The sequence below is a fragment of the Neolamprologus brichardi genome, chromosome 13 (assembly GCF_056152115.1).
Source record: "Neolamprologus brichardi isolate AB-2024 chromosome 13, ASM5615211v1, whole genome shotgun sequence".
Lineage (NCBI taxonomy): Eukaryota > Metazoa > Chordata > Actinopteri > Cichliformes > Cichlidae > Neolamprologus > Neolamprologus brichardi.
In genome coordinates this window covers 2,518,748-2,777,500 of record NC_142116.1, presented here as the reverse complement: position 1 = coordinate 2,777,500, position 258,753 = coordinate 2,518,748, and the positions used below count along the sequence as shown (strand labels likewise).

Here is a 258,753-nt window from a genome sequence, read left to right as displayed (position 1 = left end):
TGGCATTTAATCTGACATTTAATCACTAACCCTTAGCTTTAACCTAGCATGAGCTAAATTCAAAAATGAACCATGCAGCAAAAAAAAATATACCTCCAAATGGCAACTGAACTACAATGACTCCAATCCTACAATTTCCATCCTGGTGAGGACGCCACGTTCCCCTGAAGGTCATTCAAGAACAAACACCTGAGGTTTAGACTCGTGTGCAGGGTTACTGCCTGAGAAATGTCGGTTTTTATTTAGCAAAATTTGACTCCAGTTAACAGCAAGACAGACTGGAGTAAGCAGGAGGATCATGTGGAGACACCAGCTGCAGCATATTAAAATGCAGCACAGGTATCTTTCATGAGCAGAATCCTGCAGAGGCGCGATACGCTGCTTTACTGACATCTAATGGTATGCAGCGTGAACTCCAACGATAGTGATGTCAATAAATCTGTCACAGTGGTATCTAGAATTCGTATTTTAAACTGTGCAGGGAGCTACAGTGGAAACAGAAGCATTATTACCAGTTAATCAGGCATTTATTTAAGCAGGTCGTGCATTCAACAACTGCTTTGTTAGTGCTTTTCTAGACAAATCATCTTTAAACTGAAGTAGATCCTTGCATCTTTTGTTCTTCACACGCTTATAAATTGATGTGTTTTTATCGTAAAATCACAATTGGCTAATACTGGAACTTTTGCCAGTGTTATAATTTATTTTATCAATATCCTGGATGCATGAACATCTTTAAAATTTTGTTAAATAACACTTACATACATTTAAGTGGGGGGATTTGAACCCTCTTTCATTCATCAATCTTATGCCGTGATCTGGGTCTGGGCTTCCAGGGGAAGCAGTCTCAGTGGAGCTGCTCAGACCTCCATCTCTCCAGCTACCACCCCTAACTCCTCTGCTGGGACACAGAAGCATTCCCAAGCCAGGCCAGAGACATGATCTCTCCAGCATGTTCTGGATCTCACAGTTGGGCAAGCTCAAGAGACCTCACCTGGGACGCATCCTAGTCAGATGCCTGAACCACCTCAACTTTTGGAGAGGCAGCAGCTCTATTCTCAGACCCTCTCGGTTGAGCATGTATTTGGCTAAGGGAGAGAGCCCAGGCTGGGAGAAGTATCTCTGGGCACTACACCCTTTTCCTGCTGAGAGCTACGGAGGTCCTGATTCTCATCCACGCCACTCCATACTCAGCTGCAAACCAATCCAGTGTGATTATCATCCACTGGGGTCAGCACCCCAAAGTATGACTCCTTTTTTATTGCTCCTTTGTTCTATTTTGACGGCTTTTTGTTTGCAGTTACTTTGTTAATTGTCTGACAGAATAAATTATATTTCCAAAACATATTTCCTACATATTTTTTATTTCTACTAATCTTTAGAAGAGAAAACCTTTGTTCACTGAGTGCAGCTGCGATCTGAAAGATGCTCTCTGACTCAGGCCAATTCATTTGTTGTGGTTTAACTGTTATTGCTAGATGTTTATCACTGAGCTACAGGTTCGTGTGAAAGATGCATTAGATGGGGCATATAAACGCTGGAAGCAGTGGATTTAAGGCTGTGTTCAGTGTTAACAGGTTTGTGTCAGTCTGAGAGGGAGTGGGGAATCAAAGGTTGGGCCCCAAAGCCTCCACTTTCTTTTGAAAAAGAGAAAAGTGGAGGGAGTAAAGAAAAAGATCTAACTTCAGCACCCAAATTAACCATCTGAGAGACACATGTGAGGTGGTGAATCTTTTAGATATTGAAGGCTCTTTGGTGAAGCTTTGAGAAAGATGACAGGATACCTAAGCTGGCTCTCTGGCTAGATTATTGCCAACTCTCACACCTAAATCTTAAAAAAATAATGCAGGCAAGTTAGCATAACCTAACCACAAAGACTGAATCTCCTAGGTAATGATATATATCTCTATCTATCTCGATAGCGAGATAGAGATATATCTCGATAGCGAGATAGATAGAGATAGCGAGATAGATAGAGATATAGCTCGATAGCGAGATAGATAGAGATATAGCTCGATAGCGAGATAGATAGAGATATAGCTCGATAGCGAGATAGATAGAGATATAGCTCGATAGCGAGATAGATAGAGATATAGCGAGATAGAGAGATAGATCCCTCATATACAAAGGGTAAAAACTAAATTGTGGTTTTATGGATGATTGCTGTGGCAGTCCATTTCCTCCCAACACTTCAGTATCGATCAGTCCTTATCAGCTCGTCCAGCAGACACGCTGTGGTCAAAACTTTTCAACTGACGGTCTTTTGTTTATTTTTCTGGAAGTGAAATCAATGATTCTGGAAACTGGTGTCCAAACAATTCTTGTTATAAACTGTGAAATTATTTTTGCTTTGGTTCAAAAGACAGAAAGGTTTCATCATTATAGGCCAGAGACCAAAGTTTAAACCAAAGTTAAAAAGCTTCATCATTGTTGGATAAAAGCATCATGTGAGTCCTGCAGCAGCTTTATAAAAACTGAAAACGAGGGAATAGGCTATGATAAAGTCATGGAAAAAACTGGCCTCTTGTTTTCCACACAGATTCACACAGCGCTTCATTCTATGCTCAAAATGCAGCTCTTAGGAGTAAAATCCATGTATTATAAAGCTGCCTTGTTTTTACTGTCTCTCCCAACACAGGGCAGCAAATGAAGCTCGGTACAGTGGCTGAAAAATCCAAGTCTAAAAACTCTTTGGTGACAGATAAAAGCCCATAACTGTGCACAAATTAAGAGTAGCTGCTAATGTCTTGATATAGACAGTCTCCGAGGACGCATGAGTGAAAGTTCATGGACTGTGAAACAATGTCACAGACTCTGACTTTACTGCTGCTCTGCTAAGAGAAACGGGCCAAATGTAGCACTGGTCAGAATATTGAGTTTAAATTAAAATAACTAATAACAAAAAGATGGCAGTCTGTCATGATTTACTTAAAAAGCAGAAACCAGAGGCAGTTTAAAGAACTTTAACTGCACACTTTCTACAAAAACAAGGCAGGGAGCTCTGGGAGCAGAGGAGACAAGTTGCCCCAGTCAGAGTTAAGTGTTATCAGAGCTTTCTGGTAATTAAGAGGAATTAAATTCCAAGATTTGGGTTTTTAATCTTTCAGCAGATAGTTAGAGGGGAGACGAGTAACAGGTGAGCTATTTTGTTTTGCAGGTAGGGGAGTAAAGCAGCAAGCTTGAGATAAGTTTCCCAAAGGAGCACCGGGATCAGCGGTGGAGCTTTTCAGTCACCCTTTCAGCAGGGAAGGTGAAAGCAGCGAGTGGGAGCACAAGCTGGTCTTTAAAGACTGCAGGCTGATGAGGAGATAGAAAACAGGTGCGACAGCAGACGCCACCAGCAGGCCGGCCCACCTCCACACCTGACAGAGGAGAGACAGAGAAAGGGATTTTGGCCTCTGACTTCTAATATAAAGCAGATCTGTGACAGCTTTGTGAGGTTTGCCTTTGTCAGCCCAGCTCATTACTCCGAATTTAAGGTGTTGAGATGTGTGTGCAATCAACTCAAGTTTTTCAGTTTATCAAAAGTACAAATGAATAATTTTAAGCTGAACAAACATGCTTTAGATTGTGGGAGGAAGCTGGAGTATCTGCTGGATACCCACACCAGTGCAGGGAGAACACGTGCCGTCCAGGACCTTCTTGCTTTGTGGCACAGTAGTGACTGCTTTTATTTAACTGAAACAATACATGCACCCTGAAGCTTTGCTGGCTTTCAGAGCTCCTGAGCTCTTCACGTAATATTCATCAGCCTGACACCAGGGTCAGAGTCAAGAGGCAGCCTCTTCAGAGCCAACTCTAGCCATTTCACATAATGAAGACCATTATGGAGATACCCATACTCATGACTGCAGTTGCATCCAGTGTTTGTCTGGGAGTAACCGCATCTCTATAGCTGCACAGACATATTTGAGTCACCCATTTAAATTGGAGTTATCTCATTCCTTTTAATTGATGATAAAGGGCATTACTTCAGCAACCTTTACAGATTTGAGAGTATCATATAAAAAGCTAATTATACACGAGACCTGCAAAACAGGTGTCAGGTCTCTGTAATCAACTGGTGGCCACAGTAAAATGATTTGGTCATCAGCAACTCAGGGAACTTTATTAAAAATCTGCATCGGCAAGAGTTCATGTGCAAGTAGGGTGGCTGAATCAGTGAAGGGTGATGGTGGAGGGTCAGAGTTTTTCATGTCCGTGTGTGTATGTGTGTGTAGGTGGTGCAGAGGGAAGAGGTGAATGAAGGTCTCTAGTTCGTGTGTGTGTGAGAGTCAGGACAGAGCAGGGAGAGAATTCAGCATCCTGACAGCCTGATGGACGAAGCTGTCTCTCAGTCTGCTGGTTTTCGCCCCGAGGCTCTTCAGTCTCCTTCCCCGATGGCAGCAAACTGAAAAAGCTGTTGGACGGATGAGTGGAGTCACCTGAACTGCAGAGGGCTTTTAGGGTGCAGTAGATGTCCTGGAGGGAGGGAAAGAAACACCCACGATACTCTCAGCTACTCTCAGCTGCTCTCACTACTCGTTGTAGCTTTTTCCAGCAGGAGCCACACCACACAGTGATGCAGCTGGTGAGGATACTCTCAACGGTGCCTCTGTAGAAGGTGCTCAAATGGGGTTGAGGCTCTCGCTCTCCTCAGTTTATAGAGAAAGTAGAGTTGCTGTTGGGCTTTACTGATCAGTGGTGCAGTGTTTTTGACCAGATCTTCTGAGACGTGCAGGAACTTGGTGCTGCTTACCCTCTCCACAGCAGCACCATTGATGGTTAGTGGGGTGTGCAGGGTGTGAGTCGTCCTGAAGTCTGTGATGATCTCCTTGGTCTTCTCCACATTGATGGACAGGTTGTTGTTGCTGCACCACTCGATGGTTAACTTCACTCATGTAGTAGATCTCATCGTTGTTGCTGATGTGACCGACCACAGTTGTGTCGTCTGCAAACTTGATGAAAGTGTTGGAGCTGTGTGATGGTGTGCAGTTGTGGGTCAGCAGAGTGAAGAGCAGGGAGCTCAACACACATCCTTGGGGAGCCCCCATAGTCAGTGTTCTTGTGCTGGAGGTGTTGTCTGCTGTCTTCCTGTCAGGTGATCCAGCACACAGTTTCACAGCGAGGTGCTGATCCCCAGCAGATCCAGTTTGTGAATGAGTTGCTGGGGAACAATCGTGTTGAATGCTGAACTGAACAACATTCTAACATATGAGTCTCTAGCAGGGTTTTAATAGTTTTGCAATTTTCATTCGTTTTTATTTTTATTTAGTTTTGACTTCAGATTTTCAATTTTATATCAGTTTTAATTCGTTTTTACCAATTGTTTGCTAGTTTAGTTTAGTTTTTATTTTTTTGAAAATCCTTAGTTTCAGTTTAGTTTTGATTAGTTTCAGTTATAGTTTTAGTTGTGTTTGCAATAATTAAGTGTAACAAAATCCCAGTTTCATCATATCAGTCATTCTGCTCATCCTTGGGTATGTTGCTATTCCAGCTACCATACTGCACCCTGGACAGGTCCCCTGTCTGTCGCAGGGCTAACATGGAGAGACAGACAACTCACATTCCCACCTATGGGTTCTTTAAATAAATAAATAAAGGCAGATGAACAACCATTGATACCAGGCAACTATAAAATGTATATCTTGGCCCCAATGAGACTATTAACTCTCGCAGCACCGGGTGTTCGTAATTTTGGTTCAAGTGAATTGATAAACTTTTTGAAGGTAATTGACTCACACAGTTGTGTAGATATCCCCGTCCTGTTGTCTCGGGATGCATCACGCTGCCAAAACACAGTCATATTCAAAGTAATCCCAAACTGGACTCTGGCTCCCGACTTTTCCTGACATGATTCTGCGCGTGGACGGAGCAGCAACACAGACGACTCGACTAACGTGCTGCCACCTGCTGGCATAATGAGACACAGCAAGAAAAAAATCTGTAAACTAAACTTCATTTTCACCCTTGACTCTTGTATGACACGCACACATCAATGAAAACTAAACACATTTTTGCTATAAATTCAGTTAATTTTAGTTAGTTTTGTGAACACTCATTATAGTTTTAGTTAGTTTTCCTTTTTTTGTTTTTATTTTTATTTCCGTTAACAAAAATGTTTTTTCACTTCTAGTTTTCGTTATTTCGTTAGTTTTCGTTAACGATAATAACCTTGGTCTCTAGTTTCTAGATGTGTGAGGAAGAGTGAAGGGCAGTTATTATTTCATCATCGGTCGAGCGGATTGATCGGTATGCGAACTGAAATGGATCCATGATAGGGGAAAGAGAGATGTCTTGAGTTGATGCATCACTAACCATTAAAAACACTTTATAATGATGGAGGTGAGTGTGACAGGACGGTAGTCGGTAGTAGTTCTTTGGTACTGGAATGATGGTGGAGGCTTTGAGGCATGTGGGAACGACAGCCTGGCTCATTGATGTATTTAAGATGTCGGTGGGTTCCACAGCACAGTGTCTCAGTGCTCATCCAGGGATGTTATCAGGACCGGGGGCTTTGCGTGTATTGATAATAATAATAATAAGGCCCTCAAAGTGCTTTACAATTCATTCACTCTCACATTCACACACTGGTGGAGGCAGCTACAGTTGTAGCCACAGCTGCCCTGGGGCAGACTGACAGAAGCGAGGCTGCCGTATCGCGCCATCGGCCCCTCTGGCCATCACCAGTAGGCGGTAGGTGAAGTGTCTTGCCCAAGGACACAACGACCAAGACAGACAGAGCTGGGGATCGAACTGGCAACCTTGAACCCCCTGAACCACGGTCACCCCCTTACACACTCTGGGGATAGTGTCACCGCACGATCTGGTATCGTCGTGTTGGTGTTGTTCCCAGATCATCATACTAAATGTTGTCCCAGGATCAACAGTGCAAGTGACCAATCAGAATGTCGTGACGTCATACTTTTGCGACTTCGGGAAAAACTGCCGTAAAACAAAAAACTGTACTTAAGCTCCGAGAAACCACCTTTGTCCGCCGATCAACGGACCCTAACCCTGACCCTAACCCTTTAATAAACGGTAAGCAGAACTGATATTGTCCTTGCAACATTGGAATTTCATAAATGCACGAATGGCTTGGCGCGCAAAAGAATAACGTCACAACAATGTGATTGGTCACTTGCAATGTTGAACCTGGAACAACATTTTCATGATGATCTGGGAACAACACCAACACAACGATATCAGATCATCGAGTGTGCACCACCTGGTCTTTGGGGTGGGTGGAGTCTTCTGTGCAGGGGTGTCGTTCTGTCCCTCAAAGTGAGCGAAGGATTCATTTAGCTCATCCGGTTGAGAGGTGGAACTGACCTCTGAATAAGGAGAAGCAGGATGCCAGAGGGTGTATCCTGCGCTAAATATTTCCAAACTATAAGCAACAGAAGTGTCAATTAAATGAGGAAACATTTAGAAAGTCCTGAGAAGTTTAAGTGTAAAATAGTCCTGTGGTTTTTGTGCCAGTGATCACAAGAAAACAACAACGGGCTGCGAAAAGATTATCACTAGAGTCGGTGCAACCACTGGGCGTCATTTTGTATTCACTGATCAAGACTCGTGACAAGTTTGTGCCTTCACGAGGAGCCGCCCTCTGATTTATTACAGCCATTCATTCACCTCAGAGACTAATAACTTTACTACCTGTGAAATATTATTAAGCAGTTATATCATTGTCTCATTTTCTTACACGCCATCAGCAAAAGTCAGAAAGTCAAATGCAGCTGAAGGTAATAAAATATTCATAAAGAATTGTCCCAGAAATCCATTAATTTTGTTGTTGTAAATATTAATAACTTGCCTACAAATGGATTTTGGCTCAGATGCCCTGAAGCCTTTTTTTTCATAAGGCAAACAATCAAACAGTCCATGAGCTGTTTCATATATTAAAGACTTAAAACAACACGAGTGTGATGTAGGGAGATGCTTTTTGTATTATATTGAACTCCAATAATATAATCCTAATGTTGCCTTATGAGCACAAACAAGATGGCGCCAGTGTGTACGGCGAGCCGTCTCTGGATCCGTCTTCCTGAAGGTTTGTTTACTCTTTCCTTACTATTTTCTACATGCTTTCCAGATGTTACTGCTCTAATTGCCTATGATCGACAAACTCTTTTAAATCTTCAACCCTTGAATCATCAAAAGCCGGATCTATATTGGAACTTAGGGAATTTTTCCCAGTCTCGAACGGTTACTTCCGCCTGTTGTGTGGCCTTTTTTCCACCACACAAGAAACGACATAGGAAACGGGGTAAACGGAGTGGTTTTCACGTTCGTATTAAAGCCTATTTAAAAGCACATGAAGTGATTAATTACCGCTCCATCAGAGACATCTTGCGGCCCTCCCAGTATACTTTCAGACTGTGTCGCCATCGATGGATTCGCTATGCTGGCCAGCAAGCCCACTCGGTCCTACCAGTTGAGTGCCCACCTGTATGGAGCTGGAAGCGGATCTCTGGAGGAGGTGTGGATCACAGCAATCTTCGCTGGCTGGGACGTGCTCCTAGTAGCGTCAACGTGGCTCCGAATGGCTCTGCTAAACACTAGGTCACTGGTGAACAAGTCCTTTGTTGTAAACGACTTTTTTCTCGCGTCAAGGCTGGACGTCCTGTTTCTAACGGAGTCCTCTTCCTTTTCGGAACATCTTCCACTGGATTGTGCTTTCTTTAACTCTCCTAGGACGGCGGGCAGGGGTGGAGGCCTAGCCTCCGTTTTTAGAAGTAACTTCAAAGTGCGGCAACTGCCTCCTGCCTCGTATTCCAGCTTCGAAGTACAACTACTGGAGCTGTCCGGTTCCCCCCGGACCCTCTGTGCGGTGGTGTATCGACCTCCGAAGCGCCACAAGGATTTTATCCGTGAATTTGCTGATCTTTTAGGATTTATCTTTTTAAATTATGATCGTGTTCTTATTTGTGGTGATTTTAACATTCATATATGCTGTGAGGTGGGTGAGAAAATCAACCCACACTAAAGGCCATACGCTGGACTTGGTATTGTCGTATGGACTGGATATTTGCATCACGGACATTAATGATGCTGGGATTTCGGACCATTTCCCAGTTATGTTTGATGTTCAGTTATGCAATATGGAACTGAACTCCATATCGAGCCTATCGCGTCTGATTAATTCTGAGGCTGTTGCCATTTTCTCTGCGGCCTTCGCTAACTCTGTCTGTTACGATGACATCAGTAATGCACCTCTCTCGGTTGATGGCGTAGTCAACTCATTTATTTCTACATGTTCTTCTATTTTGGACACTGTGGCTCCAGTAAAGACTAAACGCTGTAAAACCAACTCTGGCTAAATGAATCCACCCTCGCTCTTAGACGTGAATGTCGTCGAGCTGAGAGGAGATGGAAAAAAGATCAACTTCAGGTGTCCCTTGACATCCTGCATATGAGCTGATCTAAATTTCAGAAGGCTGCCAAAATGGCAAAAACTTTTTTTGTCAAACATTATTGCAACTAATAGTCACAATCCTCGAGTTCTGTTCAAAATCTTTAACTCAGTGGTTAATCCCTGCTCTGATGTTTCGATGGGTGGCTCCCCGGCCCTCTGTGAAAAATTTCTAAATGATTTTATAGATAAAATCTCAGTGTTAAGGGCCCCACATTCTCCGGTAGTAATTCAAGCCCCAGTTTCCGAATGTTCAACGGTTTTTCAACAGTTTGAACCTGTGTCATTCTCGACTTTAAAGGAAATAATTAATAACGGGAGGAGGAGGGTATGGGGTCTTAACACACCCCCGTTCTCTGCTAGCCATCGGGGCAGGGGGGCTGGGAAGAGATGCTGGCTGTCCGATTGGCCTCCCTGCTGCTGCGGAGCCTGGGGCGGTCTGCTAGCCTCCACCCCGGAGGGAAGGGTAACATCTCTTGGGTCTGGGTGCCGTTTCCCCCTCTGGGGGCGAGGATACCTGGACCCGGGGTATAGAGTATGTTTGGGGAGTGTGATTGTGTGTACATGTCCATTTACGTTTATTCCTACGTTGGGTGAGTGCTGAGTGTTTGTATATGTGTGCATGAGGGTGGGAATGCATGTCTGTGTCTGTGTGTGCCTGTTTGTCTGTGTCTATATGTCAGGTCGGGTCTTAGACTCCACCTCTCTGGGAACTCCCAGGCCCTCCAAGTGTGGAGGCCTATCTCCCCTCACCACACTCCCTGCCGGTGACTGATGCCCTCAGGGGTCGGTGCATTGTTGGTTCTTGGTGTCTGGGGCTGGGCGCTCAGGTCATGTGCCAGCTCACTCCTGGTGGCTACTTGGCGGGGCCTGGCGCCTGCTGCTCAGTCGGGCCTCTTCCGGGGCGCGGAGGGCCCTCGGGCCTCCGGCCTCTGTGCCTGCGGCTCGGTTCACTCTGGCACAGCTGGCTGCCGGCGGAGCCGACGAGCACGCCGGTGCAGCCCCCTCTAGTTTCTGCCCGGTGGCTACTGGGTGACCCCTCGCCTGGGTATCCTCAGCCCTTCCCATGAAGGTGGCACGGATGCCCCTCCGGTGGTCCTCCTTGGGCTCTTGCACTCTGGGACCTCTGGATGTCTGGGGCCTGGATCTCCTCCATGCCTGCTTCATGCCCTGAGGGACAGGGCTACGGCTCTCTACATCCTCTTGCAGACCATTACATGGGGAAACCATTTGAATACAAGCGCGCCGATCCACACAGGTGTGCACACAGGTGTTCACTGTTTGTAGACTTAAATCACACCTTTCTTGGCTGCTACTTCAAAGCACATTGTGCGCTGTCTGTCCTGCGTGCTGCACAACAACATTCAATATTTAGTATTTACTGCTGTTTACACTTAGGTAGATTAATGCGATGGTGTTGTGTATAGTATGTTGCTTTGTTTTGTTTTGTTTTTTTTTTGCTTGTTTTCTATTCTTTTTCTCTCATCAGGTGATCCCGGAGATATTTTTTTTTTTTCCCCCCTTTCTCACTGTCCCTCTCCCCTTCTGTTTTTCTTTTCCTTCCTCTTTCTTTCTCCCTTTCCTATCCCTCACTCATGTCTGTCCCGTCTGTAACAACTGAAAATAAAATAAAATAAATAATAAAAACAAAGGTCGATCAAATGGACCAATACGGCAATGCCATGATGATCCATTTGGCAAAATAAATCCATTGGGTATCCTTGTTGGTCTTCAGACAACAATTCTGACGGCTAAAGAACCAAATGGGACAGGCTAAAAAAAAAAAAAAAAAAAAAAAAGGAAATAATTAATAACCTGAGAAGCTCAAATTCTCTGCATGACATTATTCCCTCTCATATCATTAAAGATGCATTAAATACAATCGGGTCCTGTATCTTATTTTTAATGAACTCATCACTGTTATCTGGCTGTGTTCCGACTGTCTTTAAACATGCAGTCGTGCAACCTGTTACCAAGAAAAGCAGCCTTGATCTTAACACTCTAGCAAATTACAGGCCAATTTCTAAACTCCCTTTCATGTCAAACATTTTAGAGAAAATAGCGCTTCAGCAACTACAGACCCACTAAGAGAGAAATGGTATAAGTGATAAATTCCAGTCTGGATTTAGACCGCGTCACAGCACCGAAACTGCCCTACTAAGAGTTTTCAATGACCTTCTTCTAATCGCTGGGCGCTCTGCGGTCTTAGTTCTATTGGATTTGACTTCAGCCTTTGACACGGTTGACCATGGTATCCTTTTGGAAAGGTTGGAACAAGTAGTAGGCATTAAAGGAAATGTTCTATCATGGTTTAAATCATATTTCTCTGAGAGGTCGATCTCTGTCATGACGGGAAAATATTCCTCTTCTTCTGCCCTTTTTCGCTGTGGTGTGCCCCAGGGCTTGGTATTGGGTCCTGTGTTGTTTTCTCTGTACGTGGGCTCCCTTTTTGAAAGACATAATGTCTCTTTTCACTGCTATGCTGATGATATTCAAATCTACCTCCACCTGACTGGGGATGTTTCATCTTCACTACATCCTCTGTTTGATTGTCTGAGGGATGTCAAAGACTGGTTATCACGTAACTTTCTTACTTTAAATGAAAAGAAGACAGAAATTATCGTTTTTGATAGAAATATACCTCTGGGACAACTGACTGGCACACTCGGGCCTGTTGCTAACCGCCTCACTGATGCTGTTAGGAATCTTGGAGTTTTCATGGATAGTTCCTTCAAACTAGATAAACAGGTTTCTACTGTGGTAAAAACCAGCTTTCACCAACTATGCCTAAATTCTAAGGCTAAACCTTATATACCACGCAAAGATCTGGAGAAACTCACTCATGCTTTCATTGCTTCAAGACTGGATTATTGTAATTCTCTCTACTTGGGCCTCCAATCTTCTCTTCTTCAGCGATTGCAGCTGGTCCAAAATGTCTCTTGACCGGCACTAGAAAGTTTGATTCTATCACCCCTGTTCTGGCCAACTTACATTGGTTTCCTATTAAATATCGAATTGATTTTAAAATGTTATTGTTTACTTATAAAATCCTAAACAATATGGCACCTGACTACCTAGCTGATCTCTGTATAGCCCTCAGAGAGCACTGAGCTCATCGGGCCAACTGCTCTTAGTCCAACCTAGGTCTCGGCTGAAGACCAGAGGAGGCCGTGCCTTTGCCGTTGCCGCACCCAGGTCATGGAATATTCTTCCTCTTCATATTCGCGCATCAGATTCCATTCAGTCTTTTAAATCACGTCTAAAAACGTATTTGTTTAACCTGGCATTCAAGGCTAATTAGGGTAATTTACATCTGGCTTTGCATTTAGATTATGTAATTATTTTATTTATATCTGTAATTTATATTTTATATTGTGATTTTTTTATCTGTATCATGATTTTACTGGAAAGCACTTTGGTGTACTTCGGTCTTTAAAATGTGCTATATATATAAATTTTGATTTGATTTGATTTGATTATGAATAACACACAAATCACTGGGAAATGATTCAAGGATGACTTTTGACATTTGATGGCTGCACATGAGGGACAGAAAATTGTGCATTATTCATTTAATTTTGTTTAATTTCATTTTGCAGGAAAAATCTTATAAATAATATAAATATACTGTAGCAGATATATGGCTAAAAGCTTTATGTCATGTGTAGTCCCTGTGCGCAGGTCCCTGCAGTGTACAAATAATAATTAAATTAAACAATTAGTGTTTGTTTGAATTGATATGTGTCATTTTGCATCTGTTTAATAATGTTAAACCATCGTAATGCACTAATGTAGAGCAATGTATTTTTTGTGCAGCCCAGGAGACTTTTAATTTACTTTGTCAGGAGGAAGCACGACAGATATGTAATTTACACTGACAGAATGTCAGATTATTATTTAATATTTCATAAATCTGATGTATTTATTATTTTATATATTATTTATACTTGCAGAGAGACAGACATCCATTTACATATACATCTTACTCTCATATTTATGTCCTTTTTATCTGTTTCAGTGCGTCTTTTCTGCACAACTGGGAGTAAAATAGTGTCCAGTGCTCTAAACCTATTTTCACTGCTGCGTTTGTAGAATTGTTTTCTACATGCTAGTGCACTAACTTATAAATGAAGACACGATAAGGTCATTTCACATTATTTAATTAATTTATTTCATGTTTTCTTAATTGATTTATATTTAGTAAATTAACTATTTCATAAATTAATCATATAACTGGTTAAGGTTCCAGCTGTTGATGGTGGTCTCCTTCACTCTGCCTGGCTGTGTTTTGTTTACAGCTATTTTTATCTTGTTTATTTAGATTTTCTATTCATTCTGTGCAAAACTGCAAATGTTGGTATCGATTCAATATCAAGTAAATACAGGGCTAATATTACTGATGCCAATACCAATATAAATACTATACTGGCAGCTTATAAGAGCAGTGTGTCAGGCTTTATAAGATGAATCATCATAAATTTGTGAATTCTAGACACATTTTAATAACCAAATAATATAAATATTTATATATATTTAACAAAACACACCAGCTTTTCGTGTTTTGGGGAGATTTGTTTCTCTCAAATGCTTTTGGTCATCTTCTGTTTAAATGTGCTCTAGACTATAAATTAAACGTGAGAGTCAACACTCCCTATCCATCTTCAGTCTAGATGGATAAGGTTTCCCTACCTCAGAGTCTGTCTTCTGATGCTTTTACTACTTTCTGATCCGCAGTGGTACTTAGTAATGATCTGCTGGAAAATTGAGGCACAGCCGTATTTATTTAAGTACAACCCTGATGAGGTGATCACGTCAGCCTGGCTGTCATCTGAACGCAGCTTCAGTTGAAGGATCAAAGAAAATGTCTCACACAAAGGAACCAAACTGGCTTAAATCTGATTCCTGATCGAGGTATATGTGCAGAAACTTAAAATAGTTTCTGTTCATTGTGCATATTTTATGGATTATTTCTAGGTTCATGACAGATTTTTGATTTGGTGTCAAACCTTTGAACCCAGCTGTAATGTGTTGCTCAAAGGAGAACGTCGGGCTGCTGTTATGTTGGTCTCCATGGTGACATTTTTTAAGTTTGCCTCTCTTTTGCTTTTGCACACAACTGAAACTTTTTGACTTTTTCTCAATTTATAAAGGTGAGTTTCTCCCTCGTTCTCTCCTGGAGAGCACTGCTGCACAGAGACATGAAACATGGGAGTTCAAATCAAAGCTGTGACAGAGGGAGTGGAATACAATCTGAATCAATTTACCCCAATCTGTCAAGTAAAAAACAAAATAATGCTAAATATGGTGGTTGTTGTTGTTGTTGTTGTTGTTGTTTGGGGGTTTTGTTTGCTTGTTTTTAAATACGGTCGTCATGATCCCCTGGGATTGGTCAATTTTTTTAGTTTGCATCTATAAGAAATATATTTCAGTTTGTGTTTCTTTGATTCTTCAGTTTTGAGTTCTGGATTCTGGAGTCTTCAGGAGTTTTCATTTCTCTGTTCTAGTTTGAAAGTTTCTTGTTCCTGCTTGGATTTTTATTTCTTCCCCGTCATCAACCTGATTATATTCAGCTGTGCCTCATTCACATTTCTGTGCACGTTTCTCTTTTTTTGCATTTACAACCCCAGTTTCAAAAACGTTGGAGCACTGTGTAAAATGTAAACAAAAATATAATCAAATAATTAGCGACTCCCATGAAGCTGTTTTGTTTAATTCACAAAAAACATGTAAAATGTTTAAACTGAGACATTTTACTATTTCATGAAAAGTATTAGCTCATTCTGAATTTGAATTCATCAACATGCCTCAAAAATGTTTGAACAGAGGCAACGAAAGGCTGGAAAAGTAACCAGTACTAAAAAGAAACATTTTACAATTAATTTGGTTAACTGGCAACAGATCAGTACTGTGATTGGTTAGAAATTCACAAAACATTTCACACATTCATTTGTCTGCAAAAACTATGTCTACACATTGTGGAACAATATCAGAATTTTGTTTCTCCATGTAAAATTGCAAAGACTTGAATATGTATAGTACCTAACATCATCAAAAGGTTCAGAGACTCTAAGGGACTCTCCGTGTGCGAGGGGAAAGGCTGAAAATGGCCTGAGACAAAGTAGAAAATAGTTCTGAGGTAAAACAAATCAAACGTGGAAATTCTTTTGGGAAGGGGTGGCTGTAGCTCAGGAGGTAGAGCAGGTCACCTACTGATCGGAAGGTTGGAGGTTCAATCCCAGGCTCCTCCAGTCTGCATGCCAAGAATCCTTGGGCAAGATACTAACCAGGAGTATGTGTGAGTGTAGTTAGAAAGCGCTCAGTATAGAGTTAGTGCTTGTGTGACTGGGTGAATGTGGCGTGTTGTATAGAGCAGCGGTCTCCAGCCTTTTTTGCACCACGGACCGGTTTATGCCCGACAATATTTTCATGGACCGGCCTTTAAGGTGTCGCGGATAAATACAACAAAATAAAACTAGTACCGGTACCGAAAAAAAGAAAATTTATTCATAACACACGTGAAAAGACCCAGGAAAACCGAGTAAATGATAAAAACGATAACAAAATAACGCTGAAAACCGATAAAAACCCTGAAAACTATACATTTCACACCTGAGCCTCAACTCTCGCGGCCCGGTACCAAACGACTCACGGACCGGTCCGAAGCCCGGGGGTTGGGGACCGCTGGTATAGAATGCTTTGAGTATATAAGAATCAGTCCAAAACATGAGCCTGGGTCCTCCAGACTAAAAAAGGTAAAAAGGCTTGTTTTCATCCTGCTGTTAAAAAGTCTGCAGAGGTGGGACAGAGGTGCATTAATGCCAGTGGCACTGACAGCTTGCACATCTGGAAAGTGCCAGCAACACTGAAAGGTATAGTTGGGTCTTAGAGTAAAATATGCTCCCATTCGCATCTTTTGCAGGGAAGACCTTGAATATTTCAGCAGGACAACGCTAAACTGCAGGCAGCAGCTATGATAACAGCTCTGAACTGGCCTGCCTGTACTCCAGACCTGTGATCATTTGAAAGTATTTGACACATCATGAAAAGAAAAATACAACAAAGAAGAACCAGGACTGTTGGGCAGCTAGAATCCTCTATCTGAAATTAAGAAAGCACCTTAAACATGTGGTTATCCTAACTGGGCTTTCATTAAATTGGTGAAGATGTACAGGGAAGAACCTCAGACAGCAGCCGGGGGAAATAAAATCTCCTACATGGCAGACTGAGAAACCGAACGTCTCTGTGCACCTCGGGCAAAAACTCGTTCATCCCAAGGACAAAACACCCAAACACAAACTAAAGACCAACATGTATGTTATGCAGTGCAGTGATGAGTGCTTGGAGCTTTTACCCAGGAAAAAACAATCAGCCCACAACACAGGAGAGCCACCTCAACAGCTGGGAATCCACTGGGAATGACCGACGTTGAACAGAGGTTGAGGTTTACGACACCAGTTATCAGCCATCTACAATGCAGTCTTTAAACGCCCACTCTCAATAGCTCACACGATGATGGCGATATCTTACACTGGTTTCACACTCACGTGATCAATACTGGGTCAATGACAATCAGGGGTCAAAAACCTGGGACTCTCTCTGGGTTGTTTTCGAACTGAAGAAGCTTTTTGGAGGAGAGGAAACATCTTCACAAACCAAAAAGAAACTCGCTTGCCTTTTCTTCAAGCTCTCGAGTCTGAATTGTGTTTCGGCTTTGAGGGAATTCCCGGCAGCAGGATCAATAAAGAAATTATAACGCTTGTGCAGCACTTACAACCAATGACGATCATTATGATTATCAAAGTGAGCGTGTGATGGGGCTTCCATTGGCAGGCAGCAGGGATTAGAGGATTATTTCTCTCCCCTGTCTTTGGCCATCTCTCTATCGTTCTCGCTCCCTGGATTAGGTTTTATCTACAAAGTAATCGGGGCTTTTCTCTTGTCTGACAGGACTACAACTCCCACACTTTTACACACGCAGACACACACACACAGATACACACAGAGATTACATCGACACTACACAGTCTACTGCGATATTGACTCAGAGACTTAAACCAGGCAGAAAGGGATGCGATAAAGCAGAAAAATCTGGATTTCCACAGGAATTATTTTGTATGAAATCTCTTCTTATCTCCGCACAAACAATATGAAACCACCTGAATGAGATTTCCTTCTCTGACGTTCTTTGCATTTGGTATAAACAAACACTCTGAGCAGTCAGATTTCATTCCAGGAGTGGTGAAAGATACCAAAATCCAAAGGTAAATATTGTATATATTCAACACCTATTGTAGAGAGCTGTTGTAGTAACAAAATACAGCTCAGACAACGGACCGGGGCTGGTACTGAGTGATCTTTTGTTTTTCCTCCTGAAATTTTGAGCTGGCATATAAATTATTAACGGACGCAGGATCATAGCTGTAAATGACACCAAGGTCCTTTTTTGCATTACTTGAGGGAATTAGTGGGGCGGGGGGGCGGTTTGCATAAACAATACACAATAGATATCACATCTATCTGTTATTTTAAGACAAGATGAAATGTTTTCAGGCTAAAGAAATCTTAAACTTTGGTCATTTATGGAGGATATAGTGCATGGAAACATGAAATATAATGTATGTTTTTATGTAAGATAAACAGCATTTTGAAACACCTACTGTATCCAGCAATGAAAACTTTTAAAAAACAATAAAATAAGTTAAAATAAAATAACTTAGGTAATTTCTGGTTAAAAAAGATATTGATATTGCCATATTGAATTTTAATATGTGTCATTTCTGCAACATTTAAATATTTGTGTAATTTATTGCTTAAGAATGTATTATTATTGTTTATTTTTGGGGGCACAGTGATGCTTTAGAGGTCTTAAAAACTAAAAAATCATGCATTAAAAATGATACACTTGGCATCACTTTGCAGTCCTTTGAAAAGTGGCGTTATATTTAATAATATCTGCGGTGAGGCGGTTGTTTTACATGCAGTCGGACATGCTAAAAGAGAACATCAGCATTACTGTGACGCTTGTTTCACAGACTGAATATAACGTGAAGGGAGAAGAAGACCTCAGGCTCGGCTTTCTGTGTGCTTTGCTTTTCCAGCTGCGCAGCTACATCAGCCCAATAAACATGTCAACGCTGTGAATGTTGCTTCAGGGAGTCATTTATTGTTGCCTTTGTGTGCATGTTGTTGTGTCTCCGAACATAAATGTACTCGTGAATTAGAATTACAAGACTACATTTGACTTGACCTTTACTGCGCATATATCTGTGTTGTTGCTTTGGAGCTTATCTGATTTGCTCTTGTTCACATTTATCGCACTTAATAGGCCTATTCATCGTTTTGAATATAAAGTGTTGGTAATAATAAATGTGCAGTATCACCAGCAGGTGTCGTGACATCTCCATGAAGCTGCGCTTTTATTTTGCTCTCAGACTTTTGGCTGCAAATTCAGACCACACCACCCTTTTCCTACCAGAAGTCTTTAAACACCAACATTAGACTAAGGCGCTTGAGACAGCCAATTTAGAGTTTCCTATGATTTACTGAAATGCGTGTAACAAACCCACGAAAGGTGACGTCCACACATTCGTGCTTTCCAGCATTCTTTATTATTACGGTTGCCGTTTCCACACACTGGCTGCAGCTTCCACACTCCCCCCCACACGCATCAACAACAATAACTGCAGCAGAACCCAGCACAGACCTTAAACCGACCGGCGAGGCGTGATTGCGCACGCCGCTCAGGTGCGTCCGCCTCCCCTGCAGCGGCACTGCAGACCACGCCCCTTCACAGTGTGCAAAAAGAGATGGAAATACTGTTGGATGACGCATATTGATGATTATTTAAACCCCAAATTTCACAGTTGGATTTATTACTCCACATGAGAAGCATTTCCCTTGTTTGCCGTTCTGTTCTTGTGTAATTTGGCATCTCCAGACTTTCTTTTGTGTTTCCAGAACGGCCAGCCATCCCACTGAATCCTTTTCTGGTGATTATTCAGTAAAAGATGGATCTTTTATCTCTCTGGTCCTGTACCAGGTCTTTGCTGGATGTTTTCTTATTTCTTAAGGACATGACTTTTAGAAATTGTTCATTTCTTTAGTCCTGCTATGTTGGACAAGGACGCACACTGTGCTGAGATTTTTTGAGTTTTCAGTTAATGTTGGGAATCACCTTACTGGTGCAGAAAAAAATACTATTTTATTTCTATGTCTGTCAAACTGTGTTATGGTTGCCATTTTTTGTAAATGTAGCTAAAAAATAGGAACATGCGATGTGTTTTGTGGCAGGCTGCTAATAGCAAAATTGCTTCTTTACAAAGTGGTCTTTTCTGTGTAAACACAACACCAGGTCATCACCCGTTAGATGCTTTTTTCTTTTGTTTTACATCAGTTTTTTTAAAACAAATTACAAGACAGTGCTGCTGTTTGGAAACAAAATATAAAGAAATAGATGGTGGATCAAGACTTTTGCACAGAACTGTTCAAATGACCATGTTGTTAAAATTTTAAGCCTCTGATTTTACATTTAAAATGTTATGTTTTCTAAATGTTGACGCAGAAATGAATATAGTGGCACAAAGGCAAACTACATTTTTAGTGTCTGAGCTGTTTTAAATTTTAGACTATTTACTCTAAATTGCCTCCTGAACTACAGGAGGCAACAAGCAGTTTGGTGAGTTAAAGCACGAAACAGACAAATGCTTAAACACCAGAACTGAAGCTAATAATCAGGAACTGGAAAGAACCCTTCAAAAGGAATATCAGAAATGAGGGAAATAACTTGCAGAGCTGAAAACAAAGAGTATTAAAGGGCCATGACTTAAATGTATTATTTATGAGAAATTTATTTCCCATAGCTGCAGATCCTGGGAAAAGATGAAAAAATGTTTTTTGTTTTTAGTTTAATGTTAAATTTACTCCCCCTGTCTCATTTCGTCTGCTCTCTCCAGCTGACCTGTGCATATATTGTCTCTGTTTACCCCTGTTGATTGTTGGATCGTCCTCATAACTATGTGAACCCCGAGCTCTGTAACTTCCTGCTTTGAGTTTCCCTTTAAATCCATAACACCTTTTTATTCCAGCATTTTGGTCCATAATAATCAGCTCATGCTGCCATTTCTGACATTTTGCTGTGAATTATTTACTTTTATTGGCAGTTGTTGTTTTTAGTTGCCATTTCCAGTGTCCAAAAATAAAAGTCATTATCCTTATCAGAGGCTGGTAACTCCTTTAGCTGGAGATGAGGTTGTGGAGATTACTTTGTGTTTACTTTTTGCTGATTATCTGATTGTCATATCCCAGAATGCCACTGCAGCAAGAGCCAGAGCGCTCTGTTCCAAGTTCATTATATAATCTCCAATATTATATCCATTCATTTTCTTCTGCTTATTCAATTCAGGGCCGCCAGGAGGCTGGAGCCTATCCCAGCTGTCGTCGTGTGAGAGGCGGGGTACATCCAGGACGGGCTGCCATGATACTTACATCATAATCTGTATCTGCATGCTGCTTGGCTTTCTGGTTCAAGAGATGATGGAAGAGCAGGAAAAAACTGGCTTCTTCTCTCCACCATCAAGTTTTCTTAAGTTTTTATGCTTATAATGGCACAAATGTACCTGAATAACAAAATCATTTTCAGCTGATCCAAAATGCTGCAGCAAGAGTTCTGACAGGGACTAGAAAGAGAGAGCAGATTTCTCCTGTATTGGCTTCCCTTCATTGGCTTCCTGTTAAATCCAGAATTCAAAATCCTGCTCCTCACATACAAGGTCTTAAATAATCAGGCCCCATCTTATCTTAATGACCTTGTAGTACCATATCACCCTATTAGAGCACTTCGCTCTCGCTCTGCAGGCCTACTTGTTGTTCCTAGAGTATTTAAAAGTAGAATGGGAGGCAGAGCCTTCAGTTTTCAGGCCCCTCTTCTGTGGAACCAGCTTCCAGTTTGGATTCAGGAGACAGACACTATCTCTACTTTCAAGATTAGGCTTCAAACTTTCCTTTTTGCTAAAGCATATAGTTAGGGCTGGACCAGGTGACCCTGAATCCTCCCTTAGTTATGCTGCAATAGATGTAGGCTGCCGGGGGATTCCCATGATGCATTGAGTTTTTCCTTTCCAGTCACTTTTCTCGCTCACTATGTGTTAATAGACCTCTCTGTATTGAGTCATATCTGTTATTAATCTCTGTCTCTCTTCCACAGCATGTCTTTATCCTGTCTTCCTTCTCTCACCCCAACCAATCGCAGCAGATGGCCCCACCCCTCCCTGAGCCTGGTTCTGCTGGAGGTTTCTTCCTGTTAAAAGGGAGTTTTTCCTTCCCACTGTCGCCAAAGTGCTTGCTCATAGGGGGTCATATGATTGTTGGGTTTTTCTCTGTATCTATGAAGCGCCTTGAGGCGACTTTTGTTGTGATTTGGCGCTATATAAATAAAATTGAATTGAATTGAATCCTCAGCTAACAATAAATGTCATTATTTTTAACTGAAGACAAGTCTTCGGTTTTATGTCCATTTCTTCTATATCTGTAAATTTAATGTTTCTATTCTGCTCATAACCAGTTAATGCACACGCCCTGTGCTGCAGAAAACTGTTTATTAGTTCTTCAGGAGATTCATATTTCATACATAAAGCACATTTACTTTCCTCCATGTAAAAAATGATCAAACATTCATCCTGCCACAGGCAAAGTGTTGTATCAAAAACATTAGCCGGCACTTACACATACACAAGTTTAATTACTGTATATGTTATAATCCAGCAGATACACACATGCACACTGACAGACTCAAACTGTTAAAAATGCATTGTTTTGATTGGTTCATCTAGTCTAAATACGGATCTTCGACATGTCGTTTGGGTGGAAACGCTGACAATCACACACTCGTCACCACGGCTGAACTTGCTTGTCAGACACAAATTTTCCGTGAGGCTCTGTGGCTCCGGATGGCAGCAGGGCCAGGTACACTGGAGTGACAGCGCCCTCCTCTGGTGACTTGGGGGCTTTATCGCCAGCCATGTCGGTGCGCACCCATCCTGGACAGCAGGCGTTCAGCAAGATCTGTTAAAAGAATAAAAAACACAGAAAATAAAAAGGAAACAAAGCAGAAACTAGGAGATAATGTTGTTGGCAACGTTAAAGATTTTAAATATTAGTTACCCCGTCATTTGGTCTCTGCTTGGAAACTTGACGAGCAAGAATCATGGACAGGGCCTGAAAACACACACATTCATAATCATAATCAAAGAAGTACGCCGATTAAGATTTAGAGCAGGTTCTTTACGTGTTGATATGAACTTCATTTTCACATCAGCCGTACCGTCACCCCGACTTTAGATGTTCCATATGCTGAATCAGGCCAGCCGCCTTCTTTGTGTTTGCCTTTCTTGGCTTCGCTGACAAACCGCTGCATCAGTCCCACCAGCTCGTCCTCTGTGAGGTCCTCACTGCGGAAACGCTGCTGGAGCTCCGAGCTGCACTTGTTCAACGTAAGTGCACTGACAAAGCTGGAAACATTCACCACACGACCTGAAACGCACACACAGGGTAACAAACCTCTTCATGTGCATCTCTCACAGCACGTCAAGCAAACTCATCATCTTCCAGGAAAGATTACACGCGAGTTGGCTGTAGTGTGTCTGCATGTTTAATTGTTGTCGTGCTTTGTTTTCCGCAAATTGTGATCACACATCTGAGGGCAAACAAAAGATATCGCTTTCCAATTATAGATCAAATGTTCAAGATGTGCCAACAGAGAACGTTTTCGAACATCCACAGTCATTAATAGTCTGAATCGAAGCCAAACTTGCTCCTCTAATCAAACGCTGACCAAAGCTGTTTATTCAAGCAGCGGCGACGCGCGCGACCGGCAGATTTGATCCGGCCTCGTGTTCGTACCTCCAGCTTTAACGATCGGCAGGAAGTGAGTCAACATGTCTCTGGTGGCAAAGAAGTTTGTGTTGAGGGTCACCTCGGCCTGGACATCAAATGGAGTTGTGTCTGCCGCTGAAAAACAACAAAGTTCACATGTTGTCACCTCCTTATTCATTTCAGCCTTAATCATTTATAGATCTTTTTATTTAATTAAAAAGAGGATTTTTAATCAAATAAATTGTATTTGATTAAAAATCCTCTTTTTGTTCAGAGCTATAGGATAATTTTCAGAATGTTTACGTTATCTGACTCTTCTTCATCACGGCGGATGTTAGGGGCGAATATCTGATGGTTTTCAGGAAGACTACAACACATTAATTCACTTACATATGCACCATAGCATTTCTTATATTATTGTGTAGCTGTATTCACACATACACAGCAACCCTGAACTTTTAAAGACATGCATGATGGAAGTGCATGTGACAATGAAAGTGCAGCCCCGAGGGCTAAAAACTGAAGCTAATGCGGAGGTGTAAAAACCTGCATCTCCTCTGATGGTTTCTTCTAAAAGCAAGTCAGTCCCCACAGACTCCCACGTTAAAATGCTCAACCTATTTTCCCTTCAGCCCAGCTGGGGGAATATGTGGCGTAGCTACTTTAAGTGACAGATCTGCTAGCTTCAACTTGGCTTCACCTCGGCTAACTGCACTCCCTGAAGTGGGCCCCTTGAATATGTTTGTGGTGTTGGTGCCCTTTAGATCGGACCCATACAGGCTACAGTCACAGCCTGCTAACTAAGCTTGCTAACTTTAGCTGCTAACTTAAAACGTCACTCTTTGCTCCGTATACGGTGAGTGTGATGAGCTACAAGCACAGCCGAACGGCTTTCTGATCATTTATGCAACGAAAAGGCCTAAAAGTGGAGGAAAGGAAACGTAGCACAGGAGGACAAATGGTTCTTGTTTATGGATACTTTAATATTTTTCAAATATTGACAAAGAATCAATTGAATAATAAATAGTTTTAACTTTTCAGGTCTCTAGTACAACAGACGGATTGGGGCTGCAGCTGCAGTAATGCGGACGCTGCACCGGTCCATCGTGGTGAAGAGGGAGCTGAGTGTAAAAGCGAAGCTCTCAATTTACCGGTCGATCTACGTCCCTACCCTCACCTATGGCCACGAGCTGTGGGTAGTGACCGAAAGAACGAGATCGCGGATACAAGCGGCAGAAATGAGCTTCCTCCGAAGGGTGGCTGGCCTCTCCCTTAGAGATAGGGTGAGAAGTTCGGCCATCCGGGAGGGGCTCAGAATAGAGCCGCTGCTGCTCCATATCGAAAGGAGCCAGCTGAGGTCGTTGGGGCATCTGACAAGGATGCCTCCTGGGGTTGGTGTTCCAGGCATGTCCCACCTGGAGGAGGCCCCGGAGCAGACCCAGGACACGCTGGAGAGATTATATCTCTCGGCTGGCCTGGGAACGCCTTGGTGTTCCCAGTTGTCCACGGACAAAAGGACAACTTTGGTTAATCTTGACTGCTGAAGTGTAAAATGTTTTAAATTCTAGATAAAGATTGATGCTCCAGCAGCAGGGTCTTCAAGCATGCAGGGTTGCATGCTTGAAGACCCCAGGGCCTCAGCTCTACATAGGATACCAGGTTAGTCAAAGACAAGGAGCTAGACAAATGGTTGTGCAAGAGGCCAACAACCTCCTCACATAAACAACCTTCTGTTATAGAAACTGGGAAGAAGAAAAAAATCATCACACAACCTACTTTCTTATTCTAGATCGGTCGCAGCAAGTTGCAGCTTTATGTTTCACATGGGATAAAAAGAAATAGTGGTGGTGTCAGTAGTACTAGACGTTGTAATTGAACTTCCTGTGTATGAGGCTGTAGTGCACAATACAGTTAAAATCAATGTTTATATCTAATTCTACCTTTGAATGCTATCCCAGCATTATTGATGAGAATGTCCACTCCGCCGTACTTCCCTTTAAAGTAAGCAGCAGCAGTTTTAATGCTGTTCAGGTCATTGATGTCCAGCTGGTGAAACATGGCCTTCAGCCCCTCAGAGGACAGAGCCTTCACTGCGTCCTCACCACGCCCGCTGCAACACACACAAAGCGTTACTGTCAGCCTCGGAAAACCATGCTGGTTTATTGTTTCTCACTCAGCTTCCTAGTGTGGACAACAGCATCTGTGTGTGCTCTTTGCTCTTCTTGCTGTCTTAAAATAACTGCAATATGTAATCAAATCTGTTCCTAGATGCAATTACTTTACAAACTAGCGTAAAACATCTAAACTCATATACATCAAAAACAAATACCAACATGTGACCAGCAGATGTCGCCAATCTGCACTGAATTCAAAACTGTTAAACAGTCACTGTGATTCAACACTTTTAATCTTTTCATCTTAATACCTACAATTGTTTTGTAGTTTAGAGATAAATATTTGTTTTTAATTAGTTTTTTCTGCAGATTTAAATTAATAATGATGTAACTTTATGTTTTCAAGGGGTAGAGGTTTTTTCATTGCCTTTTTTTTGGATTTTTAAGTGTTTGAAAAGGTTAGAGGCAAACATCAAATACATGGAAATAAACCAAAAATATCCTTACAGCAATAAAGTAAAACAGAGAAATGATTTTGCAGTAAAATCAGGTGCAAACATGAGTCTGGTTCAGGTGTTAGCAGCTGTGGTGCTTACACATCTCTAGCAGTGAGGTAAACGTCTCCTTCAAACTGCTTGCAGAGAGCTCGGACGATGGCCAGGCCGATGCCCTTGTTACTACCTGTTACCACAGCAACCCTGGTTGACATGTCTGTTCACAAAGAGAGCGACATGTGAAGTAACAGCTTAAACACACAAAGTATTAAACTCATCAATAGCAGACAAATAAACTCTATGAAAGGCCAGGGACGTCCACTCCTTCCAAATAACTGCTGAGTCACCTCCGCTAACACTAGGTAGAGCTAATGCAATAAAAGTACTCTTAAAGGATTTGCTAAGCTGCTTATAGAAACACATTTTTATTCCAGTTTAATAATACATATAAGTGTGGATTACAGCTGTAAAACCAGCCCAACAGCAACAGTTTCAAACTAAAGCAATCATTTAAAGAGTCACAATAATGACTGTTACGATCTACAGGTGTGACACAAACTTCTAGCTAAATAAATGCCAATAATCCTGCATAAATATCATTCTAACAGGTTTTTAAGCAACTACACTCAGGCTGTCAGTACTTAAAGTGTGACGTTAGCTTTCAGAGATGACCTGCAGGATCTAGTTATATAAAGCTGGCTAACTCATAGGGGTGGGCGATATAAACGATATACAATAGAAACGATATAAATTTGGCCAATGATAGAGATTTTGACTATATCGCTCTATCGCGTGTTGATGATGTCATCAAGCTGCGCCTGTTTTGGTCGAAAGCATCGCAGCGGCTAAAACCATTATCATCTGCAAATTATGCCAGGCGACAGTCATAGCAAAGAGATGAAGCACTTTTGAAATATGGGGAAAGCCAAAAACTGCGCTTCCTCCACTTCCGTAACATTGATTCATTAATGTTGAATTCTCTCGCAGCTGCTCTATTCCCATGATGTTGCAGTATATTAATAACTAACCTCGTATTGTGGATGAATAATCTCAGTTGTTCTCCTGACTTAAGTTTGGCCCGTGTATAGCATCCTACTATGCGATTGTATTTGTTCATACAGAATCCCTCAGCTTCACTGTGCTAATGTTATGCTAACATAGCTGTGTCGCTAGCAATCACGTAGCACAACATTATATAGCAGCTAGTCCAACTTGAGTAACCCTGCAAACGCCACTGCTGTTTAGTTTTCTGTCTTCATTTATGTTGGAAGTGGTAGCAGAGCTGTACGTTTGAATTAGTTTCAGAAATCTCTCAGTCAGAACATGGTATGAAATGTTTAGGTGGAAACTAGCGAGCTAACTTCCTGTTAACTTCTAACTCCGTTAAATTTAATAAATTCTGTTTTCATGGATGTAAAACTTAATTGTTACACCCGGTAAAGCAGCAACGCTGATGATTTAATTAAAGATGAAAGAATTTAGACCGTTTTTAACTCTTAGTGTTCGTTTGACTTTGGGACCTGAAACCGACGGAGTTTTGGACCCAGATTACTCCGTGAAGCTCCTCACTACGGCAGCCATAATGCTCCAACAATCCATCAAGCAGTGCGACTTACCAAAGTTGTACTAAAACATTTTTTTAACAGATTTCTGCACGACCAAATCAGTTCGAGGTCAGTAAGCACAACCAGAATTCATACATAAGGCACACTCTCGATTTTTGAGAAAGTTAAAGCATTTTAAGTGTGCCTTATAGCGTGGAAAATACGTTATACAGAAGAAAAGATTATATCGTGATATATATTGTTACCGCACATGCTTCAAATTATATCGCGATATGAATTTTAGGCCATATCACCCAGCCCTACTAACTCATACAAACATTAGTAGAAGGCCACACTATGGACAAATTTGTAGTCTGAAAGCTCCAAACACATCTGGGCCACTTCTGACACTCACAGTCACACAGACGCCTGGACACAAGTGTTTGGTGTGTCAAGTTCTTTATTTCTTCAATACTAAAACATAACACAGAGGACATGTACATGTGTGTACACTGAACAGTTCTAGATGGGAAATGAATAATACAAATCAATACAGCTTCAATAAAACCTTTGAAGTATGTGATATTCAGAGGAAAATGAACCAGCCAGAGATTTGTCATATTTCATATAAGATCCATATTCTTCATACTTTGTTTAATGTACCTGACCTCATAGACACACCTTCCTGTTTCTGTCTCTCTCTGTCTTCCTCAATGCAGGAACTCCAGCAACACTTAAGGGAAGATGAACAACTTTAATAATTGACCAACTTCATCAGGGTCATGACCCTAGGAGATAATCTGTCTTCCTTCTCTCACCCCAACCGGTCGCAGCAGATGGCCCCGCCCCTCCCTGAGCCTGGTTCTGCTGGAGGTTTCTTCCTGTTAAAAGGGAGTTTTTCCTTCCCACTGTCGCCAAAGTGCTTGCTCATAGGGGGTCATATGATTGTTGGGTTTTTCTCTGTATCTATGAAGCGCCTTGAGGCGACTTTTGTTGTGATTTGGCGCTATATAAATAAAATTGAATTGAATTGAATTGAATAGATAATTTGATAATAAAGTCTAGCCTATGTCTAAGCCTGCAAATGTAGATAAAACATTAGCATTTCTTTTTAGGGTTTTTCCATGTTGTTCTGACTTTTTCCTGTTTTGGGACATAGTTTCCTTTTTTCTTTTTATGTTACTAAAAACATTTACATTATTCATCCTGTTATTAGTACTTTCTCAAATCCGGAGAAACAGAGGATCCCAGACTGAAATGCATAACACCATCACGCACGCAGACACACACAGTCATGCATCCATGACTGATCTAACCCATTCTGGGGTTTTGACGTTCTTACAAAAAAAGAAAGGTTTTCTTTCTGCATTTCGTCACTGTGTAAATACACTTGGTACAACATTAGGGGGCTTCTAGACAGACCACACACACATAGACACGAACGCACAATGATTACGTTTCAACAAAGTGGAAGCAAATTGCCATTAAAACCTAAAAAACCTCTCGTGTATTTTAATTAATTGCTCAGGCCACCTCACCTTTTTCATTCTAACACCACCCGACGGTCTGACATTAGAGCCACTCTGTCCTGCTATAACAACGGATTTTAACCGGACACGTTCTGCAAAATAACGACTTTTGTAACGTGATGAACTAACGTGGTGTGATATTAAAACGGGAAAAGTTTGTTGCCTAATTATCAAAACGACAAACTTTTAAATGGGGACTGGTTCTTCGCCCACACGGAAAAAACTCAGTTATATTAATCAGGCTGCAGACGTTTCTTACCTGCGGCTGAAGCTGTCGTCCTGACCGAAGATTACCACAGGAGTGAAGCGCTCGCAGAGGAGGAGGGAGCACTGCGCAGTAATACCGCGCCTACACGGAAGACCCAGGTCCCAGAGCCAGGTACATTTTTAATGCAAGATCAAGTTTAATCAGTTTAAAATAAAAATAAAAATTCAAGAAATCAGAGTTTGAGTAATTCCTCTAAAGGTGAAGGTCTTATGAAGACCTTTGATTTGGAATTATATTTAAAAAAATCTATTTCCTCCTCCATCTCTGAAATGTTTTGCATGGACAGTTAAGTAAACAAAACCAGTTCTTTTACTAATTCCAGTTATTTCTGCTTTCACTGACACGTGTTAGCAGTGTAAACTCAACTAATTGACATTGTCTGTCCTTTAAACAAGACGCTTTAGATGGGGTAGCAATGTGAGGCAGCTGGTGGTGGTGGTGGTGGTGGGGGGGGGCGGGGTTCTGATTATTTTTAATTAACAGTAATTTAGCGAGTTTATTAAATGTTTTGAATGGTTCCTGCTTTACTGAATGGATGTTCTCTTAAGATTCAGCAGTTTGTGTTTTGTGATCTTCAACCAGTACCAACCAGGGGCAGTTTTAAGGGAACCACTGATAGAAAAACATGGGAATAAATCTAAACTTTGTCATTGCAGGACGTTATACATGCAGTGAAACCTGCTGTTTCTCTGTCATGCAGAATTTTGTTTTGTGGTGCAACAATCTGATAAGCCACCAACTGTTCAGACATGCTGTCAAAGGGTGCGTGTGTGTGTGTTTATGTGTGTGTGTGTGCGTGCATGTGTGTGTGTGTGTGTGTGAATCTAAAATAAAGTTTATAGGGTATCAGGTCACACAGTGGAAGCTCTATTAAGTGAAAATAACTTATTTAACTTAATTATCTGCTCCACCTCACCTGCGTGCATGCGTCTGCACCTTAGCAGGAAATGAAAATGAAAGTGGTGTCTAGTTCCCATCGTCAGCTGCACACATCGAAAGGTCACACGAGTTGAACGTGCAAAGAGTCAGGGCACAGCACATCATCAAATTTTCATTGCACTGCTTTAAGCTAGTCCGTATTAATGACTGCATTGTCCTTAAAAACATCCATCGCTGATATGCTGCACAATGCTTAGGCCTGTCGCTGCTGCCTCACCTAAATCTCTAATCATTTCAATTTTAAACATTCTTTCAAGCGAGTCCCGCGCAGCACAAAAGCAAGTTGTACAGGTTATGTGGAAGGGTGTGGAAGTTTAAACTAACGTATCTTTCCGTTAATCTGATGCATTCATAAAAATGAAGGCAAAACAGTGTTTGCTTTATCTCTGTGGCCTCTGGAGCTGCCATTCTGTAATAATTATTATTTTAGTTAAATATGTGAGCAAGAACCTGCTGATTAAACATCAACTATCGAATTCTACAAACTAAAGAAACAGACACACCCAGTTACTCTCATGTGAACTTGGCAGAGCTGAGTTAATCTTGATCCTGATTTCTGCAGCTGTACTTGAGTCAACCGTCAAGTCACGCAAATCAAAAAGTTCTCTGCGCGTCTAAACAAGCAGCCAGAGTTTGTTCTATTGATCCGATCACATTGTGCAGTTTGCAAACCAGCGTTTCTGCACATTTAGAGGCACTATCCTCTGCTGCAGCTACACATTCAGCAAGAGGGTCAAAGACCAACATGGAGCATATAACTGCATCTCTAGCACTACGGACATATAAAAGTATGAGGCTTAGAACAGAGTATGTGCTTTTGTCCAGCAAACAGCATTTTGTCAGGACAGGATGTTTATGTTTTAGCTTCCTTTGTGGTTCTGCTCTACATTGCCCCGATAAGCAAAACACCGACAGTATGGGTACAACGTGTGACCTATTCTACACCCCAGACAAGTTGCTTTAAAAACCGATTCACACCTCAAGCTCACTGCTTTTTGACAATTATTCACAATGTTGTAATTTTATATTATATAAATAAAATTACATTGTAGCCATAAACCTATTATGTTCTTTCACAAACATTTTCAACCTAAAGTCAATTTATTGGTTTAAAAAATCACAGTAAAGTTTTAATAACAAGCATTTTATTTTCTTTTTTTAAATATCTTCATTCAGAAACAGCAAGTTTACTTTTCACTTGTTAAAACACGTAAGAAACAAATATAGCTACGTTTTGTTTTCATCAGTTGAACACTGTCAGTTATCAGAACATCATTTTTAAATTGATGGATTTAACCTAACAAACGTTTTGGTTTTAGCTGTGTGATACAGCCGTTTGTAGATCTAATGTATCACATTATGGCCTTAAATATTACAAATTTCATTCTGGCAAGAAAAAGTTTAAACCTATAAAATAACTACATTGTTTTTGTACATTTTTTTATGTCATTATATATTCAACTTTCTATCACCATGGCTGAACTTCCTTATCGGAGACATACTTTCCATGAGGCTCAGTGGCTCCGGGGGCAAGCAGGGCCAGGTAGACGGGTGTTATGGCGCCCTCGTCTGGTGACTTTGGGGCACCTGGCGCAGCGATCTCAGTGCGTACCCACCCTGGACAACATGCATTAATCAAGATCTGTAAAAAAAGAATAACAAGTATAAGAAGGAAGGCTCCAAAGACAGAACAAAATCTTTAAGAATACATAACATCATATTAAGTCCTGTTTAGTTTATTTCCACACTGTCATTACGTTACAATATAAAGTGCCTTGAGACAACTGGTGTTGTGATTTGGCACTATATCAATAAAACAAACTGGTCTGCTGCACAGCATAGAAGAATCAAAACAGTTGTTTATAATTTGATTTTAAGATCATAAATTTCCGTTACCCCATCTTTTGGTCTCTCCTTAGACAGACGACGAGCATGAATCATGGATAGTACCTTAAAACACAAACAAAACATAATGAATGAGATTCAAGAATTTAAAACTAAAGCAAAAGCATTTTAATTGAAGTTTAATTGAAATGTTCAGGGATCAAGTTTGGAATAATGAATTTGCAGGTTGACTTAAGTCTGCCCATCTGAATATTCCTCCATTTTTCAACCTCCATCCATCCATTCGCTTCTGCTTATCCTTTTCAGGGTTGCGGGGGATGCTGGAGCCTACCCCAGCTGTCATAGGGCGAGAGGCGGGGTCTGTCACAAGGCTAACACACAGTGACAGACAACACTCACACTCACTCCCGCGGGCAATTTAGATTAATCAATTAACCTATCCCCACAAAGTGCATGTCTTTGGACTGTGGGAGGAAGCCAGAGTACCTGGGGAGAACCCACGCAAGCAAACTCCACACAGAAAGACCCCGGCCTGATAGTGGAATTGAACTCAGGACCTTCTTGCTGTGAGGCAACAGTGCTGACCACTGTGCTCATTTTTTTGAGCATATTTTGCAACCTCGTCAGGTAAAAATCTAAAGACAAAGTGTTCAGTCGTACCGTCACTCCAATTTTGGATACTGCATACGACATATCAGGCCAGCCGCCTTGCTTGTGTTCTCCTTTCTTGGCCTCATCAACAAATCGTTGCATCAGTGCCACCAGCTCGTCCTCTGTGATGTCCTCACTGCGGAAACGTTGCTGGAGTTCTGGGCTGCACTGTTTCAAACCGCTGGCGCTAAGCATGCTGGAGACGTTCACCACACGCCCTACAACACATACAATCAGATGCCTAAAGCACTCAGTACCGTGCTTCACTTCTATTCAGTGTTTGTGGTGTAGGACTTCCCATTCCTTCCTCTAGGTTTTATGGAAACCATCAGTAGTAATTACCTCTCACTGTTGCTCCAAAGCAACACCTAGCATGATGCTACTTCCACCATGCTTTACAGTTAGTCTGAATCTGAAGGAGTCTGAATCTTTTTATTAAAATAAAAACCAAAACTTGAGCAGCAGTAGACTGGAATGAGCTCTGCATCTGTACCTCCAGCTTTGATGAGCGGCAAGAAGTGAGTCAACACGTCTCTGGTGGCAAAGAAGTTTGTCCTCAGGGTCACCTCTGCCTGGACACCAAAGGGAGTTGTGTCTGACGCTAACAGGAAAAGAGATGACGTGTTGAATCATCAATTTCAATTTATAGCTGCAGTTTCAGATTATTGTATATGTAGATCCATCAGTATATGTTTATGATTCTACCTTTGAATGCTATTCCAGCATTATTGATGAGAATGTCCACTCCATCATACTTCCCTTTAAAGTAGGCAGCAGCGTTTTTAATGCTGTTCAAGTCATTGATGTCCAGCTGGTGGAACTTGGGTTTGAGTCCCTCTGAGTTCAAAGTCTTCACTGCTTCCTCACCCCGACCTCTGCAAAAGGACCAAAAAGGTTTCATTTACTGTTACTCTCAGTGCTCAGTGGGTTTTTTAACTCTCTTTTCCTTTTGATCTTACATTTCCGTAAAGCCAAGCCAGCTTTATTTTTAAAGAACTTTAAAAACAGCTAGCACCGACCAAAGTAAAGTGCTAATATTAAAATGTAAAGCACACTTTAATATTTATTCTAAGTGAAAGTTTTCCATAAAATTTTGCTTTTTTTTATGCACGCCGATCAGAAATGCCACACATTCTAAGGCATGGCAACCATTCCTGATGTACATGGAAACATTTAAAATGACCACCTTATCATGACCGGATGCCATATCTCTATATCACTATCATAGTTAACTGTACACTGAATGTCCCTTATACATTTTATTTTAATATTTGTTTGTTGTTGTTTGTTTGTTTTTTGTTGTTTTGTAGGGGTTTCTTTGGTTTGTTTGTTTGTTTTCCTTCTCTATTTCTGTTATCTTTTGGGGTATTGTAAATACTGACTAGCAAACTACTGTGTGTTCAATGTTTTGTTATTAACATGCTGCTGTGACTGAAAATAAAATTTATATATATATAAAAAAAAAAAAAAGAAATGCCACACATTCCCTTTCACAGTTATGCTGATGCCATCCATTGGATTGGATGTGTCTGTCCCACTGTTTAACTATCTGTATACATGATGTTAAAGACTAGTTAATACAGAACTTTTTTACCCTAAATGAAAATAAGACTGAAGTTATTGATTTTGGAAGTCATACCCCTTTGGATAAGTTAACAGATACCCTCGGTCCTCGTTCCTGTCATCATTCCCAGACTGTAAGAAATCTTGGAGTGTTTTTAGATAGCACTTTTAAATTAGAGAAGCAAGCGTCCACAGTTGTGTAGACCAATTTTTATCAGTTCAGTGAAATTGCCAAAGTGAAACTTATCTTCCTTCAGATGACCTTGAAAAACATATTCATGCCTACATCTCCACTAGACTCGACTACTGCAGTTCTCTTTATTTGGGTCTTGAACATTCATCTCGCCATCACTTGCAGTTAGTCCAAAGTGCTGCAGCATGTCTTTTAACAGGTGTCAGGAGGAATGATCACTCCAGCTTTAGCAAATTTGCACTGGCTCCCTGATTCTTTTACTTTTTACTTTCAAAGTTTTAAATGGTATGGGACTCAGCTGCTTAAGCAAACACCTCAACATATATAACCTCAAAGGAGCACTGAGATCATCGAGCCAGATGCTCTTAGTACAACCGAAGTCTCGATTAAACCATAGAGAGGATCGGACCTTTGCTGTTGCAGCCCCTGGACTCTGGAATAACTCGCCACTCGATATTCATACTTCAGAGTTGAAACAGTCTTTTAAATTCCATCTTAAAACTAAATTTTTCACCTTGGCCTTTAATTAGAATTCAGTTTGTGTACCGTTGAGTTTTTTGTTTATGTTGTCACAGTGTATTGTATTTTCTGTTCATTAACTAAGCTGTAAAGCACTTTGGTCAACTACGTTGTCTTAAATATGCTATAGAAATAATTGACATTGACGTTGACATTAACTCTGGCAGTTGGTGAATATTCATGAATATTACATTTTCCCCAAAACTAAAACTTAAAACAAAGTCTTCAAGGATATTGTAATAATGTCCACAAGTGCTATTAAATCCACATAGATTGCAGTTAAGGATGTGACTGCAGTTATATTTGTCCCACGTGACCCAGGCTCGGTCCAGGTGGTACCAGGTAAAGATACCTACACATCTCTGGAGGTGACGTAAACATCTCCATTGAACTGCTTGCAAAGCGCTCGGACGACGGCCAGACCGATGCCTTTGTTACTGCCGGTGACCACGGCAACCTTGGTCGACATGTCTGCACGCAGAGAAAGAGAGAGAGAGAGCTACAATGCAGAACGAAAGATGATTATATATTGACTTTGACTACTTTACGTGAGCATCCAGTCTGAGCTACATTTTCCTTACAAAAATCAAATACAGTTCATTTCAGTTTTATTTATATAGCGCCTAATCACAGCAGTTGCTTCAAGGTGCTTTATACTGTGACGTAGAGACCCTACAATAATACGGAGTAAAGAGAAACCGAAATCCAACAATCAGATGGCGTCCTATGAGCGATCGCTTTGTAATAGTGGGAAAGAAAAACTCCCTTTTAACAGGAAAACACCGAGAGGGACGGCCATCTACCGCGACCGGTTGGAGGTAAGAAAACAAGTGACTATTAAACACACAGGGTGATCACATTATTACATTAGCCAAAAAAAGAGCCAGCTGTAGGTCACAGTTCACTCCACTTTGCACTTTCGCTATCAGTCAACCACTTTGAACCTCATACCATGATTATATGCATTTTTCTTACATGTGCACAACTCTGTACTTGGGAACTGGCAGGTTAATTAGAAAATTTTATTTTTCACCTTCAGTCAACAACATATAACACAGAAACAAAGACTTAAGAAGATCCAAAGAGATATTGGGGAGGCTAGAATACATCTGAGCACAAAGAAACAGATAGAAATATCTCTAAACACCAACAAAACCCAGAATACAAAAGTAATGAATATGTATGTATAATGCATTTTAAGCCTTACATATGTTTCATATTTAATCCATCAGATCAAGTGGATCAAGTCAAGTTTGTCAAGTTTGAACTACTGATCAATTTAGAATATATCAACAGGCAATCTGACATGAAGAAATGGATGAATCCACCGTGATGAACATTTCAGACAAAAGAGAGAAGGGAGTGCGTTTTTGAGGTTTTCATGCTCTTGTTTTTGGACATCTGTTATCACACTATATCATGTCCTGTTTTACCTAAGACGAGAAAACAAAATAAAACGTGATTTATTCAAAGTGAAAATGGCTGGAGCATTCTGAAACTGCTGGGATTTGTTATTTAAGCATGCATAACCACTTCAACTGTTAAAAGCAGCATTTGTTATTGCTAAGCTATAACTACTACTTAGCCATCTTACAGCTAAGTAGTCTTTATATTCAAAGCAGTAGTAGGAAGCCACATCCACCCATCAACGCCTCTTACGAACCTTCTTTAAATCTCAGTTACCTCTGGGTTAATTCAATAAATAAATAAATAGATGCTAATTTGATATTGTTAGTTTGTTTTCTGCCTTTGTAAATGGCCGGTTTAGAATAATTAATGTGCCATGTATGCCTTTGCACTGTGGAAAGAAGCTAGTATACCTGAAGGGAGAACATGCAAATACCACACAGAAAGGCCCTACGATTTAAAACAGGCACCCTCTGACCTCTGTAGGTCTTTGATTCCTATGTTGTTTTGCTATTTCATTGTTCTGAGATTCCTGCATTGCCTTCAAAGACCAGTATGTACCTGCTGGATAAAGGTGGGAACTATGGTGGGAACACAGAAAGTTTATCTGACAGTCTTAAGTCTTTCTCTGAACTCTGTCACCACCGTGCCATAAGAAACACACACAGCGTTGGCGTGTATAGTTTCACATTCACATCACACCATTACTGCTGTTAAATGTCAGGTCACCTTTGACCTGAACAGTGTGTAATGGGTACAATGATTAATGGCAGAGAAATAACCTGTGTGAAGCGTGTATATGAAATAGTTGTTTAACTTTAAGGCAGTTCTCTTATCAGTGTGGGAGGCCTGTAAACCGGTGAGATTTGCAGAGTCATGATGATACATCGAAACAGTAAGAACTCAAAATATATATAATAAGTAATATTGAAAAATTGCGAATTCATCATAAATCTTACATTTAATGTCAACAATGTTTGTTTTGAGGGTTTAACTGCCTGTTTCAGTACATTCCAGCTATAAAGGAGAACATGTCATGTGATTTATTTACAAAAGAGCCAGTCAACTAACAAATGTGGAACAAAAGTAAAAGGATGTTTCTTACTTACTTATGCTGCTATTGTAATGTGGAACGAAGCTGTAGCGGGACTGAGAGCACTGCAGAGGACAATGAATTATATACTGCAAACAATGATAAAGAAGCTGGGTGGAGTTTTGAACAGTGTGCAAAGCCATAAAAAAACTAGCAAGTTGTTGAATATTAATAGGTAGGTGAAGTACACATAAAGCAATACATACATGTATAAATACTGGAACAATATGAAAACATATACATTTAAAATTTTTGTTAGTACCCCTGAAAATTGCTGCTGTCCTGACTGGTTAGACAACGAGGAGCAATTGCTAAGCTTCAAACCATCTGGAGAGGAACCAGCCAACTCTACTGATCTGTTGTGGGAACTGTGAATGGCTAAAGGCACTACATATTTGTTTAATGTGCAAAAATTAGTCCAGAATTCCTTAAACTGTTACTCAAAGCCAAGTAAGTATCTGGTTAAATTTGAAGGTCAATAACGTCAGTGTTATCTTAACTTAGAAGGTGGAAATTAGAGGTAAATGGTAGATGGCCTGTATTTGTATAGTGCTTTACTAGTCCCTAAGGACCCCAAAGTGCTTTACACGTTCAATTCAATTCAATTCAATTCAATTCAATTCAATTTTATTTATATAGCGCCAAATCACAACAAAAGTCGCCTCAAGGCGCTTCATAGATACAGAGAAAAACCCAACAATCATATGACCCCCTATGAGCAAGCACTTTGGCGACAGTGGGAAGGAAAAACTCCTCTTTAACAGGAAGAAACCTCCAGCAGAACCAGGCTCAGGGAGGGGCGGGGCCATCTGCTGCAACCGGTTGGGGTGAGAGAAGGAAGACAGGATAAAGACATGCTGTGGAAGAGAGACAGAGGTTAATAACAGATATGATTCAATGCAGAGAAGTCTATTAACACATAGTGAGTGAGAAAGGTGACTGGAAAGGAAAAACTCAATGCGTCATGGGAATCCCCGGCAGCCTACATCTATTGCAGCATAACTAAGTTCAGTCATTAACCCATACACTGGTGATGGCAGCTACATTGTAGCCACAGCTGACCTGGGGCGCACTGACAGAGGCGAGGCTGCCGGACACTGGCGCCACCGGGCCCTCTGACCACCACCAGTAGGCAACGGGTGAAGTGTCTTGCCCAAGGACACAACGACCGAGACTGACCGAGCCAGGGCTTGAACTGGCAACTGTCCGATTACAAGACGAACTGCCAACTCTTGAGACACGATCGCCACAGAGCCTTTTGTTTTTAAGTCATGCCTCTAGTTTAACATGTTACTTTGTATCATCTGGCTTCATGGATAAAGCTGGATGTCATCTACATAGCAATGAAAATGTTAATGGTCCCATCACAGAACTGTGCTGTGTAACGCCGTTATTAATTTTCATGTGTGCAGAAGACTGCCCATTCATATGCACACATTGTACTCTGTTTAATATATATGATTTGACCCAGTGCACCGCAGTTTCTTTAATACCAGTGTTGTGTTTTAATCTCTGAAGTACAATATAAAGGTCAAAAGTGTCAAATGCTGTATTGAGTTCTAACATGACAACTACCAAGTTCACTGTCAGAGGTCACGAGGTCATTCTCAACCTTCACTATTCTTCAAATAGACCATACCTCTACAACTGATCAGTCAGGTGTTTGATAACTACTCTTTCAAGAACTTTACAAATAAGAGGAAGATTGGACATTAGACAGCTGTATGCTTTTAAGTAGCGGTTTAATTTAGACACACCTTGAACCCTGTGGTACAAATGCAAGTGTGACGTGACAAGATCCTCTAAAAAACTGTCTCATGGTGCCAAATGCAGCTGCAGCATTACTTCTAAAACTCCAGCCTCATCGTATTTTTTATGACGATCTATTATAGTATGGATGATTTTATATTAGGAAAATACATTTACAATGTAGATTTATTGCTATTGTGTGCTTTTAATAACCTTACTTTGAAGTTGTTGAATTGCTTTGACACAAAATGAGTCTTAATTAAAAGCATTTTATTTGATTTCAGTTAATGCAAGTTTGAGTTGTACATCAAAAAGGAAGGGATCCAGTTTTAGAGACAGGCCACAAATTGAGTCGTCATCATGAACACTGTCACTTTAACACAGATTATTTTATGGTAAGCTATGGTGTGTGTATTTGATGCCTGGAACATCACTTTTCTTAAATCTTAAATCTCTTGCAAATAATTTTTCATGTGGAATCACACACTAAACGCTCTTTCACCACGGCTGGACTTCCTTGTCGGAGAGATATTTTCCCTGAGGCTCTTTGGCTCCTGGAGGCAACAGGGCCAGGTAGACAGGAGTGATGGCGCCCTCGTCTGGTGACTTGGGAGCACCTGGTGCAGCGAGGTCAGTGCGCACCCATCCTGGACAGCAGGCATTCAAGAGGATCTGGAAAAACGAATAACAAATCCGAGTCCATGAATAAGAAACGAGGTTTCAGTGGACTCCAAAGGTTCGGAGATGGCTTTGTATGTAAGTTCATTAGAGCTTGTCTTATTTTAGTTACCCCATCATTTGGTCTCTCCTTAGACAGACGACGAGCATGAATCATGGACAGCACCTTAAAACACAAACAAACACCCATATTTATAATCAGAGTCTCAGAGAAAAAAAAGGCTTGAATTAATTCAGTTAATCAGTTCATTAGTTAACCTCCTAATCTAACATCCTGTAGAAAAACTGGGTAAATGTACCGTCACTCCAATCTTAGACACTGCATATGCCATATCAGGCCAACCATGTTGCTTGTGTTCGCCTTTCTTGGCATCATCGAGGAATTTTCTCATCAGTGCCACCAGCTCGTCCTCTGTGATGTCCTCGCTGCGGAAACGCTGCTGGAGTTCTGGACTGCATTGCTTTAAACCAGTGACGCTAAGCATGCTGGAGATATTCACCACACGACCTAAAATGCATACAAAGAACTGCCGTTCACTGCTGCTCCAAAGCAACACCTACCATAATGCTACTTCCACCATGTTCTACAATAAGGGTGGTATTTCTGGTGTTTTGTTTAATTACATAGCTCTGCAGAGGACTTCTGTTAAAGTGGAGTCTGGGTTACTCAGCTTAGGCAGAACTATACATCTTCCATTTTACAGCTACGTCAGTGAACTTTAGAAACACTCAAAATTATAGAAACAGTTTTATTTATGGATAGATGGGATGGATGGATGGATGGATGGATGGGATGGATGGATAGATGGATAGATGGATGGATGATAGATAGATGGATGGATAGATGGATAGATGGATGGATAGATGGATAGATGGATGGATGGATGGATAGATGGATGGATAGATAGATAGTTGGATAGATGGATGGATAGATGGATAGATGGATGGATGATAGATAGATGGATGGATAGATGGATAGATGGATGGATAGATAGATAGATGGATGGATAGATGGATAGATGGATGGATGATAGATAGATGGATGGATAGATGGATAGATGGATGGATAGATGGATAGATGGATGGATGATAGATAGATGGATGGATAGATGGATAGATGGATAGATGGATGGATAGATAGATAGATGGATGGATAGATGGATAGATGGATGGATGATAGATAGATGGATGGATAGATGGATAGATGGATGGATAGATGGATAGATGGATGGATGATAGATAGATGGATGATAGATGGATAGATAGATAGATGGATGGATAGATGGATAGATGGATGGATGATAGATGGATGGATAGATGGATGGATAGATGGATAGATGGATGGATAGATGGATAGATGGATAGATAGATAGATGGATGGATAGATGGATATACATACATACATACATATATAGGATATTCATTACTCCTGATAGACTAATGACAATTAAAACTGATTCAAACAAACAGGATGCATGTGACCCCATCTTAGAGTGACACCAAATCTGAATGTCTTCGTTTACTTTTTGTTTAATACATTTATGTAAAGTGTATGTAATGTGCACTTAGCACCAGAGTCTCTGCATCTGTACCTCCAGCTCTGATCATTGGCAGGAAATGTGTCGACATGTCTCTAGTTCCGAAAAAGTTTGTCGTCAGGATCACCTCTGCCTGGACATCAAAGGGAGTTGGATCTGACGCTGAAAGGAAAAAGTTAACATGCTGTGAACGCCATCCACTTCAATTCACAGCTGCAGTATTAAACTACCATATACATTGATCCAGTATGATATGTATTATTATATAGTTCTAAATCTACCTTTGAATGCTGTTCCAGCATTATTGATGAGAATGTCCACTCCTCCATACTTCCCTTTAAAGTAGGCAGCAGCATTTTTAATGCTGTTCAAGTCATTGATGTCCAGCTGGTGGAACTTGGGTTTGAGTCCCTCTGAGTTCAGAGTCTTCACTGCTTCCTCACCCCGACCTCTGCAAAAGGACCAAAAAGGTTTCATGTACTTCTCAGTTAATGGAATATTTTTGGACCTCACTGTGAAACGTCAGAGTTAGGTGAATGTCTAGATATAAAAACCACAGTTACACGTGAAGGCCTTCACATCAACCAGGTGCAGCTGTCACCAGGTGAGTCACTTACACATCTCTGGAGGTGATGTAAACGTCTCCATCGAACTGCTTGCAGAGCGCTTGGACGATGGCCAGACCGATGCCTTTGTTACTGCCAGTAACCACTGCAACCTTGGTCGACATGTCTGCACGTGCAGAAAGAGAGATATGAGTGTATGAAGTTTCATGTTGAGCCACTGATTATCAGATTGGAGGACATAAAGCTGCAGGACAATATCAGGAGAATCAGGCTGAGGCATTCACATGTATTCCCACATCAGAAAAAACATGTATGAATATTTATGGAAGAGCTCCTTAGTTGTAGGTCAGTTCTCTTATCAGCAATGTAAGAGGGCTGATTGTAAGACTTGCAGAGTCATGACGACATGTTAAAACAGGCAAATCCAAATATATTTTCAATGAAAAACACAAGAAATTAAAGATGGATTCAATTAAAATTTGCAGACTTTATCATAAAACTCATTTTTAATGCAAACTCATACTTTTAAAACCGTTTTAAATGTGGCTGTGGAATTATAGCATCGCATTAAATCAGTTTGATCATAAATTAGATTCGAAAAAGGAAAACATGTTAAGAACGACAGCCTTGATGAAACTTCAAGAAAAAATAAACCGATTTGGGACATCTTTTTATAACATGTAAAAATATGATTAGACCGACTTTTAAGTTGAGATATGATTAAAATGTACTTTCTGTTTTCAGTCCATTTTTATTTTAAAAGAGGATATTTGGATATAACCATTTCCTCAGAATTATGAAAAGATTTTAAGAAACAGTCAGCTACCAAATGTGGAACAAAAGATAAAAAAGGTTTCTTACTTACTTACTGCTGTTGTGATTCTGAAGGGAGCTGTAGCAGCACTGAGAGGGATGCAGAGGACGATGAATTATATACTGCAAATAGTGGGAGGGAAGCTGGGTGGAGTTTTGAACATTATCAGCGCGAAAAGCAATGATAAACTAACAGGTAGTTGAATATTAAAAGGCTCCTGAAGTACACATAAAACAATAACATTCAATACTGAACCAAAATGAAAAAAACAGCTGAAAACTGCTGCTGTCCTGATTAAACAGACAATAGTTTATATGCTGGTTAAGTGCAGAGCATCAGCTTTTACAGGTTTGCTTATTCTCAAGATGGCCAAAAATGTTCTAAAGAATCTTATTATAGAGAAAATATCCCAGAAAATGTTTTTTCTTTTAAAACAAAAACAAAAAAAACAGCTGGCTGCTCTCACAGGGACTTAACTCGTCCAGGGAAGAAGAGCTCCGAGATGCTGGAGACAGATTTCCTTACAGAAACGTGAAGAGGAAACTGGACAAACCAATACGTTTGAGGCGTTTGGCTTGGCAAAGAAAAAGTGGAGGAGTGCTGATGCACTCTGTGTAATACGGGGACACTGTAACATTCAGACCACTCACCCTTATGTTTTGAAGTCACTTTATTTGGTATTTTGACTCGAGATCCACATGTTTTATTTAAAGCAAAAAAAAAAAAAAATCATTTTGTATTAAACAACCACATTTTCTAGTAATTCTGAACAATTAGCTTCATCCAGTTAAGGCAAGTTTATGACGTCAAAGATATGAAAATGTTATGTACTGAAGGCTTTGTTAACAATCAAACATTTCACGGATTCACTTTTATTTTGATTCGTTCCAGCTAGCAGACACACACACAGTACTGTACTGTTACCGAGAACAAAACGAACAATTTGGGTTCTATTACCAAACAATTTGGATAAGAGTTAAACTCTGTCCTAAAAAAAACATCACGAGCTTTAGCAATGTCAGTTTATGTTACTGGTTGTTTGTTATGTTGGGTGACTTTCATTCTTTAAATGATTCACAGTTTTGTAATTTCACCAAATTGTGTTATTGTTCATGTGGACACGCTTTGACTTTCACACGCTCATCACCACTTCTGAACAGTCTTTTCAGAGACAAACTGTCCATGAGGCTCTTTGGCTCCTGGTGGCAGCAAAGCCAGGTAGACCGGTGTGACAGCGCCCTCGTCTGGTGACTTGGGAGCTTTTGGTCCAGCCATGTCAGTGCGCACCCATCCTGGGCAGCAGGCGTTCAACAGGATCTTTTAAAAGAATCAAATTAAAACAAAATCTGTTAGCAATGATGATTTAATGTAGGGCTGGGCAATATGGTCTAAAATTCATATCGAGATATAATTTGAAGCACGTGCGGTAACGATATATATCACGATATAATCTTTTCTTCTGTATAACTATTTTCCCCAATATAAGGCACACTTAAAATCCTTTAATTTTCTCAAAAATCGAGAGTGTGCCTTATGTATGAATTCTGGTTGTGCTTACTGACCTCGAACTGATTTTGGCTGCAGAAATCTTTTAAAAAATGTTTTAGTACAACTTTAGTAAGCCGCACTGCTTGATGGATTGTCAGAGCATTACGGCTGCCGTAGTGAGGAGCTTCGCGGCAGTGTTGCCAACTTGCTTATATTTAGCGAGTTTTCAGACCCCCTAAAAGACGTGAAAGACATTACAAAAAACAATAATTGCTAAAAGAAATTTAATTTGTAGTTCTAAATAAATTCTAAATGCATTTAGAACGTTTTTTGCTCACTTTATGTCTCGTCCACAACGTTATTTCTCTCTCCAGCAGCGTAGGTTACAATTACAATAGCATGACCAATTATGCAAATTAGGTGATGACGTCATTTAGTGACTTCTAGCGACTTTTAGGACAACCAATAGTGATTTTCCTTACTGAGGAGTTGGCAACACTGCTTCGCGGAGTAATCTGGGTCCAAAACTCCGTCTACTTCAGGTCCCAAAGTCAAACGAACACTAAGAGTTAAAAATGGTCTAAATTCTTTCATCTTTAATTAAATCATCAGCGTTGCTGCTTTACCAGGTGTAACAATTAAGTTTAACATCCATGAAAACAGAATTTATTAAATTTAAAGGAGTTAGAAGTTAACAGGAAGTTAGATCGCTAGCTTCCACCTAAACATTTCATACTATGTTCTGACTGAGATTTTTGAAACTAATTCAAACGTACAGCTCTGCTACCACTTCCAACATAAATGAAGACAGAAAACTAAACAGCAGTGGCGTTTGCAGGGTTGCTGAAGTTGGACTACCTGGTATATAATGATGTGCTACATGATTGCTAGCGACACAGCTATGTTAGCATAGCATTAGCACAGTGAAGCTGGAGGATGAATGCCAACTTTTCTTCCACTCGATAAAAGTTAACGTGAGGGATTCTGGTGGTCAGGGACAAATGGAGTCGCATAGCAGGATGCTATACACGGGCCAAACTTCAGTCAGGAGAACAACTGAGATTATTCATCCACAATACGAGGTTAGTTATTAATATACTGCAACAACATGGGAATAGAGTAGCTGCGAGAGAATTCAACATTAATCAATCAATGTTACGGAAGCGCAGTTTTTGGCTTTCCCCATATTTCAAAAGTGCTTCATCTCTTTGCTATGACTGTCGCCTGCCATAATTTGCAGATGATAATGGTTTTAGCCGCTGCGATGCTTTCGACCAAAACAGGCGCAGCTATCGCGATATAGTCAAAATCTCTATCGTTGGCCAAATTTATATTGTTTCTATCGCCCACCCCTAATTTAATGGACCCAAAACCATGAAAAAAAATCCCAATGAATATATAATTTCTATATTGTTAGTTATATATTTCAGTTACCCCGTCATTCGGTTTCTCCTTGGTCAGACGACGAGCATGAATCATGGACAGCACCTTTAAAAACATCCACACACAAATATAATCAGTGTCTTATAATATGGTTTCAGGTCAAATCTTCATAACAGCAAGTTTCCAAATTCATTTTTACACAGTTTACAGTCCCAACACATAAAAACGTGGAAACGCATTAATCAAACGTACCGTCACTCCAATTTTAGACACTCCATAGGCCGTGTCAGGCCAGCCGCGCTCTTTATGTTCGCCTTTCTTGGCCTCATCGACAAATCGTTGCATCAGTTCCACCAGCTCCTCCTCTGTGATGTTCTCGTCGCGGAAACGCTGCTGGAGGTCCGGGCTGCACTTGCTCAAAGCACTGACGCTAACCATGCTGGAGACGTTCACTACACGACCTAAAACACACAGACGTACACACACAAGAATCTGAAGATGGAAAACAAACAGGACGTTTGTCTCCTTCGTGCTCTTAGAGTCCTTTAAACTTTAAACTCCAAACAGCTTCCATCTGAGGTTTGTTTCAGAGACTGATGGATATGCTTTGAGCAGGTTCTCCAGGAGGACTTCTGATGTTCAGATAAATGTGTGTTCTTGTTTTTTAGACCCGTGTTTATGTAGCTATGATGTATCAGAATGGCTGCTGTGAAAAAGCTTTCCTGCTTTCTTTAACCAATGCCTATTCTTCTCATCTGTCCTCTGCTCTGCTGCCTGTCAGGCAGAAATAAATCTCAGTAAGTCATGCTGAAGGAGGTCTTAACATTAATTTGGAGGACAAATAGCAAGGGAGGCTGCATAATCGAAGGTGCATAGTTTTATCATCTGAAGAAGCGAACTCACCTTGAAGTCCTGGCATACAGCTAGGATACAGACATCATGGCAAGAAGAAGACTCCAAACAACTCTTCCTGATTGATGTCTAATATATTTAAAAACTAAAAGTTTCTCATTATCAGTTACTGACATTAAAAATGCAAACTTTCAAGTAAAATATGATGCAGACTGGGTCCAGCTAGGGCTGTTCGATATAACCATATATATCGGATGACGATATAAAAACATCTATCGTTTCATTTTACGCTATCGTTTGTTTTGTGGTGTTGCAAAATAAACTGTTTACAGCAATATTTTTTCATGGTTTTGATGGTCACTGTAGTGACTATATTAATGTCTTAAAGTTCTCTCCTTCTCTTATATGTAATATAACCACACTACGGACGGACAAGTGACCGTTTTTATGCGTTGTCGTTAGCAACAACGACGGTAAAACCATCACATGTCCGCTTGTTTATTTTCCACATAAACCTTTCAGAATAAAGCTCAAGATCCTGTTGAAACTTTTCAAAATAAACTGAATCACGTGAAAGATGCAGAGTGTTTATATATGAGGAACAAAAAAGAGCCGCCAGGTGCTAAAAAAATAAACCTTAGACCCAAACGTTAGAACAGGCTTTTCCCCGCAGCACGCCGTGTAATAAATACTCACAAAGAAAACGGCGGCTGTTACAACTTATGTCTAAAAATGTATAGTTTCATGCATCAGTTAAAACACTCGACTCCAGGTACACGACGCCGAGCTGGAAACACTTCACGCAAGTCGAGCTGTTCGAGATTCACAGAATTTGCAAAAAATTTAAAATTTTTATGATTTATATCGTTATCGGGACGGTCGAGGTCTTTTATTGGAATATGAGATTTTGGTCATATCGCACAGCCCTAGGTCCAGCTGTACCTCCAGACTTGATGATCTCATTGAAGACAGTCCCCATGTTTCTGGTGGAGAGGAAGTTTGTCTTGAGGGTCACCTCCGCCTGGGTGGCAAACGGAGTCGTGTCTGCCACTGAGGAGACAGCGTGATCTCCGTTAACATTACAACATCAGTGTGTGCAGCTCCACAGCACTATGATATACATCAGCACAACAAGTTAACTACCTTTGAATGCTATCGCAGCGTTATTGATGAGGACGTCCACTCCTCCGTATTTCTGTTTGAAGAACTCAGCGGCGGTTTTGATGCTGTTCAGATCGTCGATGTCCAGCTGGTGAAACAGGGGCTTCAGTCCCTCTGAGTTCAGAGCCTTCACCGCTGCCTCACCACGGCCTCTGCAAGAGGAGCAAAACATCCTCATTTATATTCACTTTGTCTTCGATCTCATCGTTTACACCTTATACCAGCTGAGATTCTCAGTCTTTCTCTCTTCATTTTGTCCCTGAAGGCCCTGAAACATGATGAAGTTCCATCACTGGCCTGGCCACATCACCACGGTCATTTGCTGTACACATGATGGAACAAATGTGCAGCAAGACGTGTTCACAATTTCAGGTTGAAATAATCAAACATTCTTTTTCACTCCGTGTGCGTGCTCAGAGCCTGAAGCAAGAAGCTTGGATGAACAAACAAACCACAGTTGCAGTTCCTGTTAGCTCTGACCGAGCTTTAGTTTTAAGCTCCTGGTATGCAAAAGTGTTGAGATGATTAAACTGCAGATACGTGAACATTTATCAACTTGGTCCAGGTGTCACCAGGTGAGTCACTTACACATTTCTGGCAGTGAGGTAAACGTCTCCTTCAAACTGCTTGCAGAGCGCTCGGACTATGGCCAGACCGATGCCCTTGTTACTTCCAGTTACCACGACAACTCGGGTTGACATGTCTGTACAAAGACAGAGAGAGAGGCATCAATGTCTGAAGTCATGAGTTCACACAAGTGTTGGTTCAACTTGGAGGTGGGCCCTGCTCTGGGAGCAATGGCTATCTAAGAAAAATAAAGGTTTAGCAACATTATCAGGCTGAATTTGATTTTTTTATTATATTAAAAAAAAAATCTTATAAACAGATAAAATTAAAGAATTCTCTAAAATATTCAGTTAATTGCAGTCCAGCCCCAATGTAGACTTTTATTTGGTTCTCTGGGCTGTGCAGTAATTTCCTGTTTTCCTAGTTGCTGCAGCCTGAAGGCACAGTTAGCTCACTGAGGCTGGGGTGCCTGCCCTGACACAGTGGTTGGTTGGGAGGGCAGCCACCTTACAGCTGGCCTTGGCCTGAGTTTTCTGTCCCTTTGTTCCAAGTGTGTCCTTTATGTGTCAGATACTATAGACGGCCTATTTCCTTCTCAATTTAGTGTTTGTCTGCTATAGTTTTTAAATTCTCCCCAGTTTTTCGTCTGTAGCTGTTGGATAACTGGCCCGACCGTGAATATGTGTGTTACATCTAAGTGCAGCTTCAGACCTGGTGGAAGTCTAAGGGGAAAAATCCGGGAGGGAAAAAAGTGCACTGTCAGTTTAAGGAAGTAAATACTGGACTAGCTTATTATCAATCAATCAATCTTTATTTATAAAGCACTTTTCATACAAAAAAATGTAGCACAAAGTGCTTTACATGGTTAAAAGCAGCTCACCCCGCCCTCCAACTCACTCCCCACACTCTCATTAACTTAAACGATCATGAATACACACATCTCCCCCCCCCCCCCCCCCCCCCCCCCTTTTAATTAGAATAAAGGGATGTTCTGCATATTTTTAAAGCAGAATTGAAACAGTGTCTTATTGTAAACCGGATCACTCATCTCCTGTGTTTCTTACTTGGATATTGTACATGTAGGGCGCTGCACGGGTAAATGAGCAGTTTCGCGGATGTCAAACAAAAGTTTTTCATGGCTGTTTTTCTCTGTTTGTGAAAGAGGGTTTGACAACCGCTGCGTTAAACACACCAACAGGAGACAAACAGACTTACGTTAAGATAAAGTGAGTCAGCTCTGTAAGTGCTAGAGGTCAAAGTGGAAAACGGAAGCCTGCTGAGTCACGATGACAGTTCCAGAGAGAGAAAAAGTGGGAAAACAAATCCACATATATTGCTCCAATAATTTCAGGGGGGAATTAATTAAATGCACATACTGCAGCTCTGAAATGCACTGCAGAATGTGGATTAAATACGTTTAGTTTAGTTTAATTGTAAACTACGTTGTTGGAGAGAGAAATAACATCGTGGAAGAGACATGATGTGAGTAAAAAACGTCTTAAATGCATTTAGAATTTATTTAGAACTACAAATTAAATTTCTTTTAGCAATTATTGTTTTTTGTAATGTCACAATCCCAACCCTGCACCTTTATCCGGGCTTACACCGGCAAAAGTGACCCGAAATAGGCACTCCGGTGGAGTTACTTTGTGTGTGTGTGTTTATGAGTAGTTTTAAACCTTGTGATCCACAAAACAGCATAACAGTGAAGAACTGACTGTAACGCAGTCAGTGCGGGAGCAGAGGCTTCGCTCATGCGCGATTCATTTGCAGTTTGGGCGCACAGGTGTGAACATCTCCTGCCCTGATAGCAGCTGCGCGAGGACCATCCTCCACCTGTGAGCGCTTTGGCACGGGCGAGGTGCCAACGACAGCAACCGCTGCTTGTTGAGAGTAGGGGCGATACCCTGGTTCACGTCAAAAAGTCGTCATAAATAAGTCTCCAATAACACCAGAAAAAGTCGCCAGATTTGTCGCTAGTCGCTTTGCAGGAAAAAAGTCGCTAAGGGGGTCTGAAAACTCGCTAAATATAGCGACAAAGTCGCTAAGTTGACAACACTGGTTTTACGAGGCATGTGCAAACAGAACGTGACTGTAAATTATAGCATGGAATTAATAATTTGTCCAAACTTCCCGTTTAAAAGCCTTTGATCGAAGAGAATCAGAAGACCTTTCACCAGCGTCTCTCTCTCTGTTACATAACGCTGACTTTCAGTTTGCAGGTCGGCCCGACGCCTCCTTAAATCCTCTAAAATTCAAACAAGCTGCTGACAAACGAAAACTGTAAGATGTAGCGGAGGCCTCACACTTACTGAAGCTGGGGTTTGATCCCGAATGAGGCTGCAGAGAGAACAAAAAGCGCTGCACATGAAAATGTACGACTGTTAAAAAAAATGAAAAAGAAGAAAAGCAGGGCGGCGTTCTGCGCAGGATCGGTGCGCATTCCCGGAAAAACAAGTGGAACACGTGGGTTGGGTTATGGATGAGCTGTACTGCGAAGAGTTTCACGTTAATATGGACAATATTTCGGCATTTCTCTATATATATTTAGGCATTTCTCAACTTTTAGGAAGGTTTGTAGGATCATGACATCTTCTCCATGATATCCTTCAGAATATCTGCAAAAGTCAGTTAAGGCCTCAGAAATGCACATTACAGGGTTAAGGTTTTAGATTATATGCTGCAAGAACAGGATACAGAGGTATCTTCCTTGCTGCGATGATGATGCTGTCCAGACTTCAGGGTTGAGGAAGGACACAGAGGCTGATTTTAAAATGTACTCTCTGTTGTCAGTCCATTTTTATTTTAAAAGAGGATATTTGGATATAACCATTTCCTCAGAATTATGAGAAGTTTTTAAGAAACAGTTAGCTACCAAATGTGGAACAAAAGATAAAAAAGGTTTCTTACTTACTTTTGCTGCTGTTGTGATTCTGAAGGAAGCTGTAGCAGCACTGAGAGGGATGCAGAGGACAATGAATTATATGCTGCAAATAGTGGGAGGGAAGCTGGGTGGAGTTTTGAACATTATCAGCGCGTAAAGCAACGATAAACTAACAGGTAGTTGAATATTAAAAGTACACATAAAACAATAACATTCAATACTGAACCAAAATGAAAAAAAAATTCTGTTAATACAGCTGAAAACTGCTGCTGTCCTGATTAAACAGACAATAGTTTATACGCTGGTTAAGTGCAGAGCATCAGCTTTTACAGGTTTGCTTATTCTCAAGATGGCCAAAAATGTTCTAAAGAATCTTATTATAGAGAAAATATCCCAGAAATTGTTTTTTTTTAAAAACAAAAAAAACAGCTGGCTTCTCTCACAGGGACATAACTGGTCCAGGGAAGAAGAGCTCCAAGATGCTGGAGACAGATTTCCTTACAGAAACGTGAAGAGGAAACTGGACAAACCAAAGAAAAGGTGAAGATGGTGGAGGAGTGGTGATGCACTCTGTGTAATACGGGGACACTGTAACATTCAGACCACTCACCCTTATGTTTTGAAGTCACGTTATTTGGTATTTTTGTCACAGTTCTGGGTCCGTTGGACCCAGTATTTTGAGTTTATTATATTTTGGTTTAATTCTGCTTCATGGATTGTTTTCTTATTCTCTTGTAGTGATAATGATGATTATTATTAGTTTCTTGTTTCTGTTTATCTGTGCTTAAGGATTTGTGGTTTCATGTATTGTTTGATTTCCATGTATGTATTCCATGTTATTTTGTCTCTCAATGTCGAGTCTGCGTTCTTGTTTAGTAATTCATGTTTCCTGTTTTATTGTGAAAGTCTTTGTCTTAAGTTAGTGTATGCAGCTTGGTTCCCCCTGTCTCATTAGCCCTGATCTCTCCCAGCTGTGTCTCCCTTCTGTTGCCCATTCCCTCGTTACTACCCTGTGTATTTAAGCCCTGTGTTTTCCCGTGCTCGGTGTCGCGTTGTACCATCAGATCATGCCTGTGTGGTTTTGTGTCAGTTTTTCATGTTCAGTACCATTGATCAGTTTCATCTTTTGTTTTCTGCCAGCAAATAAAGCTGAGGTTTTTTTGAGTTACAATTCTTTGTTCGAGTCCTGCATTTGGATCCTCCTCTCCGCCTGCCCGCACACAGAGCCCTGACAATTTTGACTGGAGATCCACATGTTTTATTTAAAACAAACACAAATAAACAGCATTTTGTATAAAACAAACACATTTTCTAGTAATTCTGAACAATTAGCTTCATCCAGTTAAGGCAAGTTTATGACGTCAAAGATATGAAAATGTTATGTACTGAAGGCTTTGTTAACAATCAAACATTTCACGGATTCACTTTTATTTTGATTCGTTTCAGCTAGCAGACACACACACAGTACTGTACTGTTACCGAGAATAAAATGAACGATTTTGGTTTTATTATCAAAATATTTGGATAAGAGTTAAACTCTGTCCTAAAAAAACATCCCTGAGCTTTAGCAATATCAGTTTATGTTACAGTTTTTTTTTTATGTTGGGTGACTTTCATTCGTTAAATGTTTCACAGTTTCGATTTCACCCCATTTTGTTATCGCTGATGTGGAAACGCTGCGAGTCTCACACGCTCATCACCACTTCTGAACAGAGACAAACTTTCTTTGCAAATTATTTTTCATGTTAAACTCTCTTTCACCACGGCTGGACTTCTTTGTCCGAGAGATACTTTCCATGAGGCTCTTTGGCTCCAGATGGCAGCAAAGCCAGGTAGACCGGTGTGACAGCGCCCTCGTCTGGTGACTTGGGAGCAGTTGGTCCAGCCATGTCAGTGCGCACCCATCCTGGGCAGCAGGCGTTCAACAGGATCTTTTAAAAGAATCAAATTTAAAAACAAAATGTTAGCAATGACGATTTAATGGACATAAAACCATGACAAAAACCCACTGAATATAGAAGTTCTGCATTGTTAGTTATATATTTCAGTTACCCCGTCATTCGGTCTCTCCTTGGTCAGACGACGAGCATGAATCACGGACAGCACCTTTAAAAACATCCACACAGAAATATAATCAGTGTCTCATAATATGGTTTTAGGTCAAATCTTCATGGCTCTGGTTAATAACAGCGAACGCATTAATCAAACGTACCGTCAATCCAATTTTAGACACTGTATAGGCCCCGTCGGTCCAGCCGCGCTCTTTATGTTCGCCTTTCTTGGCCTCATCGACAAATCGTTGCATCAGTTCCACCAGCTCCTCCTCTGTGATGTTCTCGTTGCGGAAACGCTGCTGGAGGTCCGGGCTGCACTTCTTCAAACCACTGACGCAGTTCATGCTGGAGACGTTCACCACACGACCTAAAACACACAGACGTACACACACAAGAATCTGAAGATAGAAAACAAACAGGACGTTTGTCTCCTTCGTGCTCTTAGAGTCCTTTAAACTTTAAACTCCAAACAGCTTCCATCTGAGGTTTGTTTCAGAGACTGATGGATATGCTTTGAGCAGGTTCTCCAGGAGGACTTCTGATGTTCAGATAAAGGTGTGTTCTTGTTTTTTAGACCCGTGTTTATGTAGCTATGATGTATCAGAATGGCTGCTGTGAAAAAGCTTTCCTGCTTTCTTTAGCCAATGCCTATTCTTCTCATCTGTCCTCTGCTCTGCTGCCTGTCAGGCAGAAATAAATCTCAGTAAGTCATGCTGAAGGAGGTCTTAACATTAATTTGGAGGACAAATAGCAAGGGAGGCTGCATAATCGAAGATGCATAGTTTTATCATCTGAAGAAGCAAACTCACCTTGAAGTCCTGGCATACAGCTAGGATACAGACATCATGGCAAGAAGAAGACTCCAAACAACTCTTCCTGATTGATGTCTAATATATTTAAAAACTAAAAGTTTCTCATTATCAGTTACTGACATGTACGCTCACTCAATTAAAAACGCAAACTTTCAAGTAAAATATGATGCAGACTGGGTCCAGCTGTACCTCCAGACTTGATGATCTCATTGAAGACAGTCCCCATGTTTCTGGTGGAGAAGAAGTTTGTCTTGAGGGTCACCTCCGCCTGGATGCCAAACGGAGTCGTGTCTGCCACTGAGGAGACAGCGTGATCTCCGTCAACATTACAACATCAGTGTGTGCAGCTCCACAGCACTATGATATACATCAGCACAACAAGTTAATTACCTTTGAATGCTATCGCAGCGTTATTGATGAGGACGTCCACTCCTCCGTATTTCTGTTTGAAGAACTCAGCGGCGGTTTTGATGCTGTTCAGATCGTCGATGTCCAGCTGGTGAAACAGGGGCTTCAGTCCCTCTGAGTTCAGAGCCTTCACCGCTGCCTCACCACGGCCTCTGCAAGAGGAGCAAAACATCCTCATTTATATTCACTTTGTCTTCGATCTCATCGTTTACACCTTATACCAGCTGAGATTCTCAGTCTTTCTCTCTTCATTTTGTCCCTGAAGGCCCTGAAACATGATGAAGTTCCATCACTGGCCTGGCCACATCACCACGGTCATTTGCTGTACACATAATGGAACAAATGTGCAGCAAGACGTGTTCACAATTTCAGGTTGAAATCATCTGTAAGCGCCACATTTCACTCATTCCTTTGGTTACATTAAAGATGTAACATACCTGCTGCAAGAATATATTCAATTATTGAACCAATTTATAGGCTTGAACACATAAATGGTTGAAAAACAGATTCACTTTCATCTGACCTCAAACTTCAGTGATTTCCATCATGAGAGTATGAGACAGGAATGCATTGAAGAGCCCATTACTCTAATGTGCATCCCATCACGTTGGAGATAAATAGCAGCGTGAGCATACCAAGTACCAACATGAAAATATTCACTTGACTCTTCAGCAGCACCTGTGTCACCTTCTCCAGGTCTAAATAAAAAAAATAAAATAAAAAATTCCCCCTCTCCTGCAGGTGGTCTGTCCTTCAAGCTCAGGTCCTCTACCAGAGGCCTGGGAGCCTGAGGGTCCTGCGCAGTATCTTAGCTGTTCCTAGGACTGCGCTCTTCTGGACAGAGATCTCCGATGTTATTCCCTGGATCTGCTGGAGACACTCGCCTAGTTTGGGAGTCACTGCACCTAGTTCTCAGATTACCACTTGGACCTCCACATTTTCTCGAGCTCTTCTCTGAGCCCTTGGTATTTCTCGAGCTTCTCGTGTTCCTTCTTCCCGATGTTTCTGTCATTGGGAACCGCTACATCGATCACTACGGCCGTCTTCTTCTGTTTGTCTACCACCACTATGTCCGGTTGGTTAGCTACCACCATTATGTCCGTCTGTATCTGGAAGTCAAACAGGATCTTAGCTCGGTCATTCTCCACCACTCTAGGGGGCGTCTCCCATTTTGACCTCAGGACTTCCAGGTTATACTCGGCACAGATGTTTCTGTACACTATGCCGCCCATTTGGTTATGGCATTCCATGTATGCCCTGCCAGTTGGAATCTTGCACCGCGCTGTTATGTGCTGTATTGTCTCTGGGGCATCTTTACACAGCCTGCACCTGGGGTCTTGCCCGGTGTGATAGACCCCAGCCCTGATCTTGTGCTCAGAGCTTGTTCCTGTGCTGCCATGATTCGTGCCTCTGTGCTGTCTTTCAGTCCAGCTTTGTCCAGCCACTGGTAGGATTTCTGGATATCAGCCACTTCCTCTATCTGCCGGTGGTATATACCGTGCAGGGGCCTGTCCTTCCATGATGGTTCCTCGTCTTCCTCCTCATTCTTGAGTTTCTGCTGCCTGAGGTATTAACTGAGCATGCGGTCAGTTGGGTGAAACCCTCCATGCATGGTCAGGAGCTTCCTTGTCTTGATGTCAGTGGCTTCTATCTTCTTCTTTGGCCAGCCTATTACCCCAGCAGGGCACCTGATCATGGGCAGGGCGTAGGTGTTGATGGCCCGGATCTTGTTCTTACCGTTCAGCTGACTCCTCCAGACTTGCCTGACCCTCTGCAGGTACTTGGTGGTTGCAGCTTTCCTAGTGGCCTCTTCATAGTTCCCGTTAGCCTGTGGGATCCCCAGGTACTTATAACTATCCTCTATGTCTGCAATGTTGCCTTCTGGTAGTTTGAGCCCCTCAGTTCTGACTACCTTCCCTCTCTTTGTTATCATTCGACTACATTTCTCCAGTCCAAACAACATTCAGATGCCATTGCTGTATATCCTGGTGGTGTGGATCAGTGAATCGATGTCTCGTTCACTCTTGGCATACAGCTTGATGTCATTAATGTACAGGAGGTGGCTGACAACTGCTCCAGTTCGTAGTCGGTATCCGTAGTCAGTCTTGTCAATGATCTCACTGAGGGGGTTCAGGCGTATGGAGAACAGCAGTGGGGACAGAGCATCTCCTTGGTAGATCCCGCACTTGATGGTAACTTGTGCTATGGGCTGCCACATCCCCATTCAGTTCCCGATGAAGGCTCTTAGGGTCCCATTGATCTTGTATAGTTCTAGGCATTCCAGGATCCAGGTGTGGGGCATTGAGTCATAGGCCTTCTTGTAATCAATCCAGGCAATGCACAGGTTGGTCAGCCTAGTCTTGCAGTCTCGGGCGACTGCTCAGTCCACCAGTAGCTGGTGTTTTGTGCCTCTGGTATTCTTGCCAATCCCTTTCTGTGCCCCGCTCATGTATTGACCCATGTGCCTATTCATCTTAGCCGCTATGATGCCTGACAGGAGCTTCCACGTGGTACTGAGGCAGGTTATTGGTTGGTAGTTGGATGGGACCGGCCCCTTCTGTGGGTCCTTAAGTATCAGGACTGTCCAGCCTTCGGTTAGCCATTCCAGGTGTCTCTCATCAACTAGCAGCTGGTTCATTTGTGCTGCCAGGCGCTCGTGGAGTTAAGTTAGCTTCTTCAGCCAGTAGGCATGAACCATGTCCAACTCTGGAGACCCTTTCTTGGATGTCTGCCACGGTGATGGTTACTGGTCCCTGTTCAGGGAGGTTACTGTGGACTGCCCTCAGATCCACTAGCCACTGATCATTGCCATTGTGGCAGGGCTCTAGATTAACTTTCTGCCACGGTTGCACTGGTGCGCCTAACGTTTTTTCTTAGGCACATCAGCACAAAAGTTAGGCGCACCCAAATTTTTCAACCGCATCGCTTAACACCGCAGTTTTACATGTGCACTTTTTTTGGGGGGGGGGGGAATTGCTGTCTATACAGACAATATTAATTTGTAAATGATTAACTAACAATCTTGTCAACACAAAGTTCTTTATTTGGAGCACAGTTCAACAAGAAATAAAAAATTACTGAAAAAGTGCTTGTGCTTAAAGTGCTTTGGCACTCTTTGGTAATGTTGTAGACGATGTTAAACTTAATCACCATCTCGGCCTCCTTTGCGACCTGTTTGCTGCTACCTGCCGCTGAAATGCAATGGGGCGAAGGGACAGTTGGGCAGTGCATTTATCGCAGCATATAATGTGTTTTCTGGATACACTGTTGCTTTTTCAGCATTCAAAGATTGATGGCTCCGTGTCAGAGCACTGACTGAATTTCAGACAGATCAGGCCTTACCTTAACAAAAAAGTTATCAACAGTTCTTTTCATCTTTTCTTATTACCCACAGCTACATCCACTTCAGTCGGCTCTAGACTACTCAATAGGGCTGGGTATCATCACTGATTTCTATAATCCATTCAATAGCGATTCACAAGGTCCCGATTCGATTTTGCCTCAGACAGTCAGAAATATTATTATTTTGATAATTTATTAGTATTGACACTTGTGAGACTTCACCAGAGGTGTAAGCATCATAGCAGATGCCTTTGTGTCAACGTAACTGAAGATAAAACACCAAAAAACATGAAGGGGATTTTCCTGGCCTTTTAGCAGATAACCTTAAAATTATCCTGCAATTTTGTATAATTTTAAAAAGTATAAATTTCTTCAGTATTGAACAGCAGAAATTAGGCTTTCTTGTCCGAGGTCATTTAAGTTAAAAAAAGATTTAAAAAAAGACAGCGGCCGACAGCACTGCAAACAACAGTAGACTGATGGGTAATAAGTGAATCAATAATGCAGAAAACAGAGATTTGAGATGGGAAACTGTTCTTGAAGTACAGAGAGAGAGAGCGAGAGCTGCACATGAAGTGTGATTTGGAAGCAAAACTGCAAAAGTGAGAGTGAATTAATAACGATATTTATTAAATTTGAAGCGTAGTTTGGATCTTCTTTTGCTGCTGGTTCAGTGAATTTTGGTTGGAGAGAGAGAAAACCTGCAGCTCAGAATCGAGCGCAAAAAAGACGTAAACACAAAGTCCGGACTGTCGACGCATCAGAATCTGTGAGCTTTATTCAAACTACTCACCTCTCTCTATCCACCTGCACTTTCAAATGTACACACGAAGGACTACAGAAATATCTGGACCACGGACAATCAGAGAGGTCCCGCCCCTGGCTGTCACTGATTGGATTAGACCATGATAGGGGCATAATGTGTGTATGTTGTTGACCACAGAGACTTTCAGAGTTGCGGAGACTTTTTTTCTGTTCTTTTTTTATTCGAACAGCTGCTGGTCGCACCACTGAAAAATTTGGTCGCACTCTAGAGCTCTGCATTATGGGTTACAGCCTTCTTTCTATGGCGTTATTTTTGTGCCACTATTCTGAGTGCACGTAAAAAGAAATTGCAGGTGTAAGTGCAAACTAAGGTGCAAACTTTTTTTTTACGTGCACTCAGAACAGTGGCACAAAAATAACGCCATACTCTTCCAGAATTGTTCTGGTCGTGTCCAAAAACTTGTAGACCGATTACGTCACAGCGACGCGCCGAAGGCTGTCCAAATTCGTAGACTCCTCCGAATGCAGCCGACAAATGCGTCAGCCTTTTCCCCGAATTTGAAGGATGGGTTGGGTGTGTCCTTCGTGGCCCACCATATCCCAGAATTCATAGCATGGCCCAGCCAAATGGCAATGGCGGCCGCTACTAAGTTTTAAAATGACTCTTATTAATCTGTCTGGGTCACAAAATAAACTTTTAACATTTTTTCAGTCGACAATGTGGGTGTGTAAATTTCAAATATCTGCTCGGTTTATCAAGATATTGCATATTTGCAAAAGTGCTTCGACGTTTTTGGAGACGTCTACTACCCACCAGCTCGATAGCTAGCCGAGAGCTCGAGGACCACTAGAGCACTAGAACGTCAAAACCCACGGCACATTAGTTGGTCAACTGTGTGGAGAAGGACAGTCAAATGATGCATCAAATGCCCTTTTTCACTCCGTGTGCGTGCTCAGAGCCTGAAGCAAGAAGCTTGGATGAACAAACAAACCACAGTTGCAGTTCCTGTTAGCTCTGACTGAGCTTTAGTTTTAAGCTCCTGGTATGCAAAAGTGTTGAGATGATTAAACTGCAGATACGTCATCAACTTGGTCCAGGTGTCACCAGGTGAGTCACTTACACATTTCTGGCAGTGAGGTAAACGTCTCCTTCAAACTCCTTGCAGAGCGCTCGGACAGTGGCCAGACCGATGCCCTTGTTACTTCCAGTTACCACGGCAACTCGGGTTGACATGTCTGTACAAAAAGAGAGAGAGAGAGGCATCAGTGTCTGAACTCCACACAAGTGGTGGTTAAACTCATAGGTGGGCCCTGCTCTGGACTGGGACCATGAGTTATCTAAGAAAAACTGAAACTTTAGATCATGGTAAAATTTATTTTTTTATTATATAAAAAAAAGAACAATGAGATAAAATTAAAGAATTCCCTAAAATATTCATTTAATTGCACCCTGACATCAACATACTGAGATGTCGGCACTACACAACTAAGCACACTCAGCTGTTTTTTTGTTTTTAATTTGTGTGGGAAATGTTAAAAAAAAAAAGTTTGGGTTTTTTTCTTGCACAAAAATGATTTTCTGGCAGCTGTTACTGACTTTTTCTCCACTCTATGCTACACATTGCTGTCACTTGTGCCGGCATACAGTTTAGTCCCAATGTAGACTTTTATTTGGTTCTCTGGGCTGTGCAGTAATTTCCTGTTTTCCTAGTTGCTGCAGCCTGAAGGCACAGTTAGCTCACTGAGGCTGGGGTGCCTGTCCTGACACAGTGGTTGGTTGGGAGGGCAGCCACCTTACAGCTGGCCTTGGCCTGAGTTTTCTGTCCCTTTGTTCCAAGTGTGTCCTTTATGTGTCAGATACTATAGACGGCCTATTTCCTTCTCAATTTACTGTTTGTCTGCTATAGTTTTTAAATTCTCTCCCCAGTTTTTCGTCTGTAGCTGTTGGATAACTGGCCCGACCGTGAATATGTGTGTTACATCTAAGTGCAGCTTCAGACCTGGTGGAAGTCTAAGGGGAAAAATCCGGGAGGGAAAAAAGTGCACTGTCAGTTTAAGGAAGTAAATACTGGAATAGCTTATTAATTAGAATAAAGGGATGTTCTGCATATTTTTAAAGCAGAATTTAAACAGTGCCTTATTGTGGTTTTACGAGGCATGTGCAAACAGCACGTGACTGTAAATTACAGCATGGAATTAATAATTTGTCCAAACTTCCCGTTTAAAAGCCTTTGATCGAAGAGAATCAGAAGACCTTTCACCAGCGTCTCTCTCTCTTACATAACGCTGACTTTCAGTTTGCAGGTCGGCCCGACGCCTCCTTAAATCCTCTAAAATTCAAACAAGCTGCTGACAAACGAAAACTGTAAGATGTAGCGGAGGCCTCACACTTACTGAAGCTGGGGTTTGGTCCCGAATGAGGCTGCAGAGAGGACAAAAAGCGCTGCACATGAAAATGTACGACTGTTAAAAAAAATGAAAAAGAAGAAAAGCAGGGCGGCGTTCTGCGCAGGATCGGTGCGCATTCCCGGAAAAACAAGTGGAACACGTGGGTTGGGTTATGGATGAGCTGTACTGCGAAGAGTTTCACGTTAATATGGACAATATTTCGGCATTTCTCTCTATTTTGGATCAACTTTTAGGAAGGTTTGTAGGATCATCTGATAAAAATAAACGACAGCAGAACAGATTAGAGATCAGTGCTGCGGCTCACTGAAGGGTTTTTATGTGGCATGTAGTCTCTTAATCGATCGTCCATTTGTAGTTCTTTGTGATTGTTAAAACTGTTACAGTGATTACAGTTTATTTGTGCTCTTCAGACTCACAAAGTCTTACGTATGTTGTGTGTTTCGATAGAGAGAGCTGTCCAGATGAGCGTGTGTTTACCTACAAAAAGAGACCATGAGAGGTCACAGTCACAGAGCTGGACGAACTGCCCGGAAGAGGAGGCAGAAACACGAAAGCAGCGCCCGGTCAGGTAGAAACACGCTGATTGCTTGAATTTAAAGTGTTTCCGTGCTGCATGCTGGCTCAGCTCAGACTCTCTGCCCCTCTCTGTCTCTCCAGTGTCTCTGTGTCACCAGCCGCAGCATGTGAGGCTCAGGAAGTTTCTTCACCACAGAGGATTTTCCTCCACACTGCTTCAGCCAGCTCTCTTCACTGGTACCACATCCTATATTGTTTTCCACATCCTCAGGAGTATCATATAACCCGAAAAGGAAAGCTGCCCATTGTTTGTTGGGTGATTTTAGGTTCATTCAGAACTTCCCACCTGACTTCATCAGGATTTTCTGTACACTAAATATATTTATTGAAGCCACGCCAGATTTTACCATCATGCTATGAATGTCTTCTGAGTTACAGCCTCTCACAATACATAGACATGAAGTACACACTCTGTATGAACTGACCTCCAAACTACTTCACATTATTGTATTCCAGAGTTTTTAAATTTTCACAATTTCCCAAGTACTGGAGCACCCTAATCAGTTTCATACTCACCCCAAGTATGACACCTAAAGCCAGAATCTTCAGCATGGTTGTCATGAGTGTGAGACCCCCCGTGGGCCAGGTCTGAGCCTTTTGAGTTTTGAAACATTTCTTTAAAACCATTTGATCAGTGGGATATTTCCAAACTACTATACAGTGTTGTCTCTGCATTTCACAGCCCTGAGCTACATTTATGAGTATTTAAATATTACTATATTAGATCATTGTTTTGACATAGAAGACATCTGGGCTGAGCCTGGTATCAAACAAAGAGACCCTAGACACCTGTCCCACATGCTGATGTGACCTCTTGACCCTCAGCTGATTCTGAAGGATTGAGTTTTTCAGACCTGGTTGGTTTTATAGAGCATGACTGTGAGGAGGTTTTCTGTTGGTATCTTCTTGGGCCAATCAGAGACATTACCTACGCAGACAGTTTGTGTGTTAAATCATGATATTCACATGTACATGTGGTTCATACAGACACAGGCAGAGGACTGCAGACTCTCAGAACTATTAAGGTAATCCAGATTCCCTAAATGCCACATTTTTATCAACATATATTCTGAACTTTTTGCATCTTCAGGAGAAAAAAAAAAAATCAAAAATGTTATTTTATTTTGAAAATCACAATGTGGAAACTTCAGGGAATAAACATAGCAAGTCGCTGACAGGTTGAAGTTGTTATGAAAGTCTTATAATGTTAGAAATAAATGATTTAATGGTTTATTAAAATTACTTTTTTTAACTTTGATCATATTTTGTTAAACTCAACATCCACTTGTTCACCTTCTTTGTGACCACGTGCCTGATATTAGCAGTAATTCTGAATTCTAACTGAAACATGAGCATACATTTAAAACCATCACAAAGCACACGCTGACATATGCACAACATGTTATTTTAATATTAAGCTTTATATTATTCATAATGAAATAACTGTATATTGTTTATATAGCTTTCTTATAGGTTTTGTGCTCGATCTGTTTGGCAGTTAATGATTTATTTATGTGTGTTTTAAACATTTGAATTGGTTACTGTTTGGTTACAGTAGTTACAGGATCAAGTGTAGATCCTGTAGTGACGTTTGAATGTTAAAGCTTTATCTGTGGGTGTTTGTGTGGCAGCCCGGTCAGCTGATTATTTCTCTGCCGGAGTCGTGCCTCCTCACAACCTCCACCGTTCTGCACAGCTACCTGGGACCGTACATCAAGAGGTAAACACAGAATGGAAACATATTCCAATATTTTCATCCTCTATACGGCATGCAGGATTTAATCTATGTATGTGTTAGAGTGTCGTAAGCAGAGATGGGCAGTAATGCGTTACTTGTAACTCGTTACTGTAATCCGATTACTTTTTTCAAGTAACGAGTAAAGTAAGGGATTACTATTGCAAAAACGGTAATTAGATTACCGTTACTTTCCCGTAGGAACGCTGCGTTACTGCGTTACTAAAACCGTGATTTTTTGCTAGAATGTCTCATGACAGTGACGTAAGCGAGTGCGACGTTCGTGACAACAGCTGTGTGCAGATCAACAATGGATCATATATCGAGTGCAGAGAGAGTATGAGCGTGCAGCGTTTAAAGCGTGGAAGTACTGACCTTACTTTGAGTTTGATTCCATAAAAAGTGACAAAAACATTAGTGTCCGTTGTGCGTGGGAAGAAAACTTCTTTTTACAGCGAAAAAAACCCCTAAACTTCCGAGCAAGCACCGAGTAGCTACGACGTAATGGGAAACTCACAGAGAAACTCGCAGATTCTTCCACTGACCGCTGCACACCTGCACCAGGGTAAACCTCCGCCTACCCCACTCCTGCTTTACAGGTGAAAATAGAGCAAAAGGACCGCTGAGTCTTTGACTTTATTTATTTTCTGCTGTGTTTTACTTGCATCTATTTGAAAGACTGAGTGTAAACACAAACAAAAAAAATATTTTATTTTATGTGCTGGAATGTGCAGAAAATAGGTTTAAATATTAAACAAATTTCTTCCAGTCAGAGAATGTTGCATATAATTAAATCTTTGCTTGATGCATAAAGTTAAAAGATTAAAACTAATAAAACAAGTTTTAAAAAGAGACTTTTCCATTTGATTACATTTTGTATGATGATTATGTAGAAAAAGTAGAATTGGCCTGAAAGATCTATCACTTTATCACCTATTCAGGTTGTAAATCGTGTTTTTAAAAAGTAACTAAGTAACTAAGTAATTAATTACTTTTGAAAATAAGTAATCAGTAAAGTAATGGGATTACTTTTGGGGGAAAGTAATCAGTAATTAGTTACTGATTACTTTTTTCTAGTAACTTGACCAACACTGGTCGTAAGCTTACACAAGCTCAGACTCAGTGCCAGGTTAATTGTGCGCCTGTACTTCACACTATCTCAGCTCACAGAAGGATTCAGCTGATGGACTCTGAGTATTTTAGCCAGAATGAGATGAAACCAAACTGTTGCTGGGTGTGTTTTTTTCTCTGCAGCTGGAAACCTCGTCTGTCTCCCCTCCTGGCTCTCTGCATCTTCTTGGTGTGTGAGCGGCACAGAGGAGAGGCCTCTGATTGGTTCCCTTACATCAATGTGCTGCCCACAGTTTACACCTGCCCCGCCTATTTCAGCGATGATGTCATGGCTCTTTTACCTGCCAGTGTGCGGAGGCGGGCCTTGGAGCAGAGGGAGGCAGTGAAGGAAATGCACTCCTCCAATCAGGAGTTTTTCAGGTGAGTGCGGTTAAGGCCGGGATTTGTACTCGCTCGTGGATCAGCTCGTTTTCTAAAAATTGGCTGAATGGGGCGTAAAATGCATCAGAATAAAAGTAATTGTTCAAATGATGTTTAGGCTTCTTGTGTGAAAAGTGAATGATCGCGCTGTGATTGGTTCACTGGTTCAGGTCCCTGCAGCCGGTTCTGAGTCAGCCCACAGCGGACGTTTTGACCTATGAGGCGCTGAGGTACACGTTCCTTATCTTTGACCAAATGAACCATTTACATAGCAGTATTAGTGAATGAGAATACGATCTCTAACTAAGCTCCTCCTCCTTTCCCAGGTGGGCGTGGTGTAGTGTCAACACACGCACCGTCTTCATGAGCCATGCTTCAAGCAGCTTCCTGTCAGGACCTGATAATTATGCTTTAGCTCCCTTCCTGGATCTGCTCAACCATCGCCCTGACGTGCAGGTAAATGTGATGCTGCAAGAATACTGTAGCTGTCGAGTCGGAGCCGGTTGTACTGATTGAGAGTGTACGACTGCATTTCTTTTGTCAGGTAAAAGCAGGTTTTAACGATGCGACGAGATGTTATGAAATCAGGAGTGTGTCTGGGACTCTGCGCTACCAGCAGGCCTTCATTAACTACGGTTCCCACGATAACCAGCAGCTGTTGTTGGAGTACGGATTTGTCACCACTGCCAATCCCCACAGTGTGGTCTATGTGGACACAGGTAAACCTCTGCAGTAGGTTTTATCAGGGGGAAGTTTTTGCCCTATCGTCGAATCAAATTTATATTTACATATTAGAGGTAATAATCACCATACATCCCACGATACGATATTATCACAATACTTAACGCACGATACAATATTATTGCAATTTGTTAAAATATTTTGCGATATTCAGATTCTGTACATAAAGGTAAACTTTATCAATATTCATTTTATCTAATATCAAAGTCTCACACTCAGTCTTTCTCTCATTTCAGTTTTATTGTTGACAAACTGAACGGTTTGTATTACAGTCTAGTCCAACTTAACTGAATCAACCATCTGGTACAATTATAGCTATTCTGAACTATGCAGTTTATGAAAACTATGCAGCCCCTTCAGCAACTGAAGAATTTGAAAGTAAATTAAAACAAAATATAATTTTACATTAAATAAAAAAGTTTTAAACTTAATTAAAATAAAACATGTCTTAAATTAAAATAAGTAAACTGTCATGTTTATTGCTGCCATAAAAAAGTTAAACACATTTGGACAGTGAAGGAATGTCAGGATTGTTGCTCAGAAAAAGGATCAACATGCTCTGAAGTCAGAGCACAAAAACCTTTTTGTAACAAAATATCGATTTCTGCTGTCCCTGTATCGATACATTATTAGCAAACAAAATATCACGATGCTACACAGTATCCATTTTTCCCCCACCCCTATTACATATATTGATCATGATATATTTATGACAGTGCTAATGAACCTTTATGAACATATGACCCCTGGAGTTAAAATAGGTCATTACTTTACATGTTGGTAATCTGAAACGAGCTGTTTCCCTTCTTTCATTCTTCTTTTAAGTTCATTCTGATTGGCTACCTCTCAAACAGCCATCATCCCCTCTCACTGCTACAAAGCAAACAGGGGAAAAATTAATTTAAAATGAGTGTTTAAAGCAGTATTATGAAGCCTAAGCCTTTGCTTACAGGGATTATTTGCACATACACCGACCTCATTATTTAAAACTTTGGAAACATGTTTATTATTTGCATCTGCCAGTGTAACATTAGATATATAAGAGAAAATATGAAAAACTGTTTGCCTCGTGTGTTTCACTGTGGTCCCTCAGATCTGCTCTGTGATGTTTTAAGAGGCGACAGAAGTTTGACTCAGAAGATCAAGTTTCTCAGAGAGAACCGTTTCCTTCAGTAAGACTCGCTTTACATACTTAATGATTCAGCTGTAAACAGGACCAATACTTAACTTTGATACAACTGCAAAATGGAAAAATGCCTTCATATGTTTCCTGCCTTCCTGCCAGTAATCTCACTGTGTCCAGTGACGGTCCCAGTTGGAGGCTGATGACGGCTCTCAGGCTGTTGTCGTTGCCACAAACACTGTAGTAAGCCTCAACACACATTTATACATGTACATCGATGTGTTTTGCTCCAAAATCTGGACGTCCAGTCACAATCTGGATCAGTTTCTCTGTCTGGGGAGTGTGTCTGAACATGTGTGTGTGTGATTTACAGCCACCAGTGGAAGGCAGTGTTGCTCGGCCAGCTGGTGTGTGAGGAAAGCGAGCAGTGGAGCGTCCAGATGGCTAAGAGTCTCTGTCAGCGACTACTGCAAGACACATGCAGCGCGCTAGATAAGGTGTGTGCACATGTGCATGAATTTAACTCTGTCCCTGTTTTGCAGCACATCACCTGATTCCTTTTTCTCCTGCACTGTGTGTGTGTGTGTGTGTGTGTGTGTGTGTGTGTGTGTGTGTGTGTGTGTGTGTGTGTGTGTGTGTGTGTGTGTGTAGGTCTCACACCTCCTCCAACAATGTGAGCAGCCAATTAGGGAGCAGCTAAATGTGGTCAAGTCACTGCGGCAGGAAGAGAGGTGCATCCTGGGAAGCTGCCTCGAGGCACTGGAGGAATCACTCAGACATAATGACAGTCCACTTGGTGCTGTGAGCTGACATCTGATTGGCCCTCTGATCCGACAGCTGCTGCAAGAAGCCAAGTGATTGGCTGAAGCGTTTCCTGAGAAAAGCAATAGGATGCTCTGTTACAGGCTCTCATCATAAGCAAAATACTACTACAGAAAGGATGCATCTCCAGTTTTAAATCCGATATTTTATATATTTATTTTTGCTTTAATTAGTAGTTAGATTTTGTATTACACATTTTACGAAGCCACCAAATATCCCAGCTGCTGTTTATGTTGTAAATTACAGCTCAAAGGGACATGTTTCAATTTTCAACTCCATCTTTTTAGTGTTGGAATCTACTAGAGCAGCTTTGAATGATTCAATATAATCCCTGTTTCTGTCATACTAGGATTTGGTCCTCAATTTGATGTTTTAAGTCTATTAAAACCCCTTTAAGCCAACTTTCTTCTGATTGGCTGCCCTTCACAAACAGATGGATCTGAAGCAAACAAACAAAAGATCTGTTGCATAATAAAAAAAAAAGGCGGCCTTGTTTTTTAATGAAATGTGATTTTATTGAGTCAGATGACACCTTGTGCATTTCTAAACCAACATTAGGTGATGAAGAGTGATCAGATTTTAATGGATATCACTGGCTGTGGGAAAAGATTTTCTTCTGCAGTGTGAAGTAAAACTGTCCAGGTGACTCTGAAACTCAAGCAGTTAATGATTGAGCGCCTTTTTCCTGTTGTTATCATATTTTTGGGCCTGAAACAGATCATAGTTCTGTGTTAACAAGTAAACAGTGACTGACTGGAACAGAGTGTCACTGCAGAGAGAAGTGATCCAGCTGAACGGTGAGCTGTTTTCTTTTATCTCTGCATAATGTGATTAGTTAGGTCAGAGCTGAACAACAGCCTTCGTCTTTGGGTGACGCTGGACAGTCTCCATGGCAACTGTGGCTTCATAGAGGGGGACTGCTTCCTCGGGCTGAGGCCTGCAGAGACACACAAGGTGAATTTGATCAGAGACCCATTACAGTCTAATTTTAAAACAATCTGAATCCCCAAATCCATAAAATAACTACGGTCTGTACTAGGGCTGCCACGATTAGTCGACTAGTCACGATTACGTCGACTATCAAAATCGTCGACGACTGATTTAATAGTCGACACGTCGTTTGAAGCTTTGTAAGATCACAAAAGACGCAGGAATAAGTAGTAGGATTTAAGAGTGTAATAACGGACTGAAACAGAAGATGGCAGCACTGCATGTCCAGGGATGCCAGCTGCCGGTAAACCCCGAAGAAGAAGAAGCTGTGTCCCAGAATTCATAGCGCAGCCCAGCTCAGTTGTCAACAATAGCGGCAGCTAGTTAGTTTTAATATTACTCTTATTATTCTTTCTGGGTCACAAAATAAACGTTTAACATATTTTCAGGCGAGAATGTAGCTGTGTAAACCTCAAATATCTGCTCAGTTTATCAAGACACCACATATTTTCAAAAGCGCTCCGACGTTTTCGGAGACTTCTGTTACCCACTAGCTCGATAGCTAGCCGGGGGCTAGGCTCACTAGAGCCCGTGAGAACACCGGACTGCCGGCAAATCGTTTTCAAACCCACCGCCGTCTTTCGCTACTCAAGTTAAACATAAGTCATTTAGATAACTTAAAAATGTTATTGTTTGGCTTTTCTTTAGTATTTTATTTGTTCCTGAGTAAATCGGTTTGGCTGAGATTAAAGTTATAGTTTTTACACAGCTGAATAAACGTCAAGCAGACAGCTGATTATCAGAAGTGTGAGATGCTCGAGAATTTACTCCGGTGTCCTGTTATATTTTAGATAGCAAGGAGTTTATTAAACTTCACCGAAATCTGCATATTTCATTAAAATTTAATAAACTATTATCTTGTCTTTATTTTTAGTTTGCACATACCTTAAACACTTAAAACTGTAAGCTAATGATAGTTATACAAGAGCAGATGCTGTTGGTGCAATAAGCTGTACGTTTTATGTCCAATGGATGATGATCTGATTAGTCGACTAATCGCAAAAATAATCGGTGACTAGTCGACTATCAAAATAATCGTTTGTGGCAGCCCTAGTCTGTACCAACATGCCTGCACGAGATCTTTGATCGTCATTTGTCTTTTAAACTAAAGGCTTATTAAATTAAACATTTACTTCTTAACCTTAAAAGAATGGTAGGCTATTAGCAATCGTTCCATCCTCCTTCAACCAAAGCAGGTTTGACACCCCCGCACTAAACTGGAAACTAAACTTCTGCAAGTGCTGTTCCAGCAGAAGTCTAATGTTAAAAATAATGAGATATTTCATCCAGATCCAGACAGAGTAGGCAAATTCCAGAGCTGTCAAAAATAGAAGAAGTCTGCCTTGGACATGTGAAAGGGAAAGGCCTACCTTCTATATGTTATAATTTATTTAATGTCTGCTTGTAAAGATTTAGCAATAAACAAATTAAATGCCCGGAGAAAAAAAAAGCATACAAGAAGACAGAGGTGAAACAAACTGTTTTTGTGCATTTAAAAAGGCTTCATTCCAAACAATAAATACACCATTAAAACTAATTCAATATAAGTGGCTAATGAGGACATATGTCCCCTGTGAAACTTCATCACACCTCCAGTAATGTTCCAAACATATGTACAAGTTGTCTAAGCTGCTGGACTTGGGACTTCTGCATGTTTGTTGTAACTGTATGTGAGCATCCTGGAAACTGGAAAGTTGACCTCGTGTTAAAATGTGGATTTGTGCACTTTATCTAAGCTAGTATGATCCCACTGAGAAATGTCATCCAGCACTCCTTAAACTAGATTTTGAGGTTACCTGAGTACTCCGCTTGACATCTTCTCCACGATATCCTTCAGAATATCTGCAAAAGTCAGTTAAGGCTTCAGAAATGCACATTACAGGGTTAAGGTTTTAGATTATATGCTGCAAGAACAGGATACGGAGGTATCTTCCTTGCTGCGATGATGATGCTGTCCAGACTTCAGGGTTGAGGAAGGACACAGAGGCTGATTTTAAATAAAGTAATCTGCAATCTGGAGGATCCAACTGCAAATACACAGAGAGGTGAGGAAAGTGATGCTGAAGACAGACCAGACTGGGCTGCATTCAGATGCTTTAAAGCCAGAGAGGTTATTTCTATTCAAATAGTAATAATAAACTATGAAGTTATCAATTTATGATGCCGCTGTTGAGTCTGACCCCAGCTCACCTGCAGGTCTTGGTGGGATGTAACCCAGTGGCCGCCCACTCCCAGCACACTGATGATGTCATGTTTGTGTGGAAGTAATTTCTTCTCTTCTGACTCCACTTCCTCCTCCCCTTCATGCAGACGAACTACACACACACACACACACACACAAACACAAAGGTCTTTTCTAATGTGTCTGATTTGTGCCTCTTCATCCTGCCTGTGACCAGACGTCTGACTGCAGCACCTTGAAGGATGCATCAATGAAGGATGGAGGAGAGTCATGAGAGGAGCACAGGTGTGTCCACGATGTATAAAACAGGTGCACGACACAGTCTCAATACACGAGCTGTGGCAGGAAGTCTTTATATTACAGATATTTTAGTCATTCCTCCAACTCATCAAAGGTGCCTTGTTGAGTGGCTGTAAACATCTGCAAAACTGAGGTTTTGCGTGATTGGACATCCAAATAGTGTAGAAACTTCAAGTATCTAAACTAGAAGGAGAAGATGTGAGGAAAAGCAATTTTATTTTTTTACCTCCAGAGTCAACAACGATATCCACTCCCAGTCCTCCCGTCTCCTCCATAACCGCCGACAGCAGTTCTGATGAGCTGTTAAACACTGGAATAACTCTGGCTTCACACATAAACACACATATATGACAGAATAAGTCACTGCAGCTCAGAAAACATTTAAAACTGAGAAACCGACCGAGTTGTGTGTAATTCTACTCTGATCGCATTTAATTTGCAAACCGCAGTTTTCACTAACGACCACATGATGGCAGCAGAGTTTAGATGATGTAATTATTTCAGCTCAAACACCAATGACAGTTATGTTACCAATCAAGCTAGGAAGCAAGGCAAGTCAGTGGGGAAGAGAGGAAAAGAGCTCACCTACTAAGGGATCCTGAACACCTGAGGAGAATATGAAGGTGAGGAGAGGACAGGATGCAGAGATGAAAACAGGTTGGAAGCAGAGTATGTGAATATGAAAGGAATGACAAGAAAAGGCCAGTTGCAGTATCTCAAAATGTGATTTTGGAGAACATTTCAAAGATGATCATCAAGTTTTCCAATGCGAGCTACAGAAATGTCAGCGTGGGTCGGTACGCACCTACGCTGGGCCGAAGCTGCTCCAGGAAACTGTGATTCTGCGGCGATTGTGACGTCGTCAGCACCTTCGCCCCGTGGTAACAAGCCAGCTGGATGCACATGAGGCCAAAAGACTTCGCAGCAAGAGGGATGAGATCATTACTCGTGCGTGCACTCGCTTTACAAGGTCGCACACAGTTTATATTTTGAGTGTTTTTACGTACGCTGGCTCCGTCCGTGACCAGGAGCGTGTGTCCGGCCGCCATACGAGCATGTGTGTGCAGAGCAGTGTAAGCGCAAAGGCCGTCGCGCAGCGCTGCTGCCACACACACCGAGCTGAGCTTCTCTGGCTTCTGAACTGGAGATCGCAGAAACACAAAAATGCTCACTGAACAGCTTTTTATAGGATTTTATTTACAAGATTTCAACTTTTAAGAACTTTTCGTTGCTCTAAAATCCATCTGCCTAGAAGGTGATTGTCACTCTGCTCTTTTCCAAAGATTATAAATGTAGGCAGAGACTATGGGGGTGGATCAGGGCAGTGTGTGCACTTCAGGTGCTTTTACATTTCTTTCAGTCTGAAAGTTCTGATTCAAAAAAGTTGAAAGTTGATGCGGTGCAGAGGTGCAGAGGTAAGGTGGACACACAAAAACATTCTGCCCGTCGACTTTGAAGCAGAGGCGAGAACGGGTTCACCTTTTAGATCAGAGCGACCTTTTTCCTGAAATGATCGGTGAGTCAGTGCTGTGGTAGTTAGTATAGTCGAGAGTCAGAATAAAAAACATAACAGACCTAAAAGAATTTAGAAGTAAGTTTACTATGTCATAAAATCTGATAGATGAAAGTAGGAAAAATAAAATTCACATAATAAAGATGTGAGAGAGCGTGCATCTCACCTAAATAATATTCATCGGTGTCAATGACCTCACAGAGTCCCGAGAAGCTGGAGTCCAGGGGAAGGATACCTGAAGAGGGAAGAGGAAAATGGGAAATGTGGAGCCGCTTTCACAAAGATAAAGTTTAGAGAAATCAAACAGACTTCAGAGAGATCTCTAAAGTCTTTGTACTACAGTACAATGAATTATGGGTGAATTAAGACTTGCTTGTAAGAACCAAGTGACTCCATGTCTATTTACCGTAGCAGAGAAATGTATTTTCTAACAATTCAATAGTTAAAAGGAAATTTTACTTTGAAAATTTAGTTGGAAAAAAGTGTTAATCTGACTGTGCATTAAGGAGACAAAAAACTCTCATCACTGAGTCAGCTCGGGGTCATCAAGGTTATCAAATTCTTTTGGTTTTAAATGACTGTTAGTATCTTTATTTTTGTGCAAGTTAGGACGTGTTTAACCCTACAAACCAGTCCAAGTGTGTTAAAGTTATTTTGGTTATGACATCTTCTTGAATATGATCTAACAACATTCAAGGTTTCAGTCAGATCTAATATTAAAACATGTCCAACTTTGAAAACTGAGTCACAGCTCAGAAACAATGAACAATCAAAGACATCTGTAAACTCAAGTATTTATTCTTAAAAAGATTTAAACTTATAGAAATTCCCAAGTTGCAAAACCTCACATTCTCCATTTAAAACATCATCCCTACCTACAACCTCGTCCTCCGGCTGAAAGAAGGTAACCTTGGGACCAACTGTCAGGAACAAACAAGGAAACAGACACAAAAATTAAGAGCCGTGAATGATGCATCACAAGGTCTCTTACTCACTCGGCACGAAAACACACACATGTGAATTTGTTCTGAACAATAAAGCTAATTTCAGAGTCAACATTTGTGTGTGTTTGCGACCTTGAAGGACGACCCCGGCCACCTCTCTGCCGACAGGGATTAAATCCCTCTGCATCCCGACATCTCTGAACAGCTGTAATAGACAGTTTACAAGTAGTGAGTTATTATCAGTGATGCATTTATCAAATTATTTCAGTTCAGAGGCAACAAAAGCAGCAAGAAAGAAAAATTAAACCACAAATGTGTCTTTTTTTATGATTTTAAACACATTGTGAGTGTGCCACAAACAAACAAACACCTTTAAACAAACAGCTTTTCTAACCCAGCTGTGTTTGTAAATTGCTGCCAAGTCAAATGAAATTAATCATCCTCCTCTGATTTGGACCCAGGAACCATCAAACCAGACCAAACCTTTTGGTCTGGTTTGATGCTTCTGCAGGAATGTGCCAAGTGTGGTACGAAGGAGGGGGACGTCAGGTAGATCGTTTTTTTTTTTAAATTTATATTTTAGAGCATTTTGAGATCAGGTCCATCCTCTTAATACGATTAGAAATTGCTTCCACATTTACAATATCACAGTTAATAATAGATTAAGCCCTGCTGGAGGCTACTGTAGCTCATTAATGGGAGTTACGATGAGCTACCACCTATATGGGAAAGCCTGGAGCCTGAGTGAATTAAGGTAAAGCCCTGAGTTATTATATTTATTTTTGGATGGTTCACTTATGAAACAATTATGTTTCTTACTTTTTGTAGTTTTATTCTTTTACTTGGCGGCACCGTGGTGCAGTGACTCTGCCTTGCAGCAAGAACATCCTGGGTTTGAATCTATCTGGGGATGTTTTGGCAGAGCTTCCATGCTCTCCCAGTGTCTGAGTGGGTTCTCTCCGTGTACTCCGGACTTTCTCCAAACACATGCGTGGGGTAGGTTAACTGGTTTGACTGTGAGTTTGAATGGTTATCTGTCGCTCTGTGTTAGCCCCGTTACAAACTGGTGACCTGTCCAGCCCTTTTGACCTATGAGAGCTGGGATAGACCCGAGGCCCCCCTGCAACCCTGATTTGGACAAATGGAGAATGTGTGTGGATTAATTCCAGTTTTGGCCAAAATAACCTGCACTATAACTAAGCTACACTAACCCACCTGAAACATGTTCAGCCACAGGTCTCACACTGTTAGTACCTTAAGGTCCAGTGGGCTGAGTCCACATGCCTTCACCTGAACTCTGACCTGATGGCTGCTCAGGACATCTGGGAGAGTCTGGAGAGAAACACACAAAGCCGCTCAGTGTAACAACGAAGACAAAGGTAGAAGTCATAAACACAAAAAAACAGCAGAAACGTAAAAAATGTTTACACTAACTAAGAAATAAATCATGCATATATCTGACATGATCTTCTTCTAAACATTTGAATGCAGCTTACTATGAAAGAGCAAAAACACCTGCTAAATAATCATCTTTACAGACAGTTAGTTGTTATACATATTCAGAGAAGCAGGGATTGTTCAGTAGACTGAGACTAATCAGCAGCAGGGAGTTAAATATGCAGATTAGCCCTGCACAGCTAATTTGCTTTTCTAATAAGTTCCTTTAATACTGACGTGCTGTAGCTGCTCAGCTGGAACCTCAAACTCACCATTTCCTGGATAACGAACTTGGGTTCAGCATCACTGACAGCTCGGCAGTACAGACCTTTCATAACGCTGCAGATTTTCATCAAATCCACAGACACAGAATATCAAAATATTATTAACGTGACCGACTGGACTAATGCTCTTCAAATAACAGCTGAGTCTAATATAGGAAAAATCAAACCGCCGGGATCGGTATGGATAAAGTCAATCAGCTGACCTCCTCTTCTTCGTTGTTTTTTCTTTCTATGACTACAATACCGCCCACTACTGGACATGTAATATGAAATGAATTCTTTTCAGTTAGATTTCGTATGTAATAATAATAATAATAATAATAATAATAATAATAATAATAATAATAATAATACAAGGAAAACAGTACGTTAATTAAAACTATTTTAAGAAAACCTTATGCCTTAACAAAAGCCAGTGAATTACTAGCAAAAACTCAGTTTAATGAATGAATTTCTGCATTTATTTAGTTAATTTTATTTTTCTGCTACATCAAACCAATTCTGTTCTAGTTTTGCTTTATTTTATTTTACAACAATGAGCTATTTTTTGTCAAAGGGTCAAAATATTATGTTTTTAGTAATTTCCACTTGAGTGATATTACTATAGTAGCATTTGTTTTAAAGCTCGGTTTTATTCTACTTAATGAGGCTATTTTATTTTGGTGTTGGTTTTCTGTATGTGTTGCCTGCAAGGATGAAATCTTAGCCATGTCGTATTTATTTATCTATTTGATTCATTACACATTTTACATTATTGCTAAGAGTTTTTTAAATTATTATTAATTTATTCTTAAAATGTATGAATGTATGTATTTTCTAATTAACAGCTGCCGACAGGAGCGCTACTAATCCGTTTATTTCGCAGAGAATCCCTGTGATCCGGACAAGAAAACCGTTCTCGCGAGATTGCGTCGATGTAATTTACCGTGAGAGAACATCTCGCGATATCTCAGTGGCGTTACCCCATTTTCCAGCTGTCCCTCAGTCGGTCAGGATTCCAGAGCCACGGGAGATTCACCGGAAAGGGTTTTAGTGATAAAACAGCAAATTTTGAGAGAAGAGACCACATTGTGTGGTCACATAAGCACCCATCTGCCTAATTTATTCAGCATTCAACGATGGAAAGTGAACTATGAGGTAAGAGCCGAGTGCAGTATGGGTGATGTGAAAGAATGTCCCTGAGCGGGCTGGCGTTAGCTCATCACTGGTTAGCCTGCTCGCTAACTGCACTGACAGCTTTGGGGGCAATAAATTGATATTTTTTTTACCGACGTGGGATGTACTCCTATCAGCCTCCATAAGTGATGTGATGAGATGTTCAAGAATTTAAGGAAATGCGTGATATTAGTTATTGCAACAAGATCGGAGCGTAAGGAAACTGTTAAGACGATGCTACCCACCCACTGTTAATAGTTAGCCTGCATGCTAATGTTAAATCACTGCATCTGCATTGCCTGCCTGTGACCTAACGTTTAATTTCACAAACGTGTTCCTTGTGTTTATATGGAGTGTCGTTAGTACCCGGATCGGCTGAGAGTAAGATGATGAGACGACAGTGCTGACGGTGCGAGGTCAGAGAGCTGCTCTCAGGGTGGAGGTTTGTTCAGTAAGCCTAGCCTTTGCTGATATAAGTCCGGATTTTAGCCACAGCTGCTTGTCCAGTCAAAACAACGCTCCGAGTGCCTTATAATCTATCTGAAAGGGCTTAAAACCGCCCGTGTGTGAAGCGACACAAATGATGAAGCGACACACTTCATCATTTGGCGAGTCCAGCTGAGATGATGCAGGAAGTGAGGAGGGATTGCCAAACGAATCTTTCCTGTTACTGTTTTCCAGAGAATTTAGCACACTCCCTCTGCATTAGAGAAGGTGTAACATCAGCGTTTTGATTGACAGGGCTTACTAGGCTCCATCGGCTCGGTCTGGTTTCCATGGTAACGTGGATGCTGAGTGGCCGTCGTGAAGGTGGGAGGACTGGAGCTTGTTTCATTCCCGAGTTGATTAAAAGAAAAGAAAAGAAAATCTAGCCAGTACTGCTTTGATGTTGTTATGAAAACTGGAAGAAAGTGGGCTAAGAATGAAAGGAAGAAATCTGAGCACGTTATTTTTTGCTAACCTAACTGGACATTGCTTGGAAGTGTTGTTGTATTTCTGCTTTGCACTCTCACTCAGTTCATGGCTGGTGCTTGTTGGGTCTGCATCCACTATTACACTTGTTTGGGATTGTAATTTCTGCGTGTTCTAATCAGTGATAATGTTCAGGTAATAGGATTTAAATTCAATAACGTGATACTTGTAAAAAGACAAAATGCCAGATGTGGCGTTTCAAGTCTGTCTAATGCATTTTAATAATAGTCATTATTGGTAGGGGACCTGTGTTAACCTGACACACAAAATTAACACGAGACAAAAAATGTGATCCACAGCTAACTCTCCTCAGCAGAACAAAACATAATGACATGCACTAATTACTGTACATTTACAAAAATGCACTCACTGAATAGCATGCTGTGTAATGCTAGCTAACAGTCTTTCAGCAGTTACGAGGGAATCAATCAGTTCACAACAGAGACAGATGGTAGATGTAGAAAGGAGCAGCCATGCACCAGAGTAACCTTATACCTGGATCTGTTTTGCATCTTTTTAAAATTGCTCTCTCTGTCTGTGCTGGACTTTGGCTTTAGGCAGGTCTGTGTTTATTTAACAGGGACGGTGCATGTTAATGAACATGAGTGCAAGAAGATCTAACAAGCCAGAGTTTAGCAAAACTGCTAACTTGCCTCAGTTGTGACTGTTCAGGTCACATAAAACTATGTGATAAAGAAAAACATCAAGATATGTAACAAAACAAACAACATATCACACAATAAAAGTGTTTAAAATGACCACATGCTTGGTTTGTGATAAACCATTGTTTGAGATGCGCCTTAAAAGTGGCATATGCAGAGGGCGCCTTTATTGGTATTGATAATCTAAGGTGGACTGCTAGTAGACATTGAAGGCTCTGATTGTTTCTAAGTGTATTTAGAGTCTCTATCATAAGTCAGTCATTGTCAATATATTTTCCCTGATTGGTTCTGGCTTCAGTCGTTTGTTTTAAGAAATCATCCACTCACTTCGTGTTGCCAGTGGTTATTTTAGCAGCAGATTGGCCAAGATATCTCCCAACTACCACAGAGGAGGGCCTTTTTTATATTTCTTTGTAAAATGTGCTTTATGTATATATGATATCATACAGCCCTGACTTCTCCTGTAGATAGAAGGCAGATCTTGAAACAGTCACAAACAATGCTCACAACAGTGTGTTTATTGTATGGAAAGAACGTGAACTACTGTGGTAATTGGTGAACCAGTACGGTTGTCTAATAAAGCGAAAAAGTAGAAGCTCAGTGCAACAAAGGTGAATATGTCTGTGGTCACTAAAATACCACACCTGTGGTTTCCTGTAAACCTAACTGCATGAAGGGTTATAAAAATGACTCAGACACAGCAGACTTTTCTTAGTTATCTCGGTGTCTTCATTGTGACTCTAAATGATGAGCTGAAAAAAGTGATTGTGAGTGCACAAACAGACTGACAAACGAGTGATATGTTGATATATATGAGTGATATGTGGCAAAGGAGAGTTTCTGTGACTTCTTAGAAAGTGTGACGAACAATGGATAGCATTAGATGTCATCTAGCATGTTAGGCGTTAACCTGGTGAAGACTACAGCGAAGACAACATCCCAACAGTGGTGTGAAAGTGGAAGTGGGATTTTTACGGGACTGCGAGAGTTCAAAAGGTGTAGATTTTTTAATTAACCAAACATCAATCTCAGCATCGCATAACAGTTTGTTCCAGTGTGTCCCAGAGCTCCATTCAACAGGGTTGGTTGTTTTCTTTTATTTACTCTTTTTAATTGCAGGACTTTTAGAGGGTAAAAAATACAGTATAGTGCACAAACAAGGACAAAGTTTTAAGATAGATTAGGCGGTTAATCTGCATTCTATTATATTGAAAACCATAACCTGGAGCCCAACTCAACATTTAACAAATCTGCTTATCTTGGTAAACTTGATCTTCTACCAGAGGCCTGGGAGTTTTCTCTTATCTGTGTATCAGTGATGAAACACCGTATAGTCAAACTGCCATACCCTATGACAAAGAATACCATTGGCTAACCTGATAAGACGGTTAACAGTGTAAGAAGGACAGATATAGGAAGTATATACTGCAACTGCAACTCAACACATCTCTATTCTCTCATTTCACTACCTTCGCTGCTTTGTTTACTGCTTTGGTTGCTGTAACATGGGAATTTTTCAGTTTTGTGCTAAATAAGATTTCCAACCTTGGTATCAGGGTCAGAATTTCAGCTTGAGCTCAAAGCTCCTGCACAGCCATCGTAATGGGTGTTGCCACTGATATTGCCTTATTACATGTTTATTCACAACAATACAGGATGTACGGTATGAACATACAGGACAAATTACGCAATTATTCGTCACTTGCTTTGTAATCATTGTTTAACAAGATTTTATTTCACATTTCAAGAATAACAGGTAATCAGCACTAACAGTAATCTCAGGATAAAAAGTGTTTGAGCAGCTTGAGTGAGGCAAAATTGTGAGGCTCCGAATCTGCTCAGAATTTAAGAAGCTACATGGTGAGAATAGGGTTGTATTTCCTTTTTACTTGCTGTACCACTGATGAAGTTGGTCTTGCCTTCAGATTTTAAAGTTTTTGCAGCATTACTAATCAGGGAGAAGGCAAGACATGTTATCCAGGACCCTGGTAGCAGGAGGGGCCTTTCAAGAAATGAAATGTTTTTGGTTTGAATATTTTTTTCTTGTTAGTGTCATGATTAAATTGCCTAAATAAATCCAGCGGGTGGATAAACTTTAATTCCAAAAAATGGGGAATGGTGGTCCTCTGATTCCACTTTCACAACTTAAAAATAATGGAGTCAGTCTGGCTTCACAGCACAGCTGATGTATTCTGATTCTGTTTCCTCGAGACAGTAAAACTCAGGTTTTTAAAAAAGAAAAGAGAGGAAAAAGAGGGAAGTCCACTCTTAAGAAATACACCCACAGAAACAGAAACAGACACAGAGTAGAACTAACAGGTCAAGAATGGTTTAGCTAAGAGCAGTTGCAGGAGACCGATAGATGTCAGATGCGACCCTGTACCTATTAAATTTACCCAGCACAACAGCCAGAGTGAAGCAGCAGCAGGTCCCCCTCCAGATAATGTGGCACAAGCTGAGCTCATATAGTGGCAACTAAAATTATTCAAAGCAGTCAGCATATTGATAACAGTTTCAACTGAAGCTGGGCAGCACTAAAATCAACCAGCATTATTCTTTATTGTATCAGCAGTTCCAAAGTGTGCGATGAGGTAAGCAGGGCCATTGTGTTTCAGGCTGATAAAATATTGCAAAATATTTCAACGATGCTGTTCTTGAGGTTAAAAAATGGTTTGTAGGTAGTTGCTTAAATGTCTGTGGATGCATTTATTTAACTTTTCCTAGTTCTAATCAATGAAACGCATTATAGAATCTAATGCATTTTAACATAGTGCTTTTAGGCCCGTTCAACCAGCATACTGTATTTACAGAGTTACACAATGATCAAGATAATTACATTATTAAATAATCTTACGTCAAGACTTAATGATCTAGTTTAACCTCAGTTGGTCCTTGGCACCAAACAGGTTGACTGTAAGCAGGTTAGGAGGCTAATGTCAAACGTGTGTGTGCTTCATTCTTGTAGAGGACTGTCTGTGGAGCAGATGGTGAGAAGATGATGTGAAAGAGGAAACGAGTGTTGAAATGGTGTTTTTAAAAAAGTGTTACAGAAGTAAGACTGCATAAATATAAATAAATAATAAACACTTAAACAAAAAAATAGATTTCTGGTTGATAGTCGAAGCAAAGCTCATATTAGGGCTGGGCTATATCATACCGTTCACGGTAATACCGGTGTAATGTTGGGCAACGATAGGAAAATGAAATATCGCGATAGAATATGGGTAAAAGGCGCATGCGCAGTGCCTTTGTTTACATACGCACATGGCGGCGACGCAGAATGAGAAGAGCGAAAGTGGCTTGGTGAATGAAACGGATGAACCAGAACTGGTTTGTAAAAATGCTGCAACTTCAGTGGTGTGGAACCGGTTTAGCTTTCGTCCGTCAGATACACAACAAAGCACTATTTTTGGTAGAGCATGCTAGCGGGCCGTCGTTATTACCGTGTTGTTTGGAAAATACGGCACACTTAAAATCAATCCTTTGATTTTTCTGAAAGTCGACAGAGCCCCTTATAATCCCGTGTGCCTTATGTATGAACTCTGGTTGTGTTTACTGACCTCGAAACGATTGTATGTCGTACACGGCGCTCGAAAATCTGTCAAATGTTTCAGTACGACTTTGCTAAGCTACAAACCCGCACCGCTTGATGGATTGTCGGAGCATTACGGCTATCGTAGGCGGAGCCTCGCGGAGTGATACGTACTGTGCTTCAACATAATATTACCGTATTGTGTGTGTATAACCTCTTTTTACGTTTTGTGGATATTAAACATGGTTATGCTGAGGAAATGTCGGCCAGTTTCCACTGGAAATGCCTTTTGGTTAAACTGTCAGCAAGGAATTTGCACTGTTACATTTTTATATAACTTTAATGCAGATAAAAAACAGCTGCTTGTTTCAGTGAAAATACATTGATGGGGTTTTTTGCACTAATAAAGTTGTGGAGTTGTAAAGTATTTTGTCTAGTGTCAATTATATCGTCAGTTATATCGTTACCGCAAATTTTCAAATGTATATCGTGATAAATATTTTTGGTCATATCGCCCTGCTCTAGCTCATATAACTATAGAGTAGTAGTTCTGAATTTATAAATGTGCAAACCTATGATGTATCCTAGATGTTTTTTTAAAACGTGGAATGGGGAAAAATGTCCAGAGATGCTGAAGAGATGTAGATGTAGAAGGTGGGGTTGCCCACAGAGACAGTTTATGTCAGTGGGATGTGAAGCCTGGGGGGGATGATGGGATGGGAGAGATGCACGAGGAGCTGATGGAGACACTGCTCTGGTAATCTTGTGTTTGTGCTGGGTGGGTGTGGGTACTGCCACCTATCAAGCCTCAGCACTTGACAGCAACGTGATAAAAAATGTGGTAGAGCGTGTTGGAGACGGATGCAGAGCTCGGGGTCAGTGTCACAGGGTGTGTTCAGAGCGGGTGTGTCTTTCACGTGTGAGTGAGAAGAGGAGGAAGGAGGGGGTTGGACTTGGTGTGTGTTTGATAAAATGCACATGTTAGTTATATGTGGGGGGAGTATGTCGCGTGTGAGCGCTCATGCAAGGAGCCTGCAGTTATTAATATCAACACTCTCACTGTTAAGCCATCTGACAGGATGCAACAACAAAATAACAAATGAATGTTCTTAAGATCAGGGTTTAGTTCTGTCATTCAGTGATCTTCTGCTTCTCCTTCCTACCTAATGTGGGTAAGTTGTTTTTTCCTCGAAAACTACTAAGGGAGGTGCGCGACCAAGGACACAAAGATTGTGGCACAATGACATCAAAATCAGCCGAGGACACAAACAAAGCGTTGAGTATAGCGGCGCTGTTATGTGGGTAGTCGTGCTCCAAACCTCGATTTTCAACTACAAGAAGTCTGTTTTCTAATGCATCACATTGTACTGTGATGTTAACTGGAGAAAACAACTTCACATTCTACTTGATGATAATAGTAATAATTATGATGATGATTGATGATAATTGTGATTATTATTATAATAATAATCTCTTGCTTAGTGACGCAACAGTATCGGGTGAATAACAGGGCCTTGCCAATAACAGGTGACATTTCCACAATATGACATTTATGTAAATGGTAAATGGCCTGTATTTATATAGCGCTTTACTAGTCCCTAAGGACCCCAAAGCGCTTTACACAACCACCCATTCACACACACATTCACACACTGGTGATGGCAGCTACATTGTAGCCACAGCCACCCTGGGGCGCACTGACAGAGGCGAGGCTGCCGGACACTGGCGCCACCGGGCCCTCTGACCACCACCAGTAGGCAACGGGTGAAGTGTCTTGCCCAAGGACACAACGACCGAGACTGTCGGAGCCGGGGCTCGAACCGGCAACCTTCCGATTACAAGGCGAACTCCCAACTCTTGAGCCACGATTGCACCATGTGTTTCCTGTCACATGAATTTTTGACCCACTAAAAGTTTAAAATGGTGTATCAAAGAGCACCGATATAAAATGGTAACAAATGATCTGCGTTACCCTGATTAGTTGACATAAGTGGACACATGTTAGACCAACAAGTAAAACAGGAGAGCTGCTTCAGAAGATTGTGATGACAATGTTTGCAATCACAGGTGGAGCAATCTGTTGTCTGATTTCATCCGGCATAATGTGAAGTGATCATAGAGTAAATGTTTAAAAAACTGACATTCATTATGTGTTATCACCATGTTTATACTGTGAGTGAACATCACATTTACTCTTCGTTTCATTTTCTCTGTGCTGAATGCAGTGTCAGGAGTTCTTTTAACTGCTGTGTTCATAAGGTGCTTTTTCACTTCTCTGATTAAGAGCAACATGTTCACTTTAAGACAGAAGTAGAAAAGGCGCTTGAGGGGAATTGGAAACTATAAGCATAGATTGCAGCATTTCTTTCTGTGAGGTACAGTACAGTTCAGAGGACGTCCACAGACATAAGAATATTGGAGTGGATGGAGCATCAGTAATGCAGGAGCTTCATGTGAGGGGGAGGGACAACCAGAAGCCTTTAGTGTGTGTGTGTGTATGTGTGTGTGTGAGAGAGGGGGGGGGGGCAGAGGGGCTTAAACAGTCATCTGCCACAAGCCATGATAACAGACTCCAGTTACATCCCAGTGCTCTAATTATGGAGACTAATCCCACAATTACAGTGCATATATACGGGGTAAACAGAGCATTAAACCCTTAACTGCACATGATAAATATGACAAAAGATTCGATGCAACAAAGGGCTTCAAATTAATTTCTGTTCAGTACTTGCTATTGTTTCAGAAAGATTTGTGCCTGTTTTTGTCGTACAGTTCTGCAAAGGCAAGGTCACACTCAGGCTGTGCGTGCTGATGAATAAAGCAAGCTGGGGGATCTGGCCTAAAGATCATATCGGGAGCCTTTGCCGTTGAATATGTTTCTCCTGATGCATTTATTTGAATTTGATGTCATCTCCATATGTTTGCCTTAACATCCTGCAGCTTTAGCTCAGGACTGAAGGCACAAATATCTTTATCCTGATATGATCTTTTATTTTATTCTGAAAGGTCAGACTGGTGATGGGCTTCGGCTTTTCACTGGGAGCTGTTCTTTGATCTATAGTTATCTGTGGCATTCGATATTTCTCTTTTACCCACGACATGACAGAGTTGAGGTTCGGCAGGAAAATGCCCAAAATTGTTTTAAAAAATGTGTTTAAAATTGCAATGAAATAATGAATCACTCCGACCTTTAATAAAAACACGCTGCGTGTGGTGTCTTAAAAATATTTCTACATCTGACAAGTTGTTTGAATCATAAATACAAAACCAGATTTGTTCTGTGCATGTGCAAACATCTACATGTACGTAGAGGGAACGCTTGCTGACAATCAGCTGATTGAAATGTCTTACAGTATGTCTGTTATAATTTACCTGTGTTTAATTTCTTGTTTTTGTTGAGAATCTCAAATATTTTAGAGCGACGTTGACATGTGACTGTTCTGATATTTCAGGTGTGCCCAGCGAGTGCTTTTCTTCATTCACTATGCTGTTATCAGTTTATTAAATTACAATGCAATAAAGATAAATAAGAATAAAAAATAAGGCACACCTCTAAGATGCCTACTGAGTCGAGTGATAGCTGTCCTTAATCTGTCACAACTATTCAAGCTTCTTCTAAGGTCATGATGAGTACGAATGTTTGGACAGCGCTATTATTATTTTTTCCTCCAGTGTCACGATGGGTGTGATCCTCTTGTTCTTACTTGGGTTTTGTGTATAACTGGTTCTTGTACACAAACGTCAGTTTGTTTCACAAGCAGCTTAATCTGTGGTGAGGACTTTATGCAACTCGACTTTTCATTCACTAGATTTTGAGATGCTGGAAGGTAAAAATAATTCAGCAGTTTATAAACCCGACACGCTCTGCTACTGTTTCCATTCTTTGTAAATGGCACCATCTGTTTAGCATCACCTCTAAACTGTTGTGTTTTGCTATCATTTTTCTGTAGATGATTAGAAGTTTAATCACTTCTCCCTGTGTGTTGTTTAAACTAGGCAAAAATGTTTGCAGGCGCTCAGCTGCTTCAATATTCTTTCGTGTAATATCGGGCCACATGTGTGTGCGTGTGTGCGTGTGTGGGGTGGGCTTTGTTCCTCTGACCTACTTAAGTTGGTTACTTTGTCTTCCCACTCTGATGATAGTGGGGCACACACACTCCACAGCAAGCCCTTCAATCGGCCAAGGACAGATTCATACTGAAGGGTTTAGCAGTCTTATTGATACAGCAATATTCAATAATCAATAGTTTTATGATTTGTTTGAGCACTGTAGACTAAATTCCATCTGTCCTTATGCTGTTTTGAAATCCGATGAGTCGCCATCTGAGAACTTCATGTATTAAACTCTTGCTATCATGCGTGACATGATCCCTGTGGGACTAAATGGAAAAATTGCATTTTTGATTTGGACTCTCAAACAGAATTTGGCCTCACTGTTTGGTCATTTCTCGTGTGCGTGAAGCTTGGGCACAGCAAAATGGTCAACAACCCACACATACATATACTCACACATACTCATCCACCCGTCCTAAGTCCTTGTCTGTTGCAATGTATGTCACATTGTTATTGTTGGCTGTCTGCTAGCTGTGATACAGGGGGTGGGAGGCAGGTCTGGATCTGATTATCATGCCTTTGCTAATGCAGACACATGAGCTGTTGTAAGAGATGAGAGTGCTGGAGGAAATATAAGTTACATTTATTTTTCTAACTTTTCTGTCTGTGTTGTTTGTAAGAAATACTGACTTTAAAATATTTATTTAGATTTGACGCTAACATTGCTTTTATGAAGTTACAGTTGTAGCTCACTGGCTCTCGAGTGTCTTGGTTCTATAATAAAACCAACAAGGAACCATTAACTACTAATGCGAGCTGTGTAGATCAGCGGTCCCCAACCTATTTTGCGCCACGGACCAGTTTATGCCCGACAATATTTTCACCGACCGGCCTTTAAGGTGTCGCGGATAAATACAACAAAATAAAACTAGTACCGGTACCGAAAAAAAGAAGATTTATTCATAACACACGTGAAAAGACCCAGGAAAACCGAGTTAACGATAAAAACGATAACAAAATAACGCTGAAAACCGATAAAAACCCTGAAAACTATACATTTCACACCTGAGCCTCAACTCTCGCGGCCCGGTACCAAACGACTCACGGACCGGTACCGGTCTGAGGCCCGGGGGTTGGGGACCGCTGGTGTAGACTATTCAGAAATAATTGCAGCACCTTCAGCTAATGCACAATTTATAGTATGTGGGTATCTTTTTGCATTGGTTTGCATGGGACTGTAACCAGAATGTGTAAATTGTCCGATTACCACAAAAACAACCCCGTCTGCTTGCCTGCAGGGGAATGCAAGATGGACTAGAACTAGCTAGTTACAGCGACTGAACTTTCAAAATAAAGGCCTTTTCACACCAGGCGTGTAAAATCTGTGCAAATATTTCTGTCATTAAAAATATTTCTCCGACCTCCCATTTTTAATGGAGCCGTTTACACTGACTGCGTAATTTCACTGGACAAATTTGCAGCATTTGAACCAAGCTCGACGTTTCGTGTTATTTTTACAGTGCATAATGAGAGTGAGGGGGTTTTCCATTAGTAAATCAATCATGTCATCATATTAGACAGATGGAGAAATGAACTGAAATCACAGAATATACCCGAGCAACTGTCACTGGCCAATATGGGTCAAGTGTTATCTGTGGGAAACATGCTTGGGTGAAATCCTCTAAAAGCCAAAAGTCTGTACTCTGCCATGTGCAGGGTGCTGATTGGTAGAAAGGTCAGCTTGAACACAAGAGGATAAAGTCCAAACAAGAAAACATTTAATATTCAGAAAGCGCTGATGAGAAGCACAGACAGTGGCCTCAGTTGAGTTTTCTTATTAACTTGTTTCGCTTCACTACAAAGACGTTCTTTGTCTATTCTGACTTCTGTCTTCTTGTTTATCAGAGGCAGAATAAAGGATCAACACTGTGAACATGAGTGGCCAACGTTACTGTATTTTCACACATTTTTGACACTAACTCCTTGTGACGATGCACAGCTGTAACATGTGGGTGTGAGTCTGCAACGTACCTACCAAGACACTACCATGGAGGGTATTTTTATGTGTGGGTCATTGCTCAGTGTTATTGTGTAATCAGATCTGGACTATCACCAAAGTCTGGCGCCCCACTCTGCTCTAACATTAACTCCAGCAACTCCACTAAACAACCTCCAGACGCCTTTTACATCTAAGACATTAGAAGCAGAGGAGCTCTGGAGGATAGCTGTAGATTAGTCTTATAAAAGCAATAAATCTCTTCTGTTTTTTTGAAGGTGAACTAGGTTTTAATTGCATGCATTATGTTCTAAAAACTGTTCTTGTTAAAATGCACGGTGAAGCAAAGTGGTCCTGAAAACAAGTGACTGCGCTCAGGCTCAGCCTGCTCTGCATGAAGACAAGTTTGCTGCCCTGTTGACATGCACAAGCATAGCTAATGTGCTCTGACTGGATGCAGTCTGAACAGATGACAACTGGAGGTTTTTTTTTTTAAACATAACATTTGAAAACATCCAGATAAATTTCTTTAAAAGTTAGTAAGTGTAAGCGTGTAAGGATCATTGGGATGGAGACCCAAAAGAAAGACAGCAGAGAGGAAAATGAGCTCCAGACTGGACTGGAAAATTGCCTCCCCCTCACTGAGTTTGTCCACTGTGTCAGCACCTTTGGCTGTTGACCAGACATTGTTTTGTCCTTTAAACATCTTGCCGGGTTGCTGACCTCGCACACAGAGGCTGGCTCCTTCACAATAAAAGCATTTATCTGGTTCACTAGAGAAATAGTGTTGAGGCGAACAGGTTTTGTTGGTTCGATCAGATAAAACTTTCATCTGTTTTTCTTCATGTGTTGTTTCAGGTGTTGTATAGCTGCAGAAGACTGAGCGAACCATGGCACAGTTCCCAACCACGTTCACAGGTCAGTATTTACATGTGGCTGACTTAACAGAGAGGTATAGTGAACGTTTTCCCTCAGTCAAGCTAAATGACAACATCAAGAGTTCATCAGACAAACCACATCTTTGAAGTAGAATAAAGTCTCTCACAACATGCCCTCTAAATAGTAGAGGTGGGAATCACCATACATCCCACGATACGATATTATCACGATACTTAACACACGATACGATATTATTGCAATTTTTAAAAATATTTTGCGATATTCAGATTCTGTACATAAAGGTAAACTTTATCAATATTCATTTTCTCTAATATCAAAGTCTCACACTCAGTCTTTCTCTCATTTCAGTTTTATTGTTGACAAACTGAACGGTTTGTATTACAGTCTAGTCCAACTTAACTGAATCAACCATCTGGTACAATTATAGCTATTCTGAACTATGCAGTTTATGAAAACTATGCAGCCCCTTCAGCAACTGAAGAATTTGAAAGTAAATTAAAACAAAATATAATTTTACATTAAGTAAAAAAGTTTTAAACTTAATTAAAATAAAATATGTCTTAAATTAAAATAAGTAAACTGTCATGTTTATTGCTGCTGAAAAACAAGTTAAACACATTTGGACAGTGAAGGAATGTCAGGATTCTTGCTCAGAAAAAGGATCAACATGCTCTGAAGTCAGAGCACAAAAACCTTTTTTGTAACAAAATATCGATTTCTGCTGTCCCTGTATCCATACATTATTAGCAAACAAAATATCACCATACTACACAGTATCCATTTTTTCCCCACCCCTCCTAAATAGTGTGTTAGCCGTACAGCAAAGCTGATATTGTTGCTACTTTAGATACTTACATTGTTCTTATATTTTCAGATATATTTGTTTTATGCCCATGAGACTAAGTAGTAAAACAATTAATTTTACTTTTCTGTTAATATAGTTTTGGGGAGCACAGTAGCTGAGTGGCTATGAGTGGATGTAGCTCCTGTCAAAGAAAACAACCAAGTTGTTCTAAAATTGTAGCCAAAGAGACAGATCTCCCATCACAACAACTAAGAGATGGAGGCAAAGGCAGACTAATAAAGCTGTGTCCCAAAACGTCGGCTGCATCCTCCAGAGGCCGCATTTGAAGGCCGATTACGTCACAGCCAGGCGACGAAGGCTGTCCCAATTCGTCGACTCCTTCAAATGCGTCCTTCATTTCCCCGAATTTGAAGGATGGGTCGGGTGTGTACTTCGTGGCCCACCATATCCCAGAATTCATAGCACGGCCCAGCCAAATTTCAGCTGTCAACAATGGCGGCCGCTACTAAGTTTTAAAATTACTCTTATTAATCTTTCTGGGCCACAAAATAAACTTTTAACATATTTTAAGGCGAGAAAGTAGCTGTGTAAACTTCAAATATCTGCTTGGTTTATCAAGACATCGCATATTTGCAAAAGTGTGCCGACGTTTTCGGAGACGTCTGTTACCCACCAGCTCGATAGCTAGCCAATGGTCACTCCAGCCGGCGAGAGCAGCGGACTCCCGGCTTCATCGTTTTCCGACCCCCGCTCTTTCGTTACTCAGGTTAAACATCATATAAGTCACTCAGATGACTTAAAAATGTAATTGTTTGCCTTTTTTGGGTGTTTTATTTGTCCTGGAGTAAATCGGTTTGGCTGAGATCAAAGTTATTAGATTATTAGATTAAATAAAACTTTATCAATCCATCAAGTGGATTCCTCCTTGGTTTTCACACAGCTGAATAAACGTTAAACAGAAAACTGATTAAACAGAAGTGTGAGACGGTCGAGAATTTTCGCCAGTGTCCTGTTATATTTTAGATAGCAAGGAGCAGACGGCCGAGTTTATTAAACTCCACCGACACAGCGGTGACGCTAATCAGAAGGCTGGACCGTTCAATTTCACAGCCTCACACTTCCGGCCTTCTCGGTCTTTGAAGGACCCGGCCCACGTAGACCACGAAGGCCGGGTCCTCCGAAGGATGCAGCCGACGTTTTGGGACACATAAGTCGAATAGTTAAAAAGCACTCAGACTGAGATTTGTCAGACCATAGACCGTGAGCTGTCACCCAAAACGTGTTGCACTGAATGAGGAGCAGCCACTCAAACTTGCTTTTTGTCATCAGGGGGACATGCTGGAAATAAATCTCTGCAGCTAGAAGCATTTGAGGCTGAATGAATGTTTGTACAGTTTTTTCTTAAATAAAAATAGAAGAGAATTAAAAACACATCGCCAGCAGGATAATTGTTGTGTTTCTGTTGAAATGTTGTGGCAGAAGCTTCCAGCACCAAAGACAGCTGACAAGTATAATTTTTATCAACAGTTACAGAGAAATGACTTTCAGTCAGCAGTGGTTTGTCTTGCATTTTCCAATGAACTAGAATGACTCACTAAACATTTAACTCTCTTCTCTTCCAAGTAAATGGAAGTAAGACAAATGGTAGAAAGGTTGTGCAATTTACAGAAAATATAGATTTATGCAAGAAAAGATGGATATTGTGTAGTTTAAATTCCTGTTCTTGTATTTTAAATGTATAGTATTTAAAAAAGGGCGTACACACCATATATATGTAGTGTGCAAATACATGAGATATTCTTTTACTCATCGTGTGGTGTCTTTTATAGTTATCACAGAACTTTTGCTCCCTGTTCCTTCTTTTATCTTCTTTCTTAATTTCCTTGAATTATTACTTTGTCACTTGTGGGGCTCTCTGTGGGATTTTCGTGGGTTTGCACTGTGTAACGTTCTTCAGCAGTAGAAACATGAATGCCATCAGCAGCGGTCACTTTACTTTAGTCAGCTGTGAAGTGTTCAGAAAAGCTGCGGCTGCACAATGGCAGAAACTGAAAGACTGTAAAGAGAAGAGACACCAAAACTGCAACGTTACCGCCTGTCACTGTAACTGTGCTGGAACTGGATCATCTTATCTTTGTTAAATAATCTTCTGTGTCACTGTTAACATCAGCACATTGTATCACAACATCTCTTTATAGCTGAGGATAGAGCATGAGGGCTGGTGAAGCAGAAATGGCTTTTTAAGTAGTAAACTCAGTGATGAGAGAAGCTCACGTTATTTCTGTCGACTGCTGATGAATCGGTTGCATTCGCATGTTAATTACGCACTCGGTTCCTCATCCATTCATCTCTGAGCTGGCACTCTGTCCAACTCTTAAAGGAGCTATATAACAGGAAGTGAGACTCATGACTAATGCATTTCTCTCAAGCCTCCCTTTTCTTCCCGTCTGTATCTGACTTGAGCTCAACCTCTGGGGTTGTAACTGGCTCTGTGTGTGTTTGTTGTTTCTTATGGATGCGTTAGGTCCAGATGTGTTTCTGATCTCTGTGGACGAGAGAGCCAAACATGACCAGCAGTTTCACAGCCTCTCTCCGACTGCTGGGGGTTTCATCACAGGTAACGCTCTCACACAAACATACAGTACATGGGTAAGGGGTGATAGGGGCATGCACAATGCCAGTGTCACGTGTTTTGTTATTGGCTGTGTGGGGAACTTGCTGTCCAGGTGTCAAATGTCCTAAGTGCTCGATGTGCGTTGTGGGAAATGTGGTTGGATCAAAGAAAACTGGACTTCATTAGGAGGAAATTATCACAGCCACTAGAGCCATGACTGCAGTTTAATAGTAAATTCATCCAGTTCAAAATCTCAATGTGCCTCACAAGTACAGCTGTTCAGATTAGGGCTGCCACGATTAGTCGACTAGTCACGATTACGTCGACTATCAAAATCGTCGACGACTGACTTAATAGTCGACGCGTCGTTTGAAGCTTTGTAAGATCACAAAAGACGCAGGAATAAGTAGTAGGATTTAAGAGTGTAATAACGGACTGAAACAGAAGATGGCAGCACTGCATGTACAAGGATGCCAGCTGCCGGTAAACCCCGAAGAAGAAGAAGCTGTGTCCCAGAATTCATAGCGCAGCCCAGCTCAGTTTCCAACAATGGCGGCAGCTAGGTAGTTTTAATATTACTCTTATTATTCTTTCTGGGTCACAAAATAAACGTTTAACATATTTTCAGGCGAGAATGTAGCTGTGTAAACCTCAAATATCTGCTCAGTTTATCAAGACACCACATATTTTCAAAAGCGCTCTGACGTTTTCGGAGACGTCTGTTAGCCACTAGCTCGATAGCTAGCCGGGGGCTAGGCTCACTAGAGCCGTGAGAACACCGGACTCCCGGCTTCAAACCCACTGCCATCTTTCGCTACTCAGGTTAAACATGATATGTAAGTCACTTAGATAACTTAAAATGTTATTGTTTGGCTTTTTTTTTAGTATTTTATTTGTTCCCGAGTAAATCGGTTTGGCTGAGATTAAAGTTATAGTTTTTACACAGCTGAATAAACGTCAAGCAGACAGCTGATTATCAGAAGTGTGAGATGCTCGAGAATTTACTCCGGTGTCCTGTTATATTTTAGATAGCAAGGAGTTTATTAAACTTCACCGAAACAATCTGAAAATTTCATTAAAATTTAATAAACTATCATCTTGTCTTTATTTTTAGTTAGCACAGACCTTAAACACTTAAAGCTGTAAGCTAATAATGGTTATATAAGAGCAGATGCTGCTGGTGCAATAATCTATACGTTTTAAGTCCAGTGGATGCATGATCTGATTAGTCGACTAATTGCAAAAAATAATCGGTGACTAGTCGACTGTCAAAATAATAGTTTGTGGCAGCCCTAGTTCAGATATTTGCTTAAATGCTGTTATTCGAAGAATAAAGACAAACTTTAACTGTAATGTAACACATGATGAGGCAAAGCTTCATTCAGGCTTCAGACTGCTTTAAACGCTCACTCTCAGGCAGCTGTTTCTCCTTTCTCCGTGTGAGTCAGTGAGAGTGGATAGAAAGAGCTCCACCCCACGTGCTCTTCCCACGCTGTTTGCGACGGGCAGCAAATCAGAAGACAGTTGACTCACAGGCAGTTGATGTTGTACTTAAGAACAGGTAGCATGTGCCAAAAGCAACTTCACAACTGTCGCTTTGGTCAGACTGGACGCACAAGTTTTTCAAGCGGATCGGTCTCTGTGTGCACTTTAGTGATGTAAGCGTGCAGGCGCCCGTGATGAGGCAGACGGAGATTGTTGCAACCAACAAAATAAAACTGTTTCCTGTTTCAATGACTTCTGCTTCTCCTCTAGTGCTGATGCGATGATTTCTTTTTCCTGAGTCAGGCATGAGAAAAAACGGTCACATGGCTGAGTTGCTGTCACAGTTTTCGGGAACAGTGATCAAAGTGCCAGGCTTACCCGAAACATTAAAGGGAGAAGGAAAAGAGCTTGTTTCAGACAGAGGATGAGCTGAGGAGATGCAGACTCACTGTTGTTTGACTATAGAGATTGAAAATGTGACGTCATTCAGGGGCACAATCACAAAGGATTCTGGGAACTCGTGGCAAGAGGTACTAGCGCACACAGGCTTTCAATTGAAATCAGTACCAATTCAATTGAAATGGTCCTGTACCCATCCGTAGGTAAACTGTACCTGGGCTTGTTGCAGTGACCTGAAGTTACTAAACTTCACGAGTGTATGCACTCACTCCAAGAACCGTATAATGATAAATATGAGCGTGGTGAAAGTTGGGCAGCACGCTAACGTATTTTGTCCACTCGTGAGGGTCTAAACCTTTCACTACTTTGATTTTTTCCTCGTGTCTTTTCTTTGCCTCTTCGTCGAGTCTGTCTTTGTACGGACCGGCATTGTTCTCCTTCGTTTTGTACATAACTTTTTGGGGGGCAAAGAAAAAGCAAGAAGGTATTGGAACCGGAGAATGAACGTTTTGCAGTGCTGCAAATGCTTGCATTTGATGCGGTACTTGGATTGTTTTGCCACGAGTTCCCGGCATGCAATGCGCGAAAGTCACGTGGTCTGTCAATCTCTATTACACATTGTGTTGCTTCTTAATTAACATGTTAATTAACATGCTAAGGAAACACTGCCTACAAAACCTGTTACTGTTTATCTAGAGCTTCTAATCTGTTTGTTTTTGTAATCGAGTAACATCAGGAGGCAGTTTCTCACCTCCTGGAGTCGGACCATTGTTGTCTGCAGGAGCCTTGATCTGACCTTTTGGCGTTGTTTAGCATCTACATGTCAATCACACCCCGCTGATCACTGCCCTGCTTCTGCTTGTGTACCTGCACAAGAGCCATAGCTCACCAATGATTGGCTTATCTCCCAGACCCTACCCCAGGGTTGGAAAACGGGAATTTGAGTGAAAGTCCCAGTTTAAGAGAAAAGAAAACCAAAAAAACTAACGAAGTTTTGGACTGTGAGTCATGTAAAGCTGCTTTAGTTCAAGAATGAAAAGTTGGAAGCTATTTCCTATCATAGATTATGTTTTACTGATTCAGAAACTTCAATAAGGTTCGACTATCTGCATTTTATGATTCAGTTGACATTGTAATAAAGGTCAGAGGTCGTTTACATTAGATTCTCTGGGCTCTGTGGTGATCTCACACTCTGTCTGTCTGTCTGTCAGGTGACCAGGCCAGGAACTTTTTTCTCCAATCAGGGCTTCCCCCGCCCGTCCTCGCCCAAATATGGTGAGTCACATATCCAGGAATTAGTCAACTCTCCTTTAAAAGTAGCATTTCAAAGAAGTTGCAGACTATTGTCTAAGATTTTTTTTTGCACCAGTGGTTTTTAATCCATGTCAGATTTTACCCCTCGTTCATGTTTTAAAGCGCTCGTGCTCTGTGTGAATCTGCAGGGCTCTGGCTGACATGAACAGCGATGGCCGAATGGATATCCACGAGTTCTCAATCGCAATGAAGCTCATCAAGCTGAAGCTACAGGGTCACCCTCTGCCCCCATCGCTTCCTCCCAGTATGAAACAACCCCCGCTACCTTTACCCCCACAGACTGGTTTTGGTAAGACTGACACTTGAACTAATTCCATGAAAAATAAATGAGAATCAGCAATACCTGTTACTGTATTTATTCAATTTATAAAGAAACTAAATGAATCTCTTCTACAAGATGAGCCGATTGATGAGACTTTTCATTTGATATAAACCTGTTTTGATCAGCCACAAATTTACCTCCTGAAGTGTCAAAGAAAAATCAGTTGGATCAGATCATTGGAGTCAGGACAGTTCATGGTTCTTCATTTCTTAAAAATACTGCAGATAATTTATGATAAATAATTGTCTTTTAAATTAACTCATATATAGTGATGGTCCTGCCTCCTTCGCTGTGTGTACAGACAGCATGTGTTGTTTTCACACCAGCGCCTGATCATCTTCTCGCTCTGTTTCTAACTCAGGCATGCCTCCCATGGCACCCATCGCTACTCCTCTGCCCGGCGTGCCCCCGCTCCCCTTGCCTCCTCTTCCCGTCGGGGTTTCGCCCCCACTCGTCTCGTCCGCGCCGCCACCCCTCCCACAGCCCATTGCCAACGGAGCTCCTCCCACGGGCATAATACAGCCTATCTCAGGCTTCTCCCACCCAGGTAACAGTGGAGAGCGTTGTCGTCACATCTTTGCGATGCGTTCCATCGCTAAGCTTGTATTTACACATAACAAGCTTAATGTATTTACATCTCAGACGTTCACACGCTCTCTTATCTCTGCATGAATGCTTTTCTAAGACATTTTGTTTTTAAGTTAGAGGCTTCTTAGTAAAATTACACAACAGCACATGCAGTTCACCAAGTCCTAAAATGCACTTCTCTCTGTCTCTCTCAGCTCCCTCTGTCAACAAGTCCTCTTCGTTTAATCGGGCCAGTACCAAGCTGCAGAAGGGCTCGTCCTTTGATGCTGCTGGGTAGGTCAAGCAATCCAAATGTTTGCACCATTCTGAACTGTTACGTTCATGTAAAAGTCTGCTGTGCACTTGGACCTATAGTCCTTCGTAGCATGTAGTTTTTTCTTTAATTATAAAGTCTCATTGGTTTCTCATTCTTGCTTTTTACTCTGTTGTCCTCCTCCCAGCGCTCAGCCCCCTGCTGACTGGGCAGTTCCTCAGTCCTCCAGGCTGAAGTACAGACAGCTTTTTAACTCCCACGACAAGATGATGAGTGGACACCTCACTGGTACTCACACACACTCACATGCTGTTGATCATCACCATGTTTCTGTTACGTTTGCATGTAAATGTGTGTGTCTTTCTCTACATTTGATGTGCGTCTGTGTTTCAGGTCCCCAGGCTCGCACAATCCTGATGCAGTCCAGTCTTCCTCAGACCCAGCTTGCCACGATATGGTGAGTACACTGGAATTTAACCCTCCATATCACAACAGAAAACAGCAGTCCTTTAACCCTTTAAAACCGGTCAGAGCCGCACGCTCTGTTTTGCGTAACTATTTTTAAATCCCGGTAGCTCTGCAACCACGTAAGCTAGCGCAATAATTTTTTTTGCATATGAAACCGGAGGAGTTGTACTTACATCTTATGCCATCAGCTTGTCCTCGGTCACAGTTTCCTTCCACATATAGCTTTGCAAAAACTGCATAAAAAGCACTTGCAGCAACAAAAACATAATATTCCAGAAACATGCTTTGCCGATCCGATCAGCTGTTCATAACACTTCCTACGTCCATCAGCTCGAACTATCGCATGTCCGCCATGACCTGCCCGAAACCGGACGTGACGTCATTTTGCGGAAATGTCGTTTTTTACCATCAAGGCCTCATGAGCCTATACTGGTGTTTTTAAAAGTTATGTTTGACTTTATGACTTTCTGTGTCGTTTCTGGGATGCTTAGGACTCATATTGCACTGCTGGAAATAGTTTATTTTGATGCATATGCTGCTTTTTTGCAAATTTGCATTATATTATTTATTTTCGTTTTTCCTGCAGTATATAAAAATTGGTGTATTTCAAAAATAAATCTATGAAGACACTCAAAATAAATTTCCTGTGGTAGGAAACTATTTAGTGCAACTTTTTTGTATTTACAGTTTTGAGGGATAAGCCTCTTAAATTTCTCTAACTAGAAATATATGTTAAAAAAACAAAAACGATTTTAATTTTTTTGTAGTTTATTGCACTTTTTTGCAATTTATGTAATTACTATGCACTTAATTCAGACATATTATTTATATCTGGGCTATAATGGTTGTATTGATGTATAGCAACTTGAAATGCTCCCAAAAATGGCTCCACAGCATGTAAAAATATAATATAAGCTTTGGCGGACTTGGTTCTATGGTAGGTCTTAAAGGGTTAAATCTGACTTTTTCCTTTCATGTTTTCCCCTCAGGAGTCTTTCAGATATCGACCAGGATGGAAAGCTGACAGCTGAGGAGTTTATCTTGGCTATGCACCTCATAGATATGGCTATGTCAGGGTTACCGCTGCCCCCTGTGTTACCTCCAGATTACCTCCCACCATCGTTCAGGTAAATGCTGAACGAAACACGAGGATGTTACTGACGATGTGCTGGTCACTTAAACCAGGAAAACTTAAAGTTTTCCTTCGACCTGAACTAACCACACTGGTCTCTGTGTGCAGCTGGAGTCTGTGTGCAGGGACCTTACAATCATATAACCACATAATAGTAAAAATAGACAGTCAGTCTCATTTTCAAAAAGGTTTCTTTGGAGTTAATGATGTCAGGTGATCAAATATGTGAGTTTTATTCTGATTCAGCATTACAAAGTGAAGTGTTTCCCTGCACTGGAAAAAAATGTCTTGCAGGTTTGTTTTTTATTACTCTGAAATTTATGACTTTAATTAAAACATCTTATTTTTGTTTCTGACATTTCTCCCTCGATCTTTAACAGTTCTTTTTCTTCAGCGCCCCTACAGCTGACCACTTGTTACATGCTAAATGCAAAGATGCAATACTCGATTATTGTTTTGTGCGGCATTGCTTATTTTAAATGATAAAGGTTGAAAGATCTGATCGTTGTTCGTCCCTGTGTGTGAAGGCGTGTGCGCAGCGACAGCGTTCAGTCGGACCAGAAAAGCGTCCAGGAGGAGACGGAGGAGGAAACGGAGAGCAGCCAGGAGAAGAAATTACCAGGTGATTGGTGCTGACCAGCGAGTACACGCTGTTTTATTACTGGTCAAAGTGGAATTAGATTCACCCTGAGCTGCTACTGACGTTTAGACTTATTTTGGCTTCTGCAACCTTCAGTAATGTTTTCAAGCTTCTTCCTCTCATCTAAAACGGTTCTGGCAGTTTCAATTAAATAATTTACAAACCATCTATCATAGCCCACTTTATAAACGTCCTCTTTGTCTCCCTGCAGTGACGTTTGAGGATAAGAAGAGGGAAAACTTTGAGCGAGGGAATCTGGAGTTGGAGAAAAGACGTCAGGCCCTGCAGGAGCAGCAGAGGAAAGAGCAGGAGAGGCTGGCTGCCCTGGAGAGGGAGGAGCAGGAGAGAAAGGTTTGCTCTTTTCACCGTGCACTCCACATTTGATTTGCTCATGGTTTAAGGCTTCTTTATGAGGCCGTAAAATAAACAGCGCTTTCAAAGTTCTGGCTACAATCTCCTGCGTCAGTAAATTATTTAATTCAACTCTTGAAACTTGGGGGATATGGAAACAAATCGGGGTGACGCACGACAAATAGCGGTTTGTTTGTCCTGCCAGCTCATTTCTCTACGTTTGTGCTTCAGGAGCGTGAGCGTCTGGAGCACGAGAGGAGACGGCAACAGGAACTAGAAAAACAGCTGGAGAAGCAGAGAGAGCTGGAGAGGCAGAGAGAAGAAGAGAGGCGCAAAGAGATAGAGAGGAGAGAGGTATGATAGAGAGACAGAGGGAACATCTGCATTTTAATTAAAGAGCCGAAGCTGAAGCATAACTGCTGCAAACTTGTAATTAGTGCTGCAGACAAGCGTACACCAACCCCCCCTTTAAATCACTCACAGTAAAGAGCCTGATTCACACTTCTGCACCAGATAACTAGTCATGTGTAATCAAGTGTATGATCTACTATATGTATATAATGTTTAACCTCCAGTCTTTTGTGTTGTTGTGCAGTTTCTTTATAAAACTGCGTCCTGAGCGTAAACAGAACTTTCTGTGTGTGTGTGGCAGGCCGCTAAGAGAGAGTTAGAGCGCCAGCGTCAGCTGGAGTGGGAGCGTCAGCGGCGGCAGGAGCTTCTGACTCAGAGAAACCGAGAGCAGGAGAGCATAGTTCTGCTCAAAGCCAGGAAGAAGACGCTGGAGTTTGAGCTGGAGGCTCTGGTAATCAAAAATACTCAGTATGTCTGTGAAGGTTCTCAGTCAGGTCGTCGTGGTCTAAGGAGCTTGGAAAGAAAAGCGTCTTTAAGTTGCTTGAAGACGTTTCACCTTTCATTCAAGAAGCTTCTTCAGTTCTAAAGTTGAAATGGTGGAGAGTCCCAGATTTAAACCCAGTGGGAGTTTCCCCCCAAAGAGGGACAAAAGGACCCCCTGATGATCCTCTACCTAATCACATGAGCCAAGGTGTGAAACTGGGTGTGGGTCACAATCAGCCAGGGTTTCTGGTGAGCTCATTGTGAAACCTGACCCCACCCTATCATGTGATTTCCTGAGGTCAGATGGCCCAGGATGTGAGTGGACGTTAAAGCGTCTGGGAAGGGATCTCAAAACTGGATTATAGATGGCAGACAGTTGGTGTCGTAAACCACCGCCTCTGTTCAAAGAAGCATCTATGTCCACTGTGAAAGGCCATCTTTGAACAGAGGCGGTGGCACCAACTGTCTGCCATCTATAGTAAGATAGATCCATCAGACTGCTGCTGGTTGATCACTGTCCTGCCTCTTTGTCAGAGTGTTAGTGTCAGTAGGTCAGACACAGCTGATAATGTGACAATAGAAAGTTGTGATTCTACTTTTTTCCTTTCAGTGTTCTAATTTGGAAGAAAAAGATGGAAACTTCAGCATTTATGAACTGATGTTTTCATTAAATCAAACTAATCACTGCTAATAAAGCTACAGGATTAAGGTTAAGTGTCGTCTCATTCTTCTGCCCTGAGAAGATATTTGGTGAAGTGCAGGCGTGTTTTTCATGAGGCTAAAGGGTCTCTTCTGATTACAGCAAGTAATGAATAGAAGATGAAAATAAATCTGTGAAAAGTGGCTGAAACGTGGGGTCAAACATGAATCCACACAGATTAGAGCAGCTAATCCTTTTTTTCTTTTTCCACAACAGAAAAAGCAAAATTAAAGATTTTATCTTCCATCAACATGACTCGAGTTTGGATTTCACTGTTTTTAAGTATTAAATGTGATCTATTCTGTCTGTTGTTCCTCCAGAATGACAAGAAGAGCCAGTTGGAGGGTAAACTGAAGGATGTTCGGTTTCGTCTGTCGAATCAGAGGAAAGAGGTGGAGCAGACGAACCAGACCCGAGAGACGCGCATCACTGAAATCACGCTTTTGCAACAGCAGCTGCAGGTGTGCCGAGCGAACAAAACCAGCAGCTAATGAATAAACGAATACAGTTCTGACCCCACTGACGACCGGCTCATTACCGTGTACGTGTTAACCCTTTCTGCTGGTCTTTCTGGCTGCGTGCAGGACTCCCAGCAGTGGTTGGGGAGGCTCATTCCTGATAAGCAGAGTCTGAACGAGCAGCTGAAACAGGTTCAGCAGAACAGTCTGCACCGTGAGTACCGCAGACACTCAGCTCACATGTTGTTGTTGTGGATCAGCTGAAATTTCGTCGCTACGATTTTTTTTTTCAGTTTAGTTTCAGTCTCCAGAGATTCTCTTGTTTCAGTTGCATTTTTATCCCTCAGACGCAAAAGGCTTATGGAAGTTTGTAGTTTGTGAATGCGATAACGGCGCGATTTTGAAACTGATACCATAGGTGGGTCTATTGAGTGGTGGCGCTTTTATCTTCATTATAGTTAACTAAAATGTTTTTTAGCATCTAGTTTTTAGTTTAAGGTAAATGTTTTAACCTTGGTTGTGATGAAATATTTTGTTTCTGATAAAAACGTTCAAAGTAAATATTTTGCTTCAATTTTAAAAAGGGATTAGGAGTGCGTACGTTTTACCTCGTTAACTGTCTGTTCTGCTAATTACTGCGTAGCTTGGAAACTTCTTTGATTCATTAACTTGCTGCTGTCTCGTGCTGTCTGTGTGTGTGTACTTAGGTGATAGTCTGTCGTCCCTGCAGAAGGCCGTCGAGCAGAAAGAGATGAGCAGACAGCAGCTCAGAGAGCAGCTTGATGCTGTGGAGAAAGAGACGAGGGCCAAGCTGCTGGAGATAGACGCTTTCAACACTCAGCTGAAGGTAAAGAGATAAATGATCAACAACACTGTGCAGGACAGGAAAGCCACAAACACACTGGGCAGGGTTTTTCCTGTGTACGTGTTGGCATCCCTAAAAGAGGCAGCGTAAAAGACATTTTAACCATTTTTTAATATCATGGTTCACTTTTTCTAGCATAAAATATACTAAAATGTATAACAGTTGTGCTCACGCGTGTCATTGCCCCACAGGAAAAACCCAGCCAGGAAATGCCAGGTCACAGTATTATGTGGTTTGCCTAATAAATTAAAGAGTTTAACATAAAAAGAAGCATAAAAATAACAGATATGAATCTAATACTATGTTACAACTGTGATATTTGTCTTGTTGTTGTTATTCATTTTTGTTTGGAAGCTTGGTGTTTTCACACAAGTGCTTTTTCCAATTCACCTTAAATATATCTCTATGTTAAAACAGTCTATTCTATTTAAATAAACCTAACATTATTAAATCTGTTGATTATAAGAGTAAATAAAATCTAATTTTGGTGCTGAGAAGCATATTTTATTTCCTTGTAACGTAGACGTGAAGTAGACGCAAACAAAGTCATTTCTAACACAGAAGCTGTTTTTCTGACTGAATCCCTAAATCACGTCTGTCCATCCCTCATAACCACATCCTCACAGCTTGGTTTGTCACAGCTTCCATGTTTACTGATGTTCTATTTATACCTGACTGCTGCTCTGTTTGTGTTCACGTTGCTGTTGTTTTCAGTGTTAACGCTGATTGGCGTGTTTTTGGAGAGTGTACGCAGGAACATTGAGTCCAGCTGCTTCGCGTAGCTTTCACACAGTTCACTACAGAGAGATGAAGATTTTATTCCTCCGGAATTGGATCACAGCAGTCTGTTTACGTGTCCCAGAGCCCCTTTTGTCCCCGTTTCGTATTTATTTCCTCTGGATTTACCCCGGACAGCGAGACAGGTCAGAGAGGAGAGAAACAGTCTGCTTAAACAAGGAGGAGAATGAGAAGAAAGGGAGGATAGCAGAGACTAAACAGACCACAGTAAACTGATTTTCTTGCAGCTAATCTAATAAAGTTGTCTCTCAGTTGGATTCAGTTAAACCACGATGCAGTGATTGGGTAAAGCCTAGCAGCATAGGAGCAAACACATAAGCGGCGTATGTAACCATTTCTCTGCAGAGGAACACGCAGCCGTCTCTGAGTGGTGTTATTCTTTGCAAACAGAGGCCGAGGCCACTGAGACATAATCGATATTTGACTATCCTTCCCTCCACCTTCCTTTCTACGCCACTTCCTCTCCCTGAAATCTTCTCTTGTCACTCTGCTGTGCCTCATCCGGCACCTTCTGCCTTTTCTGCTTCTATTGGCTGTCCTCGTCTATATTTTGTTCCCGTTTCTTCCACCTGTATTTCTCGCATTCATTTTCTCCCTGTTTTACTCTTTGTTTATTCCACATAATAAACCCTTCCTTCTATATTTTCTACTCTTTTATTTTTATTTCCTATACTGGCCTTTTGCTCCCTTTCCCATGCCAGTCTCTGTGTGAGTTCTATGCCAACCACTGTGCCAGGATAGATGCCCTGCGACGCCAGCTTCAGGAGGAACAGAGAGGGAGACAGGTAGAGCACACTGCCACTGCTGGACTGGGGTGGTACTGCAGCTGGGACATACTCTAATATAAAACAATATCAAATTCTGTAATTAACACTAAGCCATTAATGGCAAAATGTGGAAGAAGGAGTGGGTTCTGCATTTTGATTGGACCTGATTTGGCAGATTATCAGAGGAATGATTTGAACTAAAACACTGTACACCCTCTTGTGAGAATACTAACCTGCAGGCTTGAAGTGTTTTAGTCACTTTAGAAGGCTTTGCTGTCCTTAACACCAACAAACCAGACTTCTGGTCTGATTTGTGGTAACATTTCAGTGCATCGCTTGCACTGCACTGTGCTGTCCCCGCCAGCTAGAGAGATGTACCGCGGCCAGTCGAGGTCTTGTAATTGTCGAGCTGTGAGGCACCGATGTAGTCTGTGTGCTGCTTATTGCTAATCTCACACGTCAAAGTCAGGAGAACCTCTAACAAGGAGGAGTGCACCACTCGCTACTGATCCCGGCTCTGTAGATGCACTGATGAAGCAGCAGGACATGACTGACAAAGGCTTTAATAAGGTTGTAACAGTTCTGACTCGGAGACGGAAACTTCAGCACGAATGTTTGCTGCTGCTGTTAATGCCGAGTTAAAGACTCAAAGGTGACATTAACATCCTGCTGATAGCTTCATTTTAAGATGTCTGAAGGTTCTCAGTCATCCAGGTCATCGTAGTCTAAGGAGCAAAGAAAAGCGTCTGGACTTCTTTAAGTAGCTTGAAGATGTTTCACCTCTCATCCAAGAAGCTTCTTCAGTTCTAAGGTCAAATGGTGGAGAGTCCCAGATTTAAACCTAGTGGGAGTGTCCCCCCACAGAGGGACAAAAGGACCCCCTGATGATCCTCTAATCGCCTGAGCCAAGGTGTGAAACTGGGTGTGGGTCACAATCAGCCAGAGTTTCCGGTGAGCTCTTTGTGAACATTGGAAGAGAAGAGCCACCTCCACAGGACAAGACTCAGCTGTTCAATCTGCATCTAAAGGTCAAAGGTCACTCTTTCAAGGATGCCAATGTTCACATTTTGGACAGAGAGGACAGATGGTTTGAAAGAGGAGTGAAAGAAGCATCTATGTCCACTGTGAGCGACCATCTTTGAACAGAGGCGGTGGTTTACGTCACCAACTCTCTGCCATCTATAATCCAGTTTTGAGTTCCCTCTCCAGACGCCTTAACGCCCACTCACATCCTGGGCCATCTGACCTCAGGAAATCACATGATAAGGTGGGGCCAGGTTTCCCAATGAACTCACCCGAAACTCTGGCTGATTGGGACCCACACCCAGTTTCACACCTTGGCTCAGGCGATTAGAGGATCATCAGGGGGTCCTTTTGTCCCTCTGTGGGGGGAAACTCCCACTAGGGTTATATCTGGGACTCTCCACCATTTGACCTTAGAACTGAAGAAGCTTCTTGGATGAGAGGTGAAACGTCTTCAAGCAATAAAGAAGTCCAGACGCTTTTCTTTCCAAGCTCCTTTGGCCTTCATTTTAAGACTTTTAAATGCAGGATTTTTTGACATCTCTAAAGATTATTGACACGATGAGTAATCTGGATATACATGAGAATAATCTTTATTTTTTGTTCATCTATTTCTGATTAAGTGATCAGGCCTGCAGTAAAAAACCTATTTATCGAACATACGTTTGTTTTAAAGGCGAAGCAGGAAAAAAATGGGTAAAGCCGGTTTAAGCAAGCTTACTTACTGAAACTTACAAAACCTTTTTAGGTTCCAAACTCTTACTTATGATCCAAAGCAAGGTGACAATGAGAGGCAGCCAGCGTTTTACCTCTGATGAAACTAACAGCACATTAATCACTGCAGTGACTCACGAGAGCCTCCCTGCATGAGTCAAGGCCTTATTGTGCAAGCCTGCTTTTCCTTTAGTGTCTCAGAAGAATCAGACTGATCCACCTAATATTGAAATTAACTGGTCATGTGACACGAGCATGAGGTTACATGGACTAACTAACCCCAACAAAAATGACTTGGTGTGTACAGAAAAAACCAACAAAGAAATCTACTGACAAATATTGTGTGTGTCTGTGTTTTGAACTGTGCGCGTGTGCGTGTATACATATATGCGTGTGTGTTTCAGCACCAGGAGCAGGGGCAGCTGCAGGAGTGTGTGTCAGCCGTCAGAGTGTGTCTGACTCGGCTAGACCGCGTTATAAAGGTCCATGAAACAAACCAGCCTCCCATCACGCCCCTCCTCCTGTCGCCATTCTTTGCTCTTCTTCTTCTTCCTTCTTTTCCTCATCACTGTTCTTCCTTTCTGTCTCTTCTTCTCTTCACACTAAATTTGTCTCTATCTTTGCCCCTGATCTTTTGCTCTGTTAGGCTGGTGTTGGCTCACTACTGATCCAGCTGGCTAGCTGTGCTGCTGTAGTTAAAGGAACAGTTCAGCCCAGAATCAAAGTTGGTCTGAGTTGCGACGTTTTTGGAGATGATCGATGACTCTTTAATAAAATGAAACTAAATGAAACTCACCTTTTGAAAAGCAAAAACCTGCAGGTTTAGATCTCACCCTGGGTCAGCCACACCTGAATCAAAGGAGTAGTTCATTACCAGGAAGTAATTTAGCCATTTAAATCAGCTTTGTTGGACCAAGGACACATCTTGATGCAGGACACCGGCCCCCAGCCCTGACATACAGTGGACGCAGTCAGCAGTAAACTATGTAGATTGCCTCAATTAGCTAACCTACAGGAGGGACAATCCTCACACAGACACACATCACTGTCATGCCTGTCATCTGGATGTCCTTGCTCTCACTAAGTAGTTTTTTTGATATAACTTCTTGATTATAATAATATAAAAAACAAAACAGGAAGTAAACACCTGTAGATTAATGCGTAGATGATGATTGTAACTATGCAACTCACACCAAGACAATATAGACGAGAGAGCGCTACACACCGGGTGAAATGTGTGTATCCATGATGATACGTTATGGTGAAATGTCCCTTCACTACAGCAGGTATATTACTTTAGGTGACTTTATGCTGTTGCTATGCTGGGATTTACTAGATTACAGATGCTATACTGTAATCCTAAAGCCTGCGTGCTACCAAATTATGTTTCAGCCAGACATGTAGAAGGTGCTAGAAGTTAACCAGCCTAATGTGGCAATAAACTAGACCTGATCTGGACAAACGTTTGTGTTTTTGTGTGTGTGTGTGGTCTCTGTTGTTTCGTGTATCCTCCACTTCCTGTTTGAGGTGATGTGGAGGTTTCTGTCTTCACATTTGTAGTTCGGCTCGTTGTGTCTCTCGATTGCTCGTTTCCGGAGGTTTCCTCACATCGGTTGTTTGGCTGAAACACGACAGCTGCCTTGTGTTGTTGTTATAGTAACAGAGTGTGTTCTAATGGCACAGCTGGTTGTCATGACTACACAGAACTGCCCCTCCCCCTTCCACAGTTGCATCCCTTCACTTCCCTTCAATCCCCCACCCGCCCATACATTTTTTTTTTGACCTCTAACCCATCCCACGAACATACTGTGCGCCGTGCAAGCTCCGCCCCACCACCATGACCAAAGCCTTCTATTACGGGCCGGGTCTGTTTCCAAGTCACATCCCTTCCCACGTACTGATAACATATAGAAAAGTTTGTTTTTTAATCATACTCGGACAGAAACACACGTTGCAGGGACTTGAGTGCAGGCAGCTGGTCCCCCACATCACCACCATTTACTTTTTATCTGATTCTGGGGCAGAGCAGAGACGCTATTCTTGGATACCTCGTGGTCCTTTAAGAAGAGAGGTGGGGACGTGCCTGAAACACCTGAACTTAAGAAGCATCCAGAAAGCATTCAAGTAATTTCTACCACTCGTATCGGCAGTCTTATCTTTTCAGCTGTGATCATTAAATCGACAGCTTCTCTTTCACACTCACAGGTGATGAACAGTATGTGCATTCAAAGGCTTGTTCCAGGAAAATCAGAGAAGCAGTGGATTTAAAATAATGTCACCTGAGCAGCAACAATAAAACAGGATTCTATAAGGACAAATGTTCCTTGTCTCACTTCCTTGTTGTGTAATAACTGTTACGCAGTGGTGTAAAGTGAGTGCATATTTAGTTGCGATGAAATATATTGAGCCTATTTCACACCTTCACTTATTTGTGTTAAGTCTGCAGCATCAGAACATCCTGATAAATTCACAGAGGAAGTTCAAAACTAGCTTGAACTGAATAAAGGGAAACTCCACGAGAAAGAACACAAACTGAGGACACTTTTATGACGTGTCACTGTATCTCTGTATATACAGATCATACAGAGGGAGCCTTTTGTTTCCCATCAGCTGAGCCTTTCAGATTCTGATTGAATTTGCAGGGTTGGTGTGTAAACAGAAATAATTCTCTCCTAGAGGTCAGCGAAACGTCTGCTCTGCCCTGACTTTCCTCTGTAAACACTTTCCTGGGAGTTTCTAGACTCAGGCACTCACCTGCAGTCTTACATTAATTCCACTTAATACATTTTTAGTGGAATGAGGATTATCCAAAGTGTAACGATTGGTCTAGTCGATAGGTGACGTCATGGTAACCATTTCCTTGTTAACCTTTCTGTCACTTGGCTGTTCTGAGTGACTTACACTGAGTCTTGAGGAGAGACGCTGCCAGGTGTAGATATAAAGGTAATGCATGACATCCTAACCTTTGGATCAAATCTGTTTAAGGTCATGATCAAAAGCAGCAGCCGCCATCGCTCCACAAAAAGCCTTCCACTGCACATCAGCTCCGAAAGCACGGCGTAAGCGCCGACGTCAGTGTCTGCAGGTTCTCTGTGACATGTGATGTTCTAGTTCGACTGGTTGAAAGAAATGAGACTTCCCAAACAGAAGGCTTCAGTTTAGCGTCCTGCCTCGTCCGTTTTAGATTAAACTAACAAGACTACCAAAGTAAAGGGGCGGAGCTTGCCTCGCTCACCTGACTAATACAAACATGCTGCTACTGCCGGTGTTGGTGTTCTTGTTTGTTGTCGTTGGACGCCCTTAGCAACCAGCCCTGTGACCCCACTTCCTCCTCATCGCTTGTTCCTTCCTGTATCCCGTGATGCTTTGCAGGAGCTGAGGGAGATCCACACCCGGCAGCAGAGACAGAAACAGAAGGAACTGGAGGGAGACACACACACACAGACACACACACAGTCTCACATACACACCCCGAGCGAGAGGAAGTCCGCTGAGCTGCAGGAGGGCAGGTAAGAGTCAAGTGGAGAGGATGCAGTACCAGAAAATGCAAAAGGCAGTCACTCAGCAGCCACCTGGGCCATTTTTTCTGTGGTTGTTTTGAAGCATTATACAAATTAACTTTAATTTGAGTGGTTAAAATTGTGTTTATGGAATTGCTTCTCAAATCCAGTTTAAAAACTGCTGGAAAGTTTCGCTAAACTTGCCCCAAAATCAGAGTTTTAATGATCTTATTTCACAGGTTGTCGTCAGAGGAAGGTGCCACCTGGAAGGAGGAAGCAGGAGGCTCTGCTCCGCAAGCTCCAAGCCCCGCCTCCGTTCCTGCATCCCACGCATGGCTAAACAGAGTGACGCAGGAAGAGGAGGAGAGGAAAAGGAGAGGGATGGAGGAGGAGCAAGAGGTCAGGAAGGGAGCAGGATCGACAGAAGAGAAGGAGGACGAGGGAAGAGGCAAGAAGGAAATGCAGGAAAAACTAAACAAGCTTTTCAGCCAGCCGGCTGACCCCTGGGCGTCAGCAGGTGTGTTAACACGTGCGTTTAGTGCTTTCTCCACCGGCGTGTTGCTTATGTCTGCTAAATAATGCTGAGTAACATGCAAATAAAATGTCACTATTTCACTGACTTCAAACTGGAGCTCAGACCTCAGCATGTCCCGTAACTGTCACATAATTCAGTTAAAAATGTTCCAAAATGACACAAACACCAAACTCACAGTGTGGAGGTATCCACCTGTATGTCACACACGGTTGTTAAGTAAGTGGAAACTATCCATAGACACCCAAGCTGTGTTTTCACTGGTCTATAAACACGACATCTTCACAGCTGATTTTAAATTTACACTGTATGAGAAGAGACTCAATTTTGGAGTCAGCCTCAAGTGGCAGCTACAGGAACTGCGGCTTTTGCCACTTCTGACAACTCGGCTCCGTGATGACGAATTTCTTTTTAGCCCTTTGAGACTGTAACATCAAAAACCCATTGACTTAATCATTCAAAAAACCTGTGTGCTCTGGTAGGTGTTTTTAAAAAAGCAGAAAAGCTTCTTTTATATTTCAGGAGAGAAACGAGCGCACATAAACACCGAACTCTGAATTTAGTGCTAAAGACATAATTCCTGTCTAGCAGGAAGTGCTTCACTATAAAGTAGGGCTGCACGATTAATCGTTAGAAAATCGCAATCTCGATTCATACTTATGTGCGATCTCATTTCCAAATGACAACGATTTAAAAAAAAAAAAAAAAAAAAAAGACAACGATTGTACCGCATTTTGATCTGGGACGTAATCTGCATGAAAACAAGCGCTCACTCTTCCTGCTCAACAAATGACGAGGGCGGAGCCTTATACCACGTGATACAGAAGCTGGCTGCTAAAATTAGCAGGAAAAAACAACGGAGAGCTCGTCAGGGATGACAAGAAAGTGACAGGTGAAAATCCGTCCCGGTCAACCACCCAAACATCAATAACGGGAACCTTATACAGCGCTTCCCTATACCCGTCGAACTCCCGCAGGCACAAAGAAATTACAGAGGCTATCACTTATCACCTGACCAAAGATATGGCTCCATCAACACTGTGCAAAACGAGGGATTTAGGAAAATGATCAACACCCTAGACAAACGCTACACAGTGCCGTCCCGCAACTATTTTTCTATTGTTGCACTACCTGCTCTATACACGCAGCGTCGAGCAACGGTGGAGACGCAATTTCAAGCAGTACAACATTTTGCGGCAACGACAAAATGTGAGACATTTGTTGTTTTTATGTTTATTTATTGTTTTTATGTTCAGTCTCAACTGTTACGAAGTTGATGTGCAGTTAATAAGTGCAATAAATATTTATACTGGAAAAGAAAATCGTGAGAGAATCGTGATCTCAATTCTAAGCAGAAAAATCGTGATTCTCATTTTATGCAAAATCGTGCAGCCCTACTATAAAGCCTGCATTCTTTTCATTTGCTCAGCAGGGATCTATTCTCTCTTACTAATAGTTGTATTTTTCTGCTTAGTCACAGTGGAAAAAGCTCCAGGTCCCAGTTTATTTGACCAGAAGGCTTCAGTCAGCGCCTTCGACCAGCAGCAGCAGCCGGTGAAGGTGGTGTACTACAGGGCTCTGTATCCGTTCGACGCTCGTAGCCACGATGAGATCAGTATCACTCCCGGAGATGTTATTATGGTATGTAGTTTACAGAAAAATCTGCTCTCAGATGATGAGCTAAGCTCACTACAGTCAGCGATGGTCACGTAAAGGACTTCCATAACGTGTCTTATTTGTTTGTGTTTATTCTTTCTGAAGGGTGTGTGTGTGGCTGTGCGGTGTGTGTATTAACGTTTTCCTCTCTCCTCTGCTGTGCAAACTGAAGGTGAAGGGGGAATGGGTAAGTTCTTGCCCCCCCCACCCGCCCAGTGATGTGCCTCCACCAATCACAAGCCAGAAACGCTTTCATCTCACGTCGCCTCCATGTTCATTCATTTTCAGTGGATGAATGTTTGTGGTTTTTGTTTGTTTCAGTTACTGCAGTCAGATCTGTAACGTCGTGCTATTTTTAGTTAGTGTGGAAACCTGTGAGTGTGCTTAGCTATCAGCCAAAGACTGGTGACTACAGCACAGAGGCTATTTTAATTCCCACATAAATAAACTAAACAAATAAAAATATCCCAGCTTGCAGTTTTCCATTTCTCATGTAAACATATCACATTATTCCGTCCCACTTCCCTGTCACTATTTTAAGAAGGGAAAACAGAGGAAATCTACTTTTTAGCTTGTAGCCACATTTCAGTGAGATGTTACTTATTGCAGTGTCGTTTCTGACAGATTGGGGCTGGGACCATGAGGAACAGGTGGAGGTTTCAAATTTATAAAGTGCATTAAAAAAAAACTCATACTTGTTTTATTTTTGCCTAATTTGACATTGTCTCCTTGTGCATCTCTGTAAAGCTTCTAGCACTCCTCCTACCTTTAGATTGGTCACTAGGAGCTTGTTTCTACTGCATCCTCACGTGTTTCAGTACAGCAGCAAATTTAATACATTCTGGTAGAGGGAGCCCAATCTGAGACTGGACTGTGAGTGAGCAAAGACTGTGCCGGTGTGGCCAAGAAGTCAAAAAAAGATTTAGTTTAGCTGCTAATTTTTCATCTCTATTTAATACAGAAATACTTTTTTAATGGCTCTGTGGTTTTTTTCTTATATTTATGGCAAATATCCTAAAATTTACAGATGTAGTTAATTGTGGTTTTCAGTTATGGTTCAGTTACCTGTTAAAAATCCACCTCAAGGCCACTGTAGCAGTAAACCTGTTCTGTCTGTCTGTTAAAATACGTGCCTGCCCATGGTGCGCTGCTCTGTTTGAGGATGTTCTAATGTCAGAGCTGCACAAGGATGCTTAGGGGCCAAATTTAAATCGGTTGTTTTCGGGCAGAGTCGTGGGACTTTTTGCGCCTCGTGTTGTTTTTCGCATCATTTGTCCACTAATCAGGATCTGATCAGCTGCTGTTTCCACCGTTGTTATTGTTTGCGCCACTCCCACCACGAACATGACACGTGCATCTCTATCCCTTGCGTGCCACGAGAGCTGTCCTAATCCCGTCCCTGCGCTCTGATAGGTCGATGAGTCGCAAACAGGTGAGCCCGGTTGGCTGGGAGGTGAGCTCAGAGGGCGGACCGGTTGGTTTCCTGCCAATTATGCAGAGCGTATACCCGACAGTGAAGCGCCAATCACGCTGCGCTCCACAGTCTCAGCCACGACCTCCTCGACCCAGCAGCCGATGACTACGCCCCCTCCCGCCCCAGGACACGCCGCCTCCTCCACCACGTCCTCTTCTAACAGCAACTGGGCGGACTTCAGCACAACGTAAGTGCCATCAAAGTCCGATTCGCTGACATTTGACGATTTGTTTGTCCGTTACTGACCCACAGACACGTCGGTCACATCATATTAATATGCATGCTCGCAATATTTCCAGCTGGCCCTCAAACACAACCAGCCAATCAGACAGCGAGGGCTGGGACGCGTGGCCGACCTCTTCGGCCAGTCAGAATCCATCTCTGAGCGTTCCCTCGGCACAGCTGCGGCAACGCTCCGCCTTCACTCCCGCCACCATGACGACGGGTTCCTCTCCTTCTCCCGTACTGGGACAGGTAACGACAGAAACAATATTTCTCTGGTTTTGCATCTCTTTCTGCTGAGCGTGACGGCTGTGACTCTCCGTGTCTCTCAGGGAGAGAAGGTCGAGGGTCTTCAGGCTCAGGCCTTGTATCCCTGGAGAGCCAAGAAGGAGAACCACCTAAACTTCAACAAAAACGAGGTAGAGATCTCCGGGTTACTAATTTCTTTCTCTTTTTGTTGCGTTTTAATCGTAATAACTGAAGTTTTTATTTGATGCAGATAATAACAGTGTTGGAGCAGCAGGACATGTGGTGGTTGGGTGAACTGCAGACCGGACAAAGAGGCTGGTTCCCCAAAAGTTACGTGAAGCTCATCTCCGCCACCATGACGGCGCCCCCTGGTGTTCCAGCAGCAGCAGCACGCAGCAAAAACACTAAGTACGTCAAAAAGCTTCGAGCTTTTTCCTTTAACCCTTTAAGACCTACCATAGAACCAAGTCCGCCAGAGCTTATATTATATGTTTACATGCTGTGGAGCCATTTTTGGGAGCATTTCAAGTTGCTATACATCAATACAACCATTACAGCCTACATTTTAATAATATGTCTGCATTAAGTGCATAGTAAATACATAAATTGCAAAAAAGTGCAATAAACTACAAAAAAATTAAAAATCGTTTTTGTTTTTTTAACATATATTTCTAGTTAGAGAAATTTAAGAGGCTTATCCCTCAAAACTGTAAATACAAAAAAGTTGCACAAAATAGTTTCCCACCACAGGAAATTTATTTTGAGTGTCTTCATAGTTTTATTTCTGAAATACACCAATTTTTATACACTGCAGGAAAAACGAAAATAAATATTATAGTGCAAATTTGCAAAAAGCAGCATATGCATCAAAATAAACTACTACAGTTTTTGCAAAGTTATATGTGGAAGGAAACTGTGACCGAGGACAAGCTGATGGCATAAGATGTAAGTACAACTCCTCCGGTTTCATATGCAAAAAAAATTATTGCGCTAGCTTACGTGGTTGCAGAGCTACCGGGATTTAAAAATAGTTACGCAAAACAGAGCGTGCCCGCTTAGACCGGCTTTAAAGGGTTAAACAAGCTGTTATGTTGTGACACTGGGCGCTTTGCTCACATAAAAAAAAGGAGAATTATTTCATGTATTTAATGATTTTTTTCTTATCTCTTTGTCTCTCCCAGTGAAACAGGAGCATCGGAAAGCCCGCCCAATGGAAAACGCCCCTCCCCCTCCCCGACAAAGCCTTCAGAGTCGGGTGAAGGTAACGAACGCAAATGTGGACGAGTTTGCTGAAACGTCAGCGAGCTTCTCGTCACTCACTCTGTCTGCATGCTTTCATACAGAATACGTGGCCATGTACACCTACGAGAGCAATGAACAGGGGGACCTGAGTTTCCAGCAAGGGGACATCGTCGTGGTGACGAGGAAAGAAGGCGATTGGTGGACGGGGATGGTCGGAGGAAAGACCGGAGTCTTTCCATCCAACTACGTCAAACCACGGGACTCCACGTCAGAGGTGAGAGCTCATTTTGAACAAATTAGGGGAAGAATAGAAGATCTTCAGGTAAATATTTCTAATCACTGTGACTCTGAATCTTTGCCCACAGTCACTGGGAACAGCAGGGAAGACGGGAAGCCTTGGGAAGAAACCAGGTAGGCCTGTAATGTTACCAAAATGCACTTTTCCTGTTTTCCTCTGAATACCAAACTGATTTTCCTTAATTAAAGTGTCAAACTGAGCAGTAAATATCTTAATTCACTCTTCGTTGTCCTTGTTGTGCCAGTCGAAGTTAAAGCCATGTGGAAGAGAACTTGTCTGATTTAAACCTTCAAAATAAAACTCACACAGACCAGGTGTCAGAGACTAAAAGAAGAAAAAAATAAAACCCCTCATCATCTTCTTCCTGTTCAGAGATCGCTCAGGTGATCGCCCCCTACAATGCTACAGGAGCAGAGCAGCTGACTTTAGCCCCAGGACAGCTCATCCTCATCAGGAAGAAGAACCCAGGGGGCTGGTGGGAGGGCGAGCTCCAGGTACACAAGACACAACCGTCACTTAATCTCTGCCTGACACAGTAATGAGGTAGAGAAGGATAGGTATGATGGGAAACGCTGACATGGATTAAGTGAGACACAAATATTCACCAGATAACTTTTTAATCTGTATCATTTTATTTACAGAACAAAGCTAAATTAATTACCTGCTGTATTTTGTCATTATGTACATAATTTGTTTTACATATTGGTTTGTGACTGATGGCATCCTTTGATTTTATTGGTCCAGGCTCGAGGGAAAAAGCGCCAGATTGGTTGGTTTCCAGCCAATTATGTGAAGTTGCTGAGTCCCAGCACCAGCAAGACGACGCCCACAGAGCCCACACCTCCTAAACTGGCCCCTGCCAGCACAGGTACATCCACACTTTACCACAACACCTACAGAGGCCCTTCAGTCCATTGTGAAACGTGCTGAAGAAGAAGAGGTGCACCTTTTTTAACCCTTTAAAACCGGTCGGAGCAGCACGCTCCGTTTTGCGTAACTATTTTTAAATCCCAGTAGCTCTGCAACCACATAAGCTAGCGCAATAATTTTTTTTGCATATGAAACCGGAGGAGTTGTACTTACATCTTATGCCATCAGCTTGTCCTCGGTCACAGTTTCCTTCCACATATAGCTTTGCAAAAACTGCATAAAAAGCACTTACAGCAACAAAAACATAATATTCCAGAAACACGCTTTGCCGATCCGATCAGCTGTTCATAACACTTCCTACGTTGGATTAGACGTCAGCGCGAACTATCGCATGTCCGCCATGACCTGCCCGAAACCGGAAGTGACGTCATTTTCGCGGAAATGTAGTTTTTTACCATCAGGGCCTCAATGAGCCTATACTGGTGTTTTTAAAAGTTATGTTTGACTTTATGACTTTCTGTGTCGTTTCTGGGATGCTTAGGACTCATATTGCACTGCTGGAAATAGTTTATTTTGATGCATATGCTGCTTTTTTGCAAATTTGCTCTATAATATTTATTTTCGTTTTTCCTGCAGTATATAAAAATTGGTGTATTTCAAAAATAAAACTATGAAGACACTCAAAATAAATTTCCTGTGGTGGGAAACTATTTTGTGCAACTTTTTTGTATTTACAGTTTTGAGGGATAAGCCTCTTAAATTTCTCTACCTAGAAATATATGTTAAAAAAACAAAAACGATTTTCAATTTTTTTGTAGTTTATTGCACTTTTTTGCAATTTATGTAATCACTATGCACTTAATTCATACATATTATTAAAATCTAGGCTGTAATGGTTGTATTGATGTATAGCAACTTGAAATGCTCCCAAAAATGGCTCCACAGCATGTAAAAATATAATATAAGCTCTGGCGGACTTGGTTCTATGGTAGGTCTTAAAGGGTTAAAAAGGCTTTGCATTCTCTCTACTGGCCAGCAGGGGGCAACTCCTGTGGCTGTAAAAGGATTCAGCTTGTATACAAGTCTATGGGACCCCAGACCTCAGTTTCCTGAAGCGTTCGTGGTGTTTGTGCCTCGTTTGAAGTCTAATATACCAGAGTTTTTGTTTTTGACCCCATGTAGAGTAAAATAATTGATATTGTCGGGTAGTTTGTATTTTGGATGCAGCCAATCTTGCAGCTTTTGTGTGCAACCAAATGGACTTAAAGACACACAGTTCATCAGATTTGATGCCGTTAATAATTATTGAGTGTCAGAACGTGACACTAATAATCTGTCCCTGTTCCCCGTCTCTGGTCCTGAAGCTCTGTGTCAGGTGATCGGCATGTACGACTACGTGGCGCAGAACGACGACGAGCTGGCCTTCCAGAAGGGTCAGGTGATCACAGTGCTCAACAAAGACGACTGTGATTGGTGGAAAGGAGAGCTCAACGGGAGGGAGGGTCTGTTTCCTAGCAACTACGTCAAACTTACCACAGATACTGACCCGAGCACGCAGTGTGAGTACCACAAACACACACACACTTCCTGCGTGGAACATATACAGACGTACTAACCGACTCCCAATGTGAATACAAAGTAGTGTAACACACTAAAACGAACTCTCCCACACACACACTCTCTACACACACACACACAGCCCAGAGCCAGGTGTGGAGATGCTGTCCCTCTGTCTTTGATTGACCTCCCCGGGCTGATTTGACCTCTCACCTTTCACCTTGACACTCCTTTGGGCCTCTTTGATAACCTCCCAGTCATACACCACCTCTGGGTGGTGTGTGTGTGTGTTCGTATGTGCATGCGTGCGTGTGTGTGTGTATTTGCATGTATTAGTGTGCAAGTGTCCCCTCTTCCCTGCATGTGTCCCTTCAGCATGATCCACCATAGACTCAGAGTTTCTAGAGCGGAGCAGAGAGATGTTGGCAGTAAACAGGAACAGACTGTGTCTGTGTACAGGCAGGGTTCTCAAAGTGAGGCTCGTGGACTAGTGGTGGACCGAAGTTTAGGTCAAGCCACATAGATAAAAAACGAAACAAAAACCAAGGCAGCATTTCTCCTTAATTTTGATCCTTGATCGAGCCAACTGAGCAGACTGAACCTGTTGAACTTGAGCAGAGCAGAGCTGATGTAAAGTAACGAAAAGTCACTTTGGTAATGGTAAAAAACCCCAAAACAATATAAAAACCATCAAATACTCATCAAATTTTAGCCCCGCCCTATCCCAGTATTCACAATGGTGCCAGGGATCGATGATGGTCAAAGTGACCCGCGATACGTCAACAATTAAAGTGATTTTTATCTGTTTTCCATTAAGTTTTTATTATTATGAGATTCATAACAGTCTGTTTCAGTCGTTTCACTTTCATCGTCTACAAACTGCCTGTATCACATACCTGTGCACACGTCTGTTGCACATATCAAATGACAACAAGAGCAGGAGAAGAATATTTCTTACTGTTGGATTGATTTTTAAAATCTGAGTTTAATGTAAATCTTGTTCCCAGCCACCCACCCCGGGTGTTTCTTTTAGGGGAAAAACACATCTGTGTGTGGGGAGGGTGAGATATTTAAGCTAGAGAAAAAAACTTAAAGAGCCTTCACTAATGAAGGTCGGCTAAATCGGGTTTTTTGTGCTTGTTTGGGCCTCAACTTATATATTACAGAGGGTGAGAGGCTGCTCGGCCACCTACAGTGAAGCCACACGGGGCAACGAAACGACTGCACTTTTTGGATGAGCTGCATACATCTATATATTAACTAGAAGTTAATAATAACAAGTTTATAAAATCGTGTTTTCCTGAGTATTTGGATCAGTTACAGCTTCGAACCGTAACACAACCTCAGTACTCAAAATTAAATGTATTGTGGCGTCAAATGAAAACAGTAAAAACCGTCACCGATTCCTGTGGTCGGTGTTGAAGAGCGAAAATAAAATAATTTCATTTTTTAAACTCTGATCTCTGTAAATGTGAATTTTTTAGAGAAAAGGTTGATCAGTTAAGCTGCTGGTTACTGTTTACTGCACATGTAAGTGTGACAGGTCCACATATAACACAAACTAAGAGTCTGTGTCCAGTTTTTAATAGAAATCTGTGAATTTCTGGTTCTTTCTTCTATTTGAAAATAAATGTTACACAACGTTACAACGTTACACAAACCAAACGATCTCCTGCCGACTCGCTGCCCGCTGTAGCTCCTCTGTTTCTATGCTGGGTTAGACCACGCCTCCACACTCTCCGCCTTGCTGCACGCTCCACCCACCTAGCGGCCCGACTGGTTGTTGTTGCTGTTGTTCTTGTTGTTGTTTTGTTTAGTTGTTTTTGTTGATGTTTGTTGTTGTCGTCCTCTCTCTAGGATCATATCATTACCCAGAACCCCCCTCTCCTCAAAGCCCTCAAAGAGACCCACTAGGCCACGCCCACTAGGCCACTCAACCAATGGGACAGCAGCAAGAGGTCACATGACCCGGAAATGGCGACTCTCCACCAGTAGAAGCCAGAGAGAGAGAGAGAGACAGACAGACAGACAAACAGACTGTAACGTTAAAGCGCCCTCTGCTGGCGAGATCTCTGACTGGACTTGGCCAAACTCTGTTTATCTGAGGCTCTGGCTGCACACAGCACTGTTCAGCAGGAGGGAGATCAGTAGTCAGGACTCCTCTCCTCCTCTTAAACTCTTCTTCCTCTTCTTCTTCTTCTTCTCTTCCTGTTTTATCCGTTCCGAGATGCTTAGATAAGGAGGGAAGGGAGAAAGGAGGAGACTATTGATCTCCTTTTATCCAAGACTGGACTGATGAACATGTTTTTGACTGGATCACAGTGACTGTAAACACACACACACACACACACACCGTGCTAGCGTGGTAAAGTGGATAGTGGGTCGTTTTGTGGCTTTATGGGAGACTCTCTCATTAGAATCAGTCGCTCAGCTCATCCTCCCTCCTCATTCCTCTTTCTAAATTATTTTTTAACCTCGCTCCCATTGGTTCCAAAGCCTGTCAGTCAGAAACGCTGTCTCCACCTCCCTCACTAACCCCTCCCCCTCCCACAGCTTCACAGAAAGACCCACTATCTGCTGGAGGACAAGTCTCAATGTCAGAGTCTTTAACTCTTCTCTCCTCAACGCCAAAGACGCCTTCCAGCTTCCTGTTTCCTCGTCTCCTTCCTTCCCTTCCCCTGCTCTAAAGGAGACGGGAGAGGAGAGGAAGCGAGGCAGTATTGAGATGCGTCCCAGCAGCATTTACAGGCCAAGTTTCGATCCTCGCTGCTGCTTCCTTCTGCTAGTTTGCCCTCCTTTCACCTTGTGTAGGAAAGGAGGCATAAAAGGAAGCGAGCAGCTGGAATTAAAAAAAAAAAAAAGCCGTGCTGCTTAGCTAACACACACACACAGACACACACACACACACGTTTTTATCCGTTGTAGTTTAACATATGAATATGTATTAACTTTAAATGTTTGTTCCGTTGTTTTTGTTTACATGTTTACTGTTTTGTCTGTTGCTACGACGATGATGATGGGATGTCATATATATGAGGAAAATGAGGAAAACTGATATGACACACAGAGGGGCGGGGCTTGTATCTTTCAGTCATTCCAGTTAAAAGAGCAGTTTGAAATTCAGCCTCCGCGTTAAAATAATCTCGTGACCTCGTGAGTGAAACTCCAGATTAAACCGCCAAAATCTGGTGCGATCGTTTCGAGTCGCCTCATATTTACAGATATCATCTCATTTTCTCAGTCAGAAAACTACAAATATTCCTCCAACAGTCGTTTAGCTGATGTTTAATGTCACAAATTAGCATTATTTTAAATTTGTAGAAGCATATTTGTCCCACTGCATCGCACCAAAGTCTGTTAGCTTAATGTCAACCATCCTTTATGTGAAAAACAGCTGATTTTAAAGTTTTGCTTCCCGTTTTCCCGACTGCACAAAAATAAATCAGAGTTAAGGAAGGGAAAGTGAAGTGTACGGAGCTCCTGGACTATTTGAATCTTTTGTGAACACAATATTTATCTTTCACAATGAGTTACTTTGCACTTCAGCTCTTAACTAACCTCAGCAAACAGTTTTTATCGAAATATACCAACAACAATAAATGTCATCTGTATGGGAGAATCTTGTGCGCGCAATTTAAACTTTCTCCACACAACTTATTTAATTGTGGTGCGATTTTTGTGCACACATTTTATCCTTACCGTATGAACGCATTATTCAAATGTTGTGTGATGAATTCACTGAAATCTTTTCCTTATGAGTTATTTATCGCGTGTGGATCGTTTGCTATAAATTCACTTGTGTGTCTCGAGTGTGCAGCTTCACTCACACAACTCTGATAATCAGGTTTGGGTTTGATCACATTCAAATCACACACGTGAATTTTGTCTCTTCAGTGGCTTCAGGGGCTCTGCAGACTTGCGACATTTTCACCGAGCATTAAAAAGAAAATCGTCCGCTCCGATGCACAGGAGCAGACGAAGCTGCCTTCCTGTGGCGTTATTTCCCACAGCCCGCCGTGTTTTTTCCTGGGCATCACACACGAGCCACGCTTGTTCTGCTAAAACGTCGTTATCTCGATAATTACCTCCTGAAAGCATCGTTCTCCTCGTGTCATTTTACCACATTAGCATCGTCAGAGGACATTACAGAAACGAACGCAGAGACCTCCGGCCTCGCCCCGCCTTCCCCTCTGTTTGTTGGCATAGCAACAGACTAGTATTAAGAGAATAGGGGTTGCCATATTAGGTTTTCATTTCAGTTTGTTGATGACAGTATTGGGATTTTAACGTTTACCCTCAGAAACAAATAATGAAAGAAACGATTGTTAAACTACGCAACTTTTTATACAATGAGCAATACAGTCATTATAATTGTTGTTATTGTTATAATTACCCTGCTTGGATCCTATTGGCTCCTCAGTGTGTCAGTGTTGGAGCTAAAGCTCTCTGATTGGTTCATGAGTCCAGACCATTGATGTTTTAACAAATCTGGTTTCTTTTTGGAGCTTTTTTTCTTTTCTGTTTTTTTAATAACAGCTGCTTGTTTTCGGGGTCCGAGGGGAAGTTTGGTAACCGATGGTCGAGACTTCTTTCAGTCAGAGTTTTACATGAGATCAGAGACGCGTCCGGACCAGAGCCGCGCTCCACGTCTGCCCGTTGTCATTCTGTCCTCGTCGGCATTAAGTTTAAATCGTTTGGCGACTTTGCAGCTGAAAGACGCTGAAGCGTGGCTCTGATCTGGTCCGGCGTGTTCAAAGAGATAAATCTGTGTATGCTCTTTACATAATCTGATGAATGGTAATGGTGATGCTTCGTATAAATATAAATAGTAATCTGATGAATGAGTGAATAAATGAATGAGTGAATTAACAGCCAAGCCAAATGTAACCAGACTGCACTCTGTGACGGTGTTAATGAGTGAAAATAAAGCGCGAATGATCAAACAGATAAAGTATTAAAAGAGGAGAAGAAGGTGGTGATGTACAGACTGTTAGCACAGAGCTGATAAAGACAAATAGCCAGGATTTTATTTTGGTGGTGAATCTGACTGCTCCTGATGATTAAACGCTCTGAGACAGACTGCAGCGACTGGCCTCGTTACTCATTCTTTCTCACAAACACACACAGCGAGTAACACCTGTCTTTAAATAATCCAAATATTTCATTTCATTCCCTTGGCTTTGTTGTTACTGCATCTTAAAGGTTTCCAACCCCATGATTTACACTCTGGAATAATGCTAATGCTAATTTATCTTCCACTGGGCTTTGGTGGAGCCCATCATTCATCCATTTTCTGCTTTTGCTCACTCCAGAACCTCCAAATCCACAATTTTCACCGTGCATTAACCAAAACAACAAAAGCTGAATTTTAACTCATTTCTTCTGATTGGCTGCTCCTCGCAAATATGGTTTGAAGAGCAGGTTGGCGAGGCTTCTGTGCTCAAACTCCAGCCATGTCCCCAAGATGACCATAATGGGGTATCCCCTCTTTATGACATCACACACATTCAAGAGTAGAGCTTAGATCAAGAGGTTTCCAACTCCAGGCCTCAAGGGCCGGTGTCCTGCAGGTTTTAGATGTGCCCTTCATACATCTGATTTAAATGACTAAGTTCTCCAGAGGCCTGGTAATGAGCTCATCATAGCTGACCCAGGGTGAGATCTAAAACCTGCAGGACACCGGCCCTTGAGGCCTGGAGTTGGAAACCCCTGGCTTAGATTATTAGACCTGATCCTTTAAAGCTGAACATATTTAAAGTTAACAGCGTGCCTGGAAACAATAAATGTAACGGACTCATTGAGCGCTTTTCTACTCAAGAACCCAAAAGTGCCATGCTTACCCATCCATACAAGCTTTCTGTCTAGCATTCACACACATTCACACTCTGATGGGTCCATCGGAGAGTAACTCGGGGTTCAGTATCTTGCCCCAAGGACACTTTGGCATGCTGACTGGAGCAGCTAGGGATCGATCTGATTAGCAGATGAACTGTTCTGCCTCCTGAGCTACACCCAGCATCAATTTTAAACTTTTAACCTTTAAAGTTTGAGATTTTCAAAATAAATCCTCTCTGCTGTCCTTCATCCTCTGTCTTAAAACCAACAGTTTGAGCTTCTCGTGCCACCAACTCTGCAGCTAATCAGAGTTATAAGGCTGTCTCCTGGCTTCTTGTGTACTTTGTTTGCCCTCTAGTGGCCAACAGTGGCAAAAGCACAAATTTGGACTACATAGTTTAAAACAACAACACTGTCGTTTAACGTTGTGAAAACTATATCAAAACTCTAAGATTAGAAATGAGTGCTGTCAAATGACCATAATTTGATATAAATGGTCTCAAAAAGCAGCCCGTGGTACTCCCTCAGGTGTGTTACTGCAAATGCCTTTGAGTTGATCTCAGGTATGTATGTGCTGTTGCAGCTCGACAGGTTTTCTATGTTTGCTCCTTCCACATTTGAGGATGTTTGACTGACTGCTGGTGTGTGTGTGTCTGTGCGTGTGTAATGCTGCGTTTTCAGGGTGCGCTGACCTGCATCTGCTGGACATGCTGAGCCCCATGGAGAGGAAGAGGCAAGGGTACATCCACGAGCTGATCGTCACCGAGGAGAACTACGTCAACGACCTGCAGCTCGTCACGGAGGTAAACACACGGGCTCTCCTCCATCCTCCATCCTCCTGACTTTATCTGGGTATCGATTTCCAAGCATGTCTCAGTTTGTAAAATGTATCTGGAGATGAGAGGAGCATGGGCGGAAGGATGCACATATCAGAGAGACGTGGCACACAGCTGGAACATTAGGAGGCTGCACAAGGAGTGATTTTATGAGTAATAACAATGACTTTTATTTCAGGCATATGTGCAATTGTTGACAAACAACAACAAAGTCAATAAAAGTAAATTAACAACAATAAATCCTGAATTAAATGGAGGAGAACACATTGCAGCTGTAGGCTTGTTCCATATCTAATCAAAAGCTGTATTTGAACACCTCTAAAAACAAAGTTAAAGTGACAGAAAGGCAAACGCAGAACACTCAGACTGTGGGTTTAAAGAGAGAAAATACTAAAAAGGTTTTTTAATTTTTTTTTATTACTTTTTATTTTGTACTTTTTCCAATTTTATAGTACATGCAAACAAAAATATGAAAAAGGAACACAAAAGAAACAAACGAAAAGGAGTAAAGGACACCTAATCTGTGGAAGAGGGAAAAAAGACTACGAGGAGAGGTCCCTGCCTTATGGGGCTGAGTGAGTCTCATAGGCTATCCATTTTGTCCACTGTTTTCGGTGTTTGTCAGATTTCAGTCTCAAAGTGTATTATTATTATATATATATATATATAATATATATTCAATTCAATTCAATTCAATTTTATTTATATAGCGCCAAATCACAACAAATGTCGCCTCAAGGCGCTTCATAGATACAGAGAAAAGCCCAACAATCATATGACCCCCTATGAGCAGCACTTTGGCGACAGTGGGAAGGAAAAACTCCCTTTTAACAGGAAGAAACCTCCGGCAGAACCAGGCTCAGGGAGGGGCGGGGCCATCTGCTGCGACCGGTTGGGGTGAGAGAAGGAAATATATATGTCCTCGATTACATCAGTCCATTCTTCCAACTTTAAAGGGTCACTTTTCAGTCAGTTTCTTGTTATTACCTTTTTGCTTGACAACAACATGATTTTAAACAAGTAGTGGTCCTCCTTTCTTACATTTTCCCATATTCCAAAATACATTACTCGGTTTTTTAGCTTTAACATTCAGCATTAACAACAGCTCGCTGTGATTTCTCCAGAAAGTCTAGTTTTATTATATTGTTTTGGCTTTTTATCTTTCATCGATCACTCGTTTTTTGCCCATGAGCCAAATACAAACTCTTTTAACAGGAAGTAGACAGGACCAGTAAAAATAAAAAAAAGAATCGTCCTGATCGTCCGAGCCAAAGCTGAAGACATAAACCCAAATTAAAGGCATGGGTTTAAAACAAAACTCCTTTGAGTTTTAACACAATTGTTTCCTCATTTAATGAGAAAGAACATTTATAAAACAGATCATAAAAAGTTTATCTGAGTGCACATCTGTGCACATTACATATTTTATTTGATCTGAATATTCGAGGACGAGTACAAGCAGGAAATGATCGATTCCCTTGGTAAAGTCACACAATCGTATGTGTGTGTGTGCAGATTTTCCACAAACCTCTGCTGGAGTGCGAGCTGCTGACAGAGAAGGAGGTCGCCATGATCTTTGTGAACTGGAAGGAGCTCATCATGTGCAACATCAAACTGCTGAAGTAAACACTGTGAAGCTGTGAAACACACACACACACACACTGCGCATGCACGTACTCGACACGGGGACATTTGCATCTGGTGCACGTTTGACTTGCAAAGCTCACCTTGTTCTATTTCCTCCTGTCAGACAGTCGCTGCAGTGTTTGTATCTGTGACGGTGAAACTTTTCCTCTGCAGGGCTCTGAGAGTGAGGAAGAAGATGTCGGGCGATCGGATGCCCGTGAAGATGATTGGTGACATCCTGACCAACCAGCTTCCTCACATGCAGCCGTACATCAGGTGCTGTTTGCCATCTCAGTCCTGAGTCGGCCTGTGGAGGGATCATCCCCTCAGTTTCGTGTCTTTTATGACTCTTTACTGTTCTCGTGTTCAGGTTTTGTTCGTGTCAGCTGAACGGAGCCACGCTCATCCAACAGAAAACAGACGACAACCCCGAGATCAAAGACTTCCTCAAGGTACAGCGCTGTAGAGTGAACTGTGGGTAAGGTTTTAGCCCCTCGTCCCAAAGGAAAAAAAATCACCTGGATGCTTTTTATAGTGGGGTTTTATTTACTCATGCACGATCCTGTCACGGTCCACACAGACCTTCCCTCAGTTTGGAAGCTTACTAAGAAAACTGGCAACTCAAACATACCTTTGGTCTTCCTGTTTTCTTTTTTCGTCCGATTGTTGTGCGGGTGATTTTAATGGACACTATAAATGTGAGAAAGTGAAGGTGTGGATGAATAACTGCAGAATAAAGATCTGATTTTCTCCAACTCCCTCTGTGTGTCAGAGGTTAGCCATGGATCCCCGGTGTAAGGGAATGCCTCTGTCCAGCTTCCTGCTCAAACCTATGCAGAGAGTCACGCGCTACCCTCTCATTATCAAAAACGTACGCACAGCATCCACACATGTCACACTCCCTCATATTCAGTCTGTTTTCTCAGGGTTTTGCTTTCTAGTTGATCTGTTTTTTGTTTTTAGATTTTAGAAAATACTCCAGAGTCTCATCCAGATCACAGCCACCTGAAAGCAGCTCTGGAGAAAGCAGAGGAGCTGTGCTCGCAGGTGAGAACCCAACACGGGACGATGTCCACGCCGCAGTGAAAGCCGCAAATGTGTTAGTCTAGAAATAAGGCTTCACACCTGTTTAGGGATGGGTATCGATAAGATTTTCACGATTCCATTTTCGATTCTGTTTAACGATTCGATTCTTTATCGATTCTTTTTAAAAAAGGAGAACACTAAGGTCGATTAGCTTAGAACTTTGTTTTATATCTTCTCTTTGAACAAGATAGAAATTTAGGAGTAACATGGCCTTACAAACCCAACAGTGAGATCTTAAGAGATCCAGCCTACGGCTCTTCAATGGGGTGTCACAGGGGGAAAAAAATGTAAATGTAAAATAATAAAGTAAATATTCTTCTGTAGCAATAACAAAGTATAACATCAATTATTCTGTAGCAATTACACAAGAATATCCAGTAATGTCCCTGCCTACAATTAAACACATTCACTTACTGAAAATCATCTGCTGTGGCAAATGGGTTCAAGCCTTTTACCACAAACTGAGTCACTGCTCGGTGACATTCGTCTATCCTGCCTGAAAGGAGACGCTACCGGTAGACTGCAGCGAGAAATGCCAGCATCTGAGCCAGACTCTGTCTCTCTCATCATGGTCACCTAAATGCACAGTAATGGCAGGTTTTAACGGGAGAGGACGTGCAAACGTTACCGCTGCTGCTGGGTTGAGATTCACGAGTCCGGAGCGGAATTAAAAACACGACATTCATTTAAGGTCATCGCGTCTTTGTGAGCAAATGCTTTTGTATATTCGTAGTGTTTCCTCCCTTAAATGAAACAACTACTTTGCAAGTATTGCAAGTTGCCCTTTTGTCATCAGTTCTTGTAAAGTATAACCAAACTTTTTAGTGTTTGAGCCGCTTAGGCGCCGTGTTTCCTGCCAGGTAAATGACGCTCCGCAACGTGGTGACGTCATTCGGGGCGACTGGAATCGATAAGGGAATCGTTTGCAAAAATGGCAAACAATTCCAAGGAATTGAAACAGTGGGAACCGGTTCTCAACAAGAACCGGTTTTCGATATCATCCCTACACCTGTTATAGTTCAGTAGGTAACATAAAGCCTGCATGCATATCCACGAGTATCATCCTGATCGATGTTTCATCCAATCATGAAACATCGATCAGAGACTCTCAGACTGCAAAATCTTATATTCCTACTTTAACTACTGTCAGAGTTTCAGGCTGTCAAAGTGCACGAGGGCAGGTTGAAATTGTGTTTGGGGTTTTTTTCATTCGTATTGTTTGTTTGGGGGTTTTTTTTTTCAGCCTTTATAACTTCGTAAGTGCAGGAGACGCACGCATTAAATGAAAATGTTTCATGTTTGGCTTCATGCAGGGCTTAAACCCGTCTCTCCGGGTTTGAAACCATTTTTATAGCTTTGCTGAAGTCAAAGACTGGATGGAAAAAGAAACAGATCCTAGAGAGGTCCAGAGATTTTCCCAACAAGGCCAAAAATAACTTGTTACCCTGGTTTCAAATGTTGTTTATTCCTGAATTATCATTAAGTATGGTGTGAGGGGAAAGCCATTAATACTCCGGTGAGGCTCAGACTCAGATTGTCTTCCTCCGGCTCAGGTAAACTCTGATCCTGGAATTTCACTCGATGTGTTTTTGTGGGTTTTTCAGGTGAACGAGGGCGTCAGGGAGAAGGAGAACTCGGATCGCTTGGAGTGGATTCAGGCTCACGTTCAGTGTGAGGGCCTGTCAGAGGTACATCTTCTCCTCCTGATGCCCTCTGAAAACAAGGCAACGTAAATTTATTTGTATTCGATCAGCAGACGACAGTTTGATAATCTCCTGTTTAACTTTTATATTCATAAAATGTTTTCTATTAACTCTTAAATCATAGCTCAGTCCTCTGAAGGATGATAAACATCCTGCGTCTTTCCAAGCCCGTCAGAAGGCCCACAGTTTAAGTGTTCAATCTTTACGTGAAAGTGGGTTAATTAGGAAATAACAGCAGTAATATCTGCCTGTGTATCCCTCAGCAACTGGTGTTTAACTCAGTCACCAACTGTCTGGGTCCCAGGAAGTTCCTCCACAGCGGGAAGCTGTTCAAAGCCAAAAGCAGCAAAGAGCTCTACGGCTTCCTGTTCAACGACTTCCTGCTGCTCACACAGGCGAGTCCTGCACCTCTGTACAGTTTACATGTTTCGTTTCTTGCCTTAAATCCATCTTTTAATCCATCAATTTAAAAAATGACCCTCACAGGTGACCAAACCTCTGGGCTCGTCAGGCTCGGACAAAGTCTTCTCTGCAAAGACGCACCTGCAGTACCGCATGTACAAGACGGTAAGACTACACTTCTCCAGAGAGACTCGCTGTTAAACCTGCCCTGGGTTATGTAGTGTGAGCTGGATAAACGCGTCCTAACTAAGGTTTGTGTTCACTCTCAGCCAATCTTCCTAAACGAGGTGTTGGTGAAGCTGCCGACGGACCCGTCGGGAGACGAGCCTCTGTTCCACATCTCCCACATAGACCGAGTTTACACGCTGCGAGCCGAGAGCATCAACGAAAGGTGAGACGCTTCACGGGTCCAGGCTGAGCGAAAAGCAGTCAAACTCTCAAACCTGAAAGTCACTCTGAATCTTAGTTAGCAGTGTCTTCAGCTGTGTGTATCATTGCTAGTCTCCAAACGTGTGTGTGTGTGTTTATTCAGGACGGCGTGGGTTCAGAAAATCAAGGCAGCTTCAGAGCTCTTCATAGAGACGGAGAAGAAGAAGCGGGAGAAAGCGTATCTAGGTACCTGTCCCACTGAAATAAACATCCTCAGATTGACGATGATCAGAAATGTCCTCTGACTCCTCCGTGTCTCTGCCTCAGTACGGTCCCAGAGGGCTACAGGTATCGGGAGACTGATGGTCAACATTGTGGAGGGGATTGAGCTCAAACCCTGTCGCTCCCACGGTACCTGTGAACTCCTTTTAACTACATTTGCAAAAGGAAAAACGTTGATTTTCAGTTATTGGTTTTACATAATTTCTGTTCTTCCAGGAAAAAGTAACCCGTACTGCGAGGTGACCATGGGCTCCCAGTGCCATATCACAAAAACATTACAGGTAAAACATCACAGGTCTACAGGCAGGCGTTCATTATTACTCCATGTTTCAGATTCATTGACTTTTTCACAATAAAACGCATTAATTCATAACGATTGACAGCTCAGTCACAGCCAGTGTTGGGAAGGTTACTTTTAAAATGTATTCCATTACAGATTACAGAATACATGCCCCAAAATGTATTCTGTAACGTATTCCGTTACGTTACTCAATGAGAATAACGTATTCTGAATACTTTGGATTACTTAATATATTATCATGCTGTTTACAACTACATGAATGTACTATTGCTGTGATTTATTACTGTTACTGAAGGTCCGCGGCTCCGAACCGTAGTAAAGGGACCTCTGGCTAATACGGTGGGTTCTGTGTCGGCTCGTAGCTGAAAACTAGCTTTACTTTGTTGTCTGGGTCACTTTGCTAGCAGAGACAGAGAGAGGCGTTGAAAGGCTGCTCCAACAGAACTTATTGTTTTTGGAGGAAAACACGAACACGGTGTACAGTCGAGTCTTAATAGCTTACTTACAGCTGGGCTCGTCAGGCTCTCTTCTTGGCTGCAGTGGTTATTATTATATTTACATGCTTCCAGCTCCCGTTTTTGCTCGATGACAGCTCGTACTTTTCCTTTTTCTCCCTCCCTCGCTCACAGACACATAACGTGTATGGCAGTCCATTCTCCCTGCAGCACGGACTACACTGCCCATGATGCTACATTCTTTAGAGCTATACCTGTAGCATTCTGCCTATTAGCTTAGCACAACAACAACAACAGGCGCTCTCTCACCCAGGAAACACGCAGAGAGAGCGTCACCCTGTAACCATGGCAACCGTAACGCTGCCGCCTGGAACAACAGAACGTAGCTGTCAAACAAAACCCAAACAGTCCTGACCCGCCACAATATGAAACAGGGAAGTACCGCCGTGTAATCCATTTATTTCAACAAAGTAACTGTATTCTAAATACCACCTTTTTAAACGGTAACTGTAACGGAATACAGTTACTCATATTTTGTATTTTAAATACGTGACGGCGGTACATGTATTCCGTTACTCCCCAACACTGGTCACAGCTACAGTACACCAGGACTGCAGGGACACAAATATGTCTGCTATCATTTATATTTCCCACCATCGTTTTGCTGTTTTCTCTCTTTTTCAGGACACTTTGAATCCAAAGTGGAATTCCAACTGTCAGTTTTTTATTAAGGACCTGGAACAGGACGTCCTCTGTATCACTGTGTTTGAACGAGACCAGTTCTCGCCTGATGGTCAGTGATAGATTTAAATCCCTTCGTTTCACGTTCCCTGTCCCTTTCAGGAAGTATGAGTGGTTTTCTGTCTGTTTATCCTCCTCTTTCCCAGACTTCTTGGGCAGGACAGAAATCCGGTTAGCAGAAATAAAGAAGGACCAGGGCTCTAAAGGACCAATCACAAAGAGGCTGCTGCTCCACGAGGTTCCTACGGGAGAGATCGTCGTTAGGCTCGACCTTCAGCTGTTTGAAGAACCGTGAAACCTGGACGGGGCCACGGCGGACTGGACTGGCCCTAAAAGGACCTGTAGGAGATGATGGTTTGGACTGGACAGCTTAGATGGATTAGACTGGACTGGACAACTGGACTGGTCTCAAATCTTTATTTCTCCGCGTGTACATCTGAGCTTTTTATACCCAGAGAGAAAGCATCAGTTAGCTAAGGGTAAAACGACGCCATTACTAAACATCTTCAAGTTTAAAACAAAAAGGAATAACTTCATGAATTACCAGCTGGAGAAAGGACCTTCACATACACACAAAAGCCAAAGTGGCTGAAAATGTGTGTAGCTCCATTTCAGCTCCTGAACATTAAAGATAAGCAGCAGTTGGGGTCACCATGGCAATCCTCACCGCCTCCAGTCGGTGCCTCCTATCGACCTGCTTACACACCGTGGGTGGAGACTCTCCACAGCGTTTGTGCAGCAGGCGGAGCTCCTGTGAGTCTGAGGCCTCCATAGTTAAAAGATAGAGCAGACACATGATCCCATGTTCTGCTTATAGTCTCTATAAGCCCACTATAGGCTCTAGTGGGCTCGGTGTTAGATTACAGAGAGGGTTTTTAGAAGAACTTCCCCCCTCAGTCGAGATGAACATTATGCCTGAGATTGCATTAATATATGTGAATAATACAAATATTAATGCATTTTTAGCCACTAATAATAACATACAGTATGCTGGGATTTTTGCTTTGCAGCAATCACACCAAATATGTGACACACTGATATAAAAATAGAGATGAAGTGGAGTAGGATTATAAAACGTTGAGATTCTTATCATTTCTGGTTTATTAATTTCAGTGGAGAGGGTAAATAAAGAGCTCAACATCCAAATACATGTTGTTTTTCTGAGATTTATAGATTTTATTCATCTAAATTAAATTTGTGTGGATTTTTTTAAATGTCACATACACGTTCACGTCTTAAATCCGGTGTGCTGGTGCTTCTGTGGTTAGAGATTGGACCGTTTCAGCAGGTTTGTGCTGTGATCTGACATTTAAAGAAGCAGCTCGACGGGTTTTCTAGTCTGCAAATGGTTCTCCGTCATGTTGGTACCACTGAGAAGTGAAAATCCGAGACCCGGTCCAGTCCAGTCCAGTCTGCTTGTGCCCCCTCCCTCCTTCGGGACCGGTCCACGTCAGCATTTAGTCGAGTCTTGGAGAAGATCAGTCAGGTCTTTCCTGTCTCCTCTCCCTCTGCTTCATCCAGACAGTCTCACAAACACTCCAGCGACAATCCCAGCCCTCCTCCTTTGTCCAACCAAACCCAGACCTTTATGTGAGAGTGTGCGTTTGTGTGTCTGTGAGAGCGCGCGTGTGTGTGTGAGGCAGACGGCCGATGCGAACGACGGTACGAGTGTAAAGGTGGACAGGCTAACTAAAAGCACGGTTCAGTCTCCATGCGTTTTTTACACAGAGTCTCTCAGAGTCTCACGATCAACTCGTTGGGTTTCGGCTCACGTGAGGGGACATTTTTTTATAATTTCGCTCAGTTTGGACGCTCACCGAACGCTCGCCACGTTATCTCAGAAAGTGCTAAATATGTACAGGTTTAATGAGAAATCCTAACGATGCAAAATAAGCTGATATAGAGACCCTGATATATGACTGGTGTAAATACATCACAGACCAGATGTCCCCTTCACATGCGTGTGTGGTAATAATGCTGATAATAAGACAGGGAACAGGCGTGAAAGCTGATTTAAACTGAGCTACTGTAAAGAGGAATGTCTTAACTGTTCAGGGTGTTTTTGTTTTTGTTTTGTTTTTATGTATATGTGGGGGGGGGCGCAGATTTAGACGATTTCTGTCACACATCTGAACTCTGATACGTTGCTGCTGTGTTGAGCTGTCACAGTGGCCGTCACTATGCAGGGAGGGGAAACCCTGAGGGATTTCGAGGGCCCGCCGCTGGACCGGGGCCCTTGAGCAGGCTCCGTAGGGCACAGATGTATTTTCTAGGAATAGCATTTTGACCATTTTCACAGTTTAACCCTACGAAAAGCTCAGAGCGAAACAACGGTACTGTGCGTCGGCACTCCCAGCACTTTGAAAAGCAGATTTTGGAGCAGAGCAGGACGCGAATCTCCTGGATTTCACCCAGCAGCTGTTTTGAGTAATCAGAGCAGGAAGTCTAATAAAAAGAGGCACTCAAAGGATGTGTTTTTATTCAAGTCTTGTCATTTTAAAGACATTTTAACGAAGGTAAGCAAACTATACTTGAGCTCAAAGGTGGATCCCAGAAAATAAAAGAAAGTCAGGAGCGATTTTTAGATGCAGTCGTTGGATTTTCTTCTTAAATGAAGAGAATTTAAAAAGAAAAGAGTGATCTGCGCTGACTGCTACCATTTTTGTTCAGCATAAGAACTTTATATTTAAAGTAAAGGCAATAACTGTGACGCTGTAATTTGTGGACTTATTATTGTCCAAACGATATCTTCTTTCAAAAACTGTCCCAATGTTTCAATTTCAAGCACATTTGAAAACGAATACTTCTCTGATCTTCCTCCTAAAGTTTCCTCGAGCTGATTATTCAAAACGGCGGCTGCGTTCGCCGACAAGGCCGCAAACATCGCCTGGCTAGGTTGCTTAGTAAGATTGTAGATAAGTTAGTTAGCGAGCCACTCGGCTCGGTTAGTAAATCTAGTTAGGTGTTTTAATTTAGTGCCAAGTTACAGTAATGTTCTAAATTACCACGAAGACAACAGTTACCTTAGTGACCAGCCACTGTCCAATCAGAAGTCAGCGAGGCTCGGCCAGCTTCAGCAGCTTGACTATGGAGGAAGGTGTGAACGAATGTTTGTGTTTCCCCAGACTGAAGCTGATGATGATGATGATGATGATGAAGCTGTCTTACACCCCTCTGTACTGTCCTGCTCAGTACCCCCCCTCGCCTCCTCCTCTCCTCACTGTACTGAAACTAACCCAATCCAGTTTGAACCTTACTGTCTACCTTCCAGGTTGTGTATAATACTGCTGTTATCTGAGAGTTAATATATGAGCGATAAAGGCAGCCTGCTGTTAATTATCACTGTAGAAGATGATGTACGTTGTTGTCTTTCGGTGTTCAGAATAAACTTCAGTTGGACCAAGAACTGCGCTGCCTGTGCTGCTGTTTTCATTATGGATTTAACTACTTGTGTGATCCAATCATAGACTGTAACTAAAAGATGTATGTACAGGACTGTCCAAAATTCTTAAGCCATCATTAAGTTGTTCAACGTTTTGCCAGGAAAATGGGGCACGGGTGCAGTCATGCATAGAGACAGTATATGCAACACGTTCTCACTCCCAAACCGTAATATTTTACGCTAGGTGACAAATCGTCAACATATTACGTTTTCGGCTACCCACCACGTTCCTAAATGACAACCTTGGAAAAATGAGGAAATATGAGAACCGTATGGACTTAATCTACACATGTTCGCTCTTTTTCTTCAAATCGCTTAGAAACACGCTATTTAACATGAGATGATGAGATGAGATAGCCTTTATTTGTCAGTTGCAGGTCTTTTGCCCACAACCGAGATGACAGACCTTGCCGACCGTACATACAATACACAAACATCACATTGGGGAGACAGGTCAGGCTAGGTAGCGAGGAAAAAAACATCGAAATGTGTAACACAGAAGGATAATACAGGAATGCACAGATATCAACACACCATAGCACAATAAACACAGACAAGCAACATGGGAAAGAGTTCCAGTGTGTACATCTGATCTGGGACCGCTGCAATCTTTCGACTGCGCCTCCAACTGACCCGATGTCCACATCAGAGGGGAGGTAAGCGTTGGAGGTGGCGTTGGATCCGGGGTAGGGAGGGTGATGCGTCGGTGAGTGCTTATCAGTATCAGTATATGTATGTGTGTGCGTTTCCATAGTTCAGCTGAGACAGTGTCCTTCGCCCTGCCAGGCTAAGTAAACAGTCTTCCAGCCAACCCAGGTGGCCTTGCATGGAATGGGAAGGAACAGACTAAACACAGTCGTTATCAGGGTGTTTTGTTCAGCTCCGGCCTTGTAGCTGGCGCCGAGAGGGTATCCACATGAAGTGATGGTATTTTTTACTTTAGTGCGAACAGCTCATATGAATTTCAAAGCAGTTCTACAGTCCAACACTGGTCTCTTAATCTCCCGTTGGAGAGCCGCGAGCTTCGCCATACTTGCGTTCTGTGATGTTGTCATTTCTTGTGCTCAAGGAGCCGATTTCAGAGAACTCACAGCAGTGTGCCTCCCCGAGATGTCATCCAATTTTGCGCCCAGAGATGTTATTCCGGGCTAGCCCTTCCGAGATGTATCCAGTCTGCAGTCAGAGATCTTATTCTGAGTATTCACAGCAGCCGTAGCCTCTCCAAGATCTTATCCGTGCTGACTCAATGAGCCCATTTTGAGAAACTCACGCCTCTCCCATCGTTCCAATCCCAGCGGGCAGCCTTGTGGGGGTTTGAACAGCCGGTTCCGCTTTCTTAATTCTTCGATAAGTCAGGGCCAAGCCAGCTCCGATCCGCCAGAACCCTGTTACCATGGTTCCAAATAGGTAGATATCTTCAGCACTCAGGCTCACCCAAGCCCAAACTTCTCGTTGAGAAAGGGGTGTCAATTGCATTCAGGGACCAGTTGATTCAATCCATAATTCCTCTTTTAGGTTTTAGAGAACAGACTGTGAGAGAATGTTCCAGGGAAAATACAAAAAAACCACGAGACTAGACAAGGACATAAGCAGGGAAGATAAGGGAGAGGAGAAAAAGTGCGTCCGCCTCCTCCGAGAGCCAAAGAAAGAAGAACATCATTAAAGTCCTGGTTAAGCTCAGGAAAAAGGTTATGGTTAGGGCTAGGGATAAGGTTAGGTTTAGGGCTGGAATACAGGGCTGGAACGTCTATTACCGCGGGAGCGTCATTGCACTGGATTTCGGCCATAACCCACCGCGTACCATAAGAACGCCGAAGGTCTCCTTTTGCGTTCCTCAGGAACGCCGCGGGACGTGACAAAACGTCGGCATGTTACGCCTCGGGAGTGAGGACGGGCTCGTATATGAGGCAAAAACTGTTCTCTCTGAGGCAGCTTTCTGTAAGCAGTCTTCAGGCTTCTGGAAGGATATTCAAAGCTCTTCTTGGCATGTTGGCTCCCTGTTTTATTTATTATTTTTCTTCAATAAAGCTAATGTCTGTGCAGTAAGTAAAAATGTATGTAGAAAAGCAATGATGCTTCTCAAAACATCCTACAGATCTGGCTTTGTAAAAGGCACTCAGGTTTCTAACATCCATCCATCCATTCGCTTCCGCTTATCCTTTTCAGGGTCGCGGGGGGCGCTGGAGCCTATCCCAGCTGTCATAGAGCGAGAGGCAGGGTACACCCTGGACAGGTCGCCAGTCTGTCGCAGGGCCAACACACAGGGACAGACAACCATTCACACTCACATTCATTCGCACATTCACACCTAGTGACAATTTGGATTATCCAATTAACCTATCCCCACAAGCTGCATGTCTTTGGACGGTGGGAGGAAGCCGGAGTACCCGGAGGGAACCCACGCAAACACGGGGAGAACATGCAAACTCCACACAGAAAGACCGCGGCCTGATGTTGGAATTGAACTCAGGACCTTCTTGCTGTGCGGCAACAGTGCTAACCACCGTGCCACCGTGCTGCAGGTTTCTAACATGTTCTTTTTATTTAGTCAAAGGAGCTTGCAAAGAAAAGCGTCTGGACTTCTTTAAGTTGCTTGAAGGCGTTTCACCTTCATCCGAGAAGCTTCTTCAGTTCTAAGGTCAAATGGTGGAGAGTTCCAGATTTAAACCTAGTGGGAGTTTCCCCCCACAGAGGGACAAAAGGACCCCCTGATGATCCTCTAATCGCCTGAGCCAAGGTGTGAAACTGGGTGTGGGTCCCAATCAGCCAGAGTTTCAGGTGAGTTCATTCTGAAACCTGGCCCCACCTTATCATGTGAATTCCTGAGGTCAGATGGCCCAGGATGTGAGTGGGCCTTAAGGCGTCTGGGAAGGGAACTCAAAACTGGATTATAGATGGCAGAGAGTTGGTGTCGTAAACCACCGCCTCTGTGCAAAGATGGTCGCTCACAGTGGACATAGATGCTTCTTTCACTCCTCTTTCAAACCATCTGTCCTCTCTGTCCAAAATGTGAACATTGGCATCCTTGAAAGAGTGACCTTTGTCCTTTAGATGCAGATGGACAGCTGAGTCTATCTATAATCTTTGGGGCACGGATGCAGTCATGCATAGAGACAGTATATGAGGCAAAAACTGTTCTCACGAGCTTGAAAGTCAATATCTGGTGTGACGGTCTTCATTCTCCGACAGCCTGAACTCTCTGAGCTGTCTGTAAGCAGTCTTCAGGCTTCTGGAAGGATATTCAAAGCTCTTCTTGCCATGTTGACTCCCTGTTTTATTTGTTATTGTTCTTCAATAAAGCGAATGTCTGTGCAGGTTTAAAGTAAAAATGTATGTAGAAAAGCAATGATGCTTCTCAAAACATCCTACAGATTTGTTTGTAAAAGGCACTCAGATTTCTAACATGTTCTTTTTATTTATTTTTACCAAAAGAAAAAAGAAAGCAAAATAATCTTTGTAACATACCTGATAATTGTTTATAATGTGTAATAATTATAGTGGTTTCAAATACATTTTGCACATCCTACTAGATTAATTGATCGCAGTGAAGTGGTGGTGGGGTTAATTAGCACAAACATAAGCACCTAATAGCACATCAACAGATCTGTGTCTGACAGCAACATTTGTTGAGATGTGTTTGAACTATTTCAGCTTTTACTTTGAAAATACCAGGAAATAAGCAAATTCTTTATGTAATCGTTGTTAGAAAAAAAAAAAAGGGGGGGGGGGGGGGGGGACAGGCAGAACGACAACTGAGCTGAGCGCGCGAGACAGTCAGCAAAAACACACCGAAGCAAACTTTATTTAAACCGACCCAGGTAACAGCGGTGCAGGAGGAGAGGGAGGCTCGGGACATTCAGTTCTTTCCCAGAGAGGGAGGAAAGCCCTCAGGATCACTTCCCAAACACACACTGGGAATATTTCTCCAAACTTCTGATAGATTTCATTTAAACCAGCATGGCTGCTGCGCTGTTCAGAGCTGCAACAGGACTGAGTGTCAGAGTAGGTATACTTTATTTTTACATTTATTCTGTAGCTGATAGAACCAGTTTGTGTCTGCAGCTTCTCGTTACTTTACAGCTGATTAACAGCCTGGCATGCACACACACACACACACACACACACACACTGATAACAAGTTTTAGTTTTATTCCCTGAAACTCTGTAACATCCTAATCCTCAGCTCATCACTGAGAGAGCTCTAGGGACTAATATTGAGAGGCCCCACATGAAACCGAATCATTTTATTGTAAATGAGTCCAGTTTAGATGAACTGGTTTCTCTGGTTTTCCGGCTCATGAGAAACGCTGTGCTCTAATAAAGATGGCAGTGGCGCTCAGTCAGAGTCTAAGCATGGTTTTATACTAAATAACTGCAAGTATTTAGACTAATTTAGACTAATCATTTTACACAAGTTAACCAGTCAAATTGGATCATGATTATTGTTTCATTAAGCTGGAGATCATTTTATGCAAGTAGTTTAATATCTGCATATTAAATAACTCGGACTTTAAAGCTGCTAAATGTTTGTAATGTGCAATAAAAAGTAGGCGCAGACATTTGCAACATATTTATATCTGCACTTAGTTGTATATACAATTAGACTTTTTACCACTCATGTTTTTGAGATTTTGTTTAAAATGCTGCTTATTATTTGCACAACTGTAGCAAATGCAATGAAATCTCGTTATGTCCACTGTAAGGTGGGAATGTGAATTTAATTAAAGTTCTTCTGGCTACTGTTTGTAAAATAAACTGTTACCACCAGGGGGCAGTGTTTTACCAGTGGGCGTGTCAAATGTTCTCAGACCTGTGCTTTCCATTTTTTGTGTTTGTCTTTTCCAAGGCCACCTGGAAATGAGAGTGTGACGTAATTCCAAGTCAGTCCACCAAATACGTCTGACCTGACCATCTGATATTTAAATGAAAAAATCCAAAGGAATATGCACAATTTTGTATCCCTACTCTTATTTGGTTTCTTTAACAATAATAATAATTAAAAAAAATGGGAAAAAAAAGGATGAAAAAAAGGATGAAGGCCGAGCACAAATCCTCTTTGGGCTTATGTCAGGAAGGGCACCCGACATAAAACTGCCAAATCAAACAATTGGTGACCCCATGTAGCAAGAGGGCATCTTCAAAGCATGAAGATGGGCTGTTTTAGATGTTACTGCTACTCTCAAACTTTTTGAGAGATGTTTTTTAAATTATTATTGTGTAAAATGCTTCTTAAGCTTAAGGTTTTTCAAAATTTTGAGGCTAAATATCGGGTACTATGGCTATTAATCGCCTATTAATCCCAAATCAGATGAATGGAGGAAAACACTTCCATTTAACTTTATTTCGAGAAAATAACTAAAAAATTCGAGTCATGGATCCTTAGTTTTTGTGGTGGAAACGGGCTTCCATAAGATTGTTAATATTATATCAAAAAATTGTGATGGTGTTTTTCTCTTATTTTTATATTATATTTATGGACAACAGGCAAAGATTGTTTCAGAAGCGGAGCGAGATAAGTTTCAGTTTATGCAATATAAGCATTTTCTCTCGTGTACTGAGTACAATTACAACACATAACGTCCATTGTAAGAATAAAATACTCTAGTCCCACCTCACAGGCCCCTTTTTAGGCACCGTCTTGGAAACCATTCACAGCAGATGGATGCCCCTCCCTTCAGCTGGCGGCTTCTTCCTGCTAAAAGGCAGTTTTTCCTTCCCACTGTTGCCAAAGCATCTGCTTATAGGGGGTCATATGAGTGTTGGGCTTTACTCTATTTTCCTTTGTATAATTTTAGGGTCTTATAAATACATAAAATTGAATTGAAAGTAAATGACATTAAAATGAAATGTGAGCATTCATGATTTATGTGTGGTTCTGTATGTGTGCATGTTCAGCGGATCCACGGGGAGTTTTGTAGAGTGATGTGGACGCCACAGGCTGCTCGGTTCAGCTCCAAACCATCAGACAGAGACCCGCCACGCAGAACACACATCAGTAAGAAAACAGACGACCTCTCCTTTTGTCTTGTTTTGGCAGTCTAGACAGAGGCTGGAAACAAGGTCACAGAGAGACAGACAAAGAAAAGTACGGTATGCAGCAAAGGTCGCAGCAGACGAAGCGTATAGGAGTTGATTTTGGGGGTTATTACACTTCCTGTTGTGCAGAAATCGCCTGCACCTAAAGATAGTCCTCAGTGAATAGGAATGAGTGCGATAGCGATAACAAAAATTACATCTGTTTCCAGTCAAAAGTTCCACATTTCATGCAACTGCAGTATAAAAATCCTCTAAACAAAAGTAAAACAGCTCTCGTGTACTCCAGTCTTCCAGTCTCTTTTAGTTTCCCTGACAGTGAAGACGATTTTGCATTCTGCTGATGCGTGCTGAGTGGCCTGTTAAGAATGCATGACAGGACACATTCTTTTGATGGTATTCGTCTGCAAAAATAACTACACGTTAAAGGTTTAATGAAACCACAACATAAACGTGCGTCTGTATAAGAAGCAGGTGTTTATGGTGGGCGAAGGTTACTAATAAAAATCAGAGCGGTGCTGTGGTCTGATGTCCATAATACTAACAAAAAGTACTGCTATGTGCTACTCTAGAAACGTGTTAAAATCTAATAACATAACTGTATCTGTTATCTCAGCTCCTGCTTTGATAAAATATGAAGATTATTTACCCCACGGATAAACTGCTCACTGTCTTCTCTCTGCTGACAGAGAAAGCCAAGGCCCAGCCTGCAGAAGAAGCTGATAAATCTCTGGACAAATTCTTCTCTGAAAGGAGGCCAGCCACAGCGCCCCCTGCTGTTGGTGAAGGTCAGTACATTCAGGATGTGCTTAGTCAGGGTAACAGTTGGTAGACACGACTTAGTGGTGTAATAGTGGTGTGTCATGATCCAAGCAGCCAGGAACACACAGGCACAAATTTAATCTTCAAACAAATGGGTTTTATTATACAAAAAGGAAAAGATGATTACAAAAATTCAAAATAACAAAAATAAAGTTTTTAAGAACCAAGTGGGCCCATAAAATAGGTTACCTTAACAGAACGCTACTCAAAAGTCACTTAACAAAAACATAACTCAACAAACTGACCTTCCCAAATGAGAAACAGCTCCAGTTATATAGCAAATGAATAAACCATTATATACACCAAAGGTGAAAACTAAAGAGATAACAGCTAACCATCATTCAAGAAGAACCCCATTCCCCCTGCATGATCACAATAGATGGTCCAGTCCACTTTATTGGCTTCTGCATTTAAACCAGCTCCACCCTCAGCCTCCTCTTTCAGCCAAGCCAGGAAGGACTGGAGCGGAGGTCAGGTAACTCAGAAAGAGCAGAAATATAATCAATATAACATATACCTATATAAAATAACAAACAAAGCAAAGTCTATGCCACCATTTGGGCTATAGCTTCGTGCTGTCATGCATTACAGGTAAAGTCAAAATATCAAATTAGTTAACTTATGATCACAGAAGCTTTAGAGCATAACGTAAACATAAGACAAAAGACCAAATGAATATTACCTAAGCATCTCAGTTGTGTGATTGCATGCAGCCATCGCATGGTGTAATTAATTCACTGTAAATATGAGTAAAATGTTTCTACAAACAGCTTTTTTGTGCTGCTGCTTGGTTAGGAAACCAAAATGTATCCATTAAAAACAGAATTGGGAGTTTTAGGATTGCTAATGGAACAGTCATCATCTTAAGATGAGTACAGTCTGATTCAAAAAGCTGAAGTGGGTATCAGTGAAACCAGCTGATGTATTCAGATCTGTGTTACGCTCCGTTTATCATGGCAGGAGAGCTCATATAGCACAGCGGACGCTAACAGTAAAGGGTCTAAATTTTGGCAGTAATGACTGCATGCAAAAACAAAAACCTTTCTTCTTTCTTGTATGTTTATAAAACCTTTGGCTGCATGCATAAAGCCTGCTTGCTACTGAATCACCTAAAAGAAATCCATTATTTCTACACAATAATTAACAAAAACCCAGGAAAGGTGAGAAGGTTTCACTCTGGTTAAAGACCTTTTTTCTTGCAGAGCTTTCCAAAGCTGCCGCCATGATAAATACCAGTGCAGCCCAGGATCCACAGGAAGCAGCAAACAGAGACTCTTTGGAGAAAGAAGAGGAGAAAGCCAGCAAAGCAGAAGCCGTGATACCTGAGTCGACTTTAGCAGAAGTGAAGGCTGATGTGGGGAGTCTTGAAGCTGACGCTCTGCAAGAAACACGTGACTCGCTCCAGAAGGGAGCTGAGGAGCTAGCAAAAGAGTTGGAAGTGAAGATGCCAATAGATGTTTCTGTTTCTGAAGGTGCAACAGAGGTGGACACTTTAACTCTAGATTCCATCCCTGAAGCTGCGGATACACTGGAAGCTGAAACATCAGCAGTCCCTGAAGCTGTGATTGTATCTGAGCAAGGACCGATACAGTCATCTGACACTGACCAGGAACTGAGACTAAACGATGGGGTGATCAATCAGAACAAAGAAAAAGGGGCAGCGGAGCCCGAAGGAAATGTTTTGGAGGCCATGTCTCTTGAGTCTGTGACCTTGGCTGAAGTTGAGGCGTCTTTGGGAACTCTGGAAAGCGAATCTCTGAGTGAAACCTCGACTTATCTGGAGAAAGAAGCTGCAGTTCTTGCTGTAGAGAAGAAGATGGAGGTAGAGGAAACCACTATCAAAGAGATGACTGAGGCCACACACGCTGACCCTCTGTCTCTGCCTGAAGTCGTTTCTCTGCCTGAAGATGTGCAGACTGATGCACTGATGGAGAAGCTGCTCTTTACTGTTCCTGCTAACGTAGAGGGCGCACGAGAGAGCCAGATTATTGAGGAGGCTGTAACAGCAGACAGTGCGGATGGTAAGTTAAACTCCTGTGAGCGGTGAAGCGATGGTAGAAGAAACAGCTTCTTAAAGGCAAACTGATATCTGGTACGTTAGTTGGTTTTCTCACCAAGAGCTAGATCCAGGAGAGTCACATTAGCTTAACTGAAATCCAGTTTGAACACACACAGCACTCCACCACAAGTTGTTTCTATGTCATATTTAAATATAAAATTAATGTGTTATTGCAGATACTATAGGCTACTTTTGTAGAAATGCAGTGAAGGAAAAACATCATCATCAAGCAGAAAATTGCCCACCAGGTAACTCCACATAAAAGTGGATGATTAATTTAAAATTTTAAAGAACATCTAGTTTTTACCTCTTTTAAATGAACCATAGTTTGTTTGTTTATTTTTGGCAACAATAGGTAAATTTCCTGAACTGGACTCTCACAATGAAAAAAGGATGCAGCACACATGCCCCTTTTCCACCAATCCGGTGCCAGTTCCTGTTCTAGAAGTGTTTGCATGTGGTCAGTAAAATTAAAGAAACAATCCTAAAATGTACAGAAAGATAGCAGAGGTAGCTGCTGCTTTAGATTGAAAGCCTTTACTTTGTCCTGGAGAACGTACATGAGCATCAATCACTTCTTACTAGTGCTGTCAGCGTTAATCTCGTTAAAATGACGTTAATGCCATACCCGCATTAACGCGGCAAATCTCTGTTAGCGAGTTAATGCGGATCGCTCCATCAACGCGTTAGCGCTGTAGGCTCGTTAACGTGTTAGCGCCGTGCAGCCCCGCACACGGAGCGATCCGCATTAACTCGCTAACAGAGATTTGCCGCGTTAATGCGGGTATGGCATTAACGTCATTTTAACGAGATTAACGCTGACAGCACTACTTCTTACAGGTTAAAGTTTCAGAGCTTGGGTTTGACTTGAGCCATGGATCTAATGTGGAGAAAATAAATAAATAAAATGGGATCCAAAATCAATCCGTGCGGTACACCACAAATGTGTGAAGATGAATAACACTAGATAACATTTCCAAACATTCAACTTACATATTCATTTAAAATAAGTAAAAATCAAACTGTAAATTGTCATTTGTCTTCAGTATAGGAAATAATTAAATGCTTAATATTTATTACCTGGACAAACAGGACAAACGGTTGTTATTACATAAAGTGTCATGTTTCGGCTGTGTGCAGGCAGGAGACGCAAAACTCACGACAACAAAAAAGCTGCTTTATTGCAGAATGGCATGGAAAAACTAATCTAAACTGGGACATGGATAAACTGACACACAGGGAAACACAGCTATGAGGGAGACTACCACACTGTCAAAGAGAAACACAGGGCTTAAATACACTGAGGGATAACGAGGGAATGAGACACAGGAGGAGAGCACAGCTGGGAGTAATCAGGCTGGACGAGACAAGGGAAGCAAAACTAGAAACACTGACATGAGACACAGACCTTCAAAGTAAAACAGGAAACACACTGACTGAACTCTAGACGTGTAAACTTAACAGCAACTGTGGAGACAGAACATAGGAACCTGAAACATGGTACAGAAAGGTCACAGTAGACACAACGTGGAACACAGTGAAGCCATATTACTAAGCCTATGATAACCATAACTGAAACCTAGGGAAATAATAACTGTAAAGATCAAAACAGCACAACCCACATGAACATAATGAACTCACAGGGAAAGAGTAAAACTAAATACAGTGAACATAGAAACACAAGACCTCTTCAAAATAAAACAGGAAGCATAAGACGCAGAAACTCCAAAACGCTGGGTCATGAGACCCAGGATGGTGACATAAAGTGGTTCCCTCTGGTGACAGAGTAGGCTCTTTTTAGAGGTTACTAATGAAATCAATTAAATTAAATGTACTTGATGCCAGCCCACCTTATAAGATGACATTATCTCCACCATTATTTTCTATTTAAGTGAAGCCTCACACTCAGTTTACAAGCCAACTGAAATGTGGTTGGTTTTCAGAAGACTTGTTGGGACTGACTTCTCACCAGCATCATGTCAGTGGTAACAACAACTCAACTATTATGTTCTCTAACTGGGAACACATATTTCAAGAAACTCCCTTTTTGCTTTGTATGTAGTGTTATGAAGCTTAAGGGCACAGTTGGTGCTTATACTGCTGTATATATGATGATGACTAAGGTTTGTATACAAATACTCCTGTATGGGGGCTGATGGATGTTGTGGGGTTAAACGTAGTTGAAAACACTGACCTTCATTCAAACTTTGGTAAAAGCAGATAAAAGGCAGGAAGGGTTTTCAGTTTTTCTATAAAATTCCAAGGAATGTGTCAACTAAAGCTCTGGACCTGCGTACTTTACACTGTCCTGTTTCTTCAGTTGTAACAGCTTCTGTTGATAACGTGGCTGCAGAGTCAGATCATCCTCCAGCTCCTCCTCTTCCTCTGAAAGAGGAGCTGCTGGTACAAGTAGAGGAAGGAGCCACAGGAGATAAAGAAGATACAGGGACACACACAGGTAAAGAGCACACATGGCCACAGGTTGTTTTAACCACAGCTGTATAGACAGTTTCAGCAGTCGTGTTGCCGTCCTGCGCCTCGCTGCTTTCTATACACACTTTTCCCACATTTGGTTGTATGAAAAATAGGTGACACAAAATGTTGGTGCTCACCTTTAAAACACCTCTTTATATAAATTATCAGAGTTTGAGCAACATTTATATACTGATATACTCTCTTCTTAGCAGACATATACAGCTATAAGGTGGTTTTTCTACATTAAAGTACATTTTATGTCCTAATGGTGTCTGTGTTTTGTTGTCATGCTGTATTTTCCAATGACCAGTATCAGCTGGGAGTCAGAAAATGTTGTTTTAATGTGTTTTTCAGATTTGGATCCTGTGCAGAGACTCTTCCTGGAGAAGATCAGAGAATACACTAACATGCACAGGTAGAGACATAAAGAGTTACAGTTGAATTTAATAGGAAAAACATTTAGAGAGTCTACATTACAGCTAGAATAACCAACACATTAATTATTGTACATTTGCTCAGAAGCATTATCCACACTACCAGATATAATTATCTGTCTGAATCCCATTATCAGAAAATGAACCGTAATTACATTTTCTCTAAGTGTCTGCCAGGTGTTGGCCACATGTTTATTCCTACTTTGTTCCATGCTACATGTATTCTTATTTAACTTTGAGTATTCCTTTCCTCATAAAAACTGTATGAGTGAAACTCTTTAACTGCAAGCAAGCCGTGTAAAGAGACATCAGCTGATTTGTCATCTCACTCTTTAAGGTCGAATGCAGGATTCCTGGAGGCGGAGCCAGATTACCAAAAAAACCTGTCAGAGGAGACGGCCAAGCTCCAGAGAGTCTATGGAGGAGGAGACCTCAGCAGCTTCCCTCAGTTCACCTTCAATGGTGAGAGTGATGATGAAGGGAGTGATGGGGAATGCTCAGTGACACGGCATTGTGGAGTGTATGAGAAATCCACCTGGACTGTGTATAAAGTATAACGCCGCTCTGTTCCAACCTTTTCAGGTGGCAAATTGCCCTCATAAAATAGATTCATGAATGGGAAAAAATTGGAGCTGTACTGCATGATTTGGGGATCTGGCTTAAATTAAAGTTAGGAGAGATCCTGGGACAGGACCAAGACATACTGCATTCATATCCCCCAGAAAATCTGCGGGTGGTGGCTGGGTACAGGGAGGTCTGAGTGTCTCTACTTAGACTGCTAGATGGATAAGCTGCAGGTTGATGTGAACCATCATAAAATACAGCGCGTTGTCACATAAATCTGATTGAGATCCTTAATTCCAAATATCACATTGGTGGATACCTAATCACAGCAGCAGCTAGAAGTATGATGGGGAAAAACAGGAACATCCACCCAAAAGGGGAGAATTTCAGTTCAGTTTTATTCACATAGTGCCAATTTGCAACAACAGTCATCTCTAAATGTTCTTTATTGTAAGGTGGAGACACTACAATGAGCAAGAAGTTGGTGACAGTGGAAAGTAAAAACTCCCTTTTAACAGGAAGAAACCTCCCTTTGATTTTTAAAAGTGTTGATTTATAATAAGAATACAAGAGGAAAACTTTTTTAAAAAGCTGTTCATTTAAAATGTATAGAAATGCTTAGAATATCTCCCTGTGGAGATGATTCTCTTTAGAATCTTATGATGCTGCTGTTCTGTAGCACTGCTAATAAAAATGTAAAAATGTTACAAGATAATTAAAAGAAATTAACACACTTCTGCTGTTTTCTCTCTAGATCCCAAATTGGACGAGGAGTCCAAATGATCTGTGAATGGTGCCTCCAACTCTCTACACTCTTCCTCAACCTCTCCCTCTCCATTAACTCGTTAATTCATCTTTATTCCAAGGAAGAAAAAAGGGGAAGCATATGCATTGAAATCTAACTGTGTGGTTCTCTGGCTAAAATGTGGGGAACGTGTTACTTGTGGGTGTTTGTTTTCTGTGTGATGTCCAGTACTGAAATTTATTAGATTAAAACACAAAAAAAGCATTTTTTTTTATGTTCAGTAGCATTTGCGCGCGCGCGCGCGCGTGTGTGATGCAATTAAAGTATAACACACAATGCCTCATTGAACAGCAGATGGAGCTGTCAGCCACATCGCTCTCATTTGGCTCCATTTATCTTCCATAAATCTCTCTGTTTCGGCACCTTACACCCTCACATTTCTCTGTATTCTCCGCATATGTGAGCTATCTTTTTCTGTGTTGCCTCTCTCAGTTTTGGCATGTGGTGACAGAAGCAGCACTTGTCACTTCAAACCCCCAGCCCCCACCAACCGTTCCTTTAGTCACGACTCTGTCATAGAGATGGTGTGAGTCATAAAACGCCAAAAAAGGAACACAGCACCAAACTACAGCCTAAAAAAATCCAAATCCTAAATTTTGCTCTTGCTTTGGCCATTTACGTGTTAATCATTTATTTTACACTGCATCTGAATAATAAGTTAATGTAAAATGTTATCTATAATAATTCGGCTGTATACAAAATAGAATAAAATAGAACTAAATAGAAAAAAAAATAAGAGCTCATTCATTCAAATCCAGCTGTGCTGACGGGGATGCGCTAGTGGTGTTGACGTCAGTCGTTAGGCGGTCACACAGAATGCCTGTGTAGAATTACGGCGAGCGCGCGTGCGTGTATGTGTGTAAATTTTGTCCTTGCTGCGCGTGACCGTTCGGTTGCCCGGGTCAACACATGAAGGGCTTTAATATCAACACTGCAAAAAGTACACACAGCGCTTACCGTAAATAAAACGGTTCCCGCTGTTTGTGTGTGCGCGCGCGTGTGTATCATTAGCGTATCCGCGCGACACCCCTCTCTCCACCTCCCGACGTCACCGCTCTCCATCACTCGTTAAGGGCTCTGGCTACAACCACCGCTCACACAGACGTACGCGCGCACAGCCGCTAGCCAGTAGGCTAACTACCGTTTCCCCTTTCCCTACCGGCGGTGCGGTCGTTGCGTTCAAACTGTTTTCCCGGTGTTGTTATGTGAAGACGTGACTCTCGTCGAATAACGGAGAATATTTATCTGCATCTCTTCCTCGGCTGACCGGGAGCCGCCATGGAATGCCGCGTCCTGTCCATACAGAGCCATGTAGTCCGGGGATATGTGGGCAACAAGAGCGCCTCTTTCCCGTTACAGGTAAATACAATTTGCATGCACCCGTTTTCGGACAACGAGCGACCAGACGCTCGTTATCGGACACGACCCTGTCTGACGTGTTTCGCTGCCCTTTGCCAACAAAATCCGACTGCGGCACTCTTATCAGCGCCAAACAGGAACGTGTAAATGGCTAATTAGATGGTGGAAAGTTAGTACAGTCTTGGATGCGTTTATTTATGGCTCCGGTTAGTTGTAATTTCCCAGCTGTGAGAGTGAAAAACGGACATAATCGACGGCGATGTTAGATGTGCAACGAGAATCTAAAAATAACTGTGTAGTAGCCCAGATATTGAGGGACAGCCGCGACGACAGGTGTCGTGCATAATACCTTTTCCCCCCGCAAACCTGTGCATCGTTATCAGAGATGGGAATGTTAATCAGCAGAGGTGTTTTTCTTCAACCAGCGTCTTCGTTATTTGCACATTTAGCCACAAAATGAAGAGGAAAGTCGTTATCTGCTAGAGAAATTGCGGCGCGACACATGTCATTGAGGGTGTCCGATAATGGAGCAAGGTGTTCTTCATCATAATCCGTGGAGAGAAAACACGAGGCTGTATATTTAAGCTGTATAAAAACGTGTAGCCTACCAGTACTTTTTGAATGAATCATCCAACAGTGATTAACAGCCTGAGGATTTGCATACAAAATCAGTGCAGTTATAATATGTCCTATTATTGTCATTACAAAACAAATATCGCAGTGAAAAAAATCCATAAACGATACCCTGCTTTACTACAATTGTAAAGTCTTCCTTGTGAATTGGATTGCACCCCCTGACATTAGATTTCCTTAAGGAAAGCAAGTGTGAATATTGAACCAGAATTAAAATAAAGAAATGATTGGACATGATTTTCAAGCCCTTTATATATTGATGCAGCTAAAAGTCATAATCAAAGTATTAATCTGACTGAAGTAATGCTATAGAAGTTTTTGATCAGAATAAAACTTAAGTAACTGTACTCCTTGTGCAGAATAGCATACGATACATTAGTGCATCTGCTGGGTACCTTTTCTATAATAATACTGCATAATATACCTTTATATTTCTAGTTTCAATTCTGGAACATAATAGGTAACCAATGCGGAGTATCATTTGTAAAATTTGAAGTAGTAGAAGTAGAAAGACCAACAACACCACAGAACAAACCCCAAATGATGTGCAAGAACTTGGTGACAATGGGAAGAAAGAACTCCCATTTATCAGGAAAATACCTCCCGCAGAAATTGGCTCAGGAACTGGAAACAAACAAAAGTGTTTGTCTCCTGAATCCAAACTGGGAGCTGCTTCCACAGGAGAGGGTCCTGATCGCTCAAGGCTCTGCCTTCCATTCAACTTTTGGAAACTGTAGGAACTGCAAATAAGCCTGCAGTCTGAAAAGAGGCTGATATTGGAGAAATATGGCCTCTGTTTGAGATCAAGGCTTTTCAGGGAGAACAACTTGATAATTAATAATTACAATAGGTCAAAGTAGAGGTAACGAGTTTCATCAATATGAAGCTATTAGCTGCACCACGTCTCATTATTCACAGTAATACTGAAAAATTTATTTACATGGTTATACAATGTTATATCAGTGGTACCCTGATAAAACACAAGACAAGTGCACACATGTCTGAAACTGAGAGCAATTTAGTGAAAGGGTAGTTATAATAACAACAAGGACACAGTTGGAAAGACACTTGGAGCTGTACTCCACGTGTCAGGAAGAGCAAAATGGATGTAATTTACTGATGTGGTTACATGGTGTGGCAAAGTAGGGCTTTAGGAAACTGGTTGAAAAGCTTGACCCAAGAAACATCATCCCGGGTAGAATATATATTTCATTTTAGTTTTATTAGGGACAAGCTATTAATTCAAAATCTCTGTTCACCTGAGTGTGTAACAGGTGAAAGAAAAAATGCTTATTGCTGATACATTTAGGTTGTTAAATTACAATCATCTACCTGATGAAGGTCAACAGGACTGGAACCTTGTAGTTTAATAAATGTATTGGTGGTAAGCGACACCATGAGCGGGAACTGCATTTAATTGTTTTGGTGAAATGTTTTTATGTGACATTACGGTGTAGCTGCTGAAGACTTATGAGGGTGAGGTACTTTTTTATTAAATTAAACAGTTGTGTTATACTTTTACTTAAAAGTCAGAGAGTTTTTATATCAGCAGAAATACTATTATCACAGATTTGCTAAAAATTGTAAGATAATTTTGTACTTGATGGCTATACCTGGTTAGACACCATGATTCCATGATTTTAGGGCTAACTATGATAGTAATTGCTAAGTAGTTTATTAACGTACCACACAAAAGAATTGAGCAGAAGTACTACGTTACATCCCATCAGTAGTCCTATCACCATCATTGAATAGTGTTAAGTATTAACAGTACTCAAGCCCAATAGGGAGGTAAAAGGAAGCTGGAAGTTGTCTTAATCACACACTAATGATAAAGGCTGTAGAGCAACTTATTTAACAGTGGGAACAACTTTGCTGTGACAGAGTTTTGTCTGATAACAAACCACATGCTGTTTAATAAATGTAAAATGAAAGTTTAATGCAGCAGAATCTTGTACTTAAGATGTTTTGAAGAAGAAAAAAACTAGGCAGATTAATAGCCTGTAACTCAGAAAGTAATTTTTTTGTAATGGTCTTTGGATATCATATGATATATAAAATTTGTTAGCTGATCATAACAAATGTTCAGCTGGTTCTGAATTGCTCAGGTAGGACTTTTTTTTTCCAGATTCGTAAAATTAAAATCATTTCATTACACATTATAATGTGGCTGCCTCATCACAACATTGGAAAGATGTGATTTTGGTGTCCTCGTAGCATTTTGTTAGAGTTATTTATCTAACTAGGATTTCAAGTATGTTAATTTCTTTCCAACTTTACTTCTTCAGAAGTTAAGAAATGCCATTTTGCAATTTTCTTGTCAGTTTCCCTGCTTCTTGTGAACTTGGCATTTTTTATCTTAAATTTGCCTTTTTTGTACATCTGCCATTTTTTTTATTTTTTCCTAAGAAATTTTCCTGTTTTGTTTCACATAATGCACCATTTAAATCTAGAGTCTAAAGTTGGCCCTTTATAGTTAATTTGATATGTGAGACCTAGAGACCTAGTGTTCTTGCCATCAACTGACAGTGAAAGTGAAAATCATTTCCTTTAGGACCTCTGATGTTTACAGTTATATCACCTTTATTGTCTTAATTTTCCTGTTTTTATTGTAAAGCACTTTGGTGTACCGCTGGTCTTTTAAACGTGCTATACAAATAAAGTTGTATTGTATTGTATTGTATTGTATTTATTTACTGTATAGCACATTTAAACCAGGACATAGGATGATGGATTGCTTTGAGCCTGTGATTATCTTGATTACACTGAGGATGGTTATAATTTTAGTGTGCCAGTAGTGATGCAGTCAGTCGTGGTAGTGAGGCTTTATCGTCCAACAGTACAGTACATCACCCTGAAAGACTGGAGCTTGTTGTAAGAAGGTTCAGGTTTATTTTTAGCTTGCAGTACCCCAGGGTGAATTTTGCGGTTATCCCAATGACTTGTAGGCTTTGATGCATGTCACCAGAGTCCAGTAGAGACACTAATGTTCAACTACTACGCCTGGTTAAGCCTGTTTATACAAGGCTAATACTAAAGCAGTCTTAACTAGTGCAATGTAAAGTGTACTGTAAAAAATTGTCATTATGGCTGCTTATAGCTTAGGTGAGTAGGATCACTGACACTTGTCCCTAAGTTTTCAAGACTGATGTCTTGGATTCATGATAAACATCTGAACAGGTAACAAATTTGTTGGGTTGTAGGTTGTTTTTTTTCTTCAGTTTCTCCTTAATATTATTTAATAATACAACGGTAATGCAGCCTTAGCTGAGATGCTCAGATCCCTCTCTTTAGCCACCTCCATCAGCTCATTTGGGGGGAATACCAAGGCATTCCTTGACCAGCTGAAAGATATACTCACTGTGCCCGGAGTCTACCCTGGAGCTTCCTGACAGGGCATGCTTGGAACACCTCAGCCCAGGAGGCATCCTAGTCAGATACCTGAACCACCTCACCTGTCTGTTTTTGTGATTGGAGCGTTACTTTCCCCTTTTGAATTGCCTGAAACCAACTTAAACTCTTTCATGGCCTCACAAAGATCCTCCCACATGCATGTTTTTGCTTCAGCTCCTGTCAGAGCCACACTCTTGGCTTGCTGGTATCTGTCAGCTACCTCTGATATACCTCAGGGTAACCAAGTCCAGTACAACTCATTCTTGAGCATGATGGCTCCTTTCACCATCTGGTTTAGGGACTATCACAATAACAGGCACCCACTACTTTGTGGCTGCAGTTCTGTGCAGTTTTCTCGGCAAGGCAGGTACAAAATATGGTCTATTCAGTCTCAATGTCTCTGATATTCGTTGTAATGCTTTTGAAGTTCTGCTGAAGGTGGGAATTGAAGATTTTGTGGACCAGCGCCTCTACCTCTGCTGGATTCTCTCAGTGCACCTGCACAATAGGTTTAGGTTTGGGTGCACCAGGGCTGTCCACTATCCTCCTCTACCACCTGATCCAACTCACCAGGTGGTGATCAGTTAACCGCTTAGCATCTCTAATCATAGTCATATGGTCCCAGATCTGATAAAACAATTACAAAATTGATATTGTTCTGCAATGCAGAATGTCCTGTGAAATAATTAACACGCTCATGCTTGAACATGGTGTCGATTATGAATACACTGATAAGCCTTGCTAAGAGAGCCAGCATTTGTGTTAGAATATCAAGAGTCTGCAAGAACATACATTTTCTAGGAGCTGCTCATGGTGCCAGTGTGTATAATATGTGTGTCTGGATGGTGATTGCGGCAGACAGACTGTGTGAATGAACCACCGCTGATGCTTGTGGACATAAGCAAAAATTAATTAATTAAAAAAAAGGGCAGTGTGTTAAATTTAGACTCCAATGGAAAACCCACAGGTCAATGAAGGAGAAAGTCTCACCATGCACAGTAACAATGATTCAGCTGGTGTCACAGATCAGAGAGAAGAAGATGATGATGGTGATGAGGATGATGTCAGCGAGCGTGCCGGGCATCCCTCTCTCTTCTGTCACGACGGAGAATCTGTGGCATGTCAGCAGCCGGGAGACGGCAACATGAGAAAGCAGGGCTCTGATTGGCTGCCACAGGATTCCTCCTAATGACGTCAGAAAAGATGGAGACAGGCTGCCTTAAAGTTAAAGCTTCAGCTTTCACATAGAAACAGAATTCAAGGGCACTGGCACCCTCCATAATGTCAAATAGCGATTTTTTTTAACATTAAAAAAATATTGATTACATATAAATTTTAATCTTGATTTATTTTAAGTGCCAGAAGTGGAAAGGAATAGTTCTTTCAAAAATAATGTACAGAGTAACTGCACAAGAGAAGAGTGTAGGAGTTAAAGTGGAATGAGTGATCCTTATTATAAAACTTTTAAGTTATATCAGACTTTAGTGACATGCACCCACAGGTATGGGCATTTCCAAATAGGGGAGAAAAGCTGACTTTTATTTCTCACTCTGTTATATAAATCAATCTGAACTGAACAGTCATTGCAGAAGGATGGTGCCAGCTCAGTCACGATGCAGTAAAATTAGCTGTTGTGTTGCCTCAGATGTGATGAGCCAGAAGTGCTACTCGTTAATTGAACTCGTCTTTCGTCAGCTGTGAAAGGGGCTTCCTCGCAGGGGGAATTTACCAAAAGCTTTTCTCCAAGAAGGCAAAACGTTTAATTTTTTTTAATCTGTTAAGATCCTCGCCTTGAGTGAAAGCTTTCCCGTCAGCAGCGGTGCAAACAGTCTGTCAGTGACTTGAGGCCCATGAATAGAGCACGGCAAGATGTGACCTAAATAACATATTCTTAGACACACCCATGTACATCCGCTGTAAATACACGGTTTTGCATCAACGGCCAATTTGGATCCACGCTGAGCCAAAAGAACACGCTGCGATAAATGTCGGTGACAGTTTGTGTAGTCACAGCAAAGAAACAGATGTTTCCAAACAGACGGGAGGTGATAGGCTGGAAGCTCAAAATCACTTCTGAATTGACTGAAATTTGAAAACTGAAGCTGAAATCCAACCTCATCATGCATTTATTGATCACACCCACTACTACTATATCTTGAATAGGATTGAAAGTAGCATTATGCTCAAAGCTGCCATGTTTTTTTAGGTACATGCAGTCCAAAATGTTCTGCATATTATGTTTGGATAGTGTTTACATTGATAATGAAACGTTAAAATTATGGGGCAATTCTTTATTAATTTTCTAATAATGTATTTCACAAAATAGCAAACAACTTATTGTGAAAGTTACATAAAATAAATGAGTGTTTATCAGAACTGAAGCACAGACTTCTTGGACAGCATGTACGTTGCAGTAAATCAAAATACTAGTATGATATTTAGATTAAAAATATACAATAACAAGTCAAACAGCAGCAGTTGTTTGATTATAGAGAAACTGCAGTCGAATTTGCTTTGGTCAGTAATTACAATTTGGATTATTTTAACATTAAAAACTGTTTTTTAAGAGGGGGAAATAGAGTGTTTGGGGTAGGGGAGTCAGGGACATTCAGTAGGAAGTTAGTCCCAGACTAGCAGGTGTTTTCGTCTGTAAAGGCAACTACTGGCTCCAGGTAGAGAGACAGAGAGGGACACCAGGATGTCCAGACAACAGTGGGCTTGATCCCTTTTGGGGATTTTCATTGCCACATTTAGCCATTTACCTCGCTTTATTTAGGAAATTTGTCTTAAATGTTTTGGCAAGGCAACGATCACTTGAGGTTTAAAGTGTAACGTGATCACTGACAGTCCTGTAAGTTAGGACAACAAAAGACTCTCCTTGAAGGATAATGCAAATATTAATATATCAAAAAAAGTCATAATTCATCCAGTTCTGTGTGCACAGGAGTGTAATGTGACTGCAGTGAATTGTTCTGCATGTTAATCGTGTTTTCTGAATGCTTCACGCTGCTGAAATAAATAGAGTGTTCCACCTTTCAGAAACCCGTACAAGGTCAAAGTTAATATCTACACTGTGTTCCTGGGTGGGTGGAGGGGCTCTTCTCTGAAAAAGGATTCTTGTATCTCAAAGTCACAGTCAGTTGAAAAGAACAAAGACCTCATTCACTCTGCCAGCTTTAGCTCAATTAAAATAAAGACATTCAGATAACAATTAACTCAGCACGTGGATGAGCCATGTGTGTGGGTGTCTCTCTCTCTCTGGGGTAATTTATAAAAACAAATCTGTTAAGAAACACAGAGAGAGCGAGGACACCACGAGCTGTTTCTTGCAGATCTGTGTGCAGACTTCAGCAGAAGTTACATTTAGACGATGCCTGTATGTCCATCAAGGTTAAATGAAGTCTGACAGAGTTTCTTTTTCCCTCCATTGCAGTTTGACTTTTTCGTGTTCAACTTTACGGTACTAAAGTATTTTCAGCTCATTATTTTGCAGCTTTACTATGTTGATTTAATATCACAAACACAAAACAAATCTAGTTAGCTACAGCTGAACCGCCAAAGTCAACCTGAGAAGGACTGCTCTTTAGTGAGCCTTTGCATTAAAAATGACAAATGACTATCCTCTCTTTGAGGTTGACTTGACACAATGGAGAAGTAACACATTATACATTAAACTCAAACTGTTCACCCAGAAAACAATGCGTCTGCCCTTCTGTTCTTGTTCTGCTTACATGAAAAAAATGAACTTGGTTAAGTCATCACAGATAATTTCTCCCACTGCTCAAAGGTGGGCAATTACTGCTTCGCGGCAACTAATAAACCCTTACTTGTGGAGAAAACTCAGATTAAATATTTTAATATGCAAACCAAACATGGTGATGGAATCATGACGATGTAATGACCATATTTCTAATTGTTCTAGTACACTGCCAGTCTGTCGCAGGGCTAACACAGACTGACAAACAGCCATTCACACTCACATTCAGACCTATGACCAATTTAGAATCACCAATTAACCTAACCCCCCCTAACGGCATATCTTTGGACCGTGAGAGAAGCCAGATCAGGACCTTCTTGCTGTTAGGCAACAAAGCTAACCACTGGGCATCACTGTGCTGCCCGAGGGTACAACTCTTCCACAATAAAAGCATCAATATTCCAGCAACGTTCCAGTTAAGACATAATGCTCTCAGTCTTTGAAAAGATGAAAGCTTTGTTAGGAATAAGTATATCTCACTAATGTCATAACCTGGTGCCTCACACATCATCACCAGTGAACTCCTTGTGGTACCTGAGACACAGCAGCAGCCTGAGACTCCAAACGAAGTCTTTAAAACACAGCCGAGCTGTAAAAGTGTTCTCCTGATATCTTCTGACAACTGTTTTCTTTCTGTGTCTTCTGTTTTCAGCTTTTAGGGTTTGAGGTGGACTCAATCAACTCCGTCCAGTTCTCCAACCATACAGGTCAGGCCACTGACTTAGCCTGTGTATCTCTCAGTTTGTGCGTGCCTGCTTTGTGTGGGTGGGTGTGTGTGAGTCAGTTCCCTCGGTGTCGTGATGAGGTGTTGGCGAGTGTTAACAGACACGGTTCCCTTTGAGGCAGCGACCGTGCCGAGGCTGACGACTCGACAGATAAATGAGTTTCCGTGGAGGTCAGCGGCTGCATGCTCAGACACCAGAACAGCTTGGAAACACTGATATAGCTGCAGGGAGATGAACGCCATTCACATTTTATACAAGCTCCATCTCTGTCTCTCTCTTATTGGACACGATGCTGCTGATCTCTATCATCTCTATTCTCTTTAAGAAGAATCATCTAAAGATCCCATTTCATGAAAAATTCATTTTTATACTTTTATGAGATTTTTTGTTATGAGCCGTGAAAATCTGAAGTTGCTTAATCGGCTCTCCAGTAAAACTGTTTCCTTTTTTACATCCTTAAGCTTATTAGCTGTATGTTAAGGGGTTAAATAATTATGAAAGTTTATTGATGACTCTCAAAGTTTAAAATCTAATCAGTATAATTGAAAAAGATGTGTAAAATTTCTGCAAAGCCGTACTTGTGACAGAACTAATTTGATTTGAAGGAACTTGTATGATTGCAGTGATGATGCATCTTGTTATAGAGACGATGCAGACATCGCCTCTGGGCTGTCTGCATCATCTCTCTGTCACATTTAGCCATAATATTTGGATCTGATTGCCAGACTGAGTGAATAATCTGCACCGTGTCTCCTTTGTCGCACTGATGTGTGGCCCCACTTCATGGAATCCAAGCTAACTGAACCTGAAGAATGAATCAGCTGTGAAAATAAACATGTTTGTCCAGCTGTTGCTTGTTGCTTCATAGTGGAGTCAAGAAATAGTAGATCATAACAAAGGTTTGGTTTTGTTTGTGGGTGGTAAACTAATTTATCTGCATATCTGATTTCACGTGACCTAAAAGACAGTGTGACCCCCTCGTTTTATGGTTTAATGCAAGTGATCCGATTCCATACGGTTACTGCTGACTTAGCTGTAAGCTGAAAGTCTGATTGACGAGTGAACTGCTTTGAAGTCAGCCTCAGATTGTTTTGTACGGAGTTGTTATCGACACAGATAATAGTGAGCTTAAAAACAGTGAAAGTGACCTGTGGTGATGTTGCAGACTGAGGCTAAACATAATTGTAGGAGTTTTTGTAGGATAAGTGTCTTGTGGGTGAGCCTGGAGCTTAAATGTAGCAGCAGCAGATGATGGTATTTATATTTGCCTGTTGCAGCCTTTTTCAGTATTTTCAACTACTGCCTAGGTCACGTTTCATGACAGACATGTGAGCTTTAAAGAAAGTTTATGTACCTGAGAGGTTAGATTCAACTTAGCTAGGCTTTCTTTGTGTTAGCTGGTTCAAAAAACCCGCTAAGATTGATTTTTGTAAATAGCTATTTAATGTCTATCTTCTGTTTCTTTACCTTTTTCTGTGTCCTGCTTTTGGGTCCTATTGGTGCATATATAGTGAAATCTCACAGTGAAAATTTTGAAGCCTTTTTTGGGTTTAATTAAAGTAACTATCACTTATAGCTCACGAAAATCAGAAATCCGGTTTCTCTTTAGAATATTTCATAGGACATTAGGGCTGCCACGATTAGTCGATTAGTCACGATTATGTCGACTATCAAAATCGTTGATTACTAATTTAATAGTCGACGTTTCGTTTGAAGCTTTGTAAGATCCCAAAAGACGCAGGAATAAGTAGCAGGATTTAAGAGTGTAATAACGGATTGAAACAGAAGAGGGCAGCACTGCATGTACAAGGATGCCAGCTGCCGTTAAACCCCGAAGAAGAAGAAGCTCTGTCCCAGAATTCATAGCGCAGCCCAGCTCAGTTTCCAACAATGGCGGCAGCTAGTTAGTTTTAATATTACTCTTATTATTCTTTCTGGGTCACAAAATAAACGTTTAACATATTTTCAGGCGAGAATGTAGCTGTGTAAACCTCAAATATCTGCTCAGTTTATCAAGACACCACATATTTTCAAAAGCGCTCCGACGTTTTCGGAGACTTCTGTTAGCCACTAGCTCGATAGCTAGCCAGGAGCTAGGCTCAATAGAGCCGTGAGAACACCGGACTCCGGCAAATCGTTTTCAAACCCACCGCTGTCTTTCGCTACTCAGGTTAAACATAAATAAGTCACATAGATAACTTAAAAATGTTATTGTTTGGCTTTTTTTTAGTATTTTATTTGTTTCTGAGTAAATCGGTTTGGCTGAGATTAAAGTTATAGTTTTTACACAGCTGAATAAACATCAAGCAAACAGCTGATTATCAGAAGTGTGAGATGCTGGAGAATATACTACGGTGTCCTGTTATATTTTAGATAGCAAGGAGTTAATTAAACTTCACCAAAACAATCTGCAAATTTCATTAAAATTTAATAAACTATCATCTTTTCTTTATTTTTAGTTAGCACAGACCTTAAACACTTAAAGCTGTAAGCTAATGATAGTTATATAAGAGCAGATGCTGCTGGTGCAATAAGCTGTATGTTTTACGTCCAATGGATGATGATCTGATTAGTTAACTAATCGCAAAAATAATCGGTGACTAGTCGACTATCAAAATAATTGTTTGTGGCAGCCCTATAGGACATACAAAAAATAATTTACAAAAGAGAAATGTCCAACTTCTGAATAGTATGTTCTCTTATACACTCAGTACAGGCTGGAGCTCCTTTACCATAAATTACTGCATCAGTGTCACCTTTTTCATTATCACTTTCCGGATGACATTGGATAGTTTTGCAGGAAAAGTTGAGCCAACTCCAGAATTTTCCTCGCAGTCCTTCTGAAATTTGTTTTTTCTTGCATTTCTTGTCTTAGAGAATTACTGGAGTTCAATTTAAACCCTTGGGGACGAGTTAAAGCCAGGAGTGAGTAATCTAATCACAGGTTATAAGCTCACTGTTATTATCAATCCACTTGCAGTGAGTGATACAGCTGAGGACGGTGTGTTGTGGAGAAGAGAAGAAAAAGTCCTCACATCAATTGTGGGATTCTGTTTGAGTGACCTACCTTAACGTAGAAATGCCTCAGACTTTAATCAGATCTTACATTTGCAATTTCTCAGAGGAGAGTGTGTAATTTGGTGTGACATATTGAAGAAGACGTTTTCATCTGAAAAGGGAGAGAAGAGCGGCTGGGTAGAGGGGCAGAGAAGGTGAACGGAGAGGAAAAAAACTGGAGAGAGGAGAGAAAATGAATCAAAGAGAGAGATGATGGAGAGAGAGAGACGCTGGGAGCGGCCATGCGACGCAGCAGTAAACAGCAGCGTTGGGAAATTGCGACAGCAGCGTGCGATGACGTCAGAAGCAGCTCTTATCTGAAGGCCAGCCTTCATTTTACCCTCCCTCTCACGCACACACCACTCTGACTGCTCATCTCTTTTCTTAGCCCCCTTTGGCTTTCTCCTGGCTTGTTGCTTAGCAACCAGAACCCCCACCACAACCACGTGACCTGGCTGTGACTCACCTGGAGCCACGACGTCACCAGCTTGCAGCAAACCTGTCATGTGCAGACAGACACCCTCCACACTGGCTTATATGCTTGTGGCCACTTCACATACATGCACACCTGTATACAGTGTTCAGCACATGCTGAGGCAACACACAAACACAGTGTGTGTGTGTGTGTGTGTGTAGTGGAGCATGTACGTATTTGTCCTGCTGCTAGCCTCCACTCTGTCCCTGTCTAACCAGATACTGTGTCTGCAGGTATCAGGCCTGCTGTGTGTGTGTGTGTGTGTGTGCATGTATGTGTGTGCGTTCTTCATGCAATTAGATTAAAATTCTGGCTTGTGGTAAAGACATGTCTGGGGCACAAAGACCTTCTCAGGAATTTATGATCAGGGTGTTTGTCTTATCCTTTGGATGATGTTTGCAAGGTTTAATTGAAACAAGATATTAAATGTAAAATCTTGATATGTCAGTGAATAAGATGTGATATAATGAAACATTAGATATTATGAAATGTGGGTAGAAAACCCTGAAAAAGACTGAGGGCATAGACACAGACAGGAAGGGAGGAATAATAGGGAACAGTTAAGCCTAAGCAAACATTGAAAAATACAAATAATAAAGGAGGAAAGAAAACTACACGAGAGTCTGACCTTCAGAATAAAACAGGAAGTAAACTGAAAGAGGGACTGGAGCAAACTCACACAGAGAGAGGCTCGACTAATTAAAGTATCATTGTACAGTTTTCTAATCACATCGCGTCATGTTTGATTCTCATTTAAACTTTCTTTGATTTACTTTTTGTGAATTGGTTGAAAAGCTCACATTTCCCTGCAGGAGAAGTGTGTTTTATCCATCGGTCTCTTCACAGCAAACACAGTAACATCTCTCCTGTGCTTTCTGAAGGATATTCTCACTGGAAAGGTCAGGTCTTGACAGCAGATGAGCTCCACGTTCTTTATGAGGGGATTAAACTGAACAACGTACACCACTATGACTATGTTTTAACAGGTGGGTGTCCCACTTTTTCACTTGGACCGCTGCTCAAAATGCAAATATCTGGACAGTTTAATTTAGTTTAATCAGAGTTGATTTTTAGATCCCCCTGAGGTTAAATTTAAATAAGTTCCTTGCAGTCTTCTTACTTTTTTTAGCATCATGTACTTGTGTGCCAAATGTAGATAATGTTATCAAAGCAGTAGATCAATTTTGACCACAGGAAAAAAGAGATAAGAAGTCACAATTTTCTTCTGTAAAAACATTTTAAGGTAAATCTGAGAATCAGTTTGGATTTAAGTAAGTTTAAGTTCAACTGGGTGCCATTATTGACATACAGAGCAGTTTAAGTTTAAAACAGTTTTTAACAGAAATCAAAAAGTATAGTTAGTTATAAATCTTTTCATACACAGCCTATAATAATTTCTCTGCTCTGTCTCTTCCTTGTGTGTGTGTGATGTCTGCAGGGTATACCAGAGACACGTCCTTCTTGGAGATGGTGGTGGATATTGTTCAGGAGCTAAAGAGAGCCAACCCCAACCTGGTGTACGGTAAGCAAACACATGGTTTCACAGAGTGAGGAGGGCACAAGAATCACATTAAATGCAACAACAGATCCACTGCTGTGACTGAGCATTTGGCTGCAAAAAAGCTGTAACCTTTGTTATCTTTTGGAAATTCTTGCGGTTAGTAGAGCTGCTCAGTTATGGCATAAACTGTAATCAGATTATTTTGGTCATACTTTTAATTAATTTTAAGAAAAGTGTCTTTTTAATGGGGATTTCAACTTAAACTTAAGTAAATAATTCAGAGGAAAAACAGGTTTCTTTTAGAGTGGTAGATGTGGTGGAGGACAGAGTGGGAGGGACAAAAACAACCGCAGCGTCCTTCCACAGGTCAGTCTCAGATTTATCAAGATGAGAGGTTTGGCTCCTGGGCTGAATGCTTTTACATTACAGGGAGTCATCCAAGCCTTCGTTATCAGAGTTTAAACACATTTTTGGTGAGGCAGCAAAGGCATTTATTATTTAACCAGCTTATTCAAAATAGATCCACTTCACTCCAGGGATGACTCTGTAGCCAGAAGGCTTTTTTTCTCATGTCACACCACTCAGTTTGACTGTTGCAGTTTTGCCTGTGGACACTGTAATAGTAGATATACAGTGAGACTTACTGCCTCTGCTCAAAATAATAAGCAAACATTGGGTTTTGCAGAATGTGTTTACCTAAGCACTTATAGAAGATCCTCTGTTACATGCTGCTGCTGCTGCGAGATGCTTTTGAGTGTTGTTATACTTTAATAACATAGGAGAGCAGTGACTGTAAGACAGAATGGGTGTTTTATGGAAGTGAGAGTAATTGTATACATGTTTCTGGCTGTATTACACATATTTATTTGTCATATCAGAACATTAGTGGATGTTTAATCTCTGCCTTATTAGTTCATTATTTCATCAACATCTTCCCAGTAGGGCTGCCACAATTAGTCGACTAGTCACGATTACGACTGATTTAATAGTCGACGCGTCGTTTGAAGCTTTGTAAGATCACAAAAGACGCAGGAATAAGTAGCAGGATTTAAGAGTGTAATAACGGACTGAAACAGAAGATGGCAGCACTGCACGTACAAGGATGCCAGCTACCGTTAAACCCCGAAGAAGAAGAAGCTGTGTCCCAGACTTCATAGCGCAGCCCAGCTCAGTTTCCAGCAATGGCGGCAGCTAGTTAGTTTTAATATTACTCTTATTATTCTTTCTGGGTCACAAAATAAATGTTTAACATATTTTTAGGCGAGAATGTAGCTGTGTAAACTTCAAATATCTGCTCAGTTTATCAAGACGCCACATATTTTCAAAAGCGCTCCTACGTTTTCGGAGACGTCTGTTACCCGCTAGCTCGATAGCTAGCCGGGGGCAAGGCTAACTAGAGCCGTGAGAACACCGGACTCCTCTTTCACTACTCAGTTTAAACATGATATGTAAGTCACTTAGATAACTTAAAAATGTTATTGTTTGGCTTTTTTTAGTATTTTATTTGTTCCTGAGTAAATCTGTGTGGCTGAGATTAAAGTTATAGTTTTTACACAGCTGAATAAACATCAAGCAGACAGCTGATCAGAAGTGTGAGATGCTGTCCTGTTATATTTTAGATAGCAAGGAGTTTATTAAACTTCACCAAAACAATCAGTAAATTTCATTAAAATTTAATAAACTATCATCTTGTCTTTATTTTAGTTAGCACATACCTGAAACACTTAAAGCTGTAAGCTAATGACAGTTATATAAGAGCAGATGCTGCTGGTGCAATAATCTATATGTTTTATGTCCAATGGATGATGATCTGATTAGTCGACTAATGCAAAAATAATCGGTGACTAGTCGACTATCAAAATAATCGTTTGTGGCAGCCCTACTTCCCAGTAACAGGTTGTACATTTTTTACTGCAGTTAGAAACACATGGAAATATTTCAATGTGACTTTTTTGTGTGGAGAGTGGGGATTGGATAAAAGTCTGATTGGATAAGTGGTTAAGAGGATGTATGGATGGATGTTTGATCAGATCAGTTCCAGAGTTATAGCATAGTTACCTTTCAAGACCTGATGTCCAACTCTACCTTAAGAACTAAACTTACATTTTTGCCTTCACCACAGCAGAGGCTCCAATAATGAGAAAAAGTATTAAATTGGTCATTTCCTAAACTGATATGTAATAAACAGTATAGCCCAAAGCAGGGTCTCCAGGTCTTCTGTTTAATACTTTAAAAATGGATAATAGGTTTTTCTGTCAGTCTCATTCCCAGCTTGGATGCGCTCATCTCCAAATCCACTTTCATGCCTCCCATCACTGCAGTGTGTTTATGTAATGCGCTGATTGCTGGTGTGCTCTCACTCTCAGTATCTTTTTGTCGTTTCAGTGTGTGACCCCGTCCTCGGAGATCATGGATCTATGGTGAGATTACTGATTATTCGTGTACCCTGTTGTATGTGTGTCTGTTGTTTTTAAGAAGGAATTTTGTGCCTTTCAGTTTTGTGTGGGTGGGATTTAGTGTGTGTGTGTTTATACAAATATATATATTTGTGTTCGTGTTCTGTGGGTGTGTTACAAGACTAATTTCTCATGACAGAGGGATTATTGTGATCTGACAGTATTACATATACACAGTGACTCACTCTGTGTGTGTATATATATCTACTGTGTGTGTGTTTGTGTCTATATTGTGTATGTATTACATTATGCGGACAGTCTGTGTTGATCATGTAAAAGCATGAAAACAAACATCAGAGAAAAGCTTTGTATTAACTCAGCCCACAGATGAAGTGTGTTTGTGTGACTCTGTTTCCACAGTATGTTCCTCAGAATCTTTATCCCGTCTATAAGAACAAGGTGGTTCCTGTTGCTGACATCATCACTCCTAACCAGTTTGAGGCTGAGTAAGTAAAAGTGTTTTCAGTCTTGACAATTTGACAACTCTGTGACCATCTGTTCATTCACCTTCTGGTTAGTAGACTAATATCACTGCATAACTGTCACAGATTAGTAGGCAGAGGACTCACTCACAGGACTCTGAAGTTTAGAGAGAAGGTGAGGGTTTATTTGCAATGTGACACCAAGTGAGAATATATACATATATACAGTGGAACAGATAACACGGGGCTCCAGGGAGTAGGGCGGGGTCCGAAGGGAAGGTCCAAGACGGGGGTACACACACGCTCTTCTTCAACTTGATCCGTAACTCACTCCAAATGTCCACACCAAAAAGCTCACGCTCACTCACACACATCCACAGAAATCCAGACGGCAGGGAAGACGGGCAGGGAGTCTAGAAGGCCTGTACACAGAGAAAAAACAATGTCAGGAGGAAACTCTAGGAGATCAAAGGGAACACGTTCATGGGCTAGGCTACACTGACGCTAGGTAGTGTGACGATCCAGCGAGGAAGCAGCCTCTCTTGCCATCTTAAGTAGTCTGCCAGGATCAGTGTGAATGAGCCACAGGTGCGTGTTCAGGGCGGGTTCAGAGGCGGGGAATCAAGGTCCAGTTCCGCCCTGGTGGGAGAGGCTAAGACAAAAAATACACACACCACGACCTCTCCAGATCTTGAGAACCATGACAATAACAAAGCCTTATATTATTGCCAGAGCTTAGTTTTATTTATATAGTGCCAATTGTCTCAATGTGCTTTATATTGCAAGGTAAAAACTAGATGTTGATCATATGGTCACCAATGAGCAGCCCTTGGTGACAGCAGGAAGGAAGAACTCCTTTTAAACAGGAAGTGAATGCATTACTTTAGTTCCCTAGTAAGAACATTCATTGACATGAATGCATTCCCAATCCTCTTACAGATAAGTTTAATCATCACAGCTTAATTCCGAACCCTGATCCCCAAGTTAAGTTTAATCTGCAAAGTAATAATAATGTAATTTAATGTAGTAATGTGAGCAAGTAGGTCTCATAAAGCCAGCTGGATGTGTTTTTATTTCATTTTATTTATTTATTGCCTGGTTTCCTTCTGTGAGAGAGTCTTTACAACGGTCCTCTGCTCATGTCTGAGACAAACTCTCCCTGAATGGTTTTGTAGTTGTTCTGATTTTCTGAGTATATTGGTGCAAACGGTCTTTATGTAATGCCACTTATGTTACCTAATACTTTCATTTTGTGGTCCCAAAAATACATCTTTGCTCCCCTTGTATCCTCTCTTATCTTTCTTGTTAATTTTTCCTTACACACTACCTGAGAATCTCTTTTATACTCTTAATTTAAGTTAATCCAAGATGACTTGAGTTCTTTGAAAATACATTATTTTAATCAGTTACTTATTTCCTCTCTAAATATTTCTTTATAAATAGTGGTTGTGTAAATAAAGATGGATCCTTTCTTCTGTCACTCCTCTTTACCCTGAGATCACACAGTGAGATTGCATCATTAGAGCTTTGCTGTATTTGGAACAAGATTAAGTCTGATTCACGCTCCAGTTCAAAGGTTATACCAGCAGGAGAGCGCAGAATACAGTTAGTGCCATTCAAGTACAGTAATGATTGATTAAGTCGAAAATAATTTGTCAGCTCAGCAACAGAAGAAAAAAAATTCTGACAGTTGCTTTGATCTTTTTTTCCTAGTCTGTTCAAACTGTTTTATGGAAGGACCCAGGCAGAGTGATTAGTGCATCCTGTAAAGCAGCGTAATAGCCTAACAGCTAACATTAGGTACAGTTTTTGCTTGAAGCTATATATAATGGTCTTTAAAATACATAATTTGAAGAATTTGGAATTTGAAGAATTTTGATGGAAACTGCTAAATTGAACCTCTTGTTAGTCGACCTGCTCATTATTCTGTGGAAAAGTAAAGATGGTGGTTGAAGCCCAGTTCTAATATTTTGCATTATGTCATTCGCGTTCTGTTTGTTTTCTCATCACATTAATAAACATGAAACTATTTGAAAACCTTTTTGAATGTATATTAGTGTCTCTATAAGAAAACGATTTTCTGCACTAAGTCATTTAACGTGGTAAGATTTAAAGTCTTATTTTTACCTCCTTTACAGTTGTACGGACTCAGTGGACCTAACAGATGAAGCCATCAGATTCTTTGTTATAAATTAAAAGTGTAACATCTGCTGCTTAGGTTTTAAATGACGTTTTTATGATCTCCACAGTCACATGTGAAGGTTTTTTAACCCTTGCAGCCTCTTTTTTGCAGTAATATTAAGCAGTTTAAGAATCTCACATCTGTCACAGCTTTATTGTGACGTTACTCCACCTGCTGGTTTGTCTGTATGCCTGCAGAATCAGACTGAATCAGGTTTTTCTCTTCATGAAAGACTCTTGATTTAGTGTCTTTACGGTCTTTGTTGCAACTGTTTTCACACGTTATTTATTTTGCAGCTGTTGTGATTGTTTGCTTGTGTTTTAGATTATTGACGGGGAAAAACATCAGCACAGAGAAAGACGCTGTAGAGGTAACATATCTACTTATCCTGTTTTTCTTGTCTACATGAACATTAGTTCTTGCTGTAACAGTTGAGCTTGTCTTTTTGCCTTTTCCAGCTTCATACTTCTGTATCTCATGTTCTGATTGTAGGTAATGGACCTCCTCCATGCGATGGGCCCAGACACAGTGGTTATTACGTCCTCTGATCTTCCCTCTAGACTGGGAGACCGCTTCCTGGTGTCATTGGGCAGCCAGCGTCATGGTAGGCGACAGGATTAGGAATGTAGTTTGACATTAATACAGGAATTTAACCTGTTGTGTGTCTGTTGTGCTGTTCAGTTCGTCCAGATGGCAGCAGGACAACACAGAGAGTGCGATTAGAAGTTCCCAAAGTGGATGCTGTCTTTGTAGGAACTGGAGACTTGTTTGCTGCTATGTTGCTAGCGTGGACACATCACTACCCCACTGACCTAAAGGTACACACTCACAAACAAACACAGAAAAACTGTTTGGAGCTCAGTCCAAAGTAATAGGAATAGGAACAGATTAAAAGACCTGCAGAGATTTGATGAATTAGTCCTCTGACTAAAACCAAGAGCAACGGTTCTGCTTTTTGGGGCGATCGTGGCTCAAGAGTTGGCAGTTTGTCTTGTAATCGGAAGGTTGCCGGTTCGAGCCCCGGCTCCGACAGTCTTGGTCGTTGTGTCCTTGGGCAAGACACTTCACCCGTTGCCTACTGGTGGTGGTCAGAGGGCCCGGTGGGGCCAGTGTTCGGCAGCCTCGTCTCTGTCTGTGCGAAATCAGAGCAGCTGTGGCTACAATGTAGCTGCCATCACCAGTGTGTGAATGGGTCCTTAGGAGCTAAGTAAAGCGCTATACAAATACAGGCCATTTACCATTTTTACCAACTTTTTCTGGACACGACTATATAATGAAATACTCCACTACAGTCTAGTAGGTGGCAGTAATGGAGAAGACTATAACATCTAAAAATCTTAAACCAAGAGCTCATCAAATTAAGTTTATGGGTTATTGTATATTACAGGCAAAACGTATAACTGCATTAAACTGGAAAAAATCAGGTTTTCCTGCTCTTGGTGCTTGGATAAATTCTTTGGCACAATGTATGGCAATGGAACGGATAACTTATTTTCTCAAAGACAAGTTAACATATTTTGATGATATTTGGAAGGTTTATAAAAGAAGCAAACATCGGACAGAAGTGTGGATAAGGTGAAGATTATTTAGTTTGTGCTAGCTATTTCTATTTAGTTTTTGTTTGTTTGTTGTTGTTTCTTTCAGTGTGTATAAATGCCACACACTGTACTACTGTTTGCATATTTCAGGTGTTTTTACTTGATGTATGTTTGGGAGAGAACAGGGGGGGTCTTACTACTGCTGCATATTACTGTGAAAACAAATCTTTTTATGCTGTTACAAAAACAATAAAAAGATTGTTAAAAAAAGACTATAACATAAGCTCATGCAACAATAATGCTGTGTGAGAGGGGTAATCACATAAAAAACATAAAATTCAAACCCCTTAGATTTGGCTTTCCTGTCAGGCACTGCTGCTAGTTTTAGATCACTCCCTGGAAGGCCCATTCACTTACACTGTGCCCTTTGTGATCTCACCCCAGAGAGCGAATGTTAACTTAATCCATGTGGTGGATACTCACTGGTGGTAAAAGCTAAACAGTTTTCAGCAGTTGGTGAGTCCAAACTTTCTAAGTCCGAAGGCTGAGCATCAGGGGGAGGAACGAGACTTCTACCTGATGCTTTTTCAGCACTCATCGGATTGGTGCACTATGACCTCATCCTCCAGGGTCAGACGTTTTCTTTTCTTTTCTGTCTCTCAGACGGCCTGTGAGAAAACGTTTTCAGTGATGCATCACGTTATCCAGAGGACCATATCCTACGCTCATGGTGAGAATAACAGAACTAGTTATCAGCGCCTAAAGCTTTCCTTGTTTGAATTTCATGAACAAAAACACAAACAATTATATTAAATCAGTTTAAACAGCGTCTTACTTTAGAGTTTCACATTTTTAGTGGTAAAAATAAAAACTAGCAGTAATATTTCTTACCTGCATTTCTTACAGCAGCTGATTGATAGCTCACATCTGTGGGTCTGGATTTCTGCTCCTGTTGTTATCAGTTACTGGCTTCTCCTGCATAACTGCTTTTAAATGCGTTGCATGAACGGCAGTTTGTTCATGACACCTGTCTTCAGACTCCAAACTTTGCGGGTTAATTGAATTTTGTGTGACCCTTACCTGCCCCTCTCGCCCTCAGAGTTAGCAGGTCCTGGTCGGAGGCCCAGTCCGCCCCAGCTGGAGCTGCGGATGGTCCAAAGTAAAGCTGACATAGAAGATCCTGCCATAGTTACGGAGGCCACAGTCATATCCTAACGTTGCCCGCCCATAAGACTCATACTAACCTCTCCACCCATAAATCTCTCAGCTCCTGTATCTCGGTAAATCTCTCATTACTGTAAACCTTGACTGTCATTGCCTAACTTCAATAACTCATCATCCAGACTCCTTAAACACCTTAGTATTGTAAACCCTTTAGTCCTTTAACCCTTTGAAGTCCTCAGTGTCCTGATCCCGAACTTAACCCTTAACCCTGTTTTGGAACCAGAGCCATGGATAGACAGAAGGTTTGGTCAGGGTATCCGAGAGGACTTTGCAGCAGCTCTTTAGAAATTTTTAGGGCTCTCCGGATGACTCAGATAGTGAGCTTCCACAAGCACAAAATGTCATTTGTTAAGGTTAATGAGAGTGATCATCCAGTATTCAATCATCTGCACGACAGTGGAATTGATTTGGCTGGTAAACTGAGATCTGGGCAAAATTCATAACTGTTATAGAAAACATGGGAGAGGTTTTGTCCTTGGAGTGCTGCTAGGATAAGTTAATAGTCTTACCTCTGGTTTAAAATAATATTTTACCTTTTTTAAGTTTCATAAGACTTATTAGTAAGTCTTATCAAAAAGTTCTCATGGATAACTTGATCGCGGGTTTAGTTTCTGTGGTTTGTCTTCAGTCTGGCCTGGTTTTTTGCCACACTGAATAGTGATGTCAGTGTATTTGGATGCACGTCAGTCTATTCACAGTGACCCAGCTGCTGAATAACAGCTCTCGCACAGAGTTAGACTGTATTTGTGGTGTTAGTAAGGGTCATGTGTACGTGCACATGAAAATAGGTGCACCCATGCTTTCTTAAAAAATAAAAAAAACAATAAAGAATACAAACATTTTCATAGTAAATAGCAATAATCAGCTGCATCCACAGGTCATCCTTGTTCTGCTCTGCAGTGAGTTCACCACCTGCTGCAGGTTCTGATTATTTATTAAAAATTATTTAATTAGGAAATGATGTGAGAGTATCTGAGTTTACTGGGACTAGATGGATAACATAAACCTTTCCCAACAAGTAAAGACATGTAAACTCCGCATGGGGCTTCCTGCATGGAGTCAACTCCGGGTCCCTCTTGATGTGAGAAAACAGTGTTGCCAAGGATACGGCAGACCTCTGGGTCGAAGCTGATTTTCAGAGCAGAACAAGAATTACTGTCAACAGCTGACTTGGAGTACGCGTGACTGTGGGACGAGATCTTTTTGGTGGATGTAGTTGAGTAATAGAACTTATGAACCTACACGGAACATATCACGGATCCTGGATGTGGCGAGTAAGCCGGCTGATAGAGGAAGAAAGGCTTAGAGGGTCAGGGTTAGGAGTGACTTACCTTTCATCCAAAGAGCGAGGCAGTTGTCCACGGATAAAAATTGAAAAATGAGTTGCAAATTATAACCGGGCAGGCTGCCCAACTAAAGTCTCTTTGTGGAACCACTGAACAAGTTCTCCAAAACTCTACCTCAAAATTATTAAACTTGCCTACTTTATTGCTCTATTACTGCCACCCTGTTAAACTGGCATATTCTGTTTATTTCTGACAGTGTTGCACTCTAGAAGTGGTTCTCCACACCTGACGCCAAGTTGCAAGACTCTAAAGATCAAACACTGTTTTTCTATGGCTCTGCCCACCACTCTTTTAATCCCTTACCCGTCTTACAGCAGTGATGTAATGGTGACCAAGTTTAACCCCTGAGATCTCTTGAAAAATATGAGAAAACAAACAAAAAAAAAAAAAACGCACAATGTATAGATGTTGTACTATAACTGTATTGGACCATCTGTATGATATCTTCTATCTGATCTGTCTATTGGACCATTGTGTTGATGCTACTGTACTATAGACTACACGCACTACAATATCACTCAAACAGGAGACGTCCGGGTTGGTTGTGGCACTCGCAGACGCTTCAGTGCCTCTAGTTGTTGTCACCTGATAGTAACTGTCTAAAAATCATAGTGTATAGTTGAACCTTTTTCATCTTAGCACAACATGAAAAAAATGGGCAACCCGAGCTGCCTGAGCTGTCCCCAGCTGATTGTAGACCACTCAGAAATCGGCCACCTCAGTGCCAGAACCAACCCACGTCACGCCGGACGGCTGCCGGCCCAGCTCTCGCCCAGAACTCTATATCTGAAAGTTGAGCCACTGAATTTACTGGAAGCCTCGAGTCGTATTGATAACATCTACAAGCTCTGTAACCTTTTATTTTTAAAAATGAGCTTTTGATTCCCATCACACTCCACTGTGGTCTCTGTCACGTCTTAATCTGTACCAGAAACCTGAATTAGTCTGTGCATGTGCATACGACTTCCTGTTACCTTTATGTTTACAAGTAGTCATCAGGTGTGTTATGTAGAAATAGTTCTGTTTGTTGTGGGTGCAGTAAAAGTAGGTCGAATTTCAACCAAATGCTGTGAGTTGAATCTTGAAACGAAAGATTAGTTTTGCACTAAACTAATACAGTTAAGTCGTTAGTACAGCTTAACCTGTTCAAACAGTTTCAGTTAAATCATCATCTTACAACTATCGCAATATAAACAATTTTTTTAAGTGATTAACAATAAATGCGCCCCAAAAATGACTCTAATTTTTAGTTGCACAAAAAGACGATAATGGGATATAAAGTCAAATGTCAGGGTTTCAAAATCACAGTATCAGCTTTTCAATTACATTAATATCTGTTATAACCAAAACCAGTGGTGGTATTATAACCTGTAGCTTTTCCACAGTGGAACGTGATGGGAAGGGTGAGAGGAGAGCAAATGGCGACAGTGGTCATGAGCTGGTTTCAAACCAATGATGTCGCAAGAACTTGGGATGTGCCTTAGCCCACTGCGCTACAAGGGCACCACAAGAAAGGAGATTTCAGTTTTAAATCACCTCCAGAATCTTTTTTTCTCCTCAATTTTGGAAAGTGCAACCAAATATTCAGAGGCTTAAAAAAAGAGAAAAAAACAGCCAGAAGCCATCAGTGATCCACCTGAGCTGGATGTAAGGTTCTGGGCAAGTCAGTGTATTTCTGTACTGCTGTTGTTTCTCTATGGACTGTACTGTGATACTGCCTTAGGAATCTAACATCATAATACCACAATACTACTCACAGAGAGGAGGAGGGGAGGAAGGAAACATGAGATGTCTTAAATGTAGGTAAATGTATGTTTATCTTGTTTATAGCGGTGCAAGGGGCGGAATTATTGTCTGGTTTACAAAATTGCAGAAAATTGACTCTTTTAATTCCAACTAAAAAAAATGAAACCCCAAAAATATAAAATTCAGTAAATATTTATAAAACAGTATTTTTTGTGGGTCAGATTTATTAATAATGATCCAAAATGAGACAGAAGTTAGAAAAAAACAACTGAATGAAAGTCACTTTATGATGTCATGGAGCGCCGTGTGTATGCGCACTGCTGAGAAAATGAATGCAGAGACTTTGTGAGCTTTGCAGTTTGCATTATAAAGCAGTCAGTGATTTACCTGCCTGCCTAGATCTCCACCTGCACCAATTGCGTATACATCGTAACGTCTTCCCCTCCGAAAAATGCAACATTCCTTGTGAGATTTGTCAAAGCCCCACAAGGAATAGGTACAAAATAAAGCATGCAAACATTTGCAGTTAATTAAAACTCAGATTGTTAATAAATGTGGCCCTAATTGATTTATCATTTGGGAACTGCAGTGTTGTACACTTGTGCTCAGAGGTAATCTGAATGCACCTCTTGGACAAACAGGCGGGAAAAACGATCTCATTTGTAAAAAACTTTTGTACCAGTACAGTTATAATGTGTCACTGTAGCGCTGATTGTCATATCAGTAACAGACTTGAGGAGTCTGTGCATTTTGCCAACCGTCTCTCAGCTCTGCTAACAAACCCGACCGCTGTAACACTGGATCTAAACGCATCCACCCGTTGTGTCTTTGCTCGTGGGAGAGTGCGTGTATGTGTGTGTAAATGTCGTTTATGGTAACAGGGTTTCGTGTGTATGTGTGTCCGCGCATGTAAAAATGAAAGAGCAAATACATGGAAAGAAAATCTGCCAAATGTTGTGGGATGAAGAGGAGGGGGAGGTTAAAAAAGACAAGGAACGCTTTGGTTAAGATGAGGAGGGGAGGAGAGGTGTGTTCAAGAGGACAATCACTCCCTTAACCTGAACATTTAGAGGACTGCTCGGAGAGGGAACTGAATCCTAAACGTTCCCTTGATGCCTCACTTTGCTTCTTCTTCCTTTACATCCTCCAAACCTGTGCAAACCCCTGCAGTGCCAGTTCTGTCCGTATCGCTAGTTTTTAAACCTTAGCCTTGCCGTGTGCGTGTTCGTTAGATGGTTAAACTGTGCTTTCACTGTTTCCACTGTTCCCTGTTCTCAACGTGCCTCAGTGTCCATGTTGTTGCTGTCCGTCCTGCTCACGCTGCTTTCAGTAAGTCCAACTGCTTCAGATTCCTCCGTTGAATTTTGACTTGGTTAGAAAAACAAAAGACGCAGGTTTGGTCTCTGGCTGCTTGTTCACGGTAACTGTACAGGGGTTGGATTTTGAAGGCAGCAGGTGTTGCTAATCTTTTGAGGTTTTTAGAGTTTTGAGGGGTTTTTGTTCACTGAATCTGGTTATTATCATTAGATTTTAGATTTTTTAAAAATGTTAGTTTGTGTTGAAATACACCATTTTATGTATTTGTCGCCAGTGAAGTCTCGAGTTTATTGAATTTAACTGTTTGACATGAGACCAAACTGGAGGCTCAGACCATCCAAAACATTGAGGTTTACACCTGTGTGTCACGTTTTTAAAGTTAACTGCAGATCAGACGGCCGGTGAGGATTCTGAATGTTTCACTGAAGTGAAACCCTGTGTGATTGGCTCCTTTGCCTCTCTGTCTCTGGCTTACGTGGTCATGTGACTCATTCCTGCGTGGCGATCCATGCTCTCCCGCCCTCACACCCCAGCCTCCCCTCGTCCATCTCTGTTTAGTTATGAATTGGCTGCCATTAAAAACTGCAACAGCCCACCTGCTTGTGCCACAGTGGTCCTCTCCTCCTCTACATCCACAGGTTCAACTCCACCATCTTTTTTTGTTTCCTTCTGTTCCCGGCGGCCAAAACAAAATGAGGAAATGTAATAATCATTGTTTGGTAACTGTTTTTAGTGCTATGTTTTTGGAGCGTTACGAGTATTTTCTAACATGTTACAATAAAAGATTGTAGTGTACAAATTCACATTTATAAATATATATATATATATAGATATATATGAGAAATGTATGTTCTAATGCAATAAAGAGAGATTAAGAAGTACAAAGGCTGGATCAGTCTCATTATTTACAATCTGTTTCTTCCTTAGGTTTTATTGGACATACAAAATGAGGACATGCTTCCGTATTTTAATGAATTTTATTTTGACATTTATCTGTGTGATATGCAACACATTGAGTGACTTTGTGCTGTTTCAGTTGGTCTCCACACCTCAACCTTCTCAGACATGAGTTGTTGTCATAAGTTGGATTAAAGCTTACAATGTCCACCATGTGATTGCATTGTCAGCCTCATGAGGCAGTAAATATGGTGAAATGCTGTATCTGGCTCCAATCAAACCATTTTTACATCCTTTATTGTTTTTAGTTTAGGTTAGTGATAGCTCAGTTTTCCTGGTGCTGAGTGAGGGTTTGAAAAGCCAGAGTTCATTTCTGAGACTAAGAATGGATCAACCTGCCACACCAACGGCCACCTGAGGGCGCTGCTGAGCCATCAACTACATGGTATGACTGATCTTGAGCTGCAGTCGACCAAAGGTGGCAAAAGTACAGACATTCTGTACTCAAGTAGAAGTACAGATGCTAGTGTTAAAAATACTCCAGTTCAAGTTAAAGTAAGATAAGATAAAACTTTATTAATCCCTCGGGTGGGTTCCTCTGGGAAATTCGGTTTCCAAAAAAGCACAGCATCGACAGAAGTTACAGAGTTACAGAATATTATATATATATATACACATATATAAATACAGAGACATATATAAATAAAATATACAAAGGGGATAAATAGAATAAACAGGAATAAAAATAAAAATACAAGTGAAATTGCACATTTCAAGTATGGAGTCTATTGCACCGTTGATTATTAACAAAAGTATTGCACAAAAGGTAATTGCACAGTGAAGTGAAGAGGCACTACAGCTTGCTTGTTCCCCCCTCCTTTGTCCTCCCTCTCCCCTCCAGAGAGGAGTTAAACAGTCTGATGTCGTGTGGGACAAAGGAGTTTTTAAGTCTGTTGGTTCTTTGGGAGAAGCAACCTGTCACTGAACAGACGCTTCTGGTTGTTTATGGCCGTGTGCAGAGGATGCCCAGCATTGTCCATAATGTCCAGCAGTTTCTTTAGTGTCCTTTTCTCTGCCACTGACACCAGAGTGTCCAGCTTCACGCCGACCACAGAACTAGCCTTCCTGATCAGCCTGGATGAGTCCTTCTTTGCTGTGCTGCTCCCCCAGCACACCACAGCATAGAAAAGTACTCCAGCAACCACCGACTGGTAAAACATCCTCAGGAGCTTCCTGCAGATGTTAAAAGACCTCAGCCTCCTGAGGAAGTACAGTCGGCTTTGGGCTTTTTTATACAGCTGCTGATTCAACTTCTTTACTCAAAGTGAAAAAGTAGCTCTTTGGAGCTTCTATGTTTGTGCAAAGCTAACTGAACCTTGTCCTACATTAAAGTAACAATTAAATAATATTAGTGGGTATAATACCGACTTTATTTCAGTCTAAATTTTAATTCTAATAAAGGTACTCAGCTTGAATCAGGAAAGTAGAACACCAGCAAAGATGTTGCCTCTAAACAGGAACATGAGTAGGGAAGAGGTTCAGTGGAATTCAGCAGGTGGGGAACGCATAAAGTCAGCTGTAGTGGCTCAGTGTGGGGAAAAGAATCACAGCTCACAATCATTTCTATTGAGAGCTCCAGTTTTTTTTTTGTCTACAAGTTGTGATCAGCTGACTGTTCTCTCCTGCAAATCCATCACAGTACAGCAAACTAACCTGTTTATCCTGCACTAACATGCAGAGGAATTTAATGCAGCCTTTAAATATCACATGTTTCTCAATATGAAAAACATAATGTCATATGTAAAATATCTGCTTTAAAAACATGAGGACTTACATGTAAGCTTTAACTGTGCAGTCCTTCCCTTCAGAAAGTAGCCTATCAGAGCAAGAGCGCGGTAACAGTAATGGAAAAATGTAACATGCTTTTCCCCTCTTTTTTCATTTATATTCTGATATAGATTTAGTTCATTTTAGTCATCATACTGTTAGTTTTGTGATCAGTGTGTCTGAGCCAATGACTGTGTGAAAGAGGTGCATACTGTTTTTTTACTGTTTGGCCACCAGATGGACTCCAAGTGGCTCAGAATCATACACAGCAGTGAATGTGAAACTGTGCAGCTCAATCTGCTCACACTGAAATGTGTTGTCATTTAGTAATCCACATTTCCATTTACTGTTGATGGTGATTTATGTTACTTTTTAATAGTGATGTGCGATACCACTGATTTCCTTTCCGATCTGATACCAAGTAATATTCAGGGTGATATCGACGATACTGATCCGATACCGATACTTTGTACAAAAACGTATTTTATCTATTGTATCTCAAATTATAGCGTCATAATGATTACAGGACATCAGATTTCTTGTTGTTATCACTTAATAATGCAGAGTTATCATATAGAAATAAAAAACTGAAGTTGTTATTTGAACACGTTGCCTGCCTGCAGCACTAAAGGACTCCGTGAGAGACGTCTGTCTCGCCGTAGCAGCACCTGTCCCTCTCCTCCTCTACAGTTTGCCTCAACATACGCGCGTCATATTCTGTGATATGATTTACTCTGAGGTGTTTGACAAGGTTAGTGATGTTGCCACAACCATACATGCCAACCCTCGGTTTGGAGTAAATCGGTTTGGCTGAGAATAAAGTTATTAGATTAGATTAAATTAAAATTAACTTTATTAATCCCTCGGGAGGGTTCCGTCAGAGTTTACGTCAGCGCCCGGTTATATTTTAGATAACAAGGAGCAGATGGCAGAGTTTGACTCCACCGAGGGAGCTCGTGACGTACTACCCGGCTTTCTTTAGACCGCAAAGCTGGGTCGTGAGTCGTGTCCAAATTCATGGGCTGCATCCTCCTGAGGACCCGGCCTTCGCGGTCTACGTGGGCCGGGTCCTCAGAAGGTCGGGTAGGCCGGAAGTAAACGGCTGTGAAATTGGACGGTCCAGCCTTCTGATCAGCGTCATGGTGGAGTTTAACCTCTTAAGCCCCAACGCCCCCTGATACGGGGGCAAAAGGCAGGAGATCAGTTAGGCTTGGGGCTTAAGAGGTTAATAAACTCAGCCGTCTGCTCCTTGCTATCTAAAATATAACAGGACACTGGCGTAAATTGTCGACCGTCTCATACTTCTGTTTAATCAGTTTTCTGTTTGACGTTTATTCAGCTGTGTAAAAACCAAGGAGGAACCCACCCAGGGGATCAATAAAGTTTTATTTTATCTAATCTAATAACTTTAATCTCAGCCAAACCGATTTACTCACGAACAAACAAAACACTGAAAAAAGCCCAACAATAACATTTTTAGGTTGTCTAAGTGACTTATATATTACGTTTAACCCGAGTAGCGAAACTCCGCGGTGATCTGATGTGCCGGGAGTTGTGTCGTTCTCAGCGGCTTAAGTGACCCTCGAGCTCCCGGCGAGCTATCGAGCTGGTGGGTAACAGATGCTCCGAAAATGTCAAAGCACTTTTGCAAATATGCGATATCTTGATAAACCGAGCAGATATTTGATGTTTACACAGCTACTTTCTCGCCTGAAAATATGTTAAAAGTTTATTTTGTGACCCAGAAAGATTAGTATGAGTAATTTTAAAACTTAGTAGCGGCCGCCATTGTTGGAAACTGGAGTTTGGCTGGGCCGCGCTATGAATTCTGGGATATGGTAGGCCACGAAGGACACACCCGACCCATCCTTCAAATTCGGGGAAAAGGAGGACGCATTTCTCGGCTGCATTCGGAGGAGTCTACGAATTTGGACAGCCTTCGGCGCGTCGCTGTGACGTAATCGGTCTACAAATGCAGGCTCAGGAGGAAGCAGCCCATGAATTTGGACACGACCCCCGCTGTTTCCGGGCCAGCCAATAATAACGGTGACAGTCAAAGGAGCTTGCAAAGAAAAGTTGCAAAAGTTAAAGAAAAGTCTTTAAGTTGCTTGAAGACGTTTCACCTCTCATCCGAGAAGCTTCTTCAGTTCTAAGGTCAAATGGTGGAGAGTCCCCACCATTTGAGAGGTGATGAGAGGTGAAACGTCTTCAAGCAACTTAAAGAAGTCCAGACGCTTTTCTTTGCAAGCTCCTTTGAGTACAATGACCTGGATGACTGAGAACCTTCACAGACAATAACGGTGACATTTAATGTATTTTATCCGATAAATAAACCCTGTAAAATGTATTTATCACCCCCCCAACAGCCCCTTTGAATGACTCCCTAATTCTGAGGTCTCAAGGTTGGCATGTATGGCCACAACACCTCACTTTTTTGCCACATGTATCGCAAACCACGTCTCAGCTGTTTGCGGAGGTAAAATACGTCCGCACAATTACGCTCAGCCATTGTTGTGAGTGCGCGCGCCAAGGGGCTGCGAGTTATTATACAGCCGTATTTCGCACATGACTATGAAAGGCGGAAGAGGAAGTAGTTCCTTTGAATGTAGACAATCCGACTGTTATAGTTTCTTTCCACTGTGTTCCTGTTAATGATAAACTACAAATTTACTCTAAATTACTAAAATATCGATATTTTAATGTGAGAATCGATTCTAGAACATAAATGATCGGTGGAATCGATATTTCAGGATCACTACTTTTTAATTCAGTAGGTTTGTTATGATATCTCAGAAATGCTAATCCTACGATAACAAATAAAATATAATCTATATGGTAACGTGAGAGTCACAAGCCTTCAAGCCTCTTATTTTTATCATACCATTAGACATGAACCTAAACAGGAAGTCATTAACAGGCAAGCAACATTTAAACTCAAAGCCTCTGCAGTAGACACACTGTGTAAGCTGCACCTCTCTGGTACAAGTCAGGCATCCTGGGTTTTTTGTCAGACAGGTTCTGTGTGATATGTTCATTGCAGAATATTTTCTTTAACCATAAACCACAGTAATTCCAACCTGGTTCTGTCATGGTCCTGCTCTGGTGACCCAGTCCATGTGTTTTTGAGTGTGGTTAATAATTCTTGGTTTTGTATCAGTTATGGTTGTTGTTACTTTTTAGTCTCTGGGTTTCAGGCTGTGTTTACTGGGTTAAAAGGCTATTCTAAGTTAGATTAGTGTCACAGTCCTGGGTTGTTTGACCCAGTGTTTGTGTTTCATAGCATTTTGATATTCATTGTTTATGTTTTGTTATATTTAGTCTTCTTTAGCACCTAGGTTTCCTAGTTTTAGTTCTTTGTTCATGTAGAATCACTGTGCCATCTCGCCCTGTGGTAAGTTTCCCTTGTTGATTAGTGTGTCTAATTTGTCATGTCTCATGTCTGCGTGGTTTATGTTGTCAAGTCTGTGTTGTCATGTCTGTCCCATCATGTTTCCTGTTTTATTTTTATTTAAAAATATGGGAAAGAGTACTTAAAAAGTACCAATTAAACCAGAGGGCCGGATTCCTTAAATGGTTTGCACTCGACTCGACATTCAAAACATGGGCAAATAAAGGTCTCACCACACACAGTACCTTGTTGAAAAATGGAAAAGTGATGAGTTTTCAAGACCTTAAGAAAAAGTTTGGGTTGCAAAATCAAGATTTTTTTTAGATATTTGCAATTGAGGGACTTCCTGAATAAAAATCTAAAAAATCACAGTTATCGACTGGGAATGAAGAGATTATAAATATATTCAAGAATGCATATACAGATGGACCCTATCAAAAAATTATTTCCAAATTATATTGTTCACTGATCAATCTATGGGGTCATGATACAAGATATGTTAAAGCAAGATGGGAAACAGAGAGCAATCTATTCCTAACAGGAGAGGAATGGGATGGGATCTGTAGGCAGCAGTGGTCAGTAACAAGCTCCCCCTCGTGGAGGGAATTCAGCTGGAAGAATGCATTTCGTTATTTTGTAACCCCAGCCCAAAACTCCAATTATTCTCAGAATACAACATGCTGGAGGCAGTGTGGACATGCAACAGCAAATCATTTCCACATTTGTTGGGAATGTCCCCGTGTGGTTCCATTTTGGAAGGAAATGCATAAGGTCATGGAAACAATCTTCCAAAAGAAAATACAATTTAATTTTGCATTATTGTACCTATAGGCAACCTAGAGACTCTTAATCGATGCAAACCGGATAAATATTTGTTCACTGTGCTGTCGGTAGCTTGCAAAAAGGCCATAACTCGCCTTTGGATTAAAGAGGATATTCCTACTATAGATGATGTGATATATAATATTTTTGTTATGGAAAGAATAACTTTTAGGCTAAAGTGCCAGGCGGACTCATTTGATTCAATTCAATTCAATTCAATTTTATTTATATAGCGCCAAATCACAACAAAAGTCGCCTCAAGGCGCTTCATAGATACAGAGAAAAGCCCAACAATCATATGACCCCCTATGAGCAAGCACTTTGGCGACAGTGGGAAGGAAAAACTCCCTTTTAACAGGAAGAAACCTCCGGCAGAACCAGGCTCAGGGAGGGGCGGGGCCATCTGCTGCGACCGGTTGGGGTGAGAGAAGGAAGACAGGATAAAAGACATGCTGTGGAAGAGAGACAGAGGTTAATAACAGATATGATTCAATGCAGAGAGGTCTGTTAATACATAGTGAGTGAGAAAGGTGACTGGAAAGGAAAAACTCAATGCATCATGGGAATCCCCCGGCAGCCTACATCTATTGCAGCATAACTAAGGGAGGATTCAGGGTCACCTGGTCCAGCCCTAACTATATGCTTTAGCAAAAAGGAAAGTTTGAAGCCTAATCTTAAAAGTAGAGATAGTGTCTGTCTCCTGAATCCAAACTGGAAGCTGGTTCCACAGAAGAGGGGCCTGAAAACTGAAGGCTCTCCCTCCCATTCTACTTTTAAATACTCTAGGAACAACAAGTAGGCCTGCAGAGCGAGAGCGAAGTGCTCTAATAGGGTGATATGGTACTACAAGGTCATTAAGATAAGATGGGGCCTGATTATTTAAGACCTTGTATGTGAGGAGCAGGATTTTGAATTCAAATCTGGATTTAACAGGAAGCCAATGAAGGGAAGCCAAAACAGGAGAAATATGCTCTCTCTTTCTAGTCCCTGTCAGGACTCTTGCTGCAGCATTTTGGATTAGCTGAAGGCTTTTCAGTGAGTTTTGAAGAATATTGGTTGAAATGGTTGAAATATGTACAAAATGGGAGGCCCAATTTTGTATAATGTCATTGTATTTCTTGGTTTGTTTGTTCTTGTGTTTTGTTTGGTTTTGTTTTGGTCCGTTTGTCTCTTCTGTTGTTGTTCGGTTTGGTTTTGCTTTCCCCCTCACAGTGATTAAGTTGAATTTGTTGTACATGTTGTATAAATAAGAAAACTAATAAAACATAAATTAAAAAAAGAAAGAGTCTGTTCTTTGTTCATTGTATTTAGTTTGACCGCCCTGTCCCGTCATTAGGTTCATGTGTGTCAGCTGTGCCCTCATGTGTCTCCACTTACCCTGATCACCTCATGTCTGTATTTAAGCCCTCCAGCTCCCTTGTTCATTGTCACGTCTGTGTTACTTCATGTTTTCATAATTCTAGTCATGCAGTTTTCATGTCTTATGTCTGTTTCATTCCCCCAGTCACAGTGTGAAGCTGCGTCAAAGTATTTGTCACGCTTCCTGTTTTATTTTGTACTTGTCCTGTGTGCAGTGTGGTTAATTTTGCTTTCTGATTAGCCCCAGCTGTGTTTCCACCTGTTCCCCATCCTCTCATTATTCTGCCTTTAAGTCCTCAGTCTCCCTTTGTTTGTTGTTGTGTTCACGTCATCTATGACCAGTCAGACGTTTCTTAGTTCTAGTTCATGTTTGGTTTGTTTCTTTAGTATTCATGTGTTTTGTTTTTTGCCAGCAATAAAGCTGCGGCCTGTGGTTAAGTATTCTGTCTCTGAGTCCTGTGTTTAGGTCCTGACCTAGCCTGCCACACAGCCCATCACGACAGGTTCATTTCTGAATCTGAAGCCCACAGCTGGTATTAACATCAAAATGAATGCAGTTTTCATAAATGTATAAGCATTGCACTTTTATATAATGATCTTTGTGACTTTGAGTTCCTACGAAGCGTTATCTTTGTGTTTCCACTGAGTTAAAACCCACAGACACATCAGATGAGAGCAACTTAACTTGCTGATAACATGTTTTTTTAAAAATAGATTTATATCTTCACTGAAAACCAATGTGCTCAGAGACTAGAGTCTTCTACTGACAACATTTAGCCTTTTACTCATGCACAAAGCACGAGTTTGCTTAACCTGCATCAGTGCATAGCATTTGCACTGTAACAGCAATCAGTTCGGTTAAGGTTTTGCTAAAGATGCAACATTAAAGAAAGGAAACCAGACTGATGACAATAGCTGTAAATGTAAAATAAAATACATTTACTGTCAAAAACTGTTGTTTTTGTAAACTTTCCTTGCCATCCATCCCCAAAGGTTCTCAACTGGATTTAGATCAGGGGAAGACGCAGGATGGTCCAAAATAGTGATGTTATTCTCCTGGAAGTAGTCCCCTGTCCCGCGGGCATTGTGTACTAAAGCATTGTCCTGTTGAAAAACCCAGTTGTTACCACACAGACGACGGCCCTCAGTCATGAGGGATGCTCTCTGCAACATCTGGACATAGCCAGCGGCCATTTGACACTCCTGCACCTCCTGAAGCTCCATTGTTCCACTGAAGGAAAAAGCCCCAGGCCATTATGGCACCCCCTCCACTATGGGGCTTATATAACATCTCAGGTGGGTCTGCTCTGCTTGTCATGCCAGTAACACTGGAAACCATCAGGACAGTCAAGGTTACATTTTTTCTCATCAGAGAATAAAACTTTCTTCCACCTTTCTTCCAGGGACTAGAAAGAGAGCAGATTTCTCCTGTTTTGGCTTCCTGTTAAATCCAGAATTCAAAATCCTGCTCCTCACATACAAGGTCTTAAATAATCAGGCCCCATCTTATCTTAATGACCTTGTAGTACCATATCACCCTATTAGAGCACTTCGCTCTCGCTCTGCAGGCCTACTTGTTGTTCCTAGAGTATTTAAAAGTAAAATGGGAGAATATTCATATATGACTGAATATTTAAATGTGATGTGAATTCTCTATCTTAAGAACAACAAAGGAAATGGAAAGACGTGATCTTAAAGTTTACTTCCCAGACTTCCCAAACTTTTTGTTAAATCACGTAAGTCAGAGATAGTCCAGGCTCCTAAACCCATCCCAGGTGATCAAGCACCACGATCGAAAGGAGAGCTGCCCGACTGATATAATTTGACCTGCAAGGTTCAGATTTCTTCATATCAGGGAAAGCAAGAAGACACCTGGATTGAGACCAAGGATCAGGATCAGGGACTTTTTTTTTTTTATTAGAGAGCTGAAACGAAGGATCATGGGTGCATAAAGAGATGCAAAGTTTTTAATAACACGTGCTGCTGTAGCATCAGTGGGTAGATCAGAGGAAATGCAAAAAACCTTAAAGAGTTTCATACAAAAATGAATGAGAGATGGCATAAATAAAAATTCAAATTTTTATAAAAAATTTATTTATTTAAAATTTTTTTTTTAAAAAGTTACAAATATTTGGATACATTATTTGCACGTAGAAACAAATGAATATTAACTGGTGATCATAATTACAAGGAAGGGAAAACAAAACACTTTTAAAATCTCGATGAAAAAACAATTGAAAAAGAAAAATGTGTTTAGTACTGGAATACAACGAGTGTTTAAAGGTGATTATAAAGTAATTATTTACACACGGACAGCTGAGGTGAGAAAAGCGTGTCTGAGATGCAGATATCAGCTGTTGTTTGCTTCATTTATCAAAAAACTCTGACACTCTGATATCAACTCTTCCCCCTCTTTTGCTCTCTCGACTCTGTTTTCATCACCACACCTCTCACTGCTGCCGTCAGTCACACCGAGGAGCACAGACATGCCAGCAGCCTGTCAATGCGCCCCTGCCGCATGAAAAGACACAAAACTAAGTCCACAAAAGGACTGAGCAAAAAGAAGATCCATTTGGTTTCAAAGGAAATACGTTCATCAGGAAAGATGGATATGGGAACCATTAGTACAAAGTACTTAAAGAACAACAGAATTAGAATTCCTAGACTTCTACGTTTCTCCTCAGTGGGCACTAAGGTGGCAGCAGGCAGGCCTCTGAAGGTCCAAGCTAAGCAGAAGATGAACAGGGCGCCAGGGAGGAAAGCATAAATGTTTAAATGTATGAACTGATCTAAGACTAAGGCAAGAGGGAGACTGACAATACAAAAAGCCCAGACCAGGACACAGAGCAGCACAGAACTCTTAGGTTGTCTGAGGCAGTCCAACAGGGGGAGTGTGATAAAAAAACACCTGCAACACAAGAGAGACACAAATTCTGACTGTACACAGTACAATATGATGTTCATAGAAATGCAAGGACGCACACATAAAAAGACAGAGAGGTACCTTTCCAGAGCAATGCACACCTTGAAGTAAAGACCGGCTATTACACACAAGATGTAAATAATAATACTCATGTGGCTTTCCACTCTTATGATCCAAGCGATCATTATGCAGATCCGGATTAGATTGGAGAGGAGGAGGTTTGTGTAATAGATGACAGGGACCTGACTCCTTTGCATCTGAAGGAAAAATAAATTATTATATTACATTACACACTGAATCTAAGGGACTATTTACTTCATTTACTTACCACACAACACACATAGTAGATGATCAGTACGGTCAAAGGAAGGCAGACACACACGTGAATCGACATCACCACTTCAAGGAAATATCGCTCAGGTTGATAATATCCTGTGATCGGGTTTTGGTTTGGTCCAAGTCTGATTTCAAACACTTTTGTGAAGCACACAGGTGGTGGTAGAAAAAACAAAACAGCAGGTTAACATTGTTCTTATGTTGACATGAAATTGTGGATGAAACTGATAAAGAAGAAGCAAAACCTGCTGAACTGATGTAACAAATCATAAAATAATAAAAGAAAAGGACAAAACAAGGAAGAGCATACACAAGAATGTGTCTGTATGCCTGTAAAATTAAGATGAATTAATATATAATTAATATAATAACTTTAAAGTCAGGTAAAATCCTTTTATTATTTGATTTAACTTGTTTAAATGTGAATAAAAGTGATTCCTTTTAAATTGTTAACAAATAAAGACAAAAACACCTCTATATAACTTTAAATAATCCTCATGGATATTTTTTATTAGACTTGTGGATAAAATAGGCAATTCATTTCATATGTTGACTTCAGCAGGATCAAACACCCGTCCTCTTTAAAACTGTATTAAACAAAGACGTGAACACAAATATCTGATTTTCTCTGTCAAATAAAAAGCACAGCAAAGCTGCACATTTACATCCTCTGCATTCACACAGAAGCTCACTGCAAACACAAAAGAAAAGTTGGTAGTACTGTGACTTCCACTTGCTGTCTGAAAATGCTGATTTGTTCTAATTATAAGCCAGTTTCTTCATAACTATGTTGCTCTTCAAGTAGAAATAATATGAATTCATATAAGCTTTGCTCTTACTTGTCTCAGGACGGCTTCCAGCTGAACCAGTGGGTGAAAACTGCAATATGACAAATTTGTCTTGAACGAGGAAATTGTGGTAACACTTTATGAACTCCACCCTGTACTCACTGGTGTTCACACTGACAACAGCCAGTCAGGATAAACTTAAAGCTTCTGCACCATAGACACAGTGCTAAATGCAGCGTGTACATATGTTTAGCTTAGCTTTTCTAAAAAACTGCAGTTGGCAGTTTATTTGAAACCATGTTTGAGACTTTATGAACTCTTTGCAAGTTCGATCTTCCTTTTTCCACCACAATAAAATTTCACAGACCCAACAGAGCAGGTGATGTGGCAGCAAACACAGAGTTGATAACATGGGTTTTAAATGTGCTCTCTTCAGTGTGAGAGCACTTGTGTCAAAACAAGTCTATAGAACATTTCCACCTTTAACACAAGCACAACTACACAAAGCAAAAGGACCGATACTTACATAGTGCTCTTCTGCTTTATTTGAACACGCAAGGCACTTTTTTTACAAGCCTCATTCACCTAGTCTAACCCCCCCCCCCCCCCCCCCCCCACACACACACACACACACAACTGATATGTTCATCTGTTATTAAATCATTTACTCAGTTATTATTTATAAAGTCTTTATTTATCCTTAGCCAGGTGCTGATGTCTGTAGCCTCACATTTCCTCAGGGAGTGTGTAACAGAGTGGGGAAAAGGTGGTTAAAAACATGAATTGGTTGGTGGTGTACCGGGGATCTAACTCGCTACCGGATTTTCCAGGCAGGTCTACAATTACAGAGTGCAGTGCACCACAAAGGAAATACACCAAAGACAAATGATTTAATACATATCTAACAAGTTACTACCAAAAAAAAAAAAAACTGTGGACAATTTATTGTCGCTCTTCAACTGTAAACACAGAATAGTACGGAGCCCCGCAGGGGACATGGGAGAAAAAAAAATTAAGACGGAAGTTGAATTCCAACAATGGCGGCAGCTACTTAGTTGTAATATTACTCTTTCTGGATCACAAAATACACTTTTAAGATATTTTGAGGCGTGAATGTAGTTGTGTAAACGTCAGATACCTGCTCAGTTTACAAGACATCACATATTTGCAAGTGCTCCGACGTTTTCGGAGATCTGACACCCACTAGCTCGAAGCTAACGGGAGGTCGAGACCTACTACAGCCGGGAGGAACACCGCTTTCCCGGCACATCGTGCCTCGACCTCCCGGTCGGCTTCGAGCTGGCGGCCTCCGAAGAATGCGGCTAAAACTTTTGCGAGATCCTGAGTTTGTTTTGCGAGATCTCACAAAAGTCTTACATTTTTTTCCTCCCATGTCCCCTGCGGGGCTCCGTAGAATAGTCAAACAGATTCACCGTCACACAAACCTCTAAAACACCATCCTACTTTCAACCCTGTGTCTCCATCTAGTGGCTAAAAATGGTGATTGTTCAAATGTTGTCACATCTTTCTGCTGACAAAGATGATGATTTCACGGTTTACTATATCATCTTTGGTGTTTTTAAAGTTAAAGTTAGTTCAACCAAAAATGTTTTCTTCCACAATTTAAGCAAGAGATAAAACTACCTGGCCCTACAGCACACAACCCCCCCACCCCACCCAACATGAATGAAAAAAGTTGACATAAAGCACAGAATCAAATAGAATATGACCAAAATTTTGCAAGAATAAGAAAATATAGATGTATATTTAACATACTGCAATGTTTTTGCAGAAAACTGAAGTTACTATAGGCCACAGGTGTCAAACTCCAGGTCTCGAGGCGGTGTCCTGAAACCTTTACATGTGACATGTGACTCAATAAATCAGAGGAAATACAAATGTTACTGTGAGAAAACAATTAATACAATTTTAAACTGAAATTGGAAAAAAAAAATCCCCACTGGCCTGTCTTTATCCTTCTAGATTGAGGGTCCTGTGCAGGATCTTTGCTGTTCCTAGAGATGTTGTTCTTGGGATCTGCTGGAGGCATGCCCCCAGCCTGGGGCGAGACTGGACTTGGCGAGAACGCACGGAAGTACGGACTCGCTATTTGTACAATTGGAACACCAGCGTACTTGATGATGTCTGGAGTTTTTACTGCCATCCCCTCTTAATTTAACTGTGATTAATATGTTATGAAGCTTAACTTTAATCTATGGCAAACCGATTTACTCAGGAACAAATAAAACACTTGTTTGAGTGAGGTTTGAGGTTGTTTGAGGTTGAGTTCTTTTGCATTTTGAAAGAAACCAATTGAGTCTAAAAACAGATTAAATGCCGTGTTGAGGCTTTCATCTTAGCATCTACATGTTAAAATCAGCCACAACAATTATTTTATCTGAGCTGAGGATGGGGTTTGGGGGAGATAACAGGGGCAGAAACGCTGCAGAGAGGCATGTAAGACTGCAACTTTGCTTCCTGGTGCTCACACTGCACCTATGCTTCCCCTAGGCAGCATCATTAGAAGACATAGCATACATTTTCACTGCTATGCAGATGACACCCAGCTCTATCTGTCCATGAAGCCAGATAACACACACCAATTAGTTAAACTGCAGGAATGTCTTAAAGACATAAAGACTTGGATGGCCACTAACTTTCTGCTTCTTAACTCAGATAAAACTGAGGTCATTGTACTCGGCGCTGAAAAGCTTAGAAATATGGTATCTAACCAGATTCTTACTCTGGATGGCATTACCTTGGCCTCCAGTAACACTGTGAGGAACCTTGGAGTCATTTTTGACCAGGATATGTCCTTCAACGCACATATTAAACAAATATGTAAGACTGCGTTCTTCCATTTGCGCAACATCTCTAAAATTAGAAATATCCTGTCTCAAAAACTAGTTCATGCATTTATTACTTCCAGGCTGGACTACTGTAATTCATTATTATCAGGATGTCCAAAAAACTCACTGAAAAGCCTTCAGCTAATCCAAAATGCTGCAGCAAGAGTCCTGACAGGGACTAGAAAGAGAGAGCATATTTCTCCTGTTTTGGCTTCCCTTCATTGGCTTCCTGTTAAATCCAGAATTGAATTCAAAATCCTGCTCCTCACATACAAGGTCTTAAATAATCAGGCCCCATCTTATCTTAATAACCTTGTAGTACCATATTACCCTATTAGAGCACTTCGCTCCCGCTCTGCAGGCCTACTTGTTGTTCCTAGAGTATTTAAAAGTAGAATGGGAGGGAGAGCCTTCAGTTTTCAGGCCCCTCTTCTGTGGAACCAGCTTCCAGTTTGGATTCGGGAGACAGACACTATCTCTACTTTTAAGATTAGGCTTAAAACTTTCCTTTTTGCTAAAGCATATAGTTAGGGCTGGACCAGGTGACCCTGAATCCTCCCTTAGTTATGCTGCAATAGATGTAGGCTGCCGGGGGATTCCCATGATGCATTGAGTTTTTCCTTTCCAGTCACCTTTCTCACTCAATATGTGTTAATAGACCTCTCTGTGTTGAATCATATCTGTTATTAATCTCTGTCTCTCTTCCACAGCATGTCTTTTATCCTGTCTTCCTTCTCTCACCCCAACCGGTCGCAGCAGATGGCCGCCCCTCCCTGAGCCTGGTTCTGCCGGAGGTTTCTTCCTGTTAAAAGGGAGTTTTTCCTTCCCACTGTCGCCAAAGTGCTGCTCATAGGGGGTCATATGATTGTTGGGCTTTTCTCTGTATCTATGAAGCGCCTTGAGGCGACATTTGTTATGATTTGGCGCTATATAAATAAAATTGAAAATTGAAATTGAAATTATGACTAATTTACAAGGAGAGCAAAGGGAAATTTGAACTTAGCACGTTGTAGCTGTGAAGAGAGAGTGATAAACATCCATTAGAACGTCAGAAAAATTTGTTCTCCAGTATTTAGAAAGTTCAGAATCAGAAGAAACCGGAAGATTACCAGAAGCAGTTACAACAAGTGAACAGCAGGTGTCACACTGCATCAGCCTTCTTTTCTCTGCAGGAGAAACATAGATGAGTGACAAATTAAAGAAAAAAATATTTAACACACACTCCTAAACTCACTGACTCTATCATGCCTTAGAGAGGCATATTACTGTTGTCATAGAGATCACATTAATCTTAAGAAATAAAAAAACCCTGTTATTATTGTTACATTTGTAGCAAAATAAATCTGCAGTCTTACTGGGAAGTTTTGTTTTATTCACAGACTTCTGACTTTATTTGTGAGCACTGAAGTAACCACTTGATCTTCAAGACGACTCAACATTTCATGTTTTATTTTTTCCATTTCTCCTTTCTGTTTACTTTCTCTGCCTCAGGATCACGTGGGTGCTGGATTGTATCCCAGCTGTCACTGGACCAAAGTTGACGTACACAGTGGTTATTTTTTTTATTAATTTCGTGACTTATTGTTTCGTATTTTCAGTCAACAATTTTTGAGATATTAAATTTTTTTTAAATGTTGTTTTTTTTTAAGAAAGCAAAACAATATATTTACATATTAACAGAAATAAAAAGTATAATAATATTATGTATTAAAAATATCAGCAACACAGAAATATTTACATACTGAATAACACATGCAGTAAAAAAAAAAACAAGAAGAAGAAGAAATAAGACCAGTATGGTCACTAGAAGGAAGACACAGATGTCGATCCATATCAGCACTTCCTGCATCTCTAGCTGTGTGGTTGTTGTGAAATAATCTTCTACTTTCTCATTATCTTAAAACAACCTTTTATGTAAAACTAAAATCTTGTATTTTTTATTATATCTTTAACTGATTATCAAGGTTTAAAAACAATAATAACAATAATTTATGAAATGCTTGCAATATCATAGCACAGGCTTGTTCTAAATATTAGGTAGTTTCTTCATTATGCTCCTCTTCAATTAGAAATAATGTGAATAATTATAAACATCTTGAACAGAGAAGTTGTGATAGTTTACTTTACACCCCAGCCCCTACTCAGAGGCATTCACACTCACAATGCAGAGCACACAACATGCAAACATTGTTTTGTATTTTCAGGACGTCTTCCACAGTTTAACATGCAGTCATTTCCATTTGCCCATGTGTGCTGTTTTCTGAACACAACAAAGTGGCCTCATGAAACTAGGGAGAAGTAAAACTCCTTGATATTAACATTTTTTGTTGATGATGCTTATGATTTTCTGATTGTGTTTTTAAAATTCCAATTTTTTAAACCTAAGTATGCAGTTTTCCAATGCACTGGTTATTGTAAACTATGTTTCCATAGCGGTTGCTTTAGGTTGTTGATAACATCAGTGATCAGTGTTTATCTTAAAGTTTCAAATCCTGTTACAGAGAAGTGAACTAACAAAATCATCAGTTTCCTGTACTGCCTCTTTACCCATGACTGCAGACCTAACGATGGTTCCAACACCATCATTAAGGCTACGTCCACTAGTGATGGTAAATTTGATTCTTTTTACTGAATCGAGTTTTAATGAGTCACTCACCAAAGTGAATCGGGTTTTTTTGAGTCATTTGATTCACTGAGTCAGTTGACCAGAGAGTGCAAAAACTTTACATTTTCACTCAAACTTAATTTGTTTCTCTTTTCATGTAAATCCCACTGCTAAGATGAATGATTCTAAAAAAAACAACTATTTTATAGAGCAAAAAAGAGCAAAAACATTTCTAAAATTAAGCAATTTCCTATCAAAATTGCTTAATAAACATTTATTTTGTTTATTTGTATTTTATTAGTATTTTCCTTAAATGTGTTAAATATATATTTTCTCGTCTAAATGTCCACTGAGCTGTGAGCCAGGGGGCGGTAATGCGCCTCAACATTGGTTACCAACAAAGAAGAAGAAGAAGCTGTGAGCCAGGAGGGAGGGGGTGAGTGAGTGAGTGATTCGTTTGCTCGCTCTATGATTCAGCACAGGAGGGAGGGGGTTAGTGAGTCCTGAGTGATTCGTTCGCTCTATGATTCAGCACAGGAGGGAGGGGGTGAGTGAGTGAGTGAGTGATTCGTTCGCTCTACGATTCAGCACAGGAAGGGAGGGGGTGAGCAGTTCAAATGTGCTGTTAGCATGTTAGCAGAGCGATGCTACTGTGAACCCAGGAGCTATTTTCTTGATGTGAGCTTCTACTCAGGGTTTTTTCTTCCAGTTCAGAGCAGAAATGCTTTTGTTAAGAAACTGGCTGTTGTTTTTTCCCCCCACAATTTTAATTATAAGCTAGATATATTTCTACTAAGCGAATTAGTTTGCTAACAGCAACAGGGATGAGTCAGTGAGTCAGTTTGGCTTGTGAATCATGATTCACGAGTCAGTAAAGTGATTCTCGAGTATTGAACGATTCGTTCACGAATCGAACATCACTAACGTCCACACTAGCCCGGATAGATTTGAAAACAGCATTTTCATCTGCAAATTATGGTGGGCGACAGTCATAGCAAAGAGATGAAGCACTTTTGAAATATGGGGAAAGCCAAAAACTGCGCTTCCTCCACTTCCGTAACATTGATTCATTAATGTTGAATTCTCTCGCAGCTGTTCTATTCCCATGATGTTGCAGTATATTAATAACTAACCTCGTATTGTGGATGAATAATCTCAGTTGTTCTCCTGACTGAAGTTTGGCCCCTGTATAGCATCCTGCTATGCGAATGCATTTGTCCCTGACCACCAGAATCCCTCACGTTAACTTTTATCGAGTGGAAAAAAAGTTGGTGGAACATGGTATGTCATGTTTAGGTGGAAACTAGCGAGCTAACTTCCTGTTAACTTGTAACTCTGTTAAATCTAATAAATTCTGTTTTCATGGATGCATGGATGTTAAACTTAATTGTTACACCTGGTAAAGCAGCAACGCTGATGATTTTATTAAAGATGAAAGAATTTAGACCGTTTTTAACTCTCAGTGTTTGTTTGACCTTGGGACCTGAAATGGACGGAGTTTTGGACCCAGATTACTCCGTGAAGCTCCTCACTACGGCAGCCGTAATGCTCTGACAATCCATCAAGCAGTGCAGCTTACCAAAGTTGTACTAAAACATTTTTTAACAGATTTCTGCAGCCAAAATCAGTTCGAGGTCAGTAAGCACAACCGGAATTCATACATAAGGCACACTCTCGATTTTTGAGAAAATTAAAGGATTTTAAGTGTGGAAAATACGTTATACAGAAGAAAAGAATATATCGTGATATATGTCGTTACCGCACATGCTTCAAATTATACCGCGATATGGATTTTAGGCCATATCGCCCAGCCCTAGCTTGTATACCCCCTACAGCCTGTACATATTTATAGTTATAGCATATTCATAACATACCTTCATACCGTGTACGTTGTAACATACCCATAATAGACCCATTTTTGTCCCCTCATACGTATAACAGACCCATTCCTGTAATATATCTATATACCTATATTATTGCTAATATATATTTTGTAATATATCTATATCATGGCTAAAGCACTTCTGGATGGATGCAAACTAGTGATGTGCGATACCACTGATTTCCTTTCCGATCCGATACCAAGTAAAATTCAGGGTGGTATCGGCGATACTGATCCGATACCGATATTCTGTACAAAAACTTAATGTTTCATTGTATTTCATAATACAATATATAATTGTATTATGTAATTGTAATAATAACATAACCATATTGCTTCATAATGATTAGAGGACATCAGACAACTTGTTTTTATTGCTTAATAATGCAGAATAATCATACATAAATAAAAAAAAAAATCTGAAGTTGTGAGCTATTTGAGCACCTTGCCTGCCTGCAGCACTATGAACTCCGCGAGAGACGTCTGTCTCGCCCTAGCAGCACCTGCCCCTCTCCTCCTCTTCAGTTCGCCTCAACATAAGCTCATCATATTCTGTGATATGATTTACTCCGAGGTGTTTGACGAGGTCAGTGGTGTTGCCACAACACCTCATTGTCTTGCCACATATATCACAAACCGCATCTTGGCTGTTTGTGGAGGTAAAACACGTCCACACATGACTCTGTTTGCGCTCAACCATTGTTGTGAGTGTGCACGCCAGGGGCTGCGACACATTTATACAGCCGTATTTCGCACATAACTCTGAAAGGCGTAAGAGGAAGTAGTTCCTTCCAAATTAGACGATCCGAATGATATAGTTTCTTTCCACTGCATTCATTTTAATGGAAAAACTACAAATTTACCCCAGAGTACTAAAATATCGATATTATAATATGAGAATCGATTCTAGAACATAAATTGCTGGTATCGGAAGTATCGATATTTCAGTATCGATCCGCACACCACTAATGCAAACTGCATTTTGTTGCCTTGTACTTGTGACATGTGCAATGACAATAAAGTTGAATTCTATTCTATTCTATTCTATTCTACATTTAGGAAGAAGCTTTCTGGACTTTGACCAGATTCATTTCACTAATATAACAACAAATCATGTGGAATCTTTAAAGCAAAGAAATTATGTTCTTGTTAATTTTTCTAAAAATGTTTCTCCTTTACGGTGACGAGGCCTGCCTTCTTCTTTGTTATGCGTATAGACTGTATATAAAAGATCACATATAACAAGTATTTTTCTTCCCTTCACAATTCAAAGATTATTGTAAAATGTTTGGAACTACATAAATAGTAATACATGACCAGGGTCCTGAAAAGACAGTGATGTTGTTGAGACGCATGTATATGATTGTGGGTTCACAGGCGTGCTTAAGACTTTAAACCATTTACTGACATCCATGAAGATTTTACTGTGGTCACCGATCATAGCAACAGATAAGTCGTCTTGTCATAGACTTTGATGTAATCTGACATGTTTATGAAACCAGGGAAACAACCCTGTTGGCCTTTAGATTAAATGCAGATTTCTTATTGAGTCAACTTCCTGTAACTGCAAAAAGTTAAAAGAGCCAATCATGTTCTTTTCAATATATGTACTTTATTTATAGCACTGAAAAAAAATTAATACAGCAAAATGTCATCCTGGATTTAAATGTGTTGCATTATCCATCAGTAGAGTGAACTGAACTAAATAAACAATATTTATATTGCAGGAGGTCTCCTCTCTACAGGAGCTCACTCTGCAGGTGGGGGGAGAGATATTGGAGAGGTGGAGAATGACTCAACCTGGGTGTCTATTTTCTTGTGTAGTCTGGGAGAAGATTGATGATGGGGTGGGTGCAGTTTTCTCTGCGGTGGTGCTGCTGCTGTGGGCCCCCTTGCCCTGGTGGGTTCCAGAGTGTGGGGGTGCACCTAGGGTCAGCGGGGCAGCTGGCCCCAGGGAGGGGCTGCTTGCCCCTCCCTTTCTTCCCTCCCCATCCTCAGCTCCCGATAGGCAGCAGGTGCGTGGGCCAGGGGCGGGAGCCCATAATGAGCACCGCCCCGGCAGGTGAGAGAGAGAGACAGAGAAAGCATGTTGCCTAATACAGGATCAGCTGGTGAGGCACAGGGACCATGACACAAACCACCCAGTTCTGATGACTTGGAACGTTTTTTCCCATGTATGTTTCATAACCCAAGTAAATTTAGCCTCAGTGTTTGGAGTTGACCAGATCAGAATTACATAACTAATGTAATTTCAAATAATTTTGAATCATGAAAAGAAAGAAATTATGCTCATATTTATATATCAATTAATTTTTAGAAAAAGGTTTTGTCCTCTTCAGTGAAAAGGCAGTAAAAGTACAATTTCTCCCCAATGTTTTTCTCTCACACCCATACCGTAGATTCAGGATTCATCATACTTTGCTAATAACTTCATGTAATCGTTACTTCCTGTAATTGGAAAAATTTAAAAAGATAATCATTTTCTTTTCAAGAAACTTTTATTTCACAATGAAAACATCAAAGAAAATCTAACAAAATTACAAAAAAACCCAACAAAAAACACAAACCATAAACTAAACACAAACACTTCCATGTTTAACAACAATATTATTAATAATACATTATACACAGTCATAACTGAATAGATCAGAGGAAATTCAAATGCTACTGTGACTGAAAACAAAAACAAATGCTCGACATTTAAAGTGTCATTTTAAAATTTTTTAAAGGGAAAATAAAAACTTAATATGAGTTTTTAAAATGACAATGCAATGATACAAAATAAAAATGTTTCAAAAGCTCTTTAGATGATTAATATTTGAGTTTAAGACGTCTTCAGATGAAATTCCATCAATCTCTTTTCCTCTTGGTGGTGACTGGAGTTGATCCCAGCTGTCATATGACATCCTGGACAGTCTTCACACCATCAAATATATCGAACTGCATGTTTTGGTCTGCAGGAGGACGTCAAAGTACCGTTACAGACTCATGGAGATCATGCTCTGATCTCTCTGCCTTTTTTCCTTTTTTTTAGTAATCAGTTTTCTCTCTCCCTCACCTTCTGTTAACTTTCTCTCAATCATTACTTTCTTTCTTTCTTTTCTCTCCCGCGCCCTCGTGCGCTGTGGTTATAATAACCCGAAATACAAAATCCTAATAAAGTTCTAATAAAATTTGACTATCAAGTGGACCACTATAGCAAAGGCTGTAATGCTCCACTTGTGAATTTAAATCTGTTTGATTCTTTTTGTCCTTCAGGCAACAATTCTGACTGCTACACTGTCGGACAGGACAGGAAAAAAAATGTAATAAAAGGCCCCCATCCTGCTGTGAGGTGACAGTGCTAATCACTGCACCACCTTCATGCCATTTAGAAGAAATTATGAAATAATTTGTACATTTTCATTTACAACATTCAACTACTCAACAAAACAATGTTACTCCCAGTTGGTGCAAAGATCAGGATTTTAGGTTGTTGACAGTCTGAGGGGACAGCTAAAAATATTTGGAATGATGAGCCCTTGACAGATGAAAACAAACAGATGAAGTCCAACAGTGAACTAAAAGGAAATAACATCATGATAATGAAATCAATAGTTGTGATAAGGAAGTGTAGCTCTAACTTGAACGCTAATAGACTGATTGCAGGAAGGTTTATGAGAAAGTAATTAAGCAGCAACAGATATTATAGATATAACAATAATTTGCACATTTGCATTAACATCATTCAGCTACTCAACAAAATAATGCTTTCTGTTGCTCCCAGTAGGTGCAAAGAACAGGATTTTAAATCCCTGAAAGCCTTAGGCATCAACTGAAAAATATTTGGAAAGGATGGTGCATATCTCCCACTTTCTAATTCCTCGCCATTTTTCCCATTTCCTCTTCCCCTTCATCTCTGACTACATGATCTGACCTGTCTGTGCTAACATCAGTCACATCTCCTGTGTTGTTGCTCTCCATACTGCAGCAGCACAGACGTGCCAGCAGCCTGTCAATGGGCCCTTTACACATGAAGGCAAACAGAATGAAGTCCAACAATGAACTAAACAGAAATAAGATTGCAATGATAAAACCACCAACTTTGTCAGGGAAGCGTGGATATAAAATCAAAGTTAACAGAATGACTGCAGGAAGGTTTATGAGAAAGTAATTAAGCAGCAACAGAACCAAGGTTCCTACAGTTCTTCGTTTTTCTTCAGTGGGCACTGAGGTGGCAGCAGGCAGAGCTTTAAGTGTCCCAGCGAGACAGAAGATGAACAGGGGGGCAGGGAGGGCGGCATAAATAATTAAACGTACAAATTCATTTAAAAATACAGCAAGAGCAACACTAACACTACAAAAGACCCAGACCAGAACACAGACCAGCACAGAACCCTTAGTTTGTCTGAAGCAGTCCAACAGTGGGCAGGCGATGAAACAATACCTGCAACACAAACAGAAAGATTATCAGAGTACAGACCATAACAATGCTTCAGTATAATATTCATAGACATGCAAGTACGCACACAAACACACTGGTACCTTTCCAAAGCAATGAACAACCTGAAGTAAAGTCTGGCTGTCACAGCAAAATAGTAAAAGAAACGTGCAATGGTGTCGTGCACTATGTCCAACCAAAGGAACATTATAGAGAACATCATGATGTGATGGATCAGAACAGAGATGATGAGGTTGGTGTAATAGATGACAGGAACCTGATATCTTCGCCCCTGCAGGAAATATTAATTGAAACCACATTAATACAATATTTAAAATGATCATAAATGTAGATTAATGCATATAAATGAATGAATATTTATTTTACCTCTTATAAAGAGGTAAAATATAATGCAAGTGGAATATTTTACTAGTACGTCAGAAATCGTACAAGTAATTATTTATCTTAGAATTAATTATTCACACAAATTTCAGACTGTTATAGTGAAATGGATTCCCAACAGAAACAAATTGAATATTTGAACACAGCACCTTCTTGCTTCATCACAATACAACCAAAATACAAGACATGTACTAAATATTTGTTATTTAACTTCAAACTCAGCAAATAAAATTAATTCTGTAATATTTAGAAAAGTCAGTTGCAGAACAAACAAAAAAACCCGTTATGACCCCAAAACACTGTACATAGATTTATGTATTACTGTTGCTAAGAATCTTACAGAGAATTATCACACTTATCTTAAGATATATCTATATTAAGTGTTGACTGTTTTGCTGTACAATAACAACATAGTCAGGTGCAGAGGTCACTGAATGGTCTGAAAATCTGAGGCTTAAATTTAGACACGTGTGTTTTTCTTCTTTAGTCAAACTGCAAACATGTTGAACGTCTACGGGAGATTTTGTCGAACAATACTGTTATATATTATCAAAGAACCAAAGGACAAATATTAATCCCATTAATCCCAGGAATTTAGAGAATAATTTCTGAATAGTAGTGAAATATATTCACTCATCTGGGATGAGCTAATTTTATGACATGACTGTATCTGGTTCAGTGAACTTCACATTATTACACTTTACTTTTGCTGCGCCAATAAAATACAATATGTTAAGAATTTATTATTTTATTCTACTATTCCTACACTGTTGACTATCAGCTGACAGTCAAGTTTATGTCAGCTGTCAACGATCGGGTATATTCCAGGTGGTCGGCAGTCTATTGCTGGGTTAAGTTTTATTTCATTTTATTTTTGCTGAGTTTTTTTAATTGTTCTCACTCACAGACATAAAAAGATGTTACATATTTACGTACCGCACAACACACACAGCAGAAGAACAGTATGGTCACGGGAAAGAAGAAGCAGATATTGATCCATATCAGGACTCCCAACATCTCTAGCTTTCTGTGTGGTGGAGTTGCTGTAGAAGAATTTTCTACTGAAAGAAAAAAATATGTGAAACAGCGGGTGATGAAAATGGCTCACTGGTTGGCTCTAAATGCTGGAAAAGACACTTAGTTCCTCCAAATGACCGGGGGAAAGGACAGTCTCTCTCAAGTTGCCTCGGTAAGTAGAGGCAGTTACTGTGATAGGGTTGTGTTGAAATCTATACCAATGCACTTTGTTGGTGAGGCAAAAAGAAAAAAAGCAGTAGGTTGACATCGTTCAGCAGCAACGCCAACTGATAATAATAACATGGAATAGCCTGAATTGTGCTGGACGATCTGAAATTAATGTGATTTCTCTTAAAAAATAAAGTTAAAAATAAAAACAGATCTAAAGTTGGCACAGAAAAACAAACAGTGGTGGTGAAGGGAGGGATCATGACAATATAAAAACACAATTTAAAGTCTATTGCTAACACTTGATTAAAACTCAAGTGGATTCAACTTTTTTTGTGAGTTCAGAGAAGTTTACAATTATTTGATTAACCATAAATTTCAATCAAACGAACTCTAATGTAAAATCTACTTTGCATTTACATGCCAATCTCTAAAAATGATTCAGAAATTGCTCATGAAATATCCCTGCACAGCAACAATAATTCCAAAAACTCCTCAGTGCAGCTTTAAATTATTCTTATAACCTTCATGTTGGCAAGTTAGGATTTTAGACTCTATGACAGGGCCATTCAATTACAGCTTATTGGGTCAGATTTTCAGAGCGATGAATTTAACTGAACCAGGAATTTTCAGCACTCAGTGAGAGCATGTCGTGATGAACCAACACAAACGTACTGAAAAAAATCTAATTCAGTTCTGTCAAAGCTATCAGTGCACTAACCATAGCAGTGATACATATGAATACATCTACTGCTGCAGGCTCTGTTTTAAATCAACATGTGTGATTAGGCTGCATGGTTCACATTGCACATTGTGTTGCTATGCAGGCTACAGTTACCCTGACATTCTGTGGGAGAAGTTATTTATATTAATTAGTCAAATAGATCGACGAGGTACAGTTAGTGCATTACCAACACACACATTCACACAGAAGCTCACTACAAGCACAAAAGAAAAGAAGGTAGTGACTTTAGTAAACTATCTCCAGATGTTCTAATTCAGTCAGTTTCTATGTTTTTTTTTATAACTATTCCTCTCTTCAGGTAGAAATAATATGAACATGTATAAAATAAGTGTCGCCCTTACTTGTCTCAGGACAGTTTCCAGCTGAACCGTTGGGTAAAATCTGCAATATGACAATTTTGTCTTGAACGAGGAAGTTGTGGTAACAAACTTTATAATCTCCACCCCGTACTCACTGATGTTCAAACTCACAGAAGCCCAAACATGAAGCCAGCGAGAGTCAAGATATATTTTAACTCAAATGATCTGTACAACAACTAAGCTGCATCGTTTCTGTTCTGCTGATGGTTTTATTTGACTTTACAGTCACAAAAGCACATGCATTTTAATCAAGATTTTTACTCAGTCCAACTGTTGCCTAAACCACAACTCAGATCCAGCAAACTTAAAATATCAGGGATTAAAAACGTTGTGACAGCAAACATGACATCAGCTCCTGTGACTGTTAGTAAAAGTTTTTATTCAGGTAGAAATCTGGTCTCAAAGGTGTTTCCATGGCACATTATCAGCAGTGGCAGTTTAAAGCCACGGGGCAGCTGATGGCCTGATCCCCATGAAGTAGACAACCAAAAAGCTCTAATGACTCTTAATACGTGTGACAGTATTTTTACACAAGCTAGTACACATTATAGAGGCAAAAGTAGACAATAAGTAGACAACAGTTCCCTGCCATCATTCCCACAGTGACTTTAGGGCCGCATCAGTCTGTAAACTATCAGTTGGTCATCCATTCAGTCTTTTTTTAATCTCATGTTTTATGCCTGTGTTCCTTCTAAGCTCCTGCTTGGACCCTGACGGCTCAACAATTAGCTGACCTGCAGTCTGATAACCTCTGTTTTGTTCCTTCTCCTCACCTCCCCCTGGACTTTCACATGCCTGCACCACACACTCGGACTGCCTGCTCCTTCTACACCTGTTTCCTGAGGAAAACAACTTGACAACCCAGTATTCCCTCCCTATTCTGCTGGTCCACAAAACCAAGTAGTTCTGACTCAATTCACACGTGACCTGCAGTATTGTTTTTTTCGGGCAGTCTATCGGGGTGTCCAAATAGGCTCCATCCTCCTGAGGACCCGGCCTTCGTGGTCTACGTGAGCTGGGTCCTCAGGAGGCCGGGTAGGCTGGAAGTAAACTTTTTATAAACTGCAATTTCTGTATTTTTTAATGATATTTTGGATCCCTGATAACTTCTTAGGTAGAGTAACTAGCTATATGATTATCAGAGCTAAAAATATATTTAAACTGTGTTAAAAAGCCATCAGTTTTACATGAACTCTAAGTGTCACAGTCAGAAACCAAAATGTGTTTTTCATAATGGCTTTTTTTCCTCTAACCAACTAAGCATCAAGCGTTAATAACAAAAGAAAATAGCAACACATTAAATTTGACATTATTTACCCAAGAAATTAAAAACAGTGAAGTAATCTTCATGAAGACAAGTTTAACTTTAGAATTATTTCATTAGACTAGGAATGTGTACCTAATAAACTGGTAACTGATCATGTCAGCAGCTAAATACTTACATTATATTCACCGGGATCAGTCAGCTATCTTAAGAAACATCTATCTAAAATAAATTGAATCATGCTCCTCTATAACAACAATAACTGTAAACATTGTCTTTACTTACCTGAGGACTGCTTTCAGATGAAACTGTTGGTAAAATCTTTAATATGTTGAGTTTATCTTTAACATGAAAGTTGTGGTTGCCTAATTTACACCCCACCCCCACAGACATGTGGTCACACTCAAAGTGCAGATGGTTTATTTTCTGCATAGAAACAACCTTTTTTTCAAGAGGCCGTATACACTAGTTTCTTATACACTAATCAGTTGATCTGTGGTGTTTTCTATACCTAACAAAGTTAGGTGTACTAATAATACAAAGTGAAGGAAAAGTAAACCTTTCGTTTATGATATTTTTTCATTTTTTGCTTCAAAATAGTTAACAGTTATTTATTGATAACTGTCATTGTTATATATTATATTATAATTTTCAGTCCACTTTTTCATATGATCTGTGTTCCCATGTGTGCTTTGTACAAGTACTTTTAACCCTTAATGATTTCTTTAGGTTGTTTATAAACCCAGTGATCAGCAGTTTGTGGTGTTGCTAGGCAGAAATAAAAATATTTCTACATAAACAGGGTCCTGCATTGATGACTGACATATTGAGATACTTTTGTATGGTAGGCCTGTTTAAGATTCAAACTGTCAACTGACAACATAAATGTATCTGTGAGGAGTTTACTGTGGTCAGAGATGACAACAACAGCAAGTAATTTCCTTAAAGACTTTAATTTAATTTTACATCTTTATGAAACCAGAGAAGTAAATGTAGACTCCATACTGGATTAACAATTTGTAATTGCAAAAATTTAGAATTTTTTTTTCAAGCTAGATTTATTTTATTTCACCAATACAGGACCAATTTGCCATGGGAGACCCTACCAGGGGGCAAAAGCCCCCAGACAACATAGCCCCTGGGATCCCTGGGACACACAAACCCCTCCACCATGATAAGGTAGCGATTCACGGAGAGGATATCTCTCGGCTGGCCTGGGAACGCCTTGGTGTTCCCCCGGATAAGCTGGAGGAGGTGGCTGGGAAGAGGGAGGTCTGGGCCTCTCTGCTTAGGCTGCTGCCCCCGCGACCCGGCCTCGGATAAAGCGGATGAAGATGGATGGATGGATGGATGTGAGTTTTCCCCCAAAGAGGGACAAAAGGACCCCCTGATGATCCTCTAATCACATGAGCCAAGGTGTAAAAATGGGTGTGGGTCACAATCAGCCAGAGTTTCAGGTGAGCTCATTGTGAAACCTGGCCCCACCTTATCATGTGATTTCCTGAGGTCAGATGGCCCAGGATGTGAGTGGGCGTTAAGGTGTCCACTCACATCTTGGGCCAGAGGCAGAACTGAACTGAACTGAAGAAGCTTCTCGGATGAGAGGTGAAACGTCTTCAAGCAACTTAAAGAAGTCCAGACGCTTTTCTTTGCAAGCTCCTTTGACTACGACGACCTGGATGACTGAGAACCTTCACAGACACGATGCTGCTGTTTCTTCCCATGTGGAAAAGAAATAGAAAAAAAACGTATAAAAGACTTGCATCAGATGTGGCCTACTTCATATAGTGAATCATAAAAGGCTTATATGATTTACTCATGAAAGTGGCCACTTTCATATATTGTTTTATGAAGTATCCAAAACGTACAAGTTTCATTTATATAATTTTTCTAGGGATCTTTTATCTGTTTTCACTCTTGTATGCTTTTCATACAAGTTTCACACATGACAGAAACAAACTTTATAACATTTATATATATTTTTCATATGGGTTTCATGCAGCGATGTGCACATGTTGTCACATGCAAGACCTCAGCAGACCCCTGTTTGTTAATTGTCTGGCCGGTTATATTAAGTAAACCTTAGTTGTGTTTTTGTTTAACTGGCTCAATGGTTGGGTCCTGTTTAGTAACCACTATTCGAGATTTCCTTTTATTATTTTTTATTTTAAAAATCACAATTTTAATCACAATTGTTACATCTTTTTTTTCTCACTTAAAATTCTATTAAAAATATTGCATCTTGGATCTTGTGGTTTATGGCCTGGTCCTGCACGTAATGTGAACAGTGTGCAAATAGTAAATCTTTAATAGCGTAGGTCTGTGTCCTACGTGAATCTGTTGAGTTTCCCTTCCCTTGGGTCTCGTCATGTCTGATTTCTCCCAGCTGTGCTCCCCTTCTGTGTCTCATTCCCCTCGTTATTCCCCAGTGTATTTAAGCCCTGTGTTCCTCTGTGTTAGTGTTGTGTTGTCCGTCATGGCTGTGTTTCTCTGTGTGGTTCCCTGTGATATCCCCGTTTAGTTAAGTTAATTAAATGTTAATTTAAATGCTCATAAAGGATCATAGCTTCCAAGGACAGTTTTTATTTATTTTTGATAATTCAAAGAAGAGTATAACAAATGAGGAAAATATCAGGTATTTCAGATTCAGTTGAAACTTAAAAAAAATATATTTACACATAAAAAACTGCAACCAAGAAAACATCTTATAACAATAACATTAATATTACATTACATTGTGTCATAACTCAACAGATCAGAGGAAATTAAAATGTAACTGTGAGGGAAACCAAAGTTATCCAGATAATTAAACAACAATATAAGTGAGCATGATATTTTCACAAAAACACAAAGTATGGTGGATATGATAATTAAATTACTTTTAAACTGATAATCATCAAAATACTCAACAGAACAATTCTTACAGCCTGAGGCTTCAGCTGAAGAAATATTTTGGGTTGTTTTTGCTTATCTCACACTTTCTAATTCCTCATCATCTCTCCTGTCATGTGACCCTGTTTCCTCTTCCCCTTCATCTCTGACTACATGATCTGACCTGTCTGTATAACATCAGTCACATCTCCTGTGTTGTTGCTCTCCATACTGCAGCAGCACAGACGTGCCAGCAGCCTGTCAATGGGCCCTTTACACATGAAGGCAAACAGAATGAAGTCCAACAATGAACTAAACAGAAATAAGATTACAATGATGTCAGGGAGATGTGGATATACATTAAAAATTAACAGAATGACTGCAGGAAGGTTTATGAGAAAGTAATCAAGCAGCAACAGAACCAAGGTTCATACAGTTCTTCGTTTTTCTTCAGTGGGCACTGAGGTGGCAGCAGGCAGAGCTTTAAGTGTCCCAGCGAGACAGAAGATGAACAGGGGGGCAGGGAGGGCGGCATAAATAATTAAACGTACAAATTCATTTAAAAATACAGCAAGAGCAACACTAACACCACAAAAGACCCAGACCAGAACACAGACCAGCACAGAACCCTCAGTTTGTCTGAAGCAGTCCAACAGTGGGCAGGCGATGAAACAATACCTGCAACACAAACAGAAAGATTATCAGAGTACAGACCATAACAATGCTTCAGTATAATATTCAGAGACATGTAAGTACACACACAAACACACTGGTACCTTTCCAAAGCAATGAACAACCTGAAGTAAAGTCTGGCTGTCAAAGCAAAATAGTTAAAGAAACGTGCAATGGTGTCGCGCACTATGTCCAACCAAAAGAACATCATAGAGAACATCATGATGTGATGGATCAGAATGGAGATGATGAGGTTGGTGTAATAGATGACAGGAACCTGATATCTCCGCCCCTGCAGGAAATATTAATTGAAACCACATTAATACAATATTTAAAATGATCATAAGTGTAGATTAATGCATATAAATGAATGAATATTTATTTTACCTCTTATAAAGAGGTAAAATATAATGCAAGTGAAATATTTTACTAGTACGTCAGAAAACGTACAAGTAATTATTTATCTTAGAATTAATTATTCACACAAATTTCAGACTGTTATAGTGAAATGGATTCCCAACAGAAACAAAAACAATATTTGAGCACAGCACCTTCTTGCTTCATCACAATACAACCAAAGTATTCAAGATGGCGCCAGTGTGTACGGCTTGCCGTCTGATTCTGTTTGTACTAGTGTTTTATTTTTACTTTGTTTTAAAACATGCTAACTCTCTGCTTGTATATGATCGCCAAATGCTGCTGGCTTTAAGATCCTCTCAGTTAAAAACTCCTTATTGCAATCGTGGATATCAGGGAACCTTCTCCCCACCACTCCTGTCAGGAGTTCCAGCTTGTCTTCGTTGCGTTCCGGTGTTGTGCCAAAAAGTGATTGCCTGCCAAAAACTGATTTCCAATGTTTGCGTGTATTTTTTATGTGTAATATCTATGTTGGTAAATAGACTTCGGTGAACAGCGTTTACAAAGGGGCTATATATGGAATTAAAAAATTATCAGTTTTCTCAAGTATCTTTACAACTCTGTGTTATTGTACTTACATTATAACCAATCCGGTCCTTTATCCCCACTTTAAATATTTTTACAGAACTATTGTAATATTTGAGCCATTTCTGCTGTCCTACTACTTCTTACAAAATACATTTTTAATGTTAATTAGACTTTTTTTTAACGGCATAAATAAAGGTTATATAAAAGTCACTGCCAAAGACTGATTGCGGCTTCTGCCTTGTTACACTAATGTTGTTTGTAGCTCAATATGACTTTATGTCATCCATGAGGGATGCATTTGACATATGTTTCACATATTATAGCCCAACAAGTTACTTATAGCAATTTAAATACGAGCAATCAGTTTTTGGCAGACAATCACTTTTTGGCACAACACCCGGCGCTACCTCAACTGAGAGGGCGCCGTAGACGCCGTGGGAAACGCAGTGGCTTATCGGTGAGAATGAAGGCTACCTGGACACGATTTCGAAAAATACCTCACCCTATCCCGACTGGATTTAACCGCGTCAACTACTGGCACTCTCTGGACATGGCTTACACCTGCCTGACACCTGTTGTCGGGCTTACGACAATAACCCCGCGCCAGCGTCCCCCCTGTCTTCGCTCAGGTGGAGTAAACCCTCAGAATCTACGGCCGATAGGTCGGGCACCCACATCGGCCGCTGAGCCACCTGTACCACTGAGATTAAGTCTTGTTAATGCTCGATCGCTAGCAAACAAAACGTTTATTCTTAAGGACTTCTTTACTGAGCGGGAACTGGATCTAATGCTTTTAACGGAAACTTGGCAGAGAGTCGGTGAGTCCAGTTTTACTGAACTTTTACCGCATGACTGTGAGTATCTTAATGTGCCGAGGATGACTGGGCGTGGTGGTGGAGTGGCAGCTGTTTTTAGGAAGACGCTCTCTTGCAAACAACTCTTAACTGACTCGTATTCTAGTTTTGAACTTCTGGCGTTTGAATTGGGGCATCCCCGCCCTACACTCGTTGCAGCTGTATACACCTCCAAAATATCACAAGGATTTTACCCAAGACTTTTCAAACTTCTTAGCTGGAACTGTGCCAAGCTACGATCAAATCTTAATCGTTGGCGATTTTAATATTCATGTGTGTTGTCCCTCCAATTCGCTGGCCAGAGACTTTTTAAGTTTGATAGACTCCTTAAGTATTGCTCAACTTGTGTCTGGGCCAACCCAGAAACAGGGTCATACATTGGATCTTGTGCTGTCTTTAGGGTTACCGGTCCTAAACATGAAAATATGTGATGCTGTTTTTTCTGATCACTGTCCTGTTGTGTTTGACATACTTTTATCTCTCCGCCATTTTACACCTCTTATTTCAACACGTCGTTGTTGTGTTTTTAACCCATCTACAACAGAACAATTTTCTATTGCTTTTAAAAAAGTTTTAAGATCTCCCCTTGGCTTTGGTACCGAGGAAATGACAGTTAATTTTTATGATAAATGCAAAACTGTCCTTGATGAGGTCGCTCCTTTTAAAACTATAAGCTTGAAACCACGACCAGACCCATGGATAAATAAGGCCACTCGTTCAGCCAGACGAGAGTGCAGGAAGGCTGAACGTAAGTGGAAAAAAGATGGGCTGCAGGTGTCCTTTCTCATGTTGAGAGACAGTCTGTACAGGTATCAGGACATTGTTAAAGCAGAAAAGTCAAGGTTTCTTTCTAATGTTATTGAGAATAGCTCCAATAATTCTTGGGTTCTTTTTTCAATTATTGACTCTGCCCTGAATATTTCCCCAGCTTCTTGTATTAATAGTTCCTCAGACACCTGTGAAAGGTTCTTGCAGTTTTTTATCAATAAGATAAAACAGCTTCGATCTATGATCGCCCTGCCTTCACATGACGAGTCTAAAATATTCACCTGCTCTGCTGTTTTTGATCAGTTTGAGCCTGTGTGTCTTGATCAGGTGGAGGAAGTATGTAATGGCACAAAGACATCATCGTGTCCAAATGACATTATTCCAACACATCTTCTAAAAAAGATTTTTAAGGTTGTCAGTTCTGACATTTTAGCTATTTTTAATAGCAGCCTTAGCTCGGGTGTTGTGCCAGCCTGTTTTAAACATGCTGTTGTTCAGCCTGTACTTAAAAAACCTAATCTTGACTCCTCCGTCCTCACTAACTTCAGGCCTATTTCAAAGCTCCCCTTCCTGTCTAAAATTTTGGAAAAGATTGTATTTGTTCAGCTTCAATCTTTTGTAAATGGACACAATGTTCTTGAGAGGTTTCAGTCTGGTTTTAAAACTCTTCATAGCACAGAAACTGCACTTTTAAGAGTTCTTAATGATCTTTTATTAGCCACTGACTCAGGTGACTTAGCTGTGCTTCTGCTTTTAGATCTGACCGCTGCCTTTGATACTGTTGACCACAGCATCTTAATCTCACGGTTGGAGCATTGTGGTGTAAAGGGCACCCCATTAGAGCGGTTTAGGTCATACCTGTCTGACAGGACCTTCTCTGTGAGCTTTGGCGATTTTATCTCTTCCTCAGCTCCCCTTACTTGTGGTGTTCCCCAGGGATCTATACTGGGGCCAATATTGTTCTCCATTTATATGCTGCCTTTAGGTCTAATTTTTAGAAAATATAACATTTGTTTTCATTCATATGCCGATGATACTCAGATCTATCTTCAACTGAAGGGAGTCCTGCCTCACTAGATCCCTTACTTCAGTGTCTCGATGAAGTTAAATCCTGGATGGCCTCTAATTTCCTTAACTTCATTGAGAACAAAACCGAAGTGATAATTTTTGGACCAAGCGGCAATCCCAACACTTCTAATTTTAACCTGCACAGTCTTGAGCCTTTTGTCAAATCACATGCCAAAAATTTGGGGGTTATATTTGACAGCAATTTCACCTTTGAAAAACAAATTAGCTCAGTCGTACAGCGGTCTTTCTTCGAACTGAGGCTTTTATCTAAGGTGAGATCAAAACTTTGAACGGGCGTTTCATGCTTTCATTATATCCCAGCTAGACTACTGTAACTCCTTATATGTTGGAGTTAGCCAGACCTGCCTGGCAAGGCTGCAGTTGGTCCAGAATGCTGCAGCTCGTCTTCTGACACGTACTAAAAGATGCGAACACATTTCCCCGGTACTCGCCTCCCTTCATTGGCTCCCTGTCTGCTTCAGAATTAATTTTAAAATTTTATTGTTGACTTACAAAGCCCTGAATGGACAGGCTCCCGGGTATTTATCTGAACTCCTGCAGACTTATACCCCCCTTAGATCTCTTAGATCAAGTGATCTTTTGCTTTTAGCTGTACCAAGGTCGAGGCTGGTTCATAGAGGCGAACGAGCATTTGCAGTCGTAGCGCCTAAGCTGTGGAATAATTTACCCCTACACATCAGACCGGCTCCCACTGTCAATCTTTTTAAATCTTATCTTAAAACGCATTTTTATTTACTGGCTTTTAATACAGCATGAGAGTTATTTGTTAATTCATATTTGGTGTTTGCTTTTAATACTCTAAGTTGTTTTATTAGGTATGTTGTATTCTTGTACAGCACTTTGGTCAACGCTCTTGTTGTAATTAAATGTGCTATATAAATAATTAAACTATTAACTATTAAAATACAAGACATGTACTGTGAGGAACCTTGGAGTCATTTTTGACCAGGATATGTCCTTCAACGCACATATTAAACAAATATGTAAGACTGCGTTCTTCCATTTGCGCAACATCTCTAAAGTTAGAAATATCCTGTCTCAGAGTGACGCTGAAAAACTAGTTCATGCATTTATTACTTCCAGGCTGGACTACTGCAATTCATTATTATCAGGATGTCCAAAAAACTCACTGAAAAGCCTTCAGTTAATCCAAAATGCTGCAGCAAGAGTCCTGACAGGGACTAGAAAGAGAGAGCATATTTCTCCTGTTTTGGCTTCCCTTCATTGGCTTCCTGTTAAATCCAGAATTGAATTCAAAATCCTGCTCCTCACATACAAGGTCTTAAATAATCAGGCCCCATCTTATCTTAATGACCTTGTAGTACCATATCACCCTATTAGAGCACTTCGCTCCCACTCTGCAGGCCTACTTGTTGTTCCTAGAGTATTTAAAAGTAGAATGGGAGGGAGAGCCTTCAGTTTTCAGGCCCCTCTTCTGTGGAACCAGCTTCCAGTTTGGATTCAGGAGACAGACACTATCTCTACTTTTAAGATTAGGCTTCAAACTTTCCTTTTTGCTAAAGCATATAGTTAGGGCTGGACCAGGTGACCCTGAATCCTCCCTTAGTTATGCTGCAATAGATGTAGGCTGCCGGGGGATTCCCATGATGCATTGAGTTTTTCCTTTCCAGTCACCTTTCTCACTCACTATGTGTTAACAGACCTCTCTGCATTGAATCATATCTGTTATTAATCTCTGTCTCTCTTTCACAGCATGTCTATATCCTGTCTTCCTTCTCTCACCCCAACCGGTCGCAGCAGATGGCCCCGCCCCTCCCTGAGCCTGGTTCTGCCGGAGGTTTCTTCCTGTTAAAAGGGAGTTTTTCCTTCCCACTGTGGCCAAAGTGCTGCTCATAGGGGGTCATATGATTGTTGGGCTTTTCTCTGTATCTATGAAGCGCCTTGAGGCGACTTTTGTTGTGATTTGGCGCTATATAAATAAAATTGAATTGAATTGAATTGAAATATTTGTTATTTAACTTTTAACTCAGTAAGTAAAATTAATTCATGTAATATTTAGAAAAGTCAGTTGCAGAACAGACAAACAAAAAACTATTAAAACCCTTAAACACTGTATATAGATTTATGTATTACTGTTACTAAGAATCTTACAGAGAATTATCACACTTATCTTAAGATATATCTATATTAAGTGTTGACTGTTTTGCTGTAGAATAACAACATAGTCAGGTGCAGAGGTCACTGAAGGGTCTGAAAATCTGAGGCTTAAATTTAGACACGTGTGTTTTTCTTCTTTAGTCAAACTGCAAACATGTTGAACGTCTACGGGAGATTTTGTCGAACAATACTCTTATATATTATCAAAGAACCAAAGGACAAATATTAATCCCATTAATCCCAGGAATTTAGAGAATAATTTCTGATTAGTAGTGAAGTTGTCGGCACATGATTGGTTTTAATGAGTCTCATATATTCACTCATCTGGGATGAGCTAATTTTATGACATGACTGTATCTGGTTCAGTGAACTTCACATTATTACACTTTACTTTTGCTGCGCCAATAAAATACAATATGTCAATAATTTATTATTTTATTCTACTATTCCTACACTGTTGACTATCAGCTGACAGTCAAGTTTATGTCAGCAGTCAAAGGTCGGGTATATTCCAGGCAGCTCAGCACTCTATTGCTGGGTTTTTATTTCTTTTCTTTTTTATATATTTTATTTCATTTTTTCTTTTCACTGAGTTTTTTAATTGTTCACACACTCACATAAAAAGATGTTACATATTTACGTACCGCACAACACACACAGCAGAGAAACAGTATGGTCACGGGAAGGAAGAAGCAGATATTGATCCATATCAGGACTCCCCACATCTCCAACATGTTTTTCTGTGTGGTGGAGTTGCTGTAGAAGAATTTTCTACTCTCTTTTAAACTGAAAGAAAAAAATATGTAAAAGAAACTCATCAAACTCATGTTTTTTTCTAAAATACATGTATTGTATAAAGTGGTTCCTAGATAATTGCGGCAGTTACGTTCTAAAAATAACCCGCGATGGGTGAAATCTATTATAGATGTTTTAAGGCTGTAGAACCCCTCACTACACACTTTATACGCTTTTCTCAGACAGGCATGAACATTTTCACACTTTTCTCTCTTGTTTAAACGCTCTCAAGAATGAGTTGAGTAAAGTTTGACTTATGTGACTGTTTTGTCTCTTTCACTTAATTTGTTTCTTCACTTTGTTTCTTTCACCGCCTACAGGGAGGAGGTGGATCGTCTGGCTGAGTAGTGCGACACAAACAACCTGCTGCTCAACACCGAGAAGACCAAGGAGCTCATCGTGGACTACAGGAGGAATGCTGACCCACATCCACCCATCCACATTAAGGGGACGGCTGTGGAGCGTGTGAACAGCTTCAAGTTCCTGGGAGTCCACATCTCCGAGGATCTCATCCGGACGACCAACTGCTCCAAGCTGGTCAAGAAGGCTCACCAGTGCCTCTTCTTCTTGAGGACTCTGAGGAAGAACCACCTGTCCTCAGACATCCGGGTGAACTTCTATCGCTGCACCATCGAGAGCATCCTGACCAACTGTATAACAGTCTGGTACAGGAACTGCTCTGCCTCGGACCGGAAGGCGTTGCAGAGGGTCGTGAAAACTGCCCAGCGCATCGCCGGAGCACCACTTCCTGCCATAAAGGACATCTACAGGAAGTGGTGTCTGAAAAGGGCTGGGAAAATCATCAAAGACCCCAGTCACCCATCACATGGACTCTTCATCCTCCTGCCCTCTAGGAGGCGCTACAGGAGCCTCCAGACTAAGACCACCAGGTACCGGAACAGCTTCTTCCCCACAGCTGTCAGACTCCTGAACTCTGCCTCCTGACATCTGACCCACACTAAACTCATGGACTGGACATACACACACCCACAACCACCTACACACACACACAATGGACAGCCGTACCCTCAAACACACAATAATAACATGGACTGAACCACCACTCACAACCACTAGCACTTTATATAACCTCTGTAGAAATTATCCACATATCTCACTTATCTGAACTGCACTACTGTATAGCTCTGTGTAAATAATCATTCTGTACATACGATCATTTTTAATCCTACAACTGTTTATAACCTGCATAGTTCATATTTCTGTATAGTTTTTTATTTCATATTCTGCATAGTTTCATATTTATATCCTGTTCATAGCCTGTACATACTTATAGTTATAGAATATTCACAACATACTTCATACGTGTACATTATAACATACCATAATAGACCCATTTCTGTAATATACTTACATATCTATATTATTGCTAATATATATTGTAATATATCTATATCACTAAAGCACTTCTGGATGGATGCAAACTGCATTTCGTTGCCCTGTACCTGTGCATGTGCAATGACAATAAAGTTGAATTCTGTTCTATTCTATTCTATTCTATTAATGCACCCTATAATCCAATGTGCCTTATGGTCTGGAAAATATGGTAACTTCTACTTTCCTTTAGCATGTACAGAAGTCCAACTTTTTGTGCGATGGTTAATTTGATTTGATTTGATTTGATATACCTTTATTAGTCCCACAAGGCGAAATTTCATAAGGCTGCCGACCTATTGCACGCAATGGCGGCGCCATCTTACCCTCCGACCATACATACATTACACAAAACATCACATGGGGAAGGCAGGTCAGAGAGGTATAACATGGAAAAAGCACAACATGAGAAAAGATAAGGAGAAAAAAATAATAACTCACTGAACCTGAGTAAAACAAAATTCATTATATTTGGGAATCGTACATATTCTACCGATAGTAAACTGACAATAAATTACACTGAATTAGAGTATCTGAAATAAATTTTCGTTGCTGTGATAAAACATCACAAACTATCCTGAATCCCCCACATTACTTATATCAAAGGCAAAATATCGAAGTCTCTGACATTTCTCTACAAGGTTAAGGATCTCATAAATCAAACACCATTATATACTCTCAATTGTTCTATTATACTGCTGTACATGACATACTGTGTGGACGTGTGGGGAAACATATAAAACACACACCCATCCAATATACATTCTGCAAAAAAGAGCAATAAGGATAATAAATAAAACTACTTTAAGAGAACCATCAAATCCACTTTTTATCAAATTAAATATTCTCAAATTTAAAGATTTGGTTGACCTCAGAACTGCGCAAACAATGTACAAAGCAGTAAATAAATCTTTGCCCCACAACATTCAGAGCTTGTTCCAAATAAGACCAAATACTCATGAACTGAGAGGAACCCTTATGTTCAGCAAGCCAGTAGTAATGACAAATTTAAAATATCAGAGCATTACAGACAGAGGAGTTAGTGTGTGGAACACCTGTACGGATAAAATCAAGTAAAGTACATCAATACAAAAAAACACAGGATTGTTAAAAAATAATAAATTGCATGAATATAGGAAATCTTCCTCTCAGTGACTGAGTCGTCTCTCTGTGTCCTCATTTTTTATAGATCAAGGCCACAGTAACCCAAGCTTTAGTGTTCATTAAGGAGTTTGTCACACAGATATAAAATGAGTTCAGAGATTAAGCGGGTTTAAACATAGGGTGCTTAGTTTGTGTAAAATGTAGTTTGTTGTTGTTTGGTTTACATGTTGAAAATTGTTTTATTTGTGTATTTTCAATTTGTTAGACTTGTACATAGTTAAACATATATGGATCAAATCATGTTTAATTCTGTGGGGGGCAGGAATAAGAAAAGTGTGAACTTCATGCTACTCCTTTTCGAGCACACACATTCTGTAGACATAGATATCTACAAGAACACTTGAGGATTTGTAATTTTTATTGTTTTTTCTCCTGTTATTTCAATTATATTTGCATGTTTGAAATAAAATTCTATCTAACTGACTTCAAGTATAAATAATAACAATAACTGTAAACATTCTTTACTTACCTGAGGACTGCTTTCAGCTGAAACTGTGGGTAAAATGTGTAATATGATGAGTTTGTCTTGAACGTGGAAGTTGTGGTAGCCTAATTACACCCCACCCCCACTGACATGTGGTCACACTCAAAGTGCAGGTGGTTTATTTTCAGCATAGAAACAACTTTTTTTCTCCAAGATGTAGCCCACATTCAAGTTGAGTATGCACCAATCAGTCGATCTGTGCTGTTTTATAAACCTAACATAGTGGCTACATGAAACTAATAATGCAAAGTAAAGGAAACCTTTTATTTATGATACTTTTTCATTTTTTGCTTTAAAAAAAATCCAAATAGTTATTTATTTATTGATATCTGTCGTTGTTAAACCACCAAACATATTAATTTCCCCTCCACTTTTTCATATGATCTGTGTTCCCATGTGTGCTTTTTACAAGTACTTTTAACCCTTTTTGATTGCTTTAGGTTGTTTATAAACGCAGTGATCAGCAGTTTGTGGTGTTGCTAGGCAGAAATAGAAATATTTCTACATGAACAGGATCCTGCATAGATGACTGACATATTGAGATACTTTTGTATGGTAGGCCTGCTTAAGATTCAAACTATGAACTGACAACATAAATGTATCTGTGAGGAGTTTACTGTGGTCAGAGATGACAGCAACAACAAGTAATTTCCTCATAGACATTTATCTAGTTTTACATCTCTATGAAACCAGAGAACTGCCTCCTGCTGACGTTTTGATTAAATGTAGGACCCATAATGGATGAAGAATTTGTAACTGCAAAAAGTTAGACAAAGCTATTTTTTCCAAGATTGTATTTTATTTTACTAATACAGCTCTGAAGAAAAATACATATCACCTCATATCACCAGTGCAGTAAACTGAAGTAAATAAATATTATTTACAGGAATGTAAATCTCTCTAGTTACATCTTTAAAAACATTGAACATGCAAAGACTCTTTTATGTGTTTGAACATTTGTACAAAACTCTTTTCCATGTCACACATCACAAATATTCTTGCTGTTTGTTCAGTCCAGTTATTAACAACAAAGGAGAGATGCCTCCTGCTGCAATTTTTCAACCTGCGGTGAAGCAGCTTCATTATTGAAGTCACTGTAATCAGCTACATATGCATATCATATACATAATAAACAGTATAATATTATTTCTACAACTCATTAGACCAGAGGAAATGAAAATGTTAATGTGAAGGAACAAAATATATTATACATTGATAGTTAAATAGAACGATATGTTAATAAATGATTCCATAAGAAAAAATGATAATGTAAAATAAAAAATTCTATTCAATTCTCAAAATGTTACAGAGAACTGAAAACATTATTTGGAAACAAAATTACAAGCAAGAAAAAGGTAAAAACATTAAAACCGAATGTGGGAAACTAATTTTTTTTTAAAAGATTTGAACATCTTTAATCCTGGGATATAAAAAGTGTCCAAAGCAGTTTATAAAACTATTTAGACAGACACTCCAGCAGCCTGTCAATGCGTCCTTTTCGCATGAAAAGAAACAGAATCAGGTCCACAAAAGGACTGAGCAAAGACAAGATGATAAAGACGTAACGAGAGATGATTGTGGGAACGATTAATAGAAAGTAGTAAAAGAACAACAGAATCAAAATTCCTAGACTTCGACGTTTCTCCTCAGTGGGCACTGAGGTGGCAGCAGGCAGGGCTCTGAAGGTCCGAGCTAAGCAGAACATGAACAGGGGACCTGGGAGGGCGGCATAAATAATTAAACGTTCTAATTCATGTAAGACTGTAGCAAGAGGGACACTGACAATACAAAAAGCCCAGACGAGGACACAGACCAGCACAGAACTCCTTGTTTGTCTGAGGCAGTCCAACAGTGGATATGTGATGTGAAAACACCTGCAACAGAAGAAAGACACTAATTTGTATCATCACAGTGCAGAATAATATGATTCTGACTGTAAGATGCTTCACAGTAAAATATAATGGTCAGAGACATGCAGGTACCTTTCCAGAGCAATGCACATCCTGAAGTACAGACTGGCCATCACACACGAGAGGTGAATAACAGCAGGTATGGTACTGCTTATTCTTAATAACCAAACAATCATTATGCAGATCTGGATTAGATTGGAGGTGAGGAGGTTTGTGTAATAGATGACAGGGACTGGACTCCTTCGCACCTGTAGGAAATATAAATTAATATTTAAAATAACAATAAATAAATGCAGGAATAAACATGACATTGTTTATTATGTTATTATGCTCTCAGGCACCAGAAGGAGACTAATTTACAAAACAACAACCAACTTTTCTTTTAGGTTGTTGAAAACTTTTTAAAATCAAAGTGTCTCTTGACTTCTTTGCTTTTCAGACTTTTATCTGATGTCAAAACTTGTATGAAACTGCTGATGCATGTAAAGCAACAGAGGACAAAATACTCAGTCGGGTTACTTCACAACACTACATATAATATAAATGTCAATCATTTAGAAGTGGTATGAACTTAAATTACATTTTAGGAATGACTGACCCACTGCTAAAGGAATAAGAGCTGTTTTGTGAGAGGCAACGCTGCCTTAATGAGAATAGTGACTTTAAGGTAACTGCTCTATGGTGTTTGTGGTATGTGCTTTTAAATTCTGATTGACTCAGTAATATTTGTGAACTCGTAAATGGAAAAGTGCATTTTTTATTTAACTCACACCGTACATGTGATGCGTGTGGTCGTGCCGAAGTAGGTATCCCCGACAGAATCTGTTTCCCCTAAGCTGGGAGCACGCAGCAAGTACTGATGTTTTCATTTTGTGAAAAAGTGAAAAATTTGTATCATTACATTACCATTCAGTTGGGTTACAACAGAAAATTATATATTTATTGCTCATGGGGTATCTGATGGGATTATTTTAATAAACCATTAACGTTTTGGCTGATAACTATTTTTATTCTCCTGTAACTTTACTATATAAAGAGCTAAATCCTCCAAAGTTTCAGGAGTAATGCGTCATAATAAGAAGTGTTTGTGAACAAAAAATCAGCAATGTGGGATACTGTTTGTGCGTGATTTACACAGGGGGAACAAATTGTGGCAGGATCAGCCTGATATTATTTGTATCCCACTATAACTTTGTTGTATAAAGAGCTAACATCTCAAAAATGTCAGGAGTAGTTAGTCATTATAAGAAGTGTTTGTAAACTAAAAATCAACAATGTGGGATACTATTTGTCCGTGATTTGGACAGTCCAGCGTGTGCTCCCGATGTAAGGGAAACAAATTCTGTCGGGGATACCTAGTTTGGCACGACACCGGCATGTGTATATGCTTCCATGTTTAACTTTTCTGAGCCTCTTCCCGGATGGCCGAAATCTTCATCTCTAAGAGAGAGGAAGCCCATTTCTGCTGCTTGTATCCGCGATCTTGTTATTTCGGTCACTACCCACAGCTCGTGAGCTCTCAATTTACCGTTTGATCTACGTCCCTACCCACAGCTCACGTAGAGCTTCGCTTTTACTGTCTGCTCCCTCTTCACAACAGACTGGAGCAGCGTCTGCATCACTGCAGTCGCAGCACCGATGCATCTGTCGATCTCCCGCTCCCTTCTCCCGTCACTGGTGAACAAGACCCCGAGATACTTAAACTCCTCCATTTGGGGCAAGAACTCGTCCCTGACCCGGAGTGGGCACTCCACCTTTATCCGGCTGAGGACCATGGCCTCAGATTTGGTGCTGATTCTCATTCCCATCACCCGATGAAGCCAACAGAACCACATAATCTGCAAAATCTGCTTTCATCTCTGCTTCAAATTATTCACAAAGAAAAAAGTTGTTCTTTACTTACCACATAACACACACGGTAGATCATCAGTATGGTCAAAAGAAAGCAGACACATGTGTCGATCCACATCATCACTTCAAGGACTTTCCGAAACTCGGGATAAGATATTGTGATAGGGTTGTGTTGGAATTCATACCAATACACTTTGTTTGTGTGACAAAGCAAAAAATAAAAAAAAAATAAAAACATTGTTAACATTGTTCCGTCATGAAATTACTGATTATAGGTTAACAAGCAGCAACGCCAATAATAATAACATGGACTGAATTGTGCTGGAGAATGTGAAATAAATGTGATTTCGCTATGAATTGAAGTAAAAAAAAAAAAAAAAGATTGTCAAAACAAAAGTTGGCACAGAATAATAAACAGTGGTGGTGATGGGAGGGAGTATGAAAATATAAAAATAACACCATTTAAAGTCGATCGCTAACACTTGATGTCTGTGTCGTGTATGTAAGGTCGGGGGGCGGGTCCATTCCACTGCAGGGCAGCCTGCATGTGGCGAATAAAATTTGAACTTGAACTTGATTAAAACTCAACTGGATTACACTTTTTTTGTGAGATCACAGAGAAGTTAACAGATATTTGATTAACCATAAATTTCAATTAAAATAACTTTAATATAAAAATTTACTTTGCATTTCTGATCTTGAAAACTTTACATGCCAATGTTTAAAAATGATTCACAAATTGCTCATTAAATATTCCTGCACAGCAACAATGAAAACAAAAACACCTCGATGCAGATTTTCAGAGCGATGAATTTAACTGAACCAGGAATTTTCAGCACTCAGTAACAGCATGTCGTGATGAACCAACACAAACGTACTGAAAAAATCTAATTCAGTTCTGTCAAAGCTATCAGTGCACTAACCATAGCAGTGATACATATGAATACATCTACTGCTGCAGGCTCTGTTTTAAATCAACACGTGTGATTAGGCTGCATGGTTCACATTGCACATTGTGTTGCTGTGCAGGCTACAGTTACGCTGACATTCTGTGGGAGAAGTTATTTATATTAATTAGTCAAATAGATAGACGAGGTACAGTTAGTGCATTACCAACACACACATTCACAAAAAGCTGCTCACTCCAAGCACAAAAGAAAAGAAGGTAGTGACTTTAGTAAACTATCTCCAGATGTTCTAATTCAGTCAGTTTCTATGTTTTTTTATAACTATTCCTCTCTTCTGGTAGAAATAATATGAACATGTATAAAATAAGTGTCGCCCTTACTTGTCTCAGGACAGTTTCCAGCTGAACCGTTGGGTAAAATCTGCAATATGACAATTTTGTCTTGAACGAGGAAGTTGTGGTAACAAACTTTATAATCTCCACCCCGTACTCACTGATGTTCAAACTCACAGAAGCCCAAACATGAAGCCAGCGAGAGTCAAGATATATTTTAACTCAAATGATCAGTACAACGACTAAGCTGCATCGTTTCTGTTCTGCTGATGGTTTTATTTTGCTTCACAGTCACAAAAGCACATGCATTTTAATCAAGATTGTATTTGTTCACATGCCAGTACACATTGTTGAACACTATCTTTATAACTGGTTATAGAGGGAGGCAAAAGTAGTCGTATCTTTACTACAATCATTGAGCGGATATCAGTAAACTGAAAAAGGAAGAACAGAATCTGCTCTTTGAACGGTAAAACATAAAAAATGCAGTAAAATGAAACAAATTACATGCTTGTCACTTCTGGCAGGATTTATTTAAATAACCATATAAATGAATAATGGCTAAAATTAAATCGGTATTCCAGTTTCAAACTCTGAATAATTTATGCAGTTTTGGTGGCTCGTACGGTGGCCCTGAGAGGCCAAACGGACTGCAACTTCAGAAAACACTTGCAAAAAGAAAAATGCTGCAAAAAGAAAAATGCTGCAAAAAGAAAAAATGCTGCAAAAAGAAAAACGCTGCAAAAAGAAAAAACACTTGCAAAAAGAAAAATGCTGCAAAAAGAAAAATGCTGCAAAAAGAAAAACGCTGCAAAACGAAAAAACACTTGCAAAAAGAAAAATGCTGCAAAAAGAAAAATGCTGCAAAAAGAAAAAACACTTGCAAAAAGAAAAATGCTGCAAAAAGAAAAACGCTGCAAAAAGAAAAATGCTGCAAAAAGAAAAACGCTGCAAAAAGAAAAACACTGCAAAAAGAAAAATGCTGCAAAAGCACACACAACACAACGGAAATGTTTCTGGGGAGACAATAACCAGACGGACCAGTTGCACGAACCAAAACATACTAACAAGTGCACTGGGACTGGGAGACACTTCAAAGAAGTGGAAGCGGAGCGGCCAAAGAGTAAACTTTCAAAAGTAAGTTCTGAATATTATGTCACTTATTTATGTGCAAATGTTTAATAATGAAGAACATTAAAACATTGCTGTTGGCCACATGCCGGCAAAGTTATGTGACATTAGTGATGTTTGTACTTTCAGCGTTAACTTGCTTTTAAAGCCTTTACTTTATACTCCGTTCGATAGTCGACCTTAATCTTACAGAGAATGTGATGATTTTGTGGATAATTAAAGTCAGTCATATATCCACAAACACAACAAGCTGAAAGTCAGTGATGCTGCTCGGTTTGCAGTCCTGAATATCACGGCACAAGCAGGATTCACTGCACTGTTAATGTTAGCTATGTTATATTGCTGCCTCTGTTCGGTGGTGTCGAGCCAAACGGACTTTAATAATAATAATAATGGATTGGATTTATATAGCGCTTCTCAAGGCACCCTTTAATCACAGCAGTCACACATGTGTCCACTGTACCATCTGGGAACTCTTCTTGTTTAGCACTCGTAATAACACTAAATCCTCCTGTTTGTAGCAGTGTAAACACCTGAGACTGTCACCTGTCTGTCTGTCCTGCACTCTCTCTCTGTTTCTTTCTCTCTGATTGTGGAATAAAAGTATGAACATGTGTTTATAAGTTACACTTGTGTTTGAATCCTGCAGCTTATCACACATTTGATTTCCATGTGTGACAACTGCAAGTGTCCAGAGTGAGGACAGACTGAGGGACCCACTGCTGCACATCATCTGTGATCACCACCTGATGATCCACCAGGACAAACTCAGCAGTGTGAGGAAGAGGAGGAGGAAGAGCCAGCAGCAGCTGACAGATGGAGAGAATAGACAGACTGTTCCCTGTTTGTGAAGGACTGCTAGGAAAGTTTAGAATAACTAACTGTCTGTCCTGAATCAGTCTTATTAGGTAATGTTCAAATAATGTTATCATCCCAGTGTTTGCAGTGTGGGAGAAAGTACTCAGGGCCTTCAAGTTACACACTATGAAAGGCAGCAACAAGTTTAATGTTCAGAAACCTAAAGTATGTATCAGCAGCAGAATGGAGCTAAAAATAAATGTTTGTTTCAGTTCTATGAAGCTTTGAGTATTTTGGATTAGTAGCACTGCTGTGTTTGTTGCATCATATTGCTGTAATTGTTTATATGCTTTATATATTCTGAGGTCAGTTGATCTATAGTGTTACATCATATTCTATAAGGATGTTATGTGTTTGTAGACTTTCTGCCCAGTTTGACCCATTTAGCACAAGTCAGCCTGTTTAAGGCTCTGATATCTATTCTGTATGACTTAAAGCAGTTATGACATGGTCTGATTTTCTCACCCAATAAAGGAATATTTCATATATCAGTCTACTCTTCATTCTATCAGAAACAGTTATAAACAGTTATATTTTTATTTAGTTATTTATTTTTGATATCTCAAAGAAGAGGAGTTTAACAAATGAGGAAAAAATCTGGTATCAGTTCAAACTTCAGAAAAATGATAATAATTTTTGAACATAAAAAACCAGCAACCAAGAAAGCATCTTACAACAATAACATTAATATTACATTACATTGTGTCATAACTCAAAAGATCAGAGGGAATTAAATTGTTACTGTGAGGGAAAACAAAAGTTATCCAAGAAATTAAAAAACAATATAATTAAGTATGATATTTAAAAAAAACAATGTAAGCTGGATATGATCATTAAATGTCTTATAAAAAGCAATAACATAATAATTGATTCTGTGATTAATATTTGAATACAAGAAGTCTTCAGAAGAAATTTCATCAATCTCTTTTCATCCTCCTTGGAGGAGTTAAAGACAAAGCTAACACAGGAAACCCGTCACACCTACAGGAAGTTCAGGATCACCAGTTAAACTAACCCTAATGCAGGTTTTGGACTGCAGGAATTAAAGTACCTGACGAGGACGCTCACAGACCCGAGGAGAACATGCAAACCTCCAAACTGAAAGGCCCCAAACTGGATATGAACCCGGGTCCTTCTGGCTACCTCACCACCACGGAGCCTTTAGAAGAAATTATGAAATAATTTGTACATTTAAACTGACATCATCCAACTACTCAACAAAACAATTCTTACAGCCTGAGGCTTCAGCTGAAGAAAGATTTTGGATTGTTTTTGCTTATCTCACACTTTCTAATTCCTCTTCATCTTCCCTGTCATGTGACCCTGTTTCCTCTTCCCCTTCATCTCTGACTACATGATCTGACCTGTCTGTGCTAACATCAGTCACATCTCCTGTGTTGTTGCTCTCCATACTGCAGCAGCACAGACGTGCCAGCAGCCTGTAAGTGGGCCCTTTACACATGAAGGCAAACAGAATGAAGTCCAACAATGAACTAAACAGAAAAAAGATCATAATGATAAAATCAGTAGCTGTCTCAGGGCGACGTGGACGCAAGCTGACAGGTAACAGAATGACTGCAGGAAGGTTTATGAGAAAGTAATTAAGCAGCAACAGAACCAAGGTTCCTACAGTTCTTCGTTTTTCTTCAGTGGGCACTGAGGTGGCAGCAGGCAGAGCTTTAAGTGTCCCAGCGAGACAGAAGATGAACAGGGGGGCAGGGAGGGCGGCATAAATAATTAAACGTACAAATTCATTTAAAAATACAGCAAGAGCAACACTAACAATACAAAAGACCCAGACCAGAACACAGACCAGCACAGAACCCTCAGTTTGTCTGAAGCAGTCCAACAGTGGGCAGGCGATGAAACAATACCTGCAACACAAACAGAAAGATTATCATATTATCACAGTGATCCTTCAGAGTACATAATAATAATCAGTGAGATGCAAGTACACACACACTGGTACCTTTCCAGAGCAATGCACAACCTGAAGTAAAGACTGGCCGTCACAGCAAAATTGTAAAAGAAAGATGCACTGTTGTCATACAGTGTCCTCCACCAAAGGAACGTCATGCTGCGATGGATCAGAACGGAGATGAGGAGGTTTGTGTAATAGATGAGAGGGACCTGATATTTTCGCCCCTGCCAGAAATATTAATTGAAACCATATTAATGCAGTAATAAAGATTATATAGTCATAAGTGTAGATTAATGTGTATGAATAAATAAAATATATTTATTTTATGTCTTATAAAGCAAGATAAATATTTTACTTTTATGTTGGAAAATATGAAAATCAATTTCTCCTATAATATATATTTTTATATATTGTGTATTATTCATACACCGCAAAATAAACACTTACATCTGCACATTGAAGATCAAATTAATTTCACATGTATGTCCAACAGAAATAAAATGAATATTTGAACACTGCACCTTCTTGCTTCATCACAGTGCAGCCAATGTACATGACATACACTTAATATTTTTTTATTTAACGTCAATTAGTAAGTAAAATTTATTCTCCAGTACTTATTTCTCCAGATGCAGAACAAACAGGAAGATTAACAGAAGCAGTTGCAAAAAGTGAACAGTAGGTATCACACTGTGTCAACCTGCTTACTTTGACTATAACAGCAACACAGATGAGTAACAAAATAAGAAAACAAAAAAATGTTATGTCCCAAAAACACTATATATACCTATATGTATCTATATAGATACATATAGGTATATAGATATATATATAGAACAGTCAACACTATAGATCAGGGGTGTCGAACTCCAGGCCTCGAGGGCCGGTGTCCTGCAGGTTTGAGATCTCACCCTGGGTCAACACACCTGAATCAAGTGATCAGTTCATTACCAGGCCTCTGGAGAACTTCAGGACATGTTGAGGAGGTCATTTAGCCATTTAAATCAGCTGTGTTGGATCAAGGACACATCTAAAACCTGCAGGACACCGGCCCTCGAGGTCTGGAGTTCGACACCTGTGCTATAGATAGATAGATCGATAGATCCCAGGAATTTAGAGAATATCTTGATGCATGCACAATTATCCAAGTAAGTAAATCCCCAAAAGTTTATTCTGTTCATCTGGACGTAACGATTTCAGTGGGAGAAACGTTTTGTCACTCATCCAAGTGACTTCTTCACTCTCAGCTGACTTTATAAACAGTACATTTGCATGTGTCTGTGAAGGTTCTCAGTCATCCAGGTCATTGTAGTCTAAGGAGCTTGGAAAGAAAAGCGTCTGGACTTCTTTAAGTTGCTTGAACCTCTCATCCTTAGAGTACATTTGCACAATAACTTAAACTAGCACCACTGAATGAACAATGGGCTGGGAGGTCAGTTCCTTGATCATTAATATGCAAATTCTCATGACCATTGATCAACAACCACTGATCAATGGCTTTGATGGTGCTAGTTTCAGTCATTATGCAAATGTCCTGTTTATAAGATTGGGGAAACCGAACAGAATCAACTTTTGGGAACTTAGAGAATAATTTCTGAATAGGAGTGAAGCTGTCAGCACATGATTGGCTTTAAGGAGTTTCATTTATTCACTCATCTGTATGTCAACAGCCCAACAGTTAACATGGGATGTGCTAATTTTAGTACATGACTGTATCTGGTTCAGTGAAGTTGACATTATTGCACTTTACTTTTGCTGCACCAATAAAATATAATATGGTAAGAATTTATTATTTTATTCTTCTATTCCTACACTATCAATGGGCTACTTTTGTAGTAAGATGAATTTACAGAGTGTAAGTGGAAAGTGTTTGATTGTCAGACTTTTGATTTTATTTGTAAAGATTAAAGTAACTACTTAACTCAACACTCCATGTTTACTTTCTTTCTCCTTTGAGTCAACAGCTTATCTAGTTCAGGGTCACGTGGGTGCTGGATCGTATCTGACATCTGGCAGTCTATTTTTATTTCTTTTCATTTTTATGTTTTCTTTTCTTTTTGTTTTTAATTTTAATTTAGTTTTTTGTTTTTGTTTTTTGCTAAGTTTTTTAATTGTTCACAAACTTATAGACATAAAAAGATCGGACATATTTATGTACTACACCACATGCATAGCAGAAGAACAGCATGGTCACTGGAAAGAAGAAGCAGACCTCGATCCATATTAGGACTCCCCACATCTCCAGCTGACTTTCTGTGTGGTGGAGTTGCTGTAGAAGAATTTTCTACGCTCTTTAAAAAAATAAATAAATAACAACAATAATAATAGCAAAATACTCAAAATACTGCCACATGCTTGTATGCATGCCTGACAATAGGATGATGGCTTGTGTCCTGGGGGATCTCATCCCACATCCAGGATGATGTGGGTACAAGGGCATCACTGAGCTCCTGGACAGTGACCCCGAGGTTTTCCATTGGCTTTAGGTGAGTTTGGGGTCCAGTCAGTGGAATTAATTCCTTCGTCTTCCAGGAGCTGCCTGCTCACTACATGAGGATGAGTATTATCTTGCACCAGGAGGAACCCAGAACCCTCTGCACCAGTGCAGGGTCTGAGATTTTATCCTGATACTAAATCACAGTCAGGGTGCCGTTGCCTAACCCACAGAGGACTGTGTGTCCCTTCATTGCCTCTCCAGACCATCACTGACCCACCACCAAAACGGTCATGCTGAATTATGTTACGGGCAGCATTATGTTTTCCATGGCTTCAGACATTTTGACACCTGTCATGTGTGCTCAAAGTAAACTTGCTTTCATCTGTGAAAAGCACAGGATAACAGTGGTGGCCCTGCCACAAACCCCACTTGGCAAATGCCACTTGGGCTCCATGGTGTCGGGCAGTGACCACAGGGCCCACTAGTGTATATTGGGCTCTCATGCTACCTCATGAAGTTTGTTTTGATTGTTTTTTCAGAGACATTCACACCAGAAGAGTGATGGAGTTCATTTTGTAGGTCTCTGGCAGTGCTCACCCGGTTCTTTACTGAAACCGGTCATGCTGATGGGTTAAGGACCTTCTACAGCCCTGCCCAGCTTTCCTAGAGTAACTGTCTTTCTCCTGATACTGTCTTGGGAGACCCAGGAAACCCTCTAACTACTTTAGCATGGCACATCAATACGTGCCATTGTCAGACTAACTGTGTAACCTCTGTAGGGTCCAGATATTTCCTCATGAAACCAGTAGTGACACGGACCCTACCCAAATGCAAAACTGAAAAAAAAAATACTGAAAAGATCCATCTATACATCCATTTTCTTCCGCTTTATCCGAGGCCGGGTCGCGGGGGCAGCAGCCCAAGCAGAGAAGCCCAGACCTCCCTCTCCCCAGCCACCTCCTCCAGCTTATCCGGGGGAACACCAAGGCGTTCCCAGGCCAGCCGAGAGATATAATCTCACCAGCGTGTCCTGGGTCTGCCCCGGGGCCTCCTCCCGGTGGGACATGCCCGGAAAAACTCTCCCAGGAGGCGCTCAGGAGGCATCCTTGTCAGATGCCCGAACCACCTCAGCTGGCTCCTTTCGATGTGGAGCAGCAGCGGCTCTACTCTGAGCCCCTCCCGGATGGCCGAACTTCTCACCCTGTCTCTAAGGGAGAGGCCAGCCACCCTTCGGAGGAAGCCCATTTCCGCCGCTTGTATCCGCGATCTCGTACTTTCGGTCACTACCCACAGCTCGTGACGATAGGTGAGGGTAGGGACGTAGATTGACCCGTAAATTGAGAGCTTCGCTTTTACACTCAGCTCTCTCTTCACCACAACACACCAGTACAGCGTCCACATCACTGCAGCCGCTGCACCAATCCGCTGAAAAGATGAGGACGGATAAAATGCAAGTGACTTCAACATACAAAACCATTTTTGTTTTGGGGTTGTCTGCCTCTAATGCACCTGTTGTTAATTTCATTAACATTGATTAATAACACCCCATGGCACTCACCTTACGCTGATTAAAAACATTTAAAAAGTGTTATTCTATTTTTTTAAGTAGTATATATAGTATAGCATTTAAATTAAAGACATGCAAAATATTACTTTGTGTGAAACTTCTCAGAGTTGCAGGCCTCCAATGTACATTTAAACTGCAATTTCTTTCATGTTTTTTACGGTATTTTAGATCTCTGATAAATTTGGGGCTAAAAAGATTAATTTAAGCTCTGTTAAAAAATTTAAAAAACAACCACTTGTCACTTTTTAAATTTCAGCAACTGTTATATTTGACATTCTGTTTACCCAAGAAATTAAAACTAGTCTAATTTAAGGCAGCCTTCATAAAGGGAAGTTTAACTTTAGAATTAATTCATTAGACTAGTAATGTATACCCAACAAACTAGTAACTGATCATGTCAGCAGCTAAACACATTGATCAAATCATTTAGTCAAAACAAAATTAAATAGTCCATTACCAGTGATCACATTTATATCCACTCACATTAAGAGCAACTCACTGCAGACAATCTCAGTGTACTTAATTGCACTATTTATAAAGTTTTTCTTCATAATTATGCTCCTCTTCACGTATAAATAATATCAATAACTGTAAACATTGTCTTTACTTACCTGAGGACTGCTTTCAGTTGTAAAATCTTTAATATGATGAGTTTGTCTTGAACATGCAAGTTGTGGTGGCCTAATTTACACCCCACCCCCACTGACATGTGGTCACACTCAAAGTGCAGATGGTTTATTTTCAGCATAGAAACACTTTTCCCCCCCAAGATTACCACATTCAAGTTTCGTATACACTAATCAGTTGATCTGTGGTGTTTTCTATACCTAACATAGTGGCTACATGAAACTAATAATACAAAGTAAAGGAAAAGTAAAGCTTTTATCTGTGATACTTTTTCATTTTTTTGCTTTTTAAAAAATCTAAATTGTTAACAGGTATTTATTGATATCTGTCATTGTTAAACTACCCAAAATATAAATTTTCAGTTGTCTTTTTCATATAATCTGTGTTCCCATGTATTCTTCTTACAAATACTTTTAATGCTCAGTGACTGTCTACGTTGTTTGCAAATCCAGTGATCAGCAGTCTTTATGATGTCAAAATTTGAGGTGATGCTAGGTAGAAATAGAAATATTTCTACATTAATAGGGTCCTGCATAGATGACAGATGATTGAGATAAAGTAGATCTGCTTAAGATTCAAACTATCAACTAACAACATAAACGTATTGGTGACGAGTTTACTGTGATCGTAGATGACAGCAACAACAAGTACTTTTCTCATTGACTTTCATCTAATTTTGCATGAAAAATTATGAAAAGCAGAGAACTGCCACCTGTTGGTCTTTTGGTTAAATGTAGGCCCAATACTGGATTAACATTTTGTAACTCCAAAAAGTTAGGCAAAGCTATTTTTAAAAAAAAATTATTTCAAGTTGTTGTCCTGGTAAAGCAGCTTCGTTATTAAAATCACTGTAATCAGCTACATTTGCAGGATTGTCTTGGCTATGTATAAATATCATATACATAATAAATAGTACAATATTATTTCTAAAACTCAGTAGATCAGAGAGGATCTGATTATAATCTATATAATCTATATAAATATTAGGGGTGCAACGATACAACAAAATTCACGGTTCGGTTCGGTTCGATACTTTGGTGTCACGGTTCGATATTTTTTCGATACAAAAAAAATGTTCATGCCTTTTTATTAATTTGTCATTTATTAAATTTTCACGGCACATTCTGCACCACATCTCTGTGCGTTCATCATTTGTTTGAAGCCAGCTCACCTCCTGCAACCACTTTTCCGAGAATACGCGCTTCTTTTGTGGTTCGGACTCCTTCTGACATTTCTTTGGAGGTGGAGGAACATCACAGTAATTGCTTAAAGGAGCTTCTTCGACATCTTTAAGAGTTCTAAACAAATGTCTGTCCTCTTCCTGAAAATCTTATGTACGCAAACACGCATTGCAACTTCTTATCTTGTGCGGGTTTTACTTTTTGACAGCGAATGCGCACCTGCGGACCACTTATGTGCAGCCCTGGTTATTTAGCTCGTCATATTGCAGCCACAGAAATTCTTTTGTCCATGAAACCATAAAACTTTCTTTTTGCCTTATAGTCTGATTTGTCATAACCTTTCCGTTTTGTCACTTCTTCACCCTGACCTGTCTTATTTGGCTCAGCAGAACTAAAATATATATCCTGCTGCTTTTACACACGCACTAACATAACGCTCAGCGATTCTCTGCGCGATCAACCTCTCACATGTTTAAGCTGCAGGAGATTTCACTTGTCATGTTTGCATAGTAAGCTAACGATTGATAAGACGATGTCAGAGGAATTGGTGCGCAAATTATCATCACTCACCAATCAGTGCTGTCGCTTTCTATACACAGTTCACGCGATTGCAAAGTGAAAGCAAAAAACAAGCGCAAATTCAAACGCGATTTCAGTATGTCACATATTGACAGTGGCCGATGCCAATGACATAATTACCCAGCTACATTTCCGAAAGAATGCAAAAGCATTGACATATATTTTTCCTTCCTACGATAGGCCGACGGGCAGAGCAGAGATAGATTTTGGTAGCCCGACTGGAAAAAAGCCCCAGGACGTCGGGCTAGCGATTTTGCGAGCCCTGTATCTGATTGAGGAATCACTCATCTTTGGAAAAGAGAGTTTATTATGGAGAAATGTCTCTTTCCAAAATAAAAGCTATACTATACGCTTCTTCTGGGCTATATTCTCAGCAGCATATTAAACATATCAGGTCCCCATAAGGAGAATCATGTGCTAACGGCTGTCTAAATGACTCGGGTAAAGTTTGTAGCATGCGTGCTTGTTTTTGTCTGCTTCCACTTGTCTTTGCACTAGGATGATGTCGGAGTAAATGTGCAGTCATATTGGTTGTGTTCCCACTAGTGCTGTCAGCGTTAATCTGAAATGACGTTAAGGTCACAACACGGCAAATCTCCGTTAACGAGCTACCGCGGATCGCCTCATGAGTGGGGCTGGAAGACGTCAACACATTAACGAGCTAACTGCGCTAACACACTAGTTCCCACCAATTGAGCATTGCTGGCACATCCAACATACTGTTTTACTTTTGTCCATGACACGCTTACCTTCAGGGTCATACGTCACATGAAAACCAAAATAGTTCCAAACGCCAGATCTGAATGAGGGTGGGGGAGGTTCAATTTGCCATGTTGCAACGAGCTTAACTTCTGTCTAGCTAGCTTGCCCTGCGCTCAGTGAATCTGTGTTCGACTACTCCGCCTAGGCTGAACTGTCGAGCGCAGATCCACTGAGCGCTCAACACAGACAGCATCGTCAGAAGGAAAGTTGATAAAATAAATTAAAAATGTTGTATCGTTCGATACATATGCGTACCGAACCGAAAGCACTGTATCGAACGGTTCGATATCGATACGAGTATCGTTGCACCCCTAATAAATATATATATATAATCTATATGTTACCCTTAAATGATTCCATAAGAAACAAAAATCACATAAATTCAAGTTACAGAGAACTGAATATATTATTTGGACTCCCTGTTACAGGCCTGGGCCGGCTGTGTATTTTTGTTGTGTTGTGTCTTTAAGACTCTACAGGTCCTTCCTGATTGGAGAGCTGGTGGCGGCTGATTGGTCCCCTCGTCAGGTGGCTGTTTTTAAAAATACCCCTGCCCAGCAGTTGAGCGGCAGCGACTGACAGCAGCAGACCTGACCTTGGCTTCCAAATCTTGTGCTATTCGTGCGTGGTTCCTCAGATTTGCTGAGCTTTGTATATAGTGTTTAAATTAGTCTTCACTTGTAAATAGTACGTTGTAAATAAACACTGACACCAAAGGGGTGAGCTGCCTTATTATTTTCCTGTCCTGTTTCCTCCTGTTTATTTCAGTTAGGGAGTTAGGTGTAGCGTTTGTCTTTTGTTTGGTTTCTTTGTTTCACATAGGGTTTTAGACAGCACCTCCTCTCCTGACTTAGCTTGTTTTATTTGTTATTTTGGCCTTTGTTCACCCCGGAGTTAAGTTTTCAGTGTAGACAAATAAACCACCGTTCACTTAAGAAATTGGTATTTCTGTGTATGGTTTTGGGGACCAGGGCGAGGTCACTTCCTTTTTAACCCTTATGCTACGTTCCTGTACCCCTAGACTGGAGCGTAACACTCCCTCCCTGGGGTATTCCCGGTTGGTGCCCTCACCAGGGCCCAAGCTCGCCAGGGGGAGGAGATGAACCTCGGGGAGTCATTTTTCAGCCCAATCCTGGCCATGAGTCGGCCCCTAAGGGGCCCAGAACCAAGGCGGGTAACCAATTTCTTTTGACTAGTGTCAAAGTGTGTGTTTCACAACTTCCCGAGGCCGTTCCCCAACAGAAAAGGGCTCTTCTCAAACTCTTTTTGACATTTGGCCTACCCAAGTTTATTCAAACAGATCAAGGTAGAATTCTCATGACATTGATCAATGGTCATGAGAATTTTGATATTACATGGTTATTACTTTGGTAATTGCATAGTAATAACTTAGAAATTACCGCATTATTACCCTGTTGTTTCCACCTTGTTATCCTACTATTCCCCTTTATTATCAAGCTGTAAAAGAAAGTGCTACCATGTATAATTTCAATATCCAATAAGCAATCTGTTTAAGGTCTTTCTATACATATTTCTGTATGTTCATTTTGTAGTACAAGTAAATTATTATATATCTTAGAGGTTGCTTTAGGTGGATGATAACCCCAGAGATGAGCAATCCTTAGAATAATTAAATTTATATCAATAATCACATATTGTGTATGCTACCGTTGTATATAGTGTATTATCTTCTTTATTTTTTATTTGTCTGTATTTTTCTTCTGCTATCTGTACACACAAATTTCCCCACCGTGTGACCAATGAAGTCTTATCTCATCTTATCTTATCTTAGAGACTTGATGAGACTGCCGAACACAACCTATCACATGAGACTGCAAACTTATCAGCAAAGTTGTTATTAATATTAGTAATATTATTGCAAGATATATAATACAATAATGATGGTAAGTTTAACAAAAAGTGAAAAATCCAGTTGACTATAAACCCAGATAATTATACAGAAAACCTTTAAAACAGTAAAGAAAACAATGCACTGCACAGCAGCAAAAAGAGCAACAACAATTTTTTTGTACCTTTATTAAATCCTTAAGCATTTAATAATAATGTTTCCCTTGAAATGTATGTAATTCATCTGTACAAAACCTCTATCCATATGACCAGCTGGTGTGCTTGTTCAGTCCAGTTATTTACAATAATATTTGAACATAGTGGTGGCGTAGAAACTTCATTACTAAATTAACTGTAATCAGCCAGCAAGCATAACCTCAGTACTAAAATGGTTACGTATTGCAATATACAATTTTATACAAAACATATATATATTATAAGTATAGCATAATATTGTATCTTAGCTCAACAGATCAAAGGAAGAATATAACTACACACACACACACACACACACACACACACACACACACATATATATATATATATATATATATATATATATATATATATATATATATATATAGTAAATACAACATTAATTGGAAATTTAAAACCAGAGCCACTTCAGCTGAGAGCAGTACTGCTCAGATTCTTGGTATTTATCTGTTGTTTGATGGCAACACCAAATAATATTTGTAAAGGATGCTGTTTGATTATTCTCTCTGTTCTCTCTACATTTGACTCACTTTGACTGCATCAGCTGTCCTTTCCGTGTTACCATCAGTCACAGTGATAATCAGCTGCTACATCTGATACAGTGTTGTTCATACTACAGCAGCACAGACAGACTAGCAGCTTGTCTATGCATCCTTTTTGCATGAAAAGGAACAAAATCAAGTCCACAAAAGGACAAAGCAGAAACAAGATTGAAATTGGAATGAAATAACAGAATAAATTTATATCTGCTAAAAAATCTAAAATTGGAAAAATCACTGTGGGAAGAATCATGACAAAGTAGTTAAAGAACAACAGAACCAAAGTTCCCAGACTTCTTCGTTTGTCTTCAGTGGGCACTGAGGTGGCAGCAGGCAGGGCTGTGAAAGTCAAGGCTAAGCAGAAGATGGACAGAGGGGCAGGAAGGAGGGCATAAATAATTAAACGTACAAATTCTTTTAAGATTATGGCAAGAGGAACACTGACAATACAAAAAGCCCAGACCAGGACACAGACCACCACAGAACTCCTAGTTTGTCTGAGGCAGTCCAACAGTGGGTAGGCGAAGAAGAAACATCTGTAACACAGGATGCAAACATATTATGATTATCACAGTACAGAAGGGTATGTTTCTGACAATAATGATGCTTTCCAGTAAAAAACAATATTCATAGACATCTAAGTACACAGATGGGTACCTTTCCAAAGCGATGCACATCTTGAAGTAAAGACTGGCCATAGCACATGAGACGTGAATCATAACACAGATGCTTCTTTCCACTCTTGCCACCCAAGCAATCATTATACACATCTGGATTAGATTGGAGATGAGGAGGTTTGTGTAAGAGATGATGGGGACCTTAACTCTTCGCACCTGTAGGAAATACATGTTAAAATTAAATTTCCACTTTATTTCCTCTCCTTCACACACATCTGTTATATCTTTCTTTTTTTACTTTCTTTTTATTATATATATATATATATATATATATATATATATATATATATATATATATATATATATATATATATAAGTTGGCCATATATATACAAACAAAGGTCTTTGTTACGTTACGAAGTCTTTGGCGCTCAAGACTGGCTTGCCGCACAAATGCATCCTGGGAGTCCAGCTCCTCCCATATATATATATATAAGTTGGCCATTCTTGCTAGTATATATACTCATTCTCCTAATACTTAATACTTTTGAAGTAAGAAGAACCCATATGGTGTAACTCAAACACCTTTTAAATCATTCGGTAAGCTTGATTAAGAGCAATTTAATTTATGTGTGAGGATTGAGCTAATGATTTCATTTTCATGATGATGAATTCAAATAATTAGAAACGCTACCAGTGTTTTTCTTTTTCTTCTAAATCTTAAAATCATTAAAATACTCACAGACTCATAAAAAATATATAAATATAAATTATTATTTACTTACTCCATAAAACACACAGTTGATGATCAGTATGGTCAAAGGAAGGCAGACACACATGTTGATCCACATCATCACTTCAAGGACATAACTCTCTTCTTGATCATTTTCTATGATGGGGTTGTTGTATATGAATCTATGAGGCTCTCTTCCTCTGTAAAACACTTTATGGCAAAGCAAGTAAAGGAAAACACAGCAGAGTATTAGTGTAATTATTTAGACATGAAATTATTGATGACATTAGTTAAGAAGGAGCAACTCCTGCTGAGCTGAAAGTAAAAACAGGAAAGAGCCTCAACTTGTGCCGACAGGGACACGTCTGTAAAATAAAGCTGAGATGAAGAAAAACCGGCTTAAAACCAGTTTGATAGCACTTGATTGAAACTTAACTGATTTTGGTCAGATTTTGTTGGATGTACAGATCAGAAAAATCGTATTTGCACAAATTTAAATTTAAACATGTTGTTATGTTATTAAATCTATGCTTGTGAATAAAATTGATTCAGAAATTCCTCAAAAAATGTTCCAACGCACCAAAAACAGTAAAAAAAAATAACAACAACTCTCTGCAGGTTTTTATTAATTTTTGTAACCTCCTTAAAGGCTTAACTTTGAACATTCATTGGAGTCTAATATGTATGTGTACTGAATGATCTGGATGCATTATATGGGTAAAAATTTTGTTAATTTGTGTTCACCAGGATCACCTGTTGTATTTACTGCTATTTTATATAAAGATGTGAACACAAATTACTGATCTGTCGTCAGGTCTCCATCAAATAATATAAAATAAACTTAATCCATTACCAGCACACACATTTACATTAGCTACACTGAAACAGAAGTGCACGACTAACTAACTCTTCATAACTATCCTCGTTTTCATGAAGAGAAAATATGAATAAGTGTAAACTTTGGCCTTACTTGTCTCAGGGCTGCTTCCAGCTGAACCAGTGGGTAAAATCTGGAAAGTGATGAGTTCGTCTTAAGCAAGGAAGCTGTGGTAACCTACTTTACAAACCTCGTACTCACAGCAGCCCACAAACATGAAGCCAGCAGCAGTCAGCCAAACTTTCTACACAGTGAAAAATATATTTCCTGTTTGTTTGGTTAATGGTTACCCGTCTCAAAGTGACTGGCTGTAAATGAACCTCATACGTTTTTCTTTTTCTAAAATCTTCTTTGCTTTCTGTTAAGTTTCAGTTCTGTAAGATGTGATTAGCATTACTGACAGTGTAATAAAAACAAATCATGATTTTGTTGTGAACATTCTCCAGTACTGCTGCTGCTAAAAGTAACATAGCTATAGAAAACTGATAGCTGTAATTATTAGCACTAAAGCATTTTTATCTTCCACATCTCATATTTCCTTGTATACTGAACAGTTTGCTGCCAGGGTTGGAGGAAGAAAACATGGGACAGAGTGTCCTTTTTTCTCTCTTTTACAGTTGTGAATTGAATCGATCCACAAATGGAAATAATCTGAAACAAATGGAGCTTTTTGAAGTCATGTTTGTAACTTCATGAGCTCCTTACAAACCTATTCTTCCTGTTTACACCACATTAAAAGCCACAGACACAGCAGTAGCTGAAGTGGCAGCAAATGCCTGATTGACGACATAGTTTTTTTTAAAGATTGTTATCTTCAGTAGGAAAGTGTGGCTTCTGAGATGTGAAACAGAGATAGGATATGAAAGCCTAAAAATTACACCAGTTTTCTCACGTCTAAGCAGACGACTGCTTCTCACCAGCAGTAGAAAAAAGTGATACAAAGCAGAAATCAAATTATGCAAAACATTAAAAAAACAGGTACTCTAGTTCCTTGGTCCCTTAGTTAAAATATATGAGACGTTTCATACACATTTCATACACAATCATTTTGTATTTTGGTTCAGAAAATTATGAAGAACTGTGATATTTCCTTGAAGTGATGCTGTGACTTTTTGTCAATAGTTAAAGAATTACACATTTTACAAAGAGCAGCATTAATGATTTATAGAACGTAATTTCCTAACACATTACTGACCTTAGTTTTTAGACCTAAATATTTCTTCACACGGGCACTTAACCTCCTAGGACCTGGCGTCCACATATGTGGACATCACATTTTGGGATATCTAGACCAAAATACAAAATGTTACTCTACAAGGGCCTGATAACCACTTATAAGGACATTATACTGCAAATGTTCTATTGAAATTTAAAACAAATGTCCTCATATGTTGATCTTATTTTTGTCAGAGATAAAATCAGGTAAAAAATAAATAAATAAAATAAATCTGTAAATTCTTTGTTTTTATATTCATCAGGTCCCAAACAGCCCAAATAGCAAAGAGAATTTAAAAATGCATGCCATGAAAGAGTTCGGGTCTTAGGAGGTTAAACTGAAGGAAAAAACCCGATGATGATGAGAGGTGAGCGCTTCAGTTGGTCACAAAGTGGAATGAATGTGATTGGTTGAACAGGTGTTCTTGCTCTGTGTTTGTTGTATTTCCATCAGCGTCAGAGACTCAGCAGCAGATTAGAATCAAGTATCATAACATTTATACATTTAATAAATACACGCATGTTCCCACGACAATGCACTGTTTGCTCTTCATTTATGGCGTTATTTTTGTGCCACTATTCTGAGCGCACGTAAAAAAAAATTTGCAGGCGCAAGTGTTGCATTTTGAGGAGAAATTTATTTTGAGCGAAGAAAAACTGAATTTGAGTGAACAGAATTCATTGCTGCGTGCAGAAAATGTATTTCAGTGTTTGCTATTATTCACACACACGCACAACAGCAGCCCCTCTCGCTCAGTTTTTGCATTTGCGCCAACTCGCCATGTGTTGCTCGCGCTCTCAACATTTCTGCCCGTGCGCGCTCAACTCTTTCTCTACACCGTTATATTTGTGCCACAAAACCAGCCAATCACAGACTTGGATGCAAAAAAAAATCTGATTGGCTGTTTTGGTCTCCAATCAGCTCGAAATGCCGAAATGCAATATCCCAGAAACCATTTCGTCCAAAACTCAAACGAGGCAGTGGCGGAGGAACACAGAGTGGCGGAGTTTGAAATATTACTCTTTCTGGGTCACAAAATAAACTTTTAAGATATTTTCATGTCAGAATGTCTCTGTGTAAACTTCAAATATCTGCTCGATTTATCAAGACATCACATATTTGCATAAGTGCTCTAATGTTTTCGGAGATGCCTGTTACCCACCAGCTGACCGGGTGGTCACTCGGGTTAAACATAATATATAAGGCTGAACTGATAAAAAAAATCACCAACTACACCACCAGGTATTATAGGAAAACCATAAAGCCTCTGAACTAAAACAAACACTGTTGTGACAGTGACGTACACTGTCTTGTTGGTATATATGTATGATTTGTATCACCTTAATGTTTTCCTCTCACCACATATCAAAACCGATATCATGAGCAGCATTTACAGCTGTGGCTCTAGCAAACATCACCTGATACTAGAAAGTAATATTAAAAAACAAGCTGCTGTTGTTTAGCCCATCCACTGGTTTGGGACGAATCGCGTTCCTTTTCCCCTCAATACGGATGTATTGTAATTGTTCCAGCCCAGAGTTGATCCTGACCAATTGACTAATCCACCACCTTTCATTGTGTATACCGTTACAAAAACAAACAAACATAAACATGAAAAATCACCATCGGCCCACGGGGCAAATGTCCGGTATGCCCAATGGCCAGTCCAGCTATGTTGTCAGCTGGTGGGTAACAGGCATCTCCGAAAACATTAGAGCACTTATGCAAATATGTGATGTCTTGATAAATCGAGCAGATATTTGAAGTTTACACAGCACCATTCTGACATGAAAATATCTTAAAAGTTTATTTTGTGACCCAGAAAGAGTAATATTTCAAACTCCGCCACTCTGTGTTCCTCCGCCACTGCCTCGTTTGAGTTTTGGACAAAATGCATTCTGGGATATTGCATTTCGTCATTTCGAGCTGATTGGAGACCAAAACAGCCAATCAGATGTTTTTGCATCCAAGTCTGTGATTGGCTGGTTCTGTGGCACAAATATAACGATGTAGAGAAAGAGTTGAGCGCGCACGGGCAGAAATGTTGAGATCGCGAGCAACACATGGCGAGTGAGCGCAAATGCAAAAACTGAGCGAGAGGGGCTGCTGTTGTGCGTGTGTGTGGATAATAGCAAACACTGAAATACATTTTCTGCACGCAGCAATGAATTCTGTTCACTCAAATTCAGTTTTTCTTCGCTCAAAATAAATTTCTCCTCAAAATGCAACACTTGCGCCTGCAAATTTTTTTTACGTGCGCTCAGAATAGTGGCACAAAAATAACGCCATATTCATTCAGTGATTTTAGTACAGCAGGCTTCACACGGTGCACATATAAAACATATTTCTCCTGAACAGAGCCGCTTGCTGTGAAAACGTGGAGCTTCCAGCTGATTTTAAACCTGAACGATCAAACCTGCTCCGACAGTTTGAGTTTTTCTGCTCTCAGCTGTCCTGCTGGAAAACTACCAGCACAGCTGATGAACGACCGTTTTTTAGTTTCAGAGACATGAGGGATATTTCCCAAAGTCTGACCTGCATTGATCCCTCCACTCACTGTACGTGGTTACCATGGTTACTGCACACGCTGCTGTGGGACATACAAACTCCAAAGCACGTAAAAACTCAAAACACGTACAAAAGACAACAGAAGTGCTCCAGGATGCTAGGGTGCAGTGTTGAGCTTTTGTTACCTAGTGGCTACACAAGCCAGCAAGTACCAACGACCGGATTTGGTGTGTGGTAGTAACAGGTAAATGAACTTTTTTTAAAATTATTTGAATATATATGAGTGCCTGTGTATAAATACACAAACAATACACACATGCTTTCAATTGTCTAATTTAACTGATCTAGTAGCTCTGCTTTGGAAGTTCAGTTCATGCTAGAAATGTGTTTTGGAGTTTGTACGTGTTTTGTCTCTAGGGGCCACCGCATAAATTTATATATAAACATATGTAAATAAAACCACTTTTTTTTTACGCTAGTAATTCCTTTTGTGCATAATTTATATTATTGTTAATAATAAATTAATTAAAGCAACAAAACAACCTGAAGAGCCGGTTCGGAGCCGAAAAAGCCGGCTCTTTTTAGTGAGCCGAACCGAAAGAGCCGGATCTCTAAAAAGAGCCGGAAATCCCATCACTACTGCACTAGGACATATTGCCACCTGATAAAATAACACATTGATTCGTGCCATATAAAAAGTGAGACAATTCAGATTCTTTGTCAAATATACACTAATGAATCAATTTACATCAGCAGCCTAACAACTGTCATGATAATAAATACTAGTTAATCTATAGCACCAAATCATCAGTCAGTCACCTGTGACCTCACCTCTTCACCTCTGAGCTACAACATGGCAGAGCTGCCTCTGTCACCTGATCAATAACAGTGAGACATTCCACATACATGCAGTCACACATGTGCTTCAAATACAGTCATGAACCAACAAGTCATCATCCAGTTTCACCTGTGATCTTGTGTCACCATTACTCTCTGAGCTTTGTGTTGGTTCTTCTGTCACCTGACAAACAGGACAAACATGACAATAAGAATAAAATGTGGAGCTGCTTCAGTGTTTCTGTCACTTTGTGCAGATCTTGACTCGTCAGTAATGTTTGTAGGCTGAGTGCATTTTTAAAACAATTTGTGCAAACTGCACAACAAGGTGGAATATTTGCAAAATAACAACTACCTCATGACATTTTGTCTCAAAAATTAACCCTATGAATATGTCAGCGTCATTAGGATGAAATTATTGTGTCACCAACATTTTAATGTTAGACATATAATTTTAACAGCCTCTGTAAACTAATATCCTGGCCTGCTTGAGGCTGCCGTTTTCTCTGACAGTTTCAATCAAAATTAGAAATGCTGCTCTGAGACTGAGAGAACTAATAGTGCTGCTGTTGTGCAGTTAGTTTCCCAAACACGTTATTAATGGGTACATACAGTTTTAGACTGATGTGGGCCAAAGCCTAGCATAGCCTGTAACGTTATTATGACACATTTTATGAGTTAATTTGGCTTTAAGTGACTTACAGGTTTCTTTGAAAAATACTTTCTTATATCCAGCTTCCTCCTCTTTGCTGCCGTCCTCCTCTCCTCCTCGCAGCGCAGGTTTGCCGCTGCTAAAACTAAACAGAGCTCCCTGAGAGGCTCAGCCAATCACATTGGCCATATTTGTCACATGACGTAGGACTCCAGTAGAGGACGTAATTGAACTCTTTCTGCACCGCTGGGTGAATGAGACGCTGACAGATCGTTTTTTTTCTTTCTATCGGGTTTGATTTTCTTTACTCGAAGACATCAAATTATTGGCGAGGACACGCCCCTTCCGTCCATGCCAAATCCACGGCCTTGATATGAAGTTTACCGTGATGTCGTGAAAAAGCTAAACAAGGATCCCGTTTAAATGGAGGACGTGCTGAGGAAGACTCCGTTACTAACGCCGGTAAAAGGAGTTTTTCCGCAGCAAACTGAAGGCTGATTGGCTGGCTACTCTCACCTGTTAACGCGCCACAGGTAAAGTTTCATTCAGCAATTGAAGTGAAAAACTCTCAAATAATCCAGCGGCTTTTCTGTGGCTTGGAACTTTTATCGCGATATCAACAACAACTCTCTACCGGAGGGTACATAGTAACGGTTGCTAAGCAGTCGCTAGGGGCGGGGACAATTGAACTGTCATTTACTGTGATGTAATCGGCTTGCCTTTGAACCTTTGAACTTCTGTTTGACGTCATCAGCCAAAAAAGCCATAAATAGGAGCAGGAACTGTCTCTGAAACACAAACTTGCAACTTGCATTTTACACGCTTTCAACCTGGAAGGTCCATTTCAGACGCGATCAACTCAAAACCTAACAAATAGTCATTTAACCCATTCCAACATACAAGTATTAGAAATGGCAAACCCAAATGCTGAGAACATTAAGGAACTGACAGCTGCTCGTCTTCGTCCTGTCATCGATTCCTTTTTTGCAAATATGACAGCTGAGCAGTGGCGTTCCATTAAAGCAGGAAAGCCTGACATAGCCACTAAGACTCTTCTGGCTGAGGCCATTATAGAGATCATTGAAATAGCGTCGAAGCATTTTCAAACGCTCGCCCAGAATGCCAACATTGAAGTCTCGGAGGAGGCTGTTTTGGAAAACATGGGCAACATACTTCCCGAGCCTTTGGTGGAAGCTTTGAAAGCAGACCATCACGGCCACAAGGATAGCACCAAAAGCTTCGAGCAGCTCTTTGTTAAAGAGGTTCTGCTGAGTGTTCAATCTGCTCAGTCTGCTGACAGTCAAACAGGCTTAACTTTAGAAAACCAGCACATCATTCCTCCAAATCAACTGAACAAAATGATCAATTTTGGTGGGAGAATGATTAGAGCTTTCATCTCAATGATGAAGTCTGTCGGCAGGAGCGCTGACATCGTTAGCCTCACTGATTCAGAGGTGGACTCTGACATTTTAGACTTCCAAGATGTCCCAGAAGAACAGCTGGATCACGAACAGGAGAGACTCGTGATAGGCTCACACGACAGCTTAAATACGGCAACTCATAAAACTGTGGAGTTTGTCATCCAAAAGGCTGTCGCTGAGCTTTTCCCAGCTGTGGATGAAACTGAAGATCCTGAGTCGAAGAAGCTGAAATCAGCAATGATCAAAGAGAGCGAGCAGTTTGCAAAAGAGCTCACTCGTTCAGTCGAGGCAGAGATTCAAAGTTCCCCAGAGAGGGATGAAGTTATCACTCCTGCATCGTTTAAAGGTAAGTTGGAGCAGCCACTAAAAAACACCGCAGCTAAGATTAAAGCGTTCTTTGCGAAGCAGTTCGCCAAAGCAACGATTCTTCGCGCGGTCAAAAACATCAGGGCAACATTTAAGAGCACGGGGAAGGACGAAAGCAGTGAGTCAGTGGAGAAGCTGGTTGATGATTTTCCGCTTCAGACCGTAAAAGATCAGAGCGACGATGAAACCTGTGAGCTCGAACTCTTTAAAAACATTTCTATGGGCAAAAGTCTGGAGTTCACCAAGCAGCTCACAGAAATGCTCGCCCACCACGCTTCCCCCGGCGCGGCACCTGAAATTTTTCCTGATCGTTTCAGAAGAACATACATCAACAGAAAGGTCAGAGTTTTCATGGCACTCATGAGCTGGTGGTTTCACACCCAGGCTGAGAGCCAGAGTCAGAGCGTGATGCTCGCATTACGTGGTGCAGCGTCAGTGACAGAATCACAGACGAGCGTCCCAACATCCCAGCCAGAACCTGACCATACTGTGCCAGACGCTTCTCACCGTAAAGTTTATATCAAAATAATCCTTTCCAAATTATTTAGCCGTATAGCTAAAAAATTAAACATCAAGTGCACTTGTGGCTGCTCTCAGAACATCCACAGTTGGGTGCTGGAAGAAGTATGGGACCAACTGCAGGATAAAAAGCTTATTATAACTCCCCGAAACCTTAAAAACCTTGAAAAGCACATTCTCAAAGACCTGCGCGATGTCTTTGGGAGTGTAGAAAATGTTCAACTAGCTCTGGAGTTACAGAAATCCAAAGCTGTAAAGCTAATTGCAACTAGCTTGACTAAACATCTGTCAAAAGCGAAAAAGCCGCCTGCCATCGTCAGGTTTTTCACTGCACTGGCCAAAGCCATCACCAAGCCGTTTAAACGCACAACGTGAAATGGTGGGTTTGGACACCAACTCGGTATTCGTGTCTTTTTCTTTCAGACCAATACCTAAATACATAACATCAAAAATGTCGTAGCAAGAGAGAAATTTGATAAGAAGTGGATTCGAGTCACCCAACCGGTCTCGGCAGATGGCCGCCCCTCCCTGAGCCTGGTTCTGCCGCAGGTGTCCTCCCGTTGAAAGGGGGTTTTTCCTGCCCGCTGTCGCCAAGTGCTTGCTCATAGGGGATCATCAGATTGTTGGGGTTTTCTCTCTTGCATTGTAGGGTCTTTATAATATAAAGCATTTTCAATCAGCTTTTGTTATTGGGCCCTATTTAAATACAATTGATTAGAATTTTTTTTAAAATTCAAAATCAATAAAACTAATTCCAAATTTTAACTTGTATTTGTGTCTCTTTTTATTTTCTGTCTTTATATTCAACAGGCTAAATAATGAAATTCACTGAATTTTATCTTCTGTTTGCTTTTGCGATGTATAAAAAGGTCAAGTTAGGCGTGCAATCTTATAAACATGAGGCAGTACTGAAGCTCTCAAGGTCACTTAGTTTATCAGCTGTTGATCAAGTTGTTTCTTTGTGTGACAGAACAGATTTATTTTTAGATAAAAAATTCTTCTAAGGTCGTTTTCAACAGTTCTTTCTGAGTTAGCAGCTGGAGCTTTTGATAACCAGCAAGGCACCAGGAGCCTTTTAAAACTTTGAAACCAATGGGTGCTGCCCCTCGGCAGGCTTCCAGAAAATGGCTGAATGGTAAAAGAGAGGCGGGTTTTAAGGGACAGGAGCTAAACTTGTTTTTGATAAACTGAACATCTGCAGGCTGTCAGTACAACATGAATAGGGATTGTTTTTGGACTCTAAATCATATAAAGCAGGGCTGTTGCTGGAATAATCAGACGTGCAGAAACATGACTTGATCCTGGAGTATAACAATAGGGACAAACGCATATCTGCAAAAGATCTTCATTTAAAAATAAATCGTATCATAAAAACATGTCACCTGAGAGTTTTCTGACATCAGCAACAGTTGGAAAGTAAAAATCAGGCTTCAGCTTCAGGCGTCAATTTTATTCGATATAAAGACAGGAAGAGATGGAAGGAAACTGTGACATCTTGGTCGGAGGTCCGGGGAAGTTCTGAAGTGTTGCAGGAATAAAACGCGTGGCTTCGATCTGTCACGTTGATCAGTTATGCTGGGATCAGTTTTTGAATGGGTGACTTTGACAAATAGACGCTGTTTAGTATCCGAGTGCAGCAAGGGTGTAGATTTGGTTTTGGCGTTGGTGGGGACCGAACCCTGCCCTGTTTCTTTTTGCTTCTTAATAAAAAGAGGAGAAACATACTTGCCTACTTATGCTATTCTACCTGCTTTTAAACCATTTAAAATCACAATTCATAGTTTTATATGTGAATTATATAATGTTAAATTACTATTAAACAAATGACTGACTAAGTATTTTAGGCTTTAGTTTACTTCAGCCATATTCCATATAAATCAGGTATCATACAAAAATAAAAATAGCTTCAAATACAGTCATGACAATAAAAGAATATGACTTTAAGGACTTAACAACATTACTTCAGTTATAGTACACCAACATCTGTTATACTTTGGCACTAAGGGAACACTGAATGACCTGCTGGGTTTTGTCCATAAAACTACTCATGTAAGATTACCACAAAGTAAAAGATCTCTCAGCAAAATTATGCAACATTTTAGGCACTATTGCCCCGATCAACCCAGTGAGCTGGGATTTTTTATTCTAAACATGAACTACTGTTACAGCAACAGACATGGACTACATGCCCCACACAACAAATCTATGCCCTTGCTCCATAGTGTAAATTAGCCTTTAAACATGCAGTATTTCATGTCCAATTTAAGCTCTTGGTCCAACACCTCCTCTGAAATGTGTTCATTCACAATCATTTTAAACTTAACACTTACAACTGTAGGATGTTTTGTTGTGATGGGTTTTTTTTTCTTTCACTGATATAACAGTAAAGGTTGTGAGAAAACTGAATTCACAGACACTTCAGTTTTTTTCCTACAAACTTTATTAGCCAAAACACACACACACAAAATAATTCAAAACTTCGCTGGGATCCACGAGGGCAGAAGATCTACTCTTGTGTTTGACTCACGTGTGCTCACTCAGTTATTTGACAATAATGGCTGATTGTAAGTGGAATCATGTGTGGAGCTATTTCAGCTCCACAAACAGCCATGATGCAGTTTGTGACACATGTGGTGAGGCCCCAAACCTTGTCAGACGCAAACAAAAGTAAATCATAACACAGAATATGATGATGAGTTTATGCTGAGGCGAACTGAAGAGGTGAGAGACAGGTGCTGCTAGGATGAGACGAACATCACTCGCAGAGTCCTTTGGTGTTGCAGGCAGACACTATCCGGGTACAGAGAGAGAAAATGTGGAGCTGCTGGCGACGTGTAGCACTGCAGCTGAATTTTATAAAGGCTTAGGTTTTTGTGTTTATGTTTAAAAAGCGGGATTTCCCCGCATCATTAAAAGCCATTCGTTCAAATTAATGAATATAAAGAATGAAATACATGCTACAATAAAAAGCTTTATGAGTTTAGCTTGAAGTAATACGTGTGCTCCCTGAGATCACCTCACATCAGTTCAGTTGGCCTAGATTTAGTCAGCTAAGGTTGTAGAGTAGAGCTGTTAAAGTGGATCATATAGGCTTCGTATCATTAAAATAAACAGTGTACTTGCAGTAAAACAGCCATTGTAGGCTTCAAAAAATAAAAATACAGCTCAAACATATTTCATACATGAAACAAATAATTCAATTCAATTAAATTTTATTTATATAGCGCCAAAACACAACAAAAGTCGCCTCAAGGCGCTTCATAGATACAGAGAAAAACCCAACAATCATATGACCCCCTATGAGCAAGCACTTTGGCGACAGTGGGAAGGAAAAACTCCCTTTTAACAGGAAGAAACTGTCATGATCCGGAGTCTGCGACTCGGTGTTTATGTTATTATTATTCTGTGGTTTTGGGGTTCTTGTACATTCCCTGTTAACGTTTCATGTTCCTATGTTCTGTGTTCCCCAGTCTGTGTGAAGTCTGTGTGTTGTGTCATTGCGTGTATGTGTTTCCTGTTTTATTGTGAAGGTCTGCGTCTTATGTGAGTGTTTCAGTTTGCCTCCCTTGTCTCGTCAAGTTAATCACTCCCAGCTGTGTCCCCCACCTGTGTGTAATCTCCCTGTGTTCTCTGAGTGTATTTTAGTCGTCTTAGTAGTTGCTGGTTCGTCTGTGTTATTCCCCTCCATTTTCCTGTGTATTCTGGCCGCATTACTCTCCCTGCATCTATCCCTGCAAAACTATCAATATGCTTTTTGTGACATTTTTGTGTGGTGGTGTGCCGTGTGATCTTTTGAATGTGAAATATGTGCCCTGGCTCCAAAAGCGAGGTACGCGAGTACATAAGCAATTTGGTTCAGGTCTACGAGTCTGAAAAACAACAACATGTCGCTGTTAAAAGGGAAAATCAGAAGTTGATGAAAGACATCGAGAAAATACTTACAGACGTTCTAAAGGCCAGATCATCCCTTAAAGAAACTTACAAAAATGACCATGATCTCAGGAAACTGTTCTCTGAAAAAGGAGAAAAACTGGCACAAATGAGCAAACTGAAAAAAGAAAAGAAGGAATTAAAAGCTCAAATAAGTGAGCTAAATGATTGTGTAGAAATGAGAAAAGCGTTTAGAAAACTAGAAAAGGAAGAAAAAGCCCTCCAGGGGCACAAAAAAAGTCTTTTTAAAAGGCGTGCTGATGTCTCCAAACAGGTGTTTACTGAAGAAGACTGGAGTAAAAAATATAGCATACTAAAGGAACAGGTAGAAGTCTTGAAGCAAGACAATAACGAGACAACTACAGAAATTGAAAGACTGAATGGAGAAATAGACAGTCGAAAGACTATTAATGCAAATTATAAGGCTCTGAAAGCAGAGAAAAAGTGTCTTACCAGCCAAGGTACCACTCTGCAGAAAGAGCTTGAGGGGCTGCGGTCAAAGCTGGTTAAGGAACAGGCTTTGCGTCAGCAGAATAGTGAACTTAGAGCAGAGATCGACAACCTCGCGATTTCAACTCCTGCTCTCCAAGCTGAAATTGCAGAGCTCCGGAAAAACCTCCAAGAGAAAAGAGTTTTTAACCTTGAGTACAATTCCCTGAAAATGGAAAAAAAGAGCATTACTGAGCTCAACAAGGTCCTGCAAAAAGAAGTGGATAAGCTAAAAGAGAAAATGAGAAAGGAAAAGGCTCTGCAGGAGAAAGTCGCAGCAATGAGGGCGAAAAAAGAGAATGTATGCAGACAACGAGACGCTCTAAAAACAGAACTCAGCGATTTCACAGACTCAACAAGGTCAGACTTTGAAAGTTCAGTCACAGAAAGCACCAGATTGTCAGTTTGGAGAAGATGGTTTAAATTTAAAACTTCAAACAAGAAGGTTAGAATGTGAGTCCACCACTGTGTGAAGTCTGACTTTATGGTGTTGAACTGGCTTTACTCCAGGGGCCTTATTTCAGCTCTAATCTCAAAAATAATATTAAACTGGCACTTTATCCAAATTACAGTTAAACAAAACCCAACCAGTCGAGGCGGATGGCTGCCCCTAGATGAGCCTGGTTCTGCCGGAGGTGTCTTCCTGCTCAAAGGGAGTTTTTCCTCCCCACTGTTGCCAAGTGCTTGCTCACAGGGGCTCATTTGATTGTTGGGTTTTTTTTTCTTTTTGTCTTTGTTTCAATTTTTTTTTCTTTTTTTGTTTTATTTGTCTTTGTTTCTGTTTTTTTTGTTTTATTTGTCTTTGTTTCTTTTTTCTTTTGTTTTTCTTTCATGTTTTGTTTTTTGCCTTTTATTAATATTGCCGGTTTAATCCAATTAATCCAAATATATAGGGTTAACTAATAAAAACCAAAATCAATAATCAGTGAACAAACTGTCTCTTGTAAATGTGTTTTTAGTTTTCCATTTCAAAATGCTTCCTGTTAGACATGCTGTCTTTGGTATTAGGGGAAAAAGTAGGCATATTTCCATAAATTAGGTATTGAAAAAATAACAATGTTAATGCAGTGGAGGCTCTGAACTGTCAAGAGTGCACCAGGAGCCCCAGTCCCAATAACTCTTAAAGTTTCTTTGTTGACTCTGTTATGTGGTTAAAACCAAGAGAGAGTTGAGGATTAGAATTCCCAAAGACACAAGTAACATTAGAAATAAAGATCAGACGTCCCCTGTAGTTAGATTGTGTTTCATACAAAATTAAGTGGGGTTTTTTCTTGCACAGACACCATCACAGATATCATTGCTGTGAGCTTGCGGGATAAGGTCCATGTGGTATTTTACAAAGGCTTATGCCCACGTGTGCTTAGTAAAGCCGGGTGCTGAAAGACATCCATTGTTTTCTTACTGCTTTATAATACTAAACATTTTATATATGTAATTGTGAGAACTGAAGCTTCTATTGAATTTGAATTTGAAGTTGAACATCGTGGCTTTTTGTCATGGTCCTGTATCTTCAAAACAGTTTTTGAGTTTGTTATGGACGTGTTATTTGTTCTTTTTCTTTGGAAATTTGAGATAACTTGTGTTCTAGTTGTGTATTTTCCACATATGTTAATCTTGAACTCAGTTTTTGTTAGTGTCTCTCTGTGTTTCGTCCCTTTTTCTACCCTTTCTGTCATGTCTCAATGTCTGTTTATCCCGAGTTGCAGTTGGAAATTTACATGTCTTAGTGTGAGTCTCAGTGAGTATGGAGGGCCAGGCGTGCTAAAATTAAACAAATTACTTAAATGCGCTATTGAATACTTAATTAACATTTTCATGTGGCTATGCTTTCGGTGAACATTTTCCCAACACAACAACGGACATGTGGAAACTAACTAAACTAAACATTATGAAAAGCCCTGTTTGTGTGTCACCAAATACACTTTGGATATTTGTGGTTTCATGTTAGATATTCGGTCAGTTTGTAAAGATAGAGCCTATTTGCCAAAATCTTTGATGTCTGCCCAGCCCAGTATCTCAGTAAAGGGTGTGACAGACCCGCTTGCCTTGCAAGAGGTCAAGCTCTTGTTCAGCTAACACACACAACTTGCATAACCCCCGCTGACTGTCACCTCTCAGAGGCTGAACACCAACTTCATTTACTGAGATAATATCTATCGGGTGTTTATTTCCTGTGTCATGCTTGTTGTGGACTTTACAAGGACAAACTGATAAGAACTGTAAATCACGATACTGAAATATATGAGCTCTTACTGAAATACGCGTGCTATATTAAAACTATGATGCAAATCTGGAAGTGCTGTAAAGGAGACTTTCTTGCCTTTAGTCTTATTCATCAGCATTATTAGTTGTCGTCTAACATCCAGAAGTCTGCACAATGTGTTTCATAGTTTCTAACAAGCATTTTACAGTTAAACGTGACATAAATGAAACATCTGCTTATTGAACCCCCCACCAAAAAACGAAAAACTCACACAAATCAGATGTTACCGTATTTTTTCGGACCATAAGGTGCACCAAATAATAAGGCTCATTAAGCGAAACAAAACAGTCAATAAGTAAAACTTTACTCAACTCATTCTTCTTGCTTCCTCCACTTCCGTACCATTGATTCATTGATGCTGAATTCTCTAGTGATGGGATTTCCGGCTCTTTTTAGAAAACCGGCGCTTTCGGTTCGGCTCACTACAAAGAGCCGGCTCTTTCGGCTCTGAACCGGCTCTTCAGGTTGTTTTGTTGCTTTCATTAATTTATTATTAACGATAATATAAAATTATGCACAAAAGGAATTACTAATATAAAAAAGTGGTTTTATTTATATATGTTTATATATAAATATATGCGGTGGCCCCTAGAGACAAAACACGTACAAACTCCAAAACATTTCTAGCATGAACTGAACTTCCAAACAGAGCTACCCAGATCACTTAAATTACACAATTGAAAGCATATGTGTATTGTTTGTGTATTTATACACAAGCGCTCATATATATTCAGATAATTTAAAAAAAAATGTTCATTTACTTGTTACTACCACACACCAAATCCGGTCGTTGGTACTTGCTGGCTTGTGTAGCCGCTAGGTAACAAAAGCGCAGCACTTCTGTTGTCTTTTGTACGTGTTTTGGAGTTTGTACGTGCTTCGGAGTTTGTACATGCTTCAGGGTTTGTACATGCTTCAGAGTTAATACGTGTTTTGAAGTTTGGACGTGCTTTGTCTCTAGGGGCCACCGTAAATATACTTTTATTTATTCACTCCACATAAAATGTAATGAATAAATCATATAATACAAAAACCAACTATTCACATTTCAACTTTTAGCAATTTAAATTTTTTCAAAAATTAAAAAAAAAAGATGCATATTCTCTGTCATATGGGCCCACATGAATAAACTTTCTGAATCCTTTATCATCTGCAACTGAAAATAGTTGTGGATGATTACTATACCTTTCTAATGTGACGTTGTTGTCCCTGGGTCTCTTTCTCTCTCCGCCCCTCCCCCCTCTGCCCAGCGCAAAGCACAAGGCTCGCGTGCGGAGTGAAGCGGGGAAAAAAGTGCGAGAGAGAGAGAGAGAGGGTGAGAGAAAAACCACGGCTCCTTGGCTCGTGTTGTTCACGTCAAAGAACCGGCTCTAAGAGCCATTTCATTTGTGACCAACACATCACTAGAATTCTCTCGCTACTGCTCTATTCCGGTGTGGTTGCAGTATATTAGTGACTAACCTCGTGTGGATGGATTATCTCTGTAATTCTTCTGAACAAAAGTTAGCATTCATCCTCCAGCTTCACTGTTTATGTTATGCTAACATAGCTGTGCTGCTAGTGATCACGTAGCAAATCCTTATATACCAGCTAGTCCAACTTCCGTAACCCTACAAATGTCACTGCTGATTAGTTTTCTGTCATCAATCATTTTGGAAGTGATAAAAGAAATGTATTATTTTCTTTTTCTTTTTAGAAATCTCTCAGTCAGAACATGCTGTATCATGTTTAGGTGGAAACTAGCGAGCTAACTTCCTGCTAACTCAATTAAATTGAATAAATTCTATTTTCATGGATGCCTGGATGTTAAACTTAATTGTTACACCGTAAAGCAGCAATGCTGATCATTTTATTACAGATGAAATAAATTTGACAGTTTTAAACTCTCAGTGATGCCGCAGCGTTTGTATGACTTTGGGACCTTAAAGGACGGCGTTTTGGACCCAGATTACTCTGTGAAGCTCGTGACTACGGTAGCGGTAATGCTCAGCTTTGTAGCTTCCCAAAGTCGTACTAAAACAGTTTTTGGCAGTTTTTTTGAAACATAAAATCACATAAAATAGTTTTGTAGTCAGAGAGAATTCAACCAGAATTCATACAATTTTTTTTTGAGAAAATTAAAGGATTTTAAGTGTTCCTTATAGTGCGGAAAATACAGTAATCTGATTTTTTTTTCTTAATTTAGTAAACCCCAAAACTTCTAACAGATAATTGTGCTTAGAATACAGTTGAATAAATATTAAAAAACAGATAATGTAATTATTTCTAGACAGGCTGGAGTCTTTCAGTATCCACAAACAGCATGCTGGTTCAGACGCTTCTCCTGGTCGATAGAGCTTTCTCTTTTCTCCTTGTATAAAAAATATTTTTCATGTTAGTTTTATTTCAAAATTCATGGTTAAAAAAAGCAAATGGTTCAGTCTAACACATATTCTGCAGTAAGACATTGAACTTAATTAAAACTGTACAGTTATAAAACTTGACTTTAATCTGAGCCAAAATGATTTTCTAAGAAACAAATACAACAGTGACGTAAACGTCACTTGACAGTCTGGTGTTTGCTAAAGCTGGTGACTGGATATCAGCCACTGATAAAGTGCTGTGTAGTTTTCTCAGTGTCCATCTCGCCTCGTCATTTTTAACCCAGAACAGTCACTCTGAGGGAAACAGCAGGTCTGCGTCGTGAGGAAAATGTTGGCTCGTTATTTATGTTACAGAAACAAAGAGACACAAGACCAGGCAGAACTTTTAAGTAATTTAAGTCATATAATTTTTGTCTGGAGATGAAAGTTTATCGTTTATATACAAAAGATATACAATACATATATATATGATTAGAAAGGTATGCTAATCATCCACAACTATTTTCAGTTGCAGATGATAAAGGATTCATAAAGTTTATTCATGCAGGTCCATATGACAGAGAATATGCATGTTCTTTTTGTTTTCATTTTATAATTTATATTTAATTGTGTTGTGGTTTGCAGTGTTTTGTGTTGTTTCACTTTAAATTTGTAAAAGGAAAAAGCTGAAAATTTAAATAGTTAAAAGTTGAAATGTGAATAGTTGATTTTTGTATTATACGATTTATTTATTACATTTTATGTGGAGTGAATAAATAAAAGTATATTCACGGTGGCCCCTACAGACAAAGCACGTACGAACTCCGAAGCACGTACAAACTCCGAAGCACGTAAAAAAAACAACAGAAGTGCTCCAGGATGCTAGGGGCAGTGTTGAGCTTTTGTTACCTAGTGGCTACACAAGCTAGCAAGTACCAACGACCGGATTTGGTGTGTGGTAGTAACAGGTAAATGAACTTTTTTTTTTTTTTTTTAAATTTTTAATTATTTGACTATATATGAATATAGTGCTTGTGTATAAATACATAAACAATACACATATGCTTTCAATTGTGTAATTTAAGTGATCTGGGTAGCTCTGTTTTGGAAGTTCAGTTCATGCTAGAAATGTGTTTTGGAGTTTGTACGTGTTTTGTCTCTAGGGGCCACTGCATATATTTATATATAAACATATATAAATAAAACCACTTTTTTTTTGTACATTAGTAATTCCTTTTGTGCATAATTTTATATTATTGTTAATAATAAATAAATTAAAGCAACAAAACAACCTGAAAAGCCGCTTCGGAGCCGGTTCTGTAAAAAGAGCCGGAAATCCCATCACTAAACCAGACATGTCTACTTTTTAATGCACAGGTACGATACAAAGTCAGCATTTTGCTAATTATTCTAAATATTCCTAACTATTTAAACATTTTTCAGTATCCTGCACTGTTTGTACTCTAATTTTAACAACTGTACTGTACTCTGCTTTGGTAACTATTGTCCATGATGTAAAAATGTAAAAATCATGTTTCTGTTCTGTGTCCTGTTCTGATATCATATCCACCCAGAAATCTCGAGTTCATCATTTTGCCCTTCTACAATCGTTTGAATTAAAAATTAAAAGAGCAGGAATGTTAAAATTAATAATAAAAGGAATTTGTTGGCTTTTTTAAAAGGTACAAATAAAATATTGTTGATAGACCTGCCCCCTTTATTATCTACAAAATAAAACATTAAGCCTTGATCTGTTCTGTTATTCTTCTTTTCAAAAGAAAAACATTTCTAGCCTTCCAGTGTTCTAAAAAATTAAAAACAAACACAAATATAAGATTATTAGAATTTTTAAAATATAAATACTTAACATTGGAAAATACTATAACTGTTAACTATGGTACAGAACTTAACAAAATGTCATTAAAAACTATAAATACTGATTAAAAAAAAAAGTTATTCTTTTTAATTTATAAAATACAATCTGTCATATTTTCGAAGAAACTGAACATAGGAACTGTACATTTTGTTCAAATTATTCACACTGATTTTTTTGAATCTGTACAATTTGCTTCCCCTTTATTTTAACAGTAACTTTGATTATTGCCTCCTCTAGTTCCTTATCAAAGGGACTCCACAGCTCACTTTGAATGTACAGGCTTTGTCCATTCTCCAGCAAAACCTCCAGCTGGCTTGGCATTTCTGTTGTGCCCACAAGAATGATGATATATAATATTATGTCAAATATGAAAACCTATTTCTAAACATTTGTTTATAATCCTTGTAAATGCTGTGCTGTGCAGCTGTACGCCATACGAGGACTGGCTCCACTTCATGTGGGAGAGGCTGATGTGGTCTCCCACGTTCAAGTTCCCTCCAGAGGCAGAATGTCATGGTATAACCATCCTGAAATCACAAACATGACAGAATTAAAGATTTATTAATTAAATGATAACAAGTCCAGTAAATAGCGGGGAGCCCACAGCCTCGTATATTCTGTACCAGCAATGTCAAATTTGTCACGTTAGTTTAACTATTTTCAATATAAAACTTAAATTTCACTATTACCTCCTTTAGCTGGAGATTTTTAAGGGGAACATGTTGTTTCCCTGACTTCACTTTCTTTACAGCAGGAAACTGAAAAGTAAATTTAAATGTAATGTCAGTAATAGTCAGTGTAGTGATCTGTGATAGGTTTTTATTTTTCCAGCCATCTGTTTAGATTATGTTATTATTAAGTATTCTGCACATGGCATTGATCTTCTCAGAAGCTGTTTTATCTGTATCGGTTATTATGATGCTTCTCATATACTGTGATTATGAAACAGCTTGTAGAAAATCCTTCTGTAAACCGTACATTTTGTACGCATGCTTTAGCAATGAAAAATTTGCCAGTTTCAGATATACAAATTATATTTGCTATATTTGTAGAGACTGTTCATTAGAATCTAGCATTTACAATACAAGTGCATGTAGACACAATGCAAATGGGCTGCATAAATACCAGAAACGGTTTGAAGAAAATATTTATTTTTCTAAATTGTGGTTAATAACAACAGAATTAAGTGTCTGTTTGACAGCAAAAACAAAAATGATCATTTTAAGTATAAACAATACAAGCAGTAATGAGTTATTTGAAAACCCACAGCTATGTAAATTCTAATGCAACCACAAATACTTACCTCCCCCACCTCCCCTTGTGCTGTGATGAGCCCGCCATTGGCTGAAATCATCTTCAGAGGAGTGATAGGGGCAGGAGGATAGAGGAGATCATCTGCTTGCCTGTAAAGGTCTTCCTTTACATTGATTGTGGGAGCCTTAATTAATGTAGAAAGGGGGCGCTGTGCCTCTGAGTTCATAGCCCCGCCCCCCCGCTGGACCTTTATGGCAAATTCTTCAAAAATTGTGACCTTGGTCACACTCTCCCCATCAGTGATAGCTATGACTGTGTTTCTTTTTGTTGTTAGCGGTTTAGCAATTTCATCTTTAAAGTCCCAGCTGATGACCTTCTGCTGGTCACAGGATTTCACACACAGACAGGCACTCTTTGTTCACACACATGGCTGTTTAAGATCTCACATGTTAATGAGAGCTATGCCTATTCATGTAACCACAATAAAGAGCAGTGCTATGGAGGGGATGACCGAGAGTGACGGGTTCAAGTGGTTGGAACAGGCTTGGTCTTGGTCACCTCCCTTGTGTACGAGATCACACAAAGACACTGTGGCAGAGGGACGAACTGGGAGGCTTGAGCAGAACTGTGTCAGGGAGCTCGATGCTAACGCAGTCCTGTTAGTGAATGAATAAGTAACAGGAGGAACACAGACGGGGGTTATTCGGGTTCAGTTTACATTCACTTAACATGATCTGCAGAAGCATCAGCAGAACCTCATCATTCTGACACTGTGGAAGAAGTTCTCCACCACAAAACAAAGCCTGTTCTGTTTATTCGATGGCCTTTGAATTCGGTGTCTGCACTTTGAACACAAATTCAGTTCCAATCAATATCCAGCACATTAATTACTCTCACGTCCACGACTTCATTCTTTTTTTTTTACCTGAGACTCTCCACTGTTTGTCTCTGCTGAGGTGAAAGGTCGGACTCGGAGGTAGACCTGAAGGTGCTCTTTCTCCTCGGTGCAGGAATCCTGCAGGAAACGTCAGATTTCAGTGAAAAAAATCACAAAGTGAAAGATGAGATTTTTGGTGTTACGTTCAGTTTGCACAACAGGATGGATATGTAGGTGTTTATACATAAGGTTCCATTAACACTTCATTATTGGTTCATAATCAGTTTCCTCGGTGGGAAATCGGGGGCCTGCACATGTTTTTAACATCAGCAAAACAGTTTCATTACCTCCTGGACGCAGCGCGGTCGGCACGGACGTGCGCCCCGGCTCGCAGGCGGCTGGGCAGTTGTCCGGCAGGCACCGGCCTCTGGTGGAGGTGAGGCCGCTCTGCTCACCCCGCCGACCTCGGGCTTCGGTGGCGCGGACTCCCCTAGCACAGGCCCATCCGACTTATCCTGCGGCTTCTCCGCCCCGCCCGGTGGGAGCGGCTCCTCGGGCGCCGCCTCCGGTGCCGTCTCTCCCGGCTGGAGCGGCTCCTCGGGCGCCGCCTCCGGTGCCGTCTCTCCCGGCTGGAGCGGCTCCTCGGGCGCCGCCTCCGGTGCCGCCGCCGCCTCAAGCAGCCCCTCGCGTGGCTCCTCTCCCTCCAGCCGGCGCAGACCCTCGCACGCCTCGTCCTCCCCCTCCGATTGGAGCGGCTCCTCCACCACTCCCGGCAGGAGCAGCCCTTCACCCAGCTGTTCCTCCTCCTCCGGCAGGCTCGGACCCCTGCGTGACTCGTCCACCACCTCCGGCTGCCGAGGTGCCTCCACCGCTTTACCACCGTCAGTATACCCCGGTGGGGGTGGCGGCGTCGAGGTCGCCCAGGCCTGGAGCAGCGCTGCCAGCTCCGCCATGTTCCCCAGGTGGCGTTCGCTCTCCTTCCGCAGCTCTTCCTGTTGGCGACGCACCTCCGCCGCCTGCTCCCGCTGGGTGGCCGCTATTTCGGCCACCATCTGGGCCAGCTCCTCCCTTCCCTGGCTCCGGTAAGGACCCGCCATGCCGCCTCCTGGGTTTCGGCACCAGTGTGGTGTGAATAAGGCACGGCGGGTCCAGGGATCAGCGTTTTGTGACATTTTATTTACAACACCTCACACACCACAACCACAGGACCCAGTACAATATTTAAGTCGGCGGGGCGTGATTGCGGATGCCGTACAGGTGCGCCCGCCTCCTCTGCACGGCACCGCAGGCCACGCCCCGCCACACATACACTCCGGCTGTAGCGGGAAGCGACGCGTCTGTAATCCTACGCTAAATATAACATGAAAAGGCTTTGATCAGTTTCAGTTCTCCACCACAAAACAAAGCCTGTTCTGTTTATTCGATGGCCTTTTTTTTTTACCTGAGACTCTCCACTGTTTGTCTCTGCTGAGGTGAAAGGTCGGACTCGGAGGTAGACCTGAAGGTGCTCTTTCTCCTCGGTGCAGGAATCCTGCAGGAAACGTCAGATTTCGGTGAAAAATCATAAAGTGAAAGACGAGATTTTTGGTGTTACGTTCAGTTTGCACAACAGGCCGTGGATGGATAAGTAGGTGTTTATACATAAGGTTCCATTAACACTTCATTATTGGTTTATAATCAGTTTCCTCGGTGGGAAATCGGGGGCCTGCACATGTTTTTAACATCAGCAAAACAGTTTCATTACCTCCAAGTCTGAACCTGAGGCCTGCACCAACACCAAGGCTGAAAGGTTAACATGTTCATTTGTGCTGTAAACCTTTCAACAAATCTGTACAAATACCTCTGAAAGAGGAGAGAGTGGATGTCTCCCATCAGTCTGCAGCAAAGTTTAAAAGGAATTCAACTAAACTAAGCTAGTTCGTCTGCATTCTGACAGCTTTGGTTTTAACGTTGTCTTTCTTCGGACACATGTGGAACCAAGAGCCGGGGGATGGGACCAGTGTTGATCAGGTGGTTTGATAAAAGACTCTTGATGGCTTTTTAATTGCAATCACAGTAAAAAAGCGCTGCTCTCGTCCACTTTAGAAAACTTTATTCTCTAACTCCACCTGGCTTCAGCTACTCAACATCTCCGTCACTCCCTGTGGGTCTCTAACAACCAAGACTGTGGCTTCAACATAATCTACAGCAGTAACTTTCACTGCTGTTGTGAAATCAAAAATGGAGACAGCTGGGACTAAATCTGCGAATACTTTTTTAAAAGTGCTAGAGTCAT

General features: G+C 40.7%; 17 protein-coding genes and 1 pseudogene across 26 annotated transcripts; 6 read left to right on the top strand and 12 right to left on the bottom strand.

The window, feature by feature from the left end:
• Positions 1–21,976: 21,976 nt before the first annotated feature.
• Positions 21,977–29,260, bottom strand: LOC102798300 (carbonyl reductase [NADPH] 1-like). Its single transcript, XM_035904765.2, has 7 exons — positions 29,204–29,260; positions 25,974–26,088; positions 25,204–25,373; positions 23,291–23,398; positions 22,713–22,921; positions 22,553–22,606; positions 21,977–22,453 (listed from the first exon to the last, which is right to left on the bottom strand). The coding sequence occupies exons 2-7, from the start codon at positions 26,084–26,086 to the stop codon at positions 22,280–22,282; spliced, it is 828 nt and encodes a 275-aa protein (XP_035760658.2). The 5' UTR covers positions 26,087–26,088; positions 29,204–29,260; the 3' UTR covers positions 21,977–22,279.
• Positions 29,261–31,619: 2,359 nt separating this feature from the next.
• Positions 31,620–35,391, bottom strand: LOC102779538 (carbonyl reductase [NADPH] 1-like). The gene is made up of 6 exons (XM_006810029.2): positions 35,279–35,391; positions 33,353–33,522; positions 33,141–33,248; positions 32,657–32,865; positions 32,048–32,101; positions 31,620–31,793 (listed from the first exon to the last, which is right to left on the bottom strand). Exons 1-6 carry the CDS (start codon positions 35,389–35,391, stop codon positions 31,620–31,622), a joined length of 828 nt encoding a protein of 275 aa, XP_006810092.2.
• A 4,188-nt stretch (positions 35,392–39,579) lies between these two features.
• On the bottom strand, positions 39,580–42,117 carry LOC102779253 (carbonyl reductase [NADPH] 1-like). Its single transcript, XM_006810028.3, has 6 exons — positions 42,005–42,117; positions 41,669–41,838; positions 41,442–41,549; positions 40,149–40,357; positions 39,962–40,015; positions 39,580–39,843 (listed from the first exon to the last, which is right to left on the bottom strand). Exons 1-6 carry the CDS (start codon positions 42,115–42,117, stop codon positions 39,670–39,672), a joined length of 828 nt encoding a protein of 275 aa, XP_006810091.1. The 3' UTR covers positions 39,580–39,669.
• Positions 42,118–43,419: 1,302 nt separating this feature from the next.
• Positions 43,420–50,675, bottom strand: LOC148099887 (carbonyl reductase [NADPH] 1-like). The gene is made up of 7 exons (XM_087849981.1): positions 50,531–50,675; positions 48,240–48,354; positions 47,634–47,803; positions 47,433–47,540; positions 45,891–46,099; positions 45,690–45,743; positions 43,420–44,084 (listed from the first exon to the last, which is right to left on the bottom strand). Exons 2-7 carry the CDS (start codon positions 48,350–48,352, stop codon positions 43,911–43,913), a joined length of 828 nt encoding a protein of 275 aa, XP_087706107.1. The 5' UTR covers positions 48,353–48,354; positions 50,531–50,675; the 3' UTR covers positions 43,420–43,910.
• A 1,667-nt stretch (positions 50,676–52,342) lies between these two features.
• On the bottom strand, positions 52,343–61,001 carry LOC102797697 (carbonyl reductase [NADPH] 1-like). The gene is made up of 7 exons (XM_087849980.1): positions 60,878–61,001; positions 59,605–59,719; positions 54,359–54,528; positions 54,158–54,265; positions 53,315–53,523; positions 53,155–53,208; positions 52,343–53,033 (listed from the first exon to the last, which is right to left on the bottom strand). The coding sequence occupies exons 2-7, from the start codon at positions 59,715–59,717 to the stop codon at positions 52,860–52,862; spliced, it is 828 nt and encodes a 275-aa protein (XP_087706106.1). The 5' UTR covers positions 59,718–59,719; positions 60,878–61,001; the 3' UTR covers positions 52,343–52,859.
• On the top strand, positions 60,963–68,382 carry setd4 (SET domain containing 4). Of its 2 annotated transcripts, XM_006783503.3 has the most exons (13): positions 60,963–61,129; positions 61,340–61,460; positions 61,550–61,645; positions 62,456–62,493; positions 63,100–63,188; positions 64,458–64,694; positions 64,865–64,924; positions 65,021–65,150; positions 65,239–65,413; positions 66,529–66,607; positions 66,721–66,801; positions 66,932–67,055; positions 67,210–68,382. In XM_006783503.3, the coding sequence occupies exons 2-13, from the start codon at positions 61,385–61,387 to the stop codon at positions 67,366–67,368; spliced, it is 1,344 nt and encodes a 447-aa protein (XP_006783566.2). In that variant the 5' UTR covers positions 60,963–61,129; positions 61,340–61,384; the 3' UTR covers positions 67,369–68,382. The 2 variants fall into 2 exon arrangements, with proteins under 2 accessions (XP_006783566.2, XP_035760719.2); XM_035904826.2 differs by lacking the exons at positions 62,456–62,493; positions 63,100–63,188.
• On the bottom strand, positions 67,871–75,240 carry cryzl1 (crystallin, zeta (quinone reductase)-like 1). Of its 2 annotated transcripts, XM_087849978.1 has the most exons (13): positions 75,019–75,240; positions 74,564–74,641; positions 73,442–73,514; positions 73,241–73,285; positions 72,532–72,600; positions 71,860–71,993; positions 71,658–71,769; positions 71,438–71,458; positions 71,079–71,177; positions 70,561–70,685; positions 70,292–70,397; positions 70,167–70,212; positions 67,871–68,317 (listed from the first exon to the last, which is right to left on the bottom strand). In XM_087849978.1, the coding sequence occupies exons 1-13, from the start codon at positions 75,097–75,099 to the stop codon at positions 68,221–68,223; spliced, it is 1,086 nt and encodes a 361-aa protein (XP_087706104.1). In that variant the 5' UTR covers positions 75,100–75,240; the 3' UTR covers positions 67,871–68,220. The 2 variants fall into 2 exon arrangements, with proteins under 2 accessions (XP_087706104.1, XP_087706105.1); XM_087849979.1 differs by lacking the exon at positions 71,438–71,458.
• Positions 75,241–76,007: 767 nt separating this feature from the next.
• itsn1 (intersectin 1 (SH3 domain protein)) lies at positions 76,008–133,465 on the top strand. Of its 7 annotated transcripts, none has more exons than XM_087849973.1 (47): positions 76,008–76,167; positions 88,259–88,318; positions 91,630–91,722; positions 94,815–94,878; positions 95,046–95,206; positions 95,601–95,786; positions 96,022–96,100; positions 96,268–96,368; positions 96,474–96,537; positions 97,538–97,675; positions 98,208–98,302; positions 98,532–98,671; positions 98,903–99,025; positions 99,324–99,473; positions 100,526–100,666; positions 100,790–100,877; positions 101,371–101,510; positions 103,028–103,111; positions 108,203–108,339; positions 108,570–108,847; positions 110,343–110,503; positions 110,691–110,705; positions 111,932–112,179; positions 112,292–112,466; positions 112,547–112,633; positions 112,714–112,871; positions 113,645–113,724; positions 113,807–113,979; positions 114,071–114,116; positions 114,376–114,497; positions 114,748–114,871; positions 116,238–116,432; positions 122,947–123,068; positions 124,617–124,723; positions 124,902–125,003; positions 125,098–125,179; positions 125,500–125,598; positions 125,691–125,774; positions 127,418–127,501; positions 127,780–127,911; positions 128,003–128,083; positions 128,188–128,309; positions 128,451–128,533; positions 128,615–128,698; positions 128,786–128,850; positions 130,010–130,118; positions 130,213–133,465. In XM_087849973.1, exons 2-47 carry the CDS (start codon positions 88,291–88,293, stop codon positions 130,359–130,361), a joined length of 5,379 nt encoding a protein of 1,792 aa, XP_087706099.1. In that variant the 5' UTR covers positions 76,008–76,167; positions 88,259–88,290; the 3' UTR covers positions 130,362–133,465. The 7 variants fall into 7 exon arrangements, with proteins under 7 accessions (XP_087706099.1, XP_087706098.1, XP_087706102.1 ...); XM_087849972.1 differs by having other exon boundaries at positions 110,337–110,503; XM_087849976.1 differs by lacking the exon at positions 103,028–103,111.
• Positions 133,466–137,260: 3,795 nt separating this feature from the next.
• On the top strand, positions 137,261–146,897 carry LOC148099886 (uncharacterized). Its single transcript, XM_087849676.1, has 8 exons — positions 137,261–137,510; positions 139,404–139,503; positions 140,231–140,329; positions 141,566–142,384; positions 144,743–144,880; positions 145,252–145,312; positions 145,669–145,793; positions 146,650–146,897. Exons 1-8 carry the CDS (start codon positions 137,466–137,468, stop codon positions 146,676–146,678), a joined length of 1,416 nt encoding a protein of 471 aa, XP_087705802.1. The 5' UTR covers positions 137,261–137,465; the 3' UTR covers positions 146,679–146,897.
• Positions 146,898–147,487: 590 nt separating this feature from the next.
• LOC102792432 (pyridoxal kinase-like) lies at positions 147,488–173,936 on the top strand. The gene is made up of 11 exons (XM_087849969.1): positions 147,488–148,059; positions 156,495–156,549; positions 160,981–161,085; positions 161,538–161,621; positions 163,986–164,020; positions 164,417–164,502; positions 166,985–167,030; positions 167,153–167,264; positions 167,342–167,478; positions 168,862–168,928; positions 169,298–173,936. The coding sequence occupies exons 1-11, from the start codon at positions 147,979–147,981 to the stop codon at positions 169,411–169,413; spliced, it is 924 nt and encodes a 307-aa protein (XP_087706095.1). The 5' UTR covers positions 147,488–147,978; the 3' UTR covers positions 169,414–173,936.
• A 10,365-nt stretch (positions 173,937–184,301) lies between these two features.
• Positions 184,302–188,221, bottom strand: LOC148099885 (uncharacterized). Its single transcript, XM_087850494.1, has 4 exons — positions 188,137–188,221; positions 185,376–185,521; positions 185,129–185,304; positions 184,302–185,032 (listed from the first exon to the last, which is right to left on the bottom strand). The coding sequence occupies exons 1-4, from the start codon at positions 188,219–188,221 to the stop codon at positions 184,591–184,593; spliced, it is 849 nt and encodes a 282-aa protein (XP_087706620.1). The 3' UTR covers positions 184,302–184,590.
• A 9,141-nt stretch (positions 188,222–197,362) lies between these two features.
• Positions 197,363–199,346, bottom strand: LOC148099884 (uncharacterized). Its single transcript, XM_087849675.1, has 3 exons — positions 199,266–199,346; positions 198,032–198,219; positions 197,363–197,933 (listed from the first exon to the last, which is right to left on the bottom strand). Exons 1-3 carry the CDS (start codon positions 199,344–199,346, stop codon positions 197,363–197,365), a joined length of 840 nt encoding a protein of 279 aa, XP_087705801.1.
• Positions 199,347–204,923: 5,577 nt separating this feature from the next.
• On the bottom strand, positions 204,924–208,960 carry LOC148099883 (uncharacterized; annotated as a pseudogene).
• Positions 208,961–216,417: 7,457 nt separating this feature from the next.
• Positions 216,418–218,916, bottom strand: LOC148099882 (uncharacterized). Its single transcript, XM_087849674.1, has 3 exons — positions 218,848–218,916; positions 217,017–217,192; positions 216,418–216,908 (listed from the first exon to the last, which is right to left on the bottom strand). Exons 1-3 carry the CDS (start codon positions 218,914–218,916, stop codon positions 216,491–216,493), a joined length of 663 nt encoding a protein of 220 aa, XP_087705800.1. The 3' UTR covers positions 216,418–216,490.
• A 4,384-nt stretch (positions 218,917–223,300) lies between these two features.
• On the bottom strand, positions 223,301–226,184 carry LOC148099881 (uncharacterized). The gene is made up of 3 exons (XM_087849673.1): positions 226,104–226,184; positions 223,994–224,169; positions 223,301–223,898 (listed from the first exon to the last, which is right to left on the bottom strand). The coding sequence occupies exons 1-3, from the start codon at positions 226,182–226,184 to the stop codon at positions 223,301–223,303; spliced, it is 855 nt and encodes a 284-aa protein (XP_087705799.1).
• Positions 226,185–233,682: 7,498 nt separating this feature from the next.
• LOC102792140 (uncharacterized) lies at positions 233,683–241,539 on the bottom strand. Of its 2 annotated transcripts, XM_087849968.1 has the most exons (5): positions 241,192–241,539; positions 240,620–240,673; positions 235,104–235,261; positions 234,359–234,534; positions 233,683–234,237 (listed from the first exon to the last, which is right to left on the bottom strand). In XM_087849968.1, the coding sequence occupies exons 3-5, from the start codon at positions 235,170–235,172 to the stop codon at positions 233,727–233,729; spliced, it is 756 nt and encodes a 251-aa protein (XP_087706094.1). In that variant the 5' UTR covers positions 235,173–235,261; positions 240,620–240,673; positions 241,192–241,539; the 3' UTR covers positions 233,683–233,726. The 2 variants fall into 2 exon arrangements, with proteins under 2 accessions (XP_087706094.1, XP_006784006.2); XM_006783943.3 differs by lacking the exons at positions 240,620–240,673; positions 241,192–241,539 and adding an exon at positions 236,022–236,876.
• A 5-nt stretch (positions 241,540–241,544) lies between these two features.
• On the top strand, positions 241,545–244,201 carry LOC148099880 (uncharacterized). The gene has a single exon (XM_087849967.1). It carries the CDS (start codon positions 242,053–242,055, stop codon positions 243,820–243,822), a length of 1,770 nt encoding a protein of 589 aa, XP_087706093.1. The 5' UTR covers positions 241,545–242,052; the 3' UTR covers positions 243,823–244,201.
• A 3,051-nt stretch (positions 244,202–247,252) lies between these two features.
• Positions 247,253–248,572, top strand: LOC102797409 (uncharacterized). The gene has a single exon (XM_035904884.2). It carries the CDS (start codon positions 247,253–247,255, stop codon positions 248,321–248,323), a length of 1,071 nt encoding a protein of 356 aa, XP_035760777.2. The 3' UTR covers positions 248,324–248,572.
• Positions 248,573–258,753: the final 10,181 nt, after the last annotated feature.

Coding starts and splice junctions, on each gene's coding strand:
- LOC102798300 (XM_035904765.2), bottom strand. CDS start 26,086: ATGTCAACCAGGGTTGCTGTGGTAACAGGTAGTAACAAGGGCATCGGC. Junction 25,374..25,973: donor TACCTCACTGCTAGAGATGT/GTAAGCACCACA, acceptor TGTGTGTTGCAG/CGGGCGTGGTGAGGACGCAG. Junction 22,607..22,712: donor CATCTAAAGTCGGGGTGACG/GTACGGCTGATG, acceptor GTGTGTTTTCAG/GCCCTGTCCATGATTCTTGC.
- LOC102779538 (XM_006810029.2), bottom strand. CDS start 35,391: ATGTCGACCAAGGTTGCCGTGGTCACCGGCAGTAACAAAGGCATCGGT. Junction 33,523..35,278: donor TACGTCACCTCCAGAGATGT/GTAGGTATCTTT, acceptor GTCCTTTTGCAG/AGGTCGGGGTGAGGAAGCAG. Junction 32,102..32,656: donor TATCCAAAATTGGAGTGACG/GTACGACTGAAC, acceptor TTGTGTTTTAAG/GTACTATCCATGATTCATGC.
- LOC102779253 (XM_006810028.3), bottom strand. CDS start 42,117: ATGTCGACCAAGGTTGCAGTGGTTACTGGCAGTAACAAAGGCATCGGT. Junction 40,358..41,441: donor GCCAATGATCAGAGCTGGAG/GTACAGATGCAG, acceptor TATGCATTTTAG/GTCGTGTGGTGAATATCTCC. Junction 40,016..40,148: donor TGTCTAAGATTGGAGTGACG/GTACATTTACCC, acceptor TTGTGTTTTAAG/GTGCTGTCCATGATTCATGC.
- LOC148099887 (XM_087849981.1), bottom strand. CDS start 48,352: ATGTCAACCCGAGTTGTCGTGGTAACTGGAAGTAACAAGGGCATCGGT. Junction 47,541..47,633: donor CGCTGCGATAGCATTCAAAG/GTAGTTAACTTG, acceptor CTGTCTCCTCAG/TGGCAGACACGACTCCGTTT. Junction 45,744..45,890: donor TGTCTAAAATTGGAGTGACG/GTACGTTTGATT, acceptor ATGTTTTTAAAG/GTGCTGTCCATGATTCATGC.
- LOC102797697 (XM_087849980.1), bottom strand. CDS start 59,717: ATGTCAACCCGAGTTGCCGTGGTAACTGGAAGTAACAAGGGCATCGGT. Junction 54,266..54,358: donor CGCTGCGATAGCATTCAAAG/GTAATTAACTTG, acceptor CTGTCTCCTCAG/TGGCAGACACGACTCCGTTT. Junction 53,209..53,314: donor TGTCTAAAATTGGATTGACG/GTACGTTTGATT, acceptor ATGTTTTTAAAG/GTGCTGTCCGTGATTCATGC.
- setd4 (XM_006783503.3), top strand. CDS start 61,385: ATGAGAGGTCACAGTCACAGAGCTGGACGAACTGCCCGGAAGAGGAGG. Junction 61,461..61,549: donor CGAAAGCAGCGCCCGGTCAG/GTAGAAACACGC, acceptor CTGTCTCTCCAG/TGTCTCTGTGTCACCAGCCG. Junction 62,494..63,099: donor AGACTCTCAGAACTATTAAG/GTAATCCAGATT, acceptor TTTGTGTGGCAG/CCCGGTCAGCTGATTATTTC.
- cryzl1 (XM_087849978.1), bottom strand. CDS start 75,099: ATGAAAATCTGCAGCGTTATGAAAGGTCTGTACTGCCGAGCTGTCAGT. Junction 74,642..75,018: donor AGTTCGTTATCCAGGAAATG/GTGAGTTTGAGG, acceptor GTTTCTCTCCAG/ACTCTCCCAGATGTCCTGAG. Junction 71,994..72,531: donor CACCGATGAATATTATTTAG/GTGAGATGCACG, acceptor TGCGATCTCCAG/TTCAGAAGCCAGAGAAGCTC.
- itsn1 (XM_087849971.1), top strand. CDS start 88,291: ATGGCACAGTTCCCAACCACGTTCACAG. Junction 103,112..108,202: donor AGGAACAGAGAGGGAGACAG/GTAGAGCACACT, acceptor GATGCTTTGCAG/GAGCTGAGGGAGATCCACAC. Junction 112,634..112,713: donor TAAACTTCAACAAAAACGAG/GTAGAGATCTCC, acceptor TATTTGATGCAG/ATAATAACAGTGTTGGAGCA.
- LOC148099886 (XM_087849676.1), top strand. CDS start 137,466: ATGGCTGCTGCGCTGTTCAGAGCTGCAACAGGACTGAGTGTCAGA. Junction 139,504..140,230: donor GCCACGCAGAACACACATCA/GTAAGAAAACAG, acceptor CTCTGCTGACAG/AGAAAGCCAAGGCCCAGCCT. Junction 145,313..145,668: donor GAATACACTAACATGCACAG/GTAGAGACATAA, acceptor TCACTCTTTAAG/GTCGAATGCAGGATTCCTGG.
- LOC102792432 (XM_087849969.1), top strand. CDS start 147,979: ATGGAATGCCGCGTCCTGTCCATACAGAGCCATGTAGTCCGGGGATAT. Junction 156,550..160,980: donor CCAGTTCTCCAACCATACAG/GTCAGGCCACTG, acceptor TGCTTTCTGAAG/GATATTCTCACTGGAAAGGT. Junction 161,086..161,537: donor CTATGACTATGTTTTAACAG/GTGGGTGTCCCA, acceptor TGATGTCTGCAG/GGTATACCAGAGACACGTCC.
- LOC148099885 (XM_087850494.1), bottom strand. CDS start 188,221: ATGCCTCCAGCAGATCCCAAGAACAACATCTCTAGGAACAGCAAAGAT. Junction 185,522..188,136: donor ATCTAGAAGGATAAAGACAG/GCCAGTGGGGAT, acceptor GCTTCACAAAAG/TGTTTGAAATCAGACTTGGA. Junction 185,305..185,375: donor TCTACTATGTGTGTTGTGTG/GTAAGTAAATGA, acceptor TTTTTCCTTCAG/ATGCAAAGGAGTCAGGTCCC.
- LOC148099884 (XM_087849675.1), bottom strand. CDS start 199,346: ATGTTGGGAGTCCTGATATGGATCAATATCTGCTTCTTCTTTCCCGTG. Junction 198,220..199,265: donor TCTGCTGTGTGTGTTGTGCG/GTACGTAAATAT, acceptor TATTTCCTGCAG/GGGCGAAGATATCAGGTTCC. Junction 197,934..198,031: donor TTGTTCATTGCTTTGGAAAG/GTACCAGTGTGT, acceptor TTTGTGTTGCAG/GTATTGTTTCATCGCCTGCC.
- LOC148099882 (XM_087849674.1), bottom strand. CDS start 218,916: ATGATGTGGATCGACACATGTGTCTGCTTTCTTTTGACCATACTGATG. Junction 217,193..218,847: donor TCTACCGTGTGTGTTATGTG/GTAAGTAAAGAA, acceptor TATTTCCTACAG/GTGCGAAGGAGTCCAGTCCC. Junction 216,909..217,016: donor ATGTGCATTGCTCTGGAAAG/GTACCTGCATGT, acceptor CTTCTGTTGCAG/GTGTTTTCACATCACATATC.
- LOC148099881 (XM_087849673.1), bottom strand. CDS start 226,184: ATGTGGGGAGTCCTAATATGGATCGAGGTCTGCTTCTTCTTTCCAGTG. Junction 224,170..226,103: donor TCTGCTATGCATGTGGTGTA/GTACATAAATAT, acceptor TATTTCTGGCAG/GGGCGAAAATATCAGGTCCC. Junction 223,899..223,993: donor TTGTGCATTGCTCTGGAAAG/GTACCAGTGTGT, acceptor TTTGTGTTGCAG/GTATTGTTTCATCGCCTGCC.
- LOC102792140 (XM_006783943.3), bottom strand. Junction 234,535..235,103: donor TCAACTGTGTGTTTTATGGA/GTAAGTAAATAA, acceptor TATTTCCTACAG/GTGCGAAGAGTTAAGGTCCC. Junction 234,238..234,358: donor ATGTGCATCGCTTTGGAAAG/GTACCCATCTGT, acceptor CCTGTGTTACAG/ATGTTTCTTCTTCGCCTACC.
- LOC148099880 (XM_087849967.1), top strand. CDS start 242,053: ATGGCAAACCCAAATGCTGAGAACATTAAGGAACTGACAGCTGCTCGT.
- LOC102797409 (XM_035904884.2), top strand. CDS start 247,253: ATGTGCCCTGGCTCCAAAAGCGAGGTACGCGAGTACATAAGCAATTTG.